Genomic DNA, 219862 nt, shown 5'->3' with positions numbered 1-219862 from the left:
CCAGAAATTCTACTTCTATGTATTTATCTAAAGAAACCCAAAATTCTAAATCAAAAAGATATATACATCTATATGTTTATTGTAGCATTATTTACAATAGCCAAGATATGAAAGCAAACTAAGTATCCATCAATGGGTGAATGGATAAAGAAGAAGTGGTGCATACAATGAAATATGACTCAGCCATAAAAACAAAAAATGAAAATCTTGCCATCTGCAATAACATGGACAGACCTAAAGGGAACTGTGCTGAGGGAAATAAGTCATACTGAAAAAGATAAATGCCATATAATTTCACATATATGTGGAATCTAACAAAATAAAATAAAATAAACAATCAGAACAGAAACAAGCTCATAGTTACAGAAAACATTTTGATGGTTGACAGATGGGAGAGGGGGTCGGGAGATGGGTGAAAAAGGTAAAGGAAATAAGAAGTACAAATTGGTAGTTAAAGACTAGTCATGGGGGTGTAAAATATAGTATAGGGTCTACAGTCAATAATATTGTAATAACTATGTGTGGTGTCAAATGAGTACTAGAGTTATTAGGGTGATCACTTTATAAGGTATATAAATGTGTAATCGTTGGATGATATGCCTGAAACTAATACAATATTGCATGTCAACTGTAATTAAAAATTTTTTTAATTATTTTTTTAAAATAAAATAATTTTCACCCTAGCCGGTTTGGCTCAGTGGATAGAGCATCAGCTCGCAAACTAAAGGGTCCCAGGTTGGATTCCAGTCAAGAGCATGTACCCTTGGTTGCAGGTTCCCCAGCCCTGATCAGGGTGCATTCAGGAGGCAACCAATTAATGTGTCTCTCTCACATGGATATTTCTCTCTGTCTCTCCTTCTCCCTCCCACTCTCTCTAAAAATCAATGGAAAAATATCCTCGGGTGAGGATTAACAAAAAAAATAATAATAAATAAAATGAATTTTTTAAAAACTACCCAAAAGAAAGAACACAGAGAAAAAGGAAATGGAAGGGATAGGAAAGAATTTAGACTTCAGTGACAATATCAAGAAATTTAACATAAATGTAATTGAATCCCTGAAAAGGAAAGAAAGAAAACAGGGGGAAAAAACCTGAAGAAATGATGTTTAGAAACTTTTCAAACTTGATGACAATTCTATCTTATGGATCCAAGAACCTTGATAAACACTAAGCAAAATGAACATACACACACCCAAATCACAACCAGGCATATCGTAATCAAATTGCTGAGAACCAATCAAAAAGGGGAAAATCTTAAAAGCAGCCAGAAGGGAGAGGGGAAAATGATATAGAGGAACAAAGGCAATGAGTATAACAGATTTCTCTGAAATTATGCAAGCCAGAAGATAATGAAATGATATATTTAAAGTGATAAAAGACACTTTTTTCAACCAAGAATTTTATATCGAATGAAAATATGTTTCAAAATTAAAGGTGAGTTTTGCTTCCAGGCATGATGGGCTAAGATTCTGACACACACAAACACATTCACTCACATGCACCTCATGACTTCTTCAGCAACCACCTCTACCCAGAATGTATCCTAATCTACTTAGAAAAGAAAGCTCTTGTGCACATTCCATCTCAGCCCTACCTCAAAACCTACCTGTCCTGTTCTATTCCATGAGAGCCCTGTAATCTTCTAGAGAATGAAAATGTTGATCAAATAAATTCCTTATGGATAGTGGGCTGTTCAGCTCTCTTAAACTATGTCAATGTGCTATTCCCAGGTGATATCAAATGTCAACAATTTAACTTTTTTTCTGGAGGACCCCTAAACAATGACTCAGTGAGGACTTTTAGACATGGTAGCAGGTCTTTCTGGAAGATACTTGTGGGTTACACAGACCTTTCAAGTCATCTCATTAAATTAGAATCTATTCCATGGGACACTTTATGTATTAATGTGATCCTTTTCCTTAGTAGTCAGCCAAAAATGTCATTAGAAAGAGCAGGAGACATCCCCTTCTGTGCCCTGAAGGAGAATTGACAGTCCATTAGTCAGGGAAGTGCAAACATCAAAGGATATAAGCTATGGGGGTGGACACAGACCACAGCTCTACAGGGCCAAGTTCACTGTGTTCTTGGAGAAACAGATTCACACAAGGAAAAAACTGGGTCAAGGCTAAGGGCAAATGAGGTCTAATAAAGAAACAGTGGGCCTGGCTAGTATGGCTCAATGGTTGAGCATTAACCCAAAAACCAGATCAGGGCACATTCTCAGGGTTGTGGCTCAGTCCCCAGGAGGGGACATGCAAGAGGCAGCCGATCAATGATTCCCTCTCATCATTGATCATTCTATCTCGCTCTCCCTCTCCCTTCCTCTCTGAAATCAATAAAAATATTTTAAAACTTTTTTTAAATAAAAGAAACAGTGCATGTGGTGAATAGGAGCTGGATGAATCTAGAAACAAGACACTTTAGATCCACCTTTCAAAACAAACAAGCACTCCCTCCCAGTCCCAAGCCTCTGGGGAAGCCATTTTTCCTTGGAGAACCAAAAACAGTTTTGGCATTTCACTGAGTACACTTAATTTGTTTAACTGAGACCCAAGAATTGACAATGTTTTACTTTGCCAATTGAATACAATTTTTAAACTAACATTTGCCATTATAATTATTTCATACAAGAAAATAATATTTTGAAATTTTTAAAAATGTTAATCTTGTGCTCTCTGTAAGCACAGACAAAACAAAATTTCTTGTCTTACAAAACTGACTACCACTTGAGGCAAATAATTTGGAGCAACTGAGTAGGAAGTATGAAGTGAAAAGTATTTGAACTCAGAATGCAGAGGCCTGGGTTCTAGCCCCAGCTCTACCACTAACAAATCCTTACTTTCCCGGCACCTCATTATCTTTATTTGTAAATGAAAGGACCACCTACATTTTTCAAGTATATACTACAGTGAATCTATACGTAATCCTCTGAGGTTAAAAATCAGAGTGTCAACTATTTAAATACCAGTCCCTATTTTTCTCAAATCTGGTGTTTTTGGTGAAAGGTAGTTATTTAGTTCTATAGAAGAGCTTCATGCTTTCTCCTAAGTCACAAGTTTCCACTGGGCCAGAGACACAAGTATGTGAGAATTAATGACTCTCAGGGCTAGAGGTAATCTATAATAATAAACGTGTAATGTGCTAATTAGATCGGACAGCCGAACAACCTTCTGGATGTCCTTCTGGACAAAGCCTTGGCGGTGGGGGCAAGGCAGAGGTGGTTAGGGGCGATCAGGCAGGCAGGCGAGCAGTTAGGGGTGATCAGGGAGGCAGGCAAGTGGTTAGGGGTGATCAGGCAGGCAGGGAGGCGAGCAGTTAGGAACCAGTGGTCCTAGATTGTGAGAGGGATGTCCGACTGCCGGTTTAAACCGGCAAGAGGGTGCAGGCCAGGCTGAGGGACCCTTCGCCCCCCCCCCCCCACCAGTGCACAAATTTCGTGCACCGGGCCTCTAGTAGACAAATAATTGACCCCAGTTGAACCTCCCTAATGGGGTAGAGGAGAGGCCACAAGCTGTGAAATGCTACCCGAATGACTGTTCCACTCCTTAAGGGACTCTGTCCAAGACTGACCTCCAGCAAGACAGAACTTGAAGCCTCAGGGCAGGATGGAACTGTGGAAGAAGTCCTGGGACACCTGGTCACACCCTGTGACCTGTGTCCTGGCCAGTTGTCCTGCTGGCCAATTTCCAACCTTGTCATTAAGGGCCTTGAAGCTCACAGCCAGTGATAGGAATAATCCTATCACTCTAGCCAAAAACTTCCAGTTCCCTCTCCACTAATCTCAAAGACAAACCAGAAACACATTCAGACAGCCAGATATTTCAGTTGTCAAACATCTTTAGCTACAAAATGTTGGTTTTTTGTTGTTGTTTTAAATTCTTTATTGTTTAAAGTATTACATATGTCTCCTTTCCCCCCACCCCCAATGACCTTTCCCTGGCTGCTCCCACCCCCCAGCCCATGCCCTCACCCACCTACTGTCTGTGTCCATTGGTTATGCTTATATGCACACATACAAGTCCTTTGGTTGACTTCTTATCCCCTTCTCCAACCCTCCCTGCCTTCCCTCGGAGGTTTAATGGTCTGTTTGATACTTCTCTGTCTCTAGATCTATTTTTCTTCATCAATTTATGTTGTTCATTATAGTCCACAAATGAGCGAGATCATGTGATATTTATCTTTCTCTGGTTGGCTTATTTCGCTTAGCATCATGCTCTCCGTGTCCATCCATGCTGTTGTGAGTAGTAAGAGTTCCTTCTTTTTTACAGCAGTGTAGTATTCCATTGTATAGATGTACCAGTTTTTTAATCCACTCATCTGCTGATGTACAAAATGTTTTTTAAATTTTTGTTATTGCAACTCTCAAACATATAGAAGAGTAGAGAAAATACTATAATGAACTCTCACACACCCATCATCTTGCTTTTTAAATTATTAATATCTTAAAATATTTGTTTCCTTTAGTTTTCTTCTGTTAAAGTATTTTTGAGTGAATAAGAGGCATTGTGGTATCTCATCCCCATATACTTTAATATAAATCTCTGAAAAGGGCCTGTTTTTATATACTGACAATAACAAATTTCACACCTAATAAAATTCCTAATAATCTAATATCACCTAATACCTAGTCCATATTTAAATTTCCCAGCTCTCCACCTCTCACCCACCCCCCCACCCCCCAAAAAAATACCTTTGATAACTGGTTTATTCTAACAAATGTGCAATCAAGTCCCACACACTGCCTTTGGCGAATGTGTCTCTGAAGTCTCTGCCAAGTGAGAACAGCTACCCCTTTCTCTTTTTTCCTGTTACTGAACAGACCAAAGTAATTGTTTTGTAGAATGGCCACATTCTAGATTTGTCTATGTGTTTCATTGTAGTTTTATTTAATCCTTTCTCATATCCTCTATGTTTTTTATAAACTGAAGTAGGTCTACAGGCTATATTAGATTAAACATTTTAAGCAAGAATACTTCCTAGGTGATGCTGTGTGCATCACCTTGCATTTAATCTGGACATAGCACATAGCCCCTGGTTATCCCGCCATTGGGATGTTTATGTGATCAATGGGGCAGGGTCCTTCCACCATAAATTCTTATTTTTCCCCTTGGGACTAGCTATGGGTCTGGGCAGTGATACTTTGTGACTATCCAATTCCCCAACTCTTTCTGTTCTTCAGCAGTCATTCTTCAGTAAAACAGATCTTCCCTTAAAACTCAAATCAAGGTAGTTGTTCTGATGTAAGTCTGTCTCCGGGCTTGATTCTTTTCCTTTAACCACTAATATCTAGAATAAGAACTTACTGTGGTAGTAACCCCAGTGGTGAGCAAGCAGGTTTTCCTTTGTTTGAGATTTTTCTCAGTATGAGTAGAGATTGGTTGATTTTTTAAATGTTTAACATGTTTTATTCCTTTATAGTCATTGTTCTTTTGATCTTCTAATTGTGTGAACTTTGGCCAGTGGGAGCCCTCCAGGCTGGTTTCTGTGTCTTTTTTTTTTTAATTAAATCTTTATTGTTCAGATTGTTACAGTTGTTCCTCTTTTTTTCCTCCCATAACTCCCCTCCACCCGGTTCCCACCCCACCCTCTGCCCTTAATCCCCCGCCCCCGCCCCACTGTCCTCATCCATAGGTGTATAATTTTGTCCAGTCACTTCCCGCATCTCCCACACCCCTTTCCCCCCAACCCCGAGAATAGTCAGTCCACTCCCTTTCTATGCCCCTGATTCTATTATATTCACCAGTTTATTCTGTTCGTCAGATTATTTATTCACTTGATTTTTAGATTCACTTGTTGATAGATGTGTATTTGTTGTTCATAATTTGTATCTTTACCTTTTTCTTCTTCTTCCTCTTCTTAAAGGATACCTTTCAGCATTTCATATAATACTGGTTTGGTGGTGATGAACTCCTTTTTCTTTTTCTTATCTGTGAAGCTTTTTATCTGACCTTCAATTCTGAATGATAGCTTTGCTGGGTAAAGTAATCTTGGTTGTAGGTTCTTGGTATTCATCACTTTGAATATTTCTTGCCACTCCCTTCTGGCCTGCATAGTTTCTGTTGAGAAATCAGCTGACAATCATATGGGTACTCCCTTGTAGGTAACTGACTGCTTTTCTCTTGCTGCTTTTAAGATTCTCTCTTTGCCTTTTGCTCTTGGTATTTTAATTATGATGCGTCTTGGTGTGGTCCTCTTTGGATTCCTTTTGTTTGGGGTTCACTTCCTGGACTTGTAAGTCTATTTCTTTCACCAGGTAGGGGAGGTTTTCTGTCATTATTTCTTCAAATAGATTTTCAATATCTTGATCTCTCTCTTCTTCTGGCACCCCCATCATTCGGATGTTGGTATGCTTGAAGTTGTCCCAGAGGCTCCTTACATTATCTCGTATTTTTGGATTCTTTTTTCTTTTTGTTTTTCTGGTTGAGTGTTTTTACTTCTTCGTATTTCAAATCTTTGACTTGATTCTTGCGATCCTCTAGTCTGCTGCTGGAACTCTGTATAATATTCTTTATTTCAGTCAGTGTATGCCTAATTTCTAGTTTGTCCTTTTTCATAACCTCTAGGGTCTCACTAGATTTTTTGAGGGTCTCACTAAATTTATCGGCGGTTTCTAGAAAATTCTTGAAAGACCTAATAAACGTGGTTTTGAACTCTATATCCAGTCATTTGCTTTCCTCCATTTCTGTCATTTGTGATCTGTTTCTTTGTCTCTGCATTTTTTATGCTTCCCTGTGTTGATAGAGTGGCTTTCTGTGCTAGGTGTCCTATAGGGCCCAGTGGCTCAGCCTCCCCAATTACCTGAGGTGGACACTCTTGGTGCACCCCCTTGTGGGCTTTGTGCTCAGTCTTGTTGTAGTGAAGCCTTGATTGTTATAGGTATCACTGGGAGGAATTGACCTCCAGGACAATTGGCTGTGAGAATCAGCTGTGTCTGCAGTGGGAGAACTTCTGCGCTGAAGACACCCTTCTGGGGCAAGACTTGCTTCAGTGGGGCTTTGGTGCTCCCTGAGTCTGCCCTCTGAGTGTGTCCCTTATGGATCTGAGGAGTTGTAATCTGGATGGTCCCACTCTGACCACTGGGTACACTGGCTCTTGGATCGCTAAGGTGGTGCTAATTTAGCCTCTTCCTGAGGCTACCCAGCAGGAGCTATGGAGAAATCTGCAGATTCCTCTTCTTTGTTTGGGTTTGGAGGTGCCCAAATGAGGCCCAGTTGTGAAGCAATGCAAGCTGCTGTGGGGCCTTGGGCCTTCTTTTGGAAGTTCTGGGTCTCTCAGACCCAGCTGCAGTTTGTTAGGTAATTTTCAGATTACAAAGGGCCAGGCCTTTCATATGCAAAAGCCTCTGCACACAGCTTGGGTGGGGCGGGGTCTCTGCACTTTACTTCTGCACCTCCTCTGAGTCTCAGTGTGCTTTTCTCTTTCCTTCTAGTTGTAGAATTTCCACTCAGCCAGCCTTCCTGTGGTTCTGGATGATGTCTGTTTTGTCTTTCAGTTGTATTTTTGAAGTGGTTGTGTGAGGCAGCAATTTCCGGTGTTTACCTATGCCACCATCTTGGTTTCTCCCCGTTTTTTAATTTTTTCAATTAAAAAAAATGTATTGTCACATGGAACAAGGTAGAAACACAGCTACAGATGGTGACCTGAGTAATAGGGGTTCTGTGACCAATTAGCAACAGTCTTTAAAAGAAATGATGTGATTGGTCAATGTTCATGATATGCACCTGTTATTTGTGTAGTGATTTGTGGACTGAAGAGTTAGTGGTGAATGTTGTACTTTATACAATTACTCACAGCTACTATATCATGTTATAGTAATTTGAATTGTGTTGTGGGACTGTTATTTAACTAAATCATGTTTATGGAAATTCATGCATGTTGGAACCATGCCCTAAAGTAAGGAGTGCCTGTGTATTATAATTATACTGATTCTACATGCCTGATGGAAGTAAGGGAAGGAGAAAACTCCACAGTGGGTGCCATGCTGTATTGGGACCCCCCACGTCACTCAAATTTCCTTAGATTCCGCAGGCCCAATATAGTCCTTCTTTTCACTGCATTCTCCAGAAAGTCACCACTAGGGCACTGAGAAGTCTAGCATGGAAGGAATCCAGTTTCTAATACACATTCCATTCATCATCAAATGGATAGGTTGTGACTCCTAATTATCATTAATTAGAGGTCCGATTACTGAAATGTGTGCACAGGGGAGGAGGAGGGGGGAGGGGGCGGGTCCCTCAGCCCAGCCTGCACCCTCGCCAATCCAAGACGCCTTGGGGGATGTCCAACTGCCGGTTTAGGCCCAATCCCATTCGCCTGCCTGCCTGCCTGATTGCCTCTAACCACCTCTGCCTGCCTGATTTCCCCTAACCACCCCTGCCTGCCTGCCTGCCTGATTGCCCCTAACTGCTCCCCTGCTGGCCTGATCACCCCTAACTGCCTCGGCCTCAGCCCCGCAACTGGGACCCAGGCTTCCCTCCTCTGGCTGGCCGCAGGCACCCTGGACCCAGGCTTCCCTCCCTCTGGCTGGCCACAGGCACCCGGGACCCAGGCCAGCTTCGCCTGGGCCGGCCACAGCTGCAGGAGCCCAGGTCTGTGGGCGGGCAGCTTCAGCTTCTCCCGGGCTGCAGCTGCAGCCGCTATCCCCCAGGACCGTGGGTGGACGGCTTCTCCCTCCACTAGCACCAGCGACTGCGCCCAGGCCTGGCTTTGTCAGGAAGGACATCCAGAAGATGTCCGGTCTAATTAGCATATTGCCCTTTTATTAGTACAGATGTCTTACCAAAACATACTTTTCTCTTCCCCTATCTGATTTTTTTAAAGGGGCTACTTTTGGAAAGTGCAGTTTGTATCATGTTGGGATTTAAATTTCTGCTGAAAAATCCATCTTTGGTTTAATCATGAATATAAACAAGAAAATATTCTCAATTCCAAAAGTTTGCTTTGGGGCCAAGTTTTCATGAGCACACCTCTATATTCATTCCAACAAATTAATAAAACAATTCCACCTACCCCCACCTCCATCTTTACCTTTATGTCACTCCCTCCTCACAGAGATAACTGTGCTTCCTCTCTCCTTCCAGAAGCCCGTGCAAGGCCCCGGGACTAATCTGACAGTCACCTGAGTTGAGGGGCTCCTCACAAAGCACGGTGGGGTCTGAGATAAGTGCTGGGCTCTATCAGATGCTGCTAGGGGGAGGGGGAAGTCAGAAGTAGGGTCCACCCACTTAAAAAGCATTTTTTCTATTTAACCGTGGAAAATTTTCTAAGAGAGAGCTTAATCCTGATCTTCAAAACTATATTGACAATTTCAGGTGGTCGTAAGGGTCATAGGTAGGCACAGGACAGTGGCGGGCTATGGCACAATGGGACAGTCCCAGATCAAATTCTCCACGTCTGGGCATCCCCAAGAGGAATGTGTGTGAGAATGACTGAAATGGAGCCCATCTCATTACGTGCATTATACACCAGATCTGGCCTGGCGCTGCCCGTTCAGAGACCAGATGCAGAAAGCCCGAAGTCCCTTCACCTACAGTTTGGGTGACTTTCTCTCTGCATCAGTGACAGTGTCTGGATCTCCTCTCCCTCAGTTCCCCCTTTATCGTGCACTTCACAGCAATCAACTGTTTAGTCCAAAACTTACTTTATAGCTTTGTTAGGGAACTGCTGGGTATAAAAACTACTTTGAAATTAAGTAAGTTCAGAGTTCAGGGTTATAACCTTACTGTCTTTCCCTTTTCCAGGTGACGCTCAGTCCTCTCTATCTGCTAGTAAGTGGGGCCTTTTCTACCTGGGTCTCAGTGACCCTCTTTGAAGCCACCCGAATCCAAGCTCAGTGGTAGCACCATTTCCCACTCTAAGAATGAGCACATCTGACTACTCAGCCTCCGCTTTTGGTTGCCCTGAACTGTCCCTGCTCTGAAAACCACGTCAGCCTAGTCTGCTCCCAAGTTTCTTTTAAAGTCCCTTCAGTTTCCTCACAGCCCATTGCAACCATCTCTCCCAGGACTCCATTAAGGCTTCTGATGTCCGCAGGAAGAAGACAGGGGGAGCACCCAGCCCTCCTCCCAGAGGTCCTCTCCTCCCCTGGGGCTTCTCCTCCTGTCTTTGCTTCCTCTTCAAGTTGGCCGGTTCCACAGCTTTAGGCGCGGAAATACACCACTGTCCTTCAAGCCCATTGAAAACCAAGGCGCAGCACCCTGACATGAATGGAGGACAGGGTGTACTCATCCAGGATTCCAGATTAATCTTGATCAAGAAAGAAACAGGATTTCTTTATGCCCAGCACCCAGCCATGTGCTCCAAAATGACCACTGGATGAAAAGGTTATCCCCCAAGCAGAGCTGCAGAAAGAAGGGGGAAAGTTGAGGGCTGCGAGGAGAGGAACTAAGACTCTTCGGAGAGAAGGCACTCGGGAACCGGGTGGTGGAAAGCCATCCAAGGTTTTTAATGCTGACCTCATGTTTGGAGATTCCATTGTGGGGGCTCAGTTGTGGGGGTTCCTTAATCATGGATGTTGCCCTAGAAAGCACTGTGCTGGGCACTAGGGAAAGACAAGATGGGAAAGGCAGGATTCCCTGCCCTTAAGAAACTTCTGGTCCTGCAGCTGACAGAAACAGAACTCAAAACGAATCAGAGCAACATTGCCCTAGCTCCGTGGTCGGCAAACTGCGGATCACGAGCCACATGCGGCTCTTTGGACCCTTGAGTGTGGCTCTTCCACAAAATACCACATACGGGCGGGCGTACAGTGTGATTGAAACGTCGTGGCCCATGCGCAGAAGTTGGTTTTTGGCCTGGGCGAGTCTATTTTGAAGAAGTACTGTTGATATTTGGCTCTGTTGACTAATGAGTTTGCCGACCACTGGCCTAGCTGGTTTGGCTCAGTGGATAGAGTGTTGGCCTGCGAACTCAAGGGTCCCAAGGTTGATTCCGGTCAAGGGCACATGTCCAGTTGTGGGCTCAGTCCCCAGTAGGGGCGTGCAGGAGGCAGCTGATCAATGATTCTCTCTCATCAAAGATGTTTCTCTCTCCTCTCTCTCTCTCTCCCTTTTCCTTCCTCGCTGAAATCAATAAAAATATATTTAAAACAAAACAAAACAGAGCAACATTTAGTTGAATCATCTGAGAGACACCGAGCCCTGGGGTCCCAAGTGGGAGAGTGGTTATCGCCAGGTGAGGGATGAAAATTGTTCATAAAGGAGGCAGAATCTGAACTTGACCTTAGAGAAGGCATATAAATTGAATAGAGAAAAAAATCAGGAAGAGCATCCTTGGCAGAGGGAATTTCATGAGAGAAGGTGTGGAAAGAAGAAAGCTCAGTGTAGATTCCCAGAACCCTGGGAGGCTGCAGAATAGGGTGAAGAGGGGGAGGAGGAGTGTGCAGGTTTGGGCTCCCCTCAGTGTCCTGAGGCTGCTGGGCAACAGCCATGACTCAGAGGAAGCTGCCTTGGTTCACTGGGTCAAAGAACACAGCCTGCTGCCCACTGAATCATTTGTCACCTGTGGTCACCTCTCCGCATTGCCTGCCCCTGCCTGGCAACCTTTGCTTTATTGATGAGTACAAGGTAAGTTTTCACAGGCAACCATTAAAAAGCCCAACTCCCATTTCGAAGGAAACATTTTAAAGTCTCATCTAAAGAGCTGACTCATCAGCGTTTGCTTTGGGGTAGTTTTCTTGGTTATACTCACATATGGGGAATGGCCAACAAGAGGTGGGTCATAGAAAGATCTGAGGTCACAGCAGAGAGACTCAGTTGTTCAGTGAAGCTAGCCAAGAAGTGCACAGCATGGTCCAGACTGCACCCCTCCAAAGGGGCGGGGGGCAGGGAGAGCTTCTCCAGGAAAAACTCTGTGCAGGAGACCTCAGTGGGCTGACAGGATCCCAGTTTCCTGCCACAATCAGGCACCTGCATGGCTTGATAGAAAGAGCCTCAGAGCAGGACCTCAGGGTCTTTGGATCCATCCTGGGCCCACTATCTCTCTCTGTATGACTCTTGGCAACTCATTTAACACCTCTGTGCTTCAGTTTCCTTCTCCCCGGGTTGAAGTGTCCTGCTGATCTCAAAGGCAATGTACCCATTCTTGTCTCAAAGAAAGGCTAAGGGCTTTATGTCAACCAAACAGTGTTCAAGGAAGTATTAGCTTTGCCCCCGTGAAAGGCATGATTTGGGGCACGTTACCTATGTGGGCCGCCTTCCTGAGGCTGCCATGAGAAGTTAAACGAAGTATGTACAAATGCCTGGCACGGTATCTAGAAAGCAGTTGGTACTTGTCCTCTTTACTGACTTTTGAAAGGGTCCTTTCAAGGCAGGAAAGTTAGAACAGGGAAGAAAGGTCTCAAGCTCCTCCCCTCCCCTTTCATTGACCACCTGTTCCCCACTTCTGATCCTGCAGCTGAGATAGAAACAGAAATCAAAGCAAAACAGGGCAACGTTTAATGGAACCGTCTGAGAGACATGGAGGCCTGAGGTCTAAGTGGAAGAGCAGTTATTCCTGTAACTGGGGGGGAGGTGTGGACAAAAGGAAATCGCTATCCGGAGAGGAGGGACGAGAGCCAGCCCACCAGCGTCAGAAGCAGAGGACCACCCTATCCTCGCCGTGTCCACTTTTAATCAAAACCTTGTTCTCCAAGGTCACCCGCTCTCACTTCTCAAATGCATCCTGTCGCTTTCATAAACTTACTGTGCTTTGCTAAATCTTTCAGTCATGCTCTTGAACTCTGGGACAAGAACCTGGAGTGGGTTGAGCCCTCGCTTGGCCTCCCCCGGTGCTGGCCCAGCATCACTTTGAGTTACAACAATCTCTATCTCTATCGTAGCAAGGCCCTCACATGTGACCACAGAATCTGCGATCATAGCATGGGTGGAAATCACCAGTCACAAATCAAGAAAACATGTTAGCAGAGGGCCAATAGAGGATTAGTTTCAAAGGCTAAATCCCATGATTTAGAATCCACTTTCCTCTTTAACATGCTTGTTTAAAAAAATCCTAGCATCACCACCTGGAGATTATAAAGCAGCAAGTATGGAGTTTCCATGAATGTACGACCTTTATTGGGCTCCCTAAACTTATCCTTGGCTTGCTTTTCTATCACCCACCAATGTCAAACTGTCGTGATTATCCTATCTCATAATAAATGCCCCCACCTAGTTCAACTTCAATAATGTCTTAGCTATTCTTGGCCCTTTTCCAAGAAAAAGGCTTTTATTGGCCCATTCTTCCATAAAAATATTCGAATCAACTTGATAAGTTCTATGAAAAGTCCCATTGGAATTTTTATAATCTAATTGAATGTACTTTTCTGCAATTTTTTATGAAAAATTCAAACATACCAGAAGAATATTTTATTATCATGTTTTATTTTTACGTCTCCCACGCTTCAGTTTCCTACCACAATCAGGCACCTGCATGGCTTAATGGAAAGAGCCCCAGAGCAGGACCTACGGGTCTTGGGATGCATCCTGGTCTCACTATCACTCTCTGTATGACTCTCAACAACTCATTTGACACCTCTGCGCTTTCGTTTCCTCTTCCCCTCACCATTTTTTTTAATGACACTGACTTTTTGTAGTTATCAGGTTAGTTGTCTTATCAACTGGCCCACATTCTGGATTTGCCTGATTATTTCTTGATAGTTTTTTCTTCTCTATCCTATATTTCCTGTAAATGGAAAATTAGTCATGAATATTCGGCTAAATTCAGTTAAATACTTTTGGCACAAACACTTCACAGTTATTGTCGGGCACTTGATTCTACATCACATCATGAATCACATCATGATAAGCTGCCCCGCCACTGCTGATGCTGAGTTTGCTCCTGGGTTAAGAGAGTGACTGCCAGCCCAGCCAGAGTGCCTCAGTGGTTGAACATCCACCTATGAACCAGGAGGCCACAGGGTTTTTTGGGTTGTTTTTTTTTGTTTTGGGGTTTTTTTTATATACTGTACAACCCTCTTCAGTGCTGACAGCCCACAGGTAAGGAGGCTGGGCAATGGTGCGAGGCAGCAATTTACTCTGGCATGGGTACACTATGAGAAGCCCACGGAGAAGGGCCCACCATAAATCCATTACCATGCTCAGGAGGCCATGGTTTGATTCCCAGTCAGGGCACATTCCTGAGCTGCAGGCTCGATCCCCAGTGTGGGGCATGCAAGAGGCAGCCAATCAATGATTCTCTCTCATCAATGATGTTTCCATCTCTCTCTCCCTCTCCCTTCCTCTCTGAAATTAATAAAAATATATCTTTTAAAAGAAGAGAGAGTGACGGCCAGATCTCTCCTCTGTAAAAGTACACGCTTCCCTTTGCAATTAGCAAGTCAGCTGTGGCATGATACCTTGGCATTGTGTAACCATCCTTTTCCCAAACAACTTTCACCTAACGGTTTTATATCCATTGGTTAGCTTTGAGTGAGTCATTTACTTTGCTGGGATGCAAAAATTATTTCACAGAAATGCAAAATAATGATCAAGTTTGTTAAGGTTTCCGTTCGTTGCCTTGAACCCTAGCCGCAAATGGATGCAGCATTCACATTTTGTTTGTTTTAGAAGAAAATTGAATTTATAAGTAAATTTAGGGAAAGCTGACATGTTTGCAATATGGAGTCTCCTTACACATGAATGTGACATATTTATCCATTTATTTAGATCTTTTAAAAAATATTTTCATTAAATGTTACACATTTAATTGTAGCACTGTTCATAATAGAAAAAAATGAAAAATAACCCAAACATCTATTGATGGAAAAAATTAATAAAGTATGCTATATGCATAAAATGTAATTTTATACCAGTGAAAATGAACAAGGTAGAGCTATACACATCAACATGATGACACTGACAAACACAATATTGAGCAAGAAGAGCAAGGTTCAGTACATACCATGTGAAAGGTTTTTATAAGTTCAAAAGGAGCCTAAACAACAGGTGGTTTAGAAATACAAAACTGTGTGGTAACTAGCGACTACAGCTTTCAAATGGTGGACCGAGTTATTCAGACCAACTCTCCCACTAAAGACAGATTTTTTCTTAAGGTGGTGAAATATTTTTTAAAAAAATTTACAAGTATCAAAGAGCTAACATGATTGGAGCATAATTACCGGACAGAGATCTAGGAAGAAGTCCCTCCCAATTTTTATCTGCTACAAAACAGGTTTAGTCTGTCTTTTGCATCAACATTCGAAAAGTTTCACATGTGGGGAAAGAGAAAAGAGTGGTAAGGCAAAGAGTGTGTGAGAGCATGATGCATATACCAGTGAACTACACACTTAAAAATGATTAAGGTAGTAAATTTTATGTGTATTTTACCACAATAAAAAATTGGGGGTGGGGGGGGTGGAGGATGGCAATGCTGTTTGGAGACCTTGACGGGGTCTACATGACTAGCTGAGCTTTATTGAGCTACTAGAGGCCCGGTGCACAAAATTTAGGCCTGGCCTGAGATCAGGGCCAATCTTCCCCAGATGCCAGCAGCCAGCCCTGCCCCCACCGCCAACGCCAGAGGCCCTTTGTGTGTGGAGCAACCAGTGGGACAATCAGGGCCCCACTCGCTTGCACCCACCTTGGCCTGGTGCCACCCACAACTGCCACCACCCACCCCTGGTTCCCCATTCCCCATTGGGCAATCAGAGCCTGCCGGCTGAGGGGAGGAACCGAGAGGTTGGCCAGCAGGCTCCAATCAGGTGATTGGGGCCTGTGGGCGGGGAGCAGCTCCTGCATTGAGCGTCTGCCCCCCTGGTGGTCAGTGTGCATTTCAGCAACTGGTCGTTCCACTGTCCAGTCAATTTGCATATTGCACAGAGAGATATCAAGTAACCTTGGGAGATCTAAAATCAAGTTTCCTCATAAGATCAACTCTTCATTCTGAACTTGGCAAAGCTCTTTGAGGTAGAACCTTACTTCATCTTACTATTGTTTTCAGGATCACATTTATAAACATCTCTGTGGCCCCTAACATGATGAAATTGGCTACCCCATTAATCAAGACTTTCAACTTTGCAAAGCATGCTTGAAGACATTTTTCTGGTATTTAAAGTTTAACACTGACTTTCAAAAACCACAACTAAAATCCAGAGCTAACCAGGGTTTCAATAATTTCCTAATACAACATGTGCTAGGCATTTAATGTTTCATTTGCTAATTCCACTTTTCTTTCTGGGAATTCACATTTTTCAGCAACTCACATTTTTTTCAGGTATTTTGTTCCAAATTTTTTACCGCTTTCTCTCATCTCCAAAGTTTTCCTATCATCTTCTGAACTCAGAGCCAAAAAACAATATGAATCTTGCTTATAAACAAATTGAACAAATGTTCAGTAAAATGGAAAATTTCTTCAAGCAATGAGAGAAACAATTACAGCTGAGTGGGAAAATCTGCCTGATATCCATAATTTTCAGAATTCCATCATAAGATTAAAGTCTTAATCTAGTTTAGTAGTTTTTAATTGTCTTTCTCTTTGACACTCTTATGAGTGTTCCCTAATTGTGTCTGATACGGATCACTTGGAATGCTTATTAAAAAAATGCAGACTCCCCAAATCCTTCCCTGGAGATTGTGATTCAGTAAGGGGGGGAACCCAGGACTCTGTAACTGCCGTACATGTCAGGTGATTCTGCATTAACCTCTGTTGTCCTCACACGACAGGAAAACAGCAGCTACGGCTCTTCCGACTCTGCCATTTCTCATTGCCTCTTGCAACCACTCCAGGATTTCCCTGCATCTTTTCCTGGACTTTGGTGCCTGCCCTCAGTCTTGCTATTAAAATCGTGCGGGGCCTCCTTAAACATGCCAGGCTCCACTGCAGACCAGGTGGTGATTCTGATGCATATCAAAATGTAAGAAACACTGCCAAAGTGGCTTCTCTCCACAATTTTAACTTTGGCTGAGATCAGGTCGTAATTTTTTATTTGCCAAAGGAAGGGGGGAATTTTCAATCTCTTTCTAAATGCTAGAGAAGTTACTGAACAGTTTCTTCAGATAGCTAGCACATATAGCACTTCCTATATGCCAAGCACGGCCCTTGCAGTTCTCATGTATTAACTCATCGGTCTTCACAACAGCAGGTCTGACTATTGTCCTTCGACATATAAGAAGAACACGGAGACGCAGCGATTCATTAGCTTGTCCACATTAAGTTTCCACCGCTGGTTAAGCACAGTAGCCAGATTCAAACCCAGCCCATCTGACTCCAGAGCCCACTCTAGCCCCCTGCTACCTAGTGCTCCCCCAGGCCCACTGCATCTTCCGCAGGATTTCTCTACCTCACATCACTGACTAATCTAGCGGATTCCTTTTTCCTTTTCCTGCCTGGAGAAATGTCGCATAAGTTGAGAGATGAGGGCTTGGTCATGAGCCCAGATGTGGCCTCACCAATCCTCTCCTTCACTGCTCTTGGCTTTCTTTCAGGGGAAGTGTGAAAGGCCACGGCCAGTGTGGCTTTCGGGTTCAAAGGCTTGGAGAAAGAGCTGACGCACAAATTGACACACAAGACAAGAAAAATTAATTTTGAAATTATGGGGGGAAGCCAAGGGAAAACTCAACTGGAGAGGTCAATTCCACTGAGTCTCCAGTTCCATCTGCTTTTATTTAATAGGATACACAATTGCCTTTTAGGAATGCAAACAGACATGTCAATGGTAATGTTTAGTAAACAGTAAGATTATCAGGTTTGGGGGGAGTTTGCTTTAGGCCATTGAGTCAGCAGTAGGTAATAAAATGCAAATTCACCCTGTGAATATCAAAGCCCAAACTCAGCCTTCTGGTGGACTTCTCACATTTATATTAATTACTGTTAATCTTGGTTTCCTGCAGAGAAGAGTCAGGATGTGAATTTTATAGAATTAAATTTATTTCATCTTAATTAAATTAACAAATTGGTTTTGTGTACATTTTCAGTTTATTTAATTTATTTAATTTTACAGAATTTTCGTGACGATAGTATCACAATATTAAACTGAAACCCTCACAGTAGCAGTGATAATAAATAGGAGTAGAGCAGGCCTGGCCGGTGTGGCTCAGTGGTTGAGCATTGACCTATGAACCAGGAGGTGCTAGTTCAATTCGTGGTCAGGGTGCATGGCCGGTTTGCAGGCCCGATCCCCAGTAAGGGGCATGTAGGAGGCAGCGGATCAATGATTCTCTCTCATCATTGATGTTTCTATCTCTCTCTCCCTCTCTCTTCCTCTCTGTAATCAATAAAAATATATGTTTTAAAGAGAGTAGAGCTATTCTCTCATAGCCTGAGTCAAGGAGCTCACCTCAGAAAGAAATGGGCAGGGAAGACTTCTGAAAGGAAACATCCCAAAACAGCCCTTTCTGACCCACACTGGTGATGTGGGTCAAAGCAGTTTGAATGCAAACACCCGGCCTGGGACACGGATATTTCTCTGGCAAGGGGGCCACACTGGGTTCACCTTGATGGTGTTGACACAAGGTGGAGAGAGGCTGATGGAACTTCACCCTCGGGGGCAACGGAGCTGAAAGTCCATCTCAGTAGCCGAGTCAGGAAGGGAGTTAAGAGCTGTGCAGCAGGCACGTCCACAAAAAAATAGAACAAAGCTCCTTAAACTGCACAGTTTGCAGGGCTGGTGCAATAGCTGTCACTGAAACTCCGCACATGAAAAGGGCTGTGCGTGCCTTTTGGACTATGAGGCAACTGCGATCCACATTCCACTGGTCACAAGAGGAAAGAGCCGGCCCTGCCCCAGTTAGAGAAGCTCTGAGAGGTGGCTCAGCACTGCCACCTGCTTCAGGCGAGAAAAGAAGAACCCCAGCCAGAAAGCTGATCTAGGGCTGGAAAGGGGGCCTGACACCTGCGGGGGGGGGAAAGGTCCTTTCCTGGTGGCTTCTCTGAGAAGAGGGTTTGAGCTGGCCAGTCCCTAAAGGTTGTGTAAGGATCTATATGTCCCTCACTAGTGGGAAAACCAAAGCAACCACCCTTGTATGAGAAAGGACACAGGCCTGCTGGCCTGGAACTGGGGTTCCCGCAGGGGAGCAGGAAGTCAGGTTGGAACGAGGTTGGAGCAGAGTGGGTGCAGCATGTCTCTTCCCGAATTAGGGACAGGGAGTGAATGGGGAATTTGTGCCAAGGAAGTTATGCCAACCAAACCAACCCAAACAGTCATGTGATGTAGGGATCAAGAAATCCCCCTCTGAAATGCAGTTTCCCTTCATCTCTTAGGAAAGTTCATCTTGACAAAATGTTTGTCTTGGCCAAAGTAAAGAAAAGAACGGTAAATTCGCAAGGTGTAGCATAGTGACTAAGGACATGCTTTCTGTAGTTGGGCTCCCTGGGTTCAAATCCTGACTCCACTAATTAGTATGTGACCTGGGAAAATTGATTGATTTTCCCCGTGCCTCAGGTTCAGCTTCTGTAAAAATTCTGGAAATAGTAATATCTTTGAACCTTGGGGAATAGAGTCGATTTAAATAAAATAATATAGACAAGGTTCTTAGAATAACATGGTACATAATGAGCATTCAACAGATGGTAGCTGTTACTACTGGGTGACAAGGAGAAGCCTCTGCAAAGGTGGGTCTCAACTTTAATGGGTAAGAAACCCCATGGTTGCCGAAACCGGTTTGGCTCAGTGGATAGAGCATCGGCCTGCGGACTGAAGGGTCCTGGGTTCGATTCCGGTCAAGGGCATGTACCTGGGTTGCGGGCACATCCCCAGTTAGGAGATGTGCAGAAGGCAGCTGATCGATGTTTCTCTCTCATCGATGTTTCTAACTCTCTTTCTCTCTCCCTTCCTCTCTATAAAAAATCAATAAAATATATTAAAAAAAAAAAAAGAAACCCCATGGAAGCTTCTTTCACGGAAGATGTTAGGGGAGTCTGGATTCGATGTGAGGAATCTGTCTTTTTTTAGTGCCACTCCAGATGACACTGAGGCAGGTCGTCCAAGAGGGCGATATGTAGTGTGGCAACTCCCCACTTTACACTGAATCCTCTGCTCTTAAGATTCAAAGATTTCTGCTATCCCAAAGAGACAAAGTCAGGAATTGACACTCCCTTCACAAGCTTGGGAAATTCTTCTGCAGCACTTTGGGAAGATGAAACGGCAGAGCTTTCTTGGGCATTTGGAGCATCCAGGCAACACCCTCCAGATGTGCCCTCCGGCTCCTCCAGAGAACACCAAGAGCAGCCCTGGTTCCAAGCACAGTAGGCTGAAACCCAAAAATGCTCTTTGCGGTCTTGGAGCCTTATGTGCACCACCCCCGATTGAAGAGAATTCAAAATTGTGTTAACAGATTCCCTTGAAGTCTTACCCCACAATGTCCTAAGTGAGTATCTAGCCTCCGGCTCACTAACCAATGGCATAACACTTGAGAACTGCAAAGTGCATGAAAGACACATGGCTTTGTTGTCCTGTGGGGTTAGTGCTAGGCTCAATGCTGGCATTACCTCCCTAATAAGCCCATGCACAGAATGGTTTGTTTGGAAGGGGAGGGTTGGGGAGGTATACTTGCCCTTCATGCTAGAAGGCTCTTCAGCTAAAAGTCTCCTTCCTTGCCCTAGCCAGTTTGGCTCAGTGGATAAAGCATCAGCCTGTGGACTGAAGGGTCCCAGGTTTGATTCTGGTCAAGGGTACACGCCCAGGTTGTGGGCTCGATCCCCAATCTGTTGCAGGAGGTAACAGATCAATGATTCTCTCTCATTGTTAATGTTTCTATCTCCCTCTCCCTTCCTCTCTGAAATCAATAAAAATTTATTTGAAAAAAACAAACAACAACAGGATCAAGAACTCAATACAGTGCAGTAATCCCCTTCTTTGCCGTTGTTTCAGTTACATGAAGAGTTCAAAGTGTCCAAGTAGCATTCTTAATCTTTAGGTTAATTGAATCATTTTGTGTCCAGTGGTAGAAATAAATCTCTATTGACAACTAAGACTTCTAAATCAACAGAGCCCAAAGTTGCAGAAATGGGAAGCAAAATGCATGTGAGTGGGTTATTAGGTACAATGGAGAGAGGAGCCAGGTCACTTCCTCCCCTTGGTGAACTATGGAATAATGGAAGAAGTGAAAAGAAACAGCACCTCATATAGCATGCTGGTTCAGAGCAAAGGCCACAGCTTGTTAGGCAGCAACCCCAACTACTAGTGTTATCTTCCAGTGGGCCCACAACTGAGTAAACAATAGATCATTCTTTCCTGACTTTCAGGGCCACCCATGAGGGGTACCATGAAGCTGCAAACTGATGCCAGACTACCATGTGGAATAAATCATTAAGCCAGTTTTTCTCCTTCATTAATTGGTCAAAAGGTACTTCGCAGGAATCCACGCTTCTTGCTTATACAATTTATTTGTACTTTTACTACTTGTTCAAGCCTGATTTTATATATACATATTTATACATATACTAGAGGCCCAGTGCATGAAATTTGTGCACAGGGAGTGGGGGGCATCCCTTAGCCTGGACTGCACCCTCTCGCAATCCAGGACCATGGCTCTTAACCACTCACCTGCCTGCCTGCCTGATCGCCCCTAACCACTCTGCCTGCCTGCCTGATTGCCCTAACCACTCTGCCTGCCTGCCTGATCTCCCCTAACCGCCTCTGCCTTGGACCCTGCCACCACAGCTTCATCTAGAAGGACATCTGAAATGACATCTGGAAGGTCATTCAGCTGTCCACTCTAATTAGCATTTATACTTTTGTTATTATAAATACATATATACATACTAGAGGCCCAGTGCACAAATCTGTGCATGGGTGGGGTCCGGCTGGCCAGCCCACCCCAATCAGGGTGAGGGGGTCTGATCGGGGGCAGGAACCTCAGGCAGTTGGCCGGCCAACCCCGCTCCTTGGTCGAATCCCTGGTTGAACTCCCAATCAAACTCCTGGTCAAGGGGACAATTTGCATATTAGCCTTTTATTTTATAGGATATGTATCTATATATATATATATATATATATATATATATATATATATATATATATATATATATATATATATATATATATAAAAAGCCAGCTACTGGAATGCCATAATGACTGGAATAACCGGTGGCTATAATGCCCAGTGAACGGATGATCAGGGGGCGGGGCCGGTGGCCAACCTCCCTTGACTCCTTCCCCCAGTCAGCTCCGCCTCTGATTGCCCCACACACACACACCAATCGGAGGTGGGGCTGGCTGGCCAACCTCCTATGGCCCCTCCCCCAGCTGCTGACCCCCAGTTGGTCCCCCCACCTCAATCAGGGGCAAAGCCCACTTGCCAATTGCCTGCGGCCCCTTCCCCCAGGCAGCTCGGCCCTGATCAGGCCCTGATCAGGGCTGGGCTGGCCGGACCCCAACCATGCATGAATTCATGCACTGGGCCTCTAGTATATACATATTTATACATATATGTATATAAACACACTCATACACATATATGCACATATATATGAAATATATAAAATAATGTGTATATTCTAACATATATATTATAATGTGATATCACATTATATATTATAATGTAGTATAGTGTTATACATGTACTATATATGTGTGTGTGTTTAATGTTCTTACCTGGAAGAATAAAAAGTTGATATCTGAGATAGATATCAGGGCTGTTTAATTCTTTTTCTTTCAGACCTATTGGGAAATTGTCTTTCCTTGAGTTCCTTGAGATGAGATGTGGCTTATCTTGGCCAAAATTTAGAATAGAAGTCACACATTTTAATTTTTCAAGGAAGCTTTTAATTGCTGAGGCTCAACACTCCACCCTATTATTGGAGTAATCGTAGAAGCAAATATTGATATGGAGGTGAGATGTCAGACCATCATATGGAAAACAGATGTTCTGGAGAATTCCCAACCCTTAATGGACTTTGCTAGAGCAAGAAATAAATTTTTATCACTTTAGGCCACAGAGATTTTGGGGTTGTTTAGTGTTGTAACATAATCTAACCTATTCTGACTGATGCACATATTGAAAACAGAAGGGGTAAGGGATATCTATATATATATAAAAGCCTAAGCTACTGTTTGACCATTTGACTGGTAGCTATGATGCTCACTGACCATCAGGGGGAAGATACTCAATGCACAGGAATGGAAACATGGAACAGACTGATGAATCTCAGAGGGAAGGAGGGAGGAGGGAGGAGGGCGAGACGAGATTAACCAAAGATCTTCTATGCATACTAGAGGCCCAGTGTAGTCCTTCTGCCTGGCCTGCACCCTCTCACAATCCAGGACCCCTCAGGGGATATCAGACTGCCAGTTTCAGCCTGATCCCCACAGGACAGGCCAAGGAACCCCACCTGTACACGAATTTGTGCACCGGGCCTCTAGTTACTAAATAATCTAAAATCTGTGACATTAGCTAAAAGATCATGCAAAATGAAGTAAGGAAACTGATATAAGAGGCTGAAAAGATGTCAATTCAGGTACCTAGTGGTAAAACAATAGATAACGGTAAATTGGGAGGCAGTAATATACTCAATGAACTTGTACACAGATTTGAAAATACAACAGGAGATGAATGTTTATTACTGCATTTGGCAAAGAGCTGCAGAAAAGAGATGAGCTCATAAAAGAATTGGCTTTTTTTTCCAAACTGGAACAAAAGGAAATATGGAAAATCTAGCAGGATTGAAAGAGACAACTGTTTCTCAACTACAAGAGTAAAGATAAATTTGAGAAACAAAACAATTAAAATCAGGCCAGAAGAAAGAATCACACCAAGAGCCATTATTCTGAGAGTTAAGCCCTATTAATGGATTAGGGCATTTCAAACAAACAAACAAACAAAATCCTATTATAGGTACTCTACCAAGAAATCCTTTCACTTAGACAAAAGAATTCAGGGAAAATGTGCTAAAAGTGTGGTTCCCCCACTGAAGTCCAATAAACTCAAAGTTATGCAATTTTAATTAAATTAAAAGAGAGGTCAGATTGAGAAAGCAAATATAAAAAATCTGAGAACTATGTCTTTAAAAAAACTGTGCATATGACTATTTGGCATATGAGATTGATTTCAATCAAATTGATAAAGAATGTACTAAGTTTTTGAGATATCTGAACTACCAAAGGAATCATGGACTTGGACTAAAAGAGTCTCTGATGGTTCAAAACTTAAAACACCCCTTAGGATTCCAAATATCCACAGACAGCAAGTGGTCCAAAAAGGCTGTTCACACCCTTTCATGATGCTCATTTGTGGCTTATGAGACTAATGTCAAGGGAAAAAAACTTCCCTGAGGGTGGGGCCAAGGGGTATGGTGACTGGTCTATGCAGTCCTCTTAGAGAGCCTTAATGCGAGCTAACCTAGGAATGCTTCACTTAAATAGTCCCCTAAGAAACTAAGGTTTTCCCAAGTTTCTCATTGAGATTTAGCCATCCCTCTTTGATGTTGACAAAACACAGTTTTTAAGCCTCTTATATTCATCTATGTCCCTATCTAAACTGAGTTTCTTGAAAGTTAAATGCAAACTCTCATTCATCTCTGTTGTCTTTAGGGACCATCACTGTGTAAAGGGCTCTCAAAAATATTTACCAAGCTGGATTGCAGAATTGCTACAGGTCAATACCTACTATTTCCATTATTTTCCTTTCCGAATGGAAATGTTTATAGTGGTTATCTTATCCCTGTTCCACCATTGGACAAAGGGCATGTTGCAGGAAGATAACATCTTCTTAGTCCATAAATCTCACAATCAAGAGTCACACGTGGACTACATGTAGAGACTCTAGTCTTCACCCAGAGGTCCTTGGTTTGGGGGTCATTTCCCATGTGGAGAGGATGGAGGCATTCTGTGAGTGAGAAGGGGAGTGAACCAAATATTTAGTGCCCAGAAAGTGGGCTGTAGTGGTCTTTAGTTTTATTCACCTATTTTCTCCTTCTCCTTCTTCAATATATATGGTAGGATTGAACATATGTCTAGTCTGGACAATAATTTGGGGTCCATGTAACATAGGGCAATGACTTGGGGCTAGAATATTTAATTGACTGCCAGTGTGAGACCTACAGAATTCCCTTCCCTGCTTCAGCAACCAGAAACATTCCAGACGGAACCTCTATCATCTTGGGTCCTGAATGGGGACTATATAAGACAAGGCTACTCATCAACCTGAAATAAATATGTAGCATGAGAAATAAACCCATCCTGTGGTGGTTTTGTTACCAGAGCATTCATATCAAAGCACATCACGACTGACAGTATTACTATGAAGTATCTCCAAGATACTTTGAAATCTTCTTGATTTGTATAACTCAGAAATCTTCTTTGGAGGATATCTATCCCAAACTACCTTGAAAACTAGAAATGCTATCTTCCCCAAGCAGACAACCATCCTCTCCTGCCTATCAACTTTCAATGCTGGGCACGCTCTCTCTTGGGAAGAAGTATTGAGAAGTACTTTCTTATGTGGAGCCAAGAGTGCTCCTCTGGTATTCCTGCCCACTACTCTTTCTCTCCTCTGCAACTGAAAATACACATATATCTTCTTCCACAAGTATCTTCTAACAAATTTTCTTCTCTCTAGGTTATTTAATTGTTCCTCAGATGGCAGTTTTCAGGCTCCTTACCATGCTCATCACCCTTCTCTGGATTGCAGTGCTAATGTTCCACTTAAAATATTCTCACAGGACAGTCTCTAAGGCTTTCCCAGTTTCTCACTGAGGATAGCTATCCCTCCTTGATATTGTGAAACCCTCTTTGTGAGCCTGTCTGGTGGTGCCCCTGCCTTACAGTCATTATATGCTCATTCATCCCCCCATCTAAACTAACCTTCTTGAGGGTAAAGGTTATACAAACGAGACACCGAATACAAGCAGTGCCACCCAGATCTGAAAAAGTCAAGGAAACTGATCCCATGAACCTCTGGCGGGTATGCAGCCCAGCCAACACCTTGGTTTGGGCCAGTGAAACAAATTTCAGATTTTTGTCTCCAAAAATGTAAGAGAATAAATGTGTGTTGTTTTAAGCCACTGAATTTGTGGTAATTTGTTACAGAAACAAGAATAATACAATGATCAAAAGGATTTCCTGTGTCTGACCTTCTGACACAGTCTGAACAACACTCCCAACATCTGAAACAAACTAGCACCATGTTTGCCATCCACCAGTCTACACTCCCTGCAACTGGTGGGAGCCACCACATCTTCCCAGGGTCGGCAGGCCATTTCTTTTTCCTTTGTTTCAGCAACACCAGCAGTAATTTCCATACTCATGGGAATAAACCATAAATGAATATTTGGTTATCTTTTTTTTAAAATATATTTTATTGATTTTTTACAGAGAGGAAGGGAGAGAGATAGAGAGCTAGAAACATCAATGAGAGAGAAACATCGATCAGCTGCCTCCTGCACATCTCCTACTGGGGATGTGCCCGCAACCCAGGTACATGCCCTCGACCGGAATCGAACCTGGGACCTTTCAGTCCGCAGGCCGACGCTCTATCCACTGAGCCAAACCGGTTTCGGCATATTTGGTTATCTTAAATTCACATCATTTCTCTGGCTTTTTCATAGGACTAGTATGAATTAAAGTATTAACCAGCTACCAACATCCCTCTCATTCAAACAGTATGCAATTACTAGGGGCCCAGTGCACAAATTCGTGCAACTTGAAAGGAACTGTGGGCTGCAAGGCTGTGGTGGACACAAGGGTGGCTCTTGGCCCATCCTCCGCACCCCCACTCGGCCCCTCCTGACACTGCCGCTCTCATGCGCTGATGGCACTGGCCCCACTTGCACCCGCTGACAGCATGGAGCGATTGGGACTGGCACCAGCAGCGGGTGCAAGTGGGGCTGGCACTGTCAGCAGGTGTGAGCAGTGACTGCTGCCCCAATCACCCCTCGGGAGCAGGGGGAGGTGGAGAAGCCCTCAGGGGCAATCGGGGCTGGCAGATGCCACTCGCACCCACTGATGGCACCAAGCAATCGGGACCAGTGCTGGATGCTTGCAGTGAGTATGAGCAGGGCCATTGCCAGCAGCAGGTGCAAGCACCAGGCAGGACTGTGCGTGCAGGAGCAAAGAATTTTCAGTAACCACCAGAGGCTCGCCCCGATGACAGCAACTGGCACCCAGCCTTGGTCTGGCGCCTCCTCTCACTTGATCCACCATCCGGTCGTGGCCAACACCCACCATGTTCTGTGTGCACCCCTTGGTGGTCAGCTTGATTCAGTGCACATCATAGCGACCGTTTGTTCGGTTGTTCCGCCATTCGGTCTATGTGCATATTAGGGTTTTATATATATGGATTGTATGTTATCACACTTTTATCTCAGCAAATTATATTTGAAGTGGAAACTTGCACCCAAGCCTCCTGGTCTTCCCACAGAAGGCAATAATACCAGCTGCTTGATTCTCAACTAACGAAGTAGCAGGCCTATTGACTCAGTGTCATTTCTTTCGTACACTAGGAAGAAAAAGAACTGAAATGTATGAAGGGCAATCCTGATGTCAGGATGAGACAGCAATAGTATTTAGACTACTCAGCAACAGAATTTAGAAGCTACAGACATTTGAGGACCTGTTGTCCCAAAGTTAATAACAATCATTGATTTTTTTAACTGAATTTCAGAGATAGAGTCATTAAGATTTAGATCTTTGCCATCTTGATGGCCAGGTCTTTGGAACACTTTGTCCACATTGATAATATTAATACTATAAAATGGATCTTCACTTAAAAAGTGAGCATATAATGTACTTCAATGAGGCTGTCAAGACTCCATTTTAAATGATAATCCATCCTCTCTTAACACTTAGCTATAGCTTAGGTACTCTGCCTCTTAAAAAATATTTGTGTAATTCTTACCCTAGAGCATCTGACTTAACAATCTTGAGATCAATTTCTGTTTGCTTACATTTATGGAGAGCAGGTAATGAAAAGAGAACGTTTGGTTGCTTAAAAAGATTAGTTCTGAGCAACTGCATCAAATATATAAAAATTAAAATGCTGCCTTTAAATGCATGTACATATGGGTGATTTAAGCAGCAAACTCTCAATGGCTTGACCACTTAAGACTAAGGACCCATTTCTTGTAGTTTTACCTGCAAAGCAACAACAAGGCAATAAAGAGCTCAGCGACTGAATGATTCTGAAGTTCAATGCATAAAATTGTGCAGCAATGCAAAGTTGTTGTGTCTGGATGCTCACTAGTGATTTTGGAGAGTTTGAATTTGTGAATTTGGAGAGTTTGTAAATGAAGTATTAATCTTCACTGGGTTGTGTGTATGTTTTTTTATGAGGGAAAAAAATGCTAAGTTTTATATTGACTTTTTTAAGAAAAGACTTAAGTTGCTTAACTAAGCTAATGGGAAAACCTCCATTTTACCTGCACGGGTGGGAGAGTGGCTATTCCAACCTCTTTCCCAATAACCTAAGTTTCACCCATAGTAACTTCTTCCAGAACATAAAAAGCCAATGGAAACTGACCTTAGCACCCTTGGCCACGTGATACCTCACTTTATCAGTCCGAAGGTCATATTGAAAAAGAAGTCAACTTCTTTTCTCCTTCCTTATTCTAATTATTCCCAAGAAAAATGACAAATGTTGCTTGGTTGGTATAATTCCAAGTGTCTTTTAGCAGAGACACTCTTATATGAGTAATTTCTCTTCCCTGACTTTTATTTTCTCCTTTCACTTTTTTATAAGCAGAGAAGCGCTGTAAATTTATTAACAGTGCCTCTTTGGAAGAACCCTTTATCTGCAAGGAATGAATTATACATAGACTTTTGAGCAATACAAAACAACCTTGTAATCACTCACAGAGTAATTGGGGTCATGAACTATAACTGGAAATTTGAAATTGAGCCACTTTCTTGAAGAAGACATTAAGAATTTGTGGATAATCAACAAGTATTCTTTGTAAGGAAATAATCCTTCCCTTTTGGTCCTATTTCTATTGTTGTGCACCAATTTTTAACATTAGTTTTGTCCTCTGTGATTTATTCCAAAATTACATTAATTCAACATTTCCTGATTCTTTCTCTCGGATTCTCAGCACACAAAGCAAACACCAGCTGTGATAAGATAAGGGGAGAGATGGGTTAGAGTCCAGACCTGTCCTCACACTCATGGGCTAGTTTATTTGTCCCCGAGTGTTCCTGCACTCACACAGCCTTCTGCTCTTGGTCCCCTTCACTCTCTCCCTAGCTGAGGTAGAACTAACCTTTCAAGTAGCCATCCTCCAAGGATTTTTCTTCATCTAAAAATCCAACTCTATCTTGCTGCGCCCATAGCTTGCCTTTGTTCAGGACCTCACCTTCTCCTCTTTGTCATCTCATCATTTCCCCTTCCACACACAGATCCTGACATTCTTCCTGACTCAAATGTGAGCGCCTACAATCCATTCTTCACACTGTAGTCAGATGAAGTGTTCTAAAGCCCAAAACTCATCACAAATGCCCAATCCTTAACGCCCTCTGATGGATGGATCCCTGTTGCATCCAGGATCAAATTCATCTTATTAAACTCCTTCTTTTTAAGCAGCGTGTTCTATGTTCCATTTCCTTTTTTTCCATGCCTTCCTCCTTTGAATTGTTTTTTTAACATTCTATTTTTCCATCTATTAGTTTGGAAGTTGCATACATTTCTTCCATTTTCTTAATGATTATCCTAGTTCAACCTTGACATATCAAAGTCTGATACTTATCTTCACTTTTTTTAAAAAATATATTTTTATTGATTTCAGAGAGGAAGGAAGAGGGAGAGAGAGAGAGAGAAACATCCATGATGAAAGAGAATCATGGATCGGCTGCCTCTTTCAAGTCCCCCACTGGGGATCGAGCCCACAACCCGGGCATGTGCCCTTGACTGGAATCAAACCTGGGACCTTTCAGTTTGCAGGCCGACGCTATTTCCACTGAGCCAAACCAGCTAGGGCCTTATTTTCACTTTTACCCTCCCCCTGGAAAAGTCAAGGGCCTTAAATTACTTTAACTACCTCCTACCCCTCCCCAATTTATATGCAATGTTGTCATCTATTTTAATAGAATATAGTTTATTTTTTAGAAACCTATATCATCATCATTATTATTGTTGCTTTTTCTAGTTAACGGTCATTTAGATTAACCTGGGATTTACCACTTCTTTCCTCTCCTTGTTACATTGTGGAGCTTCCATCTGGCATCACTTTCCTTCTTAATGAACAACATCCTTTATTTTTTAATATGTTTTTATTTATTTCAAAGAGGGAGGGAGAGCGAGAGAGAAACATCAATGATGAGAGAGAATCATTGATCGGCTGCCTCCTGCATGCCCCTCCTGGCGACTGAGCCTGCAACCCAGGCATGTGCCCTGACCAGGAATCAAACCATGACCTCCAAGTTCATGGGTCAACACTCAACCACTGAACCGTATCAACCGAGCTGAACAACATCCTTTAAATGTTTCTTTAGTGTAGATCTGTTGAAAGTAATTTTACATTTCCATCAGTAGTGTATGAGGGTTCCAGTGTCTCCAAATCCTTGTCAACATTTGTTCATCATTTTTATTATATCCCTTCTATTAAGTGTGAAGTAGAATCTCATTGTACTTTTGATTAGCATTTCCCTAATAACTAATGCTGGTGAACATCTTTTTATGTGTTTATTGGTTATTTGTATATCTTCTTTAGAGAATGTTTACTCAAATCATTTGACCATTTTTAAGTTGGAATATTTGTCTTTTTATTATTGAGTTGTGAGAGTTCTTTATATATTTTGGATACCAACCCTTTATCAGATATATAAACTGCAAATATGTGCTCCCATTCTGTGGATTGTCTTTTCACTTTTATAATGAGAAAAAAAATTTGTGATTTTGATGAAGTACAATTTATTTTTCTTTCGCAGCTTGTGCAAAAGAAAACATTGCTTGATTCAAGGCCATGAAGATTTACTCCTATTATTTCTAAGAGTTTTATAATTTTAGCTATTACATTGAAGTTAACGATCCATTTTTAATTAAATTTCATGTATGATGTAAAGTGATGGTTCAAATTTATTCTTTTGCACGTGGATATCCAATTGTCCCAGAAAAATTTTTTGTAAAGGCTCTTCTTTTACTTTTGAATTTTCTTGAAACTTCTCAAAGATCAATTTACCATAAAGTATTATTTTTATATTTTTAATTCTCTTCCATTGATCTATATGTCTATCCCTGCCAGTACCACACTTTCTCAATTACTATAGCTTTGTAGTAAGTTTTGAAATCAGAAACTGATAGTCTTACAACTTTTCTCTTTTTCAAGATTGTTTTTGGCTATTCTGAGTCCCATATTAACTTTAAGATCAGCTTCTCCATTTCTGGGGAAAAAGTCAGCTAGTATTTTGATAGGGAACATGTTCAATTTGGATAAAATTTATAGGTAAATTTGTCATCCTGATAATATTAAGTATTCCAATCCATGAATGTGAAATATTTTTCCATTTATGTAGATTTTCTTTCATTGTTTTCAGCATTGTTTTGTAGTTTTCAATGTGCAAGCCTTGCACTTCTTTTGTTAAATTTATATCCAAGTATTTCATTCTTTTCTGATGTCATTATAAATTGAATTGTCTTTCAACTTCATTTTCAAATTGTTCATTGTGTATAAAAATGCAATTGATTTTTTATTAATCTTACATCTTGTAACCTTGCTGAATTTACTAGTCCTAATAGTGTTTCAGTGGATTATTTAGTATTTCTTATATACAAAATCATCTCATCGCTGAATAGAGATAGGTTTGCTTCTTCCTTCCTAATCTGAATGTCTGTTATTTATTTCTTTATTTCTCCTAATTGCCCTTGCTAGAACTTCCAGTATAATGATAAATAGGAGTGATGAGGGCAAATATCTTTTTCTTGTTCCTGATGTTACGGGGAAAACATTCAGTGTCACTCTTTATAGGATCTAGTTTCCTGCTAAAATTTTTAAGTTCCAAATTTATCTCCATGAATTTAATAAGCATCGCAGTTCTATAGTTCCTATCTGGTAATTTTCAATATTTGATATCTCTGTGGACCTACTTTTTCTGCTGGTTCTGTATTATGTTTCAACTCCTGGTGTATCTCATTGCTTCTGATAGTTTTTTTGGTAATTTTCTTTTATAATTATTTACAGAAGTGAGTTAAGGCCTTATCTTCCTTCAGAGGGGATTTTTATTTCCTCTTCTTTCAGGTACCTGAGGATCTTGGCTGTTGGAAACTAAGGTTTTCTAATTCACCAAGATGACCTACCAAAGTATAGTCATATTTCCAATGCTAAGGCATATCCTGTTGAGATCTTAGTCCTGAGTAAAAAGTGTTTCAACAGTTTTTTCTTCCCTTGGACTGTGCTGGACTCCAATCCCATCTCTGCCAAGGTAAAGTATAGCTCTACCTTTCATCCTCCACTCCCCCAACAATGGGCATGCCCCTTGGCTTAAAACATTTTTAAATGATGCAGCTCTTCAGGGTTTCAACCTCCCAACTCCAACTCTGGTCTTCCTCCTCCACTAACCTGCCAAAAGTGTAGCTCTGCCTCTATCGTTGAACATTCCAGGGCATAGCTGCTGATGCTCATCTCTCTGAACTATCTTTCGCTGGTGAGCCTCAACCTCATAATTATTCACTATCACTTTTCCTTTTAAGGAAAAATGTCATTTTACTTTTAAGACAATTTTTTTTTCTGTCCAGCTTTTCATCAGAGGGAGGGTTATGCCAGAAGACTCCTTTCCATTTTAGTAATACAGTGGGGCCTTGACTTACAAGTGTCCCGACTAACGAGTTTTTTGAGATACCAGCTGTCTCTCAGCCGATTTTTTGCATTGAGTTGATAGAGTAATTTGAGTTAACGAGCTCCTTAACGAGCTTGGTCTCGGAATGAATTAAACTCAGAAGTCAAGGCCCCACTGTATTGCTCTCCAAATAGTAGATAAGGGAATATTTCTCTTTATAGATATAACCCATTTAGTGAAGAATGCCAAACTTGAATATCACCCTATCTAATAATAGACAAACATGATAATTGACCATACCTTCGCTACGCCTCCCATTGGCTAATCAGCATGATATGCAAATTAACTGCTAACAAAGACGATGGTTGATTTGCATACATAGGCTCCCAGGCGGTGGAGCAAAGCCTGACGGCCCAGGGCCAGTGGAGCAGCGAGGCCTCATGGCCCCGGGGCCAGCGGAGTAGAGAGGCCTGACGTTTCCTGGGCCAGCGGAGCAGCGAGGCCTCACTGCTCCAGGGCTGGCGGAGCAGCGACGTCTGGTGTTTCCGGGGCCGGTGGAGCAGCGAGGCCTCACGTCCCCAGGGCCCGGCGGAGCAGCGATGTCTGATGTTTCTGGGGCCAGCAGAGCAGCAAGGCCTGACGTTTCTGGGGCCGGCTCCAGCCAGAACTCGGCCAGAGCGAAGGCCTGGGCCCTGGGTGCCGGAGGCAAACCGGTGCCAGCAGCCAGGGGAAAGGAAGGCCTATTGCACGAATCTCTTCATGCAACAGGCCTCTAGTTGTTTTATAACACCTAATGAAGTAATGAATCTAAGTATTGAATTGATGCTGCTACTATCATAAAAAGAGGGACAATCAGGCATCACAAGCCTCCTAATAGAAAAACACAATGCCACAATGAATAGTCATCTCAAAAAATGTTTTCAACTTGAATCTACTCAAGCCTCTAAATCTATCTGCCAATCTACAAGAAATACTAAGGACAAAGGGACGTGTTAAAATATACCTTAAAGATGCAATAAGCAAAATCCACACTGAGACACTCATGAGAAACAACTTGATTTTTTAAAGAAACAAATTGTAAGGGGGCTGGTGGGGCAGGGGGAGGCAGGGTTGGGAGGCCCTAGAGATTAAAATAGAATTAAAATAGACTTATAAAAGAATCTGTAGATAAATTTGGGGACTTTGCCATCCTGATAATATGAAGTATTCCAATCCACGAACATGGAATATTTTTCCATTTATCTAGATTTTCTTTCATTGTTTTCAGCATTGTTTTGTGGTTTTTAATGTACAAGCCTTCTTTTGTTAAATTTATTTCATTCTTTTCTGATGTAATTATAAATGGAATTGTTTTTTCAATTTCATTCTCATTTTGAACATGAAAACAATTGAATCACAATTTTTTAGGCCCTGATATTTTAAAAACAGTTAAACTATGAAATGTATGGTATAACTGAGAAGTTGAATACTGACTCAAAATAATTTGATGATATTTTAAAATGTTACAGTTTTAAGGACAATACTGCTGTGATTATGTTCACCAAAATGGAGTGTGTACACATATCCACATCCCTATGCATATATATATATATATATATTCATATGAATGTACTATGCACACATATACTAAGACAGTTAGGGATAAAGATACCAAGATGTCTAAGGCAGTGCCCTCAGTGGTCCCCTTGATCTGTCTCTCACTTCAACAGCATTTGGATGGAACAGACACAGGGATGCCCCTTCTTCCAGCCTCTGGCCAACCTCCAACCGCTTTACCAGTCATCACCTTCGGAACCACCTCAGCCACCCTCAGCTGCTGAGATCAGCCAACACCTGTTTTCAATCTTAACTTCTATTGCGGGGAAAACCATGAGCTCTCAAATTCATCAGAATTGTTCCACCGAGGTGGAGGCTGCGGTCAACAGCCTGGCCAACCTGCATCTGTGGGCCTCCCACACCTACCTCTCTCCAGGCTTCTATTTCGACCTGAGGATGTGGCTCTGGAGGGTGTCAATCACTTTTTCTGCAAGTTGGTAGAGAGAAGCACGATGGCAGGTGCTCAGCGTCTCTTAAAGTCAGCATTCTCTCCAGGACATGCTGAAGCCTCCCCAAGATGAGTGGGTAAAACTCAGGAAGCCATGGAAGCCATCAGGCCCTTGTGAATCTACGTGCCCCGGTCTACCGGCCGATCCTTGTCTCTGTGACTTCCTGGAGAACCACTTCCTGGGTGAGGAGGTGAAACTCATCAAGAAGATGGGCGACACCTGACTCACCTCCGCAGGCCGCCGCTGGGCGAGTATTTCTGCAAAAGGCTCACCCTCAAGAATGACTAGGAGCCTTTGGAGCCCAGAGGTCTTTGAGGGGCCCCTCTGCATCCCCTGCTGTCTGGCTTTTGCCTGAGTTTCTCCCTGGAACCTCTAAGCCACCTGGAGCCATCTCTCGTGCATTGGGCCAAATAGAAACCATAAAGCTTTTATATGTCTCAGATTTCCTTAAAGCTAACACAGGAAGGTAAGAAGTGGATGGGGTGTAAACACAAAGGAAAAAAAGACTATTGTGTAGAGAATGGGAGAATGGGTTGATAGGGACAAGACTACAGGCAAGGAATACCACTTGGAAGCCTATTGTTGTGTTCAGGTGAGATGCGATGGCGACCCTGAGTAAGGCAATGGAGCAAAGTGGGAGAATATGAGACATATTGAGAGCTGGCCTTGACAGCGAATTGAATAGCTGGGTCAAGGAAAGGGAAGAACCAAAGGTGACTTCTCAGTTTCCAGTTTGAATAACTGAGTAGAGTGGTGTCACTGAGATGGAGAAAACTTGAAGACATGTTGGGAAGGGCAGGTTGGTGGGGAATAAACTTCTGTTGACATTTTTTACATTTTGACTTTGAGATTTCTATGAGATCCATGAATATGTCAAGTAGATAATTGCCAAGGAGAGATTATATAATTTGGGATAAAATTACATCAATGAAGAGATAATTTTTAAATCTAGACAAATTAATAAGCTTAGTCAGGCAGAGATTAACCAGGCAAACATTTATTGAACCATAACGTATCAGCCCATGGATTTACGGTCTAGATGGAGACAAGTCAGTGGTAAGTCCTGCGATAAAATATGGACAAAGCAGAGGGTTGCATGGTGCTGAGAGGCAGGACCGCTCTCTATCCGGGCCCCCTCTTCAGTTACAGGGGATGGACTGTGAATAAAACTCAACAAATGTAAACTGAATGGTGTCTGACATATTGTCACAATCTGAATTTTTCAACTTCCTCCAAAGGAAATCACCATTTTATTGATAACATCATTCTAGCCTTTTCTTCTCAAAGACTGAACTTATTTATTTTTTAAAAACTCTATTGTTGAAAGTATTACGTAAGTCCTCCTCCCCTCTCCCTCCATTAACCTCTTCCAGTCCGCTCCCATCCCCACCCCCAGGCCCTCACCATCCCATTGTCTGTGTCCACCGGGTTATGCATATGTGCAAGAATTTAAAGGGCTTTAGGCACTGGGTTAAATGTCATGCCCAGCATTTTGGATGCCCTTACTTTCAGGAACAGATGGGGCCTGAAACTGCTGGTCCGAGCGGCCATAAACAAACTAGGCTCCAACTCTCCTTGGTGGGAGGGCCCTGGAAGAGCCAGAGAGGCTGAGGGGAGAAGGCGGCCCCAGAGTACATTACCACTGGCTCACAATTCCTGTTTACACAGCCCCTCGTGCCCTTCAAGTTTGCTCCCACCCTGAATGCACAGGCTGAGTGAGCACTGGTTTATAGGCACGGCTGATTCCAATCTCTTACTGTCATGTCCGAATGCTTTATGATGTGCTGAGAAGACCCCTGGCAAAAAGACTGCGGTTAAATGCCTTTTACTATTTTCTTGTTTGTGATGTATCAGCCCAGAGGATGTGTGTAACCTGATCAACCTAGTAAATATTTTAATCCTTTCTATTTTTATGGCCTTCCAGGAAAAATTCCATTTAGGGAAAAAGTAATGACTTTCAGTACTGATTCTCAAACATCCTATCAACATGTTACCAAAAATGGGGCCCGGCCCAGTCAGGGATCTCAACTCCTCTAACAGTGTCCCTAATAGTTTTTGTTTGGAAAGTGTGTGTTTGAGCACTTGGGGAGCAGAGGCTTGGGCAGTGGAGGGGTGGGGGAGTCATGGAGAATGTAAGTGTCTGTATAGCTGAGGGTGGAGAAAAAGACAGAGAGGAGTTAAGGGCATTGCCATTCGCTGTTAGGATGCCATTTTCCAAGGCCTTTTAGCCCACTGGCCCTAAAGGTCTTGCTTGCTACCAGATCTCCCAAAACAGTAACCACAGCTACACTCACGATCTCCTTTGGTGCTCACAATAAGCCTGGGAAGTGCAAACACCACATGTTACAACCCCCCTTTACACACAGGGGAACTAAAGCTGAGAAAAGCTCAGGGACTTGCTCAGGCCCTACAGCTCAGGGAGCAGCAGCTTTGACCTGGCTGCTTCTACCTCGGTGTCTACTTTGGTTCCTATCCCGTACATGAGCCAAACTGCCTTCTGCAAGACCCTTACTCCAAATAAGGTCACATTCTGAGGTTCTGCGTGGATATCTTTTGGGGGGATACCATTCAATCCACTACATTGTGCAACTCTGAATACGCTAGAACCATTACATTGGATTCATTAAATGGGTGGATTTTATGGTATGTGAATTAAAGATGTTTAAAAGATATAAAACAATCTTTTTTATTTTTTTGAAAACTTAATAGAACAATAACTATATAAAACCGTATAAACGTAGTAAAAATATTTGCTGCTGAAATAAGCCACTCAGCTAAGAAAGATTTATGGAGTATATAAAAGGAGAAATGTCCCACCTTTTTCTAAGAAGCCAGCATAATTTTTATTGCAATACAGAATAAAGATAATACAAATAGAAAACAATATACTAATTTTTCTGAAAAGATAGATGCAAAGGAGAATGCCGCATGATCATCTCAACAAATTTGTTAAAAATGATTGAACAAAATTCTACATGTATTATTTTTTAAAACCTTAATAAAGGTTATCTACCAGAAGCTGGGTGACACATTATAAGCACTCATTTTAAAGGCAGGGACAAAGAGAGGGAGACAGAGACAGAGAGAGACGGAGACAGACGGAGACAGACGGATGGTGTATCAGTCCAGAGAGCCCAGACTAATCCAGCATCCTTTTACTTTTATGCTACTTTCATCTTTATAGTTCAGGTGCATTACTTGAGGCAGCATATAATTGAGTTTTGTTTTTCTCCAATTTGGCCATCTCTATTTTTTAACAGGGTAATTGGAACATTTATATTTAATGGTAATATTGGTATAGTTGGGTTTAAGCTTATCATTTTGCTATTTATTTTCTATTTGTCCCAATTGTTCTTTGTTCCCTCTTTTGATAGATGGATAGATAGATGATAGATGGATAGAAACAGAGGCAGAGATATTTATCTTAGAAAATTGACTCACATGTGTATGTGCACACTGTAAGACCATCCATGCTTCTGTGTCCATTCAGACTGGAAAGAGAATCCTATTGCACCAATCACTCAACTTAAGTGTGGATAACAAATGGAAGTCTTTTATGGAATGTTCAAGTAATGCTTCTAGATGTGGGTCAATGCCTTTAAGTGAATGAAAGTTAAAACAGATTTAATTCACACCAAGTTCAAATTCTGAATGAAAGTTACAAAATCCAAAATCGTCCTTCTTTTTACTCTTTTCTCAGATTATTCCTTATTGACCTTCATTTTTCCATTTTAAAGGAAATATTGTTTTTGTTTAGCCAGGAAAAAAAAAAGTTGATGCAATTTGGATCTAGCCCTGGTGCTCTGAGATAGGGCAGTTTTTTTCTGCTCTATGGGCTTAGAAGAGCCTTTTAATGAGTAAAATCAGCCCAGCCAGCTGGTTCAGTGGTTGAAGCAGGAGGTCACGGATCAGTTCCCCGGTCAGGGCACATTCCTTGGTTTCGGGCTCCATCCCCAATAGGGGATATGCAGGAGGCAGCAGATCAATGATTCTCTCTCATCGATGTTTCTCTCTCTCTCTCTCTTTCTCTCTCTTTCTCCCTCTCTGAAATCAATAAAAATGTATTTTTAAAAAGAGTAAAATTATAAAATAATTCAGTATCATAACTGATCCCAATGAGACCTCCTACCCTGAGATTAGATCCTTCGCCTTGGAGAACATTGTATCCTGCATTCTTCTTGCTTCCTTTGGAATTTTAGAACTGAGGACCACTTCAGAATAAGGTTCATAGATAATTAATGCAGCTCCATTTGTTCAGTCGCAGAAATTATCCTCAATTTTTGGTTATTTAATTCTCTCAATAAAATGTAGCTGCTTTTAAAGCACCAGTTTTATGAGGACACACTGTACTTATTGATGCTATGGGTTCCTGTGCATCTCTTCCCAGCTGGCAAACTATAATGACATCCTAGGGATGAGACCATTAGAGAAAGAGACCACATCTCAATATTTACATGGAAAATAAATCCTTTCAATTAATTCTGATCCCAAGCCAGGATGCCTTTTGGGGCATGTGGAATGGTGTGGGGGGAGGTATGGGGGGTAGACAATTAGGTAAATATGATTAAGAAACAAAAAATTTCTCTTAAATAAAACGTTCTGGGCTCTAACACTGCTGTTACTGTTGCTTTGCAATTTTCTCATTTTTTAAACCTCAACATTCTCATCTATAAAATGGAACTAATGTATCTTGCAGGGTTGTTGTGAGAATTAAGTGAGTTCATGATAATAAAGCATATAACTTTTAACAGATGGTGATTATTATTATAAGCCGATTTAAATATCTCCTAAAAAACAAACAACCAAAAAAAACCCCCAAAGTTCAAAGACAAAATAAAAACTGAGAGCCAAAGCAGAGGCCTCTCCGCTTTCTGGACTAGGACTTTACCTCTCCTTTAGTGCTGAAGCAAGGCCACTCCCTCCCCTGGTGCAATGAGGACATCTGCAAGGTTTAAGGAGAAGCCTGACTCATGGAGAGGAAGTCGCCCCACCAGGCTAATGTCCCGTCTGGGGTGGTTCAAAGATTTTGGAAATACCAGCTTTGATGTCCTCTGTAGTTTGCCACTTCACCTCCCACTCTCTCATCCATGACGACTCAACACTAGAGCCTGCCTCGGCCAGAGCACAAAGGCCATCCTAGTAGAAACATGGCCAAGGACATAGGGCAGTGGGAAAAAAAGGCAGGCAGGTCACTTTGGCTACCCCTACCCAAACCTGTACAAAGGGAGAGTATAATGTCATTCATAAGTGGAATGTAAGGAAAAAAACACTCTTAGAAATAGAATAAACTGGGGGTTGACAGTGGCTGGGGGTGAGGGACCTGGAGAGATTTTGGTCAAAAGACACATACTTGCAGTTAGAAGTTAAGACCTACAGAGCTAGTGCACAGCATGGTGATTACAGCCAACGGTACTGAATTACATACTTCAAAGCTGCTATGAGACTGGATCTTAAATGTTCTCATCGCAAAAAAATAAAATAAAATAAAGAAATAATCACGTGACAGGATGGATGTGTTAGCTAACACTATGGTAGTGATCATACTGCAGTATAAAACTTATCAAGTCAACTCTCTGCACACCTTAAATTTACACAATATCATGTGTCAATTACATCACAATTTGTTTAAAGAATTCTTCCACCATCTCTACTTTCATTTGTCTCTTTAAAACTTTCTAAATATACAGAATAATAAGAGCATCATCCTGTTCAGCAAGGCTCATTTAACATTATTTATTTTTCAGATGTTATTCTGGTGGCCCTGTGAAAGACAGGCAAAACAGGTATTATATTATCGACATGGCTAATAAGTAGGAAAGGCAGGATTCAAACAAAGTTCTTCCTTGAAAACGACTCTAAGACTTAGAGCCTAGAGATGAGAAAAATGCTAGCATCCTGGACAAAGTTAAGATTGTTCTATATTTTTTTTACTATACATAATATTCTTTATTTTGCATTTTTCATTGAAACAATATATATATCTTGGAGGTCATCCCTTAACATACACGAAGTGTTTTGCAATTTTTTCAGCTGCATAATATTCCATTGCATGAATGTGTCATCATTTACCAATTTCGATTCTTTTCTTTCCTTTTAAAAATTTTTTTTTTAATTTTTAATTGAATTTATTGGGTGGCATTGGTTAATAAGACCACACAGGTTTCAATTGCACAACTGCATCCTGCATCCTGGGGTCACCACCCAAAGTCAAGTCTCTTTCATCACCATTTGCTGTCCCTTCTTTGACCTCTTCTACCTCCCCCGACCCCACCCCAGTGATTACCATATTGTTGTGTGGGGGGGGGGGAGGGGGGATTTGCTTAACCCCTTCACCTTTTCTACCCAGCCCCCCAACACCTCCTGTGTCCCAACAGCTGTCAGTCTGTTCTCTGTATCTATGATTTAAAAAAAGAAGGAAATCTTAGCTTTTGTGACAGCATGGATGGACTTGGAGAGTATCGTGCTAAGTAAAATACACCAGTCAGAGAAAGACAAATACCATATGATTTCACTTATATGTGGAATCTAATGAACAAAATAACAAACCAAACAGAAACATAATTTCTGATATGCTGAGCTTCTGTAGATAGCAGGAGCCAAATGAGATAGGCAGCTAACTTTGAACAGCTTACCAATTTGAAAAATAATTGGTGTATAGTGGCCTAAGGTATTACATTGTCATATCCTTCTTTTAGCTCTGAATTTCCCAGATCTGCTTAAGTATCTTTCTAGTCCCAGCCAGTTCAACTTGGACAGCCTCTAAATAAAATTAGAGTAGGCAGTTTGTGTACAGGACTATTTGAAGCACAATGCTGACACCTAGTGTGCTGGCTGCATATTCTCCTTCATTCTATTTTTTACTTCTGCCCCTCCTTTCCATACGTCCCTCCCTCCATCTGTCCTTCCTTCCCTTCTTGCCTGCGTCTTTCCTCCCTTTCAAGAATGGCGGTTTGCAGAGGCATAGATACATGAAACAGACTGACAGCTGTCAGAGGGAGGAGGAAAGGGGAACTGGATGAAAGATGAAGGGATTAGCCAAGAGACATATACACGGAACACAAAGACACAGACAACAGTGTGGTGATCGCCAGAGGAAAATGAGGGTGGGGGCTAGGTGGGGGTAAAGAGGGGGGAATGGAAATGGAAACTTTGCTTTGATGTTTTATGGAGTTGTACACTTGAAAGCTGTATGGATTTGCAAACTAATGTCACCGATAAATTTAATTTTTTTAAATGAGTTAAGATATACCAACCATTGAGGATTTACAACATGTTAAGCATTGCGCTAAGCACTTTAAACATATTTATCTTCCTTAACTATATGTAATTCTTTATGATCACCCCTATTTTTCAAAAAAAAAAAAAAAAGAAAGAAAGAAAAGAAGCTTAAAGAGTTTAGTCAAATGCCTTTACTGCAAAAGTTAGGGTTCAGATGCAGATGTCTGACTCTGCAGTTAGAGCACTCAACCCCTATTTTTAAAGGAATCGTGTTTTATTGGGCGGTTAAGTTCATTTATATGCATTCACTTGTAGTACATATTTGCACAGACTTCCCCCAAGACTATTCCTAAGAGTTAATGTAGGAAATGTGACAAATCTGAGGTCTGCAACTGTGAGCCGGCCCTTTTCTTGATTTAATAAATGTCTGCAGCAGGATGTCAGCCCTAGAGATAGCCACATGCTTGTTCTCATCCTCTCTCCGAGGGCAGGGAAGACTCTCAGAGTCTCTGGGCAGGTTCTAGTGACCTCTGGTGTTTCCAAAAGAACACTTATCCTGTGAGCAATATACAGTGCAGCGTAGTTGTTGGGGGAGTGTCTCTTCCCTCAAGTTGTCTCTTCTCCTTCCAGACTGAGTGCCCCGGGAACCCAGAGCGCGCCTTCTGTCTCAAGGCAAAAAGCGTGGCAGACAGTGGGCCCTCAGTAAAATGCTGGATACATGGAGACTGAGAATCTGTTACTTCTTTCCCAAAGTTATTTTCTATGCACCTGTTACCTAGAGTGTACAGGTATTTGAGGACAGTTGCTTAGTGCCTGGTGTTAAGGTTATGGTTGTGAGTACAATCCCCAAGGGAGCCGCTTAGCGTCTCTCAGAAGACATGGTCCCCGGGGTGTGACAGTGCCTCTCCCCGAGAACTTTCAAGAGGAACTTTTATGTCCCTTTCTCTTCTCCCTTCGCTGTTCCACTGTTTCCAGTCTGATAGTAAGACTGTCCGCTCTGCTCATGCAGTGGGATTAGGACAGCGGGAGGGGTAAGGAACAAGCCGTGTCGTGCTTTTCCGTCAGTTTGACCAAGCATAACTGTCTGCTCTCAGGGCTTCCCTTTTGGATCAGCCTGATTTTAGACTTTGGATTTAAATCTTTATAATTAGTAAACCTGAAAAGAGCCTGTCAAAATATTTTTAGACTGGTTCTTCTACAATAGTTTTACTCCCCACTTGGCTAGTATATAGTGGATCAGAGAAAATACTTTGAATAATTTCAATCTTCTTAATTTTATTGAGGCTTCTGTCCTTGCCCGGCATACGGTGAATCTTTGTGATTGTTCCACATGGGCTTAAGAGACAATACATTCTACCAATTAGTCTTATTTGGTTAATAATATTGTTCAAGTCTTCTACATCCTTACTCATTTTCTCTCAACTCATTCCGTCGTTATGAAAAAGTTCTTCTGAAATATCCAGCTTTGATTGTGAATTTGTCAACTTCCCCTTCGCACTTCATCAGTTATTTTTGTATTTTTGACTTTATTAGATACAACAGAGCTAAGATCCTTATTTCCCCTTGATGAGTTGACGGGTCATCATAATGAAATGTCCCTGGTTACCCATGTTGATCAGAGAATATTTTACATGACTAACACAGCCACTCCTCTTTCTCTGGACTTGTTTACATAAAATTGGATCTCGCTTTTTAATCCAATCTGACAATATCTACTTTTGATTGTGGTGTTTGGGCCATTTTCATTTAATATAATTATTCATGTAAACAGCATTTTTTATAGTTGTTTCTATTTGTCTCATCTGTTCTTTGTTCCTTTTCTCTTATCCTGACTTTTTTGGGGTTCACTGCAGGGTTTTGTTTTGCTTTAATTATTTCCATTATTTGGCTAATTACTGTTTGTTTTGTTATTCTGTCTTAGCAATTGCTAGTTTACAATATAGTTTATCTTCAAATAACATTTTACCACTTCACATATCCTGTACTAGTAAGACCCTTACAATGCATACTTCCCATTCCCCACTCACACTGATACTTCTTGCATTTTACTTTCTACATATGCTATGAATACCAAACACATTAATATTTTTTCTTTAAACAATTTTTTAAGATTAAACAAGGAAAACATCCTTTTTATTTACCATTTCTCACAGTCTCTTCTTTGTGTGGATTCAAATTTCCATGTTATTTTTTCTGCTGGAAAAACTTTTCTTGTAGTATTGGTCTACCGACAATGGATTATCTCACCTTTTGTCTGTGTTTAACTTCAATTTTAAAAAGCCTGTTTTGGGGTCGAACATTTTGTGTTTACAACTTTTTTTCTCCTTTAGTACTTTGAAGACATCCTTCCATTGTGTTATAGCCTGCATAGTTCCTGGTAAATCAGTTGTCATTTTTATCTTTGTCTCTTTGTACTTATTTCCCCCATCCCCTCTGGTATAAATTTTCTTTGCATCAATCACTTTCAGCAATTTGATTATAATGTGCTTTGCTGTGTGTGTGGTGGCTGTGTCTCAGTTCCCTCCCGAGAAAGGAGCCCCATCAAAAAAAAAAAAAATCTGACTTAGAAAACCATGGGGCTGGCATCCTGAGACCAAAGGGCTGTGGTCAACTAAAAAGCCACTCTTAAAGGGCCAGCACTCAGGGCAGAAACAGCCAGTGAGAAATGTCCAGACTTCATGTGCAAGGGTTTTATTTGCTAATCTTGAAGCACAGGCCGGAGGGGCAGGAGCCTGATGGGATACAACACAGGGTGGTGACCTCGGACACTTACCTTCAGCTCTCCTCTGCCACACCCCCAAATGCCAGAATCTCCCAATGGGGAGGCTGCCACCCAGGGGTGCTCTTCTGGCTTTGGTGGACTGGACAGCTGATGTCCCTGGGTCCCACAGGATGTAATAGGAAAGACAGTTCTTGGCCACCAACACCCCCAGGGCACTACGCGGAGAAGAGACAAATACACTGGTCTTCCTGAGAAAGAGGCCCATTTGCTTGTCCTGGAGCTTTGGCCTGAGGTGTGCTCTCAGGAAACCTGGCCAAGAGATGCCATCTTTGCACCCTCCATTGCTACAGTTAGCCATTATCTCCCAAAAACGAGTGTTATGTGCTGGTTTGGTTTTTGCGAGTCCCTGGCTCTGGTGGCCAGCAGGGCTTACACTTGCAGACCCACAGGGCTGTATACATTTGCATACAGTGGGGCCTTGACTTACGAGTGTCCTGACTAATAATGAGTGTCCCGACTAATGAGCCCTCTCTCGGCCGATTTTTTGCTTTTAGTTGCGAGCTAAAATTTGGGTTACGAGCCAGCTTCAGATACCCCACCGCTAGTTGGCGCAGTGAACGTGACAGTGAATGCCACATCAGCCCAGCGTCACGTCTCACTCCTTCACTTTGATTTGACATACAAGTAATTTGAGTTACGAGCTCCATCACGGAACGAATTAAACTTGTAAGTCAAGGCCCCACTGTACTTTAAAAGCTGCTCCCTGTCTGCCCTTCCATCAGCCTGAATTAATCCAGGTGCTGACTGAGATCCTCCCCTTTGGGACACTGACAGGTCTTGACACAACTAAAATGGAATAGGTCACTTGGACAATCACAAAGGTTTGAGAGAAACCAGAGCTAGAGCAGGGGAGAAAGATAAGGTTCATATCCTAAACAAGGCCATTCCTTCAAGACTGGGAGAGGTGGTCATTTCATCTAATGCATAGAAACCAACATAGACTTGAAACTGGACCACTATCTTACACAAAAATTAATTCAAAATGGATTAAAGACTTGACTGTAAGAGTAAAACCATAAAACTCCAAAAAGAAGAGAGGAAACTAAGATGGCGGCATAGGGAAACACCGAAATTGCTGCCTCCTACAACAACTTCAAAACACAATAAAAAGACAAAACGGACATCATCCAGAACTTACAGGAAGGCTGGTGGAGTGGAAAATCTACAACTAGAAGGAAAGAGAAAAGCACATTGAGGGTCAAGAGCTGCGGAAGTAAAGTGCAAAGGTACAGAGGCTGGAGAGTGTGCGGAAAGGGGCTGGTACCTGAGGACTCGGCTGTCTTTTTGAATCGGGAGGGAGTCACAAGCTCCCGACTGCTCTGAACTCCGGTTCCGGGAAGTTTCTGGGGACCCAGGACTCATACGGGGAGAAACGGGACTGTCTGGCAGTGGGCAGAACTCGGAACTCGAGGGTGGCTTTCCCTCAGAGGTGCTTGCAGCAATTAAATTATCAGGACACTGAGACTCGCATGGCCCCTTAGGGCAGGGCTGAGAATCCGCCATAGTTCCTTGTTCCGCCCTTTGATTTCGAGACCCCGCCCCACCCAGGCTGCGGCAGAGGCTTTTGCATATGAATGCCCTGGCCCTTTGCAACCTGAAAATTACCTAACAAACTGCAGCTGGGCCACAGACCCAGAACTTCCAAGAGAAGGCCCAAGGCCCCACAGCAGCTTGCATTGCTTCACAGCTGGGCCTCATCAGGGCACCTCCAAACTCCAAAAAAGGAAGGGGAATCTGCAGTTCTCTTCATAGCTCCTGCTGGGTAACCTCCAAGAGCCAGTGTACCCAGTGGTCAGAGGGGGACCATCCGGATTAAAACTCCTCAGATCCATAAGGGACACACCCAGGGGGCAGAATCAGTGAGCACCAAAGCCCCACTGAAGCAAGTCTTGCCCCAGAAGGGTGTCTTCAGCACAGAAGTTCTCCCACTGCAGACACAGCCGATTCTCACTGCCAATTGGCCTGGAGGTCAATTCCTCCCAGTGATCCTACAACAATCAAGGCATAACTACAACAAGACTGTGCACAAAGCCCACAAGGGGGTGCACCAAGAGTGTCCACCTCAGGTAACGGGGGAGGCTGAGTCACTGGGCCCTACAGGACACCTAGCACACAAAACTACTCCACCAACACAGGGAAGCATAAAAAATGCGGAGACAAAGAAACAGGTCACAAATGACAGAAATGGAGGAAAGCAAACGACTGGATATAGAGTTCAAAACCACGTTTATAAGGTTTTTCAAGAATTTTATGGAAATCGCCGATAAATTTAGTGAGACCCTCAAGAAATCTAGTGAGACCCTCGAGGATATGAAAAAGGACCAACTGGAAATTAAGCATACACTGACTGAAATAAAGAATAATATACAGAGATCCAACAGTAGACAAGAGGATCCCAAGAATCAAGTCAAAGATTTGAAATACAAAGAAACAAAAAATACCCAACCGAAAAAGAAAAAAGAAAAAAAGATTCCAAAAATATGAAGATAGTGTAAGGAGCCTCTGGAACACTTCAAGCATACCAACATCAGAATTATAGGGATACCAGAAGAAGAGAGAGGGCAAGATATTGAAAACCTATTTGATGAAATAATGACAGAAAATGTCCCCTACCTGGTGAAAAGAAATAGACTTACAAGTCCAGGAAGTGCAGAGAACCCCAAACAAAAGGAATCCAAAGAGGACCACACCAAGACACATCATAATTAAAATGCCAAGAGCAAAAGACAAAGAGAGAATCTTAAAAGCAGCAAGAGAAAGACAGTCAGTTACTTACAAGGGAATACCCATGCGACTGTCAGCTGATTTCTCAACAGAAACTTTGCAGGCCAGAAGAGAGTGGCAAGAAATATTCAAAGTGATGAATAGCAAAAACCTACAACCAAGATTACTTTATCCAGCAAAGCTATCATTCAGAATAGAAGGTCAGATAAAGAGCTTCACAGATAAGAAAAAGCTAAAGGAGTTCATTACCACCAAACCAGCATTATATGAAATGCTGAAAGGTATTCTTTAAGAAGAGGAAGAAGAAAAAGGGACTCTTACCATTTGCCACAGCATGGATGGAACTGGAGAGCGGATAAATACCACAGGATCTCACTCATTTGTGGAATATAATGAACAACATAAACTGATGAACAAGGACTGATCCAGAGACGGAGAGGCATTGATTGGGCTGTCGGGCCTTGGAGGGTAGGTAGGGGAGGGTGGGGGTAAGGGGGAAAGATCAACCAAAGGACTTATATGCAAGCATATAGGCCTAACCAATGGACACGGACAACGGGGGGGGTAAGGGCATGAGCGGGGGTGGGGGGGTAGGGGGTAACATGGGGATAAGGACACATATGTAATATCTTAATCAATAAAAATATATTTTAAAAAAAAACAACAAAAAACTCCAAAAAGAAAATATAGATGGTTAAGCTCCTTGACATCAGTCTTGGCGATGACTTTTTGGATCTGACTATAAAGCAAAGGTAACAAAAATAAATAATATGTAAATAAACAAGAGGGATTACATCAAATTAAAAAGCTTCTTACAGCAAAGGAAATAAATCATCAACAAAATGAAAAGGCAACCTAATGAATGGTAGAAAATACAAACCATACATCTGCTAAGGAGCTAATATAAAAAATACACAAAAAACTCATACAACTCAAAGAAAAGATAATCTGAAAAGTGGGCAGTTTGAATATTTTTTCAAAGAAAACATACAGATGGCTAACAGGTACATGAAGAAATGCTCAATATCACTAATCAGGGAAATGCAAATCAAAACCAAAATGAAATTATCAGCTCACACCTATTGGAATGACTATTATCAAAAAGACAAGAAATAACAAGTGTTGGAGAGGATGTGGAGAAAAGGGAACCCTTATGCATTATTGGTGGGAATGAAAATTGGTGTAGCCACTATGGAAAACAGAATGGACCCATTTCTGGCTATTTATACAAAGAAAATGAAAACACTAACTTGAAAAGATATTGTCACCATGTTCATTACAGCATTATTTACAATCGCCAAGATAAAAAAAAAACACCTAAGAGTCCATTAATAGATAAATGTATAAAGATGTGGTATAAGCTTCCAGTTATAAAGTCATGGGGATGTAATGTACAGCATGGTAGTTAATAATACTATATTGCATATTTGAAAACTGCTGAGAGTAAATTTTAAAAATCCTCATCACAAGAAAAAAAAATTCTAACTATATGCAGTGATAGATGTTAACTAGACTTATTGTAGTGATCATTTCACAATATATATGAATATCTAATCATTATGTTGTATACCTGAAACCAATGTCATATGTCAATTATACCTCAAAAAAGAAATCAATGATATTCTTTACTAAAGGAAAAAACATTGGTTGGTAAATGACCACAAAACAAAAAAACATGTATCCCTTCTAAGATCATGTATTAAAGAAACTCAGATTATAAGTGCTGTTTAGGATAAATTTGTCCTCCTATACACAAAGGAACCCCATTCCAGAAAAAAACTAAAAATCCATTTTTATTAATGATTTTGAAGGTAATATAAACAACATATTTACATACATGTTTATAAACATTTACATAAAACGATTTTTCCTTTCTTTTTAAAATATTTTTTTCATTTGGCAAAATATTAAAACATTACTTATCATAAGCAATGAAACCCGTTACCATTATAAAGTCATTTCTTCCCTTCACCCTTTTCCTTATATTCGATACACTTAAAGAATACCTAAATTGACACTGGCATTTAGAAGGACAGTGAACTAAAGCAGTATGATTAACAGTAGGACTGCTCTGTTAGGAAATAATGCTAACATAAATACTCGTTAAGATAAGAAATACAGTAATTGCACATTACAGGTCTTATTCACCCTGATTTATTGCAATGAAGGAGGATGGAGAAACAGAAAAGGAGAGGGAAGAAGGGCAAGAAGGTGACTGGCTTCTTCAGGGGGGTGCAAGGGTTGGTGTTTTGGGGGGATGGCATAAAGCACCCTGGAACACCACAAGGGAGAACATGCCCAACACCATCCCTGCAGGCAAACATGGAGTTGGTGTGTGAAGGATATTAAATCTCCTGAACTCTTTTCCATTAAAAAAAAAAAAAAAGCCATGGGTAAGGCTACCAAGGAATGAAGACTGTCTTCAGCCAGAAGCCACAGGCTCAGAGCTGCCTTGAAGAAGTTTCTCCGAGGCACAAGAGACTACAAAATGGGCTTTTGTTGTTTTTAACACGGGGGTGGCAGGGAATACAAAAGGAAAGGAAAATGGGCACAGGTCAGGGTCTCTTCTCTTCATATCACTATCTTTTATTTTAGAGGAACTGTCTTTTTAAATGTCAGGAGATAATAAGGTTATGGAATTAAGCCACTAATACCATTATATAATTACCTGTGTTGATGAACTAGAAGACGGAAGGTGTCAATGAACTAAAAGTAGATTGAGAACCAGATAAATCTTGGCATTTACTGCTTTAGTTCTTAAATACATAGACTATAATGAAAACATACATTGTCTTTTTCCTAGGAATAGCCAATTTGTCTTCAATTGATTTTTAAATTAAAATATTTTGACTATTCGTTTATTTTTCTTATATTCTTCATTTACAAAACCTCATTATCTTCATTTGAAAGCACATTACTCTTCTTTGAACATGAAAAAAATCCATGCTCAAAAAACTCAATATCTCTATTTTGCTACACAATCTGTTATTTTCTTGAGGGTGTTCTAGGCTGATCTGTAAATAAGTACAGCACTTGGAAAAGGTTTATTCTTTAAGAATATTAAGTGCTGTAAGCTCTCTTATAAGAGAGGGAAGTAAAGTATATGTCCTTATCACAGTACTATGCATCTTAAGCAGAAAGACTAAAAATCAGTGAACATAATTCCACTTCCAAATGTCTAGTTTTCCTAGAGGTAGCGAAAAATAAGTGTAAAAACTAACAAGGAAACCTAAAAGATTCTAACCAGAAAACTGTTGTTAGCATGTAATATTGAAAATACTATAAAATTCCTGCTAACATATATTTCTCTAAGCTATTTTATAACAAGAGTAACTTCAGTCAGATGAGTTGGTAACAGAAAACTAAAGTTATTATAGAGAGACATCTCTTCACTTCAAGAGGTAAAGTTTCAAGAATGGACAAAGGAAATGTAGTTGTAACATATCAAACAGTGGTTCTCAACCTTCCTAATGCCGCAACCCTTTAATACAGTTCCTCATGTTGTGGGACTCCCAATTTCATTGTTACAAATTGAGCATAATTAAAGCATAGTGATTAATCACAAAAACAGTATGTAATTATATACATGTTTTCCAATGGTCTTAGGCGACCCCCAAAGGGGTCGCGACCCACAGGTTTAGAACCGCTGATATAAAAGCTGTTACATGCACTGACCCAAAGTTCCTTTTAGTAATAAACTAGTAATGATTTAAATATTACATAATTACCTACATTTCTATTATCTAACAAATTATTTAAATCTCCATTTCAAAAATAAGCATAAACGAATGTGAAATTCAAACCTCAGAGGGAAGGTAGGGGAGGGTGGGGGTTTGGGGAGATATCAACCAAAGGACTTATATGCTAGCATATATAGGGTCTAACCAATGGACACAGACAACAGGGGGGTGAGGGCAAGAGTGTGGGGGGGGGGGATGGGGAGTAATGTGGGGATAAGGACACATATGTAATAACTTAATCAATAAAAAATTTAAAAAAAAATAAAAATGCTTTTATGCCAAAAAAAATAACTTGTTAATGGAGTCTCTACATTACACTTAATATATAAATTACAACCAAACAAATTTTTGAGTCCTCGCCTAAGGGTTGTTTGTTTTTATTGATTTGAGAGAGACAAAAGGGAGAGGGAGGAAGAAACATCGATGTAAGAGTGAAAAATTGATCAGCATGCCCCCACCGGGAATCAAACCGGCAACCTAGGCCTGTGCCCTGACTGGGAATCTATGGGGCAACCTTTTGGTCACGGGACAACAATCCAACCAAGCCACACTGGCAAGGACAAAAATCAAACAATTTTAAAACTACTCTCCTATAAATATCTGAGTGGAAACTGATATCCTTTAGATATTCAATCATAAACTCTATGCAAAACAGCTTGCCTAAATTTCAGTCGGCTTAGTACTAACAATTAGTTGAACTATCCCCATTCAATAATGTAAACATTTAATTAAAAATTACTTTTGTTAAGATAATAAATGTGACAATTTTTAAAGCAGTAAAAATTGCAAGTCAGGTACTGAGAGGTACAACATTTTCCTAACACAAAAACAATGATGAGAACCAGAAATTATAAAATTATCTGTGGCAATTATGGAGATATTTTTAACTGAAAATTTTTAAATGCTAAAACATGTACCAAGAACTTGCAGGAATTGACTAATCTTATAAGAGTCAGCAAATTAACCAACATCCAGAAATACACTGTCCAATACAAGTACTTAACATGAATAAGAGGCAAAAGTCATTTCTAAATGTTAAAAAGGCCAAGTTGTACTTTAATATTTTGGACAAAGGAATTGCTTAAGTGGCCTACTGGTGATGAAAAATATGTAAGCTTTTAAAAAGATATAATTTTTCAAGCTTGCTTTACATCAAGTTATCATGAGATTGTCCACAATTAACACAAGAAGTCAGCTTCCAGTAAAGACTTTAAAAAGATATTCCTGATTTTTAATCACTTTGTCTAACATTCCTTACAGAAAAGAATTTATTGTTCAGGAAATGGGCCAGCTTCCTTGACACATTTTTAAAAATCATACTTGGTTCTTACACCAGATTTTCAATCTGCCACACTGAGGTATTTGAAATGCCAAAAGCCTGGACTTCAGTAACAAATTAGGTAGTTTTATTTGGATGTAATATGCATAAAAAGTATAATTTTTTTGAAGTAACATAACTTGTATTTACAAATGAATATTTACTTAAACGGACCATATGCTAATTCCAATATACCACCACTGGAGATTTGGGGGAATTTCCACTTTAGAGCAGTTTAATATGTCTCAGAGAAAGGCAGACTCATTCCTCTATAACTAACATATTTTTCCCCTAAACCGTATTATCCAATCTAATCACCCAAGTGACATCTGCCCATTTCTAACAGACAAATATAACCTCAAAGGTCAAGAAACGTCCTGTCTTATATTCAAAAGAACATGGCAAAACCTAAAGGAACCACAAGGCAACTACATTCGGGAAAACACTCTGCATACACTATCTGGTATTTTTGCTTAAAAAGTTATGAGATGTTCAAGATATTACTTTAGAATCTTTAATGCTTTTTTTTCCTGTGGGAAAATATTTGCGCATGATAATCTTAGGGTGGCTCTATAAACAGAACTATAAACTTGCTTAAATTCATCTATGTTCTATCTCAGAAATCTAATCAATAAACCTAATAAGGCACATAAATCACAATTGTACCTGGGAAAACAAAAGAAACTGATAACATGTACCTAAAATGAATATACATTTCCCATACCTTTTTAAAAAAAACAACATATAAAAACCAGTATTTCTAATTCAAAAAAGTTATCAAAGAAGTTACAATGCACTAAATTTAGAGTTTATTCAGTTTATAAACTCCATATTCCTTAATCCTTAATAAGATCACAAAAAGAACTTGAGTTAACAAAGATCACAGAATAATCTTTGGGGAAATTATCTTTACAGGCAATGTTAGGAAAGGCTAATCTTGGTCTCTGATTATAAATAAGCAAGTCCTGATTTAAAAAAAAAAAAAAAAAAAGAGCAAGTTGGATCGAATTAGAAAATAATCTATAATTTTGCTTCAACTAAATTCCATTTTAACTTAATTTCTACCCAAATACCCATTGTGTCCTTTTTTTTTTTTTTTTTTTGAGAAAAAGTGAAGGTTTATTCCAGTTAGAAGTAGGTACAGAGAGCTCGCTGCATTTTCAGCCTAAAACAGAAATGCATACTGAAATAGGCTGTTCTGGACTTCATTAACCAGTAATCTATGTACGTAAGAATGACAATGAGCAAATAAATGTGGTGAAGCAAAATAAACAAGTTTTTCAAAATAAATCTTTTAACTGCAGCTGGCTAATTAGTAAGAACTGAACAAGCAAGCCTATGGAGAAGTTTTCCTCTGATGCTTTCTCTACTCACAGTTTTATTTCCTCATTTCAGGAGCCTACAAGTGGAGGGGCACTTTCAGATACTCTGTGTGTCTTTGCAAAAAGATGGAAGCTATAGACTGGAGGCTTTGTCTCAGACACACAAGTTAGACCACACAGAACACTTTCAAGTGCTTTACTTGGGCCATTTCAGATGGTTTTGGGCACGCAGGGTAGGAATTCTTTACCTGGAAAACTTTCTGGATGTACAAAACCATCTGAAAGTTAGAAACCACCTGCACAATTTTGTGTTTCTATCTATGTGTTTTCTTGCGGAAAAAGTCTTTAGTCCCCATTGTGTCCTTCTTAACTCATTTGGATAATCAGCCAAAAACTTTTGTAGAAGACAAATAGATAAGATAGGAAGATTTCCATATATTTACCTTGCATTTTTACTTTAGATTTTTGGCCTTAAATCTTTCCTTTGTTATGAAATGGAGCTAAGAAAATTAAATTTAACATGGATGCAATTACAAGACAAATTAAAATAGTCAGATTAAAATACTTGTTTTAGAACTCATCCAAAATTATTCTTTAAAAAAAAAATCTTTCATATCTAATAAGCATACTAAGTAATCACTTATTTCCCAAATCAAATGTGGTTTAGTTTGTCCCAGAAACAGACTCAAAGATAAAAAGCTCATTTGGGAGGTAATTCCAGGAAAGGTTAATAAAGAATGGGAAGGAGACAGAAAAGAGGCAGAAAATTTTTTTAAAACACATTTAAAATTTTCCTGCTGTGAGCAATGAGGTCCAGTCCCACTGGAAACCCCAGGAGACCATGGGAAACAGGCCTCAGAGTATTACCAGTAGGGCAAGAAAGCTGCAATTATTATCCTCCAACGCTCCCATCCATCACTGGCTGATGGCTGGCTCCAGTGGATTATCTTCCTAGCACTTCCACTCTGCCCTGTGTGCAGACGAGAACATCCAGAGCAAAGCCGCGGGTGCTTGCAGCATACTTTATGCATGCACAAGAATGGTGAGTCAAGTACCTGCTGCAAAGTCTCACCATTAGTAAGCCTCACAGACCAAATAACTTAAATTTCATTTTTCTCACTGTTTCATCACAAAGCAGCAGTGCATTTTAATGATGCAAGCCATAGAACAGAATTGTAAGGTCTAAAAGTAAACACCCCAGCAAAGAAAATGGAAGTCTGTAGAATCATTAGTATTTCAACAAACCAAAAGAAATCTATTTTTGTCTGAATTAATCAAAATAGACATTTACATGAATGATTCCCATTTTTATTGAAGTTGCAAAACCCTTTTACTATTCAATTCAATATGGTACCTCAAAAAGCCAGCACCAAAAATAAAACACAGAATAATAATATGGCATATAGTATTTGTAATACACAGGACTGAAAATTAGAGGAGCTAAATTCTTGTCCTAGCTCTAATACTAACTAGCCATGTGAACTTACATAAGTCATGTTATTTGTATGGGCCTAAGTTCTCCATCAGTAAAAGTAAGATGATAATAATGTCTAGCTTACTTATTGTTTAAATTACGAGGAAAGAAAAAGTTGTGAAACATTTTAAAAGTACAATGTATTAAAAAAAAAGTACAATGTAATAAATAGTAAGATATTTTTATTATGGTCATAAAATATCAAAGGTAAAAGGTCCTTAGGAGTCACAGTATTCAATTCAAACCCATATAAATAAAGACATTAACTCACTAGAAAACAGCAGTGACTTATTTCAGCAACTCAGTAGCAACTCCCTGGCAAAGCTGAAAATGGATTCTAGTGCAACGTTCCTAGCGCTCCCTAGCATCTCTCCACTTGGGATTTGGCTGGACATGTCACAGGGCAAGCAGCAAAAAGGACATCTAATTTAATTATTTTTAAATAACAGTAAACACCATAGGATATTGCAAAATATGAGCTAAGAATCATGGGCCAATGGTTTCAAATTACTAGATCACTTACATTACCATTCATTTCCTTTGGCATTACAAAGAACATAGGTATATTAAATTCTACCATCTTTTTAAATTAGTAAGAAACTTGGTTTCCACAATTAAACATTGAAAATGGGGGAGCCAATTAAAAAGTGTTTCCAGCCCTAACTGGTTTGGCTCAGTGGATAGAGCATCAGCCTGCGGACTGAAGGGAAGGGTCCCAGGTTCGATTCCAGTCAAGGGCATGTACCTTGGTTGTGGGCACATCCCCAGTAGAGGGTGTTCAGGAGGCAACTGACTGATGTTGCTCTCTCATCGATGTTTCTAACTCTCTATCCCTCTCCCTTCCTCTCTCTAAAAAATCAATAAAATATATATTTTTTTAAAAAGTGTTTCCGATTAAAAGGTTTATTAACATGGGGATAAGGACACATATGTAATAACTTAATCAATAAAAAAATTTTAAAAAAAAGGTTTATATTTTCCTGTCCAATATATATATATTTTAAAAAGTGTTTCCAATTAAAAGGTTTATTAGCATGGGGATAAGGACACATATGTAATAACTTAATCAATAAAAAATTTTTAAAAAAAGGTTTATATTTTCCTGTCCTTTAGAAAACACTCCATATAAAGATGGCTTTTTGTTCTCCTTCTTTAAAATTCATCAAAATTGAACACCAACTAAATATCTATTATGTGTTAGATTCAAAAGGGTAAATTTTAAATGGAAAAAAGAGAAAATTTTCCATTTATAAAATTGTTAAGTTAAAAATACTTTTATTAGATCTAGTTCAACAGTCTAAATATTTAATTTTTAAAAATTCATACAACTCAGTGTCATATCATTCTAGTTTTTTAGTTTTTATCTTTTCAATACTTTTTACTTAAATGTATATAACATCACATTCAGTAAGTAATTCAGAGAATATCATCGTCAGGAAAACTAAAATATTTTCCAAAGTTTACATTGACAGATTTAAAGACCAGAACCTCAGTCATAGTCATAGTCTAAAACACTTGGCTTTCAATAGCTTCTCAATAATGGTATTTATATTCTCTTTGGTTTTAATATTAGGTTTAATATTAGGACAGAAAAAATATGGCTAGTATATCTAGTAAAGTTACAAACCTTACTTTACAGTATAAAATATGTATTTGAACATAATTTACAATTTATATGAAAAACCAATTGCATTACATTATGGCTTTCAAAATCAGGAGAACTGGCATTTAATTTTTTTCCATTGTTTTTATAGGATGATTGGCCAAAACTTTACGTTAGAATTAAACACACACACACACACACACACACACAGAATAAATGTGGGTACAAACCACTCTGGGATCACTGTAGAACCCTTGGACAAATGTCAGGCCTAAAACCCTAAAATTCTTCACATAGTACCCAACAAGCAGACTCTGTCAATCAATGATAGAGTCTAACTCATGATAGGCCAACTAAATCCATCCGCAAGAATGACTATCAAAAGGCAGAGGTCCCAGATGCCAGCATTGCTCGAGGGCAACTTTACCAAATGATGACACTGTGACATGCCATGCAACTCTATTTGCAGGTAGGAGGAGAGGAAGAGCGTAGAGAAAGTTATCCACCAGCTGCTGCTCATTCCCCTACCATTTTGACATTAATAGGTATAAAAAAGAGCAAGCTCCCTCAATACCCTTTTTTTTCTGCTAATGATATGGCTGTTTTAGATTCAAAAAGCATCTGTGTTTAATAAAGATAGGTCATTTATTCAAAGACCACTTAAATTATTTTAGTAAATGGCAGAACTCTACCTTATATTTAAATGTTGGAACTAAACAAAAGTATGTTAATTATCCTAAGTGTCCAATGTTCCACCACTAATAATTATCATCTTATCAAGTTATATGTGTTAAAAGTTAGTGTTAAATTATCAAAATCAATTTTTACTTAAAAATGACTTCCCTTAAGAGTTTTATACAAATGAAAAATGTTTCATTTTATTTGTATTAATTCTATTAGCTTTTTTCAGCGTGGTGACCCATAATTTTAGATCTATCCCACAATATACCCAGGTGATGCTGATGCCGAGTGCAGGGATTCTACTTCAGAACCCCGATCTAGCTTTTGTTTGAATACTTCCAATGATTTTATGAGGACAAAGCCAGCCACTTTTCATTTAGAAATCCGCATAAGGAACATTAAATACGGAACCAGAAACTTTCATTTCTTACAATTAATTTTTCCATCAATAACAACACAGAGTAATCCTATTCCTTCTTACATATGGCAGTCACTCAAATCTTCTCCAAAATAAACATCGCCAATTTCCTGGACTGCATCCCACTTACCACACCACTCAGGCCTTTTGCATTCTGGTTGCCTCCCTGTGAACATTTAACTCCTCATAATGTCCCTCTAAACATGTGGCACATACAATTTAACAAATAATGTAAACGTTTTAGTCTAAATATCAGAGTACATTTGGTTTATTACATCTCTGAATCAGTAATAGTTTTATAACTATATTAGGTCTCTCAGCAATTATATCACCGCACTTCCCAACTGCCAATCTATGGACTGATACTTGAAGTTTTCAGTGATCTAGAGTAAATGAGAAAAGAACAGTGTAATAATTCTTCCATCGACTTAAAATTTTTCAGGTTAAATAACTTTAATTCTGAGTTTACGTCCTTCCTAAATATTGGGGAAAGGGAAAGGTGTAAAGTGATGGTGACAGAAGTCTTTACATGGCAAAAACAAAGTCTCACATTTCACAATCTCTCTTAAATTATTGGTCTAGTGTCCTAAAATACTCAGGTAAAAAGGTCCATCTGATCCATTCTTTTTTGTTTTTTAATCCATTCTTTACTACCATCTAGGTAGTTAAGTGCTTGGAAAAATTTATATAATTTGCAACAACCAATCACAACCCCCACTCATGACACAATTTATGGCAGCTAAGCAAAGCTCCAGTGGGCTCCAGCAAATAAAAGGGCTTCAAAGTGTTTTTAACACAAGTTCCTATTTTCCCTTACCCACTTCCCACTTACCTTTATAATCCTAAAAAACACTCAAATACAGCAAACTAAACTACATCAAATTAAGAGAGGGTTGGGATGATACAACCATTTGTTGCAGTTTAAATTACTAGCCAATAATTTGAACTGCAAGTGAACTACGCCATCTAGGGCAGGGGACAGCAAACTACCAGCCATGGACCAAATCCAGCTCAGTGTCTTTTGGGTTTAGTGGAACACATTGTCTGTGGCTGCTTTTGTACTACAATAACAAAGGTAAATAAATAAAACAGAGATCATTTGGCCTGCAAAACCAAAATATTTACTATGTAACCCTTTACCAAAAGCATTTGCCAACCTCTACTCTAGGGTAATGAACTATTTGCTACCAAAGAAAATTTTTGAGACCTACAACAATAACCATTAATCAACTATAACCATTAATCAACTCCGGGTGCCTGTACCATTCATATTAAAATATCTAAATATAAACACTGGACTATCTGAATAGTCCTTTATCCTACTCTGTATAAAGACTTGTTGCCCACCCAAAATGAAGAATTTACTTACCTGCTCACTGAGCTAATCTTTAACATACATTTCTCAAGAACTCACTAGTGAAATAGTGAAGAATCCATGAATATACTGCTCTGTGTAATCTAAGGTTTAAAAAAAAAGTTGCAAATAACTCAAAGTAAAAATAAAGAAGAAACTATATAAAACTACATAACAATTTCATTTACATTTTAGATTTGCAAATACAAAACACTGCTAAAGGCACTTAAAGTAGAAAAGCTTAAGTTCAACAATTTAGGTAATCTTAACCACATTAAATAATACATATTAATTTTCCTTTTCTATTAAAAATGACTTTCATTTTCATGTATGTAGAGTTAGAAGAAAAAAATAATACTTCTAATCTAATTCAATCATGTAGCTTTAAACATATGTGACACCAGAATCTCTAAAGAGTAAAATCACATTAAAGTATTTTGAAACTGGAAAGTGCTTAAGAGATTACTTCCACGTTTTACAGGTGAGAAAGTTCTGATACAACATGAAATATCTATGGTGAGAGAATTAATTGGTAGCAGAGGGAGAGCTAGAACCCAACACTCAACTATCAGCTTGGGACTCTTGCTAGTTAATGACTGAGCATGAAAGACAAGCTCATATTCTAGGGAAGGGATGATGTTGAAATATTCTAGAGTTTTAAATGTACAGTAAACATACTAATAAGGCTACTGCCCACTCAACCTAGCAACCCTCTTGTGTTTTTTATTAAACAATCAACTATAACATTACAGAAGGAAAAAACTGATTCATTGTAAAGCCATTCATTAATTAGAATGATCAAAAGAACAAATATTTGCTTAACAAATTGTCAAAGATTTAAAAAATAAAAATCAATAGTCAAGAAGAGCAGTATGAGTATTCCTATATTGCTAATTTGGCACAAACTTTCTGAAGGGTAATTTGATCATATTTTAAAGAGCCTAAAAAGTTCTCAGCATCTAAACCAATTATCCCATTTCCATGAATATACCCTAAAGAACTAGTCTAATACAGAGTTCAAATTTCACATACAAAGATGTACATCTGCTATTATTTATAATCTTGACATATTAGAAACAATCTAATATTCAAGGAGAGAATGGGTTCAATTATGGTATATTCATATAACAGAATATTAGGCAGTCATTTTTTAAAAATCACATTTTTAAAGATATGGGGAAGGACTTATAATCTTAAGTTATAAAAGTAGGATACAACTATATGGTCAGTATAATCTCAATATTGTTATTATGCACACACACAATCACATGTACACACTCATACATATAAATAGCATAGACAAAGACAAAGAAAATACAAAAAAATTAATAGTATTATCTCTGGATAGTGAAATTGCAGACAATTTTTTCTCTTCTTTATACTTTTCAGTATTTTCTAAATTTTCCATAAGTCATGTATTAGTTTTATACTCAGAAAACATTAAAAATTCATTCCATAGTCAATTTTGAAAATTTTACATTCTATATAGTAAATAAGGAATAAATATTTATAGCACTTAAAAATGTATCTAAATTATGGGAAATAAATCAGTAATATGTTAGAGTATAATTTCCACATATGTTTAGGTGGGAAATTTTGAATCCAAAAGCAGCATTATTTTATCTCAATTTTTGTGTATAGAAAGTTGATATTTAGTAAATAAGAAATGCAATTTTTAAATAAAATTGGTGCAAGGCATCTAAAAATTGTGCTATTCTGGTATATCATTGAAGATATAAATGTTCCCCAATGTAATGAAGATACCCACTGTTAGATTAAAATAGGTATAATCTAGTACATGCATGGTGGCCAATAATTACCTAACTGAATACATTTTTTTTCCAATGTGATTAGAATTGGTCTATGCTAAAGGAAGAAATACAACACCATACCATTATTTTAGTTGGAAGAGCCGCACCAAAAGTCATGAAAAAATATTTTAGAACTATAAAAAAATCCAGTGGCTTTTTGTTGTTATTGTTAATGATGTCTTGCTAAAAATTCAAGTCAAAGTGCTTAAAGCACTTAAAAAGCATAGCAGCAGTCTATGGTCTGCAATGATTTAAAAAACTCTTAAGAATACTCTTCAATGTTTCCTCATTTGCAGACTACTGCCTATCAAACACTATCTTTAGAGGAAAGGACCACATCTATGTTCTTTTATCAATCTTGAATATACAATATAGTAATGACACAAAGTGATGTCACACACAAAAAAAAACTATGTAATTTAAAAAGCTAGCTTTAAAATATGATTCTAATATCTGTGATAAAAAAATCACATATATATGCAAAATATAAAATACATCCTAACATATTTTTATATAAGAACTGAAGTTTACCACTTTTAACATAAAAATTGAGATGAATTAATAAAAAACAATTTTCATATATACCACAGAGCAATAAGTTTAAATCAGACTATTTTGAGTTGTGTAGCCCTTTATTAGCAACTAAAATAGAAGGTATCTGTTGTACAACACGGGTAGTAATTGACTATAACTGGAGAATTATTATATTCTAATACAGATCATTTATAAATGCAATTTCTTTATTAAAAAGCTTCCACCTTTTTTGTCTGTGTACAATTTGCAAAACTATTCTGAAAGCGGAATATATGTGCACAAGTCTGCAAAGAGTGCAAATTTAGAATATGGTAAATGCTTTACAAGTTACTTTCAAAACACTGCCACAACTGGGCCATTACATTGCCATCTTCTTTGATCAAAATATTTGATGCCAGCCTTCCTTCCACTGCCCTAAACTATAAAGCATTTTTTAATGAGTTGAAATTAAGGAAGGACTACACCTACTAGAAAAGAAGAGAAGAAAGTTCTATTTGTTTGAGGTTTCAGAATCCCCCCAAACCAGGATCTGGGTCTTGGTAAGGGCTAGGCTGGGACCCCGAACAGAGTATGAGTATGTGCAGGTGGCATCCCTGAGGATTCAGAGCGTCAGTGGACCGTGAGTGCTCCAGCAGCGTAACTCACTGAACTGTCTTGCCAGTTTCTGCACTGGCTTGACTGAGCATAATTCAAAAAGGAAAAGCTCATATTCATTCCATTCTTCTGGAGCTCTGTAATAGCCTAAAAAAAGAAAGATGTGATTAGCACTCTTTGAATGCGTTGGTGGCTTAACTTGGCCCACTTCACAGCTGGTGCCTAGATCTCTTTCACTCGTCACTTGTTTCTTTAATTTCTCTTCAACTCATGTTAAATAGGAATAAATGATAATTCCTAATTTAATTCTATCAAAGTACTTCTTTGATAAGACCACTTAAAAACAAAAGCAAATTAATTCATAGCATCTTTCTCTCTTTTCTCTAAACCAAATCTTAGCTACTCTACTATCTTGAATTGTTGCAGTCTTTTCTTTGTCTGATTCTGGCTAAGGTTAAAATGTATATAAATTAAGTTTCAAGAGGTATACCAGGATTTTTACTTTAATTGAGCCTATTATTACTTCCTCCTCCTCCCATTCCTGAGTATACACTCCCTTCTTTCTTAAAAAGTCTTGCATTTTATTTCAGAAAATCCATACTGTTTTATTTATTAGGGAAAATATTAAAGTTATTCTCTCTTTCAAAACTCCAGCTACCCAAGACTTCTGGTGCTCACTTCGGCAGCCCGGACACTAACATTAGAACAATACAGAGAAGATTAATTAACATGGCCCCTGCGCAAGGATGACACACAAATTCGTGAAGCGTTCCATTATTTTAGAAAAAAGATTTCCACCTATTACCTCCATTCCTTAAATGAATTACTACTATTTTTCTTGTAAAGAGAAAAATATATACATGTCATCTGTCTTGCTTTATTAACTTACACATTTCTAAAGTTCAAGAGCAAAATCTTCTATTTATTTTTATATAGTCTAGGACACTAAATAAAACCAAGAAATCAATAAGAACATCTGTTGAAAGGTTACTTTGGTTTATATTTATAAAAAGCATACTGGAATTGGCTGAGAATCTAGAGAAAATGGGTCTGCATTCTAAATAATTTCTGCATTTAAAAGAAAATATCAGCTTGTCCTCCAGTAACATATAACTTTATTCAGGTAGCCAAAACAATGGCAATCCAAATTATCTTAAATGTACTAAAAGAAAATTGACTATATGTACCGAAAACCTATGCTACTAAGGTACCTTAAGAATTGAAGATATTTTAAAACATCATAGGCTCAAATATTAAAAATCAAGGCTTCTTAAGGATACTCACATTTAATAACACTCCAATGGGATGTCTTCCACATATAGTATTATGGTATTTCTTCAAGTAATTACTAAAAGATACAGGATCTAATTGTTCTATAATACTCATACCCTAAAAGTAAGTGAGAGGGGGAGAGAAAGAGACAAAGAAAATGAAAGAAAAAGGAAAAAAGGACACTATTATTTCCCAGTTACATTTAAAACAAACTGTTACTTAGAGCTAAACACTGTAATTTTTTAATTAAAGAGAAGTAAATAGACTACATTAAATAAACCTTGTAAAATACCAAACTCATCTGTCCAAAGCTAATCTCATAGTCAACTCTCCATAATACATACACTTTATTAATAGAAAACTGTTAACCCCCATTTAGTTTTCTCTGATCTCCTCATATATTTCTACACCATCTTCACCAGTTGCTACTTAGCTGATAATCGTTGAGCATTTCATAATTTTATATTTTTATATATTTTTAAGCAAATCTATTGTGAAAATTTTCATAAAATTAAATTTGATATACACCTGTTTTTCCCAATATCCACTATATTTCTCCTACCACTGTCATAATCAAGAGTTGGTTGTAACTTAACTATTTCCATAACTAAACTTAAAGACATTTTAAATCATCAGTATTCTGGGTATGTGATAGAGAAGATACTACAAACTAAAGAAAAAAATAGTTTGCATATTTGTAATTAATTTAAAGTGCATAAAAGATCAATAAAAGGTTAACAAAGTAGGTGATTTAAGAACAAATTTTTAAAAAGAAAAGCTTTTTATTTCTTTAATACTTTAAACTAGGATGCTTTATTTTCAAGATTTTTTCAGAATCAATGTTTGCTAGTAGACTATTATTAGAACAATCACTATGACTCGGACACTTGTTTACACTAAATTCTGTATTCTGCAAATGCATTCAAATAATATGTTCATAATACATTAATAAATACATAAGGGCAACTTAAACTCATCTGAATCAGGCAAATAAATTAATGATTCTAACTCATCACCTTACCTTATTTTCTTATTCTGGTAAAACACATTTGTGTTCAATAAACTGGATTAATATCCTTCAGGAGAAATGTAAATGGTAGTTTAACTAGGGAATTAACTAATATATTTTGTGTGGTTTTAAAATTATGTTTCAACAAAACAAGTAATGTGTAAAAAGCACCTGGAGTAATCAGATGAACAGTCATCTGAAAAAGGATAGTAATCATAGATGATATACAAATATTGCAGTGGCAGCACCAACATTTAATTAATAAAGAATCTTTTTACACAATATTTAAGTCCTTCATAAACATTATTACATTCTGCTGCAACTATAGCTAAAAGACAGGCATATGCATGTATAATCAACTTTCAATTATCTGCATATCAATTAGCCACTCTCAAGACTTATCCACAACCAGTGATTAATGCTAAGTTGGTTTTCCCCTGCCAACTACAAGGCTACCACATCAACATCCTCCACTGACTTTGGTGTAAGCTCAGAGACAGATGAACTACCTTAGAAGATAAACAATTAGTATTTTAATTCTGGTGCAAAGAAAAGTCACACAATATATTTCTAAACCAAGCAGAGATGAAGTAACAAATCCTTTCCATAAATACAGATAATCAAGATGTAACTCCCTAACGATGAAGAAACAGACATGAAGCAGGTTAAAAGCCTGCCTCTAACTTTCTAACCCTAGGCTCTTTCTCACTGACTACTCTACCTTACCTCGTATAACAAAGACATACCAACAACTCTTTAAATAATCTCTTTAAATAATATGGTATACATGTTATATGAGAATTTTAATGCTCTTGGATGGATGAAGTCTAGGACAGCTTACCTTAAATAGAATTCCAATCATTAATAAATTATGTGGCATTGAGGTTCCAATGTATATGTTTTAATATTAAAATCTCAAAGCACATTTTTGAACAAACATATGAAATGTATATATTGACATGAGGGATTCAAAGAGAAGGAAAATAATGATCCCACTTTAGAAGAAAATAATTCAGTGAAACTGACTAAGAAATTTCATATAGAAAGAGATAAAGTTATAAATGTAGAAGACGTTACTAAATAAAATGTTCAAAATGAAGATACTGGTTAAATTACAACAACAACAAAAAACCCTGATGATGGAACATAAGGAATTTAAAATTTTAATTCCCAAAAGTGTGTTATGTACCTACTAGGGCAAGAATCAATTTCATTACATTCAATTCTCTGATGAATATGATAGTTAAGAGGTATGCCTTTTAATAAAAGAGGGACAGAGAGAAAAGTTAAGGCTTTACAATTGAAAAATTCATGAAGTTCACAAACAGCAATAATGATAAAATTGCAAAATGGGACATTCATTAAGTAATACAGAACACTGGCAAATATGCTTTAGTATGTGTTTATGTTTTGATGCTAACAATTTTGAAATTACTATTACCAAAATTCCAAGATGATGAAAAATAAAATGCTTCTCAAATATGCTTAATTAACTTCTCCATTTCTTAAAATACTGGAAGATATGATCAGTGTATCTAAGGTCCAGGCACTGGAAAGCTTGCCTATAGCTTAGTAAACCGAATATTTGTTCACATGAATTGAATCTAATATGGAGCAGTGAAGTGGGTCACTACCCATTCAGTTCTAAGATACAAACCAGATGTTATAAACACCAAAAGTCTATCCATCAAGACTGGGATTTCTGAGGAAGTTAGTACCTTCAGCAAGAAATTCTCAGATTAAAAGCTAAGCCTCTACTTTGAGGGGGAGAAGGGCAGAGGGTATCAATCATTGTCCTCACTCTCCCAGTAAAGGGTGAAAGCTTGCAATCAAATCCCAATGGCAGTCCTAACCTAAATAGGCAGTTTTAACGGACAGAACTGCAGATTCAGGACTCTGGTACAATAACAAAAAACTCCCCTTTGAAAAAAGTTTATCTATATATAATAAAATACTTAAATTGTATTGAATTATTATCTCCCAGAAGTAATCTCCCTCTAAAATAACAAACACAAAAGAGTAGCTAAACTTTTTAAGAGGTCTTTAAGAAATAAAAACTAGAATCATGTCTTCTAATTATGAACACATAATTAATCATATTATCAAATCATTAGGACTCTTTTTAAGTGAGTATATACATTTATGGTGGAAAGATGAGTACACATTTAGGAAGGTAAGATGAGAACAGAAAATATTCTGGTTTCTGTAAGAGGCATCAAGATAAAATCATATAGTGAAAAAAATTTTATAGGAAAAAAACATCACCCTAAAAGACGACCATTGTGTTAAGAAGCAATGTACTACCTTAGAGATGGTATTATATAGCTATCTTAAATCATTATCTTAAATAGCTAGCTATCTTCAAAATGATGTTTTACAATTGCTAAAGACTACTAAAGAAACTATTGGTCTAAGTCAAGAGAAAGGTATGAATAGACATAAATAATTTCAATTTCAAAAGAGTAAGAAGGAAGAAAAGTAGCTGAAGTTCAAAGAAAATGAAGTGTTTACTAATAAATGTGGAAGGAAAAGAAGTTGTAAGGATGACTACAATGACATTTTTGGATTCTCTCTGCCAAATCATAAGTAATTTGTCAATGTCCATATTGAAATATTGGTCTACATCAAAAGTGGTACAGAAAAAATAATCATGTAATATATGTAAAATATGTATAAGTATGGCTAATGTTTCAAGTATGTGATACAAAAATCAATGTCTTAAAATATGTTCTGCTTTGGTCACTGTAGTTACTGAAATTACAAAGTACTAATTACCAAAAAACCATGGTCAGTAGCTAATAATACTATGACTTTCAGAATCTGTATCTTATAACCAGTTACCTCGCTCCCTCAAATACAACTTTTGGAAGATCCACTTTGTTTTCTTATATATTTTTTTCTTTATGTATGTATTTTTTCACATAATTAATTTCCAAGATACTCAAATGCTAGAGATATAAACATTTTGTAATAAAAACAGCTATTTTTCTTTTGCTTTGGAAACCAGAACCTACTTTTGTTTGTTTCCTAGCTTTTTAATAACTACATTTAACAAGGCTTTTCTGGTAACCAAAAAGGACCAAAACTAGGTATCACACAAATTTTAAACAGGTTAAATCTAAAATTTTATACTTAAAAATAATTTCACTCAATCAAACTTTCAAAATGTATAATTATTTATAATTCAGAATTACTAACATTTTTGTAATACTTACAAAGAGAACCACCAATTTCACTGTATTTGCTCTGAAAAAACTGAATATGAAAACTAAGATATTGGTTCTCGAATGAGATTATTTATAACATAAAATGATACTTTAAGAAATAAATATATAAGAAATATACAGAGGGATATTCACCATTTGGTTATATAAATCAATTAAGAAAACACTATATTATAAGAAAGTCTGCCTAACAGTGAGAGTACATATATACACATATGTATAAAAACATACATACATGAGTATTCAAATAGAGCTAAACCATTCTTATTACTTTAATCCATTTATTCTAACTCCCAGAATTGATTTATAACTTGAATTAACAGCATGCTAATACAAGAACAGAACACTTATGAGTCATTTAAAAATCTATACATAAATAGAAATGCTTCAATAAATGGACTGCAAAAGTCATGTCCAAGTCAAATGTTATATCAAATATTAAAATCAATCATATTAATATGAAGCAAATACTCGATATTTATTCAGAAATTATATTCCAGGCTATTTAAATAAAAATTTTTAAATTATGCTTCTTTGGACATCTAAAGTAAGGTAAGTCAGATGCAGATTTAGAAGTCACCTAAAGCTCACTGGTTCTACTTATACTTTTGAAGTTTCAAAGACTTTGAAGCTAGCATAAAAGCAATAATTTCAGGAAAAATGTGATAATCATGCCAATGGGTAAATGATACTCTTTTCTGCTCTGCCTCAAAGTAAGAAACCAAGGTCTATCTATTTAACTGATCAATTTGTCCCAAGAGAGACAAATTAAGCTAGCACTCTTAATATCCTATATAATAAAAGCCTAATATGCTAAGGGTCCTGTCATCCAGTCGTCCATTCAACCAATCAAAGCATAATCTTACCTAATAATAGCCAAACATGCAAATTGACCGTACCTTTGCTATGGCCCAAGCCACGCCCACCAGCCAATCAGAGCGACCATATGCAAATTAACCCAACCAAGATGGCGGCCATCAGCCACTGAGCTGGAGCAAGCAGGAGGCTTGGTTGCCCCAATGATGGAAGAAGCCAAGCTTCCCGGCCGGCTGCTGCCTCCTCTCAAGGCAACAAAGTTTCAATTATAGAAGGTAAATAAAGCCCAGATATCTGCTTCCAGTCACCATGGTCATGGAGCTGGAGCAAATAAAAAAAAAAAAAAAAGGAAAGGCTGGGAGTTTCGGTCACTGGGGGGCTTGGTCAGTCTGAAAACAGCCATCAGCCACTCACCCATGCTGGCCAGGCACCCCAGTGGGGAACCCCTACCCTGAAGGGGGTGTGGGCAGCCTGAAAATGGCCCTCAGCCCCTCACCCAAGCTGGCCAAACCCCCATGGGGTGAGGGTCCCCACTGAGAGGCTTGACCAGCCTGCAAACAGCCATCAGCCCCTTACCCAGGCTGGCCAGGCACCCCAGCGGAACCCCCACCCTGATCCAGGACACCCTTCAGGGCAACCCAGTCAGTCCCCACCCGTGCACCAGGCCTCTATTCTATATAATAAAAGGGTAATATGCAAATTGACCCTAACAGGAGAACAACTGGGAATGACTGGTCGCTATGACACACACTGACCACCAGGGGGCAGATGCTCAATGCAGGAGCTGCCCCCTGGTGGTTAGTGCGCTCCCACAGGGGCAGCTCTGCTCAGCCACAAGCCAGGCTGATGGCTGCCAGCACAGCGGTGGTGGCGGGAGCCTCTCCTGCCTCCTCAGCAGCACTAAGGATGTCCGACTACAGCTTAGGTCTGCTCCCTGCTGGCAAGTGGACATCCCCTAATGGCTGCCGGGCTGCCAGAGGGATGTCTGACTGCCAGCTTGGGCCTGATCCCTCAGGGAGCGGGCCTAAGCCAGCAGGTGGACATCCTCCGAGGGGTCCCAGAATGCAAGAGGGCATAGGCCGGGCTGAGGGAGCCCCCCCAAGTGCATGAATTTCGTGCACCGGGCCTCTAGTAAACTAATAACAGTTAGTAGAAAGGTTAAAAGAATTAACTATGGGTGTTTATATATAACACAAACACAGAATAACAAAGACTATTAAAGTACTTAGATATGAACACAGTTCTAGAGAGTTCCAAAGGATGCTATTATGTTCATTCACTTGAGAGCAACAGGTAAGCCAATGTTTTGGGGGAAAACATTTTCCATATGTTAAAAACATCATTCATAGCCCTAACCGGTTTGGCTCAGTGGAGTGTCGGCCTGCAGACTCAGGGGTCCCAGGTTCGATTCCAGTCAAGGGCATGTACCTTGGTTGCGGGCACATACCCAGTGGGGAGTGTGCAGGAGGCAGCTGATTGATGTTTCTCTCTCGATGTTTCTAACTCTCTATCCCTTTCCCTTCCTCTCTGTAAAGAATCAGTAAAATGTGTTTAAAAAACAAACAAACAAAATCATTCATTGATTTGCAAATTCTTACATTTGCAAAATTAAATGTTGCCTGATTAAAGTTCACAAATAATATAAAGAGAAAAGAAGGTGAGAAAACTTCAACAGATCAAGAACCATAGTGGACCAATTCAAATTTACTACCAAGCTATTTTAGGAATAAAGATGTTGTGACTCTATACTACCGAAGAGAATCTCCAGAGGCAGGTACAGGCAAGTCTATTTGAAAAAGTTTCACAGATTATTTCAATCGTAAAACCAGAATTGATGACTACTACTGTAGACAATCTCATCTTTGCCCTGGCTTTATTTACCATCTGTCATCTCTCCCTAACTTACTACCAACACCCACTGTTACTACTTCTGACCCTGGTGTAAAACCCATTCTCTACAACAGCCAGAGTAACCTTTAAATAATGTAAATTAGATCACCTCACTTCCCACTGCACTTACATAAACTTCTTACCCTGGAATATAAAGCCCTGCACTGACCCCTGCCTCTCTTACCAAACCTTGAACCATTCTTACCCTTACCTACTCTACTACTGCAACACTGGACTTTTTTCTTTTCTCCTCACACCAGCATCTTTCCCATCTTAAGGTCTTTGCACTGGCAATTCCTTCAGTGTAGATCTTCCCTCTGATCATTACTTGGTTTGCTCCTCCTTATCACTTATATTTCAGTTTAATGTTCCTCCTCAAGGAAGTCTTTCTCCAATCAGCCTAGAATCATTTACTATCTCAAAACCATTTAAATATTTTCTAAATAGCACATATCACTATTGGAAACTAATTTACACACATCCTTACCTTTTTTATTTTTATTTTTTTTGTTAACCCTCTCCAGAGGATTTTTTTCCATTGATTTTTCAGAGAGAGTAGAAGGGAGGGAAGCAGAGAAGGGAGGGAGGGAGGGAGGGAGGGAGAGGGGGGGAGAGAGAGAGAGAGAGAGAGAGAGAGAGAGAGAGAGAGAGAGAGAGAGAAACATCAAAGTGAGACACATCAACTGGTTGTCTCCCACACGTGCCCTGACCAGGGGCCAGGGATCAAACCTGCAACCCAGGTACATGCCGTTAACCAGGAATCAAACCAGTGACCCTTCAGTCCACACCCAATGCTCTAACCACTGGGGACATAGTTACCTTTTTAAAAATGTGTATCTCTCTTCCATTAGAATAAAATTTCTATGAGATCAAGTCTGCTTGTTTACTGCCATAGCTCCACAAGTGCCTACACTATAATCCAAATGCCTACTTGAATGACATCTCCACCTGAATGTCTTAAAGGCAACTGCATATATCCCCTAATAGAATTTACGATCTCCATACCTCCTAAAATATCTGGACCTATCAGCTTATGTTTCTGACGTAAGTGAATAGCAATACCCCACAGTAGCATAAACCAGATATTTAGGGGCCATCCTTGATATTTCCTTTTCCAAGACCTGTTGTAAATTTGTCTTTTATATATACTGAACACATTCACTCTGTCCCCCTCTCTTCCAACATCACTACCCCATCCACTGTCTAAATTACCATTTTTCACCTGAATTACCCAACTAGTCTACTCATTTCTCCTCTGGCATCCCTCCAATCCATTTGCTCCACTGCAGCTATATGATCTATTCAAATACAATCTGATTTTATCACTTTCTATTAAAATTCTTTAAATCACCTGTTCTAGATTCTCTGGCTCCATTTCTCACCACTTCCCCATCCAATCATCCATCGATTCATTCAATAAATATATACTTAGTACCCACTGACAGGCTGATACAAAATGGACAAAGATCCTGATTTCATGAAGCTTATAATCTAACTAGGGGCCCGGTGCACGAAATTCGTGCACTGGGTGTGGGGGGGGGGTGGGGAGTGTCCCTCAGCCCAGCCTACTCCTCTCACATACTGGGAGCCCTCAGGCGTTGACCCCCATCACCCTCCAATCGCAGGATCAGCCCCTTGCCCAGGCCTGACGCCTCTGACAGAGGCGTCAGGCCTGGGCAGGGGACCCTCATTTCCCCCCATCACTGGTTCTGCCCCTAGCCCAGGCCTGATGCCTCTGGCCCAGGCATCAGGCCTGGGCAGGGGACCCCCAGACCCCTCTGATTGCTGGCTCTGCCCCTTGCCCAGGCCTGATGCCTCGGCCAGAGGCGTAGACCCCCATTATCCTCCGATCGCCTGATCGGCCCCTTGCCCAGGCCTGACGCCTCCACCAGAGGGGTCAGGCTTGGACAGGGGACCCACATCTCCCCCCAATCACTGGCTCTGGCCCCCGCCCAGGCCTGAGGCCTCTGGCCCAGGAATCATGCCTGGGCAGGGGACCCCCATCTCCCTCTGATCGCTTGCTCCACCCCCCGCCCAAGCCTGACGCCTCTGACCCAGGCTTCAGGCCTGGGCAAGGGGACCATCATATCCCCCCAATCCCCGGCTCCGCCCCCCACCCAGGCCTGATGCCTCGGCCAGAGGAGTTGACCCTCATCACCCTCCGATCACCAATCACCGGATCGGCCCCTTGACCAGGCCTGAGGCCTCCGGCAGAGGTGTCAGGCCTGGGCAGGGGACCCCCAGCTCCCCATGGTTGCAGGCTCCGCCCCTGCCCAGGCCTAATACCTCTGGCCTAGGCGTCCGGCCCGGGCAGCGGGGACCCACAGCTGCAGCGGCCCCGCGATCGTGGGCTCCGCTTTAGGCCCAGGCAAGGGACCCCTAGCTCCTGGGACTGACAGCTTCGACCGTGCCCAGTTCCCATCACTGGCTCCACCCCTACTTCCTGCTACCACTGGCCAGGGCGGAAAAGGCACCTGATTCTCCGATCATGGCTGGGGGGCAGGGCAAAGGTGGCCCCGGGGCCACCTTTGCCCTGCCCCCCAGCTCTTAGCTCCCCCCTGGGTTTCCGATCACTGTCAGTGGCAGGGGGCTTCTTCCTGCTTTCCCTTTCGCCTCCCTGCATTGTGCCTACATATGCAAATTAACCGCCATCTTGTTGGCAGTTAACTGCCAATCTTAGTTGGCAGTTAATTTGCATATAGCCCTGATTAGCCAATGAAAAGGGTAGCTCGTACGCCAATTACCATTTTTCTCTTTTATTAGTGTTGATAGGGGAGGTTATCGCCAAAGAAATCAACAAATACTAAGTTATAATCACATAGTAGTAAGTACTAAAATGAAGAATAAAGCAGGATACATTCATACAATAACTCTTCACCATAGAGCATAATAAAAAACTGTGGACACAGTTTTGGGTTGTCTCAGTAATGAGAAGATGCTACTGGGGGACTCAGTGGGTGGAGTCCAGGGATGTTGACCGTCCTGCAATCCAGGATAGTCCTACACACAAAGTGCTGTGCTCATCCCATGACACTTTCCCATTTCCATGTAGGTGAAAACCTGCTTATAATTATCTACATCCTAAGTCTATTTTACATACAAACATAAAGAAGTTTCATGTGATTTTAATATACAGATTTCCCAGAAATGGAACTATCTTATAAAGTGAGGGAAGACTATATACTTTGTTTAGTTTACAACTTTACTAAGTTTGCATTTTTAGTTATCCCATTAATGATACTATGTGTGTAAGCATCTAACTCCTTCAGTATATCTTTATTAGTAGAGTTGTGCCTGGGCATTCACATTAAATATATATTGATTTATTATAAATTACTTTCACTTATTTCTTTGTCATTTACAATTAGGGTATTCATTTAACTTAATTATACATATTGGATGGTAATATGCACTAATTCATTCATTTGAAAAATATTTATTGAGCACCTACTTATTATGTTCTAATCACTATTCTAAGTACATCAGATACATTGGTGGGAAAAAAATATCCTAACATAACTGTAATAAGTAAATATTTTAGTCTGTTAGAAGAAAAAGTAGACTAGGTAAGATGGGTTGGGAATACTGAATAGAGTGAGTGTATAGCATGCAAAATTAAAAAGGGTGGCCACTAGTCCTCATTGGGAAGGTGAAAGATGAGCAAAGCCCTGAGGTAAATTAGACAGTCAAGTGCAAAAAGGGCAAAGGTCTTAAGCTAGGCACATATATGGCATTACTGAGGAGACCAGTGTGTCCATACTACTTCCTAAATATCTCTTCTATTTCTGGATTGTAATAACTTCTGTTTAAGTCTGTTAAAAGACTAGACTATAAATTCCACTAAGTCAGAGACCATGTTTTCTCCTCTTAACATCACCAAAGTTACACAGAGTATCAGATACACAGCAGACACCTATTAGCTGTATGAAGAAAGTAAGTGATGAGGCAACTGATACCTGAAGCTCAGAAAAATAAGATTAGAACTAGAAGCCAGAAAAGAATTAAATGACTGAAATGATAGCATAATAAAGTCAAAAGAAAACTAAACTGAAATCTAGACAAATCCCAAAGGTAAAAGTATTAAGCTATAATTGTATTTAAAGTAACAAAATAAATTTAAATAAAAATCTCGTAACTAAATTTGCATTCATTCCATCTGGCTTTTAATAAAATATATTATGCAATATAATCTACTTGTAGGTTCAGATCCAGATTTCTTACTAAAACGCTTTATCTGCTATAGACTAAATATTCTTGTACTAAAACATATGCATAAAGCTACTAACACAGTGGTAAAGTTGATTTTAACAAATCAGACTTCAAGGCTGATAGAGTTTAAAGACAATTTAGAGGCTACCTACTCCAAGTATCTCATCTCAGAGATGACAAGTTCAGGACTAGAGAATTGAAAGGATCTATCAAAGTTCAGAGCACATTAGTGATATACTTGCTAGGTTTAATATTCTGTTATGAGTAGATACCAAAATGATTTATATGACTGTTTAAACATTAAAAGAAATACTATGACTACCATAGTACTTCAAGGAAAATGATAGGATCAATGTCTACTGTATTTCTGGGCTAGGTAAAAATAAAATCATTTTTATATTCTGTATTTAAAGTAACAGCCAGCCTGAGCATCGACCGATGAACCAGGAGGTCACAGTTCAATTCCCGGTCAGGTTACATGCCATGATTAAGGGCTCAATTCCCAATGTGGGGCATGCAGGAGGCTGCCAATCAATGATTCTCTCTCATCACTGATGTTTCTGTCTCTCCCTCTCCCTTCCTCTCTCTAAAATCAATAAAAAATATTTTTAAAAATTAAAAAAAAATGAAATTCCATTTAAGAAAAATCTAAATAGCCAAAAATAAAATATATATACATACACACCAAGCAACCGGAATGCCGGAACGACTGGAACGACCAGTTGCTTTGATGCGAACTGCACCCTGATCAGCCCCCCACCCTAATCAGGGGTGAGGCCAGCCGACCAACCGCCCGCAGCCCCTCCCACTAGCTGGCCACGGACTCTACCCCCCCCCACCCAGCCCCACCCTCAATCACCCCCCCCACCCCAATCGAGGGCAGGGCCAGCCGGCCAAACTCCCACATCCCCTCCCCCCCACCGGCCCAGCCCCGACAGGCTCCAATCAGGGCAGGCTGGCGGGACCCCACCCGAGCACGAATTCGTGCACTGAGCCTCTAGTTAATAATAAAAAAAAACTAAGAATTTGCTTTGTTTTTTTCCACTTAACAGTAAATATTGGCATTAGTTCCCGGTGTCCCTAAAACTAACACATTCCCCCAAATAATATCAAAAATCCGTATCTAATTATTCTTAAGTTGTCTCATTAATCAAATAAAATTAAGATGAAGGAAATTTCCACTAATAGGACAGGGATTTTTTTTATAATCAATATTGATATGATTACAAACTATACTTTGCACACTTAAAGATAAAGAATTATTAGTCCACTGTTTCAACATATTAAGTCTTGAATCACTAATCTGAAATTAATTAAAGAAAAAAATCTTAGAGCATTAAAACCCCACACCTGAAAGACTTACCATTTTATCTAGATGTTCAATGGATCTATAAATCTCCCCCTGGGATTCATCATAGTAACTGTAACGGAACCTTTGACCTTGAAACAAATATCATGTACAAAATAAAATAGGGAAAAATTAGAAGCTAAAAAGAACGCAATCGCTTACCAAATAATTTCAGTTCTCAAGGAAGGCAAAGCACAGCTTAAGCCTCTGAGAAAATCATTCCCAAGAGCCCTTGGTATATAAAAATAAAAGGCATATTTGGGAAGGTAGTAAAGAGATTATATATCACCAGTGTTTTATAATGTTAAAACTATTTCAAATTGTAAAACCTTATAGCAATACAAAAGACTAAGGAAACAAAACAGCTTAAAAGTTAGAAGCATTGTTAAATATATTATATCAGTCTAAAATGGAGAGTAAACCCAAAGAGTATGATGCAAGAAATTCTGGTTTAAGAAAACTCTCAATGTAACAAGTCAATGAAAGCTTAGCTTTTGCTGTACAAATGAAAGATTTGATCTCTATTACAGAAAAAAAAATAAAGTGTAGATCAGAGATACATGTGGTTTGTGTGATTTTTATTACCTCAAAAAATTTTATCTCATTTTCGCAAAACTTTCTACTTGGAAAAGGATCAATAGAAGTGCCTTAAAATAGATTCACAACACAACAGTCCTAATCTGACAATAAGATCTCAATAAGGGTGCAAGCACAGAACATTCGATGGTTAGCCATTCTCCAGAGGGTAAAATAGAAGAAGCTCAAAAAGAAGATAGAAAACGAAAGACTGAGGAGATAAACTTTGCTTCCTACTAAAGTCAGAAGAAAACCTAAAACAATGTGTTCTAAACCCACATAATTGTGGAGTATTATTATACTGATTATGTTGCATCTAAATCTTTATTTCAGCAACACTCTTATTTCCAAGAACTCATTACTTTTCTATTTCTTTATTTTAAAAGATTTACAAAATGCATTTTGGAAAATATCACAGCACACCAATCATGTATGCACACACTATGTGTCTTGTGCTTCATTTTCAGATCAAGTTCACATATCCAATTATTATTCTCACACCTGAGAGGACAGATTTCTTAGACTGGATAATTAAGATTTTTAAGTTTTCTGTTTATCTTGCTAAAAAATATCATGTTATAAATAATGAACGGTGCAAAATTATAAAACCCTTTTGATGTCTTTTTTTGAAAAACCAGATATCATATTTCTTAAAACTTAATTGTTGATGCTGACCATATTTAATGGTCACATCTCTACACTATACATATTTCCTTAACTGTCACATTTTAACTTTTCATATACATTACTATGTACAAGTATTCAATGTGGCAGTTTATTTTCCCCCAAGAGCCATTATTAAATCAATATTGCATCTTACATGATATCCTAGAATCAAGCAACAGGCTCTGAGACAATTATCTGCTTTCTGAATATAAAAACCTATTTGTAAACACAGATCCGCTATAGATTTTGCACTGAAAAAGTTCTTAGACAGTGACAGTTCATCACTCAATGCACCTATATTAATTCATCAGACATTTCTATCAAAATTTAAAAGTATAGATTCTTTTGTCTTTAAAGAATTTATGTATTTCCTTCTATGAATAATGAAAATTATATAATTTACCCCATTTTTCCTCTTTGCCAGGTGACTGTCAGAAGATTCAAAGATAAATCTACAACCTGTCATAATAATTTATTGATTCAAATCAGTGGTATTAAACGTCCACTTCAATTTCAAGTTCTTTTGACAAAGCTGCCCAAAATCTTTGAGTGAACAATTAAATGAACAATCTTAGACAAGGAAATTCTAACTCAATATCACTGTAGTAATATCCTGGTAAGAAATTAAGATGAATACTCTTGGAAGCTAAATCACTTCAGGTATACACTACTGTGTTCTTTTTTCTTGCTTCTGGAGATAGCTACTAGTTTTAGCAGTCAATAATCCCTGTGACCAGGACATAACTGCCTTTTCTGAAAACCAGAGAAAAATTCACAAACTTTGTGACTGCCATTTGCTATTCAAAAGTCTGTTTTGCTTATTTCCAAGTTCAGAGATACTGTTTCAAATGGTAGAAGGTGGCCAAACTTGCCTTAATCCTAAGTGAGAAGTATAACTATTTTAAAATACTATCTTGCCCATTTTATCATTTTAAAGGTAAGTTTCACTTAAAAACTTCTTCTGAAGTAAAAGTATATAAAATGTTTGAAACTTTAAAATATTAAATCAACATGTAATTTAATAAGACAAAATACACAGAAAATCAATGAGTAAATGTTTAATATTTTGCTACTCTTTAGTAGCCACCTTGCATTTAGTAGTTGAAGAACTGATTAGAAATACTTGATGAGCTCTAACGAATCTATGTGTTTAGGAGCTAAATCCACACTACATATAGCTACTATATGGAAAAACTCTTACTTATGGTAGCTCAAACTATCTCACAATAATTTTTTTAACACGTTAGGCACCAAGCCTGTTTTGTCTTCCTTTCCGTTTCAGTCACCAGTGACTGCCATGGCGTCTAACATGTTAATTGTATAATATTTAAATATTGTTTCAGCGATTCATTCTGCTCAATATACATACAGACAGCATCTAATTTAAAGTGAATAACTGGCCCTGGTCAGTGTGGCTTAGTGGGTTGAGCACTATCCCATGCACCGAGATGTCCCTGGTTCCATTCCTGGTCAGGGCACATGCCCAGTAAGGGGCATGCAGGAGGCAGCTGATCCATATTTCTCTCTCTCCCTCTCCCATCCTCTTTCTCTAAAATCAATAAAAACATATTAAAAACATAAAATAACGTAAGTAATTACCATTATCCTAGCCTGTGTGTGTGTGTGTGTGTGTGTGTGTATGAGCAATTTTAGTTAAACATCACCTGGAACTTGAGTTCAAAAGGTATTTTTTGTTTCTAATTATTAAAAAATAAGTTTATCAAGATTTTATTTAATAAGAAATAAAAGAAATGACAACACTAGCACAATACCCTGATCATAAATGTACCTTTAATTAAATATTTATTGTTGACTTGTAATACATTATCATTTCATGTACCTCATGAGCAGACATATTTTGTTTTTACAATTCTTCTAACATTCAATAAAGCTTAACCCCCTAAACTGCACAAACACAGATGCCTATGCACCTGGAGGACTGGACTTGTGTACTTTTGTAAGTATGAATAAAGCATATCACATAGTAAGAGAAAATTACTTACCTGAAACTTATCCTTTCAGAAGGTACACTGGGAAAATGGATTCTTTGAGCCCCTGTTTCACCTCCAAGTATGAGCTTTCTAGCTTTAAGAGCCATTGGCACTGCCCCTAGGACAGCACAAGCTTTGCAACTCCCCTAGTGAGTATGTCAGTAGTTTCTTCAGGTGCCTTCCCTCAGTTCTTTTCAAATTCAAAAGATGAGAGAAAAAATAACCCAAGAAAAAAATCCTGTAAAGCAGAAACCTTACTCTTTGAGAGAAGGAGGGTAGCTCATTTGTGAATCCATTCCAGAGCACGCTTTCTGAGAAAAAGAAATACAGGTAAGTAATTTTCCCATCTCCAAAGGTGACTGGTGATTAATGAGTGGATTCACAGAGTGTGGAGAATAAGCTCCAGGGATGTCTGTTTAACACACAACAATCAACTAATGAGGACAAACAGAACAATGAATGGTACAAAAATCAATACTACTTTTTAAGTACTTCGAAACAAAAAATAAAAAAAGTATCGAAAACCTCAATATTAAACTATAAACTGGATTGTGGAATTAAACAATGAGTTTGTAAAGATGATCTAAAAGCCCTCAAAAGATCAGTCAATAAGAGACTTTCAGACATATGTCTAGTAAAAATTATACTGTTATACATTCACTTAATCACTTTATGTTTATATGTTAAAATGTCTTAAAATATTTTAGTTAACCCTCAGAACCTGTGTGGTAGATAAGGACCTAAAACTGGGGACATTCATAATTGAAATCATTATCAAAGAAAAAATATATTTCACAAAGGAATTATATTCTGAGTAGCATCAAATAAGATAATCATTTTTATAAGCAACATACTATATATAGTCCTTTCATTCTGAAATCTTAGTTATTATATAAAAGTATTAACCTTCTCTCAAACTTGCAAAAGATCAAAAACCTAAATATGTGAAATCTGTTATGTATAAATATCAAAGCTAGAGTAGGTACGTCAGGAATTAGCTAACTTACACCCAAACTAAATTAAATATTTATAAAATAGTAATGCCCTCATAACCCAAAGGAAGAAGAGTATGCATAAATAATCACTTTTTATATATATATTAATGTACAAATATGAATAAAGATATACATATTTAGGAGAATAACATTTTTAATAGGTGTCACATTTTTATGAAAAAGAAATTATGTAAACCTAGACAAATATAAGAAATTATATAAACGTAGACAAATAAAAATCCAAAATTGCTAAAGTGACAGAAGTAAACTTTATTCATATTTTAACAAAATAATATAATTTATCAGTAATATTTAACAAATCTATTGAAAATTATTTGTATTTAAAACAATCATTAAAGGAAAATTAAATAAAAGCATGGATCCACTTTTAATAATCCATTTTTCTTAGTTCCAGTTTCACTTAGAAACTTCTTTAAAGTTAACTGAAGAGCTGCCCTAACCGGTTTGTCTCAGTGGATAGAGCGTAGGGATGTGGACTGAAAGGTCCCAGGTTCGATTCCAGTCAAGGGCATGTACCTTGGTTGCGGGCACATCCCCAGTGGGGGGGGTGCAAAAGGCAGCTGATCGATCTCTCATCGATGTTCCTAACTCTCTATCCCTCCCCTTCCTCTCTGTAAAAAATCAATAAAATATATTTTAAAAAAAATAAAGTTAACTGAAAATTTTGTTAATGAAAGCTGGTAATAATCTAAATTTGGAAATAGATGCCGGACCAGAGTGACTCAGTGGTTGAGTGTTGACCTATGAACTGGGAGGTTATGGTTCGATTCCTGGTCAGGGCATATGCTCAGGTTGGAGCTCCATCCCCGGTGGGGGGTGTGTAGGAGGCAACCAATCAATGATTCATATTTTCTCTCTCTCTCTCCCCCTCCCTCCCTGAAATCAATAAAAAATATTTATAAATAAATAAACAAACAGACAGACAAATAAATAAATAAAATTGGAAAAAGAAATTTCAGGAAGGTCAGGAAAACACAAATATTAACAGTATATATGGGGAAGAGTAAAAATGAAACTTAGGAAAATGAAATGAAAATTCTACTAATTATATAAACTAAAATTGGTTCAGGCAAAATTCTCTTTATATGAAGCCATCTTGTAGAATGTGGAACTTAGTAAGTACACAATGTATGGGGACAACATCATTTAACCAAATACTGGTAGCAAATGTCCTTTCACTTATGTCACTCTTCCTGAAAGTTAACAGGAAAGATGAAAAGGGGTGGGACGTTATAAGCATTATGGGGGAAACATCATTCTATTGGGCTAATAAGAAAAAAGGCAGGAGTTGAAATGCAGGGGTTTTCAGGGGAATTCAAATGAGGGCATAGGAAGAAGGGGCACAACAAAATCTAGGTTCCCCCTCTCTCTTTAGCTCATCTCACCCAAGAAGAAAACTTAAGAGTATTTTAGTCTTTGTACTTTTTATCTCTCTAATATCTCTTTCAAGTCTAAATAAAGCTAAGTGGGATCTTAAATATGAGCATCTTTAAAGCAAAATACACTTGAAAAAAAAGGCAGTCACCCCAGTCAGTGTGGCTCAGTGGTTGAGCATCGACCTATGAACCAGGAGGCTACAGCTCGATTCCCGGTTAGGGCACATGCCTAGGTTGTGGGCTTGATCCCCAGTAGGGGGTGTGCAGAAGGCAGAATGATTCTCTCCCATCATTGATATTTCCATCTCTCTCTCCCTCTCCCTTCCTCTTTGAAATCAATTTAAAAAAATTTTTTTAAAGAAAGTCATTCATGTAAATGGACACTGGCTAACAAAAAAATTCAAGGCAAAATTCTTCCAACTATATCTAAGTCTCCCAACTGTCTCTATCACCAAGTTTCTCACTTTATTCTTCACAGAAGCTGGACAATATATAAAGAAAAGTGACTAGAAACGAAAAATGTCATTGTCAGCACTTTAATATATTATTCTACAAAAACAAAACAAAAAATCTGCTATATATGAGTAATTTTATTAACTGTACCATAATCAATTAAGTTCAATCAAATTTCCTAATTAGAGTTAGTACAGTGTTCTCCCTAAGCACACAGTAAGCACTTAATGAATATAGTTAGTGATAGTAACACTGAAAAAACTGGAAAAGTTATTTTTACTTAACCACCAGATGTAAATATAAGTGTATTTTAGTCTCTGTTTAGTTTTCCATAGCTAACATATCACCAGAAAATCCTATCTTACAATTTAAATACCAAAGTTTTCAAGAAATAAGGAGATCAAATGACCTAAATAATTTTCTAAGATATAGGTAAAATGTAAAACAAAGTTCATTTTTCTCTCAACACTGTACTTAAATACAGTAGTGCAGTAGGGTTTGTTTACTTTCTAATGCATTACTGAGGTAAAAAGGATGATACCACAGAAAAGCAAACATGAAGGTGTCCACTGATGTTTATGTGCATTTTATTGTGGTTGCACATGGTGCCAACCTCGAAGAGCTTAGAATGAAAAACTGTATCACGAGAACCAATTATTTAAATCATAGAGTGATTTGAAGTGAATCACAAGAGCCTTAAAAGTGAAGGAAGAGGGAGCACATGCTTCAAGAATCTTAAAACATTATTACCAATGCAAATTTACAATACTAAAGAAAAATAGCCCTTTTTTCAATATGACATACCTTACTTTTTAAGATAAGCTATTACTAAACTTCAGAATTCTCAAGAAACTCTTTTGAAACATTTACCTAATCCTCAGATGTAACTAATATACCCATAAAAATAACTTCTGCCAAAGGTAGCCAAAGGAACTTGTTATTAAAGAACCCTGAGAGCTTCTGAGGAAGTTTGTAAAGTAGCACAGCTACCAGCATGCCCTAAACCAGGGCTTTCAACCTCAGCACTACTAATATTGTGGGCAGGATAATTTTTGAGGGAGGGAACTTTCCTGTGCATTATAGGATGTTTATTTAGAAGCTTCCCTGAACTATTTTCACTAGATGTCAATAGCATCCCCAGCTCCCACCCCACCCCAGTTGTGATGATCAAAAAAAATGTCTCTAGGCATTTCCAAACGCCCCAGGAGTAATCCCCAGTTGAGAAATTAACGCCTTAAACAAAAATACCATTAGGAAGGATGGTTCTCTTGAACTGAAATCTCTAGGCCACTCATAGCACAAAGAAAGAGAAGAAAATACCAGCCTAAACAGGCCAGATAAATGTTGAATCAACACTGGCAATCAATGGCTAAGATGTGAAAAGCCAGGGCTCCCTGTATCTCATTGAGGATGTTTTTCTAGCCATTCTAGCACTCTACCTTAAAATTTCTGGTCTTGTGCCGTATGTTTTCTCTATAACCAAAGAAATAACTGAAGGATGAACAGATCCTGGCACCCTTAAACCAATGAAAACATAAGCCAAAGAGATGTCCTACAGGAACAGAATTCAGAGACATTCTGGAACAGTAAATGAGAGCAAATGTTGTCCCAAGAATGTGAAAAAATCAACATTTACTGAAAGAGGCACCTACAAATGTCTCACTTTCTTTATGATCTGTTCACTGTGAAGCTTCCTTATTCTTTTAAGTGGCAATCATAACAAAAATCACATAGGAGTCCTTACCAATAAAGACCACAGTGCTAATAGCCAACGTGTTACAATCGTTGGAGGTTAGCTCTAAACTGATAGCAATTATGGGCAAAAATTAAGCATCAAAGGAGAAAAAGAAAGAAAAAAGACCAATTACAAAACAGGAAATGTGGAAAAGGACTGCCAGCGCACACAGTGCTCTTCTATGTTCTAAAAAAGAAAATTAGTTTTATCCACCAAAACACCAATTTCGGGCATCTACCACACAACTCTACCTGGAAATGGGGTTAAAAGATCTTAACTCACACTAATGTTAAGTGTCTAAGCAAGGATGCCCTCACACTGTGAATCCAATTATACCAGTCGCCTTTGGAAATGTATCCATAATCCACTATTACAATCTGATTCCTTTTAAATGACCAACAGACTTTTCATTCACTTTTAAACATTGCTGCAAAGGTAAAACTTTCCAAGGAAAGTGATAAAGAACTGAAAATCAGAGCTTAGAATGAAAAGATACCTTTAACCACAGTATATAATAGCTATCATAGGTTAAAATCTAGAACTTACCCCAATGGCAGAAATCAGAAGAAACCACAAAGAGATTACTAGGATCCGCTAGATATTTACTGAAGAGTTTTCCGAATTCCTGTTCTTTTGACTCACTCAGAGCTCCAACCAGTACAGGAATAATGGTAAACTCATCCTTATGGCTTAAAGAAAACAGAAAAAAAAAGTCACTTGAGAAGTATAAGAATAAGAATAAAAATAGTTTTCAATGTATTTGCACTAAAAAGTGGAACATATATTAATAGTTGTAAAGATAATACACGTATTGTTGAATTCTTAAAATCTATAAATTAAATGTTTAAAGAAGACCATTTAAAAATGAGAGGTACAAAAAATGAGGTACAGAATACTCAAAATATCCATTTAAATTACAGAAATGTACAATACTTCTTTAGGTAACCAAAGCTATTTTACTACCAGGTAGAATAACATCCTCAAAAATAAAAATAAGCCCATCAGACCATCACCAAGTCAAGTCTTCTCAACTACCCATCAAAGCTGGAATCATCTGCCCAATACTTCCACAATTTAAAAAGAACATTAAACTCTTCCTCACCTATTTTAGTCCTTTCCTATTATTAATACCACCATTTCTAACATTTGTTCCATAAACTTGTCAAGTGAGGCCTACAACACTTAATACTGGCTCCCATACGATTCCCCAATTACACTTATACCTATACTAATAAACAGAAACAAGACAGTCTGAAAATACAACTCAATTCTACTGGCATCTAGGGTGACCACAGATTCCAAGAAGCAGGTTTTAATTTCTAACAGCGGTAATAAAACACCACACCCACTCACAGTGTTTACAGCACAACCACAAATCCCCTTTTCACTCCACAGATTGACAGATTCAGGGAAAAGGAACAGAGCAGGTTAATAAAGAAGAACTATGATAGGCTATAGAAATAGATGTTTATCCAAAACCTTTTAAAATGTTCATTATAGTGAAATTTTACTTACATATATTCATTATTATTTATATTCTAAATGATCCCAGATTTGGAATTTTAGAAGCATGAAATCATGTTTGTCTGACTTGTTCTAACAGGATTTAAGAGGGTGGGGGATCACCATTATAATAATGCTCTTTAATATGAATAGTCTGACACTTTACTGATGTAGGACAAATAAAATTCATAAAAGCTCTTTAAAATACTAAGTTTAAGTATTCCCAAAAGAAATGTTATTCCAGCTTCATAAAGCTAAATTCAGGGCACCCAAGCGCCTCCCCCATCATAAAGGCCCCCTTACCCTTGTCAATTGCGAAATAAACAGATCATACAGATCTCCAGTCCCTCTGCAATGCAGGGGCTTCTTGGGCAGAATCTGCATCTATGGAGTAAGAAAAAAGAGGAAGCTGGCAGAGGAAGCTGCCATGGGCTCTTTCTCTATTACCAATTTGCTTAAAAACTGCGTGAGTGAACAGGGGCTCTTCAATAAGTTAAGAATTATCATTTCAAAGAAAAGAACTGAGCTCTAGTGAAAATTCAAGAAGATTATTATAACTTGTTCTGTTCTAACTTCAAGTATCACCTACATAAATAAATATACCAAGAAAATCAAAGAGTTTGCAAGTAATTATGACATGGTAGGAAAGCAGTTATATAGACTATAAAAAACAAGAAGTCAGAAGAAATGAGTTCAAGTATTATCTATATCCCATGCAAATGTTGAGAGTGTGGCCAAATTACTAACCTAAAAATGTCCTTATCTGTAAAATGATCATAATTATAATACTAATTTCATAAAACTGTGACAAAGTGAGGAATACTATAAAAATACTATGTCAACAACAGTTGGCTCACTCTGCAGAAACAACACATGTCTACCTTCCACAAGAGCCACCAAAACATTCAATTAACCGGTTTGAGCTCACAAATCTATCTAGAGGTAAAAGACTCATGCTACTTAGAAATCTAAGCCTTGAATCAAGATTCATCCATCCACCTCTCTTTGTTCTTTCCCTTTTTAAACAACTATATGTTGTTCTCTATTCCCCCAAAGCATTGAATTAGAGGAAAGAGCATTTGTCTTTGATATATAATATTCCCAGGTTTTAGAATCAATTTGTGAAGTTGGTCTTCCCTAGTAAAGGAGTAAAAAAAACAACTTGTAATATAAAACTGAATAAACTGTCAAAGACAACCATTTTGTGCTCTAGAGATCAACCAAAGGCAAGAAACAAGATTAGAGTTTATTCATTAAAAAAAACAAACACAAAAAAACCTGAATTTCTTGAGAAGAATAGAAGCCTGGCACCTTAGGAGGAGCTGTCCCCATCCCTCTGCTCTACTCCACAAACATGGCAGTTCTGTTGGCAGTGAGAACTGGCAGAGGTGTTAGGCCGGTGGAAAGAGTCAATAAAAATATTTTTCAATATATAAAATACGTATTTTTTAAAAAAAGAAAATAAACTGTTTTGCATACTTACATCTGTAAGCCTACTTTTACCCTAACCTGTATATGGGTGAGAGAGAAGTTTATTTTATGTGTGATCATTTTACAGCTTGAGCAGAATGTCCATGCTCACCAAATAGTACACATGAGAAACGTGCATTTTGTTGCATGTCAGTTATAAATATACCTAAATAAAGCCTTAAAAATGCTTCCAAATAAAGACCTCGATATCCCTGCCTTGTTAGAAAAGTAAAATGTCACCCCTATATGGGCTCTACCAACCTTGTCAGTTCAGCAACCTCATTGGTACTTGAGTTCTGGCTAGGAAAAGAATTCAAAGCCAAGACTCAAACTCTAAGAGAAAGTTTATTTAGAAAGTCACAGAGGTAGACGTGAGCTGTAGAGGAAATGGGCTCAGGAAACAAGTTACAGAGACAACGGAAGGGCCCTTGGAACTTAGGAGAGAAGAGAGAAAAGGTAGCATGCCTGGGGGAAGAGGTGGCCAGTGTTTGTATCTCATTAGCAGTACATACTTTTTTTTTCTCCCCCTCTCACCTCCCCCCTCGCCCTCCAGCAGTACATAATTTAAATCTTAAAAGTGATGACATTTTTAACTAGATGAAGTACTGTACTCAAATAGTTATTTGCTTATTCTTCCTCTGGAATTTGGATATTTGTCCCCTAAAAAAACATTAATATGAGAATTTTTTCCTCTATACAAATTCTTCCAATTTCCTAAAGATTTTAGAAGCAGTCCAGAGAATTAAACAAATCATAACAAATCCAGGAAGAAGACAATTTATCCTTATCCCTAAAGGTGCTAAAGCTGTTGCTACTGAAGCATCCATCTTATATAAAAACTGCTGTTTAAAATTTTAACCCTGCTATTTCTGGCTTCTGTAAATGCTTGCTGGGTTAAATAATAAGGAAAATAAGACTACTCCCATTTCAGAGAGGCATTAAACCTTCTCCAGACGAAGTTATCAGTGCAGGCGTCAGGCCAAGCCTTTGGTCGAGGTCACAAAGCGCCAGCACATAGGGGCTCTTTAAGAATTTGCAAAGGGGACCAGAACAGAACCCCATATTTGGGAGACAAAGAGGGTAAGATGTTATAAATACAGGAAACTTCCTGTGTGATTTCACCCAGAATTTGAGAGACATTTTCCTCTGGGCCCGCATAATAATAATAAATGTAACTCCATCTCTCTAAGTGTTGCTTGGTTCTTCTCCGGTTTTTCTGTAACATTATAATAGTACGATTATATTATTTATTCTCCTTTCCTCTTTTAGATAGAAAATAATCATAGAGGGGAAAAAAGGATAAAACATATGGAGATAAAAAATAAATGCCTTACACTAACTTTTATTCATCCTATGCATGGTCATAGAAACTGCAACTGTTCCATTACAACAAACAAAAATGTTTTAGCTATATTCTAGAGATCCTCTATGCCCTATAATTCTAAATAATCTCTTATGTACAGGTAATACTCAAAACATATATAAAAAAGGAAAACTCAGAAACATAAAGAAAATCCACATTTGTTCTAAAATCTCAGTAAATAACAACAAAAAATACTTAACTGCAAGACATATGCAGAAATACACAAATAACCATGAGTATAAAAGTCAAAGTAAGAGCCCTAGCTGGCTTGGCTCAGTGGATAGAGCGTCAGCTTGCAAACTGAAGAGTCCTAGGTTCAATTCCGGCCAAGGGCACATGCCTGGGTTGTGGGCTTGATCCCCAGTAGGGGATGTGCAGGAGGCAGCCAATCAATGATTCTCTCTCATCATTGATGTTTCTATCTCTCGCTCCTTTTCCCTTCCTCTCTGAAATCAATAAAGAAATGTATTTTTTTTTAAAAAAAAGTAAGAGTAAGAACACATTTGAAAATGGCACTGTTCCTGTGGCTGTCAATAAAGCTGGACAGAGGTAGAAAAATCTCAGACTTCTTTCTATGTCCAGAGACAAGCCATTCCCCTCTGTTAAAGATGACCTATTCAAGAACACACCTTACTTTTCTCTTGCATTTTCAATATCTGAAGACTTAATTGAGGCCACAATCAAAAAGGAAAGTAAAATCTTTAGACCTAGTACAAACTTAAGCTATAATAAGGGTTAGGGTGGCATGTAAGTGAATCAAAAAATCAGAAAGTTGGAATAGCGATATGGCAGCCTGGAATTGGGAAAGAGGAGTGGCAATTCTTCAGGTCTGCTGTGCAATCTTCAGAAGGGCCTGCTTATAAGACTGTCCTTGGTGACATCTGGGAACTTGACTTTTACAATGTTCCTTATGTGATTAAGGCTGCTTTATCCCCATGAGACACTGTACCAGACTGCCTAGTTGTTTATAAAAATGTCATTATAGCTAACACCTGCTTTCCTTCTGGGAGTCTGGAATTTCAGTAGTTGTGCCTAGTTATGCTGACAGTGAGTGTCTACATAACCAGCTCCTGATAAAAAACCTGGATTTAAAAATAAAAAAAAACCTGATTTTAGCCCTAACCGGTTTGGCTCAGTGGATAGAGCGTCGGCCTGCGGACTGAAGGGTCCCAGGTTCGATTCCAGTCAAGGGCATGTACCTTGGTGGTGGGCACATCCCCAGTAGGGGGTGTGCAGGAGGCAGCGGATCGATGTTTCTAACTCTCTATTCCTCTCCCTTCCTCTCTGTAAAAAATCAATAAAATATGTTTAAAAAAAAACAAAAAAACCTGATTTTAAATCTTTTTACCAAAATATTATTGAATGTTTTAAAAAGACAGAGAAAGGGAGAGGGAGACAGAGAGAGAAACATCAATCGGCTGCTTCCTGCAGGCCCACCACAAGGGATCGAGCCTGCAACTGGGGCATGGACCCTGACTAGAAATCGAACCTGCAACCTCTTGGTGCATGGGACAAGGCCCAACCAACTGAGCCACATCAGCCAGGAATGGTTTTGAATCTGAAAAGCAGCTTGCCTGGCCAGAAACGTTAGACTCATGTTACACCGCAGGAGAAAGCACATTCCATTCGGCCCACCCTATGAAAGGGAGGAACTTTGGAAGCCTGCACCTGGCTTCCTCCAGATTCTGCTTAATGTGTCTTTTTCCCTTGCTGGTCCTGCTGTGTATATCTTTTCTAATAAACCATAGTCAGGAATACAACTGCGAATCGGTCTAGTGAGTCTTCAAATGTGAGGCTGGTTGTAGAACTCTCGAAACAGGTGTTAAAGGCAAAATGAAATAAAGGAATCATAATGACAAGCAATATAGGGAGCCCTATAAAAAGAATTTCTCTCATTTTTTTCTTAATCAAATTCACTTTCAAACCACAATTACATACATCCAGACTTTATGCAGAATAATTTCACTGTCAAAGAACAAACTAAAAAGATCTATTAAACATCAGGCAGAGCTAAAGAACTGGGGAGAGAGAAGAGAGGGAATAAGTAAGCTGGCTGTCAATGACAACTAAAGTTAACATTTAAATTATTAAAAATCTTTACTGTTTGATCAGTTAAGTGAATCTAAGGAGACTCTCAAAATTAATCTCAAAGGCTATATCTTTCTGAATTTTCATTTGAGTAGGAATACTGATAAAGATTTTACAAGGGCAGGCTTATTTCAGGTACTTGAGAGCCATACTAAACTCTATTTTGTAAACTCAACTATTTGAAGTCAAAAACAAAACAAAACACACACAAAAAATACCCTATCATGAATTGGCCAAGTTTTTTAGAGAAATTCAGTATTTTGTTAGAAGCAAGTCAATATTTCCATATCTTATGTTCTCTTAAATGTATACCTACTGCTTGCTGGCTTTACTTTCTCTGATAATGGCATGCTATTAAACCTTAAACTTTTGCGTTTTCTTAAAATCATCTTACTCCCCCACATATAAACATTTACCAAGTTTTATTGGTTCTAACTTTTAAATGTCTCCCATAACCTGCTCACTTTCCTACCCCTACCCCATTCACATCTTCCTTAGTTCAAAGGAACCGTGGTTTCTTTACTAAACTATTTCTATCCATCTCTTCCAACCCTATTCCATCCTTCACACCATCAAGGAGTACGTAATAGGTTCTAATCATCTCCCTCTTCCCTTTGCTAAGAAACTTTAACTATGTCTGTAACTAGCACTAAGGCTATCTTGGATTTTCTAGTCTATTCCAGCCATCTTAGTCAACATTTTACAGCAAGGTGTTCCCTGCCAAACCTCCTGACCCAAAAATTGTGAGCAATAACATAGTTGTGATTTCAAGCCACTAAGTTTTGGAGTAATTTGTTACTTAGTAATGGACAGCTGATACAGGTGGTGAGTATAGGAAAGGCTACAAAGGGAAATTACACTTTGAAGTACTTAGAAAGTGGGTACTTTCTAAGAGTCAATCTTAGGGATCCTAATATAATCTGCAAGACAGGGAAGGTTTTCTTAAGAAGTGATACTTAACAGTGGTTATATAATATTATTTAATAGAGGGGAAATTATTAACAAAAATTTTGCTTGTTGGTTTTAAGTTCCTATTTTTCTAAATTTTACACAATGCACATTTTACTTTTGAAATAATAACAAAAATGCTATTTTGTTAAAAAAAAAAAAAAAAAACCTCCTTAAAGATATTATTGGCAGCTTATTGGTTCTATTGTATTAAAATCTATTAAGTTTAAAATATCTGTTTTCTAATGACAAAATGTGCAAACATTTCAGCAAATAACAAAAAATTTCTATTATCCTATATATTTGAAGAATGGAACATTTCAATTATACTAACATTCCAAGAAATAAACATCACATATTGCTTTAACAATTTCTGAAGAAGTATAATGTATTAAAACACAATTAACCTAAAATTAAACTGCTTATAATTTAATCACAATGATTTTTAGAAACTTCTCCAGATTTATGAAGGTCCTCATAGTTATCCTTGTGAACAGATTATCAATAACATAAGACCAAGAGAAGTAAGTAATACTCTGAAAACAAAATTAAGAGTGGAAATGATCCAGAAAGACTGCAATAATGGACAAAAACCAACAAGACAAAATTACACATAAGTAATGAGGAGATATATATATATATATATACTAGAGGCCCGGTGCACAAAAATTTGTGCACTCGGGGGGGGAGGGGGGGTCCCTCAGCCTGGCCTGTGCCCTCTAGCAGTCTGGGACCCCTCGGGAGATAACGACCTGCTGGCTTAGGCCTGCTCCCGGGTGGCAGAGGGCAGGCCCAATCCCTAGGTGCAGCCCCTGGTCGGGCTCAGAGCAGGGCTGATTGGGGAGTTGGGGCGCCGCCCCCTGTCACACTCAAGGCAGGGTCGATGGGGAGGTTGTGGAGCAACCCCCTGTCACACACACAGCAGGGCCAATCAGGGGGGTTGGGGCTCTGTACCCTGTCACGCACAGAGCAGGGCCCATCAGGGGGTTGGGGTGCTGCCCTCTATCACCCACAGAGCAGGGCGGATCAGGGGGTTGGGGCGCCGCCACTCTCACACTCAGGGCAGGGCTGATGGGGAGGTTATGGCTCTACCCCGTCACACACAGACCAGGGCCCGTGGGGGGGGGGGAGCTCCCCCCTATCAGGCACAGAGCAGGGTGGATAGGGAGGTTGTGGCCCCGCCCCCTGTCACACACAGAGCCGCAGGGCGATCAGGGGGTTTGGGCGCTGCCCCCTGTCATGCTGATTCCAGTGCCGGGAGGCCTCACGGCTCCGCTGATCCCGGTGCCGGGAGGCATATTACCCTTTTACTATATAGGGTAGAGGCCTGGTGTATGGGTGGAGCCAGCTGGTTTGCCCTGAAGGGTGTCCTGGATCAGGGTGGGGGTCCCCACTGGGGTGCCTGGCCAGTCTGGGTGAGGGGCTGAGGGCTGTTTTCAGGCTGGGGGTGACTGAACTCCTAAACACTCCTTTTTTCCTTTTTTTTTTTTTTTTTTTTTTTTTTTAATTCTGTGCCAGCTTTAGCTTGAGGCTTGGCTCCAGCTCTTAGGCCTAGGCTGAAAGTAGGTTTCTGGCCTTTGCTTACAATGTTGCAAATCTGCTGGCTGAAGTTGGGCGTATTTGTTACAGAGTTTCTTAAACTGCCGGCTCAGAGGCAGCAACAGGCGGGGAACGTTGGTTTCCTCCGTCACTGAGGCAACCAAGCCTCATGTTAGTTTCAAGCTGCCTGGCTGCCGGCCGCCATCTTGGCTGACAGTTAATTTGCATATCTCGCTGATTAGCCAATGAAAAGGGTATCGGTCGTACGCCAATTACCATGTTTCTCTTTTATTAGATAGGATACACACACACACACACACACACACACACACACACACACACACACACATATATATGTAGGGTTAAAAAGAAATCAACCACAACAGTACAAGAGGATAAAATAATCCAGTTTAACAATATGAAAAAACCTTGGGTTATGGCTGACCACAGTACATTTGCCACAATAGCACAAAAAATGTTAATACAATCTCAAGCTTCAATAATGCAATTAACTAACACATATTTTCTGAGAACCTAAACTGCACCACATACTTTACTAAGAGAATACAGTGATGGCAAGCCAAGAAGGAATAAGCTCACCATATTTAAAACTAGTCAAACTATACGTGGAATATTAAGTCCATATAAAGAAAATGGTTGAAAATGAGAGAAATGTGACCTACAAAAGGAAGACTTTCTTATTTGAATGCTGACCTAAAAGAAAGCTTGTAAAATAATTATTTCATTGTACCAAAACAAATTAATGACCGTTCTGTGACTGGCATTGTGCTAGGTACTGAGGTATAATTGGAGAATAAAATAGATATTGTCCCTATCCTCAACATACTTATAGTTTACTGAGTATCCTTATCACTGGAAGACCTTTAGCAGACACCAAATAATAATCTAACAAGCATATTATGAAAGAGATTCATGTACTTTGTGTAAAGCTGAAATAAATCACCTCCAATATTGATCCCAAATCTAAAAGGTTGTTATTACTTATGGCATCATACCATAAAAGAATACAATTGTTATTTTAAGATATATAAATGTCTAATGAGTAAAGTAATAGGCAAACCAATAAACACACACACACACACACACACACACACACACACACACACACGGGTTTGTTTTTTTTATATTTCCCCCTAATAAAACAAACTATTCAATTCACATGTTCAGATTTCATAGGCAAACTATTCAAAAACCAACTTCAATCCACATTAAGAAAATCCAACCTCAAATTTTTATTTCATTTCAAATAAAAAATATTTTTTAGAACTATGAAAGACTACATTTGTATTGTTTTAAGCCCCACCCAACATTTTTTATTCTCCTTACCCTAATGATTATCTTACCGTAGTTAAAATAATTCCAAAGAAATTAATATCTATGATTTCTCAGGGATTTCTTATATTAATCAATATACCTTTCCATGGCTTTAGCTGTATAAGGCAAATGCATTTCAATACTGTGTTCATCTTCATCTGTCTGCAGAGACATGCGTTCAAACATTCCTGTCTTCCATAGTTCTCCGTAAACTAAAGAGATTTCAAAATATAGTAAAACAAATATATTAATGTATATCCTTAACCCGTGAGACTCCACCCAGTAATACAAAACTACATGCTTTGGCAAGAGGTAGAAGCACCACATAATATTCTCCTTCTTTTTCCCCTCCATTTTTATTTTTAAAAAAGAAGAGGCTTGCTTTTTACATATCAGACAAAACAATAATATATGTAATAACTTACTCAGCATTTCTAGGATACAGTTATATAAGTAATAATTTAAATTTTTCATCAGGTGCTTTCATTTTAACAAAAATCACCTCCAGGTGTAAGCCTTTCCTTAACTTTAATCAGTACAGGCTAACAAAAGCATAGCTGATTAGAACTCCTACTGAAATATGGAAAAATCACTGGTCTACTTATAAATGTATAGGATTATTATTTCACACCTCAGGTTCTGGCCATAGTTAAGAATAGAAAATTCCCACTAAGAATGCTATTTTCCTCGAAATTAAAAATAAAGCTTACGGGATAGACCAGAACATAAATTTACCACAGTACCATGCCATAAATAATATTAAAGTGATCTAGTAATTCAGACCCTTGTGATGAATTATACTTAAAACTGAATATTGTACAGCAAGAAAATGATGAAATGAAATTAATATGTAAAAAAAATGAGTGTTTTTGTCTTATCATAGAACTGAACCAACATTTTTTTATAATTATTATTGATTTCAGAGAGGGAGGGAGTGGGAGAGGAAGAGAGAGAGAAACATCAATGATGAGAGAGAATCACTGATCGGCTGCCTCTTGCACGCTCCCTATTGGGGATTGAGCCCACAATCTGGGCATTTGCTCTTGTCCGGAATCGAAACAGGGACCTTTCAGTCCACAGGCAGATGCACTATCGCAGTGGTTCTCAACCTTCCTAATGCCGCAACCCTTTAATACAGTCCCTCATGTTGTGGTGACCCCCCCAATTTCATTGTTACAAACTGAACATAATTAAAGCATAGTGATTAATCACAAAACTATGTAATTATATATGTGTTTTCCGATGGTCTTAGGCGACCCCTGTGAAAGGGTCGTTCGACCCCCAAAGGGGTCGCGACCAACAGGTTGAGAACCGCTGCACTACCAGCTAGCACCTGACAACATTTTATAACTACATCAGAAAAATGGGTTTACCAATATCAAAAAAAGAACTACAAATGGTGCTAAGATTTTTTTCTACAAAAATATATCTGATTAAAAACATTCCATTCCTTCTTTGGCAGGCTATCCAATACCAAAATTTTCTGAACGCCACAACCAAGTTTTAAAAATAAAGTACGTCCCCTAAAAACCTAGGGAGTAAGGCTAGCAATATTCCAGCTTTATTAATAAGATATATTCTAACAAATTGCTGATACTCCATGGTTCTTAAAAGCCAAAATTATGGAAATTTAGGACTAGAGAACTATGGAAAAAAAGAGGTGATCATTTTCCTTTGTAAATGGTTTCTTTCACTCTACATTAGTATATTTTGTAAAATTTCTTGAAATAAGCACTCAACATACTTAAAATATAATTTAATGAACTGTAAAGATATATACCAACTCCATAAAGGTAGTTACTGTGGAATATAAATTGAGTTCAGATGAGGGGGAAATTCTGAGTAAATATTGGATGATGAGTATTTGTAACACTTTTTCTGCACTATTCTGTATTTTTTAAATTATGCTCCCATCCTCCAAAACTACTATTCAAAGTCAGTAAGTTTTACTTTACACATCCAATATTTAAAATAATGCCTAAGTAAATTAAAAATGTGATTTCTGAAAGCCTATGGAAAAAATAAATCAAACTAATCAACATCTTAAAAATAAAATGCACTTAAGATTTACGTAGCATCTTTCTTTCCGAGTTTCACAACTACAGGCTCATTTTTTCCCATAAAAATAATTTGGGAGGGAAAAAAGGCATTATCACCATTATCTATTTACAATGAGGAAAGTGATATACATAGAGGTACTGACTAACCTGCCCAGAATCTTTCACCAAGTTGTGATGGGTACCACTTTCTTGTCTCACAGTATAATGAGTACAGAGTATTTTCCTACAGTCTGGAGATTAGCGGATCTGACAGATTTTTGTGGCTGGCAGAAAAACTGTGATTGTCTTTAAAGCACATAGAAGATTTTTCTTTCTTTGTTTTTATTTTTTGTAGATTAATTACAACAAGTTTTATTTTTTGAGATATTACTATGATATTCACATTTTATAATTCCTATTTAAAAACCGTTAGCTGTTTATAAGCTTTATGATTTCTTTATACTTACTCTTTTGGTCAATACGAAGATCATACAGAGGTGTTCTATATATATCCACACTGGAAAGTGCACATCGAGAGAGGGGCACATGATGAGAAGGCCCAAGGATGAAAATTCTCCGGCTAGGATATATACAACAAAAAACACAGAACAATTGCACTTCTATACAAACCTTATTAAATAAAAGGGGAAAAAAATGAGTAAATTTTTAAAATTACATGTAGTACTGTTTTCTTTCATTGCCTACTCTTATGCACTAAATTGTGTTCCCCTAAAATTCGTATGTTGAAATCTCACCCCCAAGTACCTCAACGTGTAACTGTATTTGAAAATAAGGTACTTAAGGGGTGATTTGTTAAAATAAGGCCATTAGGGTGAGGCCTGAATCCAATATGACTGCTGTCCTTATAAGAAGAGGAAGAGACAGCAGGGGTACACATGCGCAGAGAGGTGACCACATGGAGAGGCGTCAAGAGGGCACCCATCTGCAAGCCAAGGAGAAACCATCCTGACAGTACCTCGATCTCAAACTTCCAGCCTCCAGAACTGTGGGTAAATAAATTTCTGTTGTTTCAACTGCCCCGTTTGTGGCAGGTTGTTATGGCAGCCCTAGCAAACTGATATACCTACGAATAATCTGCTCCTCAGTCAATTAAGCTAGTTTTTTTGTCTGTCTTTCTGTTGGAAGGCCTTTATTTTTTGTTGTTGTTCTTGTTCTTGTTGTTGGAAGACCTTCAACACCTGGAAATACCAGTTACTAATTATCTATAGTAAACCAACCTGTTATGCTTAAAATTATCTCTGTATTTACAATGGCTAGAAAGCTTTCAATAACTATAGTAATTGAATTTTAAACATTTCAGCTATTAACTAAAATCTCAAAATTCTAACGCATTCTAAATTTGCCTTCTAAGGTCTACCACAATTTTAATAAAAATACATAATAGTATAGATTCTAAAAACTCATGAAAAATATCATTACAAAGAAGCATTTTGATAAAGCTATTTTCACATGTCTTCCATGGAGAGAGAAAAAAGACATCTTGTTGAAAAGAATTCTGTATAATAAGCTTTCTCTGTTCCCATTTAAGTAGAAGTCATTCTCAAAAACAAAGAAACTTGATTATGTGTTATTTGCACTGTAGGCTAAAGAAAAGAACTGTGCTAAACTATAACTTAAGTCTTTACAATTCTTTTATCTTGACATCAGGAGTAAAATTAACTTCCTTTCGTTTTATTTCCAACATCCCTACAATCTAAATTCCAAAACTATCCATTTTCTCTTTTCTCCTAGACTCATATGAACAAAACTTACACAAACACACCACACTCACATACAAACTTACAGACCAAAAAAAAAAAAAAATTTTCTGAGAAAGAAGGGAATATATGATTGCCTAAATACTTAGAAAATTAAGGACTACTCACTACTCAATTAATGGACAAAGAATGACACAGAAGCTAATTCTTTCATGTCAGAAAGTTGCAGGCCAAAGAATGCCCCCACTGATAATGCTTCTTGTCATCAACATTATGATCAACTCAATAACCATTTCAGAAAAAAAGATCAAATCTACTGATTCCTAATTGAAGAAAAGAAATACCACTATGTTCTCCTATCTTAACAGCACATAAATATCACCATGATTTTGTTTACAGCTAATGTTCGACATAGACAATGATAACTGAGTATTTCAGTGACTTACTTACCTAATGACAAGTATTTATATGAACAAGAATCAAGTATGAAAAAAAGGCATTTTTATGTTTGAGGAATACATTTAGATGAAAAGAGAGAGGAGAGGGACAGAATATTTAAAATCAAAACAATCCTGGAAATCCAGGATAATTAAAATATGACAAGACTTTTAAAATATCAATCTAAACTCAAGGTATAAAAACATTTCATAAGTAAGTGTAATAAGGTTCTCACAGTGGCCAAAAGATGAGCACACCAGAAATAAAGGCCCCAGGTCAGCTGGGAAAGCCTAGCTGCTCCTCTAAGACTGACTGCTCACCTTGTTCGCCTTTCTGTCAGACACCCACTGGCTGAAAAGATTAAGACTGCTGTGGGAAGAACTGCCTCGTCTGAATTAACCAACTGTGTACCCAACAAATTCTTCCCAGTTTGGCAGAAACTCACTCAAATGTGAAGTTCCACATTTGGTTAAGAGAGATAATAGGAAAAAAGAGGCTGAGGTTCCATCAACATAAAACCCTTAAAGTGATATATCCGAAAACAAACCAAAAGAGGCTAGGTATCACTGAAGAAAAAAAGAATGCACATTAAACTGGTAGTAATTGCAAAATGGGTCTCTGTTAGCCATATGCTAACAAAAAGAATATTAATAGGGTAAGTAAAAGATAATGTATTTTCTTTTCTTTTTTTTTCTTGCTAGATTGCAAGATCCAGGAACACTAAAGCCATAAAAATATTTTGGAGAGAAATGAGTAATGCATGAAAAGCAAACTCGCCGAAACCGGTTTGGCTCAGTGGATAGAGCGTCAGCCTGCGGACTGAAAGGTCTCAGGTTCGATTCCGGTCGAGGGCATGTACCTGGGTTCCGGACACATCCCCAGTAGGAGATGTGCAGGAGGCAGCTGATTGATGTTTCTCTCTCATCGATGTTTCTAACTCTCTATCTCTCTCCCTTCCTCTCTGTAAAAAAAATCAATAAAATATATTTATAAATAAATAAATAAATAAATAAATAAAAGCGATGTCACTTACTCTCTATTTAATAAACTGCAAGGTGCTTTGTCGTTAAAGAAGTAACTTTTCAATATTACCATGTCATCATAGTTGTGACACATAAAAGAAACCTTTAATATGAAAAAATGGGGGGTAAAGGGAATCAGTAAGCATTCTCTGAGAAATAAATGTTTTTCAACATATAGTACCTCCAGAGAATTGACTTTGTAGAGTTATTTTCTATGATTGTCATCTGTGCACCCAATACGTAAGTTACCTGAGAGTCTGCCCTCATAAATATTCATCTTATTCTAAATAATGTAACAAAAGTAATTTTTGAAAGATGTTTCATGGCAAGTGCCGATATTTTATCTAAAGAATAAAATGTGTGTGGCCCCAAATAAGATTCCTTTTTGCTCTTTTTCTGCCATGCAAGACTTTCTGAAAGATCTGAATCAAGTTACTAAGTATGTCCTGAGTTTATTTTTAATTAAAGTCTTAGTAAAAGGAAAAGACTTTGAAACTATAAATATGGAAAGAACCTAACTAAATGTATCATTTTTTAAATTTCTTAAAACAGTCAGCCAGAGTGCTATTTTTGAAACATAAATTGGGTCCTATCACTCTCCTGCTTAAAAAAAAAAGTCTTTTCATGGCCAGAGGATACTGGTAAAATACAAAAATATTTAAAACGGGTTCTAAAGTCTCAAATAAACTGGCCCTTTTTGTATTACTCTTCCCTTTGATCACAATACTTTATGTATACTGGTCTTCTTGAAGTTCCTTGATGACACAAACAACCTTGACTACTTCAAAGCCTTCACACATTTCTTTTGCTTGGCTTAAAAATCATTTCCTCAGAGACACCTTACCTTCTCCGAAACCTAATCAGCAGACCTTAACCACAACCTAAATCCAATCTCCCTGCATCACAGCAGTTCTCAAAGTGTGAACTGTGAATTCATCGTGACCCACAAAATCAAAACTATTTTCATAATAACACAAGGAAGCTGTGTGCCTTCACTGTGATGACATCTGCACATACGGTACAAAAGTGAGGCTGGGTAAGCTGCTGGCACAACAGAATTACGATCGAGGTAATGGAACCAAAATGTACTAGGAGTCATGTGTTCTTCACCCACACCAAGTTTTGTGGGGGGGTTTTCTTAAGGCCAGTTTCACTTAATTTCATTAAGTCTTGAAATTTGAATACAATTTTATAAAAATATTCTGTATGATAAAATGCATTCAATTTGTGATGCTAAATGCTTAAAGCACTACTGCTGCATACAGAGTATGTCTCAGGAAAAGCATTAGTGTGACTGAGTTGTGAGCTATCAAAATGACTGTAGACAAATTATGGTTATTCCAATGTAGATAGTTGGCAGAAATTTTCAAAAATGATGATCAAAATGAGCTTGCAACTTCAAAGAAAAAATCTGACATGTTTGTTGCCAATGATAAAACTGAAGCTTTTAAGTGAAAATTAGACTTCTGCAAAACTTCCATCCCTGTGAAATTGACAGTTTCCCAATAGTTAAAGATTTTTCGGGTGAAACTGGTGGTGAAATGAACAAATGTGATTTTTCTGACACTGAATGATAAATGTCAACATTTGAAAGATCTACATAACTCAATAAACACATATTCTGTGCAAGATGTTACAAAAAATCATAAAAAGGTAAAAGATCCCTTCAAAGGGCAGGAGAGTACAAAGATGATCTGATTGACATGTAGAAAATGGACTAGTGTGAAAAGAATGGAAGCTAATGGTATAGAATTTAACATTCACTCTTGAACTGTTCTTTATTATTCCTCTGTACTTCACATAGTTTCCAAATGATGTTTTTCCTGTTTTCTCAAAGGACTCTGAAGACACTGCAAATCTAAAAGAGGGGATTTTTTAAGAGAATACAAATATGGCTATCCATTATTATTTTTAACACTCAGACCTTCACATTTATTTATTCAGATTCAATTATGTGTTAATTATAGAAAAATAAGCTGGTTACATCACCATCCACCATTTGCCTCACTTTTTAGTGATCTCCATCATCTTCTTAGTCCTTCGTTCTCATCCTTTTTTATTCTTTATCTTTTTCCTTCCATTCTCATTTTCCATCAAACTATTTAACACAAGCTTTCCACTTTTACCAATACTGGCTCCATGTCTCTCTAATGTATTCTACGGCCAAATTTAATTCAGGGGTACCCTTCCAGCACATATCATCATCAATTAAGATTGTGCCAAATAGAAAAACATTTGGAAAAAGTTCTTACATAAACTAACCTTGATGGTAGCTGGTTCACAGATCCAGGGTCAAATAAAGGAAACTTCTGAAAATCTTTACAATCTAACTTCTATTTGCTCTTATTCATGAAATAAATTAGTTAAAATTGTATATTAAACATGTATCAAGAAATACTTATTAAAGAAGCCCCTCAACACATCCAAATGAAGCAGGGCTAACCAAAACCTCATCAGTTTGGCAACATCATTTTATTTATTATTTAAAACTTAGTAAAAATAATTTTCAACAAAGGTACAGTACAATGTGCAGAGCACACTATACAGAAACAAAAAAGGGCAATTTTGTTTTAAAAAACTGAAAAAATTGCTCAAAGGAAAAAAGAGTAGGCTATGGGTGAGACTTGCTTCTTAAACTCACAGCTGCTGTGAGTTACTTCTTTTGAATGATTATGCTTCATCTCTACTAGTAGAGATGTATTGCTATTACTAGTATTACTACTAACAATCAACATGAAACAATTAAGATGATTGATTTTATCTATTCACATAATATGAAACAACTAGCAATACAGATTGGACCCTGATACTGGTTCACATATAGTAAATTAACTATTTAAATAAAATACTGGTCAGAAAATTTAGTAATTTGGGTAGCGATTTTCAGCAGAAATTTTTGAAAGTTCACGTTTCTCATTTTAGAAAGCAATATACTACTCAGTCACAATTTGCCAGAAAAATTTTTATAAAGCTAATTTCAGAGCTGTCTTTAAATTAAATGCTTATATCCTTCAAACATCATATGAAATATGATGTCCAATTCTAAAATAATTCAGAGAACCTTATTCTGTCAATGAGAAATTATTCTTATTTTATGAACTACAATAAAGAATTTTAAGTTACAAATGATTAAAGTAGAATAAAGGGCTTTGTATTTTCTTTAAAACGTTCATCTCCAGGTTTTCCCAAACAAAATTTTTTAAACCAGTTAGTGTTCCTGGACCCAATTCCAAAGTACATGGGGGAGAGGGGGTTCTCCACACCTCCAACAAGCAATTCTTGAACACTCTCCCTGGAGAGAGCATCAGATTCCACGGGTTATGCATTCAGTCCTACCAGGCTGCTCCCCAAACCTCACTTCAGATGCCAGGCTTCTGACCTGTACTTCTAACCAACTGGCTATAAACCAGAGGTCCCCATGACCCCCTCCTTAGCTTCGATCAATTTACTAGATCAGCTCACAGAACTCAGAGAAACATTTTAGTTACAAAAATCACTGGTTTGTTATAAGCAGACGTAATCACGAACAGCCAGTTAGAAGAGATGCACAGGGTGAGGTATGGGGAAAGGGAGGAGAGTGCCGCTCTCCCCTGGATCGCACCAACCTGGAAGCTCTCTGAGCCCTGTCCTTCGGGGATTTATGGAGGCTTCACTACATAGCTGTGACTGATTGAATCACTGGGCACTGGCGACCGATTCAACCGCCAGGCCCTCCTCACTCCCCAGAGGTCAGGAGTGGGACTGGAAAGTTCCCACCCTCTAATCATAATTGCTTCTCCTGGCAACCAGCCCCTATCCTTAGTTGGGATCCAAAAGTCACCTCATTATATCTCTTGAACAAGAGATACTTCTATCATATTCAACACTTAGGTTAATTCCAAGGGTTTGGGCCCTGTGTGTGCGTCAGGAACTGTGGACTAAGGGTAAGACCAAATATATATTTCTTATAAATTACAATATCTCATTAACCTTCTAACATTTCCAGAACTGAACATTTTACCAACCAAAGGGAAGGTAAAAACTAAAGGTTCCGACAGTGGAAATAGTATTAAAGCTTTCTATAACCTATAAAAGATATAATCAAACTCATAAAAAGTCAAATTCCTGATGAAATAGAGTATAAAGTAACAATAAGTATGCAAAACAAATTACTTCAGTGACAAAGCAATTATACTTCCCACCATTATCCCATAACAAAATCATCTCTATATTACTTACGTAATAGATGGGTCCACTTGTTTGTAAGCATGAGCAGCACAAGACCCACAGTATGTATATCCTGCATGGCTACAAAACAAAATATTTTTTAAACTTAATCATCAGATTCAAAAATCAAGATACTCTGGAAAAAAAAAACTTTTGAAAGAAATATAATAATTATGATAAACATAACAAATGTATAGTTTAAAAAGCAATGTAACTAATAATGCAACTTCTAGACCATAATAGGAAACACATAATTGTTCTCTGTTCCAACTTTAAATTTTTAAAAGTATCAAGTAATTTTTGGGGTCAGAAGAAAAGTTCGATTAGGAGATAACCAAGGCTTACTTGAAGTGGCTAATGTAACACTAATGCTGTATGAGATTTTAACATTCCTCTTCAATATCATTAACAGAGTATTACATAACAATAAAACCAAGAACAAGTCAAATCAGACCAAAACAAATAACCTACAACTAACAACTCACTTCCCTCTGTATCTTCAGTGTTGAGAATTGACTTGGGCCCTAGCTGGTTTGGCTCAGTGGATAGAGCGTCAGGAAGGGTCCTGGGTTCGATTCTAGTTAAGGGCACATGCCCAAGTTGCTAGATCCTCAGTAGGGGGCATGCAGGAGGCAGCCTATCAATATCAATGATTTTCTCTCATCATTGATGGTTCTCTCTCTCTTCCTCTCCCTTCCTGCCTGAAATCAGAATTGACTTGGCCTTCTGTGTATTATGCCTTTCATTTTCTCTCTCCATTACACAACCTTCTTATCCTCTGGTCTCAGCATCAGATTAGGTCTCTTATCACCTATTGAATGTTTCTGGAACTCATTTTTTCTTGACTCATTCAAGATACATGTCTAGAAACATTTCCCTTAGTATTTTCTCATTAATGTGTGGCCAGTGGTATATTGGTAAAATTTTAACAACTGGTTCTGCAGGTAGAGGAGGGGGATACAGTGGGGCCTTGACTTATGAGGGTCCCGACTAACCAGTTTTTTGAGATACCAGCCGTCTCTCGGCAGATTTTTTGCATTGAGTTGACAGAGTAATTTGAGTTAAGGAGCTCCTTAACGAGCTCGGTCTCGGAACGGGAACGAATTAAACTCGTAAGTCAAGGCCCTACTGTATATACATATGTAAATAAGCTTATTATAAATTTTACTTAATTAAAAAGATATGTACCACACAAATCTCGCTACTTCCTAAATAGAACCCAACAAACAATTGAAATATTTGTAATACTCTTTATTGCAAATTCCATGTAGCCAACTGACTATAAAGAATGTTTCCACTGATTTTTAGCTTGACTCTTATTCATAGCCCAGGGAAGGCTGCAACTGACAAGAGTGAAACAATGAACACATCACTCATTCAATAATGACTTGAATAACTTCTTTACAGGTTAGATAATAGTTTGCAAATACTAGAAAGAATATTTCCTTCCTCACTTTTTTGTGCTATTTATAATGTAAAGCCTACAGACACAACATAATTTTAAGTTTAATTTGCATTATTAACCTTTCCCCATTACTTTATTAAGATAGAAAATCAAGCCTGGCTTGGTAGCTCAGTTGGTTAGATCATTGTTCTGATACCCCAAGGTTGCAGGTTCGATCCACAGTCAGGGTACATACAAATATCAACCAATGAATGTATAAATAAATGAAACAACTAATCTAGGGTCTCTTTCTTCCTCTCTCTCTCAAATAAAATAAAATAAAGTGATATAAATTTTTTTTAAAAGATAGAAAAGCAAGAAAAAATAAAAGCCCTGATTTATAGCACTTTGCAAATTAATGTGGAGTAAATCATTCCCCACCATGACCAATTTCAAGATGCCTAGTAACCTGAGAAGACAAAACACTTGTCTTGAAGAAAATATTTATGAAGCATATATCTGATAATGAATTTATATCTGAATACGTTAAAAAAGTCAAAACAACGCAATACTTTAAAAAATAGATAACTGCTTTTGTAAGTCGAAGAATTCTAAAGATTGGTTGCACAACAATGTGAATGTACTTACCATTGTACTGAACTGTTCACTAACTGGTTGAAAATGGTTAAGATGGCAAATTTTGTTATGTGTATTTTTCCACAATTAAAAAACTTATAATAAGAAAGTACGTGAACAGATACTTCATCAAAGAATATACTGGGATGGCAAATAAGCACATAAAAGAATGCTCAACATCATTTAGTCATTAAGGAAAGGCAAATTAAAACTAAAATGAGCTACCACTAAACACCCACTAGAATGGCTACAATTTAAAAAAGTGACCACACCAAGTATGGCAAGGATGTAGAACTGAAACTCAGTCTGTACTTGTGGAAATGTAGAACAGTACAACTACAGTAGAAAACAGTTGGCAATTTCTTAAAAAGTTAAACATATTCCTGCACTATGACTTAAACCATTCCATTCTTAAAAAAAAAAAAAAGTGTCCACACAAACATTTATATTTCCTAGTTTTATTGCTTATTTCAATAGCCAAAAACTGGAAACAACAAATGACCCTCAAAAGGTGAATGGATAAATTGAGGTGTATCCATACAATAAAATACTCTTCAGCAATAGAAAGGAAGGAACTACTGATACACTTAAAATAATTATGCTTAAAAATGAGAAAAATCAATAAACAAATATGCTAAGTGAAAAGTCAGACAGAAAAGTTCATACTATATGATTCCATTTAAATAACTCTAGAAAATAAAAAATTAATCTATAAGATGGGGAAAAAGTAGGTTTCTACTTGTTTGTATGGAAAATAAGACAATAATTAATAGCCCTGACTGGTTTGGCTCAGTGGATAGAGCATCGGCCTGTGGACTGAAGGGTCCCAGGTTCGATTCCGGTCAAGGGCATGTACCTTGGTTGCGGGCACATCCCCAGTAGGGAGTGTACAGGAGGCAGCTGAATTGATGTTCCTCTCTCATCAATGTTTCTAACTCTCTATCCCTCTCCCTTTCTCTCTGTAAAAAAATCAATAAAATATATATTTTTTAAAAGACAATCCTATCTAATAAAAGAGAAAAATGGTAATTGGCGTACGACGATACCCTTTTCATTGGCTAATCAGGGCTATATGCAAATTAACTGCCAACTATGATTGGCAGTTAACTGCCAATTAAGATTGGCAGTTAACTGCCAACAAGATGGCGGTTAATTTGCATATGTAGGCACAATGCAGGGAGGCAAAAGGGAAAGCAGGAAGAAGCCCCCTGCCACTGACAGTGATCAGAAACCCAGGGGGGAGCTAAGAGCTGGGGGGCAGGGCAAAGGTGGCCCTGGGGCCGCCTTTGCCCTGCCCCCCAGCCATGATCGGAGAATCAGGTGCCTTTGCCGCCCTGGCCAGTGATAGCAGGAAGTAGGGGTGGAGCCAGCGATGGGAGCTGGGCATGGTCGAAGCTGGCAGTCCCGGGAGCTAGGGGTCCCTTGCCTGGGCCTAAAGCAGAGCCCACGATCGCAGGGCCGCTGCAGCTGCGGGTCCCCGCTGCCCGGGCCGGACGCCTAGGCCAGAGACGTTAGGCCTGGGCAGGGGCGGAGCCTGCAACCGCGGGGAGCTGGGGGTCCCCTGCCCAGGCCTGACACCTCTGCCAGAGGCCTCAGGCCTGGTCAAGGGGCCGATCCGGTGATTGGTGATCGGAGGGTGATGAGGGTCAACTCCTCTGGCCGAGGCATCAGGCCTGGGCGGGGGGTTGAGCCGGGGATTGGGGGATATGATGGTCCCCTTGCCCAGGCCTGAAGCCTGGGTCAGAGGCGTAAGGCTTGGGCGGGGGGTGGAGCAAGCGATCAGAGGGAGATGGGGGTCCCCTGCCCAGGCATGATTCCTGGGCCAGAGGCCTCAGGCCTGGGCGGGGGCCAGAGCCAATGATCAGGGGAAGATGGGGGTCCCCTGTCCAAGCCTGACACCTCTGGCAGAGGCGTCAGGCCTGGGCAAGGGGCCTATCAGGTGATCGGAGGGTGATGGGGGTCTATGCCTCTGGCGGAGGCGTCAGGCCTGGGCAAGGGGCCGATCAGGCGATCGGAGGGTGATGGGGGTCTACGCCTCTGGCCGAGGCATCAGGCCTGGGCAAGGGGCCGATCCTGCGATTGGAGGGTGATGGGGGTCAACGCCTGAGGGCTCCCAGTATGTGAGAGGGGGCAGGCTGGGCTGAGGGACACTCCCCTCCCCACACACACCCAGTGCACGAATTTCGTGCACCAGGCCCCTAGTAATTAATAAATAGCTCTAGCCAGTTTGGCTCAGTGGATAGAGCGTCGACCTGTAGACTCAAGGGTCCCAGGGTTCGATTCCAGTCAAGGGCACATGCCCAGGTTACGGGCTCGATCACTAGTGGGGAGCATGCAGGAGGCAGCCAATCAATGATTCTGTCTCATCATTGATGTTTCTATCTCTCTCTACCTCTTCCTTTCTCTCTGAAATTAATCCAAAAAATATATTTTAAAAAAATAAATAATATAAGAATGAACTCCACGTTTCACATACTCACAACTGTAAATCTACTTCTGCCCCACCCTGTATCGTGACAGAAAATATGTTAGTGGATGTGAAAGAATACAAAAGCACACAAGGAAACTTTTGAGGATGGTGAATATGTTCATTATCTTAATAGTGGTGACAGTTTCATAGGTGTACACATATCTCAGAGTTATCAAATAGTACACTTTACATATATGCAGATAGTAATCATACCACAATGAAGCTCTATTTTTTTAAGTGATCCTCATCTGCCCTGGCAAGTGTGGCTCAGTTGGTTGGAGTGTCCTGGGTTGTGAGCTCACTCCCCAGTGTGGGGCATGCAGGAGACAGCCGATCAATGATTCTCTCATCATTGATTTTCTACCTCTCTTTCCCTCTCCCTTCCTCTCTGAAATCAACTACCAAAAACAAATCATTAAATATATCACCCTTCTAAGCGCTCATCATGAGAAACTCTAATTCATTCATTGTCAAAGTGAATTTCTAATACTTTCCTTTACCCTGGCCCAGATATATGATAATGAAAAGTCACAGTAATAATTATCAAATCTCACCACTGATCTTCTGTTCCTGCCCACTTCTCTTGCTAATAGAATCTATGATTCTACATTTATGTGGAAACAAGGTTTCATTAAGGGATCACTCCTATTAGAGGAGGCTTCACTAAGGGAATATCTAAGTGTTTTTTCTTTTGTGCTTAATAGCCAGAAGACCAATAAAAATCTGAGCTTTATAATTTTGAGTATGCATCATAAAAGCATGTCCAGTCTTTTAAAAGCTATTAAAATCCTAAATACAAAGTCATCCATGCTAGCTTTTCCAGGTCACCCTAGCTCCCAGTGTAACTTTCCATGAAAGCAAATACAAAATTATACTTTAATACCTACAATTTATCATTAGACTAAACCAGTGGTCGGCAAACTCATTAGTCAACAGAGACAAATATCAACAGTACAACGATTGAAATTTCTTTTGAGAGCCAAATTTTTAAACTTAAACTATATAGGTAGGTACATTGTTATTAATTAGGGTACTCCTAAGACTTAGGAAGAGCCACACTCAAGGGGCCAAAGAGCCGCATGTGGCTCGCGAGCCGCAGTTTGCCAACCACGGGCGCTAAACCATGCCTCTAAAAACGGGGCCTGCTTTTAACAGAGAGTACTTTTGCTTCTCCCTTCATCCTATACAATAGACCCTTTACACTAGCAAGTCCAGCTCCTAACTGTCCAGAATCTCTGTGCCCCCAAAGAGCTGCAGTCAAATGAGGATACAAGCCACTGTCCATGATCATTCACTGGTTAAGTGACAGTTTCCCACGCAGCAACCTTGCAGCATGGTGTAATTTAAATTCCTATGTCAGGAAAATTACCCAATACCACTTGACATTGACTTTCCCTGTTCAGTCTCAGGCTGCCAAGATTATAGGTGAATAGTATAAACTGTAATGCCAAGAGGTTACCTCACATTCTATAAGAGGTTTTTTATCAAAGAGGATATAGGGAATAGTAAAGAATGCTTATTTGGATTCAACAAAATCAGTTTCTCATACTACTAGTTCTACTTAATAGCAGCAAAAAAGCTAATTAAAAAGATTGGACTTTCACCACTCCTGTTCAACATAGTACTGGAAGTACTAGCCATTGCGATCAGACACGAAGAAGAAATAAAAGGCATCCAGATTGGAAAAGAAGAAGTAAAACTGTCCTTATTTGCAGATGACATGATACTGTACATACAGAACCCTAAAGACTCCATCAAAAAATTATTAGACTTAATAAATGAATTCGGCAATGTAGCAGGATACAAAATTAATGCTAAGAAATCCATGGCATTTCTTTACACCAATAGTGAACTTACAAAAAGTGAAACTACAGAAGCAATCCCATTTACCATTGCACCAAAAAAATTAAAATACCTAGGAATAAACTTAACTAAGGAGGTAAAAGACTTATACGCTGAAAACTACAGGACACTGAAAAAAGAGATAGAGGAAGACATAAACAGATGGAAGAATATACCGTGTTCATGGATTGGTAGAATCAACATCATCAAAATGTCCATACTACCCAAAGCAATTTATAGATTCAATGCAATCCCCATTAAATTACCAACGGCATATTTCACAAATCTAGAACGAACGTTCCAAAAATTCATCTAGAATAAAAAAAGACCCCGAATAGCTGCAGCAATCCTGAGAAAGAACAAAGTAGGTGGGATCTCAATACCAGATATCAGACTGTATTACAAAGCCACTGTTCTTAAAACAGCTTGGTACTGGCACAAGAACAGACATATAGATCAATGGAATAGAATAGAGACCCCAGAAATCGACCCAAACCACTATGCCCAATTAATATTCGACAAAGGAGGCAAGAGCATACAATGGAGTCAAGACAGTCTTTTCAATAAATGGTGTTGGGAAAATTGGACAGATACATGCAAAAGGATGAAACTAGATCACCAACTCACACCATACACAAAAATAAACTCAAAATGGATAAAAGACTTAAACGTAAGACGGGAAACCATAAAAATACTAGAGGAATCCACAGGCAGCGAAATCGCAAACATATGCCGAAGAAATTTCTTCTCTGATAATGCTCCTAGGGCAATGGAAACTAAAGAGAAAATAAACAAATGGGACTACATCAAAATAAAAAGCTTTTGCACAGCAAAGGAAACCATCAACAAAACAACAAGAAGACCCACTACATGGGAGAACATATTTACCAATGATACCACCGATAAGGGTTTAATTTCCAACATTTACAGGGATCTCATGAAACTTAACAAAAGGAAGATAAACAATCCAATAAAAAAATGGGCAACGGACCTAGATAGACACTTTTCGAAAGAGGACATACAGAAGGCCGAAAGACATATGAAAACCTGCTCAAAGTCACTAAGTATACGAGAGATGCAAATCAAAACGACAATGCGTTATCATCTCACACCTGTCAGAATGGCTATCATCAACAAATCAACAAACGACAAGTGCTGGAGAGGATGTGGAGAAAAAGGAACCCTTCTGCACTGCTGGTGGGAATGCAGACTGGTGCAAGCCACTGTGGAGAACAGTATGGAGCTACCTCAGAAGACTAAAAATGGAACTCCCATTTGACCCACTGATCCCACTACTAGGAATATATCCCAAGAAACCAGAAACGCCAATTAGAAAGGATATATGCACCCCTATGTTCATAGCAGCACAATTCACCATAGCTAAGATTTGGAAACAGCCTAGGTGCCCATCAGCAGATGAGTGGATTAGAAAACTGTGGTACATATACACAATGGAATACTATGCTGTGGTAAAAAATAAAAAAAGGAACTCTTGCCTTTTGCAACAGCATGGATGGAACTGGAGAGCATTATGCTAAGTGAAATAAGCCAGTCAGAGAAAGATAAATACCACATGATCTCACTCATTTGTGGATTATAGAGAACAACATAGACTGATGAAAAGGGACAGACCCAAAGACTGAGAAACAGCGATCAGGCTATCAATCCCCAGAAGGAAAGTAGGAGAGGGTGGGGGTAAGGGGAAGAGATCAACAGAAGGACTTGTATACATGTATATAAGCCAAACCAATGGACATGGACAACGGGGGGATGGGAGCATGAGTTTGTGTGTGTGGGGGGAGGTTGGGGGTTAATGGGGGGGATGAGGACACATTTGTAATACCTTAACTAATAATAAATAAAAAAATAAAAAATAAAAAGATTGGACTAGATGAAATGAGAACACTGGACCAGGTGAAATAAAAAGGTTCTAGTGATAAGAAAAGTTTCTAAGATCTACTTGAGCTAAAGTATGCTCTGGCAAGATAGAAACTAAATTTAAAAACACCTGTGAACATATGGGACCAACTTGAATGACAAGTGGCCCTAAACTGTTTGCAGCCTCCAAAATTGCCCCTCTCAATTTTATTTTGCTGTGCCTAGCTTTTCATTATTTTCTTTCACAGGCATTGCTCAATGGCCCTCAAGATTCCTGCTTCAAGATTCCTGCTTCAGTAAGACTTTTTTTTTTTCAAATATATTTTATTGATTTTTTACAGAGAGGAAGGGAGAGAGATAGAGAGTTAGAAACATCGATGAGAGAGAAACATCGATCAGCTGCCTCCTGCACATCTCCCACTGGGGATGTGCCCGGAACCCAGGTACATGCCCTTGACCGGAATCGAACCTGGGGCCTTTCAGTCCGCAGGCCGACGCTCTATCCACTGAGCCAAACCTGTTTCGGCTCAGTAAGACATATTAATAGATGATTATATCTCCCCAAAATGTCCAGGTTAGATAGTCATTATTCAGAATATTTTATTTTTACAAAATGGAATCTCACAAAAATTAAGCAAAGCTATGAGCTAAAGAATGTTATTAAAGTTATTCAAGTCAAACAAGAATAAACTAACTATAATGTTGCATATCTGGATTTTTTTAATAGTATTTCAGATATTGGCATGAATAACCTATTGCTTAATATAAACAAGGCTGAGAAATAAATTGCATACTTCTAATAACTTAAATCAACTAATTAATTTATGAAGATTCATTGTCTCATGATACACACTGATAAGAGCTCTACAGGCATGCTTCACTGTACACAACCTAGTGTTCTATATAAATTTTTTTTACCTTTTAACTTTTTAAAACTAATTTTTATATTAGAAGTAATACAGATATATAGTAAAAAAGTCAAACAGAGAAGGATAAACAATGAAAAATGAAACTACTCCTACTAGGTTAACTACTAACATGGAAAACTTCGTTTTTCATATATGAGGGGGGCTTCAATATTCATAGTACCTGGTAATAGTAAAAAATAAGCCCCTTACCAATTATCTGATTATATTTTTATATTCAATAAGAGGTTTCTTAAGTGATGCATACCTGTATAGCTCCATTCTAAGGATTGCTGAGATATTCCTGCATACCTCAAGACAAGCAACAATTTTGGCAGTCATCGCAGAAAGGTTTTTGGAATTCCTAGTTCATGACTTCATTTCAGTATATATCCCTGGGAAACACACTGTCTCCTGTGCCTCAGGAGAAGTAAGGTAGTTTTTAGTTCAAACAAAGGATTTTTTTAAATCAAATTAAATTATTTTGAATCCCTCAAATGTGCCTGCCTATATGTCATATAGGCTAGAATTCATTAAGCTTAATCAACAGTGGTTTAGGGGTCAATATTTATTCTTAAATGACATCATTCTATTTCATCTACATCAATATAAAAATGAGCGATCTGATTTAAGCACTTTCAAAAGTGTGCTATCTAGGTTCTGAGTTTGTTTTCTTTTTAGGTTTCCCCTTATATGATTTATGCCTATGAAGTGAAATCTAAGAACAGTTGGTTCCAGAGAGCTAGAATTTATAAAATTTAAAGTATGTTTTTTATAGGATTGATTTGAAATAAAAGCAGAAATCTTAAATTTGTAAGTGTCCTAAATTACTATATAACATATTCTTAACAAAAAACTTTTTTGCCTATATAACAATAAAGTATTTGTTGTTACTTTTCTACCAAAAAAAAGAAAAGTTACTCTGCAAAGGAAAAATAATTACTTCTGGAAACTATATAATAAGATACATGACTACTTAGTTTTCATATGTTAACAAAATGGATATTGCCCATATATGCAATAACATTACAAAGTCACTATGCAGCAAAAACATGCACCCAAAGTCAAAACTATTTTCAAATTTCTATTGGTAACTTGGAAATCTTTTATAAATCAATATATTTGTAACAGGCGCAAACAATTCATTTCCTAGGTCACTGCCAATGATTTCAATTTTAAACTAGCTACAAGAAGGAAATAAATCCAGCTATTTTTCATGAATAACTAACCTCGACTTAATTATACGTTGATTCAGCTCAGCTCCCACATTTAGAACAAGTTTTAACTAGGAAGGTAGCATACCATAATAGTCAAATACCAGCAAAGTAACTGGCAAGACAATACAACAAAGCTTATACGTTACTGTAAAGAGATCCACTGTTTGTCTCCCAATCAAGGATCTCACTTATACCAACTTCCCTTCTTATCTCTCCCCTGACACTATATTCTCATTACCCTATTTCCTTAGTTTATAGCAAAATTTCTCAAAAAAAAAATCTACATTCACAATTTTCATTTCACCATCAGATTCTTTCTTGAATCCACACCAATTATGCTTTTATCCCCATCACTCCACAAAAATTGCTTTTTTTTTAAGAGAGGGAGAAATAAAAACATCAATGAGAGAGAACTATCTACCAGCTGCCTCCTGCACGCTCTCTTACTGGGGGGATCAAGCCCACAACCCAGGCATGTGCCCTGGTTGGGAATCGAACCAGTTACCTCTCGGTTCATAGGTCAACGCTCAATACTGAGCCACACTGGCCGGGCCACAAATATTGTTCTTATCAAGGTAACCAGCAATGTCCACACTGCAAAATCCAATGATCAAATCTGAATCCTTATCTTATTTGACCAATTGGCAGAATCTGATACAGTTGATCCTTTATCTTCCCTGACACATTTTTCATCCTTTTGCCTCCCAGAAACAGCACTCACCCTTGGTTCTCTTCCTAGCCATTTCACTTGGAATAAAAACCAAAGTTTTTATGATAGTCTACAAAGCTTCTCCATGATCTAGTCCCTGCTGCCTGGCATCCACTTCCTTTTCGGCCTCTCCAGCTACACTGGCCTTCTTGCTTTTTCTCAAGTAAACTAAGCATATCCTGCTTTAGACCCTTTGTGCTTGCTGTTCCCCATCCTGAAACCCTCTTTTCCTGGCTATCTTGCAACTTCTCTCTCAGGGAGACCTATTCTTACTATCATATAAAAACTAGCAACTCCCTGCCCACATGTGACTCTCAATCTTCTTTTCTGCTTTTTCTTCTTAGCACCTGACACTGAATATAATCATTTGTTTTCTGTCCGTCTTCCCTGGGCACTAAAATGTAAGCACTATGAGAGAAGTGATTTTGACTTATTCAAAAAGCATCACAAAGAAGAGTGCTTGGCATTTAGCCTGGTACATATTTGCTGAATGACTAAATAAATAATTACAAGTCATTATGCTAAAAGTTTTATAAAGATTAGCTCATTTAATCATCAAAAAAAGAATATGGAATTACTATTATTATTCCAATTATACTAATGAGACAAAGGCACAAGAGATTAAATAACTTGTATGTCACAAAGCTTTCCTGTATCTATCAAATGAGATCAAGTTAGAACATACAAATGGAGTACTTGACAAAGTGTTTGGCACATAAAATACCTAACATTTCTGGAATACTTATTACATGCCAAACATTAATGTAGGCTCTTTATGTATATTTAATCATTTAATTCTCCTACTGTTTAATGAATGGTTGCTATTACTATTTTCACTATTTATTATTTATCAGGGTACCAACCTTAACTCAATAGAAGTCATAAAAGATGCTGCTGTGAGAAGAAACTCCACAAACTCCAACTTTTACTCTTCTCAGAAAAATGTTAACATGTGCTTAAAAAACAATGTGTTTTCAATATTAGCACTGGAAACCAAATCAAAATTAACTGAATTCATATCATACACAGACACATCATTAACTGCATATTTGCTGTCAGTTCTTTTAAAAAGTCCTCTAACATTCAAAGACAAAAGAGTCACAGATTTCCATTATAAAAAAAATCTACCCCTCCAACAAAACTTTGGTTGCTATTCCATATTGCACTGTATTATGGTTAAAGCATATTTTTCATTATAAGTTAAAAATTATCTTGATTAAAGTAGATCTTTTTAATGTTTAAAATAGAACTTATTCATTTATACCAATTAATACCAAAATCTCCAAGTTTACCTAATGTAAACAGCCCATCTGTTTTAAAAAGCAGTTTTATTACCAAACATAAATTTTGAAATTACTGCATCTGAGAAAATAAAGTAGCCAATTTCCTTTACCCTTGAGTTAAAGTGAAAACCACGGGAATCATGAAATTTACTAAATATAATTTTGTCAGCTCAATATGTCTTTTGGGTTTTAGTTTATAGCTCAACCTGCAGATACTCATTCTTTATTAACAATTAACATATAAAATATTCTGGGTAAAGACCCTTAAAACTTACGGTGCAATTATGGCTCTAGCAGGTCTTTTTGTAGACTGTACTTGTGAAAGCCAACCTTCCAGCTGTGCATTCAGCTGCGGTCCTATATAAAGAGAAAGGGAAACTGGAGTCAGCAAAGCAATGTACTACAGACAATCACACAAGACACAAAACCCTCATTAAACCTATAGGGCCTAAAATAGCTTAATGGGCAGTGGGATCATCAGTTTGGATGTTAATATTTGCAACTGAACCAGCTACATACAACGTCTCTAGCAAGCAATCTGGTAAGCTCACATACTGAATAAACCAAACTTGCTTTTATCCATCTGCTTATTTATTTACAACAGTCTTCATTCCAGAACAATATGCTCTACAATTTGAGGGGTTATTTAAACAAAATAAAAGAAGAAACAGAAAACTGTTAGTATATGAAAGAAAATAATTGAGTAAATATTTTTTTGAACACCAAAACATAAAAAATGTTTATTTTTTCCTTTGGATAAAGCCAATTAGCTAAAGACAATATATATAATCACCTCAACAACCAAGTGAATTTAGTTTAAACTATGTGTGACAAATGTTGCCATCAGTCTTCTTACTTGAGCGCTATTATCGTTTCTCATGAGAGTGTGTATGTAACTACATAAAGGATGAATTCTCTGTAGGTCTTTGCAATCTCTTAGCAGATTGCCCGTGATATGCATCACATTCTAGATTAATGTTTCTTCAAACATTAAATTGTTTTCTTTCTCTTCTACCTTTGAAGAGAGGTTTTCTGAGATGGCAGGAGGCTTTGGCTTAAATTATATTTCTCCAACATCAGCAATAGTTAAAAATTCCCATTTCTCTATATCCTTATCAATATTATTCTCAGAATTTTTAATTTTGTCAATTTGATGGATAAGAAATAGTATCCCTTTGTTTCTGTTAATTCTTATTTTCAAAATATCCATTGAGATTAATTGTGTAGTGATTTGGAAATCCTTCTGTATATATTCATAAACAAGTCAAGTTTATGACAACCAATTTACTCTGTAAATTGCCAGAATACAAAAAAAGTCTGACTCGGCAATCAAACAATGTAGTTTATTTTTAAAACTTAAATTTAAGAACAATCACAAAAAAAAACTTATATGAAATAATCCCATTAACTCAAGGAAAAAATAGTAAATTAAAGTTTTGGCTGCCTAATAAATTTCATATTAACTTAAAATAAGTATTGCTCTAAATATTTCCATATTACAGGAAGTTTGTGAAACAGAAGTTGAAAATCTTTAAGAGCAAAGAAAATATCTTCCAATTCAGACACTCTACTGTCACCAACTTCGGTGACTTTAAGTACTAAACCAAGCTTTCTTATCATTTCTTCTGGAAAAGGACCAATTTCTACAGAGGGATCTTAAAATTAAGGCCAAACTCCAATTTATTATGTATAGTAGAGGCCTGGTACACAAATTCGTGCATGGGTGGGGTCCAGCCAGCCCACCCGATTGGGGTGGTGGTGGGGCCAATCAGGGGCAGCAAGAGAGACATACATGGTTAGGGGAGGAGCCTTCCAATGTTGCTCAAATTATTCCACGCATATAAGGTAAAGAATGACCAAAAAAAAACTTTTTACCATTCGTTTTTTAAGTGGTTATCTACCTATTAGCACAGTAAACTTAATTCCACAGGACTGGTTAAAGCAAAGTAAAAAAAGACAAAGCGGAAGTAAAAAATATAAATCCAAACAAAATAGGCTGTCAGCACCTAGTATTTTGTTATTAACCATTCTGTGAAATCTGTTTAAACCAAAAAACTAAAAAATAAACTCGAACCTGTTGTGAGAAATATACAAACACTAAGATTAATATGCTAGATGTCATATAACATTGGCTCATGGATCTCTGAATTTCACAGGCCAAAAAAATTTCAAGAGAAATTTGGAACACCAATTTTTTATTTTACTAAGAATGGACATTTAAAACACACCAACGATTTATCTACAATCACCAGTAACTTACAAAACAAATATAACACCAAATAGTAAGAGCACAATTTTAAGATAATCTCAATCCCTTAAACTGAGTAAATTCACCACATTTCATTGACTCCAAGATACCATTAATATTAAGATGCATATTATATGTACTACAAAAAAACAAAACCTCCCAATTAAACTAGGACTTACATTTTTTCATTGCTTACAACTTATTTTACAACTAGTGGCCCAGTGCACGATTCGTGCACATTGAAAGGAAATTAATTAGAAGAAATATTTTAATATCACTATTCGCCCTTTCTATATATAATAGAAGTGTCAACCAAATTCACGATCGACAATGACAGATCGAAACACACACCTGCGATTGGTGCCAGCGAGAGCTTTATAGGTATTGCACTTGTGCAATTCAACTTCGCCTTTTATATATAGGATAAACTTGCTTAATTAGACCTGCTTTCTGATGTAGCTAAACTTTTTCCAGCCCAGAGAATCACCCCAAGTTTCAGGTAATTGTCAGCAACACAGCAGTAAATATCAACATGAAGCAGATTATTATGGTAAATCACGCAAGGAGAACAAAGGGTGAAATATTTAACTGCAGCAGTGTCTGACTATATTTTGCGCAGTGAGAAAACCTAAAGACATTTTCAAGGTCCACCATTTCTTACTTCTTTTCAGTCGGGTGAAGTTTCTAAACTTTCTAAATCTTCGTTTTCTGGCTAATGAAAAGAAAATAGGATTCCACTGAGTCTCCTATCTACCTACTCCAGGACTTCTGTGAGAATCAAATGAGATGAGGCACGGGAAAACGCTTCACAGACATTTGGTTAAAATGTGAAATGCTTGCACCTGGCTATAAAGCAAGTCATGTTCCTGGACTAAAAAAAACAGCAAGGAAGCTAGTCGTTGCTAGGGAGAGGAAGCTGGGCATTGCTACATGACATCATTACCTGGCGCCCACAGCCCACAGCGACCATTTCCGGGCTGGGCTAGGCTGTGGGCCACATTTTGCGCCATGGCAGCGTCAGCTGCAATTTGGTGGGCTATCGGGTGGTGGCAGGGCCTATGTCCCACTTGGGGGAAGCTGAGTATTGCTTTGTGGGTGCCAGGTCCGTAATACCAGCGCACGTCACGGCAGCTCCTGTGTTGAGCGCCTGGCCCCTGGTGGTCAGTACACATCATAGCAACCAGTGGGACAGTTGGGCACTTATCATATTAGCCTTTTATATAAATACTAAAGGCCCAGTACACGAAAATTTGTGCACTGGGGGGGCGGGGGGTCCCCTAAGCCCAGCCTGCCCCCTCACAGTCCAGGAGCCCTCAGGGGATGTCCTACTGATGGCTTAGGTCCGCTCCCCAGAGGGAGCGAGCCTAAGCTGCAGTCTGGCCTCCCACTGCGGGAGGCGACTGGCCAATCATGGGAAGGCACCACCCCGATCACCCCCTCACTATTGCTGCCTCAGGCCTCCCTCTGCAGGAGGCTACCGGGTCAATCAAGGGAAGGCGACGCCCCCATCACGCTGCTGCTGCTGCCACTGCCGGCTGCCGCAGCTGCCTGAGCCTTGGCCCGGCCCTCGCAGCAGCAGCAGCCATCGCCACCATCCACGGCTTGCCTGAGCCTTGGCCCGGCCCTGGCAGCAGCAGCCATCGCCACCATCCACGGCTTGCCTGAGCCTTGGCCTGGCCCTCACAGCAGCAGCCACCTCCATCCACCGCTTGCCTTAGCCTCAGCCCGGCCCTTGCAGCCGAGGCTCAGGCAGCTGCTGCGGCTTTGTCTGGAAGGACGTCCAGAAGATTTCTGGTCTGGTTAGCATATTACCCTTTTATTAGTATAGATTATTCAAAAAGCTCTTTTAAGCTTATTTAGACATGATTTTTCATATAGCACTTTTGTGTTTAATTTTTTTAAGTCAGAGTCATCAGTAATCCTTGTTTTTCCATATTATCACCCTCTGTGCCATTTAAAGAATTAGTGATGCAATTATTTCTTTTAAAAGTGTTCCTCTATTGCCTCTGGGACTGTTATCTAAGCAACCAATACACACTGTCTAAGTCTCGATGCCATACCTTTTTTGATCTTACCAAAAGTTATCTCTGGAAGATGTAACTACTAGAAGGGTTCGGAAGACAACCCAGAGTAGGTAATCTCTCCCATGAATGGCATGTTCATTGAAACTTCAGTGGGTTGCAGTTGTCTAGTCATAACAGCAGGATTAATAATTAAGTTCACAGGTGTGTGGGCAGTGACAACTATTTCACAACAAAGATTTTAAGATACCTTTGACTATAAAACACCTCATTTTCAGAAGTGCTAAAATGTGGGAAAATGTACACCATAAAATCGATGAGCTATGAAAACCACATGCACTACATGTTCTGATATTTATTTCAACACAGAACAGATGAAAACCTCATCAAAGACCAGCATTTGAAAACCACTTCTTCTCACTACAATACTAGTAAAAAGTGTTTCTGAGAAGACTTATCAACTACAACAATCTCATCTAATTTTAAAAATAAATAACATGGGAAAAGGGGGTGGGGGAGGGGAATGGGGGGAAAAGGAGGACATATGTAATATTTTCAACAATAAAGATTTATAAAATATAAATAACATTTTAGCAGTTCATCTGAAATCCTTTCATTGATGCCCTTCTGTGACCACATACTTAAAATTAAAATGTATTGCTATGCTATTTACAAAGCTTACTATCTTATTTTTAGATACATCTGCTGCTTGTTTTTATGTATCGATAATAGGGCTCCTCACTCAGAAAGGTATATGCCCTTGGGAAAAGAAGAACACAAAAACTGTCACACTGAATCTGACCCAAAACCCATCTGGAGCAGCAGTGTTGCAGCAATCCAAAAACCCTTGCTGTGAAGAACACTGATTGTTCTCCTTGATATAAACCTCTAAGTTAGGCCAACTAGTTTATTTAAACACTGTAAGAATTCATTTACATTTTTAGCTAAACTCTGTAGTTCAGAATACAATCCATAGGAACAATTAACCATCCAAAATGAGCAATCTTTAACACATACCAACCAACTAGAAATCCCTTAACACTTTTCTGCTCACTCATATACAGTTTCTCAAAATTGTTATATACTTAAAACCAATTCCATTGGCATTTCAACCTAAAAGTCCTGCAAAGTTGGAGGACCACAAGATACATCTCTCTCCAGGTCATTTACAAAATTGTAATCTGAAAATAGGTTTAGCATTAATCCCTTTAACAGTCTATTAATTTGGAGTATCTGTTGCCACTCCTCTGTTTTTAAACAAATTCCTTATCAAATGATGCCATTAAATCCCTTGATAGTGTCTGATTATAGTATCTAAAGATCAAGATACTGATTTTTGTGTGCCATTTTTTTCATTATTAAAAAAATTGTATGTCCGATATAGAAAATTTGGAGAATACATATTAAGAAGGAAGAAAAAATAATAATCCCAGTTATAAAAAGCACCAAAATTATATTTTACAAATTTCCTTCTAGTCTTTAAAATGATATAAAATTCTGTAACCTGCTTTATCTACATATTTTAGCATAAGCATTTCCCTATATTATGAACTTTTTAAGGAAAATTTTGCTCTAGCTGGTTTGGCTCAGTGGATAGAGCATCGGCCTGCGGACTAAAGGGTCCCAGGTTGGATTCTAGTCAAGGACACATGCCTGGGTTGGGGGCTTGACCCCCAGTAGGGGGAGTGCAGAAGGCAGCCAATCAATGATCTCTCTCATCAGTGATGTTTCTAATCTCTCCTCCTTCCTCTCTGAAATCAATAAAACATTTTTTTTAAAGAAAATTTTATAGTTAAATAATATTTCTTTATGTGAATGGATCACTGCTTCTTTAAACATTACTTATATTAAGATGTTTAGTTGTTTCCCATTTTTTGTAAAAAAATTATATAATATATGCATATAAGCATAACCAATGGACATAAGACACTGGGGGATAGGAGAGGCTAGGGGACTGTCTAGGGCGGGGGGAAAAAATGGGCACATATGTAATACCCTTTGTAATACTTTAAGCAATAAATTAAAAAAAATTATATAATATGTATCTATTTCTATATTTAAAATTACTTCCTTTGGAGAGCCCCAAAAGTAGAATTACCATATAAATCATTACGAGCCTTTTTAAGATTTCAATACACATATTCAAAACCATATCCAAAATTGCATCCGTTCATAATGCACTATGCATGACCATACATATTGAAAATATTTTAAAAGATTTTTAAAAGATTTAGTAACTTAACCCATGCCCCATTTGATAAAAATAAAAATGTAATGCCCTACCTTAATTATATTTGGCATTTCAAAATAAGTTAAACATTCTATCACTTTAATCAAAGCAGTTTTCATTTCTAAGAAAAATATTTTATTTCTCAGATATTTATTTTTTATATGATTGTCAGTGTTCTTGCCAAACACAAGTTATCCATTACTAATGGTTAGCAAACAACTACTTCTATTGGCCTTTACAGAAGACAAGTCAAACTTAAAACCAAGCCGATTATGCTGCATTGTACTGCTGTTTTAAATTACACACAATCCTGAAGATGTTCCATGCGCTCTTGCAATTAAATCTTTTTAACTAACGGGGTATAATTTTCATCCTTTTAAAAATTATAACTCTTTCTCCTATAATAGATATAAAGTGGTCTGCAGACCAGAATTTTCTCATGTATTTATTTAAAAGACACATCTCTGAGTCTTACCCCAGGGCTATGGCAGCACAATCTCTGGGTATGGCAAACAAGTGTTTTTAACAAGTTTCTAACAAGCTCTCCAAGTGACTGATAGACATTAAAATGTGAGGCCCACAGCCATAAATGAGTTTATGTGCACATGCTATATGTATGAATGAATGCAGCTAACAGATTCCTAGATGACTTATAACTGAGATTTTTCATTACAATCAATAAATTGCATAATGTCTATGTTAGCAATATAGAAATGCATGAGTTTTTACCTTCAAACTGTTTTGAAGCCATAAGTTAGCCACTGCTTAAAATTTTTTTTTTAAATATATTTTATTGATTTTTTACAGAGAGGAAGGGAGAGAGATAGAGAGTTAGAAACATCGATGAGAGAGAAACATCGATCAGCCGCCTCCTGCACATCTCCTACTGGAGATGTGGCCGCAACCCAGGTACATGCCCTTGACCGGAATCAAACCCGGGACCCCTCAGTCCGCAGGCCGACGCTCTATCCACTGAGCCAAACCGGTTTTGGCGACTGCTTAAAATTTAAGTAAGTTTATTTTTAACTGTTTCTAGCCTCTCACTTCTATCAATGTCTCCCCAGCTTTTTCTCTCAATCCTGATGACAAAGGAAAATGAACTCAGATTCATAAAAAACTAAGTAGTACACAAACTCAAATTCTCTTTCAAACCTTGTTTTAATCCAAAAATTCATAAGAACATAGATAAACAATACAACATCTATAATCATTTCAAAACTCCCACAATTCTATTTGTAACTAAAAACTGAAGTGTCAAGATTCGTCTAACAGAGGGTCAAGTGCTTTAGTGAGGGATCTCAGAAGGTAACCACCTCACGTGGTCAAATGCTTACAGTTGGGTCCACAATACTTCCTTAATGCATATCTAACCAGGATTGATTATTTTCTTCCAACTGCAGCTGGCATGAGTTTGGTTTTTTTATCCCTTTGGATTACAATCAGCCAGTTGATACTAGTAAATATGTATAATGTAGCACCAAGTCCAAAACATAATATGTGGAAAAATAAAACAAGTCTGTCTTATTGAAAAGAATCAGGACTAGGATAACACTACCCACACAAGGTAACACTTCTCAAGCATTGCTAAAAAAATAAAAGTTTCTTAAGATACATGGAAGAGTTAGAATTTTCATTTTTCATATATTTTCACCACAAAACAGATCTGTAGACATTATCACATTCTCACCCTACTCTGTAATACAGATTTTCTTCTCTAAGAGTTTTCACTTACAGAGGTTGATCAGAAAAAAGTGGAACAGGCCCAGTAGACTGTGTGTGAACAGATTGAACAAAAGATCTTAAACAATCTAACCATCCACAAAAACAAAACTGGTTAAATAAATTTTGCTAGATCCATAAAGTAAAATATTCAGCAACTGGAAAACAATAAGGCAAAATTTTATGACCCTCTATGGAAGATGTCTTAATTAAGAAAAAAAAGAAAGCATGGTACTGAACAGAAGGTACAAAATATTTTCATTTTTGTGTGTGCACATATATCATACATGACTATGTCCTGGTTTGTATTTATGTAGCATAGCTCTAGACCAGCGGTTCTCAACCTGTGGGTTGTGACCCCTTTGGGGGTCGAATGACCCTTTCACAGGGGTCGCCTAAATACATCCTGCATATCAGATACTTACATTACAATTCATAACAGTAGCAAAATTACAGTTATGAAGTAGCAATGAAAATAATTTATGGTTGGGGGTCACCACAACATGAGGAACTGTATTAAAGGGTCGCAGCATTAGGAAGGTTGAGAGCCACTGCTCTAGACGAACACAAAAGAAAAGGCTACCAGTGATTGCATCCTGACAAGGAAACTAAGAGGAAAGGAAAACTTGACTTTTCACTATATACCCTTCTGTATCCTTTGCATTTTGCACTATGTACATGTACTTATCAAATCCTATATAATAAAGAGGTAATAAATGCAAATTCACCATCATACTCTCACAAGATGGCTGCCTACAACCAGGCCAGCAGGGGGGCTGTGAGGGGCAACCAGGCAGGCAGGCAAGTGAGCAATTAGGAGCCAGCGGTCCAGGATTGTGAGAGGGATGTCTGACTGCCGGTTATCCCCAAGGGGTCCCGGATTGGAAGGGTGCAGGCTGGGCTGAGGGGACACACACACACCCACTGTGCATGAATTTCATGCACCAGGCTTCTAATATTAAGTAAAAAAAAAGATAGTGCAGTCACATAACATCATACCATCCTATATAATAAAAGGCTAATATGCAAATCAACCAAATGGTAGAACGACTGGTTGCTATGACATGCACTGACCACCAGGGGGCAGATGCTCAATGCAGGAGTTGCCCCCCCTAGTGGTCAGTGTGCTCCCACAGGAGGAGCGCTGCTCAGCCAGAGCCAGGTTCAGGGCTGGCAAGTGCAGCGGCAGTGGTGGGAGCTTGTCCGGCCTCCGCAGCAGCGCTAAAGATGTTCAACTGATGGCTTAGGCCCGCTCCCTAAGCTGTCAGTCAGATATCCCCCAAGGGCTCCCAAATTGCAAGAGGGCACAGGCCTGGCTGAGGGACACCCCCCACACACACACAAGTGCACGAATTTCGTGCACTAGGCCTCTAGTGAAGTCATAAACAATTCTGCTACAGACATGGAAAAACACTAGTAAATGCTAAATCCAACTAACAACAAACCATTGCTATACCTAAGACGGTACCTACAACATTTAATAATCTAGGTCATAATTAATAAAACCCAACTGCTGAGAACTATTATTTGACCAATAATATATACACTGCAGTAATAATAAATATGTGGACCAATGTGATAAGATTTCCCTATTAGCAAGAAGGAATTTCCCTTTTTACTGCACTCCCCCTAAAAGTGATGTCCATCACCAAATTTCTGATAGAATCAGAGACTATAGAAACAGTCTAGAAAAGAATGATCCAGAAAAGAGGATATTAAAAACCTTATTAATATCTTTCTTTGCAATTCTCCAATGAACAAAATTTAAGTTTGAACAGTTTGTGTTTCTCGGGGGGGGGGGGGGGGGGGTTGTTTTGTTTTATTTGTCTTTGATCTAGCAAGGACTTCAGTTATTCTTCACTGACCTCTCCAGCAATCATTTACCAGATAACCTAGAGAAGTGAATTGCTTTTTGAAGCAATTAACAATAATACGACTTTTTGGTTTTATACTTTTGTTGTGGCATGTCTGAGGCCTGTTTCCTTCTTTCGCTAAACACTGCATGTGCCAGCTCATCCATCTAAAGAATTGTTTCTAATTTTGCAACCATAAAATGTAAACAAAAAGAATCTCAGCAAGTTCTTCCTTGATTACTAACCAAGAAAACATGTCTAACATAGACTGAAAGATGGGCATGCCAGGTATCAGATATGCAGAAAAGAAATAATAGTCAGGCATAACAAACATCAACACCAAAGGTTTTCCATGCAGTTCTGAGATTGATGATTTAGGGGGGAAACTAAATTCGGAAACTAAGAGTTACAATTAATATGATAGTTAAGCAATATGTGTGTATCCACTCTGCCAAACCCTTTTCTTATCCCTCTGGACTGTTTTCACTGAACTCCCTCACCCTGAAGCAAACATGTTAATGTAAAAGCTGCCCAAATTGAAAAACACCTGGGTTTTCTTATTCCCAGAAGATCATGCCAGAAAAGTTCTGAGAGCCACAACTGTGCTCAGGCACTAGCACCTTTAAGAGGCCTTAGACAACTGGCACTGGCACCTTCTTTTGAACCACAACAGTCACAAAAATTCAATTAAAGGTATAAAAACTCGCTCCCAAACCCATGTACACTTAGGCCAATTTGACAGATGACAGACAGACAACCACTCAAACAACCATAATTTTATAAGCCAGCATTTCCCAAATGGTGTTAAGCAAAATTAGAATAGAACTTTGTTCCTAAATTAATGGGAGAGGAGTGAGTGAAAGGGTCAAGGATGACTAAACTTGGGGCTAGATGAATGACAGTACCAGTGTCAAAGATGGAACTAAGAAAGACCATAAAGTTTGTTTTAAGATGAAAACTTTGGGGCAATGTAAACTAAAGAGAAAATAAACAAATGGGACTACATCAAAATAAAAAGCTTTTGCACAGCAAAGGAAACCATCAACAAAACAACAAGAAAGCCCACTGCATGGGAGAACATATTTGCAAATGTTATCACCAATAAGGGTTTAATCTCCAACATTTACAGGGAACTCATACAACTTAACAAAAGGAAGATAAACAACCCAATCAAAAAATAGGCAATGGCGCTAAATAGGTACTTTTCAAAAGAAGACAGAAGAAAGGCCAAAAGACATATGAAAACATGTCCAAAGTCACTAATCATCCGAGAGATGCAAATCAAAACAACAATCCGGTACCATCTCACACCTGTCAGAATGGCTATCATCAACAAATCAACAAACGACAAGTGCTGGAGAGGATGTGGAGAAAAAGGAACCCTCGTGCACTGCTGGTGGGAATTCAAGACTGGTGCAGCCACTGTGGAGAACAGTATGGAGTGTCCTCAAAAAACTAAAAATGGAACTCCCGTTTGACCCAGTGATCCCACTTCTAGGACTATATCCCAAGAAACTAGAAACACCAATCATAAAGGATATATGCACCCCTATGTTCATAGCAGCACAATTCACCATAGCTAAGATTTGGAAACAGCCTAAGTGCCCATCAGTAGATGAGTGGATTAAAAAACTGTGGTACATCTATACAATGGAATACTACGCTGCAGTGAAAAAGAAGTTCTTACCATTTGCAACAGCATGGATGGAACTGGAGAGCATTATGCTAAGTGAAATAAGCCAGTCAGCGAAAGATAAATACCACATGATCTCACTCATTTATGGAATATAATGAACAACATAAACTGATGAACAAAAACAGATCCAAAGACAGAGAAGCATCGATCAGACGGTCAAACCTCAGAAGGAAGATAGGGGAGGGTGGGGGTAAGGGGGAGCGATCAACCAAAGGACTTATATGCAAGCATATAGGCCTAATCAATGGACACAGACAACAGGGGGGTGAGGACATGAGTGGGGGGGATAGGGGGTAACATGGGGATAAGAACACATATGTAATAACTTAATAAAAAATAAATAAATAAATTTTATAAAAAAGATGAAAACTTTGACTTGGACACACTAAAAGTTTTAGGAGACAATAAGAAAACCAGTTAAAGATGTACAGTTTTAAAGAGCCTTAATGGTAAGTGCAGAAAAAAAGGGATCAAGGACAGAAATGTAGATTTCAGAGTCATTTAAGGTGGTTAAAGACAAGATGACGGATAAGAACTGTGTGTGTGTACAGATTGATGATGACAGCACAAATGTTAAAAAATTGAGTCTTAGGATACAAACACTTGGCATAGTAACAAGTTGAACTAATGAGAAAGAAAAGGGGTACAGCGCAAGAGAAAAAGGGGAAATACAGTACAGAGAAGGCAAAGAGATGAAATCTTTGAGATCAGCAGAATCTGATGCTCTGCAATGAATGAAAAGAAAATGCCAATCCATATATTTGGTGATTATGAGAAATCATTAACCTTAGAGTGATTAGTTTTTAGTGATTAATGCTAATAATTTAGTTTGCAAGTAGTTGCAGACAGGATTAGTTACAAGAAAATGGAGAGAACAAATGAAACTAGTCCAAGAACTAAAAGCAGCTAGCATTGCCTCCTTTTTCATCATTTCTAGGTCTCTCAATTTGAAATCTCCAAAACCTCAAATACATCAATTCACTCACTTTAGCCCTAACCGGTTTGGATCAGTGGATAGAGCATCGGCTTGTGGACTGAAGGGTCCCAGGTTCAATTCCAGTCAAGTGCATGTACCTTGGTTATGGGCACATCCCCAGTAGGGTGCGTGCAGGAGGCAGCTGATCGATGTTTCTCTCTCATCAATGTTTCTAACTCTCTATCCCTCTCCCTTCCTCTCTGTAAAATATCAATAAAATATAGTTTTTTAAAAATTCACTCACTTTATAATCTTAGGCATTAGCAATCACATTTTCATATCTCACAACAAAGAAAGCTATCTATTAATGTCATGATAAAGTCAACATGCAGGCATGTTTTTGGAATTTTATTCAAACAGATACCAAACAACCTGAATATGAAAGTGAATTATTTATAAGATAAACAGTTTCTAAGATTTTCCTCTACACATTCACAGTAAACATGTATTACAGGTTAACAATCCTATCGCCATCGCTATAGAAATCAAGCCAGTATTTCATGTTATAAAGGAGAGTGATAATTAAAAATACTAGCATTTGGTATTGGTAGCATAGCTTTCATCTAAGGACATCAAAGCAACTTTTAAACACCTATTAATTATGGCCTTTTCTAACTACTGTTTGCTGCAGCAGAATACAAGCATGAACATGACTGCATTTTACCCTGATGACACATAAAATATAATTTCAAACATCTGTGACTAATACTCAGTAATTACAAAAAATAGGTATAAACAAGTTACTTTGGATAACATACTTGATATCATACTTGAGAATGAAAAGTAAAATCTACTCAATGTAAACTTCAGTAACTGTCATCTAGAAAATTTTAGAAAAAGAACCAGACTAAATATTTTTATTCTATTAAAGATTTATAATTTCTTCCTGTAAATGTTAAATATCTTCCCCCAGCCAAACCATGAAACCATCACACATCATTTAAACAGTTCCAGGTATCTCAACTTGTGAAGGAATCCTAGTTACCTGATTCTGCTTCATTTGGCAACAGAATGCACCTGCAGACTTGAGCAACTTCTGGCTTCAACTAGGGCCCAGGGCTTACTACACCCAGGCAGGGTTGACTGCAAACAGTTTCTACCCTTACAGCACCAACTTGGCTCATCTCCTGACCTGGAAGTCTCTGATCTTGCACTGCCTACAGTATTACCCTAACAGTATTAGCAGTATAGCATCCCCTAATAGCAAACCTTCTAATACTAAACAGCCTCTATTCTGTTAGTGACCAAACTGAGAGTAGCCATTTTCAACCAGAGCACCACAAGTTTTAAAACATGTAATACCTGACTCTTAGTCAGGGGCCCTGACCCCTTTTCCCTTACATTGTCAAATTAAAAAATGACAACAGTAAATACAACAATAGCTGTCCCATAGGAATAAATAAAAACCATATATTTTTGTCCACTCAGCAAAAAATATATTCTTTGGTGTGCCACAGAATTTTTAAGATGAAAAAGGTTGAAAATCACAGTTGTAGAGTGATAAGTCCTCTAAGAAGAAGTGCCTCAGATTAATTGCAAAGGAGGTCTCCTTTTTCACTTTTCATTTTCTTGATTACAAAACTACCCTCCATTTCATACCCTTGCATTCTAAACTCCATGCTTTTAACAATGACTTATGAATGGATACTTAAGATGTTATGTATTTTTCTAATGACTCAAATTGGCTGCTCAGTAAAAATTAAAAGATGTGCACATGCATACAGGTTGTTTTGTCATGGCTTCAATATCTGAAAATCCAGCATTTCAAACTACAAAGCCCTGAAAAACTTCTGAAGCATCTATGGAGAGGTGTAGAGTACCAAAATCTAAATCAACTCAATCTTGTGTTTTTAACTGGATGCCATACAGAAAAACGAAGCAACGGCCATTGGTAACAGAAATAGGTGGTGAAGTCATAACAGTCCTAGGGGGTACACTGATTTGTCTTAAGCCAGAACAGGAATGCCATAAAAAATGTTTCTCCCATTTAAACAGTCTGCAATAGGGAAGTAAAACTAATGTAAAGAATTAAAATGTTAAAAATAAAGACCAGTTTGGCAAGTATGACACCTAAGTTATACATTCTCATGGGACACGGCTGCTTTAACTGGACAAAGCTGGGGTTTGAGGAAAATTCTCATCTCCAGGTCTATGTGATAGATAATAGGACTCAGCAGACAATGTATAGACAATAGGGTCTTATTGAACCCAGTTAAGTGAAAGACTACACTACTCCTAAACTCTTGCCCCACCAGCAAGACACCTGGGAGATGCCACCCAGATCTCAAGAGTACTTAGCTTACATCCTTTGGTGGGCATCTAGAAAAAGACAGAAGCATCCTATTGCATTTCTTCCCTACCCCTCATGTGGGCTGAGTACTAAAAAACAAAGTGTCTTTGCCTAGAAACAAACTATCTCTAGAGAGACTGAAAGGAAGGAGAGAAAAAAAGCAAATTCACTGCAATGGTGAGCAGAGAAAGGAGTCTATACTCTCAAACACATGGCAGAAATTAAAATGCTAAAAATAATGTCAAGATATCCTATATAGTAAAGAGCTAATATGCTAATCAGACCAAACAGCAGAACGACCGTCTGGACCACCTCCCAAACGAAGCGGGGGCTGCAAGGGGCTGAGGCAGCCGCGGCTGGGAGGGCCAAGTCTCTTGCACAAATTTCGTGCATTGGGCCTCTAATATACATTATAATGACCTAGTCATTAGTGGTCACTAACAAGTCACATTTCTAAAAATTACTAAAATATATACTCATATTTAAAAATATAGACAATTTAAAAGAACCCACAATGTCCAGAAGTTAGAGTGCATATACAACCCACTTTGTCTTCAACTGGCCCATAAATTGTGAATAAGGTATTTAAGTTCCAGGCTCTTAATATAGCTAATTTCAAATTTAGTTGAGGAGCACTAATTTATTAAAATTTATTAAAATTAGTGCTCCTCAACTAAACTGGATGGGAGGAAATAAGGTGGCAAATGAGGAAGCAAATTCTCCATTTAAAGTTTTTATTTATTTACTAGAGGCCCGGTGCACAAAAATTTGTGCACTCGGGGAGGGAGGGGGGGTCCCTCAGCCCGGCCTGTGCCCTCTCCCAGTCTGGGAACCCTCGGGAGATAACGACCTGCTGGCTTAGGCCTGCTCCCGGGTGGCAGAGGGCAGGCCCAATCCCTAGGTGCAGCCCCTGGTCGGGCTCAGAGCAGGGCCATTTGGGGAGTTGGGGCACCGCCCCATGTCATGCACAGAGCAGGGAGGATCAGGAGGCTGCGATGCCACCCTCAGTCACGCTCAGGGTAGGGCCGATTGGGGGATTGGGGCACCGCCCCCTGTCACACTCAAGGCAGGGTCAATGGGGAGGTTGCGGTGCAACCCCCTGTCACGCACAGAGCAGGGCCAATCAGGGGGTTGGGGCGCTGGCCCCTGTCACTCACAGAGCAGAGCCCATCAGAGGGGTTGGGGCGCCGCCACTCTCACACTCAGGGCAGGGCCGAAGGGGAGGTTATGGCTCTACCCCGTCACACACAGAGCAGGACCCGATGGGGGGGGGGGGCGGGGGGGGAGGGGGTTGGGGCACCACACCCTGTCACACACAGAGCAGGGCCGATCAGGGGGTTGGGGCACTGCACCCTGTCACACACAGAGCCGCAGAGCAATCAGGGGGTTGGGCAGCTCCCCCCTATCAGGTACAGAGCAGGGCTGATCAGGGGGTTGGGGCGCCTTCCCCTGTCCCGAACAGAGCAGGGCGGATAGGGAGGTTGTGGCCCCGCCCCCTGTCGCACACAGAGCCGCAGGGCGATCAAGGGGTTCAGGGGGTTTGGGCACTGCCCCCTGTCACACTGATGCCGGTGCCGGGAGGCCTCACGGCTCCGCTGATCCCCGTGCACTGGGTGTGTGTGGGGGGGGGAGTGTCCCTCAGCCCAGCCTGCCCCCTCTCACATACTGGGAGCCCTCAGGCGTTGACCCCCATCACCCTCCAATCGCAGGCACGGCCCCTTGCCCAGGCCTGATGCCTCTGGCCTAGGCGTTCGGCCCGGGCAGTGGGGACCCGCAGCTGCAGCGGCCCCACGATCATGGACTTTGCTTTAGGCCCAGGCAAGGGACCCCTAGCTCCTGGGACTGCCAGCTTCGACCGTGCCCAGCTCCCATCGCTGGCTCCACCCCTACTTCCTGCTATCACTGGCCAGGGCGGAAAAGGCACCTGATTCTCTGATCATGGCTGGGGGGCCAGGGCAAAGGCGGCCCCAGGGCCGCCTCTGCCCTGCCCCCCAGCTCTTAGCTCCCCCCTGGGTTTCCGATCACTGTGAGTGGCAGGGGGCTTCTTCCTGCTTTCCCTTTGGCCTCCCTACATTGTGCCTACATATGCAAATTAACCGCCATCTTGTTGGCAGTTAACTGCCATCTCAGTTGGCAGTTAATTTGCATATAGCCCTGATTAGCCAATGAAAAGGGTAGCTCGTACGCCAATTACCATTTTTCTCTTTTATTAGTGTTGATTTAATTTTGGTTAATCCTCACCCAAGTTTATATTTTCGTTGATTTTTAGAGAGAGTGGAAAAGAGAGGGAAAGACAGAGAGAAACATCAATGAGAGAGAAACACATCGACTGGTTGCCTCCTGCACGAGCCCTCGGCCGGGGAGGAGCCTGCAACCAAGTTATATGCCCTTGACTGAAATTGAATCCAGGACCCTTTGGTCTGCAGGCCAACACTCTGTCCACTGAGCCAAACTGGCTCAGGCTAAAAGTTTTAAAGAGAGTTGAAAGTAGACAAGCACTCAAGAACAGCACAAACATGAACTTACATGACGTCTTAAAGTAAAACTAGAGAGGCAGAAAATGGCAGGGTGTTTCCAAACAGAAGGAAGCTATGAACACAAGCGCAGAAGTAGAAATGACAATTCCAGTTGCAAGAAACACAGCTCAAAGGGGAGAGCTAGAATAAATGACCTCTTAAAACCTACGTTAAGGAGTTTGCTTGTTTTTCCAAATAGACAATGGGGAGCCACGGAAAGTTTTTATGCCTGAAAAAGTGTTTTAATTACAAGACCAACATATTGAAACATGATCACTGTATAGTTTATGCAACATGCATGACTAAAAAGTTTAATTTTACATATTTTGGATTTTTAAGATTACCTTGCTTTTATTGATTTGACACTATGAAACTTCACAAAATAAAATGTTTTACAAGTCACATGATTCCCTAACATTTATTTTCAAATAACCATAAATGTTTAATAATCTAGAATGATAATTTATGCAAAGCCTTGTATGGGAAGCAATGTAGAATGGTGGTTTCTAGTTTCAATTGTGGAGCCAGCTGGTTGGAACACCAGCACAAACTTTGTGACCTTGACCAACCTAAGCTTTTTTACATGGTTTTTATACTAAAAGAAATATAAGGGCAAATGCCTAACATATAGTAAGGACTCAATAAATGTTGGCAATAATCATTCAATAGAATCCAGATGCCCTACACTAATTGTTGGCTCATCTGAGTTTTGGTAAAGATTCATAGGTTCTTATTTTCTACTTTCCAAAATTCTTAGTTAAACATACTTATATTTAATAAATACTTCCTGGTAGACCAGTGGTTCTCAACCTTCCTAATGCCGCGATCCTTTAATACAGTTCCTCATGTTGTGGTGACCCCCAACCATAAAATTATTTTCATTGCTACTTCATAACAGTAATTTTGCTACTGTTATGAATTGTAATGTAAATATCTGATATGCAGGATGTATTTAGTGACCCCTGTGAAAGGGTCCTTTGAGCCCCAAAGGGGTCGCGACCCACAGGTTGAGAACCGCTGTGGTAGACTGATATGTAGAAACCAATCTTTATTTATTACACCAGACTAGAGGACCAGTGCACGAATCCGGGCACTGTTGGGGTTTCTCGGCCTGGCCTACGGGGATGGGACTGAAACCAGCTCTCCGACAGCCCCCGAGGTGTCCCGGATTGTGAGAGGACGTATGCCAGGCCCACCAGTGCACGATCGGGGCCGGGGAGAGATCACAGGAGGGCTCCAGGGAGTGTCCAGCCCATCTTGCCCAGTCCCCATTGGCTGGATCCCAGCAGCAAGCTGACCTACCAGTCGGAGTGTCTGCCCCCTGGTGGTCAGTGCGCGTCATAGCGACTAGTCAAACGGTTGAACACTTAGCATATTAGGCTTTTATTACATAGGATAATGAACGAAACGGTAGGCAGACTGTATCTAAGTCCAAAACACAAATGTATTAACTCAGTTATTTAAAAATATAATTATTTTTAAACTGAAAACATATTGTTAAATTACATTAGTGTTAAATTACACATTAGCAATGGAATTTTCAAATACTGTAAGAACTTTTTTATTTTGTTTTTTAAATATGTTTTTATTGATTTTTAGAAGGAAGAAAGAAGAGGCATAGAGAGATAGAAACATCATCGATCGGCTGGCTGCCTCCTGCATGATCCTAGATCAAGCCCGCAACCCCAGCATGTGCCCTGACCAGGAATCGAACCAGTGACCTCTTGTTTCATGGGGTGATGCTCAAACCATTGAGCAACACCAGCCCTGCAGGAGTCAAAGACCTCTACACAAAGCAGAGATGGGAGGCTAGATAAACTAATCAGTCTGTGTTCACTTAAACAGTTTCCTCCGTTCTCATAGGTTAAGTTAGTCAACAGCACAAATTCAGAAGAATCAGATCCTGAATCACCTAATGGCGAAGCACTAGAGCAAAGTATTCATCAGAATCATCCACAGTGCTTTTAAAAAAACCACACAAGCCAGAATCCCCACTCCCAGAGGAATCCAAAAGACTCAAAAGATTTGGGATAGGGCCCCATGGTTGAAAACCATTGTATGTAGGGACTAAACAGAGAACACTTATGTCAACTATATTTCAATAAAACAGTTTTATTTTTTAACTACCACTGGGGTTTTAGTATAGCATCAAAGGATATCCACAATTATGTGAAAAGTCTGTTAAAATAGTCTTCCCTTTTCCAACTACATATCTGTATGAGGCCAGATTTCCTTCATATGCTTTAGTGAAAGAACCTATCACAACAGAGTGCATGCAGTAATAGCTATGGGAATCCAGCTGTTTCCTATTAAGCTAGACATAAAGACAGTTGCAAAAAATGTAATAAATGTCAATCTCAAATTTTCCTTGTTTTGGAAGAGACAGTGACTTTCATTAAAAATGCTACTTACGATAAGGACACATTTGTAATGCCTTAACTAATAAAGAATTTAAAAAAAAAAATTCTACTTACGCCCTAGCTGGTTTGGCTCAGTGGATAGAGCATTGTTCTGAGGACTGAAGGATCCTGGGTTCGATTCCACTCAAGGGCACATGCCTGGGTTGCAAGCCCAATCCCCAGTAGGGGGTGTGCAGAAACATCTCATCATTGATGTTTCTCTCTCTCTCCCTCTCCCTTCCTCTCTGAAATCAATAAATATATATACATTTTTTTAAATGCTAGTTATGTTAACATAAATAGCGTTTTAAATGGGTTTATAATTTTTAAATGATAGATATTGATAGACATAACCTACATAAACAAAAGCTTTTTTGAGTTATCAATAATTCTGAAGAATGTAAAGGAATTCTGAGGCTAAGAAGTTTGAAAACAACTGCTAGAAACCTAATAATACTTTTATTACTTAGCTATTGAGTATCTTCCTTTGAAGTACAATAAGCAATGACCAAACAAAAGGAGGTGATAGGTAGAATAATGATTGTTATAAAATAAAAATATCTTCAATCATTAAATTTGTTATGTACAAAAGGCAAGGAATAAAACAATTATATAATATGCTACCATTTGCTAAAACCGGGGAGGAAATGATGTCAGATGCATATGTGCCTGTATATGCATAAAAAAAAAAACCACTAAGCTGGCATTCAAGAAATTGACAAAAAGCAACCACCTATGAGGGAAGGGGAATATGGAATATTCGGGAATGGTATAGGAATGACACTTAATAAATACCTTTAACTTTAAAACACATAAATGTACTCTATTTCTTAATTTAATCTAAATCTAATTTAACCTATTTAGAAAATATTAACTCTGTTACACTTAAAAGATGTCACTGATGGAATTAAAAACAAAATTAGCCGAAACCGGTTTGGCTCAGTGGATAGAGCATCGGCCTGCGGACTGAGGGGTCCCAGGTTCAATTCCGGTCAAGGGCATGTACCTGGGTTGCGGGCACATCCCCAGTAGGAGATGTGCAGGAGGCAGCTGATCGGTGTTTCTCTCTCATCGATGTTTCTGACTCTCTGTCTCTCTCCCTTCCTCTCTGTAAAAAATCAATAAAATATATTTTAAAAAAAATTAGATATTGTGCAAGAAAAAAAAATCAGTGCACTTGAAGATAGAAAAAGAAATATGCAAAAGGAAGCACAGAGAGTAAAAAAAAATTTTTTTTTAAAAAATAGCCCTAGCTGCTTTGGCTTGGTGGATAGAGCATCAGGGTCCCAGATTCAATTCCAGTCAAGGGAACATGCCCGGGTTGTGGGTTTGATCCCAAGTAGGGGATGTACAGGAGGCAGCCGATCAATGATTCTCTCTTATCATTGATGTTTCTCTCTCTCTCTCCTCTCTCCCTTCCTTACTGAAATCAATAAAAATATTTTTTTTAAAAAAATAATAAAATAGCCCTAACCAGTTTGGCTAAGTGGATAGAGCGTCGGCCTGCAGACTGATAGGTCCCAGTTTGGATTCTGGTCAAGGGCATGTACCTTGGTTGCGGGCACATCCCCAGTAGGAGGTGTACAGGAGGCAGCTGATCGATGTTTTTCTCTCATCGATTGTAACTCTTTATCCCTCTCCCTTCCTCTCTGTAAAAAAAATCAATAAAATATATTTAAAAAAAATAATAAAATAAAAAAATAACTCTCACCCTGGCCAGTTTGGCTCAGTGGATAGAGCATCGGCATGCAGATGGAAGGGTCCTGGGTTCAATTCCGGTCAAGGGCACTTGCCTGGTTGCAAGCCCCAGTAGGGGGCGTGCAGGAGGAAGCCGATCAATGATTCTCTCTCATCATTAATGTTTCTTTTTTTTTTTTCTTTTTTATTGACTTCAGAGAGGAAGGAAGAGAGAGAGAGAGAGATTGAAACATCAATGATGAGAGAGAATCATTGATCGGCTGCCTCCTGCACACCCCTTACTGGGGATCGAGCCCACAACCCAGGCACGTGCCCTTGTCTGGAATCAAAACTGGTACCCTTCCGTCTGCAGGCCAATGCTCTATCCACTGAGCCAAACCAGCTAGGGCTCATCACTGCTGTTTCTATCTCTCTCTCCCTCACTTCCTATCTGAAATCAATAAAAATATATTTTTAAAAAAGTAACTCTCGGTGAAATATGGGACAATATTAAGCTAGCTAACATACTTTCAACTGGAATCTAGAAAACAAAGAGGGTGAAAAGAAAAAATATTTGAGGTAATAATACAAAATATTTTTCCAAATTTGCCACAAACTATAACCTGCAAATCCAAGAAACTTGGTGAATCCAAAACAGGATAAACTCAAAGAAAATTATTCAAAGGCACATGATAATAAAATAACAGGAAAATGGTAATAAGCTTTTTAAAAAGCATAAAGCAACCAGAGGAAAAAAGACAGACTGTATTCAAGAGAACAAATATTTTAAAAACCACAGAATTTTCAAAAGTTGTGCAAGCCAAAATACAATAGAACATTTAGAAAGTGCTAAAAAACAAACACAGGAATGTCAACATACCCACTGAATTCAATGCCTACCAAACTACCTTTCAAAAATGGGGCAAAAAAAACACACAAAACTATAGTTATCAAACTGTGTTGTACAGGTATAGGATAAACAGACAGGTAGGAATAGAACTGAGAGTGCAGAAATAAACCCAAACATTGATGTCCAATTGATTTGAACATTCAATGGGGAAAGAACAGTCTCTTCAACAAATGGTGCTGAGACAACTGGATATCCACATGCAAAAGAATCAAGTTGGACCCTAACCCATCCCACATACAAAACTAAACCAGAATGGATCAACAACCTAAATGTAAATACTAAAATAATAAAACTCTCAAAAGAAAATACAGAAGCAAATCTCCATTATCTTGGATTTAACAATGGGGGGGGGGGGGTTAGATATAACACCAAAGCATGAGTAAAAAACAAATATAACTGAATTTCATCAAAATTAAAAACTTTTGTGCATGAAAGTATTACCCAGAAAGTAAAAAGACAATCTGTAGAAACGGGAGAAAAGACTTGCAATTCATATACCTGTTAAGGGATTAAGTTCAAGAATATATAAAGAATTCTTACAACTCAATAACAGAAACACAACCCAATTCAAAAATGGACAAAGGATAGACATTTCTGTTTAGATGATATACTAATGGCCAATAAGCATATGAAAAATGTTCAACATCATTAGTCATTACAGAAATGCAAATCAAAGCCAAACTCCATTATTACAACTGCTCAGGGAAAAACCTTAAGAGATACCCAAGACTCCTCCATTCTCTCACACCCCACTTCAAGTATGGCAGCAGATGCTTTCAGCTCTACCATCAGACTATATCCAGTAACCAACTCACTTCTGACCCACCCCCACTGCTATCGGCATTGTCATCTCTCACTAGGATTACTGTTTTCTTTTTAACTGGTCTCCCTGGTTCTGCCCTTGCCACTGCCCTCACCACTCCCTAACTGTAGTCTACTCTCAACATAGCAGTCAAAGAGATCCTAGTAAGTCTAAATGAGAGCATGTCAACAACTGCTCTAAATCTTCTCACTCAAGTAAAAATCCTTACAATGGTCAAGACCCAGTATCATCTGACCACAGCTTTATGCCTCTGCTCCAGGTATGTCATTACACACTACTCCTGCCCCAAGTCACTTCATTCCAGCTTCAATGGCTTACTTGCAGTTTCTCAAATACTACAGGCCTGCTCCAGTCTTAGGACCTTTGAATTTGCTGTGGCCTAAAATTATCTAGCCCTTAAAATGATCTAGAATGCAAGCCTTTTCTTTCAACTACTTCAAGTCTTCGTTCAAATGTCATCTTAATGAAGTATTCCCTTCCATACTATTTAAAATTGCTGATTTCTCTCATCCTGTTACATTGCTAATGCACTAGCTCTGCTTTATCTAATTTATAATTCTATATGCAATTATAGCACTCCCCTCTATCAAACATACTGCCCTAGCCGGTTTGGCTCACTGGATAGAGCGCCGGCCTGGGGACTGAAGGGTCCCAGGTTCGATTCAAGAGCATGTACCTTGGTTGCAGGCACATCCCCAGTAGGGGGTGTGCAGGAGGCAGGTGATCAATGCTTCTCTCTCATCGATGTTTCTAACTCTCTACCCCTCTCCCTTCTTCGCTGTAAAATCAATAAAATGTATATTTTTTTAAAAAAAACATACTGCCTATTTTACTTATTACCTTATGTATAGTCTGTCTCCTAGAAGATAAACTCTAGAGATTTTTTTGTTTGTTTCATCTCCTGCCACATACACACCTAGTCCCTAGAGCAAGCAATACCTTTCACAGATCTCTGTTGGTCCAATACTGAAACAAAGCTTCTCCAAAAGTGCTGTTTGTTAGGCCCAATTCCAATTCTAGGACTAATCTAATTCAAATATACCAACTCCTTTGTCAGTACTTATAGTATATGAGTAATATTCAAAATTCACAAATGTCTTTAGTTATGCTTTTATTTAATCTAAGTACTTACTTACCTGACAATTATAGATTGCTTACTGTTTCCAAAATAGTTCAACCTCTTACTCTGGCATTACAATAAACAGAAAGAACAGAAGGCTTCAGCTAGAAGGCCTAAGTTCAAATCCTCGGTCCCCCATTTACCAGTAGTATGTCTCAGACAATTTAGCCTCCTCTTAGTTTTTCATCAGTAAAATACCAAGGTGGAGGGTAAATAAAGACCAGCCTGCCTTACTTATCCTACACCTAATCATAGTATTATTGTGAAAATCAAAAAATGTATGAGAAAATGCTTTATAAACTGTAAATGATATACAAGTGTGACTTAAATGTCCATATTGTATTCTGGAAAACCCTGAAATGGGACAGAAAAGTTCAGTGTTTGGGGCAGCATACCTCACCATACCTCACCATACCTCCCTGCCCCTAGCACTAAACTCTAATTTTGGAATCAGACTGGCTCTTCCACTTACTTGTACTTTAAACAAGTTACTCAACCACTCTGAGTCATTGTTTCCACATCCATAAATGGACATAAAACTAACCTTGTAGCATCCTTTTGAAGATTAAAGATTATATACACACATATAGAATGTACCTATGGAATACAACATTTTATTTGCTGCAGTCTTGTTCTTCTTTCAAATGGAGAAAAACCCAAAGGCAGATAATATAAACCTACACCGAGATAGAAAAGTTAACTTTGACTTGAAAAGTTCATGTGAAAGGACAAGAAGGAAAGTGAGAAAGAGCTAGAATTAATCAAGCAATAATTTCAATAGTTTTCCAATTAAATTTGTTCTTTCCTTCTTACCTTTCTCTACGATAAAATAACAAGATGAGATGCAAAAGAAAATCAGCATACAGAAAATCATATTTAGTAATCCAAAAAAGTTCATTTCAAAACTAAATATTATATAGTTTTTTCTCTTCAAATCAGAATAATTCTAGTAGCAGTTTTCAATTTCTCAAAAACGAAATATATTTTGACACTCTAGAATTCAAGGTACATGCCAAAAATAAAATTCATGTTTTCCAACTATAGAATCCTGATATAACTGTATTAAATGTGTTTAGAAATGACAGAATGAATAAAAAAAGTAAAAATTCAATTTAGATATATATCATACAAGCACATCAAGAATGCTTTGAAATCATCAGACTTTGTTTGATTAGTTCCTCAATTCTATGACACCAGCAATTATAAGATATACCATCAATATAAAAACCATTTTCCAAGGGGGGGCGGGATCCCTCCTACATTAAATATTCACTTAAGATATAAACATACCAACTTCAGAAAATACTAAGTTGTAAGGGATCCCTCTGGAATGCCAAAAGAGCTAACTACAAAGTAGAAGATACTTGTAACAGACATATCTAACAAGACTGTACCCAGTCTTGTTAGATATGTCTAGAAAGAACTACAAATCAATATGAAAAAGTAAACAGCTTATTTTTACTGATTTCAGAGAGAGGAAGGGAGAGGGATAGAAAGACAGAAACATCATTGATCGGCTGCCTCATGCACATCCCACACCGGGGGATGAGCCCGAAAGCCAGGCACGTGCCTTGACCAGGAATCAAACCGTGACCTCCTGATTCATGAGTCAATGCTCAACCACTGAACCAAGCCAGCTGGGCTAAAAAAAAAAAAAAAAAAAAAATTTGTTTTTAAAGATAAACTGGGAGAGGAAAGGCATTAGAGTAAGTTTCTTGGAGGTGTTAGCACCTGAATCTTTAAAAGGTGAATAGGAATGCCCTGACCAGATAGCTCAATTGACTGGAGCATGTCAAGGTTGCAGGTTCCACCAAGAGGTAGGAAACATACAGCAATCAACCAATAAATGCATGGACAGATGGAACAAGTCAATGTTTCTCTCTCTCTCCCTCCCTTCTTTTCCCTCTCTGAAATCAATAAATAAAAATTTTAAAAAATAAATAAAAGGTGAGTAGGAGTTATCCTGACAAAGTGCATTCCAACAGAGGGAACAGCTTGGCAAAAGCACAGTGATAAGAAACTGTACAGTGTATTTAAAGAAACAAAGAACAGCTGCTAACTGTTGCTTAAGGGTAATAAAGGCAAGAACTGGGATGGGTGGGTGGAAGTGGCCAAAGAAACAGAAGGATGCCAAGTCACCAAGGGAGTTATTAGACCTTAACCAATTGGCTAGATGGGGCAGTGAGGTTTATGTAAAGAAATTATGTGGTCAGATAGATTATTCAGGGAGCAATGCAGAAGATGGAGTTAAGGGGGATAAGATTGGCGGAAAGAAGGCCGGTTAGGAGGCAGTTGTAACTGTCCTGCAGGAGATAAAAGGGCCTGACATAAAGAAATGCAAGCTGTAACGAATCTGGAGAAAATGTAGAGTACAGACACATTATGCTGCTGGTCTAGAGATCACACCATGAACAGCACTAACCTACAGTAAGGGTTGGCAAGTTTTTTCTATAAAGGACCAAATAAAAAGGATTTTAGGCTTTAGGGGCCACATATGGTCTCTATTGCACTTCTTGGTTTTTGTTTTTAAACCTTTTAAAAATTAAAAACCATTTTTAGCTAGTGGACTTTTTTTTTTTTAAGACAGCAGGCTGGATTTGTGAGTACAGTAAGTTTGCTGATCCCTGCTGTACACCCATAAAGAAGTGAGGATTAACCTACCTAGAGATTAATTTCCCTAAAATGCTGCGCTATTATTAGTCCCCTACTCAGAAACTTCTCCATAGGTCCTGACTGCCTACTGACTAAGTCAAATCCCTATGATGCAAAGCATTCATAGTCATCTATACTCTAGTTCCAACCAGATTCACCCCTGGGTGAATCTTCCATTCTTATTAAATTGACCTACTTACATTTACCTGCCTCTGTATCTTTGTAGTGTTCCCCCATGTTCTTTCCTCCTTTCCAAACCTGCACAAATACCTTCTTCAAAGCACAATTCAAATCCTACATTGAAGTGATTCCACCCTCCTCAGAACTCCCAAGAGCACTGTCTCAATTATTCTGATATTTACTTGCTGTCCTGTGCTATTACTTACTTCAAATAAACTGTATATTCCTGGGGGCATGGAATAATTTATAGTTCTCTCTACCAATGGATCTAGTATATAACAAGGGTTAAATAAAAATGAAGACATATGTGTATATGTATGTAGTTTTCATACGTATACACACACGCACTTTTTTTCTAAACTAGCTATTGCTCTCGCTGGTTTGGCTCAATGGATAGAGCATCGGCCTGCGGACTGAAGGCTCTGGGGTTGGATTCCAGTCAAGGGCACATGCCTGGGTTGCAGGCTCTATCCCCAGTAGGGGGTGTGCAGGAGGTAGCCAATCAATGATTCCTTCTCATCATTGAAGTTTCTATCTCTCTCTCCCTCTCTGAAATCAATAAAAATATTTTTTTAAATACATAAATAAACGAGCTATTAACTGAAGCAAGTATGATTTCACCCTTACCTTCTATCAGTAACTGTACACTTTAACTCCACAGATGCAATGTGAATGCCATAGGAACCACAGAATGACAATCCCCAAGTATATTACTCTCCTATTACACATTTTTAGGGCTAGTTTTTTTGTTTGTTTGTTTGTTTTTTTAAAATATATTTTATTGATTTTTTACAGAGAGGAAGGGAGAGGGATAGAGAGTCAGAAACATCGACGAGAGAGAAACATCGATCAGCTGCCTCCTGCACACCCCCCACTGGGGATGTGCCCGCAACCAAGGCACATGCCCCCGACCGGAACCGAACCCGGGACCCCTCAGTTCACAGGCTGACGCTCCATCCACCGAGCCAAACCGGCCAGGGCAGGGCTAGTTTATTAGGGAAACAAAAATAATACAAGTAGAATTTTTCCAATGGTCAATGTTATCATTATAGATATACTGGGATAATATTAAATATAGAACTCACTAGATCAAGTCAAAGTTTACTTACCTACATTTTCATTTATTTTTTAAAATGCAAAGATTTTACAACTAAATTGCTTTAAATTCCCCCCTAAATTATTACTCAAATTCAAAGTCACATATACATGTATACATACATATGTACAAAAGCCACATAGAGTCTGAATTTTTTAAAATAAAGTTGTCTGTGACAATTCACATTACCAAAATGGCATTATTGATTTCATTCAGAATTTAGGAAAGGTAATATATTTTAAATTTTTTAGAAAATATTCCATTTTGGATTACTATTGATAAATAGCTATAATCACAGGCTGTTTTGAGCTGGATTAACGGATTCTTCCTCTACTTGTGATTACTGAAGTCTTTTTCAAGTTCAAAGTGTGAACTGTGCCTTATTTTACTACACAAAGAATGTCCAAGAAGCTATAAAAATTCCTCCAGAATCATTTGCTCACATTCCAATGCCAAGTACAGAAAACATTTAAAACATTTATAGAAAGTATAAAAAACAAAACCAAAAAAAAATTAACCAAAAGATGGCTATGAAAGTGAATACTGAGACTTTTTACTCTTCAAAACACATTGAAGAAAGCTTATAGATTTACAACCCTGAAAAGACTATTATCCATTGATAAATTTACTATTAATAATTCACTCACTGGAGAACAAACCCAGGAACCAGGGACTCCCATTCATCAATTTTGTTCTGTCGCTGGCTTAGTAGAGTTTTGGGCACATCCCCATATGGTGAACAAGAAAAGCTTAACTGACATTCTAAGGTTGTAAGAATTGATTAAATGTTTACGAAGTACTCGAGGACCAAGAAGGAGAGCCACTGTAACCATTAAATGTAATTTAGTTAAAACTGTAGCTAAGAGTTAGGCTTGCAAATCCAATCATAAAATTCTTTTGTGTCTTCTTAACACAGCAAATCTCCAGTGAGTCAGTTTAGTGTGTGTATTTAATGAGCTGGTTTAGCAACCTCAGAGGAATGAATTTTCTTCCAAATCTTTGTTTTCTCACAAACTCTGTCACTATCCAACCCACCTAGTTGCAAAGGGAGACATGATCCGATTCAATGTTAAGTCTATCTCGGAGGGAAGGGGGGGAACAACCAAAGACCTTGGATGCATATATGCACAACCCATGGACGCCGACCGTGGGGTGGTGGGGGCCTGGGGCGGGGGGGGGGGGCAAAAAAGGGGACATATATAATACTTGCAACAATAAAGTTTTTTTAAAAAGTTAGGTCTAGTTATTGATAAGCCACTACCAAATGGCTAAAATCTATTAGAAATCACAGTGGAACTTTGTTAACTTACCAGAAATGTGAAGCCTGAAAGTAATCCCAGAAAGCAATCATCCCAAGAGCTTTATTAAAGGGAAAGTCCCTGCACTTTCTTAAAGAGCTGGAAAGTGTTTTAGACAATGCGGCCATCAGGCTGAATTCGCTCAAACCTCATCTAATTCGCTCGGCAGCGCCAGCACCTGCTCGCTGGGAGCGACTGGAGACCCGGAGGCCCTCTCCAGCGGCCCTTCCTGGGTGACAGGAACAATGCGAACTGACAAAGGACGGGAGGCCCCGCGCCTCGGCGCCGCGATGCCGCCCCCATCAGAGGGTACCGGCCCCAGCAAAGCGCTCCTCGCCCGAGCTCACGCGAGGCCGCCTCTCCGGCTTGGCGACGTGGGAAAGTGCACCCTGCGCTCCGTTCCGGACGGCGGAGCACCCGGCGCGGAGGGGAGGCTGCCCCTGAGCGGCCGCGGCAGGGACACTTCCTCTCCGCGCCGGCGAGCGGACCGGTGCGCACGGAGGCTCCCGGGTCTGGAGCGCCGGCGGGGAGGCCGGAGGGTCGCCGGCTCCGGGCGCAGGAAGCGGGGCTGGGGCGCCGGCACACCGTGCTCCCGGGAGCCGAGGGGAGACGGGAAGCTCGGGTCCGGGAGCCCCGGGAGCACGTTCCTTCCTCGAGCCCGGTCCCGAGGGGCGGCGCGGGCGGCCGGGGCAACTCTCCCTCTCGCCAAACTCCGGGGTGAGCGCGAGGGCGGCCAGCCGGGCTCCCGGCGGGGTGGCGCCCGGTGGGGGAGGCGGCGAGGCCGGCCCGGTCCGCTCCCTGCCCACGCGGTCCGCGCCGAGGCCGTCCGCGCCGGTCCCTCCCGCCGCGCGGGGCAGGGCCGCCGACCTCGGCCGCGGGCGCGGGGCCAGGCGGCGGCGGCGGGCGGCCGGGGCCCTACCTGAGGCTGTGTACCAGCTCCCGGCGTGGCTGGCTTCCCGGCAGACCACTCGGTTGGACATCTTGGTGCCTGTGCCGCCTATGGTGCACGAGGATGAATGAGGAGGCGGCGGCGGCGGCGGGAGCGGCTCCGCGAGGGGACGAGACGCCGCGGGCCCAGCCCAGGAGGAGGCGGCGGCGGGGAGGGGATCGGCCCGGCCCAGGAGGAGGAGGAAGAGGAGGCGGCGGCGGCCCGGGAGGAGGAGATGGCAGCCGGGGCGGTGGCAGCCACAATCAGCACGAACTCCGGCGACCGCCGGAAGATGGGGCCCGCGGCGGCCTCACCGACGCCCGGAGAGCCCTGGGCCGGCCCCGGAGTCGCCGCTGCTGCCCGGCCGGGGCTGGTCCTCGCCGCGCCGCCCCCGCGGCCCCCTCACCTCCCGTTCGGCCTCCCGGAGCCACCGCGGTGACCCCACCCCCGTGACTCCGCACCGCCCCCACCCTCCCACCCCCGCGGGACTCCCAGCACCCACCCCCACCCCCACCCGGGCCGGGCCCTCCCGCCCCGCCGGCCGCCGGCCCCGCCCCGCCCCTCCTCCGGCCGCGCGGCGAGGTTAAAGGCGGAAACCGGCCAGGCCAGACGGCATCTGGGGTCAGGCGGCCCCGCGAGGAGGCCGCGGAGGCTGCGGCTCCGCGCACACAAAGCCCAGGCCGGGCCTGGACCGGGCGGGCGGACCGCAGGAGAGCCAGCGCTTCCTTACTCGCTGCTCTAACGGGTGCTGCCCACTGAGCATGCCCAGCTCCGCGGCCAGGCCCGCCGGGGACTCGCAACGTGCGCGCTCCGCTCTCCGGGGTTTCGAGGCAGCGGCGGCGGGGAGGGGCGGGCTCCGGGAGCGGACGCAGCCGCAGGGCAAACCCCCACCCCACCCCCGCCAATTCCTTAAAAGAGCGCCACCGGGGGTAGCCAGATGGTGCTTTCCACCTGCGAAGTCCAGCTCGCACCTCCCTCCCCGCATCAAACAGGAATCCTCAGGAATTCGCACCCCCGAGGTTTACTACTAGAGCCGCAAGTCTAGCCACGCTGGGACGTTCATTTGTACCGGTACACGGGAGGATGCCTGAGGTCCTGCAAACGCTGGCTTTTGCTTCACAGGGCCACCCTTCCCAGCCAATCTTGGCTTTGACACTGTGAACATGTCTTGTTTCATGTTATACTTATGTAGGTACGTGTCTTAACTCCCTAACTAGCTAAAGTGTGGTATAGTTATCCTCATCTATAAAATGGGGATAATATTCGGCTGTCCCCAGGATTATGAGTTAATAAACATAGAGCATGGCATAGTAGGCAAACAGCAAACATTATTTCCAACCCTCCATACTTTTAGCAACCCCAGTATTTCATGTCAGGGTCAAGCGCAAAGAATTCCTTTAAAATTATGGGAGAATCACGGCAAAGTAAGGTATCTTGGACTTCCCAGTAAGTGTTGTTATGAAGTAAACCATTCCAAAATTGGTTAAGACAGAGAAAGTTGAGTATCTTCAATGAAACTTTTGTGGTGAAAAACCGTAACATTGTTACATCAGAATGTCACAGTGAACAGCTCTTTGGTATAGTTCAAAGCAGACAACGGGCTGACACATAACATCTGTGAAGCCCTGGCGGTGTGGCTCAGTTGGCTGGGTGTCATCCCAGTTCAATTCCTGGTCAGTGCGCATGCCTGGATTTCCGGCTCAATCCCCCAGTTGGGCATGTGCAGGAGAAGGCGTATTGATGTTCTACTCTCACATAGATTTTTCTCTTTCCCTCTCCCTTCCTCTCATACAGGTCAAAGTGAGCAGGCCCCCTACCCAAAAAAAGGACTGGCTGGTGTTTTATTGTAAAAAGCAGCAATGAAGTAGAACAAATACTTCTCACTCAGCTATAAGCAACATATTGGTAAAAGTGGGTTTCAATGCCCATTCAAGCACTTACCAATGTGGTCTTCACCAAGTCACTTATCCTCTCCAAATCTGTTTCCTCATCTGCAAAACGGGAATAACAATATCTACTTTGCAGAGCTGCTATATTAGAAATAATTTAAGTAAAATAGCACTGCGACTGACACGTAGAATTGCAATGATAGCTATTATTACCATAAAGGTTGATAGCAAGGGAGGATATTATACACCCTCTGCAGTACTTATACCAGTAACCCAACTTTATTGTGCATTAGAATCATTATAGTTGTTGAAAACTGTAGAAACCCAGATTCCACCCTCCATGAGGTACAGGGAAAATGCAGAAAAAAACTGAGTTTTTTAATATTATATTAGATTCTGATGTATTTTCATGCTGTTGTAAAAAAAACTGCAGCGTTCTATGATAAAAAAAAATGTCATAAAAGTTATGGAACCACGTGAATTACTTAGCATATAGAACAAAAACTACTTTACAGTAATGACATTTAACAGTTTATTTTGAAGGTCATTTTAAAAACAAAGTTAAAGACAATCTGAGAAAAAATTGCACATAATACACTCTTTAAATATAAGTATGGTGATTAAATCAAAATAAGGGAAATATGTTTTCTTCTGCAACTCCAAGAACAAGTTGTTGTCCTGAAGGTTCTTATACTTCCAAAAAGGGGTGGGGGGAAATCATGGCAATTAAAGCTGCCTCTTAATCATGTAAATCTATAGTAGAAAGCAAATTTTTCTGTTCTTCCCAATCAGTTTCGATCTTCAAACTGTGCCTTGTTTTTTAAAAGATATGATGCTAGAAATTCAATGGGATTTGGTGGTCTGTAAAGGAAAAGAAATCCAAAATTTAGAAATTTGTATTCTAGATGTGTTCATTGAAATAAATTGCTCCATAATAAAAATACATCTTTTAAATTTTAGCTTTGTTTTTACACTCAAAGGCCATTTGTAGTAAATACAGGGTGTCCCCAAAAAATGTATACATACTTTTTTGATAGCTCAATTGATGTTTCTTCCTTTTCTGGTTTAACCCATCGGAATTAATAATTATTCAAAGTGTGTATACATTTGGGGGGGACATCCTGTATAGTAAATGAGACAGGGAAGCAGATTAGTCAACAATGTAGTTTAAAGAAATTGAAATTTTTGTACGGCTGAAATCTACTTATGAACTCAATTCTAAAACACAAGTTTGGAAAATGTACTCGCAATGGGATGATAACTATCCCAGGGGAATAATGACTTAAGGGGACACAAGGGAGACTGCTGGAGTGCCAGCAGTGTACCCTTTCTTGATCTGAATGCAGGTTACATAATTATGCTTAGTGTCAGAAAATTCAGCAAGCAGTACACTTACGATATTCTTAATTTTCTTTATGAATATTAACCTTCAATAAGAATACAAAAACTACATAGGAAAATGGCTGTAGCATCACCAAGACAGGTAGATGCACTCTCTAAGTGATTAATCAAAGGAAGTAGTATTCATTTGAACAAGTTTTGTTTCTTTTTAAAAAGCAATTTCTATTTTTCTTAAAATAATTTAAATCAATAATAGTTCTAATACTGCCACCATACAACACACCTGATAAGTTAAACATATTTTAAAGTTAATGGGTATTATTTCATATTTATCACTTTTATATAAATAATTCTTGCTGAGAAAACAAGTCCAAAGATGAAAATGGGGTAAACACCTATTTAAACCCTACTAGCAAAAGGCATACTGAGAATATTTAATAATGATCTCAAAATATTCCCTTAGCACTTTAAAGTATCTTTTAACTAGCTAGACATAGACAACATTTTTCAAGATTAATTTGATAAATCAATTTGCCAGACTTCTTACTTAAAAATTGTATTTACTAATAGCATATTACTTAGGACTGCTTCAAATTTTTTCTTCTAGCTTATAAATATTTAGAATTTCTAATTATTTTTTAGAGAAAGAAAAAAATAAAAGATGTCCATACTTCAACTGTCAGTAGAGAGCCAAAAATAAATCATATATGCCCTAGCCAGTTTGGCTCAGTGGATAGAGCGTCAGCCTGTGGACTGAAGGGTCCCAGGCTCAAATCCGGTCAAGGGCACATGCCTGGGTTGCAGGCTCAATCCCAAGTGGGGGGCATGCAGGAGGCAGCCGATCAATGATTCTCTCTCATCACTGATGTTTCTATCTCTCCCTCCCCCTTTCTCTCTGAAATCAATAAAATATTAAGATGTTTTAAAAAATAAAAAATCGTATTTTATAAATGTAACAATCTAAAGCAAATATTTAATGTTTACTATATAATTTATATAAACATGCCCGGCTGGAGTGGCTCAGTGGTTGAGCGTCAACCCATGAACCAGGAGATCACTGTTCAATTCCCAGTCAGGGTACATGCCCGGATTGCAGGGGTGTGCAGGAGGCAGCTGATCAATGAGTCTCTCATCTTTTTTTTTCTTCTTCAATATATTGTTATTGATTTCAGAGAGGAAGGGGGGGAGGGAGGGAGAGAGGGGAGAGAGAGAGAAACATCAATGATGAGCTCTCTTGATAAGAAAACATCAAGTTCCTTATCAGATTATATCAGTTTGGCCCTAACTGGTTTGGCTCAGTGGATAGAGCGGCGGCCTGTGGACTGATGGGTCCCAGGCTCGATTCTAGTTAAGGGCATGTATCTTGGTTGCGGGCACATCCCCAGTAGAGGGTGTGCAGGAGGCAGCTGATAGATGTTTCTCTCTCACCGATGTTTCTAACTCTCTATCCCTCTCCCTTTGTCTCTGTAAAAAATCAATAAAATATATTTTTTTAAAAATTATATCAGTTTGCCAGTATTCATTTTGGTTGTTGTTAATAGTCACCCAAGGATATTTTTTCAATTGATTTTAGAGAGTGTGGAAGGGGAGGGGGAGAGAAAGAGAAAGATCGATGTGAGACCAGCTAGTGCTAATATTAATTATTATTATTTGAATAAAACATAATCTGCACCAAATAAATGATGACTAATGTAACTTAAAAAAAATATTTTTTATGGGATTTGCTTACATAAAAATAATTTAGCCGAAACCAGTTTGGCTCAGTGGATAGAGCGTTGGCCTGCGGACTGAAAGGTCCCGGGTTCAATTCCGGTCAAAGGCATGTACCTGGGTTGCGGGCATATCCCCAGTAGGAGGTGTGCAGGAGGCGGCTGATCGATGTTTCTCTCCCATCGATGTTTCTAACTCTCTCTCTCTCTCTCCCTTCCTCTCTGTAAAAAAATCAATAAATAAAAGATATAAAAAAATAAAAATAAAAATAATTTAGGTAGAATTACTGGGGTAAAACCGGTACCAAAAAAAAGAGAAAAATTATAATCTTGTTAATAAAGAAGTTAAAACAATTTGGCAACCCCTGGCCAGGTAGCTCAGCTGGTTAGGTATCGTCCTGATACACCAAGGTTGCTGGTTTGATCCCCAGTCGGGGTACATACAAGAAGCAACCAATGAGCCCTAACCGGTTTGGCTCAGTGGATAGAGCGTCGGCCTGCGGACTGAAAGGTCCCAGGCTCGATTCCGGCCAAGGGCATGTACCTTGGTTGCGGGCACATCCCCAGTAGGAGGTATGCAGGAGGCAGCTGATCGATGTTTCTCTCTCATCGATATTTCTAACTCTCTATCCCTCTCCTTTCCTCTCTGAAAAATCAATAAAATATACTTTTAAAAAAAGCAACCAATGAATACATAAGTGGAACAACAAATCGATTTCTTTCTTTCTCTCTCTCTCTCTTCTCTCACTTCCTCTCTAAAATCAATTTTTAAAAATTGGCAAAAAATGTTTGTAACACTCATGCTGTTGAGGCTATGATAACAGTGAAAGAATTTTTTTTTTTGATGTGAAAGAATTTTAATAAACTTTTGGTCATAGCCAGTTTTGCTCAGTGGGTAGAGCATCAGCCCACGGACTAAAGGATCCCATGTTCGATTCCAGTCAAGGGCACATAACTCAGTTGCTGGCTCAATCCCTGCCCTGATTGGGGCAGATGTGGGAGGCAACCAATTGATGTGTCTATCTCACATAGATGTTTCTCTCTCTCTGTCTCTTCCCCTTCCTCCCACTCTAAAAAAAAAAAAAAAAAAAAAAAAATCAACAGAAAAATATCCTCAGGTAAGGATTAACCCCCCCACACACCAAAAAAATACATTTTTGGACATAAATATGATACTAAGTATCAAACACCATAAAAAAATTGTGTTCTTTGAACTAGCAAACCAATTCGTGGGAATTTAGCATGTGAAAGTAATTACATAAAAACAAAAGAGGCACCAAACCCGTTTGGCTCAGTGAATAGAGCGTTGGCCTGTGGACTGAAAGGTCCCAGGTTCAATTCCGGTCAAGGGCATATACCTTGGTTGTGGACACATCCCCAGTAGGAGATGTGCAGGAGGCGGCTGGTGAATGTTTCTCTCTCATCAATGTTTCTAACTCTCTATCCCTCTCCCTTTCTCTCTGTAAAAAAATCAATAAAATATATTTTTAAAAAAAGAAAAAGAGGCATGAAAACAGATAAACTGCCTGGTGATCTATAATAACGGAAATTGAACTTACATTTTCAACAATGAGAAAATGGTTAAGTTAATTGTAGTACTAGAACAACTTAAATTATAAGTTCATGAAGTCTATGCATAGATATGGAAAAAACTTTGTTATAATATTAAGTAAAATGGAGATATAAAACTGCATGTATACCATAATTACAAGTCTTTATAAATATGCATATGATCAAAGACTTGTATAAAAAACTTAGTGTCTGAACTGAAATTATGGCTGACTTTTAAAATGTTTTTAATATGCATAAGTTCTTTTTATAGGAAAAAAATTATACATAACTAGTGATAACTTCAATTAGAAAAGTCATTCTCTGATAACTCCTTCTGCTGACACTATTATCTTACCTTTCCTTTGCAAGCACAGCAAGTCCCTGTAATAAGATAGGCACAACTGTCTGATCCAGGTAGGCACGAGTTGGCAAAGACTGTAGATCCACTTTCTGTTTTGATGACTTTTCTGCATTAATCTTCTCATTTTCTACTATCCTCTAGTGAATCCAAAAAATATGCATAATATTACAAATACTCAGATTATTATGAGTACTAAACAAAAAATAATGGAAACATGACGCTAATAGAAAAGGCAAGTCATTGACTAAAAACTGGTATTGAACTGCAAATCTCTTTGCCAAAATAAAATCAGACCCATCTCTAAATTTCATTCCAGTTTCTTCTGAGAGCACCATAATATCTCTTTCTTTTAATGTCATATCTCCAGATCCACCTCTTTGTCACTTTCCTCTGCCTTTTTAGAAGTAAATACAAGTCCCTCTTTTTTCATGAGGCTACCTTCATACAATGTGCTTCAAAAAATCTGGACATGAAACTAAGTAGCACTGAATCACAGTGAAAAAGCTAGTCCTATTTCAACTCTTTCATCACAGATAATATCAAGGACAAAGTTTCAGTTTGGTGCTAATATGTTTTTAACACTTCTGTAACACTTGCTTAACTCTGTTCACAGAGAGAGTAGGTTTTAGGCTCAGAGCCTTCTACTGGCAACAAAATGCAGCTAAAATTTATTACCACTATCCAATGAGAATACTTTTCCATTTATGTTTTTTTTTTAATGTATCTATGATTTTTTAAAGTGAATAAAGAAAAAAATAGTAAGTAAAAAATAACAATGAAAAAAAACAGGGAAAAAAAATAATATGGAAAAGATGATTGTGATATTCAAACGATGTTTAGGAAACAATGATTTAGACTTTCTACTCCTAAGAAACCCCAAATCTGGGGCCTTTCACATAGATTCAGCTGACATCCAGAGCATCAAAAACTACTTTAGAGTCCTAGCTGTTTTGGCTCAGTGGATAGCATCGGCCTGCAGACAGAAGGGTCTCGGGTTCTATTCCCGTCAAGGGTACGCACATGCCTGAGTTGCAGGCTCCATCCCCAGTAGGGGGCGAGCAGGAGGCAGCCAATCAATGATTCTCTCATCACTGATGTTTCTCTCTCTCTCCCTTCTCCTCTGAAATCAATAAAAATATATTTTTTAAAAAAACTACTTTAGCCCTAACCGGTTTGGCTCAGTGGATAGAGCGTCGGCCTGCGGACTCGGGGGTCCCGGGTTCAATTCCGGTCAGGGGCATGTACGTTGGTTGCGGGCACATCCCCAGTGGGGGGCTTGCAGGAGGCAGCTGATCGATGTTTCTTTCTCATCTGTGTTTCTAATTCTCCCTCTCCCTTTCTCTCTGTAAAATATCAATAAAATATATTTAAAAAAAAAAAAAAACTACTTTAGTGAAAAATTTTCCCTCCTTCTGAAAAATTACCGTTTTAGAAATTTACAAATAAATGGCTATCTAAAATACGAAACATTATTAAGAGCACTTCCATTTAAATGAACTTTTGCTCCAAACATACTCAAAGTGAATATAAATGAATCAACAACAAAAAAAACACTTTTCTATATTTAATATATTTAGATTTAATTTTATTTTGTAAAAAGTGAGAAAAAACTTTAATCGCATATCTACATAATATATACCACTGTTTCCAAAGATAGTTCCCACAAATTTGTAAGGCAGCTAGCTATTCTACTTTTGCTTATGATTTTTCAATGTAATTTTAGGACGTAATAAGAAATTTTCCTATACCTAGTAAAAGAGCTATTTATTTGCCCATAGATTACTTAGTGCCCATCAGTAAATTTCAACAGATAATACCTATATACAACAAAAATTAGTCAGTTACATGACATCCCAATGCCTTCAATAAGAAACAGCAATGCCAGGAGAACCAAGATGGCGGCATAGGTTAACACCGGTTTGCTGCTTTGAACAACTACTTCAAAACTGAAACCAAAAAACGGAAGGGACATCACCCAGAACCACAGGAATGCTGGCTGAGTGGAAGTCCTACAACTAGGAGGAAAGAGAAACGCACACGGACACTCAGAGGAGGCGCAGTGGTGAAGTCAAATTCTGAGGTGCGGAGTGCGCGGAGCGGGCTGGCGGCGGAGGGCGTGGTTGTTGTTTTCAATCAGGAGGGAGTCGCAGACTCTGAGCACCAGATCCGGGCGAGTCTTTAGGGACCCAGACTCAAACGGGAGAAGCGGGACTGTCTGGCTTCGGTCAGAGCGAGTGCAGCTTTCTCTCAGAGCTTTGCAGCGGGTGCTGGGACTCAGAGAGGCAGAGCACCCAGGGACAGGACTGAGAGCCGCCATAACTGCTCTCTCCGGCCCACCCTGTTGATCCTGTGCAACCCGCCCTACCCAAGCCCTGCACAGAGGCATTTGCTGGATAGCCTCAGGCAAAGGCTAGATTAGCACCTCCCTAGAGGACAGAAGTTCTCTCACTGCTGACACAGCTGATTCTCATAGCCACTTGGCCTGGAGGTCAAACCCTCCCTGGAATTAGCTACAACAATCAAGATTTAACTATAAGACTGCGAACAAAGACCACTAGGGGGTGCACCAAGGAAGCATAACAAAATGCGGAGACAAAGAAACAGGACAAAATTGTCAATGGAAGATATAGAGTTCAGAACCACACTTTTAAAGGTCTCTCAAGAACTGTTTAGAAGCTGCCGATAAACTTAATGAGATCTACACGAAAACTAATAAGACCCTCGATCTTATATTGGGGAACCAACTAGAAATTAAGCATACACGGACTGAAATAACGAATATTATACAGACGCCCGACAGCAGACCAGAGGAGCGCAAGAATCAAGTCAATGATTTGAAATGCGAGGAAGCAAAAAACATCCAACCGGAAAAGCAAAATGAAAAAAGAATCCAAAAATGCGAGGATAGTGTAAGGAGCCTCTGGGACAGCTTCAAGCGTACCAACATCAGAATTATAGGGGTGCCAGAAGATGAGAGAGAGCAAGATATTGAAAACCTATTTGAAGAAATAATGACAGAAAACTTCCCCCACCTGGTGAAAGAAATGGACTTACAGGTCCAAGAAGCGCGGAGAACCCCAAACAAAAGGAATCCAAAGAGGACCACACCAAGACACATCATAATTAAAATGCCAAGAGCAAAAGATAAAGAGAGAATCTTAAAAACAGCAAGAGAAAGAAACTCAGTTACCTACAAGGGAATACCCATACGACTGTCAGCTGATTTCTCAACAGAAACTTTGCAGGCCAGAAGGGAGTGGCAAGAAATATTCAAAGTGATGAATACCAAGAACCTACAACCAAGATTACTTTATCCAGCAAAGCTATCATTCAGAATTGAAGGTCAGATAAAGAGCTTCACAGATAAGGAAAAGCTAAAGGAGTTCATCACCACCAAACCAGGATTATATGAAATGCTGAAAGGTATCCTTTAAGAAGAGGAAGAGGAAGAAAAAGGTAAAGATACAAATTATGAACAACAAATATGCATCTATCAACAAGTGAATCTAAGAATCAAGTGAATAAATAATCTGATGAACAGAATGAACTGTTGATTATAATAGAATCAGGGACATAGAAAGGGAATGGACTGACTATTCTTGGGGGGGAAAGGGGTGTGGGAGATGTGGGAAGAGACTGGACAAAAATCATGCACCTATGGATGAGGACAGTGGGTGGGGAGTGAGGGCGGAGGGTGGGGTGGGAACTGGGAGGAGGGGAGTTATGGGGGGGAAAAAAAGAGGAACAAATGTAATAATCTGAACAATAAAGATTTAATTAAAAAAAAAAAAACAGCAATGCCTAACCAATTCCTATAAATACTATAATAAACTCCTTAACCAAGTCCTCTCATTTAAATCAATCAAATATTTACTGAATTTTCACTATGTGCCAAATTTCTATGCTTAACTTTAGTTAAGATAAAATCCTGAGCTGATCTAAAAAAAAAAAACTATCTCCAAACTACTATAAAACATAAACAATAAACTGTTAACAGTTTAGAATAGTGATCAAAAAAAAGGAAAAAAATAAGGTGAGCCTATGATTGCCCCAAGTTACTGTTTCCTGACTGGAGAACTTGTAAGATGCAATACAGGAAATCAAAGGGAATCAAAGCAGAACCCACAGTCTCCCTGGGTTGAGAAGAGTTGGAAATTCAAGGAGACAAAGCCGTCTAGAATTCACATGGGAAGGAGAAAGTTGCACAGGAAAACACCTAAAGGTGAGTACCTATCAGAGCATGGGTGTGAGGAAACTACTGGAGGTCAAGGAAAAAAACGCGTGGAAGGAGCACTCACACAAGCCAGGAATACTTCATGTTTCTGTGACCTAGACTGCCAAAATCTCTTAACAGATGAAGCACTGGGTACAATATGAAAGAAGAGGAGCCGAAACCGGTTTGGCTCAGTGGATAGAGCGTCAGCCTGTGGACTGAAAGGTCCCAGGTTCGATTCCGGTCAAGGGCATGTACCTGGGTTGCGGGCACATCCCCAGGAGGAGATGTGCAGGAGGCGGCTGATCGATGTTTCTCTCTCATCGATGTTTCTAGCTCTCTATCTCTCTCCCTTCCTCTCTGTAAAAAATCAATAAAATATATTTAAAAAAAAAAAAGAAAGAAGAGGAAATGAAGCCTAAACTAAAGGCTGGTCTAGTGTTACTTAGGAAAGAGCAAACCTCAAAAAGATCAAATTGTTTCCAAGTAACTATGTCCTAGAACAAAGCTCAAGAATGTTTGAAGGAATAAAAAGATAACTGATACCAATAAAGTAAAATTCATAACACTCAGCTTCCAATAAAAATTTGCCAGGTGGGCTCAAACTATGGAACCAGGAGGTGACGGTTAGATTCCTGGTCCCAGTCAGGGCACATGCCCTGGTTGCAGGCTCAATCCCTGGTCCGGGGACATGCAGGAGGCAGCCAATCCATGTCTCTCTCTCTCTCTCTCTCTCTCTCTCTCTCTCTCTCTCTCTCCCCCTTCCTCTCTCTCTAAAATCAATAAATATATCCTCAGATGAGGATTAATAAAAAGAAATTGTAAGGCAGCAAAGCAGGAAAATATTACCCATAATGAGGAGAAAAATCAACTCACAGAAAGACTCAGAAATGATACAAATGATAAAATAAGCAATGCCATTAAACAAGTTATAAGATATCGCTTCCATGTGTTCAAGAATATAGAGGAAAGCACAAGTTAAACAAAATACTTGAAAATAATTTGAATAATAGCTGGAATTGTTTTAAAATTTCATGAAAACTCTAAATACACAGATCCAAAAAACTCAGTAAATCCTAAGCACAAGAAACAAAAAATTAAAAAAAAAGAAACAAAATTTTTTTTGAAAGTACACCAAGAAACAACATAATCAAATTATTTAAAACCTGTTAATAAAATTTTAAAAGCCCCAAGAAAAAAGGCATTAAGTATGAAGGAGCAAAAATAGGAATGATGGCAGACTTCTTGTCAGAAGCAATATCAGCTAGAAGACAGTGGAATAAATCTACTCCCAGCAAAGATATCTCAAAAAATGAAGTCAAAATAAATGACATTTTCACACATTCAGAAACTTAAAGAATTCCTTACCAGCAAACCTGAACTATAAGAAATGTTAAAGGAAACACTTCAGGTAGAAGGAAAATGATAACAGAAGTCTGGATCTACACAAAAGAATGAAGAGCTGCCCAAATGGTGTGGTTCGGAGGTTGAGCTTCAATCTATGAACCAGGAGGTCACAGTTCCATCCCGGTTGGATTGGGAGGATGTCTGGGGCGGTGGGGGGCGGGGGGAGATCCATGGTTCTCTCTCATCATTGATGTTTCTATGTCTCTCTCCCTCTCCTGAAATCTGAAATCAATACAAATTATATATATAATTATTCTTTTTTAATATATTTTATTGATTTTTTTACAGAGAGGAAGGGAGAGAGATAGAGAGTCAGAAACATCGATGAGAGAGAACATCGATCAGCCGCCTCCTGCACATCCCCCACTGGGGATGTTCCCGCAGCCCATGTACATGCCCTTGACCAGAATCGAACCTGGGACCCTTCATTCCGCAAGCCGACGCTCTATCCACTGAGCCAAACCGGTTTCGGCTATATATAATTATTTTAATGAAGAGCCCAGAAATGGTAAATGTGCAGGTAAACATGAAATACTCCTTTTTCTTACTGTTTAAATCTCTCTAAAGATCACTGAATTTTTAAAGAAAAAAATAAAAATAATTAAGTGTAGAAGTTATAACATATGTAGAAGTAAAATATATGATAGTAATAGTACAAAGTCCAGGAGAGAGTAAATGAATGAAAGACTGCTGTTGTAAAATTCTTATACTATAAATGAAAATATATACTACCACTTGAAGGTTAATTGTGGTAAGTTAAATTTGCATACTATAAACCCTAAAGCCAATACCTAAAAATAATTTTAACAAACCAATAAAAAGAAAACCATAAGAGAAAAAGCGGCAACAGCAGCTGTAGAATTGTGTTTTCCAGACTTTCATATATTGCAAACAAAGAAATAAACTAATACAATAAATGAAGAAACTAACATAGGGTTAATTCTATTTTGCCAAGTAAAAAAATTACAAACATAATTATTTTACCATCACCATTAGTTCAAAAAAAGAACAAGCAGTTTAAAATTATAGAAGCAGGAAGACCAATCACCAAATACAGTAATGTATCATCATTAAACACTCACTCCACTTTTTTTTTTCTCACTTTACCATGGAAACTGGACTGAGGGTTTGGGAAAAAGCATGTTGTTATCACTGCTCTACAGCAACATGGCTCCAGCATCATAAACAAGCACCATCAAGAAAAGACCACTGATGCCTTAAAAAGGTCTCTTAAATAGCTAGAAAACAAAGAGGTGTAAAGAGTCTTCACCTGATTCAGCAGAAGTTCAACTAAAAACCCATTAGAAAGAAAAGATTCTCTATCCGTATTGATATCAAAGCAATAAAAATGCCTATTAATTTTATAGGCACAGAGTAGTCATTCCACATGCCAGCAAACTCTAGGAGTTTGGTCAAGATCAGCAACACAATTTAATTGTACTTTTAAAATGTCAACATGCCTAGGTTTAACGCACAGCTCTCCACTTACCTCTTGGTAACCTTTAACAAGTTACTCAACTTGTGGGTCTTATAGGGCTGAGGATATATGCCAATTATTTACGTTGTGCCTGGCCCAGAGTAAAAGGGCTAAAGAAATATTAGCAGCTGTTACAATTATTATTCTCCTCAGAAATGCTTCAGCCCTCATTTATCCAAACTTAATCACCAGTAATGTCTTTCCTTTCATAGTAAAACGTACACATCTCCTACAGGAAAGGAAGCCTCTGTTTTCCTAACCAATTCCACCCCGCTCTTGGTAATTCATTTGTTCCAGCACTTACTTATCCATTTACAAAGTAACTTCTACTTTTAGACAACAACCTCTTAGGACTTATATAGAAAACTCTATAAAAGTTACCTTCTTTTTCATGTGTGTTTTTTTTTTTCACATGTACTCTCTGAATTCAGACTTAACCATGCAAGGCAAAAACAGTGTCTACTGTGTGTATTATAGTTTCCGATGGCACCTGACTACTGAGCTCTGCAAAGAAATCAACATGTGTTAAATGCTGACGACACCAACACAATCCTGCTATAAAGACAATGGGTTTCTTAATTTTAATGTGCCCTTTTTCCAAAGCAATATCCCAATAAATAGCCAAACGATTCTAAGTCTCCACTAGCAATGTATGCATGTTTCTTCACAAGTTCAACCTCTTGGCTAAAAATTAATTTGTACGTCTGTATACCACGAAGTGTTAGGACCGCTAATAAATCAAGCTACCCACAATGTGACAGTATTTGCTTCGTGATGATCAAGTTTCCCTTGTGCAAAGCAACCTAGTAAAAACAGGTCCCGAGGTGTTTGGGGTTTTCCCAGCTCTTAAGAGACGTACAGAAACGGCGTAGGAACTGGGCGAGTTACCTCGACGTTATCCGTGAGACCGTACTCGGAGTGAGGATTTTCTGCAACCTAGAAAACAAAACACAGGTCAGAGACCTCGGCCACCCTTTCTCGCTGCACACCGCCCCCATGAACCCAGGGCCTCCGGGTACCTGCGTCTGTCCCTCCAGCATCTGCTCTGGCTCCATGGCGGACCCTGCGAGTCACAGTCCCCGGATACCAGACCTGGAAAACCAGAGCAAGCACGAGTTACCCAGGAGATCGCAACGCGGAGACGCCAGGATGGAGTCCCGGCAAGCCCCCGACCCCGCCCCTCACCCCCACCTGGGCGCGGGATCACCCCGAGCGGGAGCGGAGCAGGGTGAGGCAGTCCACGACCGGGCGCCCGCATCAGGTCCGGAAGCTCCATGATCCCCAGATCCTACAAGGAGTGGAGAAAGGGGGAAAGGGAGCCGATTACCCGCGCCCGAGCCGTCCGTCCCTAAGAGCTGCAGCGCGCCGCCAACTCCCCGCACAAACCGCCTCGGCCGTAAGTGACGGTTGTCGCACGACTAACGCGCTTGCGCAGAACTCCCCAGCGGGCCTGGGGCCAGGAAGCTGCCTTACCGCTCCCGGGTCTACCTGGCGCTCCGAGGGTCCTGGGCAAGGTCTGGCCTCCGGGGCGCAACCTGCCCGGCCGCCCCACCTGCAGACCCACCCGCCAGCCCCGCGGGCAGGGGCTCGGCCTGGCCAGCCCTCGGTGCTGCCAGAAAGCTTCTGCCCGAGCTTTTCCTCGCGGGACCGAACCGCTTGCTGGGTAGTTCCTAGGAAATCTCAGACCCAAGCTCAACAGTCTGCGAAAGAATGTCAGCGTTTTTTTTACTCTAAAGCAGCGGTTCTCAACCTGTGGGTCGCGACCCCTTTGGGGGTCCAACGACCCTTTCACAGGGGTCGCCTAAGACCATCGGAAAACATATATAATTACATATTGTTTTGTGATTAATCACTATGCTTTAATTATGTTCAATTTGTAACAATGAAATTGGGGGTCACCACAACAAGGGTCGTGGCATTAGGAAGGTTGAGAACCACTGCGAGTCTAAAGCCAAACGAAGCAGCAGTGTAGTAAGCTTTTATTCGAGTCCTTAAATCTATGAATATGCCGTGTTAATGCTACCTTACGTTTGTATCAAGATTAGCAATATGCAACTTTCAATATGTACTGTCTAGAGAACAGTATATTAAAAGAATGACATCATTTAACTCTTCTCTTGACTTGTATCAAACTGCTCTGGACTCTTCTCACCTGCTTCTATTATGTACTTCTGTTATGGTATTTACCTCACTCTGCCTTATATTTTCTTTACAGTTAAACACAATTAGATTGTGAGCTCTTCAGAGGCAAAGATCTTATTCATCTTTGTCTTCCTTTGTTATAGTTGATAAATACACTTTCAAAAGGAGTGAATATAAACAGAAAGCAAGCACTGGTACCAAAGTTCTATTCTCTAAGACTTCCAGTCTTTCTTGGGGTCTTAAGAAGATAGAAATTAGAAAATCTAGAACTAGAATTCTAGGATCTTTCTAGAATCATAACAAAAATCTACTGCTCGGCCTCCTTTTTACATACTTGGTGCAAATTCCATTTAGAAAACATTAACCTATTAGACAGGCAAAACCTATTTAGGAAGAATACAATATGTGTGGTAGAGAAACACCTGATTTGGGACTAAATTTTTTTTTTTAATTAAATCTTTATTGTTCAGATTATTACATTTGTTCCTCTTTTTTTTCCCCCCCATAACTCCCCTCCTCCCAGTTCCCGCCCCACCCTCCGCCCTCACTCCCCACCCACTGTCCTCATCCATAGGTGCACGATTTTTGTGGGACTAAATATTAAAACATGGTTCCTTCACATGTTTGCCATGTGAAATTAAGCAAATAGTTTAGCTCTTCTGAACTCGTATTTGAATAATAAACAGTTCCCTACACTGATATAAACTTTCCCTAAATGATGAGTGGCTGACTGTGCCTAAACTGTTTCTGCAAACAATATGATTTATGCCAAGCACCTGAATATTCCTTCTAGGAGTCTGGAATTTGGGTAAGTCTTAGGCAGAGGTTGCCTACATGATCAACCGCAACAAAAACCCAGGCACTGAGTTTCTGATGAGTGCCCCTGGTTGACAACATTTCACATGTGTTGTCAGAACTTATTGCTGGAGGAATTAAGTGTGTCCTGTGTGAGTCCAGTGAAAGAAGACTCAGAAACTGGTGCTTTATTTCCCCCAGATTTTGCCCCGTGTGTTTTTCCCTTGGCTGATTTCGCTTTATATCTTTTTGCTGTAATAAATCAAGTTGTGAGTATGACTATATTCTGAATCCTGTAAGTCCTCCTAGCAAATCAAACCTGGAGGTGATCTTAGGGATCTTAAACTCTTAGGGAGTTTAAGATATATAAAAATTACAGTGCCTACCCTCATACATTTGTATTCTTGTTCAACAAAGATCAGACATATAAGTGATACGTATAAATGACAATAGTAAATAATGATTTATTAAAGGTTAAGATGGTGTGGCTCCTATGAACCAGGAGGTCGAGGTTCAATTCCTGGCCAGGGCATGTGCCCTGGTTGTGGGCTTGATCCCAAGTGTGGGATGTGCAGAAGGTACCCAGTCAATTATGCTTTCCCATCACTGATGTTTCTATCTCTCCCTCTCTCTTCCTCTCTGAAGTCAATAAAAATATATTTAAAAGTGAAAAATAATTTTTAAAAGGTTAAGAGGAATGCTGAAGCATAAATTCTGGAGGAGTCCAGATGAGATTGAGAAAAATGTAAGTAGGTATATCTAGAGTGATGTTGCACAAAGAATAAATATTTAAGCAAAGCTACGAGGATCAGGGTGAACATAACATAGACTGACACAGTAATGAAGACAAATTAAGAAACTCAGGCTTTCTTACCAGAATACAGGAACTGAGCTTATCCAACAAGATGTGGAGGAGGATCTCAAGGACAAAGAAAACTTTCTGAAACTGCTGCACTGATAGAAACCATGCTTGAAAACAGACAACTCCTTTTATGTTTCCAATATTCACCCTGTGCTAACAATTCCCATTACTCTGCTTTTCATGTGCACTGGAGTAATCATGCCCACCATAAATACAGAACTGTAAAATTGTATTTCTATATCCAAGCACTTTGTTTAGTGTACCTCCTCTGATCATCTAGACTGCCATTTTACGATATCCATTTATAATTCTGTATCAACTGACTCTGCTTCTGCTTCCACAGAATCATCACTTTAAAAATCAAGTTGAACAGGTTAAGTAACAATTTCTACTCTTACACCTACTACTATTTCAAAACTATGAGCTCATTCATACTTTCACCAGTAACACATCCTCTGTAACTAGAGAATTTCAAACTAGTGTCTGTTTTGTTGTTTGTTTTTAAATTTTGAGCCGATATCAATCAATAGATTCACATAAAAATCAGAATTCTGGTTTCTCTTGAAATTTTTTAAAAATCTGGCAACACACTTTAAGAAAGGAGCACCATTAGGCTGCACACCTGAAACTAATGCAAATAATGTTGAATGGAAAGTAATTGAAAAATTTTAAAAATTTTTTTAAAATCTGGCAATAGGAGACCACACATTCCTGAAAGGCAAAAATCAGATGGAGCTGAGTAACAGCTGTCTCATCTAATACAGAGATGCTACTCTTTCAGCTTCATCATTCCCATCATATATGGATTTTTTAATTTCACACCCATACATGGATCTCATATGCTATGTGTGACCACTGTTGCTAGTTCCTATTTGAGTTTTTTGGCCACTGCAATAGACTATAAACTTGATCCTATTCCCTATTATAATCCTGGCACCTTACTCATTGCCAGTCATGTTGTCAATGCATAATACCTATTTGTTGAACCAGTGAATCAATAATATGCACCACAATGTAGACTCAATGCAGGGAAATAATTGTCCACAGTTGTATTTTTTGCTTATTAGCACATATACCAGATAATAATCACCTAATTGTTACTCTACTCTTCCCATCCCTTGCCTTCAACTATGTCTTTTAATTTGTTTTTCTTTCAAGTTTTCTGCCTTTTTTCGGGATCAGTCATCTCCTCTATTGGTTCTAGGTTTGCCATTTTATTTTATTCTTCTTTTAATGTAAAAGAAGTCTTCAATATCTACTTCAAATAATCCAGAATCTTTCAAGCTGAAGGTTTAAAGGGTGCCTTAGAAGAGAAGAAGAGCTAAAATATCCAAAAAACTATTTGGTGGTAGTCACTTTGTAATTAGATTAATGGATTAAAGTGATAAAGTGACCGAATGTCCTGAATTAGTTAGCACAGTGCTCTGCTCCTCCTTTTTGTTCTGGTGAAACTGGCCCAGATTCCGCTCGAGATTAAGTGTTCTCCAAGTTCTCACCATCTGAAAACAGGGAGGCTGTCAAACTGTAGGTTAAATGGCTGAGAAAGTTAGCATCTTCAGTCCAGACAGATTATAAGGCCAGGGTAAAATCTAGGCACTATTTTCCTTGAGACAAACTTAGGATGATGTTAATTAAGAAAATGAGTTTGACTGGGATGCAATTCCAAGAGGCAGAAAATGTGGACTGAAATTACTAAAAATAGAGATCCCAGTAGAGTCTGAATTCTGGAATGGCTTTGTAGTTGTAAGAGACAAAACCAAAATTTATTGAGCCCTCTTATGTTATGGGTATTATGCTGGAGGTTTTAGATGTATTCTTTCATTTTGTAATCTAATTTTATTCTACTCATTTCACAAAGGAGTTAACTAGTTAAAGAACCTGTTCCATTGATGTCTCTCTCTGAGCAACTAATAAGTGACAGGCCCAGAATACCAACCCCAGTCTTTCTGACTCTTTATTTTTTATTTATCTATTTAATTTACATATATTTTTATTGATTTCAGAGAGGAAGGAAGAGGGAGAGATAGAAACATCAATGATGAGAGAGAATCACTGATTGGCTGCCTCCTACACACCCCTACTGGGGATGGAGCCCACAACCTTGGCACGTGCCCCTGACCAGAATCGAACCCGAGACCTTTCAGTCCAGAAGCCAATGCTCTATCCACTGAGCCAAACCAGCTAAGCCCTAACTCTTTTTAAAAAAATGTTTTTATTTAATGAATAACATAAACTGATGAACAAAAACAGATCCAGAGACAGAGAAGCATCGATCAGACCTTCAAACCTCAGAGGGGAGGTAGGGGAGGGTGGGGGTCGGGGGAGAGTTCAACCAAAGAACTTGTATGCATGCATATGAGCCTAACCAATGGACACAGACACCAGGGGGGTGAGGGCACGAGTGGGGGGGGTGGGGAGGTAATGAGGGGATAAGGACACATATGTAAAACCTTAATCAATAAAGAAAAAAAGTTTTTATTGATATAAGAGAGAGGAAGGGAGAAGGAGAAATAAAAAGATCAATGATGACAGAGAATCACTGATTGGCTGTCTCCTGCATGCCCCGCACTGGGGATCAAGCCTACAACCCAGGCATATTCCCTGACTGGGAATCAAACCATGACCTCCTGGTTCATGGGTCAATGGTCAACCATTGAGCCACACTGGTTGGGCAGTCTTTCTGACTCTAATATGTACTTTTACCATACAAAAAAAAATGGCCAAGGTACAGAAAAGCAGTCAATATTAAGCACAACTAGCAGAGAGTTAGCAAATGGGAAGCCAGAGGCTGGAAACTCAACACCTGTATGACCAGGAATGAAAAATAACTCATCCTTCAGGGGCTAAAAATATATTTGTCATAATAAGATATAAACAGACTACATAAAATTGTTTTCTCTGGAAGCCTAGATTTTTCTCTTAAGACCCTGAAGTAGTGTGTGTCATTAATATGTTATGTTGGGCAGTAACAGACTTTTAGAGCCTCAAATTCCTTCTTAATAAATTCAATAAAGAGGGAAAAAATATGATAGTGTCTGCTGGAGATGATAAGGGAAGGATTAATCAAGAAGATGAATACCAGTTTGAGTTTATATGATTGGCCAGAGAAGAGTCTCTTTTCCTCTCTGGCTACTTGAGGATCAGTCTTTACCATGAATGACTATCCAGAGCAGGAAGTCCATGACCAGCAGACTACTTCAGCCGGAACCAATAGTCATTGATGTCCTTCACCCCGGAAGGCAATAGTACCCAAGACAGAAATTCCAGGAAAAACTAGCCAAAATGTGTAAGACTACACCAGGTCTCATCTTTGTGTTTGGATTCAGAACCCATGGTGGTGCCCAGCCGGCATGGCTCAGTGGCTGAGTGTTGATCTAAGAACGAGGTGGTCACAGTTTGATTCCTGTTCAGGGCAGAGGCTCAGTCCCCATTGTGGGGTGTGCAGAAGGCACCAGTCAATGGGACTCTCTCGTCGTTGATGTTTCTCTCTCTCCCTGTCCCTTCTTCTCTGAAATCAATAAAAATATATTGCGAGATAGAGAGAGGAACAGAAAGAGAAACAGATTGAATAGTCTATTGGCTAGGTTACATTATCAAGTGACCAGCTTAGGAACCTGGCATCTCTAGGGCTCTCTGAGATGAACTGAGAGACCAGCTCTTACTCAGTTCCTTCTACCTTCTATGCTAGTGGGTCTCCATCCAAGATTCCTAGGAGAGTATAACTGACTGACCTAGCATTTCCATCTCTGTGATCTGGGAGGTGGGGTTTTGTGCTTGCAGTTAATTAGAATCCAGGCAGCAGAGGTGAGCAGGTAGATCCCCAAAGGAGGGTTTGGCGAGTAGATTAAAAAGGGGGAGGGGGGAGTAGCAGTGTGGATTCCTCGGTAAACTATGGGACAATTACTGTGCAAAACTTAAGAACTCCCTTAACTCAAATAAATTAATTCTTCATCTAAACACGTATTAATTTAGTTAAACCTCTGGAATCGTTGACTTCATCCCACTGAGCTAACATTTTCGTTTTGGTCTCTACAACTGTTTCCCTTTCAGGTAATTCCCAGATTGGTACCCACTGCTTCTGAGACGGGACTCAGACTAATCATCCTTTGAGACAATACTGGAAGAAATCATTAAAACGATAACACTCGGAGAAAGGAGCCCTGCGAGCAAGCAGAACGACCTCAAACCTCAGCGGTCCTTCTCTGGAACTCGGGAACAAGGTCGCCAGCCAAGGAGCTCCCAGGCGCAGCGAAGTCGGCAGAGCGTCGGCCCTTGACGACGACGTAGAGCCGAACTGCACGTTGGGAACTGTAGTTCCACGGAGAAAGGGCCGAGGGGAGAACGCCGCACACGCGCACGAGGAGCTCTGGGCAACAAAGACGCCGGCGTGCGCGCGCGCGCGCCGGAGAAAGAGACGGGCGGGCGTGTACGCGCGGCCGCGGCTCTGAGCTCCTAGAGGCGGCCTGAGAGGACAGAGAGAGGGAGGGGCAGAAGCCACCGACCTCAGGAAGGGAGAAGGGGTTGTGGCTCTTGGCCGCACGCAGAGAAAGGGGCGGGGCCGGCGGGCGGGGCGCGAAGGTGCCGAGCTCCCGGGACCGGCCGGCGCGCGGGGCTCTGCGGCCCTCGCCGTCCCAGTGGCCGCTGCCGTCATTTGGTCGCCGTCGGTGTGCGGGAGGCGGGTTATGGCGGCGGCGGCAGTGGGATCTGTGGATGAATTCTCCGGGCGGACGACGGAAGAAGAAAGGCTCCGGCGGCCCCAGCAGCCCGGTGCCTCCCAGGCCTCCGCCCCCCTGCCCGGCCCCCGCCCGGCCCGCCCCCAGGCCGGCCCCTCCGCCGGAGTCGCCGCATAAGCGGAACCTGTACTACTTCTCCTACCCGCTGTTCGTCGCCTTCGCGCTGCTGCGTTTAGTCGCCTTCCACCTGGGGCTCCTCTTCGCGTGGCTCTGCCAGCGCTTCTCTCGCGCCCTCATGGCCGCCAAGAGGAGCTCCCCGACCGCGCCGGCCTCGGCCTCGCCCCCGCTGCCGGTGCCGGGCGCGGAGGCCGAGCTGGTCCGAGCCTTCCACAAACAGGCCTTCGACTACATCTCCGTCGCCCTGCGCATCGACGAGGACGAGAAAGGTAACGGGAGGGCCGGGGGAAGGGGCGGCGGCGCCGGGGAGAAAGCCTTGGGGTCGCCGAGGGAGGGCCACACCTGCGGCCCTATCCTGCTGGCGCCGGCGGTGCACCCCTTAGAATTGGTCCTCCCTCCGCGCGTGACTGCTCCCCGCAGGCAGACCTGCATCCTCCGCGATTCTCAGAACCTCTCCCTTTTCGGGGCACCCTAGCTGTCGACTCTGTTTCAGACACCTGCCTGTTCTTACCCTTCTCCTGACCCAAGTCCCTATTGGACATCCAGACGTGCTGGTGACAGCTGACAGTTGTCCTAGAGTGACCACACGGATCCTTTCTAGCGCTGCAAACAGCGTGTGGCTTCCCCGAGCCAGGTTTCCAAAAGGCTTTGATATCGAAGAAGCTGCGACTTGTTAAAAGGCTTTTAATGAAAGCAGAGTACTGTAGTACTGGGGGGTGGCGGGGAGGAGAGAGAACAAATAATGACTTAATTTTGAAAGGAACAGCTGCATATGATTACAGCTGCATTTGCATTTTGTAAAGTTTAATGACGGTCACTGTATCAATGTAATGACTACTGAGTATTTTTCAGGAAAGTTCTATTTTAGCATAAAACTTTTGCCCCTGGTTAATTGAGTGTTATCTAAGTCAGTATTCCGGTGTAGCTCTAAGTTTCTACATTGAAATGTTAAGCGAATGAGTAGGATAACTTATACATATGATTTTACAATAAAACGTGAAGATTTTAGGATAATGTATGTTAGTCTTTCTGTGTGCCAGGTACTGTGCTCTTAGCTCTTTGCATGTGTCATCTGTTTAATTCTCTCAATTACCCTGTGAGGTGAAGGTACTGTTAGTGTCATCATTTCACAGATGAACAGACTGAGGCTCCAACCTCAGTGATTCCAAACCTTTGCTAATTGGTAATGTAAAATTTTTTATGGAAGATGATAAATGCTGAGATCTTCTTTTCCCTCTAACTACCAAAGAACACTTTTCCACCACACCTCAATTAAGTACTCACTTGCATTGTCCTTTTTGTAAAATATATATATATATATTTTTTTTTTATTGATTTCAGAGAGGAAGGGAAAGGGATTAAGATATAGAAACATCAATGGTGAGAGAGAATCATCTTTGGACTGCCCCCTGGACGCCCCCCACTGGGGATTGGGCCTTGCAACCTATGACCTCCTGGTTCATTGGTTGACACTCAACCACTGAGCCACACGGGGGAACTGTCCTTTTTTTTTTTTAAACAATCTGCACTTCATTTGTAGTCTATCGCTCCACTACCAACTCCAGAAACTGTTCTAGAATTTCTGTTTTGTTGAAACCTATTTCCTTTGTGGGGTCTGAGAGTGAGAAGTAGGATGTAAGGATAGAGACGGATATTCATCGTTTTGGAGTGTAAGGACAGAGCGAAGATTAAGAGAGTTCAAGAAAGGCGAGACATTTAAGAAAAGAATGCCAGCTATTTGTGGAAGGAAGTGTTTTGTTAACTGCTTCATTCTTTACCACCTCTTAGGAACATCCAAAGATCTCTTGGGGAGGACGAAGAAGGGTACCGTCAATCCTTCCTAGAGAAGCACTGTTTTATTGTGGTAGCCTATTCTTACAGGGCCCTCTGAAGTTTAGTAATGTAGGTCAAAGATATTGTAGAATAGAGGAAATATGTTTAAAGGTAGATTAGTTGTTGTGTTTAGGAGGAGAATGCCAGAAAATACAAGGAAATTTTAGCTTAACGCTGGGTGATGGGAGTTGGAGATACGATAAGAGGAGAGGTCAAGGAAAACCTAAGTATGAAAGAAAGGAACATGGGCTTTCAGATTTAAAGAGAAATCATTTCTGTGTGAGGGATAAGTGACAGAAGTAGAATTCAGACCTTGGGTTTCATGCTGGTAATTTTTCTTTGAGTATTATGTATATGCATATATCTATTGTATTTAAATCATATTAAATAGTTTAAGTATAAATAGGTTCAGCAATCTATGTACCCCATAGTTTACCTTTTTTCTACTGATGATGTTTCTATTCAAAGATTTTTGCTTTATTTATGCTTTAGTTTCTAAAGAGGACATCAGAATGGTTTATGGTAACTCCTTAGTTTCAATTCTACAACCGATGCATCATAGGCTAAAATAAATTAGTTAAAACTGAAACAAACTAGTTATATATTCCTTTTCCTTTAAAAATGAAGTAAAACTGAGTTTGTATTATCATGGTTGTTTTTCGATCTAAAGTTTTTCCTTTGCATATGGGAAGTTTTTGTATTTGAGCCATAATCCGGTAGTTGTAAGAGTTCACATTTCAAGTCTATATGCCTCTCAGATATCCTAGACAGAACAAAACTTAATTCCAAGAGAATTTCATTCTCCCTCTTTCCCCACTGCATTAAAAATATATATGAACGCCGAAACCGGTTTGGCTCAGTGGATAGAGCATCAGCCTGCGGACTGAAAGGTCCCAAGTTCGATTCCGGTCAAGGGCATGTACCTGGGTTGCGGGCACGTCTCCAATGGGAGATGTGCAGGAGGCAGCTGATCGATGTTTCTCTCTCATCGATGTTTCTAACTCTATCCCTCTCCCTTCCTCTCTGTAAAAAATCAATAAAATATATTTAAAAATATATATATATATATATGAACAAATAGAAATGAATTTGATATGCAGTTGTTTTTTTTTATTTTTAGTCCTCAGCAGAGGATCTTTCCATTGGCTTTTTAGAGAGAGAGAGAGAAAGAGCGGGAAAGACAGAGAAATATCCATGTGAGAGAAACACATCGATTGGTTGCCTCCTGCACAAACCCGGGACCCTTCAGTCCGCAGGCCAACGCTCTACCCACTGAGCCAAACCAGCTAGTGCAATATGCAGTCTTTAAAGGTTTTCTAACTCTGTGGTAAACCATTAAGGGGCCTGTAATGTCATGCACTGCCATTCCCCTTAGCAACTTGACTTAGCTTCTAAATGTACTTTTTTTAAAATTGTTGAACATCTTTGGAAAACTGACAACCTATGATATCTATATATGGAGAAACTGAAATTTAAAGAGTAATCTAACCATAGCAGAACCAAGAACAGAGTTTAGTTGAACAGATTCATAATTTTACACGTTTTGTTTCATACTAAGCAGGCTCTGTTTATAATGCTAACTAGAGGCCCGGTGCACAATATTTGTGCATGGGTAGGGTCCCTAGGCCTGGCCAGTAATCAGGGCCAATCCAGGCCTTCCAGCTGCTGGCCAGGGTCTTCTTCTGGCTGCCAGCCAAGGCCTTCCTTCCCCAGCTGCTGGCTGCTGGCCGGGGCCTTCCTTCGTTCCGCACCATCCTCTGGTGGTCAGCGCACATCATAGCAAGCGATCAAACTCCTGGTCTAGTCAAACTCCCGACACTTTGCATATTAGCCTTTTGTAGGTATAGGTATAGATATAGGACCCCTTGGATACTTGGGATAAAAGAGGAAGTTGTAATAGTGGTTCTTTGGATTAACCAGAACATGACCTATCATGTTTCACATGGCTCCTGCAGGTAGACTAGCCTGATGTTTCCTGGATAATACAATGCTGCAGCTTGTCTAGGTGTGGTTCGAATATGTAGGAGTTGACAGTAAGGTTGTATCAAAGAGAGAACTCCAGTTTCTCAGGATGTTGTGGGGCTGAAGAATCTAATATCAAGGACAGAAATTGTTTAAATAAAATATTTTTCTAATTATTTCTAGTCAGTTTGTATTAAAAATAACAGGTTTTTTAATTTCGGCCGGAACTGCCATCTTCCAATTAATTCGCCAAAATGACTAACACAAAGGGAAAGAGGAGAGGCACCCATTATATGTGTTTTAGAAAACATGGAGTTGTTCCTTTGGCCACATACATGCAAATCTATAAGAAAGGTGATATTGTGGACATCAAGGGAATGGGCACTGTTCAAAAAGGAATGCCCCAGAAATGTTACCATGGCAAACTGAAAGCGTCTACAATGTCACCCAGCATGCAGTGTGGCATTATTGTGAACAAGCAAGTTAAGGGCAAGGTTCTTGCCAAGATAATTTTACATATTGAGCATATTAAACACTCCATGAGTCGAGATAGCTTCCTGAAACGTGTGAAGGAAAATGATCAGAAAAAGAAGGAAGCCAAAGAGAAAGGTACCTGGGTTCAACTGAAGCGTCAGCCTGCTCCCAGAGAATCACGCTGTGAGAACCAATGGAAAGGAGCCTGAGCTGCTGGAACCCATTCCCTATGAATTCATGGCATGATAACTGGGGGGAAAATAAAAAAGACTTCTGTGTTGATAAAAATGTTTCTCTTGCCCTAGCTGGTTTGGCTCAGTGGATAGAGCATCAGTCTGCGGACTGAAGGGTCCCAGGTTCCAGTCAAAAGCACATGCCCGGGTTGCAGGCTCATCCCCAGTAGGGGGTGTGCAGGAGGCAGCTGATCAATGATTCTCTCATCATTAATGTTTCTATCTCTCTCTCCCTCTCCTTTCCTCTCTGAAATCCAACCAAAAAAAATATTTTAAAAAATCTTTCTCTTAATTGAGTGGAAGTGTGGCGTCCCTTCCCCCCAACGAATAATTAAAGAAAACTTTGTGTCCTAAAAAATATATATATTTATATGTCAGGTTTTATGAAAAATAAATTTCCAGCCCAGCAGGTGGCTCCGTTGGTTGAGCATTGAACTGTCCACCAAAAAGGTTGTTGGTTTGATTTCCTCAAGCCCCATATCTTGTTTGTGTGTCAGGCTACATAACCTTGGTTGTGGGTTCGAATCCCATATGGAAGGCAACTGATAGATGTTTCTCTTTCACATTGATGTTCTTTCTCCCGCTCCTTTTCCATCTCCCTTTCCCCTTCCCTCCCCTTCCCCCTCTCTTCCAATCTCTCTAAAAATCAATAGAAAAAGTATCCTCACTCCTCGGATGAAGATTTATTTTTTTAATTAGGCACCTAGTGGTACCATGTGGTTTTAATTTGTATTTCACTAACAACTAATGAGCACATCTTTTCTTGTGCTTTGCCATTTATGTCTCTTCTTATGGTAAACTGTATGTTTTGATCTTTGACCACTGTTTTTCTAATGGGTTACTTGTGTGTTTTTATCATTGTATTTAAGAGACCTTTATATATTCTGGTTATAAGTCCTTTATTAGGCATGTTGTTTTGCAAATATTTTCTCCCAGTAAATCTGTGGCTTTTCATCATCTTAACTCTGTGTTATGAAGAGCAGGAGCTTTTAATTTTAGTGAAGTCTAGTTTTTTTCTCCTAAGGTTTGTGATTTTTATGTTCTGTTTAACAAGTCTCTTCTAAGCCAAGATTACAAAGGATTTTGTCTATATTTTCTTTTATATAAATTTTATATTTTTAGGTTTTACATTTAGGTGTATGATCTATTTCAAGTTAATTTTTGCATGTCACATGAAGGTGGCTTTTTTTTCATATCTACATCCATTATTTCAACATCATCTTTTTTAAAAAAAAACTTTTATAAATTTTTTGAAGGGAGAGGAAAGAGAGAGAGAGAGAGAGAGAGAGAGAGAGAGAGAGAGAAACATCAATGTGAGAATGAAACATTAATTGGCTGCCCTCCTGCACAACCACTGCCATGCAATCCGGTCATGTGCCCTGACTGGGAATCAAACTGGCAGTCTTTTGGTGCACAGATGACACTCAACAAACTGAGCCACACCAGCCAGGGCCTAACATCATTTTTTTAAAAAATAAATCTTTATTGTTCAGATTATTACAGATGTTCCTCTTTTTTCCCCCCATAGCTCCCCTCCACCTGGTTCCCACCCCCACCCCATGCCCTTATCCCCCCGCCACAGTCCTCATCCATAGGTGTAAGATTTTTGTCCAATCTCTTCCCGCACCCCCCACACCTCCTTCCCCCAAGAATTGTCAGTCCACTCCCTTTCTATGCCCTGCTTCTATTATATTCACCCACTTATTCTGACTTAATTTTTAGATTCACTTGTTGATAGATATTTATTTGTTCTCACTTTGTTGTATACATTTTTATCTTTACCTTTTCTTCTTCTTCCTCTTCTTAAAGAATATCCTTCAGCATTTCATATAATCCTGGTTTGGTGGTGATGAACTCCTTTAGCTTATTCTTGTCTGTGAAGCTCTTTATCTGACCTTCAGTTCTGAATGATAGCTTTGCTGGATAAAGTAATCTTGGTTGTAGGTTCTTGGTATTCATCACTTTGAATATTTCTTGCTACTCCCTTCTGGCCTGCATGGTTTCTGTTGAGAAATCAGCTAACAGTTGTATGGGTACTCCCTTGTAGATAACTAACTGTTTTTCTCTTGCTGCTTTTAAGATTCTCTCTTTGTCTTTAGCCCTTGGCATTTTAATTATGATGTGTCTTGGTGTGGTCCTCTTTGGATTCCTCTTATTTGGGGTTCTCTTCGCTGCTTGGACTTGTAAGTCTATTTCTTTCATTAGGTAGGGGAAGTTTTTTGTCATGATTTCTTCTAATAGGCTTTTAGTATCTTGCTCTCTCTCTCTTCTTCTGGCACCCCCATAATTCGGATATTGGTACACTGAATTATTACATCCCTTGGATGGCGATGTAAATTGAGTGGGGCAGAGCAAACAGCATGGGCTGTCGTCAGCCCTCTCCTCAACTCCTCACGTCTCCGAGTCCCCGAGTCCCTGAGTCCCGCGCTTGAAGTTGTCCCAGAGGCTCCTTACACTATCTTCATATTTTTGGATTCTTTTTGCTTTTCAGGATGGGTGTTTTTTGCTTTCTCATATTTCAAATCTTTGACTTTATTCTTGAGATCCTCTAGTCTGCTGTTGGATCTCTGTATATTATTCTTTTTTTTTAAAATATATTTTTATTGATTTTTTACAGAGAAGAAGGGAGAGGGATAGAGAGTTAGAAACATCGATGAGAGAGAAACATCAATCAGCTGCCTCCTGCACACCACACACTGGGGATGTGCCCACAACCAAGGTACATGCCCTTGACTGGAATCGAACCTGGGACCCTTCATTCTGCAGGCTGACGCTCTATCCACTGAGCCAAAACAGTCAGGGCTGAAGTGTCATATCTTTTATAAATCAAGATATGTTTGACTCTATTTCTGTTTCTGTATTCTATTCCATTTACTTATTTTTTCTCTCCTCAGTCCCAAACTTTTAAATTTTGATAAGGTGCTTCCACATGGCTTTTTGTTTTCATAATTTTCTTGAATTTTTTTGCTGTTTTTCAAGATTATAAAGTTAGACTTATTTTGTTGAAGTCACTCATTCTAAGATGTGCACCAATGTCTGCTTTTCATAGTCCTGGGTCCAGAAGCAGATTAGGCAGAGACTCAAAGCCTCCAGAGATCAACCTCTACCTGAAGTCTGTTATTTTCAGTTTTAATGAGACTCAGGCTATAGACTACTGCAATCTGTAGATTCCACAGGGTGGGGCGAGATGTTTTCCAACAGGTTGGAGTGTATATTATTCTTAATTTCAGTCAGTGTGTATTTAATTTCTGACTGGTCCTTTTCCATATTTTTGGCATTCTCATTAATATCCGTGAAGGTCTCACTAAATTCCTCGGAGGTTCGTAGAAGATTCTTGAGTAACCTTAAAACTGTGGTTTTGAACTCTATGTCCAGTAGTTTGCTGTCCTCCATTTCTTTCATTTGTGATATGTTTCTTGTTCTCCGCATTTTGTCTGACTGCAAGGACCCACTGTGTCTATAGTGGAAGAACTGCTGTGCTGGAAACACCCTTATGGGGTAGGACTTGCTTCAGTGGGGCTTTGGTGCTCCCTGAGTCTGCCTCTTGAGTGTGTCCCTTATGGATGTGAGGAGTTGAAATCTGATATCTGACCCCTGGGTACCCTGGCTCCGGGATCTCCAAGTCAACCACTCTGTGAGTCCACCCAGCAGGAGCTACAGTGATATCAGCAGATTTCTCCTCTTTGTTTGGGGTTTGGAAGTTTTGGAGCTCTCTGACCCAGCTGCAGTTTGTTAGGTTAGGCTGTAAAAGGTCAGGCGGTTCCTTTGCCCTGCTTGGGTGGGGATGTAAATTGAGTGGGGCAGAGCAAACAGCAAGGGCTGTCGTCAACCCTCTCCGCAACTCCTCACGTCTCCGAGTCCCCGAGTCCCTGAGTCCCGCGCCCTTACAGTAACAATGATCCCTGCGAGCAGCTCTGCGAGAAAGCCACCCTGGCTTTCCAACCCGCTGCAAGACAGTCCAGTTTCTCCCCGTAGTAGTCTGGGTCCCCAGAGTCTCGCCGTAAACGAGTTCAGTGTATTCGAAAGCTTGTATCCTCTTCCGATTGAAAAAAACCATGCACCCAGGTGCAGCCCACCTCGCTTGCACCTCTGTACCTCTGCTCTTGGCGCCTCTGTATGTCCTACCCAGTCTCAATGCACTTTTTTCTTTCCTTCTAGTTGTAGAACTTCCACTCAGCCAGCTTTCCCGTGGTTCTGCATGATAGCTGTTTTGTCTTTTAGTTGTAGTTTTAATGTGGTTGTGGGGGGCAGCACGTACAGGTTTATACCTTATGCCGCCATCTTGGTTCTCCCCCCAACATCATTTTTTGAGAAGGCTGTTCTTTCTCCATTGAATTACATAGTTGTCTTTGTCAGAGTCAGCCAATAATATATGTGTAGGTCAGGCATTCTTTTCTGTTCAGTTGACCTATATGTCTATCCTTTCTCCAGTAGTCTTCTACTTTTAGGTAAGAAATATCTATATGTATTTTATATTGTGCTGACTTATGAGTTTTAAATAATGCAGTAAATCAACTACCTGTTACCAAAGAATATTAGGTAATTGAATAATTATTGAGCTGTGAATTTATTTGTAATCAGTCCTTTCATTTGCCTATGGTAATGCACTAAAACTGAGAACATTTTGTTCAGATGTAACCAGTGAGAACTGTCATACGCAGCTATTAGAAGTATAAATTGGTACAAGCACTCAAAAAGCAGTTTGTACGTTTCTCATGAATAGAGAATAAGTGATGAGCTGTGATCCATCAATTCTACTTCTTAAGCATATACCCTAGAGAAACTGGCACATATGCATAAGGGGACAGGCACAAAAATGTTTATTGTAGCCTTATTTGAGATGTTGAAACACTGGAAACAACCTAAGTATCTTTTATTTAGGTTGTTGAATAAATTATAGGATGAAATAGGATAATATACAGAAGTCAAAAAGAATGAATTAAGTCTCTATATAGCAAATAAGATCTCAAACAATGCAGCGCCGACTGGTGTGGCCTAGTTGGTTGAGTGTCATACCATACATCAGAAGGTTGCATTGACCTCTGAACCAGGAGGTCATGGTTCAATTCCAGATCAGGGCACATGCCTGGGTTTGTGGCTTGATCCCTAGTAGGGGGTGTGCAGGAGGCAGCCGATCGGTGATTCTCTTTCATCATTGATGTTCCTATCTCTCTCTCCTTCTCCTTTCCTCTCTGAAATCAATAAAAATACTTTTTTTTTTTTTAAGATGAAAGTCGGGGAGATTAAATTCAGGTCATTTACATTGGCCTCCTTTCCTCATAAGACTTCCTTCATTGAAGTCTATGTCCACCTCTTGGAGATTCACAAATATGTTAAGATGCTAACGATACTGAGAAGTCATATAGTAATAGTTTTCAAATTTATTTTATCACAAGCCTCTTTTTCATGTATACCTAATAACAGCATGCTTTGGGAGATATTTAGTGTGTTCTTTATACTTGTGATATATACAAATAATTATTTCTCTTTTAAAGCAGGACAAAAGGAGCAAGCTGTGGAATGGTATAAGAAAGGTATTGAAGAACTAGAAAAAGGAATAGCTGTCATAGTTACAGGACAAGGTAAGGTTATATTTACATTTGTTTAGGAGCCATCCAGATTATATTCACAATTGCCTTGATTTTAGATCCATTTGTCTTAATAAAAGTATTTAAACGTTTTTAAAAACATAATTTTTAAAAAAATATATATTTTATTGACTCCCTACAGAGAGGAAGGGAGAGAGACAGAGAGCTAGAAACATCGATGAGAGAGAAACATTGATCAGCCGCCTCCTGCACACCCCCCACTGGGGATGTGCCCGCAACCCAGGTACATGCCCCCGACCGGAATCGAACCCGGGACCCCTCAGTCCACAGGCCGACACTCTATCCACTGAGCCAAACCGGTTTCGGCTAAAAATGTAATTTTTAAATGTAATCAGCCTATGTTAATGTTTGTAGACTTAAAGTTCATGTGTTTTTATCTAGGCAGAAATAAAGTTAAAACCAGAAATGCTCAAACTTGATTGATTGCCTGTAGTAGTCAGGCAAAAAAACAGTGTATTACTTGTGTCCTTGGACCTACTGTTAGTGATGTTTTAGCCTTATGTTTAGCCATATATTTATTTTTTTTTTTGGTACCAATTTTCACTATAACAGTTTCACTTTCCTACAGTAATTATACCGGGGTGCTGTGTGCAGGTACACACACGTGTGTTTCTTTTTTCTTTTTATTAAAATAAAGTTGATATAATATACCTGGGTGTCTTTGATCTTAACCTGCCTCCAAGTGTGATACCTTTCTTCCCACCCAAAATATTAATCTATAGTCATATTTTTGAAATCTTTCTACATTGTTGAGGCAGTGGGGAGTGGTTAATCTACAGACTCCCCTTTGCACTTGTATTGCTTGACTGCATGTTAGAATATGCACTATAAGTGTTTTACTTTGATTCACATTTGTCTTTTTAAAACCAAAGTAGTTATGTCATATCTTTACTTTCCTATCACCTAAATTAAAAAATTGTAGGGTAAGAAATAAGTTTCAAAATTCATGGAATACCACAGTAGATCTGAAACCAGCATATAGAACTGTAGCTTATTTTTTGAAAGCTATTATTTGAAAATAATATTTTATTAATTTTTAACATATGTTTTTACTAGCTGGTTTTGCTCAGTGGTTAGAGCATCGAACTGTGGACTGAAGGGTCTCGGGTTCAATTCCAGTCAAGGGCATATGCCTGGGTTGCAGGCTCGATCCCCTGGGGTGTGCAGGAGGAAGCCAATCAATGATTCTCATCATGGATGTTTCTGTCTCCCTCTCCTCCTTACTTCTTCTTTGAAATCAATAAAATATATTAAAAAGTATATATGTTTTTATTGATTTTTACAGAGAGAGAAAGGGAGAGAGATAGAGAGATAGAAACATCAATGAGAGAAAAATATCACCGATGTTTTTTTCTCCTGCACACCCCCACTGGGGATTAAGCCCTAAACCTATGCCTGTGCCCTGACTGGGAATCGAACCAGTGACCTCTTGGTTCATGGGTGGATGCTCAACCACTGAGCCACACCGGCCAGACTTTTCTAAATTCTTTTTATAAAGACTCTGACTCCCCATGAGATTAGTTGGGCTAGTATTTTATCTTGAAGCAATATTAGTAAGGAAACATAGGTATTTTAATTCTTTTTTTTTCTTTTCTTTCAGGTGAACAATGTGAAAGAGCTAGACGCCTTCAAGCTAAAATGATGACTAATTTGGTTATGGCCAAGGACCGTTTACAACTTCTAGGTATCAATGAATTTTATAATTGGAATGAATTGTATCTGAAATGTGTGTTCATTGAAACGTTTAATGTAGATGGAAATAGATGAATGATCTTGATAATGTGATCTAGGGTTTTTTATTATAGAAAAGTTCTAACATGCAAAATAGAAGAATATAATGATAATTATCCATCACTTAGCTTTAATAACTATGAGCCCATAGTCTTTTTCTTTTTTTTTGCTAACATGTGATGCGTATTTTATTGCTATTTTTCAATGCATTAATAAGTACATAGTTAAAGTTTTTTTTAGTTTACCCCATAGTCAGTCTTGATTTATCTATACCAAAGGCTTGTAAATTATAGCCCATGAGCTAATCCCAGTTCACTGCCCATTTTTATGAATTGGCACACAGCTACTCTCATTTCTTTATACACTGTCTGGCTGCTTTCATGCTACAGTGACAGAGTTAAATAGTTGATACAAAGATCATATGACTCTCAAAGACAAGATATAGCTTTTTAAAATATATACATTTTTATTGATTTCAGAGATTAAGGGAGAGAGAAATAGAAACATCAATGATGAGAAAGAATCATTGATCGGCTGCCTTCTGCACGTCCCACACTGGGGATCGAGCCCACAACGCAGATATATGCCCTGACTGGAAATCAACCAACTAAGCCACACCGGCCAGGGCAAATTTTCCTTTTAAGTAGATGATTGTATGGGGATTGCAAGTGAAAGGATCAAGAAACAAGATTACTGTTTTATTTTAAATTATTGATTGCACAATGTTTAGTCATTCTAAAAAGAAACATTAAACTAAGTTTACATTCTTGAACAAAAATGAGTAGGAACAGGTTCACATTAGCAGTGTACTGCTACTATGTACATGTGTGTGTTTCCATGCATTTATAGGGTCCTGGATTCGATTCCGGTCAAAGGCGCATACCTTGGTTGCAGGCTCCTCCCCGACCTGGGCCCTGCTTGGGGCTTGGGCAGGAGGCAACCAATTGATGTGTTTCTCTCACATCAATGTTTCTCTTTGTCATTCCCTCTCTCTCCCAGTCTCTTTGAAAACTAATGGAAAAATATCCCCCGTCCTAGTTATTATCAAAGCTAAGGATTTAATTTCTGATTATTTTTACTGTATAATGAATGTTTATGTGAACTTTTGTCACATTCCATTGAAGAGAGTGTTAATAAAGAAGACATTTACAAATCAGTTTTCTAATTTATATTATTTATATTATTTTTTAAATTGACTTTTAGAGGAATGGAGAGGGATAGAGAGAAACATTGATGAGAGAGGAATATCATCGATTGGCTGCCTCCTGCACTCTCTCTACTGGGGATTGAGCCCACCAGAAATTGAACCTCTGACCTCTTGATTCCTGGGTCAACCCTCAACTGCTGAGCCATACTGGCCAGACTCTAATTTATATCTTTTGCCAACACAAAAGGTTCTTTCTCAGTATGGTGATTTGAACAGTATTATCATTGAGAAAAATCAGATGACCTACCTGTTAACTAACAAGAACAACAAAAACCCCAGCTCTGAGGTATATTCTATCAGCCAGTTCTAGGATACAAAAGCTGTGCAGTACTTTGTGCTTTGTGCAAAAAGGGTAGCTGCTATTTAACCTGTCCCAAAAGCATGTGTGGTATACCATAAACCAAGCATGATGCCTACTTGTCTAACCATAGAAATGGAAGTTTAGGAGAGTTAGTATATATGTGGTATATTTGTGCATGTATTCATTAACTTTCTAGTATTGAAGAAAATAATCAGTTATGATAACTTGGAATGTTTCAACAATATTAATGTAAAAATTGAGCCCCTGTTGTGACTGACGCATAGGGTAGGTACTTTATGTATATATGTATATACTCAGTGAATTCATGCACCAGTGGGGTCCCTCAGCCCGGCCTGTGTGATCAGGCTGAAACCAGCTCTCCCACATTCCCTGTGGGGTCTCGGATTGCAAGAGGATGCAAGCCAGGCTAAGGGACCCCACCGGTGCACGTTGGAGGAATGTGGGAGGTTGACCAGCCGGGGAGGGACCTCAGGAGAGCTCCAGGACATGTCCGGCCAGTCTCGCTCACCCATCAGCCGGGCCCCAGCAGCAAGCTAACCTAACAGTTGGAGCATCTGCCCCCTGGTGGTCAGTGCACGTCATAGCAACTGGTTTACCAGTCGACTGCCCCCTGGCGGTTAGTGCATGTCATAGTGAGTGGTTGAGCAGCCTTATTATATCATTAGCATATTATGCTTTGATTGGTTGAGCAGACGACTGGACACTTAGTATATTAGGCTTTTATTATATAGGATTTTATTTAATCCTTGAGACCATCAGAAAACTGAAGCTAAAGCAAGTTAATGCTAGTAAGTGGTAGAGCAGGATGTTTGTCAACTAACAGTATTGATTGACTTGAATGGGGAAAAAGAGTGCAGCAGTGATGTAGGGTGGCAAGGAATTTCAAACTGCTACCCTCTTGAGCTTCAGGTGCTAGGTAGGCCTAGACCTAGATCATGAGAGAAAATTTGTTGTTATTTGAAGTAGGGATAGAATTGAAATAATCCTTTTATATTTTAGGTTAACTTTTAAAATAGGTGATACAGGCACATGCCACAAAAGTTTAAGTATAAAAATCAATCATCCCATAATATTCTCCAACCACTCCTTTCCCTTCCCAAGGGGCAGCTGCTGTCACCAGTTTCTCTGTATCCTTTTTTTTAAAAAATATATTTTATTGATTTTTTTACAGAGAGGAAGGGAGAGGGATAGAGAGTTAGAAACATCGATGAGAGAGAAACCTCAATCAGCTGCCTCCTGCACACCGCCAACTGGGGATGTGCCTGCAACCAAGGTACATGCCCTTGACCGGAATCGAACCTGGGACCTTTCAGTCCGTAGGCCGACGCTCCATCCACTGGGCCAAACCGGTTTGGCTCTCTGTATCCTCTTTATTGATTTTATAAAGAGGAAGGGAGAGGAATAGAGAGCTAGAAACTCTATGAGAAACATCGATCAGCTGCCACCTGTACGCCCCCTACTGGGGATTGAGCCTACAACCAAGGTACATGCCCTTGACCAGAATTGAACCAGGGAGCTTCAGTCTGAGGGCTGATGCTCTATGCACTGAGCCAAACTGGTTCAGGTTCTCTGCATCCTTTTTAGAGATAATCTTTGTGTATAGTACTAATTCTCCCCTTACGGTTTTGTTTTCTGTAGTTTCAGTTACCTGCAGTCAACTGCAATCTAAAAATATTAAATAGAAAATTCCAGAAAGAAACAGTGTATAATTAAATTGCATGCTGTTCTGAGAAGCATGATGAAATCTCAAGTCTTCTCACTCTGTCCCTTTGTAAATCATCCCTTTGTCCAGCACATCCACACTGTATTTGCTACTTGCCTATTAGTCACTTAGTGGCCATCTCAGTGATCAGATCAGTTTTTAGAGAGAGACCACATTCATATAACTTTTATTACAGTATATTGTAATTGTTCCATTTTGTTAGTTATTGCTGCTAATCTGTTACTGTGCCTAATTTGTAAGTTAAACTTTATTATAGGTGTGTTTGTATAGGAAAATCCATAGTGTATGTAGGGTTCGGTACTATCCGTGCTTTCAGGGATCCACTGGGGGTCTTGGAATGTATCCCCTGCAGATAAAAGGAGACTACTGATACAAGTGTGCACAAATAAATGGTAAGGTATTGAACACATAGTTCTGAAGCATGCTTTAGCCATTCTGCTTTATTGCCTTTATCTTTTGCTTGACATGTGTTAAGGTAGTTGAATATGGCATTTTTTAGACACTCCTTGTAGTTTTCTTCTGTGTCATTTTAAGTACCTGTTCTTTTCTGAAATGTCCTTTCTTTTTATCTTTTCAAATCCTAGCCAACTCACAGCTCACTTTTTCTGGAAAGCCTTTTTAATGTTCTCTTTCTTTTATGCTATACAATCTCTTTTTTAAAAAAAATTTGTGTTGTAAGTTGCCAATTATCCTATCTAATAAAGAGGGGAATATGCTAATTGACCCTCACACTGTCGCAAAGATGGCAGTGCCCACAGCCATTAAAGAGGGAATATGCTAATTGACTGCCCTGCCCTCAAAGATGGCGGCACCTACAGCCAATAAGGAGGGAATATCTAATTGACTGCCCCGCCCTCAAAGGTGGCAGCGCCCACGGCCACAAGATGGCAGCGCCCAGTCCCCTCAGCCCCACCAGGAGAGGCAGGCGCGCATCAAGGCCGGGCCTGCCCCTAGGCTGGCCCAGCCGCTCCACGTGCATGCCTCCAGAGACCCCCCAGTCCCCTCAACCCCCCAGCCGTCCAGGGCCAGCCCGAGGCACAGGCAAGCCCGAGGCTCAGGTAACCAGGGCCGGCCGAGGCTTGCGCTGCCGGCAGTGGCAGCAGCAGAGGTGTGATGGGGCGTCGCCTTCCCCTGATCGCCAAGTCGCCTCCCGCCTCTGAGGGCTCCCGGATTGTGAGATGGGGCAGGCTGGGCTGAGGGACCCCTTCCAGTGCATGAGTTTTCATGCACTGGGCCTCTAGTCTATAATAATAAAAGTGTGATATGCTAATTAGACCGGACAGCCAAACATCATTCCTGACTTCGGGATGAAGCCGCTGCAGCGGGGGCCGAGGCAGAGGCGGTTAGGGATGATCAGGCAGGCAGGCGAGCAGTTAGGGCAATCAGGAAGGCAGGCGAGTGGTTAGGGGCGATCAGTCAGGCAGAGTGGTTAGGGGCGATCAGGCAGACAGAGTGGTTAGGGGTGATCAGGCAGGCAGGCGAGCAGTTAGGGGTGATCAGGCAGGCAGGCAGAGTGGTTAGGGGTGATTAGGCAGGCAGGCGAGCAGTTAGGGATGATCAGGCAAGCAGGCGAGTGGTTAGGAGCCAATGAGCCTAAACTGGCAGTCGTTAGGGGCAATCAGGCAGGCAGGCGAGCAGTTAGAAGCCATCGGGCCTAAACTGGCAGTCGGACATCCCCTGAGGGGCCCCAGATTGCAAGAAGGTGCAGGAACCTGGGCTGAGGAACCCCCCTCTCTTGCATGAATTTTGTGCACCGGGCCTCTATCCTTATCTAATAAAAGAGAAAAATGGTAATTGGCGTACGACGATACCCTTTTCATTGGCTAATCAGGGCTATATGCAAATTAACTGCCAACTAAGATTGGCAGTTAACTGCCAACTAAGATTGACAGTTAACTGCCAACAAGATGGCGGTTAATTTGCATATGTAGGCACAATGCAGGGAGGCGAAAGGGAAAGCAGGAAGAAGCCCCCTGCCACTGACAGTGATCAGAAACCCAGGGGGGAGCTAAGAGCTGGGGGGCAGGGCAAAGGCGGCCGTGGGGCCGCCTTTGCCCTGCCCCCCAGCCATGATCGGAGAATCAGGCGCCTTTTCCGCCCTGGCCAGTGATAGCAGGAAGTAGGGGTGGAGCCAGCAATGGGAGCTGGGCACGGTCGAAGCTGGCAGTCCCGGGAGCTAGGGGTCCCTTGCCTGGGCCTAAAGCGAAGCCCACGATCGTGGGGCCGCTGCAGCTGCGGGTCCCCGCCGTCTGGGCCGGACGCCTAGGCCAGAGGCGTTAGGCCTGGGCAGGGGCGGAGCCTGCAACCGCGGGGAGCTGGGGGTTGCCTGCCCAGGCCTGACACCTCTGCCAGAGGCCTCAGGCCTGGTCAAGGGGCCGATCCGGTGATTGGTGATCGGAGGGTGATGAGGGTCAACTCCTCTGGCCGAGGCATCAGGCCTGGGTGGGGGGCGGAGCCGGGGATTGGCGGGATATGATGGTCCCCTTGCCCAGGCCTGAAGCCTGGGTCAGAGGCGTCAGGCCTGGGCGGGGGCCAGAGCCAGTGATCGGGGGGAGATGGGGGTCCCCTGTCCAAGCCTGACACCTCTGGCGGAGGCGTCAGGCCTGGGCAAGGGGCCGATCAGGTGATCGGAGGGTGATGGGGGTCTACGCCTCTGGCCGAGGCATCAGGCCTGGGCTGGGTGCAGAACCAGTGATGGGGGAAATGAGGCTCCCCTGCCCAGGCCTGACGACTCTGTCAGAGGCGTCAGGCCTGGGCAAGGGGCCGATCCTGTGATTGGAGGGTGATGGGGGTCAACGCCTAAGGGCTCCCAGTATGTGAGAGGGGGCAGGCTGGGCTGAAGGACACTCCCCCCCACACACACACACACACACACAGTGCACGAATTTCGTGCACCAGGCTCCTAGTATTTAATAAATATATGGATGGTATAAACCATATTCATTTATTTATCTCCATGCTGCTCTTTCTACCCAATGACTTGGACATACTAGATTTTCAGAAAATATTTTCTGGTGATAATAGTGATATGGAACTGCCTCAGGTTACCAAACCTGAATAAGGCATATTTTTAACATAGCCATTCATTTGTTAATTTCTGTTGCTATTTTAATGTCTGAGTTTTTACTAATTATATTTTTAGGAGAATTTTATAAAAATGCAAGACCCTTCATCATGTAATAATCTTGTAACACTTTTAACTCATTTTTCATTTTCACATGTATCATTATGTTCATTATGTATTTTTTGTTGTTGTTTATTCTTTCTTACCCCCCTCTGTTGCATAGAGAAGCTGCAACCAGTTTTGCAATTTTCCAAATCACAAACAGACGTCTATAATGACAGTACTAACTTGACATGCCGTAATGGACAGCTCCAGTCAGGTGGGTTTAGGTTAACTAACATGTAAAATAATAAAGTTTGCATGCAAAGTAAAGTCCCACTTAACCTGATAATGTTGATTTGATTTTATAGTGGTAGTTTTGATTGTGTTTTGTTTGCACAGGGCTATGTTGAAAATACAGTATCCCTATCATTCATAGTGTATAAACATGTAACAAATAAGATATAGCCATTGTCAATGTGCTTTTTTGCAACCTCTAATTTTTGAAATTATAAAATACAAAGACTCATTTTTCTAAGTTTAAATTATTCTTTTGTTTCTATTGTATTTTTAGCTTTTGTAGTTTTTTCCATGGGTAGCTAAACCAGGTTTTTATGAAGAGGTGTTTTCGTAAGATAAATTTTTATTTTTCTTATAAATCAGTTTTCATGTATGCTATACATGAATGTTTTATCATAATACCTGCTAGAAAAAATTTGAAGCTGAATTCACAAAGTGAGGAGAAACACTGGAGTACTATTTTTTATTATGGGTTAAATTTGTTTTTCATGAACTTTCAGGTATGAACTCTTACAGAACATTAAAGGCTTTTTAAATTTTGTTTTGGTGGGAAGAATCTTCCTTTCCTAGGTTCTCTGACATCTTGGTCAGTTTTATTGGTGACTTATTCACATTAGTTTCATGTCCGGAGCTTAAATTTTATTGATGTAAATATTGCTTTGTTTAAATTGTAGTAAATTAAAAAAAAAAAAAAAGGGGGAGAAACACCCTTAGTCCAGACTGTAAGACCACTGCCTTCTTTATTCATATGTAATACAAAACTTACAAGATTTCAATAGAGAAAAGTTAGTGTAAGTGGATTTCTATAGGTGAAAGAGACAGTTGGTCATTAACGAAATCTTTCCCTGTGGTTTCAGTGATCCCTTAGATTTTTCACTTAGGTTTGATTTCCAGTTCAGAGCTCTGCATCAGTAGCTATATTTCTCTTCTCATTTCTTCCTGTACCTGACTTAAAATAACATTTCAAGTAGAGATAAATATTTTATCTGTTTCTCTTAGCACTGCTGTGAAACGCTGACATTTTCATAAGGAACTTTTTGAAAAGAAAGAAATGTAAGAATTTACCACATATAAATAGTTAAGCTTCCAAAGTACAGATTTGAGATCCTAATAATCCTACCAGGATAAACGGCAAAAATTTCCTAGCCTTGAAAAGCTTATATGCATTCCCGTTGTTGTCTAGAGTCTCTTTACTTCATACCACGTGCGTGGTCCCCTTATATTTTTCTGCCAAGAAAAATTTTTATTTATTTCTTAAATAAATTTTATATATATATAAAATACAAAGACTCATTTTTCTAAGTTTAAATTATTCAATATAAAATCAATATAAAATATAAAATCAATATATATATTGATTTTAGAGAAGAAGGGAGAGAAAGATAGAAACATCAATGATGAGAGAGAATCATTGGATTGGCTGCCTCCTGCACGTTCCCTACTGGGGTTCAAGCCCACAACCTGGGCATGTGCCCTTGATCAGAATTGAACCTGAGACCCTTCAGTCTGCAGTTTGATGCTCTATCCACTGAGCCAAACCAGCTAGGGCTGGTTGATTTTTTTTTTTTTTAATATTTTTTGCCCCAGCTGGTTTGGTTCAGTGGATAGAGCTTCGGCCTGCAGACTAAAGTGTCCCAGGTTCGATTCCAGCCAAGGGCACATGCCCAGGTTGCGGGCTCGATCCCCAGTGTGGGGCATGCAGGAGGCAACCAGTCAATGATTCTCTCTCATCATTGACGTTTCTATCTCTCTATCCCTTTCCCTTCCACTCTGAAATCAATAAAAATATTTAATAAACAAATAAATGTTTTTTTATTGGTTTTGGAGAGGGAGAGAGATGGAAATATCAGTGATTAGAGAGAATCGTTGAATTGCTGCCTCCTGCAAGCCCCACTCTGGAGATCGAGCCCACAACCTGAGTATATGTGGTCTGACTGGGAATCAAACTGTGACCTCTCAGCTGGGCCCATTGCTTGATTCTTGTTTGTGACCTGATCCAGGATTGAACCTGCAACCTTTGCATATGGGTATTACGCTCTAACCAACTGAACTACTTAGTTTTTATTATTACTTCTATAATGTTAAACCACAATTTTCTAATCATAGCGATTTTACTATTTCCTTAATAGAAAGTGGAGCAGTTCCAAAAAGAAAAGATCCCTTAACACACCCTAGCAATTCGCTGCCTCGTTCAAAGACAGTTATGAAAGCTGGATCCACAGGTCTTTCAGGCCACCACAGAGCACCCAGTTGCAGTGGCTTATCCATGGTTTCTGGAGTGAGACAGGGCCCTGGTCCTGCAACTGCCACTCATAAGGTATTTGGAGATAGAATTGCAAATAGAAAAATTTCAACATGATGTGCTTGCTTCAGTTTATTACAAGTACTTTATGATACCTTAAAGCAGTGGTTCTCAACCTTCCTAATGCCATGACCCTTTAATACAGTTCCTCATGTTGTGGTGACCCCCAATTTCATTGTTACAAATTGAACATAATTAAAGCATAGTGATTAATCGCAAAACAATATGTAATTATATATGTGTTTTCCGATGGTCTTAGGCAACCCCTGTTAAAGGGTCGTTCGACCCCCAAAGGGGTCGCGACCCACAGGTTGAGAACCGCTACCTTAAAGGATTGATAAGTTTCCATAAAATTGAATATAATTTTTCTTTAAAAAAAAATCAGGGCAACTTGCTGTTAAAAAGCATATCTTATTTTACCTCCTTTTGATCCTAATTAGGCTTTATTTATAGTTAGTTTGCTTATCCAGTTTTATATAATGCTATGTAGTTCATTTTAATTTCGTTATTCTTTTAATTATTTAAACCTATATAAATGTTTTGTAACATTAAACATCCATACAGTTCTAACAAGGATCAAAATTACATGATTGCATTGATACAGAGCATTTTTGAATATCTGTGAACTTTAAAGTTAATTCACTTGTGAAAAGTGTAAATGTTAGGTTGTATTTTCACGTTAAAACTTGTGTCCTTTAAGAGTACACCAAAAACAAATCGAACAAATAAACCTTCAACCCCTACAACTGCTGCTCGTAAAAAGAAAGACTTGAAGAATTTTAGGAACGTGGACAGTAACCTCGCTAACCTTATAATGAATGAAATTGTAGACAAGTAAGTTTTGCCATCTGAACTATTTTGTTTTACAGTTTCTATTTTTGAATCTTATTTATAAAATGTATCATGAGTGAAATAGTTAAATACTTGTCTAATTTAAATATTTAGTTCTTATAATGGTTTTTAATTATACTGTACATGTAGAAAATGATTGTTTTACTGATTACCTATAGTTTTCACAGTTAACATAAAATGACCATGTTTCATAGACCATAAACTGTGTTTTATAATAACTGAAGCATATTTCTATTGTGGAGATAATTGAAATTCTGTTTCTTAGTGGAACGGCTGTTAAATTTGATGATGTAGCTGGTCAAGAATTAGCAAAACAAGCATTACAAGAAATTGTCATTCTTCCTTCTCTGAGGCCTGAGGTAAGGGTTATATATTATTATTTTCTGTAACATCATCTATTACTGAATCTGCAGTAGCATTAAAGAAATGTTTGAGCTATGCTAGAATGATTAATTCATATCACAGTAGATATTTTTAGGGCAGGGAAATGATTATGTATGATACTGTAATAGTGGATTACATGATACAAACAGTGAACCCTAATGTAAACTATGGACTTTAGTTAATAATAATGTATCAATATTGGTTCATTACTTAAAATAAGTGTACCACACTAATGCAAGATGTTAATAATGGGAGAAATGGGAGGTTAGGAGTTATACGGGAACTCTGTACTTTTCCATTCAATTTTCTGTAAGCCTAAAACCTCTAAAAATATATATAATTTTTTTAAAAAGTTGAGTATCACCCACTTCAAATGCTTCAACACCTTGCCTGGCTAGGATGGTTCATATTGGTTGAGCATCATTCCATGTACAAAGAGGTTGCTGGTTCGATTGCTGGTCAGGGCACATTCCCCAGTTGACAGCTGGATCCTCAGTAGGGAATGTGTAGGAGTCAGCTGACAGTGTTTCTCTCTCATCAATGTTTCTATCTCTCTCTCTCTTTCTCTCTCTCTCTCTCTCTCGAATTAATAAAAACATATTTTGGGGGGGGAGTTCATACACCTTCACTATTAATTGAAGTGTTATCAGCCTGGTGATTCACCGTTGACTCTTGCTTAAACCCAATGTCCCTGAGTCTGGAGACTCTGGTTTAATTTCTCTAGAATAAAACTTCTACCTGCTTTGGTTATGGAAGAGGAATACTTGCCTAAGTGCTGTTGGTGGGGCTGGGGAAAGGCTTACAGGAACATATCTTCAGTTCTTCATACAAACTTTTAATCATTTCTGTTTTGGGCTGCCTACCTTACTGATGCTTTCTCTGGTACCCGATGCCTCCACTTCCTGAGCTTTTCCAGGGTTTTTTGTTCATACTAGAGGCCCAGTGCATGAAATTCATGCACTGGAGGGGGAGGCGGTCCCTCAGGCAGGCCTGCGCCCTCTCGCAGTTGGGACCCCTCGCTCCTTACCGCCCGCCTCCTCGCTGCTCCTTAGCGCTGCCCTGGAGGCAGGAGAGGCTCCCACCACCGCCACTGCGCTCTCCAGCCATGAGCCAGCTTCTGGCTGAGTGGCACTCCCCATATGGAAGTGCACTGAACACCAGGTGGCAGCTCCTGCATTGAGCATCTGCCCCTGGTGGTCAGTGCGCATCATAGCAACTTGTCATTCTGCCAGTCAGTCGATTTGCATATTAGGCTTTTATTATAATGGGATGAGCTTGCTCCTTGTATCTAGCTATCCCTCCACAAGCAGGCACTTAGATTTTAGCTCCCTCAGCTCTGCTAAATAACTTACCACACGTTATCAATTTTCCATCTACTAACATTTGTTGTGTCCTGTGTTGTCTCCTTTCCTATTCCTTCTATTCTTTTTCTTTTGAAGATTTTTATCTTTTTACTCATTTACTATTATTTTGGTGAGATTTCTAAAGGAAGTAAAGAAGCATACCTATGTTCAATAATATGGCTTGTTCAAAAAGTTGGCTTTCATTTTGATCAATGAGGATTTGGTTTTATTTTGTTTTCTTCTGTTTTTAATAATTATACTAGTTTATTGTGATCTCTTTAGAGCTCTGGGCATCTCTGTTTTGGAGGATGCTACTAAAATAGTCCTTTTTAGATGACAAATAATTTTTAAAATCCCTGGAAAAAGTATCTTCAGAATCATAATTGTGTGTATATGTTTAAGTTGTTTACAGGGCTTAGAGCTCCTGCCAGAGGATTGTTACTCTTTGGTCCACCTGGAAATGGGAAAACAATGCTGGTAAGAATTCTTTTTAAATTTGAATGTTCTATTAAGATATTAGGGCTAATAATTTTGAAAAATTTTACATTGTCCCTGAATCTATTATGATTTTTTTAAAATTTATTATTGGAAGTATTATAAATGTCACCTGAGTCTACTATTTATGATTTGCTTTTTTAAAAATATATTTTTATTGATTTCAGAGAAGAAGGGAGAGGGAGAGACAGATAAGAACATCAGTGATGAGAGGGAATCATTGATTGACTGCCTCCTGCACGCCCCCACAGGGGATCAAGCCTGCAACTCGGGCATGTGTCTTTGGCCGGAATTGAACCCAGGATCCTTTGGTCCACAGGCCGATGCTGTATCCACTGAGCCAAACCGGCTAGGGCTATGTCTTGCTTTTTGTTAAAATATACTTTTCTAAATTTTCAAACTAGTTTTCAATGACAAAATAGATGGAAAACCATACATATTATCTTCAGTAATATGTTTGGGCAAATTAAATTTAATAGTGTAATTTTTATTATTTTCCCAATTTAAATAACATTTTTACCTTAGAAGAGCTTACTATATTGAGCATCTTCCTAATCCTTGATTTTTTTATCTTAACAGCTTTATTTAAATAATCAACATGATATAAACTTTTTTCCTTTTTTTTAATTGAAGTATAATTGACACACAACAGATTTTTTTTTTCCTAATTACCTTTTGCCAAAAGTTACTAGGATGTGGATACCTCTTTCTTCTGCATAGCTAGATATTCTAGAGGGAAAAAGTAAATAAGGAAAGAGTAACTTTTTTCTTAGCTATTTATCTTTCTCTAGTTATCTTTCTATAACTAGGAAGAGAATAACACCCCCTTTATTTTTTTTATTTTTTACCTCTCCCTGTCTGTTTTCCCTTAGGAAAAGAAGGGAGTGGAAAGAAGCACAGCCCTTCATAGATTTTTTTGCTCATTGCTGAGAAGGGAACACATTGCCATATACTAGTACTAGGGACTGTTTCATGCCTTATATTTTTAGAAATTCTTTTCTTGTACTTAAGTTCTTCAGATGTATTTATCATTTTAAAGCAAGTTATGGAACTAATATAATATTTGCCCTTGTGATTTTTAAAGGCTAAAGCAGTAGCTGCAGAATCTAATGCAACCTTCTTTAATATAAGTGCTGCAAGCTTAACTTCAAAATATGTGAGTATTTTTTCCAGTATTTTCATGTTTTAAGTTACTGTCTAAATGTTAATGTTAAATGTAAATGGTAATACCATACACCAAAATACTTGTCTGTGAGTTTTATACCTATTATTCAGAGATGATGAATATCACTCTTCATAGTAGAAAATCATGTACATTTTATTAAATTCTTTTAAAATTAGAATTGTTCTGTTAAATACTAGGGCTGTGTAACAAAGTACCATAAACTGGTTGACTTAAACAACAGAAATTTATTGTCTTACAGTTTTGGAGGCTAGAAATCCAAGATCAGATATTGGCAGGGTTCTCAATTGTGTAAAGTAATTAAAAGTAACTATAAAACAATACCTCTTTTCCTGGTTACATTTTGTTTCCTATGTGAAATTCTGTTAGTAAAATTGTTATTAATGTTGGTTTATCCACCTTATAAACACTGTCTTGGAAGCTGGAAGAATGGGATTCCAATCTAGCTTTTACATTCAGAGCAGGCCTTAAAGTATCACTTCAGGCCTTACTTCATTCATAAAGTGTTAATGTCATATAACAGGTGATCTCTCAGCCTGCACCCTTGAAGCTCTGAGCCTCGGTTTCTCTTGTAAAATGGGGACAGTAACGTCACATACTTGATAGAGGAGCCTGACAAATGAGGAGTGAGTGGGAGGAGTCAGCCCTCGCCGGCACAGGGAATCACTCAGCAGAACTATAGCTGTCATTTTCAGTGCATCTTCACACGTTGGGATTAGCGGAGGAGGAAGTGGATTGGAACCCATGGCCACCGAGTGCTCAGACCTTTGTTACTCAGGAAACGCAATCCTTCACAGTGATGTTTGGAAAACAAACACCAGGATGAGTAGAGTCTGGCCAATTTTTGCCTTGTTAAAAAACAACAACTTCCCCCTGCCCCCCGCCTCCCCAAAAAAACACACACAAAACAAAACTATTTCTAGAGCAAGAAAGAATAAAAGTGTGTATCATTTAGGTAACTTTTGGCCAAAAAAAAAGGCAGTGCCATTAATTAAAGCATTAATTATTTCACCTTAACAAGATCTTGGAACAGGAACTCCCAAACTTCCCTCGGTGACTCAATAGTGTGTGAAAAGCCTGGTGCTGTCAATACCTCCACTGTCATCTTTCAAGAGTTGACCCCGTCTCCCCTCAGTGGCAACGAGGCTGCTGGGTGCCAAGTATCACACCTTCCACCACAGCATCCCAAGCAGGAAGGAATTTCCCCTCATTCTCTTCCCCCTTAACAAATGGAAACTTTGCCAGAGAGACTTCCCATAGGTCTTATTAGCCAGAACCGGATCACATGACACCCCAACACCAATTGCTAGCAAGGAGAATAGCTTACACAGCTGGACCCCAAAATTCAGGCTTCTGTTCAAGGAGGAAGCCTGACCCGCAGGGGAGCCCTGGAGAACCTCGGAGACCCTACATCTGAGAACAGGACAAGAATATTTGTTTTGATAATTCCAATCCGGGGCCAGATCTTTTTTCTTTTTCTTCTTAATGAAATTTTCAATAAAAAGAATAGATGCCACCTAGGACAGGATAGTTTTTACAGATTACCCCAAATCTCATGATCCTTTTGTTAGATGCTTTGGTGAATAAAGTGGTTTTAGTATGGTTTCTTAAGAGGTGTACATAGACCTCCTGGACTACCTAGAAATATTTTGATACTAATTGATAGTGATATTGTGAGAATAAGTTTTCAAGATGTTCTTAATAGAGCAAGTTTTGTTCAGTAGAGCACTTTCTAATTTACCTACTTTTATATAAATACTAGTAGCCCATCACGCAATATCGCGCGCAGTAGGCCGCCCACCGCTTCTGCGGGAGCAGGCGGGAACCACAGCACGCCGCAGAGATCCGTGCTGCTTCCACGGGAGGCGGAAGCGAGCCGCCAGCACCCATGGGAGCCAGGAAGGAGCCATTCCACTTCCGCAGGAGCTGGGAGGCGGGAGGGAACCGCGCTGCTTCCCTGTGAGGTGGGCCCACCATGTCCTCTCTGGGCCTGCATTCGGCCACGGAAGCTGCGGGCCGGCCCCCCATCCCTGTCCATGTCTGCTCCGGCTCCAGGAGGCCCGCCTGAGCCAGGGCACCCTGTCTCTGTCTCCGTCTCTGCTCTGGGCCTCACCTGCACATGCAACCTCCTCCTGTCAGGTCGTGACCCGTTACGGCGTCCTGGCCTATTTTGCATATTTCCTCTTTATATGTATAGATAGATACATGGCCTGCAATCTAGGGTTAAAGGAATATGTACAGCATCTTTCTCTCCTCTCTTACTTTTTCTTCCCTCTTGTTTTACCTTTGACTAAAAGCTATTTCATTCTCAAGTTTTAGGAATGCAATTTCAAGCAAAACATATATTTTATTTTTATAGTACTTACCAGACTGTATTAAATAATAAATAAATGACCTATTTTGTAAAATTATAAGGGATATTTCAGTAAACTCCGGTACCCTCTTCCCAATTCCTTAAACCAAATCTTTGGTTATTGTAAAGAAAGGAAATTAAATTCCTAGGTTCTAGACTTTCAATCATGAAACTTTAAAAGCTGGAATAATGTTACATTGTATGAATGTGATAATGTGTAATGCCTTCTTTTAGGTGGGAGAAGGAGAGAAGTTGGTGAGAGCTCTTTTTGCTGTGGCTCGAGAACTTCAACCTTCAATAATTTTTATAGGTAAGAACATGTTTACCTACTAAGTTAGTTGACCCTTTGTGAAATTTCCCTCTCCATATACAAGGGGTATTATAGGAAAGCTTATTGGAAAGGAAAAAGTTTTCAAGAAAAACAACGTTAAAGACTATCTAATGAATTGAGTAGGACCCACTGTATTAATAATTGAAGTAGTAAACTAGATTAATCTCAGATAACTCATATAGTTTGGCTTTTAATTCAAGTCTTATCCTTGTATTTCCTCTAGATGAAGTTGATAGCCTTTTGTGTGAAAGAAGAGAAGGAGAACATGATGCTAGTAGACGCCTAAAAACTGAATTTCTAATAGAATTTGATGGTGTAAGTATTGGTTCTGATATTTTTAATGTGGTAACATTTTAATGTATATATTTTCCTATTAAATGATCCAAATTAGAGATACAGATATCTTTATTATGTTTTACTTTTTTACTACTTTCTCTAAAAGTACTGAAAACAATATTTTTGGCTTATAGGTACAGTCTGCTGGAGATGACAGAGTACTTGTAATGGGTGCAACTAATAGACCACAAGAACTTGATGAGGCTGTTCTCAGGTAGGAAGATTTATGTAGAAACACACATTTATGACAGATATGTTTAGTCATGTGTTCATCTCACATATTTCTTATTTCCTTCACTCTCAATTTGAAAACTAAATTCAGTCTTTTCTACCTTATATTCATCCTCTGGCCTCTTGTTATCAACTGAAGTTTTTGAGGCCAGGGCCAGCAGGATATCAGGAAAACTGCTCATTTTATGGCTTTAGGCAAACTGCTTATTTCTTCTGGGTTGGATTAAATTATCCTACAACTTCAAAATTGATTCTTACCTTCTTTTACTGGGCTTCATGAGAAGCTGATAAAATCAGGTTTTATGGGAGTAATGTTATGTTCTCTATTCTTATGTGTTAGAACAAATTTATCCCCTTCGTACTGGGAGGACAGTTTGATTCAGCATGAAATCATTGAGCCTTCCTTTCTTTTCCTGAGGAATCTATAACATTGTCCCATTGTTTCTAGGGTTGGATGTTGCAGTATAAAAATCTGAAGCCAGCCTGCTTTTATTAATATTTATGATTAATTTAATTCTTTTGTTTGTACTGGATACAGTTTCCAACTATTGAAATCTAGTAATTTGAAAAATATGTTGATTGATCTGTGTTTATTTTTCCTGGGATTTGATGATCATTTAAATTGATAGTTTGGAACCTCCTTTGTTTTGCGAAAGTTATTTTGAGTACTATCTTTGATTTTTTCCCCCTAATTCATTTTTCTACTAATTTTTTTTTTCTACACACAACTTATGCATTATGTTGCATCTTTTTTTCTTTCATCTCTGTAATTTCCATAATCATTTTAAACTTTTAGGTCTTTTTGTTTCGATTTGTCTGTTTTCCAGTTTGTTGTCCTTATTTCTTATCTCCTTTCTGCTACTACTTTGGCAACCTTTGTTTCTCTGGTGGTTTTTGTTTTCTTTTTTATTGCTTTCCTTATCTCTGTGGTCCATTTTTTCATCTCCCATTGTCTCATTTTCTTGAGCCTTTGTATATTCATTTTCATGAGCCCTTGTATCTCTGTGAACTCGTTTCATAGATTTTTTCCCATTAAATTATTATATTTCATGGAAAGCTATTTGGTTACAATTTTAATTCACTCTATGGCAGAATCCTGTTGTACATGTTCTCCATTTTATTTATGTTTTATATATTGTATTCTTTACCCCTATTTTGACACTATTTTTTAAAAAATTGATTGTCTTTTGCCTGTTTTGCTTTATTTTTATTTGAATAAGGGGAGTTTTTTTTTAAAAAAAAACACCTAATTTTGGAAGGATATTTTAGGAGGAGAGCTAGAAAATTAAGATACCAAACAAGTATTTTGAGTTGTCCCATGAATAGCCTGGACTGACAGGTAGTCTCACTAATTCAGTAGTAAAGCCATATCTGATAAACAAGTGTTTGTGTGTAAATAAGACATTGGGTTGATTTAGTCGTCTTCAACTAATAAAGGCAGTTTGTCATCTTGCCAGACAGACTGATGTTTACAAAGATGATATGTCTTTGAGTCTCTTTGTTCAACCTCACGTTCCTTGCCATTGCCCTGTTATTGGCCAAGGTTCACAAGATCTACGGAGCCAGTCTTCATATGCTTGTTTAAATGTGGGGAGTTTGGTTTTATTACCCCTCAGAATATGCTCTGTCTCTTTCCTTTGGAAAACTCTATTCTCTGACATCTGTCTGTAATCTACAGTGTGTATCCTCCTTTCTCACTGTAATTTTCACTGCCCTATGCAGCCCTTTTTCATACATTTAAGTTATGTAAATATTACCTATTTAAAAATATATGAATATGTATTTTTATTTCCGAGAGAGGAAGGGAGAGGAAAAGAGACAAATAGTAACATGATGAGAGAGAAACATTGATCGGCTGCCTCCTGCACACCCACCCTCTGGAGATGGAGCCTGCAATCCGGGCATGTGCCCTGACTGGGAATTGAACCTGTGACCTCCTGGTGCATGGGACAATGCTCAACCAATTGAGCCACACCAGCCAGCCTGTTACCTAGTTTCTTTATGATGAAATTTACTTTTCTGTTTTTGTTGTCCTTGGTTTTAGTTGTTTTTATTTTCATAAAGACAGCAAAGATGTTTTTATTAAAATCTTATATCAGATACTTTCTTCTAAAGTGTTATTGCATGTTAAAAACATGCACATACCACCCTAGTTGGTTTGGCTTAGTGGATAAAGCATCTGCCTGTGGACTGAAGGGTTCCGGGTCCGATTCCAGTCAAGGGCACATGCCCCGGTTGTGGGCTTGATCCCCAGTAGGGGGCATGCAGGAGGCAGCTGATCAGTGATTCTCTCTCATCATTGATGCTTCTGTCTCTCTCTTTCTCTCACCCCCTTCCTCTTTGAAATCAATAAAAAAATAAATTAAAAAAAACAAACAAAACATTCACATACCTAGATGGTTAACTTGATTCTGACAGTATTGAATTAAGGACTTTAAAATATTAGCTAGAGCGCTAGCCAGTTTAGTTCAGTGGATAGCGAGTCGGCCTATGGACTGAAGGGTCCAGGGTTCAATTCCGGTCAAGGGCACATGCCCTGCTTGTGGGCTCAATCCCTAGTGTGAGGCGTGCAGGAGGCAGCCGATCAATGATTCTCTCTCATCATTGATGTTTCTCTCTCTCTCTTCCTCTCCCTCCCTCTCAGAAATCAATAAAAATATATATTTAAAATATTAACTGGAGAGTTTTAAAAGAGTAACTCTAAAAACAATTTTTTACATTGATGACTAAAATGCATTCACATGCTTTGAGCATTATACTTAAAGCTTTTTTCTTGTCATTGACTACTTAAACTGAGGTACCTTTAAATTCAAAATTCTATTTCTGAATCCTTCTTTTAGGCGTTTCACCAAACGGGTATATGTGTCTTTGCCAAATGAGGAGGTATGTATCTGTGATTTTCTTTTTTGATTTTTTTTTTTTTTTTTTTAAGCAGAATCAAGAACTACCACCTTGACAATATTGAGTCTTCCAACCCATGATACAACCACTTGGGAAACAGTTTGGCAGTTTCTTAAAAAAATAAACATAAACTTATCATAAGATCCACCAATCTACCCAGGATAAATTAAAACATATATCTATAAAAAGACATGTGCAAGAATTTTTATGGCAGCATTATAAATAATAGCCAGGAACTGCAAAGAATCTAAAATATTTATCAATTGGTGAATAGGTAGATAAATGAGGTATATCTACTTAATGGAATAATACTTAGCAACAAAAGGAATGAGCTACTTTTATGTGCTACTAGAGGCCCGGTGCACTAGGGTCCCTCAGCCTGGCCTGCGCCCTCTCACAGTCCGGGACCCCTCACTCCTTACCAGTTGGCTCGTTGCTCCTTAGCACTGCCATGGAAGCGGGAGAAGCTCCCTCCACAGCAGCTGCACTCACCAGCCGTGAGCCCTGCTTCTGGCTGAGCACACTGACCACCATGGTAGCTCCTGCATCAAGTGTCTGAACCTTGGTGGTCAGTGCATGTCATAGCAACCAGTCGTTCTGCCCATAGTTCCGCCATTAGGTCGATTTGCATATTAGGCTTTTATTATATAGGATAAATAATGTGGATGAACCTCAAACACATTACACCAGTGAAAGACACCAGATGTAAAATATTACACATCATAATTCCATTTATATGAAACTAGAGGCCCAGTGCATGACATTTGTGCACTGTGGGGCGGGGGGGGGGGTCCCCTCAGCCCGGCCTGCGCCCTCTCAGAGTCCAGGACCCCTCAGGGGATGTCTAACTGCTGGCTTAGGCCCAACAGTCAGACATCTTCCAAAGGGCCCTTAGCATTGCCACAGAGGTGAGAGAGGCTCCTGCCACCCCCGCTGCGCTCGCTAGCCATGTGACTGGCTTCTGGCTGAGTGTTGCTCCCCCTGTGGGAGCGCACTTACCACCAGGGGCAGCTCCTGCATTGAGTGTCTGGCCCCAGATGGTCAGTGCAGGTCATTCCGCCGTTCAGTCAATTTGCATATTAGCCTTTTATTATATAGGATGTTCAGAAAAGGCAAATTCTAGAAACATAAAGCAGATCCATGATTTTCTAAGGATAAGGGTGAGAGTGAGGATTAACAGCAAACAGGCATGAGTAAATTTTCTGGGTGATAGAAATGTTCTAAACTGGATTATGGTGATGGTTGCAAAACTCTTAGGTTTATTAAGTCATTGAATTACAATGCGTGAGATTCATGGATTCATACTTTTATAAAACTGTCTTGTTTTTGTTTGTAAATTATATTGTCTAGCTCAGACCTTTAATATCCTTGTTATTAACAATAGCTATGTCCTTAACGCTTTATTTCAATTATCTTTACCTCTCTCAGGAACTGTCAAGAAAAAGGTAGTTTTAAAGGACATGAGCGAGACTAAAATGTAGAGTGATTTGTGTAAGATCATTCAGTTCCTAAATGAGAATTAGGGTTTGAACCTGATTCCTAGTATTTTATTAAGCTAATTCTTAGGACTGATAATTTTTTAACATTTCTTTTCAGACACGACGACTTTTACTAAAAAATCTATTATGTAAACAGGGAAGCCCATTGACCCAAAAAGAACTAGCACAACTTGCTAGGTGAGTAATTTGATTTGGTCTGTTTTACAGCTTTCTTTTTTTTTTTTTTAAGGAATCTTTTTCTGTTTTGTTTAAAGTAAGCTCAAGTATAAAATGAGTAGTGTCTCACCCTCTGCTTCATTTACCTTCTTTCTTATCCCTTATTCTTATACGTATGGTACCTAAATTTCAATTTCTAGATCCTATACAAGACATGACCTAAATATGATGGTACTGTATTCTTTTTATAAATTAACTAAAACTTATAGTGTTATTAAAGTAATTTTTTAAATGTAAAATATCTCATATCTGCCCAAACCAACATACATTTTCTTATAAACTTCTTTTGCATTACACATAATTTTCTTTAACTTTTACATTTTTTTAAAAATATATACTTTATTGATTTTTTACAGAGAGGAAGGGAGAGAGATAGAGAGTCAGAAACATCGATGAGAGAGAAACATCGATCAGCTGCCAACTGCACATCTCCCACTGGGGATGTGCCCACAACCCAGGTACATGCCCTTGACCGGAATCGAACCTGGGACCCCTCAGTCCGCAGGCCGACGCTCTATCCACTGAGCCAAACCGGTTTCGGCAACTTTTACATTTTTAACTTTTTTTTTGAGTGGTACACTAGTAGAAACTAATATAGGAGATGCATTTGTGAATTTTAATCACTGGAAAATACATCATGAAGTAATATTCAGTAAGTATGTGAATAGCTAGTAATTTTAATAAACATTGAGTTCCTAGATAAGAATGAAAAAAGAACAAATGCATTACTTTGAAATAGTTGAGATCCTTCTTTGTCATTCCAATAAAGAATTCTGCTAATAATGTTTGATCTGTGTTCTTACTTAACATAGTACACAATAACTAAATGCTTTCTTTCCCTGGTTTATTTTCCTCTTTCCCTTTGCCTACCTAGTCCTTAGTTCCCTTTGATAATCTCTTGGCTACTCAGGATTCCCCACTATGGCATCCCATTCAGGTGTGCCTATTTTTGCCAATGACTTCTATCGAAGACTCTCCCTTCAACCTGTTTGTTTTACTTTTTTTTTTTTAATTAAATCTTTATTATTCAGATTATTACATTAGTTACTCTTTTTTCCCACCATAACTCCCCTCCACCCAGTTCCCACCCCACCCTCTGCCCTCACTCCCCACCCACTGCCCTCATCCATAGGTGCACGATTATTGTCCAGTCTCTTCCCTCACCCCCACACCTCTTTTCCCCCCCAAGAATAGTCAGTCCATTCCCTTTCTATGTCCCTGATTCTATTACAATCACCAGTTCATACTGTTCATCAGATTATTTATTCACTTGATTCTTAGATTCACTTGTTGATAGATGTGTATTTGTTGTTCATAATTTGTATCTTTTTCTTCTTCTTCCTCTTCTTAAAGGATACCTTTCAGCATTTCATGCAATACTGGTTTGGTAGTGATGAACTCCTTTAGCTTTTTCTTATCTGTGAAGCTCTTTATCTGGCCTTCACTTCTGAATGATAGCTTTGCTGGATAAAGTAATCTTGGTTGTAGGTTCTTGGTATTCATCACTTTGAATATTTCTTGCCACTCCCTTCTGGCCTGCAAAGTTTCTGTTGAGAAATCAGCTGACAATCGTATGGGTACTCCCTTGTAGGTAACTGATTTTCTTTCTCTTGCTGCTTTTAGGATTCTCTCTTTGTCTTTTGCTCTTGGCATTTTAATTATGATGTGTCTTGGTGTGGTCCTCTTTGGATTCCTTTTGTTTGGGGTTCTCTGCGCTTCCTGGACTTGGAAGTCTATTTCTTTCACCAGGTGGGGGAAGTTTTCTGTCATTATTTCTTCAAATAGGTTTTCAATATCTTGCTCTCTCTCATCTTCCGGCACCCCTATAATTCGGATGTTGGTACGCTTGAAGCTGTCCCAGAGGCTCCTTACACTGTCTTCATATTTTTGGATTCTTTTTTCATTTTGCTTTTCCAGTTGGGTGTTTTTTGCTTCTTCGTATTTCAAATCTTTGACTTGATTCTTGCGACCCTCTGGTCTGCTGTTGGGAGTCTGTATAATATTCTTTATTTCAGTCAGTGTATGCTTAATTTCTAGTTGGTTCTTTATCACAACATTGAGGGTCTCATTAGATTTCTTGAGGATCTCACTACATTTATCGGCAGTCTCACCAGTCTTCTTGAAGATCTCACTACATTTATCGGCGGTCTCACCAGTCTTTTCGAGGGCCTTATTAAATTTATTGGTGGCCTCTAGACAGTTCTTTAAAGACCTTAAAAGTGTGGTTTTGAACTCTATATCCAACAGTTTGCTTTCCTCCAATTCTGTCATTTGTGTCCTGTTTCTTTGTCTCGGCATTTTTTATGCTTTGCTGTGTCGATAGAGTGCCTTTCTGTGCTAAGTGTCCCAATTACCTGAGGTAGACACTCTTGGTGCACCCCCTTGTGGGCTTTGTGCACAGTCTTGTTGTAGTTAAGCCTTGCTTGTTGTAGTTATCACTGTGAGGAATTGACCTCCAGGCCAATTGGCTGTGAGAATCAGCTGTGTCTGCAGTGGGAGAACTTCTGTGCTGGAGACACCCCTCTGGGGCTAGACTTGCTTCGATGGGGCTTTGGTGCTCACTGAGTCTGCCCCCTGAGTGTGTCTTTTATGGTTCCACGGAGCTGCAAACTGGATGGTCCCACTCTGACCTCTGGGCTTCCTGGCTCCTGGATCTCTAAGGAGGTGCTATTCTAGCCTTTGCCTGAGGCTATCTAGCAAAAGTCTCCCTGCAGGGCTTGGGCGGGGCTGGTCCCACGGGATCAACAGAGCGGGGTTAGCAATTATGGCTGCTCTCAGTCTTGCCCTCAGAGGCTCTGCTTCTCAGTGTCCCAGTAATCGCTGCAAGCCCCACGGAGAGAAAGCTGCCCTAGGGTTCTGAGCGATGCCAGACAGTCCCGCTTCTCCCGTATGAGTCTGGGTCCCTAGAGACTCGCCCGAAACTGGAGCTCAGAGCCTGAGCCTCCCTCCCGATTGAAAACGACAACCGCGCCCTCAGCCGCCAGCCCGCTCCACATGCACTCCGCACCTTAGTATTTTACTTCAGCACTGCGCCTCCTCTGAGTCTCGGTATGCTTTTCTCTTTCCTCCTAGTTGTAGAACTTCCACTCAGCCAGCCTTCCTGTGGTTCTGGATGATGTCCGTTCCGTCTTTTAGTTGTATTTTTGAAGTGGTTGCTCGAGGCAGCAAACTCTGGTGTTTACCTATGCCGCCATCTTGGTTTCTCCTCTGTTTTACATTTTAAAAATTCTACTTTGTGATGTATTACAGAATTATACAACCAAAACCTATATAATTTTATTAACCAGTGTCACCCCAATAAATTCCATTAAAAAGCTGAAAAAAATAAACAAATAAAAGTGGTACACTTTATTAGAAACTGAATATAGGAGATACAGTCATGAATTTTAATCACAAATAAATAAATATTAAAAATAACAACATAAAATAATCTCCTTTGGCCCTCATTCCATTAAGTCAGTGCTCTTTGTCAAGACAAAGACTCATTAACTTTTAGAGAAGTAACTGCTTATGTATCAGTTGGCCAGCAAGGGCTTAGTTACTTTCCATGGGACATGTTTACAATGTAATGGAGACTCCTGGAGGTACAGTGTGCCTCAATCTAAAGGAATGGTTGTAATGATGCAAATTTGAGGCATTATAAATAAGGAGCCAGCAGCAAACTGTTCTGTTTGATTTTAGCAAGTGGGTCTTTCTGTGCACTTAAATCATACAGCAGTCTGCTTAAAGGCAAAGGTAAAGTAGGTTTTACCTTCTTACCCGTAGAATTTGAATCTGCAAAGATGAAACTGATTTGCTCTTTCTACTCATTCTCAGAATGACTGATGGATACTCAGGAAGTGATCTAACAGCTTTGGCAAAAGATGCAGCTCTGGGTCCTATCCGAGGTAGGTATACAAGTGCTGGAAACATTTATACCTCTTCATAAGACCATTTTAGAAGTTTAGTAAGTCTCTATTAGTGGGAAAGCAGTAAAGCTGTATCAGTGGAAAACTTGAGGTCCATTGAAATAAAGTATTTTCTAGATTTAAGGTTAGCAAACTTTTCTGTAAAGAGCCTGATGGTAAATATTTTAAGTTTGTGGGCTATATATGCTCTACATTGCATATTCTTGTTTTTTTCAAACAATCACACACACAAAAAAAAACCAAAAAATGTGAAACTATTTTTAGCTCACAGACCATCCAAAGATAGTCCATGGGTTAGTGGACCATGACCCCTCTTCTAGACAACAGGTTTCACTTGTTGATAGTAGCAAAGAAGCAGAAAACTCAAAAGAAAACTTTTTTAAGCAAGTAAAAAAGAATACTAAAGGGAAAATGTTCTTAACTTTTTTGTGTGCTTTTCATTTCAGTATTCTAATATCAATTGAAATTAATGTGTCTAAGGGAACTCATGTAACTATACTTTTATCATTGCATGTTAACTTTAGAAGACTTGCAGCAAAATATATCATGTGTTGCTATATTTTGATTCAGGATAATTTGTTGGTTCTGAAATACCACAACTGATCACTTCTAGGCTAGTTCGATTAAACTCGCTATGGTGTATCACTTTAGAGTAGATGTTCTGAACAACTTTGCCAAGGCCAGCATAGGCAGGTATACACTCAGATTACTTACTGGCTATGCTGATAAAATAGATCATGGGACATGCTGCTTTGGAGAATAATAAATGTAACTTTGAGAATATATTTTGTGACACTAAATATTTTAGCCAAACTTTCTTGCTATAAACCATGTTCAGATAGGGACTCAGAAACAATAGCTAATGTATAAATCACTTGTGGTTTTAGAATATTTTAGCTATTTTCTGAAGCAGACAAAAGTTGTTAGATTTTTTTTAAAGCTAGTGCCTTTTGTAAAAAACAATTTGAATTCTTTTAAGTTTACTCTCAAATTTGTAAAACCTGTTGTTTCTTGACAATATCCAAAAAAATTGAATGTCTTATAGTTACTCCTAAGAAAGAATATTATTCTAAGCATTTATACATTGTATGTGCTCTATTATATGTCTTTTTTAATATAATGATTTATATTGAACACATACTTTTAGGTCATTGTACTTGGTTTTGCTTTTCAGCACTTTAAACTTCAAAAAATTTTAAGTGGCTACCTTTTATATTTTGCAGAACTGAAACCAGAACAAGTGAAGAATATGTCTGCCAATGAGGTATATACTATATTACAATTGTCTTTTCTTGGTTTTGGTTCTCTATATTGTTAGATACATGTTTTGTCTGGATTTTATAGTTTATTTGATTAGAAACTAGAAAAAATTAACTTTGCCTCATTTAAAAAAATGGAGGCCTTCATAACTGGTGTGGCTCAGTGATTGAGTGTCGACCCACGAACCAGGTGATCACAGTTCAATTCCCGGTTAGGACACATGCCCGGGTTGCAGGCTCAATCCCCAGTAGGGGTCATGCAGGCGGCAGCTGATCAATGATTCTCTGTCATCATTGATGTTCCTATTCCTCTCTCCCTCTCCCTTCCTCTCTTTGAAATCAATGAGAACATATTTAAAATATATATATAGAGAGAGGCCTATCCAATTACAGTATATGTTGTTCATTGATAATGGACAAAAATATTGTACACATTAAATCATTTTCTAACCATTTATATTACATAAAAACTAAACAAGAAAAGTATAGGAGACGAAGATTTTATACATTATAAAAATAACTTGGAACAAATTAAGTCTTTGATGTTCTATTTTGTTTTTTAATGTTTTCCTCCTTATAAAAGCAATGCAATTAACATTGTAATGCAATTTACTATATTTTCTTAATATGGTAGACCCTCTTATGAAATGCTAAAGAATTTATTTTGAAAAATACTGCCTGCCTATAAAATATAAATTGGAAATGCAGAATGATCATAACTGTGTGAACAAACTTTTAAAAACAACTTGCATTATATTTGTAACTTACCTGTCAGAGATATTTTTTGCTGCCCAAGTTTCAACAGCTATTGAGGAGACATTGAACTCTTAACATAGAAAATGAGTACATTTTGACAGTCCTCTTTCTTCAAACTTTTAAGTAAATTTATGTTGTCTTCAGGCATTTGTGCATGGTGGTTCATCACCTACATTACTAAGAAAGTCCTCACACTTCTTGCAGCCACCCTTTCATTTTAGCAGTCTAGTTTGCCTAAAGTGTATTTGGCATGAATGAAACTTAGGAATACAGAATTCCACATACCCACTCTGGTGTTTAACTACTATACCTTAAAAATCACATTTAGGCCTTTGGCTGAGTGGTTCAGTTGGTTTGTGTGTCCTCCCATACACCAAAAGGTTGCAGGTTCGATCCCCAGTCCAGGTGCGTACAGGATGCAACCAATCTATGTTTCTCTCTCACATCACTCTTTCTCTTTCTCCTTTCCTCTGTCTAAAAATCAATAAAAACATATCCTCAGGTGAAGATTAAAAATTTTTTAAAATTCACATTTCAAGTATAAATTCCAATTCATTTTATCTGATGTATAATTTTAATTCCACATTTAAAAAAAATTTTAATATATCATTACTATACAATTTGTGTTTCAAATGTGTCATGGATTTTTTTAAAATATATATATTTTATTGATTTTTTACAGAGAGGAAGGGAGAGGGATAGAGAGTTAGAAACATCGATGAGAGAGAAACATCGATCAGCTGCCTCCTGCACACCTCCTACTGGGGATGTGCCCACAACCAAGGTACATGCCCTTGACCAGAATCGAACCTGGGACCCTTCAGTCCACAGGCCGATGCTCTATCCACTGAGCCAAACCAGTTAGGGCGTCTTAGGGATTTTTAATAGTTTAAATATAATGTATTAACAATATCCTATAAACATATTGTGTTTTAAATGTTCTTATACTCATAGCATAAACCTAATAGTACTTTTCTACAAAAAGTAAGCATCAGGCATGAATTATTTCTTCACACACTACTCTCTGACTTGGATCAAGGATAGGTAAACTTGATATCTCATAATCTGGCCTCGTAGGTTGAGGAAAGGCCTTATGTCTGACATTTTAGACCTCTGTGTTTGTCCCTTGAAAAGACCACATAGCCCGGCCAGCATGTCTCAGTGGTTGAGTGTTGACCTGTGAACCAGGAGGTCACAGTTCGATTCCTGGTCAGGGCACATGCCTGGGTTGCAGGCTCGGTCCCCAGTGTGAGGTATGCAGGAGGCAGCCGATCAATGATTCTCTCTCATCATTGGTGTTTCTATCTCTCTCTCCCTCTCCTTTCCTCTCTGAAATTAAGAAAAATATTTTTTTTTAAAAGAAAGAAAGACCATACAAGTAAAGGAAACAAACAAGGCAATAATGAGGTAAAACCACCAGCTGGCAAATTTTAGTAAGAAGTGGTGTGCAAGTTCTCAGTTGACTTCACAGGCAACATCCCTCAGCCCCACTTTTGCAAGTGTTCTTCACTCGGTCTCAAGCTCCTAGGCCGTGGCACTTTCTATGCAGATCCCCAAGGAAGGCCACTTGCTTATACATAAAATGGAATGCTTTAATAAACTTGCATTAATATCTTACAATAATTTTATGAAAGCAAGTAGGTGGCTGCTTAGAAAATAGTAGAAATTCTTAGGAATCTTTCCATTATTTCATGAGAAAAGAAATCTGTTTACCATTGATAGTGGCTCTGTTAACCGTTGTATATGTTTTACCCATCCTGAGAATATACATAAAACCAAACTTTCTTCTTCACTGAACAAAGTCAACCCAAATATGATTCCTGTTTATTTGAAGAGTAAAGAAATTTTGAGTCTATATTCTTTTTTTAAAAAAAAACTTTTATGTTCTTATGATTATAAAACAAGGTAGTCATTCTGTTGCTGTAGGTATTTATAGCTATACTAGAGGCCCAGTGCACGAAATTCATGGATGGATAGGGTTCCTAGCAGCTGCTGGCTGCCAGCCAGGGCTTCCCTTCCCCCAGCTTCCTGCCACTGCTAGCCAGGGTGGGATCAGAAGGGGGGAAGGGGAGGTCGTGGGTGGTTGGCTGGCTAGCCCCACCCCCAGGTCAGACTTCCAGTTGAGGGGACAATTTGCATATTAGGCTTTTATTATATAGGATAGGATAAAAATTTATCCCAAAACTTAGCAGCTTAAAACATTTATTATCTCACATTTTCACAGAGTCAGGAATATGGGTGCAGCTTAGCTGAGTCCTCTGATTCAATCTCTCTCAGCAGGGTGCAAAGCTTTGGCCCATAGTCTCTTATAAAGCTGGAAGCAAGATGTTGGCTGGCAGTCTAGTCATTGCAAGGCTCAACTGGGGAAAGATCTGCTTCAAAGCTCACTTGTGCTTCTTTGCCAGATTCATTTCCAATCATGCGTTGTTGGGCTGACAGCCTCGGTTTTCTCTGGCTATTGGCTGAAGGCTGTCTTCACTTCCTTGCTACATACGCCTCTCAAACATAGTAGTTTGCTTCATCAAAGCAAGCAGGCCAGGAAGACAAGAGTGCCAGAAAGATGGTAGTCATAGTCTTTATACTTAATCCTGAAGGTGACATTCCATCAGTTTTGCTGTAGTATTCTATTCTTTTTTTTTTTTTTTTTAATATATTTTTACTGATTTCAGAGAGGAAGGGAGAGGGAGAAAGAAACATCAGTGATGAGAAAGAATCATTGATCGGCTGCCTCCTGTACGCCCCCTACTGGGGATCGAGCCTGCAATCCGGGCATGGACCCTTGACCAGAACCAAACTCAGGATCCTTCAGTCCACAGGCCAACACTCTATCCACTGAGCCAAACCAGCTAGGGCTGTAGTCTTCTATTATGAGGTCCAGTTTACATTCAGGGAAGGGATTTCTCAAAGGCATATAATAAGAGGTGGAAGTCATCAGAAGATGCCCACGACATGTGTAAATCAATTATAATTATTACAAATTTTTTTATGGTTAAAGTGTCACATTTGGCCAGTGAAATCTGTTTTTATATGAAGATGAACCCACTCAACACTACTTGAGAACGTTGAAAAGCACTTTTGCTTACTGTGGGCAAGGCATATCTTAAATTTGCCTCTCCCAAGACATGGAATCAGCAACTCTGTAGAAACCCTGGTTCTTTTTATTTTTTTAATCCTCACCCGAGGACATGCTTACTGATTTTAGAGAGAGAGAGGAAGGAAGAGATAGAAAAACATTGATGTGAGAGAGCAACATCGTTCAGCTGCCTTCCCGCATGCATCCCAATTAGGGATCGATCCTGGAACCTTTTGATGTATGGGACAATGCTTCAGCCAACTGAGCCACCCTGCCAGGGCGAGCCCTGGTTCATTTTCATGAAGAAGAATATTAAGACTCTGTGTATAGAAATGCATCTTCTTTGCTGGCAATAAGCAAAATCTAAAAACAAGCCAGTCTGTTCTGTAGAGCCACCAAAAAGTTCAGGTTTGAGGACAACAAACAGTTCTGAAACTGGGGTAAAGTTGAGAGTGAAATAGGATTAGTTGAAAGTCTATTTAAGAAGCAATTAGACACCAGATCCAATTCCCCACATAATACAGCTGAGCAACTCTCCTTTTACCAAAACAGGACCTTTTAAGAAAACTAAGAATAAAAAAGAACTTCTTTAACCCCTTCAAGGGCATTTAGTGGTTGCTGTGATACTCTGCCAAGATTTCCCTTCAGGACTGCAGAGTCTTAGCTGGTGGGAAGGTTGGCAGCTGACAGCTCTCAATTGAATCACTCTCCAGGCATTGCCCTCAGGCCAAAAGACTCTTCACTCAGGGTCATACTCAGTACCTGAGGACAGCCCTTACCCAATGCCTGGTTGATGTGGGGTATAAAGGCCAGGCCCCTTTGCCTCAAAGTAGGACAACTCTCTGAAAGGCATGACTATACCAGGAGGAAACAGAAAGTAGAACTTTTTTTTTAAAGAAAAGATACCATTTATTTTATCAGGAGCAAAAATGTAAAGTACCAATGATGAATATTTTAAAAGATACCTTGCTTGGCTGGTGTGGCTCAATTGGTTGAGCATCATCCCATTGCCAGTTTGATCCCCGGGTCAGGGCATGTGAGGGAGGAAACTAATTGATGTTTCTCTCTCACATCCATGTTTCTCTCTCCCCACTCTCCCTTCTTTTCTCTGTAAAATTAATAAAAATATATATATTTTAAAAAGATTTACAAGTCTTTTCCTGAAAAAAATATATAGAAAAACATTTTTAAAGATTTTAATAAATAAATGGAAGGATATACCACATCTTTGTATTTGAAGACTCAATATAATAAAAATGTCAGTTTTTAAAAAAACAAAACACACATACTAACTTGGTTTTTATTAATGCTATGTTAACTTAGCCCACTCCAATGACAAGAGCCTGAAAACACATATTTTTATATTTTAATATATTTTATTGATTTTTTACAGAGAGGAAGGGAGAGGGATAGAGAGTTGGAAACATTGATGAGAGAGAAACATCGATCAGCTGCCTCCTGCACACTCCCCACTGGGGACGTGCCCTCAATCAAGGTACATGCCCTTGACCGGAATCAAACCTGGGACCCTTGAATCCGCAGGCTTACGCTCCATCCACTGAGCCAAGCCGGTTAGGGCAACACACATATTTTTAAAATATGTCCTGGCCAGTGTGTTTCAGTAGTTAGAGTGTCAGCCCTCTCACCTAAGGGTCAAGGGTTCAATTCCAGCCAAGGACACATACCTCATTGTAGGCTGCATTCCCGTGGGCACATGCAGGAAACAACCAGTCGATGTGTCTCTCTCACTTCAGTGTTTCTCTCTCTCTGTCTCTCCCCCTCCCTTCCACTCTAAAAATCAATGGGGAAAAAATATTCTCAAGTGAGTGTTTACCCAGGCCCTGGTCAGGGCATGTGTAGGAGGCAACTGATCCATGTTTCTCTCACATCAATATTTCTCTCTCCTCACCCCCGTCCCTCTCTGGAATCAGTGAAAAGAAACAAACAAAAAATATCTTTGTTATTTATTTTCCCTCTTTGCTGAACAAGCAAAGTTGCTATTTCCTGTTGTAAACATTAGTCTCTTTACTAACTTTAAATTACCATACATAGATATATGTTTACATACACCATATTATACACTTAAATTAGAATTTCATCAAAAGCTTTTAAAACCTTAATTTTTAAAAAAATATATCTTACTGATTTTTTACAGAGAGGAAGGGAGAGGGATAGAGAGTTAGAAACATCGATCAGCTGCTTCCTGCACACCCCCTACTGGGGATGTGCCCACAACCAAGGTACCCTTGACCGGAATCGAACCCGGGACCCCTCAGTCCACAAGCCGACACTCTATCCACTGAGCCAACAAGTAACTATTTTTTAATCTGCACCTGAGGATTTTTCTGTTGTTGTTGTGTTTTTTTAATTGATTTTTAGAGAGAGAGGAAAGGAGAGAGAAAGAGAAACTTGGATTGGTTGCCGACTAGGACTCAAACCCCCCACTTATTAGTGTAAAACTGCACTCCCCAGCCAGGGCTACTGACAGTTTTTAATACTAGTCATTTTGTGCCAAATTCCATTTCGCCTTTTGAAAATCCTTAGGTAATGAACTCAGCATTATTTTATTCTACATTCTTAAAGCCAATTATAGTGTCAGAAATAAGACCACATTAATATAAAAATGTATTACAGCCTCGCTGGTTTGGCTCAGTAGATAGAGTGTCAGCCTGCAGACTAAAAGGTCCCGTGTTCGATTCCAGTCAAGGGCACATGCCCAAGGTTTCGGGCTCAATCCCCAGTAGGGGGCGTGCAGGAGGTGGCCAATCAATGATTATCATCACCAATGTTTCTGTCTCTCTCCCTTCCTCTCTGAAATCAATAAAAATATATTTTTAAAAAATGCATCATAAGCAGTATTAATGTTAGAATATTTCAGATGCATGCATCATACATGTTGTAGTTAAAAACAACATTTGCTTAGCCCTAGCTGGTTTGGCTCAGTGGATAGAGCGTCGGACTGTGGACTGAAGGATCCGGGTTCTATTCCAGTTCAAGGCCTATTCCTGGGTTGCTGGCTTAATACAAAGTGGGGGGTGTTCAGGAGGCAGCCAATCAATGATTCTCTCTCATCATTGATGTTTCTATCTCTCTTTCCCTCTCCCTTTCTCTCTGAAATAAATAAAAATATATTTTAAAAACAAAACAAAAAACATTTGGTTAAAAGTCCTACATGCTTCTTATAAACCTCTCTTTTCTTTCTAGTAAACCTAGCATGAATGTTAGCTAGAGTATATAGTGAGTGAGACTTGAGAATGTAAATTCTATGAACCTATAAACAAAAAAAATTGGAAGGAGATAAGGAGTGGTTGTCTATCTAATGGTGGAACTATGAGTGAGTGGTTCTTTTTCTGCTTGTCTGTATTTTGCCAAATTATCTCTAATGAGTGAGTCTTGTTTTGATAATGGGAAAATATGATTTAAAATGTTAATACATAGGAAACTAAACATATGTAATAAAAATATATTAGTATAGCATTTTTATAAGATTTCCTATATAGCAATCTTATCTAATATACAAGATGGGGCAAAAGTAAGTTTACCATTGTTCTTATTGGAAATAACACAACCATCTATAACAGTGGTTCTCAACCTTCCTAATGCCGCGACCCTTTAATACAGTTCCTCATGTTGTGGTGACCCCCAACCATAAAATTATTTTCGTTACTACTTCATGACTGTAATTTTGCTACCGTTATGAATCGTAATGTAAATATCTGATATGCAGGATGTATTTTCAGTTATAAATTGAACATAATTAAAGCATAGTGATTAATCACAAAAACAACATGTAGCCAAAACCGGTTTGGCTCAGTGGATAGAGCGTTGGCCTGCGGACTGGAGGGTCCCAGGTTCGATTCCGGTCAAGGGCATATACCTGGGTTGCGGGCATATCCCCAGCAGGAGATGTGCAGGAGGCAGCTGATCGATGTTTCTAACTCTCTATCTCTCTCCCTTCCTCTCTGTAAAAAATCAATAAAATATATTTAAAAAAAAACACATGTAATTATATATGTGTTTTCTGATGGTCTTAGGCGACCCCTGTGAAAAGGTCATTCAACCCCCAAAGGGGTCGCAACCCACAGGTTGAGAACCGCCAATCTATAATAATAAAAGTATAATACGCTAATTAGACCAGACAGCTGAACAACCTTCCGGATGTCCTTCTGGACAACCTTCCGGATGAGGCCAGGGCTGCAAGGCAGGCCACCACAGCTGTGAGGGCTGAGCCCCTTGCACGAATTTTGTGCATCGGGCCTCTAGTTAATAATATAAGAATAAACTCTATGTGTCCCATACTTACAACTATAAACCTACTTTTGCCCAACCTATATGTAAAATAAGATAATTGGCATGATTTTAAAGAATTCATCTACTGCCCTAGCTGGTTTGGCTCAGTGGATAGAGCATTGGCCTGCGGACTGAAAGGTCCCAGGTGCAATTCCAGACAAGGGCACATGCCCTGGTTGCTGGCTCGATCCCCAGTAGGGGGCATGCAGGAGGCAGCCAATCATGGATTCTCTCTCATCATTGATGTTTCTAACTATCTTTCCGCTCCCTTCCTTTCTGAAATCAATAAATACATATATATTTTAAAAATTCATCTACATATGTTTCTATCATTAATAAATAGTAACATTTGATCCATTTTGGGGTTAACTACTGTATGTGTTCATCATTTGTATTTTCATATGCTTTTTAAAAATCTAGATGAGAAATATTCGATTATCTGACTTCACTGAATCCTTGAAAAAGATAAAACGCAGCGTGGGCCCTCAAACCTTAGAAGCATACATACGTTGGAACAAGGACTTTGGAGATACCACTGTTTAAGAAAATACCTTTGTAAGCCTGCAGAACATTTTCTTATCAAGGGAGAAACCACCATCTTCAGTGAATAGTTATCAGCTACAGAAACTCAGCCTAAGTTTACAGGACTTTTTAGAGTCTTATAATTATTTATGCATCCCAGAAGATAAACCATAAAACAAATTTAAATAAAATATACAATGCAAATGGAATATTTTGTTTAAGGCCTTCTTGCCTTGATAGTAATCGCTATCCCGATGGGCAGGGTAAGTTAGAGCACAATAAACACTGGTTCTTGTCTTCTTTACCAATTTAATCAGAATGTAAATAATAATTTATATATGTGTTACAGATGAAAGTATTCAGAGACAGTAAAGGGTGAAAGACACAACAGCCAATGGTTGTCTTCTGATGTCTTTTTTTAAAATAGTAATTTTTCCCATTTTCCTTTCCTACTGTTGTCTTTACTATGGGTGATTGGAATGCCAAACATTTTCTTTTTTTTTTCCTTTTCTTTTTACAAATTGTGTGCCAAATGAAACTTTTTTCTGTGTAACAGAAATAGGAAAAAGGATTTTGAAGGCTTTTTCTCCATAAAACTACAGACATTAAACAATTGTGTTCTTTTCACTTTTTTATTTTTCTAGTTCCTTTCTACCAAACAATTTATAAAGTAATATGAGAACAACAAAATAAGTCTAATAAAAGAGGAGAAATTTGCAAGTTTTGAGTCACTCTGTCATACAAATGATCAATCCTTGTGTGACCACAGTACTTTTTTTAAAAATATATTTGCCAGAAATCTATTGAGACTGTTAACTTATTCCTAATGGAATTTATTTCCTGCTAGAATTATCCTAATACTTAAGAAAGCCAATTTTAACAGCTGTAAAAGTGGTTCCTGTGTGAGAGAAGGGAAGTACTGGGAGCTAAGACATTTCTAATTCATGATTATTACTTTCTTACTGTTTACAGGATAATGATAAGCCAGTGGATCTACCATCTTTTATTCTTTATAATTATTAATCCCGTCAATGAAACTTTAAAAGTTACTGAATTTTTATAAATTGCATACATTTTGTAGGTTTCTTGTGCTCACTTTGTTAACAAACAACTTGTAGTCTGTTAATCTGCCTTTTGTTCCCCCAAAATGTACAGTAATTCCATTTCTTATTTGTATAAGTATGCCTGAATTTTTATTATAAAAATGTCATTGTAGGAAGTAGAAATTCGTTATGACCTTTTAAATATTGTAATAAAGGCAAATGGATATTTGCCCTTAGTTTACTGGTTAAAAGTTTGTTTACAGAAATTTTCTTTGGTGCTTTTGTGTAAAATGCCGTGGGTGGAAAGAATAGTTTTATAGTAGGAACAAAGATGATTTTTCATTTGGGAAAAATATCTTTGGTTTTGAGAGAACAAATTAAAACCTTGCCCCTGCTAGATAAGAATTTTATAATGAAGATACACATTCTTTTTTTTTTTTTTTTAACATTCTTCTTAGTTTTACTCCTACTCTTGGTAAAATTTGACCAAGTTTTATTTTAAGCTGTGTTTCTTTCATAGAAGGACCGTGAAAATAGAATAATGATAATAGTAGAAGGTGTAAGGGGTTGGTTCGGTCTTTTTCAATATAGAAGTTGCTGAGATTTTTAAAATTAATATTAGACTTAGATTGTAACCTTTTAGATTTTGCATTGAACTCTGTGTCACTTCCTAAAAGGTAATGCTTAAACATTAAATTATAGTGTGCTCTTCATGTTAATAAGGCAGAGTTTTGTAAGCTAAATTAAAACTTACTGATGCCCGGCCAGTGTGACTCAGTGATTGAATGTCGACCCATGAACCAGGAGGTCACACACCTGGGTTGTGGGCTCCATCCCCAATTGGGGGAGTCATGTAGGAGGTGCCAATTGATGATTCTTTCTCACCATTGATGTTCTATTTCTCTCTCCCTCTCCCTTCCTCTCTCTGAAATCAATAAAAACATTTTTTTTAAAAAGAAATAGATCATTTAAAAAAAAAAGGACCTATTGATGTACTGGTCTCTAAGCCAAGGGAAAGAATACTATCAAGATATCTTAAGTGTAAAAGCTTATTCTAAGACAATTTGCCCAGTGAGGTTATCAGATCTCTGACCTGCAGTATGCTTTGGGCTTGGAAATAATTAGAGGAAAAGCAGATGCTAGAATTCTAATTTAAGTAAATATATAGTAGTCTTTGTTTATAGTGTAAAGTTCTTTATATTTTGTACAAAAAACAAAAAACTAGTTCTTTTGGTAGAATGAATTACAGTTTGGTTTTAGACTATAAGTCAAAGGATTTTCCTTTAAATGCTGGTTTCTATTTTAATCTGGTATTTTGTACTTTTCTTCACAAGAAATACATTAAAAGGTTTGATTGCATAAAGTGGTTTTTATCCTAATGGACTTGAAATAAATTACAAACTTTATTTTGCCTTTAATTTTTTTATTTGAAACTTTTAGATTTCAGAGGTTGCAGTCTAGTAATAGAGTAGCTTGTATTGGATTAACTCTCTTGCCAACAATTTTAAACTTTGAATAAAATATAAAAGACAGGAGAGCAAACAGGCATCAACTGCACAAACTAATATACTAGCTTTTACCCAGAGGGAAATTTCCAGTTTGTGCAGTGTGCTTGGAAATAGAATGTGACAGTCTTGCTCAGCTGAGGGATTGTTAGGGTCTTCTAGAACAGCTGGAAATTAGGAAGGAAATCTTGAAAAGGAGAGAGCTTCAAACATATAAGCCCCAAAATCTGTCTACAGATTCCTTTCAAATTGTACTTGTGAAAGGACTGGAGATAGGAGAGGCAGTTAGGGAAGGGTCCATGGGAAAGGAATGCATACGTGAAGGACTGAAGGATGGAGCCAGCTCCAATAACACTACAGTGTTTATCTTACAAAAGGAAGGGTGAGAACCTAGTGAGCTTGGAAACTTTGAAACTGGTACTAGGCAGGGAAAGGGGGAAATTGGCCAATTAGGGGAAAACACGAGGTGTCAGAAAATGAGGAAGGGTCCAGTTAGAAAGCATGTACAAAGAAGCTGCCAGCATTTATAAATCCTTAGACAAAGAGTCTCACTGGGTCTTTTTCCCATTTTAGGGACCCCTCCCCAGGGGGAGATTTTATATGCCTGCAATAAATTTCCATGCTTTTGCTAAAAATCTTTTAGTCCGAGATTGTTTATTCTTCACACTTCATAGGACAAGAACCTGGAGTCCAGCTTGCCATTCTGGGTATCACTTGTGCAATGTAATATTCAGAGGAACCCAGCAGAAAGCAATAGTTGAATTTAAGGAACTGAGTAGAGGTAGCAACTGCTAGGGTAATACAGTTTGAAATTAAAATTCCACTAAAAGGAGTGTATACTTTGGGATACCCATTGAAACCAAAGGGAGGAAGGACAACAACCCAGAACTAAGCACTGTACTTTATGGGCAAAATGGAAAGAAACTCATTGTAACAAAGTTTAAACTCAATCTTTCACAGCTTCCAGGCTATGATTTCACAGCAAGAAGGTGGCTATTTGCAAGCCAATGAGAGCTTGATTTTTCTTACTGTCAGAGAAAGTTATTACTTATGAATTCAAAAAGGGCAAAACCTAGAATGAAACCTGTGGGGTTCGGTTGAAATTGGATTTAAGAGTATGAATTCATGCCCTGGCCAGTTTTGCTCAGTGGCTAGAGCTTTGGCCTGTGGACTGAAGGGTCCCAGGTTCGATTCTGGTCAAGGGCACATGCCTGGGTCACAGGTTCGATCCCCACTAGTGGGCATGCAGGAGGCCATGATTCTCTCTCATCAAATGATGTTTCTATCGCTTGCCCTCTCCCTTCCTCTCTGAAATCAATAAAAATATATTTTTTTAAAAGAGTATGAATTCATGATTGAAGACAAAAGTAGATAAATGTAGATACATGAGAATGTACATATATGCTCACATACGTATTTCTCTAATTCTCTTCATTGAGTTCTCATGGCTTGCCTTCAAAATTCTTCACTGTCTTATTCTGCTAAAGCTGCCACATTTTTACATGTTTTTTTTAGAGCAGCACCTCATTTCTTGTTATCAAAATCTTAGT

General features: G+C 39.3%; 3 protein-coding genes, 1 long non-coding RNA gene, 2 other non-coding genes and 1 pseudogene across 29 annotated transcripts; 4 read left to right on the top strand and 3 right to left on the bottom strand.

Moving 5' to 3' along the window:
• Positions 1–13938: 13938 nt before the first annotated feature.
• On the bottom strand, positions 13939–14075 carry LOC132214096 (small nucleolar RNA SNORA42/SNORA80 family). Its single transcript, XR_009448191.1, has one exon. It is a non-coding gene; the product is annotated as a small nucleolar RNA SNORA42/SNORA80 family (small nucleolar RNA).
• Positions 14076–55400: 41325 nt separating this feature from the next.
• Positions 55401–146562, bottom strand: MEMO1 (mediator of cell motility 1). 12 transcript variants are annotated; one of them, XM_059660202.1, is made up of 10 exons: positions 146428–146456; positions 116080–116161; positions 115385–115507; positions 103493–103561; positions 96564–96676; positions 94158–94269; positions 84358–84500; positions 76014–76090; positions 63515–63619; positions 55401–62377 (listed from the first exon to the last, which is right to left on the bottom strand). In XM_059660202.1, the coding sequence occupies exons 3-10, from the start codon at positions 115402–115404 to the stop codon at positions 62246–62248; spliced, it is 771 nt and encodes a 256-aa protein (XP_059516185.1). In that variant the 5' UTR covers positions 115405–115507; positions 116080–116161; positions 146428–146456; the 3' UTR covers positions 55401–62245. The 12 variants fall into 12 exon arrangements, 9 of the variants coding, with proteins under 9 accessions (XP_059516185.1, XP_059516191.1, XP_059516188.1 ...); XR_009448014.1 differs by lacking the exon at positions 115385–115507 and adding an exon at positions 67727–67766 and having other exon boundaries at positions 62244–62377; positions 146428–146562; XM_059660208.1 differs by lacking the exon at positions 115385–115507 and having other exon boundaries at positions 146428–146562.
• Positions 62901–63011, top strand: LOC132213975 (U6 spliceosomal RNA). Its single transcript, XR_009448089.1, has one exon. It is a non-coding gene; the product is annotated as a U6 spliceosomal RNA (small nuclear RNA).
• A 431-nt stretch (positions 146563–146993) lies between the features above and the next one.
• Positions 146994–149018, top strand: LOC132213497 (uncharacterized). Its single transcript, XR_009448016.1, has 2 exons — positions 146994–147507; positions 148231–149018. It is a non-coding gene; the product is annotated as an uncharacterized LOC132213497 (long non-coding RNA).
• DPY30 (dpy-30 histone methyltransferase complex regulatory subunit) lies at positions 148844–168834 on the bottom strand. Of its 6 annotated transcripts, XR_009448015.1 has the most exons (6): positions 161712–161857; positions 161404–161476; positions 161273–161320; positions 153282–153424; positions 149352–149446; positions 148844–149186 (listed from the first exon to the last, which is right to left on the bottom strand). XR_009448015.1 is itself a non-coding variant. In XM_059660209.1 (5 exons), exons 1-5 carry the CDS (start codon positions 168832–168834, stop codon positions 149114–149116), a joined length of 762 nt encoding a protein of 253 aa, XP_059516192.1. In that variant the 3' UTR covers positions 148844–149113. The 6 variants fall into 6 exon arrangements, 5 of the variants coding, with proteins under 5 accessions (XP_059516192.1, XP_059516193.1, XP_059516195.1 ...); XM_059660209.1 differs by lacking the exons at positions 149352–149446; positions 153282–153424; positions 161712–161857 and adding exons at positions 161576–161672; positions 168364–168834; XM_059660210.1 differs by lacking the exon at positions 149352–149446 and having other exon boundaries at positions 161712–161855.
• A 59-nt stretch (positions 168835–168893) lies between these two features.
• SPAST (spastin) lies at positions 168894–217752 on the top strand. 8 transcript variants are annotated; one of them, XM_059660195.1, is made up of 17 exons: positions 168894–169302; positions 179034–179117; positions 180745–180828; positions 187415–187510; positions 189660–189847; positions 190533–190666; positions 190950–191043; positions 192814–192888; positions 193991–194062; positions 196677–196752; positions 196997–197088; positions 197244–197323; positions 200181–200223; positions 201838–201917; positions 205773–205843; positions 207088–207128; positions 215663–217752. In XM_059660195.1, the coding sequence occupies exons 1-17, from the start codon at positions 168894–168896 to the stop codon at positions 215783–215785; spliced, it is 1842 nt and encodes a 613-aa protein (XP_059516178.1). In that variant the 3' UTR covers positions 215786–217752. The 8 variants fall into 8 exon arrangements, 5 of the variants coding, with proteins under 5 accessions (XP_059516178.1, XP_059516177.1, XP_059516180.1 ...); XM_059660194.1 differs by having other exon boundaries at positions 179031–179117; XR_009448009.1 differs by lacking the exons at positions 207088–207128; positions 215663–217752 and adding an exon at positions 202831–202893 and having other exon boundaries at positions 179031–179117.
• On the top strand, positions 172721–173768 carry LOC132213837 (large ribosomal subunit protein eL21-like; annotated as a pseudogene).
• Positions 217753–219862: the final 2110 nt, after the last annotated feature.

Source organism: Myotis daubentonii, chromosome 12 (assembly GCF_963259705.1).
Source record: "Myotis daubentonii chromosome 12, mMyoDau2.1, whole genome shotgun sequence".
Lineage (NCBI taxonomy): Eukaryota > Metazoa > Chordata > Mammalia > Chiroptera > Vespertilionidae > Myotis > Myotis daubentonii.
The sequence above is the reverse complement of the archived record's forward strand: the minus strand, read 5'-3'. Positions and strand labels throughout refer to the sequence as shown.

Excerpts from the sequence above, each read along its gene's own strand:
- MEMO1 (XM_059660208.1), bottom strand. The coding sequence starts at position 146,488 with ATGTCCAACCGAGTGGTCTGCCGGGAAGCCAGCCACGCCGGGAGCTGG. Across the intron at positions 94,270-96,563 it reads TCTTCGTATTGACCAAAAGA|TTTACGGAGAACTATGGAAG; the intron begins GTAAGTATAAAG and ends AAATCTCTTTAG. Across the intron at positions 84,501-94,157 it reads ACAGCTAAAGCCATGGAAAG|CCATAAGGATGAGTTTACCA; the intron begins GTATATTGATTA and ends GTTTTCTTTAAG.
- DPY30 (XM_059660209.1), bottom strand. The coding sequence starts at position 168,834 with ATGACGGCAGCGGCCACTGGGACGGCGAGGGCCGCAGAGCCCCGCGCG. Across the intron at positions 161,321-161,403 it reads TGCTGGAGGGACAGACGCAG|GTTGCAGAAAATCCTCACTC; the intron begins GTACCCGGAGGC and ends TTTGTTTTCTAG. Across the intron at positions 149,187-161,272 it reads GTCTCACGGATAACGTCGAG|ACCACCAAATCCCATTGAAT; the intron begins GTAACTCGCCCA and ends TTTCCTTTACAG.
- SPAST (XM_059660194.1), top strand. The coding sequence starts at position 168,894 with ATGAATTCTCCGGGCGGACGACGGAAGAAGAAAGGCTCCGGCGGCCCC. Across the intron at positions 169,303-179,030 it reads CATCGACGAGGACGAGAAAG|CAGGACAAAAGGAGCAAGCT; the intron begins GTAACGGGAGGG and ends TCTCTTTTAAAG. Across the intron at positions 191,044-192,813 it reads TTCCTTCTCTGAGGCCTGAG|TTGTTTACAGGGCTTAGAGC; the intron begins GTAAGGGTTATA and ends TATATGTTTAAG.